At 38.5% G+C, this 288,358-nt stretch overlaps 1 protein-coding gene across 1 annotated transcript; it reads right to left on the bottom strand.

Moving 5' to 3' along the window:
• Positions 1-56,933: 56,933 nt before the first annotated feature.
• SRBD1 (S1 RNA binding domain 1) lies at positions 56,934-252,713 on the bottom strand. Its single transcript, XM_080813290.1, has 21 exons — positions 252,667-252,713; positions 247,724-247,803; positions 244,152-244,332; positions 237,134-237,499; positions 227,052-227,218; positions 223,516-223,633; positions 221,925-222,063; positions 217,824-217,920; positions 216,400-216,535; positions 209,211-209,314; positions 204,336-204,443; positions 199,998-200,155; positions 196,419-196,509; positions 195,561-195,668; positions 146,504-146,595; positions 137,162-137,244; positions 84,854-84,960; positions 83,176-83,352; positions 79,481-79,663; positions 61,295-61,479; positions 56,934-57,827 (listed from the first exon to the last, which is right to left on the bottom strand). Exons 2-21 carry the CDS (start codon positions 247,801-247,803, stop codon positions 57,538-57,540), a joined length of 2,970 nt encoding a protein of 989 aa, XP_080669416.1. The 5' UTR covers positions 252,667-252,713; the 3' UTR covers positions 56,934-57,537.
• Positions 252,714-288,358: the final 35,645 nt, after the last annotated feature.

Genomic DNA, 288,358 nt, shown 5'->3' with positions numbered 1-288,358 from the left:
GAGCTGAGACCAAGAGTCCGGCACTCAACCAACGGAGCCTCTGGGGCACCCAGGAAGCAGTTGTCTCTTTAATGATTCTGATCCCCCCTTCCAATGTGTTTCAGGGGTTTTCTTGTATCCAAGGAATTCTCTGACACCAACTTGGATGTCCTACAATTCCACTCAATTCTGACACTATCTACTGGGATAGCACCAGATTCCACAGGCTGAGGGCTCAGTCCCACAAGACTGCCTCCCGCCCCCAGATCTGATGCCAACTGCAAGCCCAGGTTGTCCCACATGTTTCTGCCCGAATGGCTGGAAATCAGAGGTTCTCATCATCCCTCCTCAGGTTCAATTAATTTGCTAGAGTGGCTTTCAGAACTTGGGAAGCCAGTTTACTCTCTAGATCACCAGTTCATTACAAAGGATGGCAAAAGATACGAATCAGTAGCTAGACAAAGAGACACATAGAGCAAGGTATGCGGAGAGGGCACGGAAGCTCCTCTAGGCACACCAGTCCTCCCTGAGTCTCCCTGTGTTCATTCACCAACGTGGAACCTATCCTGACCCTGTCCTTTCTGTGGTTGGATGAAAGCATCCTTACATAGGCAATGTAAGGACCTATTTTATATTTTTATTTTAGCCAGTGGTTTCCATTGAGGTTAAACAATAAAACAATAACTTTGTTGTTTAACCCTTAAACTGACCCTGCTCCCCTTTCCCCAGGGGACTTACTTAAAAACTAGTCCTGGAAACCAGCCTCAGGTAACAAAGCACAGATACAAAGATGGGTCTGGCCAGGTGGAGACATCCGATCAGTCGGGGGTTGCATACTGTCTCCCTCGCTACCAAGGAGTATGGGCTCCGCCCTTTGGGGGCCTTTTGGGCGCCAATCTTAACCAAGGTGAAATTGTAATTCAATTGGTCACCTAGCAACACTGCGCAGTTTTCTCTGTGTGTTACAATTTCATTGGCCACCTGTGCGTGGCCAGGCCCAACCGCATGGCCTTTGCCCTTAAAAGCCAGTCCGTAAAGGAGAGCGGGGTCGCCCTCTCTGTAAGAGGTGCGGCCCTGGCCGGCCAGTTTGATTCTTGAAGCTTGGCGTGAAATAAAGCTTTGCTTGACCTTCCCTTTGTATCAGTCTTGCTCCTTTTTTTTTTTTTAAAGATTTTATTTATTTATTTGACAGACAGAGATCACAAATAGGCAGAGCAGCAGGCAGAGAGAGAGGGGGAAGCAGGCCCCCTGCTGAGCAGAGAGCCAGATGTGGGGCTCGATCCCAGGACCCTGAGATCATGACCTGAGCTGAAGGCAGAGGCTTTAACCCACTGAGCCACCCAGGTGCCCCCAGTCTCACTCCTTTAATCACGGACCCATTATTGGGGCATAACAGGCATGACTGATTAAATCATCGGTCAGTGGCAATCAATTCACAGCCAGCCCCTCTCCCCTCCCCCGCGGGGAGACTGTAAATTCAACCCTCTAATCACTTTGGTGGTTCCTCTAGGGTAACCTATGGGGGCATTCCCAAAGCCACCTCATTAACATAACAAAAGACACGTTATCTTTTTCAGCACCTTGGAAATTCCCTGTGTTTCAGGAGCTCTGTGCCAGGAACTATGATTTCTTACCATGATTCACAATATCACACTTTTTCAGCCCAGCAAGCCTCCAAAATACTGAACTCCCGATCAATTCCAGGCTGCAGGCAGCAGAGAAGCACCTTAGAAAGCCACATTCCTTGCCTCTGCTCTCTGTTCTTGCAGACCACCCAATGCTAGCTAGCCTGATTTGCCTTCACTCTTTGGAGATTTAGTAAAAGCAACAAGACACAACCCAACATGCATGAACAATCTGACCCCTTCTCATCTTTCCTCCTACGGCTATAGCCTCAGGCAGGATGTATTCTCCCTTCTTATGTCAGACACAGTTTGAGCAAGGGTTTTGCCACATAAGACAAGGGTTGCTCAGCAATACCCGGGTGCTCACTGACCGACACCTCAACTTCTTTTTGTGACAAGGCAGGGTCTGAAGGAAAGCATGCACATCCCAATCAATGCTGGCCTGGCTAGGTGACTCCTTCGAAGGAAGCAAGCCTTACCTGCCTGTGTACATTCTATAGACTTTGTTTTTTTTAAAAATGCCAGCCTGTTCAATGTTCCTAGAGAGAGATTTTCCCCACATTTAAATGTCTTTGTCAACAGTCAGCCAGCCAAAAGTGAACGTGGGCTTAGCTGCATGAATTGTGTCACATATTAAGCTGTTTGTCTCCAGCAGGTAGGTCCCCCAATTCCTTGTTGGATTCCAGCGAAATGTCTGACACTGATTTGATGGTGGATACAGAAGCTCAACACTCAGGGTAAAGTAGAACAATGTCCCCAGCTCCCCATTTCCCCAGTGCCTGACCAGAATGATGTTTTCCCCCTATGGCTCCAAACAGGACATGGCAGTCAGGCTTGGTAACCTTGTTGGGTAACGCGCCAGCTGCGTGCGTGCGTCGTCGGATCTGGGCCCACTCGCCCTTCATCACGCCAGCCTCCCCTCACTGGTGCTGGCCCTTTCCCACTTAAGCCTCAGGTAAGAGTCGGCTTGTCCAAGACAAACAAGCTTTGTGAGGCGGCAGGAGCCAGTCCCCATGATTCTCTTAGCACTGTCGCCTCCCTGGTCCGAGCACATCCCTCCTAAAAGACCAAGCGGTGGGAAGGGGGAGGGGGAGGGACAGTGAGCAAGCCACCTGTGAGGTGTGATCTGAGCAAGGACACCAAAATGCTCCCTGCTCTTCAGGCCTCTCTCGCCCTTGCACACTCCGCAGTCTCCTGTTAACGTTTCTGGTCCTTTGGATGAATCCGTTACCTCCTTTAAGTACCTGCGCCCAAGCAGGAGAGCTGCTTGTGGTCTGGGCGCAGGCTGCAGCGAAGCCCCCCGCCCCCGACCCATCCTCCTCTCAACTCCAGCCCCCTTCCCTGCTCATCCCTTTGCCCAGTTCCTACGTGTGTGGTCTCCATTTCAGCTCCTCCTTCTGGCTACATCTTCCAGAGAATGGCCGTCCCTCCTCTGCCTGATCCCCACGACATCATCTGCTGACCACCCTCAAGGAGTTCACCCGTCCAACACCAAACACCTCCGAAGGGCTGAGTGAACAGCCGCTTCCCAAGAGGAAGGGAGCAGGGCACTAGAAAACTCTGGGTGTGGGTAAGGATGACACCAGAAGTGAACTCTGCCCCCCCACTGCGCTCTTAGCTCCAAGGGCCGCCATGATGCTCGACCAGCTTCCCTTGCTCTCTGCCTTCTTCCTCCAGGTCCTGATCCAAAGTTCATCCTCAAGCCTGTCCCAGATTATGAGCTCCTTAGGAAGGGAGATGGGGCCACTGCCAGCGCAGGGCCACATACAAATATCGGTTTAAAAGTAATCGAGGAAAGGAGAAGGAGGGCCAAGGAAGAGAAAGGACAAAGAGGCGAAGAGGAGGGTGAGGATTCCTTTACTCTAGCCTGGGTGCCTCCATCCGTGCTGAAACCTTGGGAGTTTGCTCTGGGACCACTCGGGCCCCAGTTGCTCTCTCCCTCCCCTGGCCTCGCCGTCGAGCCCCCACCACCTCAGCAGAGAATCGCCTGTGCCCCCACACTGGGGACTCGCAGCTTGCTGGCACTGTGGCTATTTACTGCCTGTGCGTCAGCTCTGGCCTGCTAGTTGCTTCTTCTCTCATCCCCCTGTGGTGATGGACCCTTGCTGCAGTTTTGATGGATTGGGTGACAGGATGGTGAGGGGCTGAGGCACGCTGGTGGCTCCTGCGGAGGAAGGAAAAGTCCAGGGCACATTCCAACCCCGTTGGTGCCGGCTCAGCCCCTTAGTGGTGTAAAATCTCACGCCTGGAGTCCTGTGGGCTCCTGGTGCCAGCTGCAATTTTATTGGTGGTCTGTGACTTCAAAGGCCTCTCCCCCTGCACTGCTGAGCCAGCGGGCTGCAGAGCAGAAGGCCTGTGCCCAGGGCACCAGGGAATTCCCCCGGACCTTGACCCAGACCCAGCTTCTCCCTAGCCTGCCCTGCCTCTTTCCTTTATAGTCACAAAAGTCACATTCCCAGTTTACTCCATGATCATGGCAGATGGAGAGGAACTGCTTGTAGAGGAGACTGCTTTCACGGACCTGTATGCCCCAGTCTGCAGGCAAGATACTTGTACCAAACATCTTTTGTTCAACGGCCCAACATTCCTTCCTGTAGCAAGTCCTTCAGCAGTGAGCTGGGAGGCAGGGCCCTGGTCTGGGTAACCCTGGGCACCCACCTGACTGTTCTGAGCCTCGTCTATCAAGGGGCAGGGCGGCGGCGGGGGTTGATACCATGGCCTGGCTGACTGCTTCCCCATTCTTTGGAGGCTTAGAAGAGGTCAAGTGTGGCAGAACAGGCAAAAAAGTCTCTCAGTGGCAGGGACTGCTTTGTCCACACCGCAGGCATCCCTCTCCAGCAATCCTGAAACTCAGTCAAGTGTTTAAGCCACATGCTAGATTTGGACCTCGACGATGATATGTCCTGACTGTGATACCTCAGGAGAGTTACACACCCCATCTGTGCCTCAGTTACCCCATAGGGATTAGTTAACCCTGGTGAAACACCAGACTGGTCACTGGCAGCCGGCGGGTGGTGCAACGTGCCTGCTATTCTTACTAGTGACACACAGAAGCTTCATTTGGCTTGTTTACGCCGTACCAACAGGTCTGTCTGTTGATGAGGTGGCAAGCTTCTGGTTTTCTTTCCTTCTTCTCCCCACAACACACAAGGACACACAGACACACGCCAGCCTGGTGCGGTAGCAAGAACAGCCCAGAGGCAACGTCCTGCTAAGTGAGGCCGGGTATAGTCATGAAGTCCCTGCAAAGCCAGCCCTACTCATTTATAAAGAGGGGCTAAGAAAAAAAAAAAAAAGAGGGGCTAAGAATAATCTGCTTCCCGGAGCGATAGAGAATTTACACGAAATTTAAGTAAAGCTCCTGGTCAGTGTCAGTGAAGCTCAGTGCTCGCTGCCTATGGTAGGCATGTAATGAATGTTCTAGTTCTCACAGCCGGGCTGGCGATAGCTCAAAAGACACTTGCTGGCTTGAGGCTAAAGAATCTGTGTTAGACTGGGAGGTCACGGGCCCCACCCTCCACCCCAGGCCACACCTTCCAGAGTGGCCTCACTTCCAAGGCACTTAGACCTTGACCGAGAGGGGTGAACCCCTTAAGGGCAAGGACTGCATCTTCTCCCTCACACTTGCCAGCAGCTGGTCCGGCTCGGTACAAACAACGCAAGATGTAAGCCCAGCAAAAGTGACCCTGGCTGTCTGAAATCCCGTCCAGGAGAAAATTATTGAGAGAAAGCTGAAGGAAGCAAAGCTGTTCTCCACCACAACCCGAATCTTGCAGGAGATGGAAACTAACAAGGATGGAGACCTGACAGCAGAAAAATACAGACCGTTTTGAAGTCTGCCCACCTGGGAATCAAGCCACATTGAAAATCAATAAGGCACCAAGGCCGGGAGCTCAGGAGCCGACTGGATACCTGCTTGGGCCTCCTTTAAAGCAGGGAAAGCTTTGAAGTTGCAGATGACCAATAAAAATACAACTGGTATTTACAGCTTCAACCCCTCCTGCCTTTGCTTTTCACCGAGTTGCTAAAGCTGCAGCCAGTCGCCCAGGCTGGAATGTTGGCTCAGGACCACAGGGCCCATGCTGCTGACAAGGACAGTGGTTCCTGGCATGCACTGGCCAGGGATGGGTGACTAACTACAGGCACGCTGGCACCTTCCCAGGACAAACCCTGTCTTGGGTTCCAGCCTTCGGAGGGAGTGGCTGAGGTCCCCGAAAACACTTTGGTAAGGTCAACTGTGTTAGAAGCTCAGTCCTGACCAAGACCAGCCACGGGGAAGCCTTTGTTCATATGGGCTATCAGCGTCCCGTCTCATCTCCTGCTTCACGGTGGCCCTCTTTGGAACGCTTGTGACACCAGGAGAAGGATCCGTCTGCAGAATGACTCCCTCCCTCAATGGTGGAGCAATCAAAGTAGAACAGGGTTAAGCGACTAGTTACAAAGGCAACAGAAGTCAGAGTGAAAGGGTGCTGGAGCCTTGGTCGCAGCCCAACATCAAGGCCTTCCGGGGCGGAGGCTGGAGGCTCTTCACGCTGCTCTCATTTTCTGCTTGCCGTCCCTCTGGAAGCTCTGCGGTCCTACTCTTCGCTCAGTACTCAGCTAGCAGGTTCTCCGGGTAGGGGCCCTCGGTCTGGTCAGGAAGACAGGACTCAGAGACATAAAACATCCAGGAAAAAAAGGCTACGAAGCAGTCTTTGAATGGAAGATATTATACATTACAACATGAACGGGCAGCGTCAGGCCTAATGACCAAGCTGAGCTAATGTCAATAAACAGAGCACTATTAGGAAATTCATTAATCAAAGTCTTGTTTATACTCCTATTTGTCAACCCAATTATTTGTTTGACTTGTGGCCTCCCAGGTTTATTACGGTCATTTCTGTCATCAGCAGAGCTGGGAGGCTGGAATTTCACACGTAGGTAGGGACTGCACTCCTCTTAGGTATGCTGTCTTGAAGAATCAGAGCTCTCATCGGGGGCCAAGGTCTGTCTTCAGTTAACAAATAACCGCTCTTTGTAATCCAGTGGCTCACTGGACCTTAAATTAATTGATTTGCTAATCACTGTTTCCTGTTTCCAGAAGTTGACCTCTGAAGCACTCTCCTGCTCTTGGGGGAAATGTCATCAGGAAGAGAATCCAGGTGGAAAACACAACAGCAGGGCAAACAGGAGGCAGGGTGGGGGCTAGCAGCTCTCTGAGGACACCCGGGGCCCTGCCCCACCTGGATTTGGTCTTTCCAGTGCCATCTCTCACAATCCCCCCACGCAAACCCCACCTCTGTGCCTCTTCTTCCTGCTCACCTAGGTCCTACTCACCCCTCCCGCTGCCTTTTCCTAGCCCTGGCCCAAAAGTTATGCTCCTCCGAAAACCTCCCCTGACCCTCAGTGAGCTGGAATGGTTATGCCCCACCTCTGGCTCTTGAATTCCTCAGTCCCAGAGATTGTCTCTGCTCTGTTCCCGCAGCACCTTCCACATACAGCTCTGTGAGTGGTGCATTTCAGCTGGTAACCAGTGCGCAAATTCTGTGAAGACAAGCCGGCCTGATGGGTCTCACAGCTCTGCCTCCCCTCCTTGGCCCCGCCCCTTCACTAACACATACACACACGCACGTGTACACTCGCACATGCACACGTGCAATGCTGGCCCAACAGGGGGTACTCTGCTGAGAGCAAAGGGAGCTGTTTCATTAGGGGTTTGCCTCCCCCCAGACCCTACGGTGTCACTGTGAAGGCCTTGCTCATGAGTGAACAGAGAAGGAATATCACTTTGGTAAGGAGCAACTGCCTCCCCTACTTTCATCTTCTAAGTTGAACTCATTTCTAGGGTTTCCACCTTCTCAGAGCCAGTGCTTCCTGTTTGGGAAATAAATGTCAAATGATTTCTCCATTCAAAGTGACGGATCACAGTGGGTTTCTGGGTAGCAGGCAGGGGAGCCCGCCTCATAAAAAGTAGACGTTCTTTATTACTTTGAAGGGAAAAGGGTGAAGGGGAGTGGGACTGGGAGGAAGGGTCAGGTTTCTCCAGAATTACTCAGAGTGATATCTGTCCTCAGCGGCCACCCTATGAATTCTGACACATCTCAAAAAGTGGGAGTCTGGAAAAAACAGTCAGAATCTCTTACCTCCACAAAAAGCTACTGTGCAGCATGTTCCTTTGTAGTTCAGGTTGTGTGTGTGTGTGTGTGTGTGTGTGTGTGTGTGTGTGTGTTTCAAAAAAAGAAAAATCGAACCATCTTGGAAAAATCAGAAAGCAGATGCACCCATAATTGAACTTGGCAAGGGCAACAGAAACCTCGTTATAGGTGTTACAGGCCCTCACATCCTAATTAATCTGGGGCGTGGAGGGGCTGTGGGTTTCTGTGCACAGATGTGGGGGGTCAGAAACCGTGAGGGAGGCAGGAGATTTAGGTGTCCTGAGACCCTTCTGGAAACGAAGGGCCCAGGACTCTCGCCCAGCCCTGTCATGGACTCCCTTTCCTGGCTTGGGAGGCTCCTGTCCAGGGAGCCCCCGAACTTGGCGTTTCTGGTGAGCGCTGGGCTGTGGGGGCCACTAGCCCACCAGAGAGGGGCCGCAGCGCTGCCTGGGCCAGCCCCGCGCCGACAGCCTCGACCCGGTGGCGACTTTTACTATCCGCCATTTACCATTCTGACGGGAAAACAAATTTAAAACACCTGGAAATTTATGTCTCTGATGGGTCGAGTTGCACTGTTCCATTATATTAAATAATCCCGGCTGGGCGCTTCAAAGGCTGCTGGCCTCCGGGAGGCGGCCCCAGCGCGGGGTCTTTATTAATAGAGCGGGCATCTTGAGAGCGCGTGCACAGGCACCCGCATGGGCACCCGCACCTGAGCCCACTCCCGCACCCGCACCCGCGCCCGCGCCCGCACCGGCTCCTGCACCTGCACCCGCAACCCTGGTGGCGCAGCACCTGCGCGGGTGCCCGCACCTGGGCGGCCTGGGCCCAGAGCCACCAGAGGGGCCTGTATTAGCTCGCGCTTCAGGGCACCTGCCTCCCTTTTCGTTCACTGTGACCGTGGCTTGGACTGCGCTCGCTATTCTTGCCATCTGCACCCAACCGGGCTCCTCAATTTGAGGATGCTTTTCTCACCCTGTGGCTCCCTAGCTCCGGGACTCTGACCCTGGTTTCGTCCTCTGTGTAACAAGAGTTGGTGGTGGGCAGCTGTGCGCGGCGACGCCCCTCCTGGCTGCTGCACCCTGCCCCCACGGTAGCCCTCTCCGACATTTAGCAGCAAAGAGGAATTTATTCCTGTAGGTCACAGAAGCTGTAAAGGTCAAGGTGGGCATGGTCCAGAGAGAAGACTGGGGGTGGGAGGAAGAACCAGAAGGCTGGCTGAGACTGGGTGGCTGGAGGGGGTCAGAAGAAGCTGTGGAAAAGGTTTAGGAGGCATTTGGGACCCAACAGAACTCTTCAAGGCTGGAACAGCCAAGAGCAGCACTGATATGGGGAGCTGAGGGTGCTTCAGCTCCAGAAAAACGCCTTCACCTCTGACACTGCCTGGGTGTGGGGCTCAGGGGTGAGCACTACTCGCCTAGAAGCTGGGCAGGAAGGACAGTGAGTTGTGCTCAGAGTCTGATACCAGCAGATTGGTTCACAGGCTTACACAAGGTCTTCCTTGGAAACTTCCAGAAAATACCAAAGAGGGGGGTGAAAGTGGGTTCTAAGATGTTCTTGCTTTGGGGTGAGGGCTGTAAAGTTTCTCATGGTCTCTTGCTCCTTCTCTGTAGCACTACTGAGAGGACCAGAAGGGAAATTTCCTGAAAACACAGTTGTAACCCTAAGAGTATACAAATGAGGTCGTATTATTGCAGTTGGGAACAGGGAGCTCCAGGAGGCTGGGAGCATCTTGCTGCCACAGCAGGAGAGGACCTGGGAGAAGGTGCTCCCACTCCCAGCTTCTTTGCTGTCCAGTCTCCCATCCTGCAATGAGGCAGGGCCCACTCCCTTCCTCCCTATAACCCTGTATCCCTCTAGGGGTCTCTGTCAGGGCATGACTCCTCCCTGGAGTCCCTAGTGCCACTCAGTTCGGCCATAACACCAGGGCTTAGAGAAAACTCCAAGACGGGCTCTTCTTAGGACAACCCAGCGGTTTACTAAAACAGGGTTGCTCACTGGTTTTCCAGCGGCTGCCACGTTGCTATAAGTCACTCATAAGCCCACATGTGCCAGAATGCTTCAAAGGTGTGAGTCCCAGACTTGGACCTGGCCTCGCGTAACTGTGGCCTCAAAGGAATATGTTCTGTCACTTCCTCAGTCTTGTCACTTTGGAAATGAGGGCCCTGGGCTGCATTCTTCACAGCTATCACATTCCCATCAGTGGTTCTGAACCTTGGCAGCACAGTGGAGGCATCTGAGGAACTCTGGGCTGCACCCTGAGAGAGGCTGATCTGACTGGGCTGGGCTGGAACCTGAGGCGAGTCTAATGTGCAGGCAAGGTTGTGAACCCCTGTGCTGGCTGCTGTGAGGGTTGTATTAGGCAAACAGCAAGTCTACATGGACTGGCCCAGGGACCAGAACTCAGCAGTTCAAGAGGGAGCTCCTAGGAGGTTCATTTCCTCTTCTAGAATAAAAAGCCCTAAAGGTGATATTTTGGTCTCTTTTCAAATTATGGCCAAAGTTTAGGCCACAGTTAGGCCAACCAGTAGTCCTCTATAAGTCGGCTAAGAAGAAGTGGGCCAAATCCCAGCCTGGGTGCTAGAAGAGGTCACTGGCCACAGAAATTGTCGACTACACTCTCCCCCATGTGTCTCCTGGGCACTAGAGGATGGTAGCCAGAGAGGCTCCTCCATTGCTTTACCCAGACCCCCCATTGGCGGGGCGTTCTGAACCCCCATGCCATTCAGGCAACATCCCTGATGAGAAGTGTCACTTGTATGTGTGGTCAGTCATCCCTCGAGGCCTCAAGGGAACCTGAGAGCTTTGAACTGGTTTGCTCCACCCACAGTGCTAAGTCAGTGTTCAGAATAGGCCTGTGAGAGATTGCTGCTAGAAAGTTCCTCCTCTGTGGACCAGGAGGGGAAGAACTTGGGGAGCAGTGAAAAGTTCTCCATCAGAGGCTTTCAAAGAAATGCTATATTAACCTTTTCAAGGATACCATATGGCAGGTGTCAGAGCTCAAAGAGGCCTCCAGGGAGCACCTGGTCCAACCCCTACCTACCTGCTGTTACGGCCATGTCACTTCTGCAAGAAAAACCCATAGGAAGAGGTGGTGTGGTGCGCCCATCAGTACGCTCTAATGAAATAGGGTCATTTCCAGTTATCCAGACTCTACAAATGGATACAACTGATATGCTTGGAAAATTTTGCTTTCTCAAGTAATAATGATAGCCTCTCCCCCTTATTGCTTGCCTTGATTCCAGTGTGGCACTGCATGGCCCCTTGAGAGAAGTAAGGCAGGTATTAATGTCCCTGTTTTCTAGGTTAGGCACCTTGCATAAGCAATGCCAGGGCAAAAAAATTCTGTAAACCAGATCTCCAGAGTATCTGCCATGATCTCATCCCCACCTCTAGCTATGATCCAGCTTACACCATTTGCTTCTTCAGAAATTTTGTTTGTAATTTAAAGGCATATGTTGTGTTTCTAATTGTAACAGAAAGATAAAAAGTATGATCTAGAATTCTGTTTAAAGTTATGTTCCCAACATAAAAAAAAAAAAAGAGTGTGTGCGTCACACTCAGAATAAAGTAAGCTGCATCAAGTACATCAAAATGTTAACTACAGTTATCTATGGACTGTGAGGATGTGGCTGACTTTCTTTATTTTACCTTTCTATATATTTTAAGACCTTTAAAAATAAGCATGTGTTAATTTTGAATTTTAAAGCCAGATCTTTTAAAAATTGAGTTTTGTTTCCACAAACTGTGCAAGAGTAAACTTCAACCCAGCCCCCTCACCCCCCACTACGTCATTGTGAGTTTCAAAATGGCACCTATCCAGCTGGGAATGGCAATTACCAAGGGAGAGCCTGTGGTTTAGCACCCCAAGCAAAGCTCCACATTAATGGCTGTTAGCCATTACAATGGCCGATTTCTCAGGGATCACTCTAATTAGGATCTTCTCTATGGCTTACAACACCAGCCCTCTGACTTCAGACAAGGAGCATCTGTGGCACAGCTGGAGCAGCTGGGTTGGAAAATCAATCACTGCCCAACAACTGTGCAACTGATGGCCCATCAATCAGAAACATAAGGCGTCCGCTCCATTTAGAAAACACATACATTCTCTCGCGAATCTGTAAATGTAATAAGCAGTCCCAGCACCATGGCCCTGGAAAAATGGCGGCATCCGTCCTTTCTGCCTGTGGAGAATCCCCGACGGGCACCACCAAATGAAGCACCACGACTGCAGTTGCTCCAGAAGACCCCTGTCCCAGGCCCGCTACCCTTAGAGGCCCTGAGTCCTCCGGACACCCATACTCAGGGCTGGCGCAGAGAGTTTTATGGGCCCTGACGGCCAGTCGTGCTAGAACTCTGCAAGAAGGCAGCATTACTTCAGGAATTTCTCGGAGGCTTTCTAAAATGGCCATTTCCTCCATCCTTTCTTTTCTGTTCTCTTTCCTCTCCTCCTTTTAACCTTCAGACGTTAAAGGAGAAATATCTTTTCCCTTGATCATGGTCAGGGGATGACCAGACCTATGGAAGTTCAACACTTAGCCACACATGAGCTGACTTCTGGGCAGAATTTACTTTCTCGGTATCCAAAAGACTTTGCCACGAGGCCCATGTGAGACACGCCTCCCACGGTATTTCAGATTTCAGTGCTGGACTAGGAACCCCCAGAATGGCTCAGCCAGAAGTCCAAAGTTACCCCCAAGAACAATTTTCCATTATTACGATTATTTGGAGAGGAACATATTAAATGATCCTGATAGGGATGAGAGATATTGGCTGTGCTATCTTCCTACCCCGTGACCCACCTCAGTGCCCCGATGTTGGAAAGCGGGGTTCTGGGGACCCTATTACTTGCATATGCAACATCAGGCCATTGCCTCTCAGTCCCTGGCTGGCCCTAGAACTTCCGGCTCTGACTGCTCCCAGGGAATGCTCCGTGAGTCAATCCCAGGATCCTCCACCTGCTTTGGTTTGAGGAAAGGAAGGTTGAGCTGCCCTGGCAGTGGCTTCAGAAGCCTTTATTACCCTCTTCGAGCAAGGGGCACACACTGGTACGTGGGCAGGAGGGAGTGCAGCCCGAGACCCTTTTCCCTGTTCTGAGAAACGTAATAGTGGTCTTACTACAGGGTCAGAAAACTCTGGGCAGCAGAACCAGACTGCCAAACCACATCACGCCTGGGGGTGAGCTGTGAAACGACGGGGCAAAAAGCATACGGGGAACTGGCTGGGTTAATGGTGTTCAGAAATAATAATTGTAGAGAGCGGTTATTGAACATTGACATGTGCCAGATGGAAGAGTGATGGAACTTTTCTGTATGGTTCCCCGGGGAGGGATGAACCTCATTGGGAAGAAGCTAAAGGGGGACGGATTTCAGGTTGGAAAATGGAAGAACATAGCTATGCAGAGATACAAAGGCTGCCTTGCTGGCCAGTGGCTTATCCTCTCTGGAGGTTCAAATGGGATATGGGTCTCCCTGACGTTAGAGCTAGAATCATGCAGCAGGGAAGCAGAGGTAAGATGTGAAGATTATTTTTTTAAAGATTTTATTTATTTATTTGGGGGGGGGGAGAGAGAGAGAGAATGAGCGCAAGCAGGGGGAGAGGCAGGCACAGAGGGAGAGGGAGAGGGAGAAGCAGACTTCCTGCTCAGCACAGAGCCCAACATGCGGCTCAATACCAGGACTCTGAGATCATGACCTAAGTCACCCAGGCTCCACAAGATTTTTTTTTTTTTTTTTTAAGATTCTATTTATTTATTTGACAGAGAGATTGAGTAAGTGGGGGAAGGGGCAGAGGGAGAGAGAGAGAATCTGGAGCAAGCTCCATGCTCAGCATGTAGGGCTCGATCCCATGTGGGAATCGATCCCCAGGACCCCGAGATCACGGCCTGAGCCAAAATCAAGAGTCAGATGCTTAACCGACTAAGCTACCCAAGCACCCCTAGATGTGAAGTATTTTAATGATGAGGTTTCTATAATTCTCCGTGTTTTAGCCATGTGTCTCTTCTCTTACATCCTTCAAGCACTTGCTGACATGTTCCAGATCTTCTTAGCAAATGCTGTGTCCCAGCAGCTTCTGGAGGGACAGGGACATAAGGCCTTCTTTCCTCTGTATCTCCTTGCAAAGGCTAAAGATCATGCCCCAAAACTTCTCATCGATGCAGGATTAATTAGTTCATGCTTGGAGGCCTTCCTGCACTCCAAATTCCAGTAGCGTTAGATAAAATATGAGATGAGAAAGTTACAAAGACATAGTTCTGATTGCTCAAAACCAGATAAGCCCCTCTGAGGGCCGGAACCCACATGGAAAGACAAGCTAGTAAATAGGCAGCTCCTCAACTCTTGCAGGAGGGAGGGGCCTAAAGGTGCCCCACGGAGGCAAAAGAGCTGGATCCAGAGTCATGGTCTGAAACCAGGGGTTGGGATGGGGCTTCCCTACCTATGGAATGAGGTGGGGAAATAATTCTCAGTTTTGCTCAAGGCCCTGGTTTATTGGAGAGGCAGGGGGACCCGAGCCTCAGGACAGAAGACCTGAGCCACAGGCAACAGGTCTGGGACTAGACAGGATTCCTGGGACCCTGCTGGGAAACAAACAAACAAACAAACCAAAAAACCCCAGCAAAAGAACCTGTTAAACAGACGGGCACGTGCAAAGAGAGAGAGACAAAAAACAAAACTCCATTCCAAAGGAGCTTGCAAGCAAAATTCTAAACGCTCAGGAAAATAGCCTAAATAATCAACAATCAGTAAATAAATTGACCCCAAATGTAATGAAAATAACAGAGGTCCGAAAACCAGCTTAGAATGTGCTCAGAGAATGGAGGTAAAAGGAGTAAAAGGAGAAAGAGCAATGAGATTTTTTAATCATAAAAAGGAAAAAACAAGTTAAGAGATATAAAATACAACTAAAATCTTGGGAATATCAGTGATGAAATAAAACATTTAATAGGAGAAATTCTACATGGGCTACAGTTCAAGAGAGAAGTGGTAAATTAGAAGATAGCACTAAGGTATTTGCTCAGAATTCAGCATAGACAGAAAAAAGAAAGTTTACTTCGATAAACAAAGTTTACGAGAACTTGAGGATATGCTAAGAGGCTCAAACTTGTATTTAGTAGAAGCTCCATAAAAATGGGGATCTTGGGGGCACCTGGGTGGCTCAGTGGGTTAAAGCCTCTGCCTTCGGCTCAGGTCATGATCCCAGGGTCCTGGGATCGAGCCCCACATCGGGCTCTCTGCTCAGCGGGGAGCCTGCTTCCCCCTCTCTCTGTCTCTGCCTGCCTCTCTGCCTACTGGTGATCTCTGTCTGTCAAATGAATAAATAAAAATCTTTTTTAAAAAATGGGGATTTTCCAAAATTCAAGAGCAATGGAACATCGTCACTGAGTACAGACCAGGATAAAGAAAAACACCATGACACGTCATGGTGAAACTGCAGACCATCAAGAGGAAAATCATGGAAAGCTCCTGGAACCTGCGCCAGTGGAGCTCAGAGAAGGAATCCTCAGGGAAGATCGTGACTAGGAGCTGTAACTTCTCTTTCACTCGTCTCTAGAACAAGGAGCAAGATTGGCTCCCAACATCAGTGGGGAGCTGCAGCCCTCATCTTCTGCCGTCCCACCTGCTGCACAGGGAAGCAATCACATCCTTGAAGCACTGGGGAAACTGAGTCTGTTTCCTCCTGCAGGTCCCAATTCAACAAGTGGTTTATAGAAGCTCTCAAAGAGCCATGGGAACTCTTTCTGGCATTTGCGATGACCACGGAATCCTGAACTTCTTTCTGTTACTGAAATCCCTGGTTCCCAGAGAAACGGGTCTTTGGGAGGGTACTGGGTCCCTTCTCTTGCTACTGCCAATTGTTGTTTTTCTCTACTCTGTAACCTTTGGTTGTTCCCACAGTATATCACTCTGGAAAAAATATGGAAATGGGGCTTTCACATGTTTGAGACAGAGAGCAAGCTCCTGTTGGAAAAAATGAAATGTCCGACCTGGAGCCCCAAGGCTGAGTCAAACTTTCCACTGAATCAAGATCTCTGCTTGCAACTTGAGAGGCAAAATTAAGTTGTAATATTCCAGCAAATAGCTATAGCCATTCAGAATGCTACTCCTGGCTCCTTGGCTGGATCGCAAACCAATGCAGAGGCAAATTTAATTACCTGTCAGGAACTAAATAAAAGGTTTGCTTCATCTGATACTCCCAGTGTGTAGGACCGCTATGAAAACAAGCCTGACGCTCAATCGATTTGCTGTTTACAGAGGCCCAAAGAGGCGCCCAGACATACCAGTGGGCTGCTTGAAGCTTTTGGAAGCTTAAACATTCTTTAATGCACTTGTCCACTGTTCCCTCTTCTTAAGCTTGGCTCAAAACCACTGACCACTCCCAAGAACTCTTGCATCTAATCTTTAAAAATATCCCATAATCTTTCCTTTCAAAATGGCCGGTAAGGCAAGACCCATCCCATTATCTCGTCTACACCAGAAGGCTCATCTCTCCCAGACAGGGGCTTGTTTTCTGCAGTCTGCCTCCTACCCATCAAGACCTCCAGGCTGCCTTTTCCTCCCAGCAGCATCATCCATCAGTGAGTCACGGGAGAAAGAATATTTTGGCACCAAGAGACTTCGGTGAGCTGAGCTAAGTTCACATTTGTTGCTATACACCTCAGTTTCTCCAACTGCAGCATGGGGAAACCTGCCCTACCATTCCAGGGTTGTAGCAAAGCTACATGTGAAGATGGGTATTAAAAACCTGGACCAGGGGCGCCTGGGTGGCTCAGTGGGTTAAAGTCTCTGGCTTCGGCTCAGGTCATGATCCCAGGGGTCTGGAATCGAGCCCTGCATCGGGCTCTCTGCTCAGCAGGGAGCCTGCTTCCTCCTCTCTCTCTGCCTGCTTCTCTGTCTACTTGTGATCTCCGTCTGTCAAATAAATAAATAAATAAAATCTTAAAAAAAACAAAAACAAAAAAACCTGGACCAATGTATGGAGGTGTCATTTCTGATTAATACATATTGTGTTATTTTATTGTCTGGTCTTGGAGGGCCAGAGGGCAGGGAAGGAGCAATTTCTCTCTTGGTGGAAGTTGGGAATGGAGGCTGTGAGCAGCGCTGAGAACAGAAAAGGGGTAGGGCCAGACAGAGCACAGAGCAGGGCCTGGGTGTGAGCTGGGCAGGAAAGGCCACAACTCCCCTCCAGGGCTTTGCTGAAAGACATCAACCCAAGGGCTAGTGTGACAGAGCCCACCCCATAGCTGTGCCATTATGGCTTCTGCTATTTCTCCCCCAGGAGCCTGGAGGACTTTAGGGAATGAAATGGGCTCAGTGTGGCTTCCAAGAGACGTGGAAGAGAGGGTAGCCTGGAGCCGCTCCAGAGACTACAAACCTGGGTCGGGCTCCTCCACCTTGGGTCACTGGGCCAGGTGGGCAGTTTTCAGTCTAAGGGCCCCAGATTGGGTGTGAAGGCCTAGACTTAATAAGAACTGGATTAAAGCAGAAACCCACCCTCTTCCCCCACCATCTATCCCTAAACCCTGACACCCAAGCACTTACCCCACGCCAGCCCAGCTCCCAGGATCAGAGGTGCTCATGCCTCTCTCCAGACTCCTCACCACCTCTTCTCTCTCAGTCCTGTGGAGTTCCTAGACAGACCCCGGCAAGGGCTTGACACATCATGGCTGGACCAAAGCCTACAACTCAGTCCTCTCTGCTGGACCATCTGCCACTAGAGGAGGACACATAGGGTTCCCATCTTCCTGCTTTTGCCCTTTGTCTTTCACAGATCAACTTAAAGGGCACCTCTTCTGGGAATAGCTCCTCAACCTCCCTGATCTCCAGAGAGCTCTCCCCCATCTGTGACCCTTCGAAGAGCAAACAGGCAGGCCTCCCGGGCTCTCTTCAGCTGTCACACTCTACTGAGAGTAACTCCAGAGACAAGGAGGCTCAGGCCAGCTCCAGAGGTCTGCAGCCGTGCCTCCCTGCCCGTTTCCACCTCCAGAGACTTACCAGCACCTGGCAGGGAATTGGGGTAGATAGATGGTGCTGGGGACCCCACTGGCCACCCAAGAAATGTCCTCCTCCCAGCGCCTCAGAAGGGGCTGAGAACAGCCTCACTCCTCACCTGGCCAGACTCGGGGAGGCCCGCTGCCCCAGCACAGCTGGCCTTTTAGCTGATGGTGGAAGAGCTAGCAGCTCTTACAGATCGTTTTACCAGGAACAGGAAAAGAAATATGCTCCCTGCCACATGTTTAATGATCTGATTATCAGGAAGGCACCACACTTTAAATTTCTCTCTGTGGTGTTTTTTTTTAATTTATTATTTTTTTCTAGGCAGTGCTAATAAAATCTCTAACCCACGTGGCAGCCCCACTGCTCATCAACTATTAGCTGCCCTCAGGCTGCACCAGTCTGTTTATATTATAAATAAAGTCTGAAATATGCTGCTTGCTCAATGCAGGCTCCTTGGGGGCCCGGCGGGGGTGGGGGGTAGGGAGCTGTGCCAGCCCCTCCCTGCTCCCTCCTACCCTTGTTGGAGGAAGGATGGCCCAACAGAGGCTTTGCCTGAGGCCAGCTCCTTTGGACGTTAACAAACCACTACAAGGATCTGCGATCCATCCCTGGAATCCCGGTTTAATTATTTAGGAAGAACGCTTTTGCTCCCCCTAAGCTCTGCAGCTCCCCAGAGCCAGCAGAATCATTGTTTAATGCTTATTACTGCCGCGGGCCCCCGGGTACGTTGTGGCAGAGACCTCATTTCAATATTTACCACTTAGATCACTTAAGGGCTGTCAGCTTTAATAACATTTTATCAATTGGATACTTATATTATTCACGGCTTCATAAAAATAACAAGACCTGCCTTGGCATTTCAATCATACCCAGGCTAATTTCAGTGACTGCTCAGGGATTTCGTTTTTATTAACACTTAGATCCAACGTGGCTGCTTCTCTTCCTGAATGCATAGTGCCTGAGGTGGCCACTGGGCAGGCTGTGGGGAGTGGGCCACACAGCTCTCTGCCCTGTCCTCCCCCGATAGACCTCCCAGCAACCTTCCGGGCTCACCTCCAAGGCCTCCTCTGCTTCCCAAGAGCTTGGGGTGCAGTTAGTGCTTGTGGTGTCTGTAAGTGACTGTGCTTCCTGGCCCTACTGGTCTCCCTGCTCTGATTCCCATGTCCTCTTCTCCCACAGGGGCCAGAGTCCTGCCTTTCCTGGAGCCACCACGCTTCACCCTTCTGGTACCTTGGAGGAGCGTAGCATAAGCCTCCAGACTTTTCCTGCATTTTGTTCTCTGAGAAAAAAGTTGGCAAACCCTCCTTGTCTCAAAGGTGCTTGCTATTGCCGGTAACTGCAGGGTAACTAACTTCAGGACTCGTGTTAATTGTTCACCTTGGCAACCACCCCAGAGATGTCACCCTCTGAGAGGAAATACCACTTGGGCAGTGGCTGCCCCATCTTCAGCGGCTCTTGGCTCCCACAGCTGCCCCTCCTTGCTGCTCCAGGGCCTTCTGTCCTTCTTCGGCCCCTGGTGCCCCTCAATTCTACTGCTGTGGCGGCCTCTGCCCCTTCCAGTCCACCCTCTCCACAGAGGCCACAGTCCTTCAGTGTCATTCTCCTGATTCAAGCTTGTCCGCAGAGTTTACTGCTCTCAGAACCCGATGCAGAGTGTTCCCCTTCACACGGGCCAGTCCCTGCCCTGGCTCTCTGGCCTCCCCAGGCAACCCTTACCTGGCTCACAGTCCTCTGGCCCCTCTGGAGATAAGAACCACCAAGGCTTTTCCCTCGCCCAGACCCTACAGTACACCATCAGCCCTGGAATGCCCTTCTCACTGCTCCTCACATGGCTAACACTAGTCTCTGCTTTGCTGTCACCAAGAGAGACTGTCCATGATGCTCCCTCCAGCATAGGTTTCTCCTTCCAGCCCGGTCTTCCTCTCTCATGGTCCCCGTTGCTACCTCCACGGAGTAACAGATCACAGCAAGCAATGTTTAATAAAACTTTTTTTTTTTAAACAAAGGTCGGCTTGATTTGCTCCATTAACTCAGAGGCTATAACTGACACATAGTAGTTGCTCAATAAAAATATGTTGAATGTATGGCCATTGGGGAGGGTACGTGCTACGGTGAGTGCTGTGAAATGTATAAGCCTGACGATGCACAGACCTGTACCCCTGGGGCAAATAATACATTATATGTTAATGAAAATAATTAATAAAAATATGTTGAAAGGATGGATAAATTTATCCATTCCCTTCTATCCATTCCTTTACAAGAAATTCGGCGTACTTCACAACCCTTCCTCTCACATCATCTCAAGTATACAGGTAGCTAGATAAAGGGACTCTGATTCATAGGAGCCACTCATGTTGCTGGAAAATGCCCAGACTAATGCTCACAAGTCACAGACAGCATAGGACAGTGGTTAGGGACACAGGCTCTGCTTCCCAAATCTTTCTGTACCTCAGTCTATTCATTTGTAACCTGAGGTTAGTAATATCTGCCTCATAGGGTCACTTTGGGGACTAAATGAATGAATATAAAGTGCTCAGAACAGTGCCTGGCACATAGTAAGGTGCCCCATAAATGTCAACTACTCTTACTGTGAGTTCAGGGTGACGTCTATTTGCCACAAAGAAAGCTGCCCCCTCTCTCCCTTACATGTCCACACTCCTTACTGCGGCTCTCTTGGGCGACTGACTGTCATTCACTGCTGAGCCCAGCGAAGCCCATTCAGTGAAGCTCTGACTCCCTTACTTTCATAAATCGCTGTGAATGGCCTTGGGATGGGGACAGGGTGGAGACTGGTGAATCCTTGCTGCTGGCTGACCAGGCCAATCACACTTGGGGGAACAGCCTTTCCTGCAAGAAGATGCTTTTCATTCTTGCCTACTACCTACAGGTAGACTCTCTGGGTCCCCAGAGAAAAAGCGTATTCTTTGTGGTACTCAGGGGAAGTCATTGTCTCCCTTGGAGATAAACGAGTCAACCAACAACTCTCCTCATAGAAGGGCTGCCACATCTGCATGTCCCGTGGAGTGGAGGCAACTGGTGCTCCTGGAGGGATGGGAAGGGACAGCCTGGGGCTGTTCTCTGGACATCCCATCAGGAAAATCCGAGCCTGGTCTGCCGCTCGTCTCCCACGCTGGCTGGAGTCCTCCAAATATATAGGCAGCTATTCCAGAACTGCCAGGCTCCATTTGAACCCCATAAAATGTACTTGATTCCATCAGTAAATGTGTCTATTGCTTGAAGCCTCTATTTCTTTTAGAGAGATGTTAAATGTCTCCCAGGTGGTGGAGCTGCAGGGTTCCTGTGTCTCTGTGTGTGCGTGTGTGTGTGTGTGTGTGTGTGTGATGTGAAGTAAGACCTGTCCGTTTTGACACGGTAGGCTGTCTGGGTTCTGTCCTCCCAAATGTTCTAAATTGCAGGCGAAATTGCCCTGACAGAACCTCCCACTGGCAGACAGTGTCTTTTGTTACAGACGGAGGTGTTGATCCTTCTCTAATCAACAGCTTAATTAGGTCTGCCGAGATGAAAGAGTCATTTTTACTTTGGGAGCTAATATTTATAGACAACCCTCTCCCCAGTCCCTGCATTGGAGGTGTTAACAACTTGAGGGCTAAATCAAATAAAAATTATAAAACTCATTTCTCCACTCTCCAGAAATCACTGGCAAACTCAGACAGAACTCTCCAGACTATGAGCTGTCCCACAGAGCAGTTTCACTCATGGCCACAGAGCCCAGCCCAGACTTTGGCACACAGAGGGCACTCAGGAAGCATCTGTTCAATTTTGAAATGTATGACGGTGTGTGATGGTTTTCTTCTCTAGCAGGAATCTCTACAGCTTGATGGTTAAGAGCTTGGCTTTGGAGTCTGACAGACCTGGAAATAAATATTAGCAGCCGTACCACTCAGCTCTATGACCTTGAGCAAGTTGTTCAACATCACTAAGCCTCAGTTTACATGGCTATAGAATGGGACAATAGGAATACCTGATTTATAGGGCTGTTACCCGTAAAGCCTAAGGCACAGTCTCGGGCACAGGGAAGCCCTTTAGCACTGGCTTCTAGGAACAGAGGTGGTGTCAGGAAAGGTAGAGGTGACAACTAGATCACAGAGCCCCTGCTTCTGCAGGAAGGTCTCCTGGTCAACTTTTAAGCTATCTTGTTTCATAGACTGTTCTATTCTGTTAAGAATGTATTAGGCTCCCTCAATAGGGAAATGAAAATCAAAACCTCAGCGAGATACCACTTCACACCCACTAGGATGGCTGTAATTTTTTTTTTTTAAAGGAAAATGTTTTGGCAAAGATGTAGAGAAACTGGAACTCTTGTACACCACTGGTGCGTATGTTCAATGGTACAGCCCCTGTGGAAAACAGTTTGGCAGTTCTTCAAAAAGTTAAACATAGAGTTACCATATGATCCAACAATTCTGTTCCTAGGTACGTGTGTGACTTGCACAGATTCTTGTCTATCAGTGTTCATAGCAGCCTTATTCATAATAGTCAAAAAGTAGAAACCAGCCAAATGTCTACCACCTAACGAATGGAAAAACAAAATGAGGTAAACCTATCGATGGAATATTATTCAGCCATAAAAAAGGAATGAGATTTAGTACATGCTACAACACAGAGGAGGCTTAAAAACATTATGCTAACAAGCCAAACACAAAAAGCCATATATTGTATGATTCCATTTATAGGAAATATCCAGAATAGGGAACTCCACAGAGATAGGACACAGATTAGTGTTGTTCTGGTTACTTACCTCCCCCCACATACCTATGAGGTACAGGGAGAGACTGCTAATAGGTGTGGGTTTCTTTTTGGGATGATGGATATGTTCCGGACTTAGTGGTGATGGTTGTATATCACAGTGAACATACAAAAGACCAGAGAACTGTACACTTTAAAATAGTGAATTTTATATTACATGAACTATATCTCAATAAACAAATAAAAAAATGAACAAAAAGACTGTATTAGCCACCCTGCCCCCCTCCCCCCGCCCATTGCCCACTCCCACTACACCATGTGCCAGGTGCACGTGCCCTGCAGGCAGTCACCTTCATCATCTTGTTTTCTGAGACCAGAACCAACCAACACTTTATAAGGTGAAGCCTCTACATTATAAATTTTTTTCTAACACTTTAAGAATTTGCAAATCACCTTCCAACTTGTTCCCTTACACCAGCCACGAAGACGGGTATTATCATCACTGTTACGCAGATGTAGAAACTGACATTCAGAAATATGAGACAACTTGGCAAAGATTGCCTAGTTAGTAAATGGAACATGAGCCTTCCAATTCCAACACCCTCTGTGTTCCCTACCCACAATCTACAATTTGACCAACAGTGCTTTCAAATCTTCCTAACAGTGAGCCACTTTCCAACAAGAATCCTGACTACCTATGACTTCAGCCCTCCACCTCATCTACATGGGTAGCATTCCTGACTCTGTCAGTTCCGGGCATCCATGGTGCAAATCCCACAGGTCAGAGACACAGCATCACCCGATTCCCATTCCACCCAGGGAAGGGTTTTGCCCAAAGCATGAGTCACTTATCCAGCTGCCAGGTGCTCACCCAAATATTTTTGACATTGACTAAGCACATCAAAGCAACAAGCATCAGTAAGGAAGTCCCTGTTTTCAGTTGCTTCTGTCTCCTTGCTGCCCTGTGTAATCCTACCCCTTTTGGAAGAAGGATTCTTGCATAATTCCAAGTACAGAGATGATTGGGGGTTGGGAGCATCCATGCAGTGGTTCAAGAAGAAAAGGACAGGTGTGAAGAAGTTGAGAAGAGTGAGGAAGGTTTTCTATTCCAGATTTCGGGATAGGGAGTGAGAGAAAAGGAGGGAAGAGAAACCAAGGGATAGAGTGGAGAATATACAGAGCATGTGGAGGGAATCCTGAAGAACCCAGGCTGCCTAGAGCAAAAAGGGCAGGGATAAGGCTGGGGGGAACAGAAGGGAGCCAGATTTAAAAGGCTATGGGCACCAGGGTAGGCAGGGAGGCCATTAGAGCAGGCAGCAGGAGCCACTGGAACTTCTTGAGTAGGGGCCTGATGAGACATCATATTAGTCTCCATGGTACACATTGTCCATATGGAAAAGCCATTAAAAGGAAAAGCACCTGCTCATGGGCCTCAGATGTAGTTTCTGTGGGTGGCCAAGAAAGTCTTTTTTAATAACCAAGTTAAAGAGTGTTTCATGAGGAATGGAGCTAAAGGAATCAAAAACTTTTCTACAAAAACCATGAGATGTTTGGGAAAGTTCATGAAATCCCAATGCTCTCTTTTTTATTTGACTCCCCTGGTATCTCACCAGAGTAGAAGCTGACCCAGTTCAGAACTGGTCAGATTCAATAGATACAAAGGTAATGGCCTTATCCCTCTTTGTGTAGCCACACCAAAGCATTGCTACTTAAGGCTGAATGTGACCCTGAAGTCAGTGACACTTATGTGTAAAGTTGAGGTTCTAAAATAGCGCCCTTGCTAAACTATTGTCCAGTCTCTACTTGAATAGCCAGAGTGACAGGGCTGTCACTGAAGATTGGGCAACACTCTCTGTCTTTAGAAATATCTGGCTTTTAGAAACTCTTCCCTTAGATAGAGTCAAAATCTGACTTCTTGTGAACCCCCACTCATGGAACCTATTCCACCTCTCCGGGCCACTCAGAAATACCTCATGACAGACCTTCAATATTTTCACGCACTCAATGAGTCTTCTCTTCTTTATAGTTCTTACATGACACCAATTTGAAATTTGAAACCAGCCTAGTCATTTTGCTCTTTTTTTCTTTCCTTTTCTTACAATTCATTTTTAGAGAAGGAAAAATTTGTTACATCCCATAGCATGGTCATGCATGGATGACAGCACCAATGGGGACCTGGGACTAGACCCCTCAAGTGGGCTCTAGCAGATTCTGGGAGGAAGTCAAGTATAACAGCAGAATGTGACATCAAATGGGGATGGAAACAGACCGCACCAGCCATCAAGGAGTCAGTTCAAGAGAGGGGCTGAAGGGAGATGTCCCCATAGGTCTAGAGATGGATATCCAGGAACAATGATACCCTAAAAGCCAGGTAGGGAGTCAGTACTCAGGAAGCAGTACAGTGAATGGCCAAGCTTCAGGCTCAGATCCCTAGTCTTAGGAAGACTGCCGTTCTGGGAAGGCCGTCAGTACAAGGACAAAGGCACAGGGAACTGAACCCCAGATCTGGGTCTGTGTGGGGGCTTGGTTTGGGCCAGGCTGCATGCCAGCTGTGACTGACTGGTGGAGAGCCCAAGGATGCTGCATTGAACAAGATTCTGGTTCATTTCTGCTTGTGCAGCCTCATCCCTGCCCTTTTTGCTCTAGGCAGGCTGGGCTTCTCTGGATTCCCTCCATACTCTCTGCACCTTTTCCACTCTTCTCCTTGCGTTTTTCTCTTCATTTTCTCTCACCCCCAATCCCAACCTTCTGGAATAGAAAGATCTTCTCCCACTTCTCAGCTTCACATTCAGCCTTTACTTCTTGACCTAGCTGACTGGTTGGCCCAATACCTGATTCATCCAGAGTCTAAGATTCTAAGACTGCTTCCCGAAGAGTTTCATGACTGATTACCAATGTCACTCCAGGCACAGGAAGGAAGATTAATGGCCTGAATGGCAAGGATTTCCAAACTAGCAACAAGGTCAGCTGCTAGACCTGGGGCCTGGATCAGAATGGTACGCGGGTTCTTGAGTCGAATGGTACCCAGGCTGTTGTAACAGAGCTCTTCAACTCCTCCTGCCAAAGGGCGGGATGGACAGAGCAGACTGCGACACAGCTGAACCTGTGTGGGTGTGGGAGAGAGAGAGTGGGACAGCAGGTGGGCCCGGTCAGTCACAGCCTTCGCCACCCCCGCCACCCCCGAATCAGGCCCCCTCCGAATTGTCCTGATATTCAACTTCTCAGTTTAGGTGATAAAGGTATGCAGTCAGGAAGCACTCAGCAGAAACAATTTTTATAGTGAACAGAAAGAGAATTCCATATGTTTCAGGTCAAAAAAAGGGGGGGGCGAAGTGGAGAAGGGAGATGAAATGAGGGTGAATAGTAACAGAGAGACTGACTTCTAGAAGAGTAACTGGCAAAATATTTCAGACTCCTTTATGTATATTTAAAAGTCTCATATCACTACTTGGAAGGTAACCCTGCATGAGAAGCCTGTAATAGAAACTGGTCGGGTTTTCTCTGAATGACTTAATTGTAAAAAACCCACATTCCTAATGAGGCACAGGAAAGTCAGAGGAGGCCACCAGGATGGACGATGGCAAAGGAGGGCCGGTGTATCCTGAGATGTTTGGAGCCTGTCAAGACATTTGAGTAGGATTTTATGCAAATCTAATCAGCTTCAAAATCAAATCACAATTATTTAACCCATTATCATTGGCCAGAGTAATGCTGGGCACATTATTCTTAACAGCCCTCACCTTGTCAAGACAAGGAAGAAAATGCGAGTGTTTACTTTTATTATAATACATCCTGTTATGAACCCCACTGTCGTTAAGTGCATGCAGCACCTTTAACTAAAGAAACTAATTGCAAGCCACTTTCAATATCTCTTGTTTTTTAATTTAATGCCCTCAGAGAGATATAATTGGGCTGGAGGGAAGAATTTTCACTGAAGTCATGAATTTGCTATATAAATACAAACAAGAAAGAAAGCTAATACAGTAAGGGAATATGGGATTAATTTTGAAATTGTCTGATTAGTGGATTGCTGCCCATCAATAATTGCCTTATATTTTCCCAAGGCCCTCTCTTTATTAGAGTCTGGCACTGCATCTGCCCACAGCCTGTCAATCAGCCCGTGCAGCTGGGAGGGTCTGCAGAGAGACCACAATTGGAAGCCTGCTGGGGCGCCTTGTTAGACAAAGCAATATATCCCAGACGTGAAAACGCTGCCATCTTAACTCGGCTGCTAACGTCTTTACACTCAATCCCCCTGTGTTGGGGTGGGACCTCACTGTGACTAGGTCTGATTTTTTAAAAGGGAAAAGAGAAAGACACAATCGCCTCTTTACACGTTTTTTACAGGTGGGGGCTCTGCTGGAGTTTGAGGTCAAACCTCTCCCCCCCCCCCCCCCCCGCTCCATCCCCCACCTCGCAGTGGCTGAGTTGCTCGGTAATGTCGTTAGGAAAAGCTATGCAACAGCTGGAATTTCTAAAGCAGCATCAGCGTCATGGGAGACAACTAAACACGCTTCATACACTGAAAAATTAAGAAAGATAATCAGAAGGGTTATGAGCGAGTGTGCAGATGGTAGGTTTCTAACTTAATTAATGCTTAAAATCTGGAATGTTCCTCAAGCTCCCAGAACTTTTCCTATCTATCCTCTCCAGGCCCGATGCTCTCAAGCCTTAAAGACTCTTGATCAGAGAGTTGACTGAACTCACCATAAACATCTTTTCAAACCACACACACACACAAAGTTGCAGCTCTGCTAATGATATGTTTACGCCATGTCCATTTCCAGAAATATTTATGTCTCTCTATCTTGCCAGCAATCAGTCAAAATATACAAAAATGGATTTGCCTGTAAAGATGCTTCATTTGGAAGACAAAATATGATGATAATAAAACAAAGATGGCTCAGAGCAGGCTCCTTTTTGTTTTATCATCTACTGTTTTCCTTTCCTGTTTGGTAAACTGAGCATTTGTTTTAAATTGGGATTTCGTTCTTGTGAGGTAGGAGATAAAATGATCTGAAGCCAAGCTCCTTGGAGCACCAGGATGGGTTTATTAGCTATTGAAGTGCAATCGCCTCTCAGTGTCCAGGTCCTGGCTCTGCCCCACACCCAAGACTAGCCTTGGCACTATCCTCTATTCGGCAGGGTGGACATGTGTCTGCCCCTTGGCAGGATCAGCAGCCCTCTAGACACAGGCGCTGAGGTCTAAGGACAGAGCTGGACTCCATGATGCCCTGTGCACCACGAATACCAGCCCTGGTCCACTGAGTGGCACAAGTCCATGCTGACCATGGGAACCTTACCAAACCATGGCAACCTTACCAAACCATGGCTTCCCCCTCCCTCTACTTTCCACAATGGGGCTTAGTCCCAGACTTTGTCACACCTCCCTCCCTTACTTGTGTCTTCCAACCTGGAAGACCAACAGGAGCAGGGAGAGCCTGATGTTGGTGCTTGGCCTGCCCAAATCACCTGGTGTGCATACCTTGGCACCCCGGGGCACACATTAGCAGGTGCAGAGGCCACTCCGAAAACGTATCTCTTCTTCTGTTAGGTGGGAATGCAGATACTTGCAGCAGCGTTGTGGAAATTAAGGGATAGAATGTGAGTAGAAGCACTTTTGAAGCTATAGTCCCAAGCATTTTGCCAAGTAAGGGGATATTTTGTTACTAGGAACATGGAACCTTTTAATGACTCTTCATAGTAGTGCTATGGAGGCAGCTGCCTTAGCCACTTGCTTTGCTTTAGAGGAGCCACCAGTTCAGGCCCCTGGAACATGATAAGTCCCAGTGGGTTTGTGCTCTGCACTGTGCCATAGCAGATCCACACAAGAATGTTATACCCTGATGCCCTCCCTCGTGATATGTTTGTGGGTTTCAATGGCCTGGCTTGAGTTTAATTTCCTGGAGGGCAAGAACCACATCTTATTCTGTATTTTGCAAATGTTCATAGTTACCTTCAGTAAAATTAAGTGAGTGAGTGACTCAGGGATAACCAGTGGTTGAAGAGATTGCAAAGGGTGAAGTTGAACTATACAGAAAACAAGCTCTTGAAAATCAACATGTGTGAGCCCCAGTGGGACTAGCAATGTCCCTTGCCCATATTCCCCAAAGACATAGATGACAGAGAAAACTAAGAAGTCACAACATATTCATACCCTCTTGCTAAAACAACCCAAGCAGCTCTGGGCCAGACACAAAATAGAAAGATGATATTATAAGTGGGACTGAAAACCTCAGTTTGCTGGTTCTAGGTCCAAACAGATGCTTCGGATCTAGAGCTCCTGCTGAAAGAAGGAGAAGGCCACCAGGGCCTGCACCAGGACTAGATTCATCCAGGGGATGGGAGCCTTAGCCACCAATATATATGACTGGTTCTGGTCTGGGAGCTTCAGGAAACCAGGTGGAGACGCTGCCCAAACTGCTTGACCAGGAAGGGTCTGCTCAGCAAAGCTCTTCTTCTGCTGCTAAGTTTATCAATGTTGGGAGTGCTCCATGGAGTGCTCCACGGTTCCCTCCTTGGACCTCTTCTTTTCTGCATCTACACTCATTCCCTGAGTAACTCCACCCAGTCCCTTGGCCCTAAATTATCAAAGTCCTAATGATACCACTGTTTACATCTCCGGACTCGACCTCTTCCTCAGCCAGATACTCACATGCTTCTAATAAGTATCCCGCAGTTCCCATGTCCAAACACACCTCTTGATTCCTGTCTGTATCAGCTCTACCCACACTTCTCCTCCTCTCAGTAAATAGCAAGATGGTTCACCCAACTGCTTAGGCCCCAAATCCAGGAGTCAGCTTTGAGTTCTCATTTTCCCTCACACCCTACATGCCGTCCTTCAGCAAGTTCTGTTGGCTCTGTCTTCAGAAGATATCCTGAGTTTGATGACTTCTTACTACCTCAATTAGAACAGTGTGCAAACCTGCCAACATTTGCCTGAGTTGCTACAGCCGTGTAGCTGGTCTTCTTGCTTCCATCTTGTACCCTCCACATAGCAGTCATACTGAGGTTTTAAAATCAAATCAAAACATGTCCTCCCACCACTCAAAACCCTCTCCTGGTTTTCCCTTGTGCCTGAAAGACCCCAAATCCCTACCACAGTTGCAACGTCCTACCTGATGCCTCATTTCCCACCAAGCCTTCTTTGAGCTCCAGCCACTTGGGACCTCTGGCTCTGCCTTGAACCCATCACCCTGTTTCCTGCCTCCCCATCTCCTTGGTGTTCTTCTCCTGAACTTCTGCATACTGCCCTGCCTCATGTCACTCTAGCTTCCACCCAAATGTCACCTTCCAATGAGCATCTATCCTATCAGGGATCACGCATCCTTGTCACTTTTTTCTTCCTTTTTGCTTCGTTGGTCTTCACATTAACCACCTGCGACTCTATGTGTATCTTGTTGTTTTGTTGTTGTTGATATCTCCCTAAGATCCATGAGGGCAGGAATTTTATCTCTCTTGTTTAATGTTCTCTCTCTAGTGCCTGAATTGTGCTTAGCACATTAAAGGTATTTAATAATATGTTGCATGAGTAAATCAGTGAATGGATAAATATATAAGCTACAAGCTAACGCAACGTTATTATCCTCATCATCATATGCACATTTAAATGACACTTCACCAAAGGTCCAAGGAAACTGAAGGAAAGGCTTGGTATATGATGAGGAACACCAGGAGTTGTGAGGGCCGCAGAAAAGAAGGAAGAACGATCGCCAGATAAACTCATCTCACGGAGGACCAGACTCATGCTGCAGGATGGGCCACTTTGGAAAAGGTTTGGGCGGGGGGAGGGGGTAGAAGGAGGACTTAGAAGCAGTGATGGGAATTCCCTCGTTCACTTCAGTCTTCTTCCCTGCTCATGCACGATGGAAAGTATAATCCCAATTTCTATAAGCAAACACTGCTTTGGAGGCAGGAGGTAAAACCAGGTCTGTACCACGGGAAGAGCTGGTACTTTTTGGAATACATTGGATCTCCATTCCACCCACCAACACCCATTGATCCAAGGTCCCCTTCTCCAGCTGGGGCCTAAAGAATATCGCGTGAGTCCACTTACATTCTAAGGTCTTTAAAAGTCTACAAACATGTGCACTAGCTTGTTTTAAAACAAATGGTATCACCCTGATTCCCCAGTGATTCTCACATCAAAATGCGGGTAGGGGCACACAGGGGAAGGAAAGCTCTGAAGAAAAGCCACTCTCTAACCATAAGGCCAAAGCCTTGCTAGAAACATGACTGATGATGTGATAAGGGGGTGCCCATACCAAACTGAATGCAAAACAGGAATTCCAAGGTAACTGATTGTATATAGAGGACTAGGTAACTGATTGCATATTAAGAACATAGTTTCCATTTACTCACTTGGAACAGAACAATCTGTAGCATAAAAGGAGAGTAAAATTTGGCAGGGCTCGCAGTGAGCCTGTGAGGAGGCATGAGTGGAGAGAATTCCTAAAAGAGATCCTAACTTAATCAATCACTTGAAGCAGGAGGCAAGAAGCTGCCTTCGGAAATAGATCAAAAGAGTTGTATTGGCCCTGGCGTGCACACACCATATCAATCTCTGGCCCCAGTGTGCGGGGCTCCAGGCGTCACCTCAGAAGCGTGCCCAGAGCAGCCTGGTTTTATTTGTAAATGCACAGGAATGGCCTGAAACAAAATCCCAGAGCAAAGCTGATGGGGCAGGGGCCATGTGGAGTAGAAGTCAGGCCCAAATGGAAACTCCCTCAGATTTCTTTTCCTCCTGATTTCATTCCTGTGGAACATACACTAAATCCATCTTCAAACTGACAAATTAGTGGGGCCCCATCAAGAGATGGAAAAGGGCCTGAGGAAGGGAAGAGAGGCCAGGGCTGGCTTGTGCCAAAGACAGAGGACCCACCTCTCTGGCCTGTATCTGCATGATCTGGGCTCCAGTAACCCAGGCCTGTCGCTTGGTCTCAGTGTTCACTGGGGCCACCAGCCAGCCTCTGTTCACCTAACTCTCTGCATTGAGAAGCAGATAGAGTGATCTTTTTTATTTACACAAAAGAGATACTTTGTTGTCCACCTTGCTTTTCTCACTTTATACTACATGTTGCAGATACTTCCATGTTAACTTTGGTCCCATTAAAGAATTAAGTCCTAATACTCTGAGGCCACAGTGTAGGTCATGAATTAACTTCTCTCCTTCACATCCAGAATGACAGTAGTCATGTATGATCCTTAGGAGAATGGAGAAAATAGAGTCACTAGAATCACTGCATGTTTTCTAGGGTATGGATGAGGACCCTGGCTAAGGGAAGCTAATAGAGTGTTACAACTGTATGGTAAACTGTAATTTTTTTTTTTTTTTGGCACCCAGTACAGCTTTTTTTTCTTTTTTTTAAAGATTTTATTTATTTACTTGACAGAGAGAGAGATCACAAGTAGGCAGAGACTCTGTCAGGCAGAGAGAGAGGGGGAAGCAGGCTCTCCGCTCAGCAGGCTGAGGCAGATGTGGGGCTTGATCCCAGGACCCTGAGATCATGACCTGAGCCGAAGGCAGCAGCTTAATCCACTGAGCCACCCAGGTGCCCCCGGTCAACTGTAATTTAACCAGTCCTGTACCGCGGGACATTTAGGTTGTCTCCCTCACTGCCCGTCCACCCCCCCCCCCCCCCGCTTTCTTCCTATTACAGGACCGCAGTGAGTATCCTTTTAATGTAATTTGAACTTTTTTTTTTTTTTTGAGAGAGCGAGAGAGTGTGTGTGTGTGCACACACATAAGCAGGGAAGGGAGGAGGGGTGGAGGGAGAGGGAGAATCTTAAGCAGACTCCATGCTCAGCACAGAGCCTGACGTGGGGCTCCATCTTATGACTCTGAGATCATGACCCAAGCTGAAATCAAGAGTCAGACTGAGCCACCCAGGTGCCCCAACTTAGTGAATTCTTGTGAGTGTCTCTGTAGGATAAACTCCCAGCACTTGAAATGCTCTGCAGCTAGATTTTAAGCTCCCTAGACCAGGAAAATGTATGAATTGTCTTTCTTGTTCCTTTACCTGGCATAGTCACAAAGTTGTGTGTCTAGTAAGGACTCAGCAAATATTCGTTGAAATGAATTAATGAAAAAGATATGATCCATACCATGAAATTATAGAGCCCTAAGCACGAAAGAGACAACAACAACAAAATAGTCTGCAATAAAGCAGTAAGTAAAATGGTACCGACCTGGTAGAACTGCTGCAGGAATTCCAAATGGAAGGTGTACAAACTTTGATTTTTACCCTTTCTCCTACATCTGAGTTTTATACAGCATTGCCAATTAATGTCTTGTTCTAAGGCCAGCTATGGATAAGTCAGCTTTGCCTTCTTACTCCTAGAGGTAATAAACAGGAGGAAGAGAAAGATCAAAAGGTCCTGGTCAGAACTCGCTCCCCTCACTGTGATTTTTGGGACACAGCTAGAACCTCATTTCCTAGATGGGCTTGATTTTGGAACACAATTTACTAGTAATCTGACTGGCTCAATGTGCTTTTGTCAAAGATGAAAGAAAATTGCTTTAATCTGGAATTTTTAGATTGTCCTCTCTAAGACAATTTGGATTGGAGCTACTTAAGGACGTACCCCACGATAAGAGGTTTCTAAATTCCTACTGCACCACAGATAGGAGAATCCCAGGCTTCTCTATGGGAAGTGGGTCAAATGTTCTTGACTTTGAAGCTAGCTGGTATTTCACTAACATGATACCATCATGATCTTATTAGCATCTCAGCACAATACATAAGGGTTTATTATTGCCACTTAACAGATTGGGAAACTGAGGCACAAAGAAGTTAAGTAGGTACTTGACATCCCGTAATTCCTAAAAGGCAGATCTGGGCTTGAGCCTGGGTCTTTTCATCTACCGTCTTCCCTTTGCTCTCAGGAGCAGATTTGTCAGGCCCACACTTGTACTTCTCCTTCCTGGACCTGGGAGGGGCCCTTACATTATGTTTACATGGTCATGTATTTGTGCAAAATTTGCAAAAGTAAGATACTGAACTGTAGTTAAAACCATTCTCTTCTCATTTGGACTTTCGTCTCTGACTCATTCATCTAGGTGTTGGGTGGTCTTCAAGTGGTGGGGGCCATTTTTAGGATCTGGCTAAAGGGAGTTGAATTGGGGGTATGCTTAGTTCAGTTTTGGTCAGATACATTTATATGATTCACAATCATTTTTATGTTAAGTTATTGCTGGCTGCCCTTATGCAAAATCAAACCAAACCAAACCAAATCAAATCAAAAGAACAAAAACCCTTAATTTTACTAAAATAATACATGCACATGGTAATAAATCAAATAATACAGGAGGCTTAGAGAAAAGTTAGGTATTACCAAAGAAGTCCTCCCCACCCATTTGAGATAACAAATTTCAATTATTTGGGGCAATCTCTTTTGACACTTATCTCCATATTTTTAAATGATATCCTAATATGCTGATTTTTTAAGTAAGAAAACTTGTGGACTTATAAACTTTCTTTATATATTTTAAAATAAATTCTTTTTGAATAGAAAAATTTGGTTTATATATTATAAATATTAAATATTCTATCAAAATATAATAAAATATTTTATAATACTCATCTATATCTATCAAACATTATCTATTGATTTTTTTATTTTTATATTATTCGATAAAGCCATAGCTCTCTAAAGCCTATCCACTTCCTCTCTCCCATTTTCTTTTCTTTTCTTTTTTTTTTTTTTTTAAGATTTTCTTCATTTATTTCAGAGAGAAAGAGAGAGCATGAGCAGGGAGAGGGGCAGTGGGAGACAGAAGCAGACTCCTCGCCGAGCAGGGAGTTTGACACCAGGCTTGATCCTGGGACCCTGGGATCATGATCTGAGCTGAAGGCAGCCGCTTAACCGACTGAGCCACCCATGTGTCCCTCCCATTTTCTTTTTATAGTTCTGTTTTAATTTTTGATGAAATCAACAGTCAAAGTTTATATGTTATATGACAGGGATAATATTTTTGCATATTTAAGTTAATACATTTTATTTTTCCCCTTAAATAATTATTCCCAACAGAAAAGCAGGTATATGTTCACCAAAAAGATAAGTACAAGAATATGCATAGCAAAATTATTTATAATAGCCTCCTTCTAAAGCCTATTGAAGTAAAGCCTCCTTGTAGTAAAGTGGATACATCGTGATATACTAATATAATTAAGCACTCTACGTGTATGATAATGAATGGGCTACTATTACATGCAACAACGTGACTGAATCTCAGAAACACAGTGCTGAGCAAAAGAAATAAGACACATTACAGTATATGAATCCAATTACATGACACACATGACACATGACAACAGACAAAACTAATATATTCAGTTAGAATTGAGTAGAATAGATGCCCTTGAGTGACTGTAAGAAGGTAAGAGGAGGTCTCTGAGTGCTGGTAATGTTCAATTTTTTTATTTGGGTCCTTTCAGTATATTTGTATGTTCATTTTGTGAAATTCAATAGTTGGCACACTTATAATTTTCTATACTTCTGTATTTTGTGTTCCATAAAAAATTATTCTAAAAATACCATTTAAAAAGGATATTTATACCTCTATTATTAAATGATATCTTGTGTCCTCCCAACTTTTAAGGGGTTTGTTACGCTTACACTAACAATTCATGTCTTTTTCCTTCTCCTTTCAACTTTGTTACTTCATTCCCTTTTCATAATATCTTGGTTTAGATATTTACATTCTCTCCTGTAATCAAAAAAACCACATTTGTTTTAATTTTAGTTCTATAGTTAAATAAATTCAATACTTACAACCAGATTATTTTACTGTAGTTTCCTAGTTTTCTCTTAGGTAACTAAAAAATATGCCCTTACTCACACACACAGACACACACAAAACAACCCTAATATTTGTTTTTATTTGGGCATGTGTCTCCTTACTTGCTGATCAATTATTCTTTTTACCTGTGTTACTAGACTTATATAATTACATATTTATTTATATATATTTGTATTCTTGTTATAACTGGGATATGTTACAGATTTTAATGTAAATAATATACATAGCAACAATTATTAATAAACATTTTGTAGGTCTCCCGCTTACTGATGGTCTAATACTTTCCTTTTGCTAAGACTTTCCACAGAGTAGTTTAAATTTCATTCCTAAAAACAGAACATTTATCAAGAGGAAGAAAAGACAAGTCACAGATGGAGAGAAAATATTTGCAAAAGATACATCTGATAAAGGACTATTATCCAAAACAAAGAGAACATTTAAAACTCAACAATAAGAAAACAAACCACCTGATTAAAAAACAGATCAAAGACCTTAGCAGACCTCACCAAAGAAGAAATACAGACAGCAAATAAGCACACGAAAAGATGCTCCATGTTATGTGCCATCAGGGGAATGCAGATTAGAACAATGAGATACCACTACAAAACAGAACACCAACAACACAAAATGCCTGTCAGGACGTGGGGCAACAGGAACTCTCATGTTGCTGGTGGAAATGTAAAATGGAATAGCACTTTGGAAGTCAGTTTGGCAGTTTCCTACCAAACTAAACATACTCTTACTATGCAATACAGAAATCCTGCTTAGTATTTACCTAAAGGTAAACATGTCCACACAAAAAACTGTACATACATGTTTACAGCAGATTTTTTTTTTTTTTGTAGTTGCCAAAACTTGGGAAGAAGCAAAATGTCTTTCAGTATGAATGGATAAACTGAAACATCCAGAATGGAGTATTATTCAGCACTTAAGTGCAATGAACCATCAAGCCATGAAAAGACATGGGGGAAACTTAAATGCAGGTTACTAAGTAAAAGAAGCCAATATGAAAAGATTGCATTCTATGATTTCAACTACGTCACACTCTGGAAAAGGCAAAACTATGGAGACAGTAAAAAGATCAGTGGTTTCCAGGGATTAGAGTAGAGCGAGAGATGAATTGGTACACATAGGACTTCTAGGACAGTGAAACTACTCTGTATACCATACCGGTGTAAGCATCATTACACATTTGTCCAAGCCCACAGCAGGTACAACAACATGAGTAGTAGCTACTGTAAACTACGGGCTTTGGGTGATAATAATGCGTCAGAGTAGGTTCATCAGTTGTAACAAATGCACCACTCTGGTGAGGAATGTTGATAGTGGGGGAGGCTGTGCATGAGTGATGGCAGGAAGTACATGGGAAATCTCTGTATCTTGTACTCAGTTGTGCTGTGACCTAAAACTGCTCTAAAAAAATAAAGTCTATTAAAAAAATAGAACATCTATCTCTGTACAGGTGTAGGCTAAAATGTTCCCAAAACATAAACTAGAAGATAATATCCTGAACTTTACAAAATCAACTTTATGTAATTAGGGATAATGCCTCCCTCTCGGGTTTGATGTGCTTTTCTAATAATATCAAACATGTAATTATAAACATGCTCCTTTTCAAGCACTAATAAATTACTAACTTATCTCTATACAACAACTGTTGAGTATCCAACTCTTTTCACCTGTCTCACTTTCTAAAGATATTTCAGGATGTCTACAAACAGAAATTCAGCATGATTATTCTTTGTTCCCAAAGAATGTACAAGTTTTATATTTGTGTTGTTGGTTTTTAAACCTCACTTTAACTGAATTAAGCTATAAAAATGAGATTTCTCTAAAAATAACAAGAATAAATCATAGTAATATGATGAGTCTTAGGCTCTTTTGTCAAAACTACCGAAAATTGAAAAATGACTTTAAAGACTAGAAACAGAACTTTTTACAAGTTGGGTGGTTTTTAATTCCTGGGTTTTGACAAAGTTAAGGGAGGATCAAATTACCAGTGATAGATCGCTAATAACAATTTTTGATGATTACTACACAATTTTGGCATATAACTTGAAAAGATTTCCAAGCCAGGAGTGATATTTTAGAAATAAAACTCCTTTTTCCTTATGTGAGTTACTTATGTGAGCAAGGATTCTCAGCTCTTTCAGGTATAAAATCTAAAAGGAAAAAAATAATTGCTGTTAGGCCTGTCTCTGAAAATAAGTCCTACTTAAATATTTACCTGTGATTACATGAACTAATTGAGAATCCAATTAGCATCATCCAATATCATTAAATGATAATGGGGAAGGGTCATGGTATACATCTCAGACTTCCAGTTAAGACTCTAGAAGAGAAACCCCATAGGTGTAAGGCTAAGATGGAAGAACAGTATGCTCAAAAGACTGAAGTCCAACTTCAAATCAGCTCATCCCAGACCAGTGTAAAGTCATCTGTTCCTACTCTAACTGCCTGCCAAATGGCAGGAGCCTCAAATTAAAGCTACTATTTCCATATATAAGATTTGGCATTCAATCAAAGGATTGCCAGACATGCAACTGATAGAACCAATGGACCAAAACCAAGGAGTATGACAGATTTCAGAACAGATTCATAGATGATACAGATATTAGAGTTACCAGGCATGACTTTAACTATGATTAATATGTTCTAGAAAATATAGGGCAGAATGGAGACTTTCACTAGAGAAGTAGAATCAATAATACTGAAAAGAGAGAGTCAAATATAAATTCTCAAATGGAAACACATAAATTGCTGAGATTAAAAGTTCAATAGAATTAAAAACTGAATAGACATAGAAGAAGATTAGTTAACTAAAAGATAGATCATTAGAACAGATCCAGAGTAGAGGAGAGGAGAAAAGGATGGTTTCATGCATATATACAAATGTTAAAACTTACCAAACTGCACATAAATAAGCAATTTATTGAATACCAACTATTCCTCAAGAAAGATGTATCACCTTTAATGGAGGAAAAATCAAAGTGGCATCAGATTTCTTTTCAGTAAAGTAATTTTCTAGAACAGAGCAATACTTTAAAAGTTCTCAGGGAAAAAAATTACCTTTGTTCTAGAAGTCTATGCTCAGCTAAGCTAGTAATCAGGTAAGCATATAGATTAATAGTTATTTTAAGACATGTAAGTCCCAAGGTAATTGTATCTTATGTACACTTTCTAAAGAAAAAATTAATAATGTGTTTTAGTTAAACAAAAAAAGAAGTATGAGGAAAGGTGAAGCTTCAAGAAAGTGACACCTACATAAGAGTGTGATTAAAAAAAAAAAAAATCCCAGGTGACAGATGAGCAGTTGATTTTGAAAACAACTACTCTCACTTGGATCCCAGCAAGGGACCATCAAAAAGAAAGCAAATTTTTACCAAAAAAGTTAATATAGTATACTATAGGAAAAAAGATGGACTTTTAAAAATTACAGTGAATATAATATTGCATATGTCAGAAATTATGTATATACTGAAAAGGAAAAAAAGGTAAGTAAAAAGCTGGAGGGGGCGTGTTACAGAAAATGTGAAGCAACTAAAATATAGTATATTTTTCTCACAGTATGAGAAAAATAATTCATTTCACATGATACTTGGAACATTCTCTTCCAAGAATTAGTGGCATAGAATTGTTTCCTTCTCTGAGGTCTCAAAGATACTATTTCGCTCCACAGCTCACAGTATTTAGAGTCCATAAAAATTTAACCAATCGTTATTTTTTTTTCTAGGTTTTAGAATTGGCTTACAAACCAACAAAGCCAAAACAAAAACAAAACACCCAGACACTTCATTGTAGTTACAAAGAATATAAATGCCTTAAATCTCAATGTTGTAAAAATACTGGAATGCTAACCCATGTCTGAGGGCAACAGAAAATAGAGAAAAGAAACAAAAAATAGAGAAAAAAGGGCGAGGGAATTGCAGATATCTTTATTTTCTTCCTTTATAAAGTAGCGGATCAAAATACATATAGTCTAAAGTTGGGCAAGAAATAGAGGGCTGGGCGCCTGGGTGGCTCAATGGGTTAAGCCTCTGCCTTCGGCTCAGGTCATGATCTCAGGGTCCTGGGATCAAGTCCCACATCGGGCTCTCTGCTTGGCAGGGAGCCTGCTTCCTCCTTTCTCTCTGCCTGCCTCTCTGCCTACTTGTGATCTCTCTCTGTCAAATAAATAAATAAATAAATCTTAAAAAAAAAGGAAAGAAAAGAAAAGAAATAGAGGGCTTACATATATTAAAGATTAAAAAATAATAGGAGAAGAACTAAATTAATAATAATACTATCAGCCTCACATTTAAAGATGGAAGAATAAAGAAATCTCTGACTCTGTTATGGACTGAATGTTTGTGTCCCCCACCATAATTCATATGTTGACACCCGTTCCTTCTGTGTGACGGAATTAGAAGGTGGGTTCTTTGGGAGGAAATAGGGTTAGTGGAGGCCCCATGAATGGAGTAAGTGCCCTTATAAGAGCTGGAGTCTGCTTCTTTTCTCTGCTCTCTCAGTGAGAAGTTGGCAGTCTGCAGCCTCAAAGAGGGCTCTCACCAGAACTCAATCATGATCTCAGACTTCCAGCCTCCAGAACTGTGAGAATAAACTTCTGATGTTTATAAGACACCTAGTTTATGGTATATTGTTATAGCAGCTGGGGCGAAGACAGACCCTGTCTGCTTTCTAAAGCCAATCAGAAACAACAAGGGTAAAAAAATGAAATAAAAACTCTTATCTATGAGGAATCAGGCAACACTTATGATCTGAACCTTATTATTTATAAGGAAGGGCTGCCAAGTACAGTGAAAATTAGGTCAGAGAAAGGGTGCCAAGAGACAATACCCATGGCTGCAGATCTCAAGCAGAGGCAGCCAGGCACAGTTTTCCAAGTTAGTTGTATACCCTGAGGAGCAAAAGCAATAGTTAACTTGTTTTAAAGAAGGCTGACGTTTGCAAACTGGTTCTAGAATTCTCCATGACTCCCTTTTGAAAGTACACAGACATGACTTTCTTGCAAGAAAAATTTCTGAATGTAGGAAAACTAGGTTAATGGATGGCACTGAAGCTACCAATTCTATTCAATTAATATTGTGTGAAGTCTGAATCCATACTCACAATACACTCCACTAGACTTTATTGTGAGTTAGGACTTGTTAGCCTAGAAGTTGTTCAAAGCCTCTGATGCCTCTCTTGCATTTATTTTCCCCATATATGTGGTTCAGAAAGGACTGTATTTGAAAATGAGAATAACAAAAAAGGAATCAGGAATAGTTTCACAACCTTATGACTATGCTAAAAAATATCAAGTTATCCACTCAGTGGGTAGATTATAAGTGAATTATATTTCAATAAAGCTTAAAAAAAAGGAGCTAGGAGACAAAACCATTGCAGGAAAAAAGACAAAAGAAGTAAGAAAACAAATTCAACATATTTCAGAAAATTGATTGTGGAATGGTTGAAAAATGTGACTAAATAACTTCTTATGGATTCAAAGAACTTAGTGAAAAAGTGGCCTCCATGAATTAAGAGTTCAAAGCACAGATACAAGGACTAAAGGAAGAAGAGATATGACAGCTTTGGATAAGATAAAATTGACCTGAATGAGCTCAAGGAAGATGTAGAAAAAAAATTTATATTCTTAAACTGTTACTCAATTTCCACAGAAATGGAAATTGCAGAAAGAAGAAGAGATATTATTGAAAACAAGCTAAAGAAATGGGATGACGGGCTTAAGAAAATTGAGTAACAGTTTAATACAGTTTAAGAATATAAATAATATTTGTAAAGAATCAAAAAGAAAAAAAAGAATTTTAAAGAATCATAGGAAAAAATCATTTATATGGAAGATGGATAAGAAAGGGTTAATGTTCAATATGCTTTCAGAAGACAACAGAACAATCAGCACACAAAAAACACTCACAGTATAATTCAAGAAAATTCTTCTGAAATAAAACAACTTGAATCTATATATTTGAATAGGCACACCATCTTCCAGGAAGAACCAACAAAGATTAATCAGCACTAGAATATGCCCTAATAAAGTTACTGGACTTCAAAGATACGATGTTACATACAGAAAATCAAATCACCTCAAGGGGAAGAGATAGAAATCAGGATGCTTCATACTTCTCTAAAGCAGTATTCAACATGAAGAAATTTACTGTATTCAAAATTGTAAGGGATACTATGATCCAAGAATTTTATTTCCAGCCAAAGTATAGTTCAAGGATAAAGGCAACATGGAGATGATTTAAAACATACAAATACCTATAGAACACAATTCCTAGGAATCTTTCTTGAAAAAACTACTAATAATAGCCTCAGTCAATTGAAAGACAAATGGAGAATGAAAATAATTGAGTGTCCAATTCAATAAGTTAGAAAAAGAACAACATAGCAATCTTAAGAACAAAGGCAATGAGATACTCATGAAGATAAAACAATAATTAATGAATTATAAAAGAGGAGAACTGTAGACCAAATAAACATATCCTAGAGAATATTCCTAAAGAAAAATAAAAAGGTCAAGATTTAGGAAAGCTAGTCAAGCAATATAAATAAAAAAGGAAGAAGCACATATATAAATGTGAAGAATGACTACGGAGAAATAAGCATAGATACTTAGGAAATTAAACCGTAAGAGAATATATTGTTCAGCTTTATGCAAATATATGTAAAACATAATTAAGGAAATATAAATGATTAAAACTGACTCCAGAAAAGGAAGGAAGTACAAATAGATTAATTTTCAGAAAATTTTATGAGTGAATTCTGTCAAATCTCAAAGAAACATGTAACTCTAATATTATTTAAATGGTTCTAGACAATTAAAATGAACATTTCCAAAATCTTTTTGTCAAGTCAATATAACACTGAGACAGTCCAATCCCTAAACATTGTAAATAAAACATCAGCCAACTGACTCTAGCACATTAATCAAATATATCATGATTAAGTAAAACTCACACCCCAAATGCAAAGATGGCTCAAAATTAAGATGACTACTGTAATACAACTTAAACATATATCGAAAAAGAAATACCATATGAACATTCCTATACATGCTGAAAAGGCATCTAAAAAAATCTATCCATCTAGGTAATAGATGAATAGTTTCTTAGCATGCAAAATATACATATATCATTTCAAAGGCTAGAAACCATATAGTGAAACACTGAGTCCCATTAAAATCAGAAACAAAACTAGAATGCACATTACCAGCATTATTTAACTTTGGCCAATACTAGCCAATGTTATTAGAGAAGAAAGGAAAAAATATATATATAAAATCATGAAGGAAAAGGAAGAAAACATGACTATTTGCAGATGTGATAATGCTACGGCAGAAAATCCAGGAAAATCAACTTAAAAAATTCACTGTTACCAAGAGTAAGATAATTTAGTAAGGTGGCTGAGAACTAAATTAAAACACAATTAATAGTTCTCCAATATATGAATTATTATCTAGAAAATATAACAAAAATATCCAATTTACAAAAATAAGAAACATAAAACACCTAGGAATAAATCTAAGAAATGTGTAAGATTCACATGATGAAAATGTAGAAACACTATGAAAAGTAATTTAAAAAGATTTTAATAAATAGACATATTTTTAGGTAAAAAGATGAAATATGATGGCAATCCTTTATAAATAAATAAGTAAATTGAACTTTCTCAAGAAAAATACCAACACCATTACTTTGGGAATAAAGCAAGGAAAGAGTAATGAAGGAGGACTAGCTCTACCCGATACTAAAAGGTATTATAAACATTATAGTAATTAAAACAGTTTGTATTTCCACCTTCAGCCTGGAATGTCTTTGTCCCTCTCCCTCTGCTCCTCCCTCAGCTCAGGTCTTTGCTCTCTCTCTCCAAAATAAATAAATAAAAATCTTAAAGAAAGAAAAGGGGTTGGGGAGCCTGGGTATCTCAGTCAGTTGAGCATCTGACTCTTGTTTTGGGCTTGGGTCGTGATCTTGGGGCCATAGAATTAAACCCAGAGTCGGCTCTGTGCTCAGTGCAGGGTCTGCCTGTCCCTCTCCCTCTGCTCCTCCCCCAGCCCATGTACTCTCTCTCTAAAAGAATTAAATGAAATCTTAAAAAAAAAGAAAAAAAGTTTGGTATCAGCACATGAACAAAAAGATCTATGGAAAAAAAAATACATATACCGGAAATAGATGCAAATAAATATTGGGATTAGTTCCTGATAAAAGTTGGCATTTCAAACTAGTGGATGAAAATGATATAGTTAATAAATAGGACAAGAGGGTAGCCATCTGGAAAATATGTAATTGGATTCTCTCTTTCACTTACAACAAATTAAGCTCGAGATAGATTAAATATTTAAAAGAGAAAAATAAACATAAAGGTAAAAGGAATGATACATTTGATTTTACAAAAATTTTGATTTTCTTTATGATAAAAATTTCCAATTAAATTTTTCATTTCCAAATACTCATTTAAGTTTCTTTTATCAGATCTTCTTGATCACTTAAAAAATATTTTCTCTCCTTCTTCAAATGAATTGTATTCAACCTCTTCTTTCAATACACTTATTTTGTAATCTGTGTCTAATTAATTCCAATGTGCAAAGGGTTTGAGTCATTCTGCTGTTTTTTTTCCTGCTGCTTCTTACAGTGGCTTGTTTCTTGTTTTATTTCCTTTTAAATTTTTGATTATGGTATCATATTCCTTGAACTTTCCTGAGAGAATTCTGCAGAGACTTGCATTTGCTTCTGCAGATGCCAAGGGGCACAGTAATTTTAAACGATAGTCTCAGCTTGAGGACTTTGAGTATCACTCCAGTAGTAGGAAGCAGCTTTATTATTTTTGATAGTTTGCATATTTCTTCTTTTTTTTTTTTTTAGTTCTAAGTGTTTTCTAATTTTAACTTTGATTTCTTCTTTGATTAGTGTACTATTTAAAAGTATTCTTAAACTTCCAAATATTTGTTAATTGTTTTTTGCTGCCTCAGCTACCCCTGCCAGCATGCTATAAATGAATCTTCAACACCACTACCTTATTCAGGCCTTGGTTACCTCTTTCTCATCCTAGAAAAACCACTACGCATGATCTATAGCATCAATACTGTCTCTAGACTTAGGGGAGAATGCTCTCTACTCTTTGCATATTTTTAAAAAAATTGTATGTAGAGTTGTGTCTAATCCTTAAAAAAAATTAAGAAATTATTCCAGAGGAAAATTCATGGACAGAACTTAGCAAGGGTATCAGGGATGAATTCAATCACCTGGCTTCACCTGAAACAATAGAGCCCATTGAATTAGGGCAGGCAAACATGCTTCCTCTGAGGACACATAATTGATTTGTTTAATTTCTGAAAGGTCATCTGCCCTGGGAACGGGAAGGGGGATTCTGCATTCCCTTCCACGGTTTGTAACCTCATCCCTGACAGCTGCAGGGACACGTGCATGGAGAAGAATCTCTCCTTCTCTTCCTTCCCCCCTCCTCCCTGGCATCCACACATAACTGTGTGGCAATTTACTTTTATCACCATGTCCTACAATGAGCTTTACTTGCTAGGCATCATGTTCTCCACAGAGGCTTGCCATGGGAAAAGTCTCTCCTCCTGAGCCCCCTCAAATCAGCAGACCAGGCATTCTTCCCATTTGGGGTTCATCCTTGGATTCACATCAGTTTATCAACAAGTCCTAATGAGTGTACTTATCCATGTGGACTGAGTCAGTGGCTAGTCACGCTGACTTAAGATATTCTCTGTTTCAGAAGGCAAAATACAAGACAACAGAGCCAAAATCAAGCCAAACCCAGGCTCCCAGGAACTTTACCTTAACTGCTGCAACTGCTTCCTAACTCACCTCCTGGATTTCTCTACCCCTTGCACCTCCCACAATACATATGTCTGCCAGAGTCACTGTCCTCAAATATTGTTGCATATGTTTAAATGTTCACCAGTCCCTTTCCCCACTCAAAATCTTCGATAGATCCTCTTTGCTTAGAAAATAAGGTACAAATGAAGAGAACCAGGAATGGTGGATAAAAAGGTTAATGTAAAGAACTCTATAAAATGACGTTTCTTGCTTTCCTCTCTTTTATCAGGTTCTTTAATAACATGAAATTATATAGTCATCACCATGCCAATGTATTATTGTTGGGTTTGTAACATACATAGATGTAACAATAATATAATAAGAAGAAGAACAAAAAAGGGGGGAGGGAATAAAGTTGTATAGGGCTAATGTCTGTATCTCACTGGGAATAAGGTACTGTGAATGTTAGGTACGTTGATACCTATAATCTTATCTGCTAAGCCTAGGGAAACACTAAGAAAATTCCAGAGATGTCACAAGTAAAGAAAACAGATCGACATCTGCAATGAATACAGATGCAAAAATCCTCAACAATAAACTAACAGACCAAATCCAGTAATATAAAAAAGGTTAATTCACTGTGCAAGTTTTCTAGAGTTTTCATGACAAAGTATCACAACATGGGTGGCTTAAACAACAAACATTTTATTATCTCACAGTTATGGAGGCTAGAAGTCCGAGATCAACGTATTGGCAGGGTTGGCTCCTTCTGAGGGTATCAAGGTGGTCTGTTCTAGGCCTCTCCTACCTTCTGGTAGTTCTTTGGTTTATGGTAGTGTAACTCCAATCTTCACATGACATTGTCCCTGTGTGCATGTCTGTGTCTAAATTTCTTCTTTTTATAAGGACATGAGTCAAATAGATTATGGGCCCATCTCAATTGAGAATGGCCTAATCTTAACTACTTACATCCTCAACAGCCCTATTTGCAAATGAGGTCACATTCTGAGGTACTGGGGGTTAGGACTTCAACATATGAATTTTGGGGGGACAAAACCAACCTATAACATAAAACCATGACCAAAAGGAATTTATCCGAAGAATGCAAGATTGGTTTAACATTTAAAAATTAACTAATGTAGTATACCACATTAATAGAATAAAGGACAAAACCCACACAATCATCTTAATAGATTCAGAGAAAGAATTTGAAAAAATTCAAGATCCCTACTTGACGAAAATAGCAAAAAGCTAGGAATAGAAGGGAATTTCCTTAATCTGATAAAGGTCATATACAGAAAATACAAAGTTCAATCATACTTAAAAAAAAAAAAAAAGATTTTATTCTTTGAGAGAGAGAGAGAGCAGGGGGAGGAGCAGAGGGAGAGGGACAAGCAGACCCTGCGCTGAGCACAGAGCCCGATGTGGGACTTGATCCCGCAGTCCTGAGATTATGGCCTGACCCAAAAATCAAGAGTTGGGACACTTAATTGACTGAGCTCAGGTACCTCCTAAATCATACTCAATAATGGAAGACTAAACACTTATTCCTTAAGAGCAGGAATAAGACAAAAATGTCTACTCTCACCACTTCCATTCAACAATGTACTGGAGGTTCTAGTCTGAAAAATTAGGCAAGAAAATTTGAGACAAGGAATTCAGAATGGAGAGAAAGTGAAACTATCCCCATTCACAGACGGCATGATCTTATATTTAGAAAATTCTAAGGAGTCCACTAAAAACCTATTAAAAGTAGTGAGTTCCATAAGTTCGCAGGATACAAATCAGTACAAAATAATCAATTGTATTTTTATACGTTGCAGCAAACATTAAAAAAATGGATATAAGAAAAACAATTCCAGGGCACCTGAGTGGCTCAGTTGGTTGAGCCTCTGCCTTCGGCTCAGGTCATGCTGTCAGGATTCTAGGATTGAGGCCCATGTTGGGCTCTCTGCTTGGTGGGGAGCCTGCTTTCCCCCCCGCCTCCCCCCCCTACCGTCTCTCTGCCTATTTGTGATCTCTCTTTCTCTGTCAAATAAATAAATAAAATCTTTAAAAAAAAAAAAAAGAAAAAAAAAGTAAAACAATTCCATTTACAACTGCATCAAAAAGAATAAATACTTAGGAATAAACTCAATAAAAGAAGTATAAAATTTACACTTTGAAAACAGCAAAACACTGTTCAAAGAAATTAAAGACCTAAATAAATGGAAAGCCATCCCATGTTCATGGATTGGAAGCCTAAATATTGTTAAGATGGCAGTACTCCCTCAAAATGATCTACAGATTCAAAGCAATCTCTATCAAAAGCTCAGCTGGCTTCTTTTCAGAAACTGGCAAGCTGATCCTAAAATCCATACATAAATGAAGAGATCCAGAATAGCCAGAACAATCTTGAAAAAGAATAGAGTTGGAAGACTCACATACCTAATTTCAAAATTATTACAAAACTATGGTATTCAAGACTGTATAGTACTGGCATAAGTACAGTTATAAAGACCAATGGAATAGAATTTACCTATATGTCTCTAGTATAGAACCCATATGTCTATGGTCAATTAATTACTGACAAAAGGAGTAAGATAATTAAATGAGGAAAGAATAGTCTTCAACAAATAAGGCTAGGATGAATGGATTAACTCTATTAAAGTAAAATCAAATGGATCTCTACCTCATTTTATATATACACCTACTCAAAATGGATCAAAGGTGTATATATAAGAGCTAAAATTATTAAACTCTTAGAAGAAAACATATGTATAAATCTTCATGACCTTGAATTAGGCAATTGTTTCTTAAATACGATACCAAAAGCACAAGAAATGAAAGACAAAAATGAATTTGACATATATCAAAAATTTTGTTTTTCAAAGGAACTATGAAAAATGTGAAAATAAAACCTTACAGAATGGAAGAAAGTTTTTATAAATCTTCTATCTGATAAAGGGCTTACATCAGGAATATATAAAGAACCCCTAAAACATAGAAAAATAATCTAATTAAAACGTGGTCAGAAAGCTTGAACAGACAATCTTCACAAAAGATATATAAATGCCAATACACACATGAAGATGCTCAATGTTATTATCCATGAAGGAAATGCAAACTAGAACTACACTGTGAAACCATTTCACACCCACTAAGATGCTATAATAAAAAATACTGATGAACAAGTGGTGATGAGGATGTAGAACTCTGTGAAAATCATTGACTTGTACCCTTTAAATGGTGCATAATATCTCAATAAAGCTGTTAGCAAAATCTAAACCCAAATAAGACCAAGGTAAAGTTTCTGAAGACAAATTTGTGATTGCAGACTATTTTCTTTGGTCTTGGCTCTATTCACTGGGGCCAACAGACTGGATTAGTGAAGAGTTGGCCAAAGCCCAAAGGAACTCTCTTCATCTGTGCTTTGCCTTGAGCAATTTATTTTTAAATAACCCTTTGTCAAATTAGACATACACAGTCTGGTTTGCATATCCTCTCCTAGGGTTTTTGATGTTTTTATCTTAGGGATGGGGTGGGACATGGAGGATATGTTTTCCTCTTTGAAAGATGTGATAGGTTAAGGGCCAATTAATTGTCAGTTTTAGTTTTCTTGGCCCCTGACTCATGTTCATTTTCAACTCCAACAGCTTCCAGTATCAATCATACAGGAGCCAAACTCTCCATGAGGCACAGATATTTCACTGCTCTGAATTTCTAATTTTCTTTCTTTAATGGTAGTGCATTCTCTGGTTAGTGTTCTTAGAAGTGTAGGTGGGAGGGAAGTAATCTAAGGGAACCTTGTAAATGATGAAGAAATAGGAATTTTTTTCAGTACCTGGGTTACCCAGTGCTGCTATAAATTATGAGGCCAGGGGTGGGTAGGTGCTGGGCTGGTTTGCTTCAAAGCTGGTTAGGGATAACGGAGGTTGGTGGAAGGGAGGGAATTGTCGGCATTCATGAGCTAGTGGATCATGTAAAGAAAGTTAGTCTGGAAGTACTTTGATTCTAATGCTCCAGAGGCTATACTTGTCTACGAGGCTCCCAGATTTACCCAGCCTCATTGGGTGATCTCTACCTACCCTCATCCTCAGCCATTAGCTCCATAGGAAGGCTGGCTGCTACTGTGGTTACTGCTGCTTGCTGGAGAAGTAGGGATAAGGACCAGAATTCAGTGTGGCCTCTATCATATCTGTTGCAGCGGGATCCAACACAAAGGTCTGACCCAACCGCATCTACTTCCTTAGTAACTCTCCACAGAAGGCAACCTGGAAGCACAGGGAATCAATACCTGGTAGAATGAACTGTGACCAGTGAGAAACAGGAGACAGGAACGAGTCGATGAACTTCTCCTCTTTCCTACCTTCCTTCTAGCCTTCCACCATCTAAGCCGCCATCATTCCATATAGCTTCTTCAAAGACAACCTGGTCACTGAGAAGCTGGCAGTGTTTTCTTATGAGACTATATACAACATCTTTTTTTGCTTTCGCCCTACCTGGACTCACTGCCCCCTTTCCCTTGTTCCTCCTAACCTGGGAGTGTAAACCCCAATAAAGCATGTGTACACAAGTTTTTTCTCATGCTGTTTTCTAGAGAATCTGAGCTAATAGAGAGACCAAGGCCAAACAGTGTACCTGGAAGAATCAAGGTAAATACTGGACAGCTCAAGTCTGGTGAGGATGGAGTCATAATAATATGAGGAGGTAAGGAATGAATGAAAGGGGTTGAAGTCCCAATATCCTGGAGAGTGGTGCAAATGTACGGTTGCTGTCTTTGTAGAGTTTCCAATCTGTCAAGGAAGATCTTAGTTACATGCTGTTATCACATTGGTAAGTGTACAGTCATAAACTGTGTGTAGGAAGTGAAGGAAAGTTACACAGTGCAAGGAGAGCCTACAAAAGAGAATGTGATTTAGTCTGGGAGTTCAGTAAGTCTTTTCTGAGAAAATACCACCTGGGGTGACATCCAAAGGGGTGGGATGAGAGAAAAGGGAGGCTGTTCTGAGCAAAATGAATGACACTGTGGTGAGAGGAAACGCTCAGGTGCTGGGGCAGGGCGGAAAGGACTTCTCTGTAAGGAAGGTGCCTCCCAGCCTCGGTTTTCGTGCTTTTAATTTTTTTTTTTTTTTAAGATTTTATTTATTTATTTGACAGACAGAGATCACAAGCAGGCCGAGAGGCAGGCAGAGGGAGGGAAGCAGGATCCCTGCTGAGCAGAGAACCCAATGTGGGGCTTGATCCCAGGACGCTGAGATCATGACCTAAGCCGAAGGCAGAGGCTTAAACCACTGAGCCACCCAGGCGACCCTCGGTTTTCGTGCTTTTAAAAAATATCTCAACCCACAATAAAGAACATATTTTACATCTTAACCTAGTACCAACACAAACAGACACACAGACCGATGTGTGTGGAATTGGAACAATGTGCTATGGTGTTCATCACAGAACTGTCTGCAATGATTTACATACATATGAAGAAACGTATCAAGGTAGATATGTATGTACTAATGTGGAAAGATGTACATGCTGCATTTTAAAGAGAATAGATACAATATATAAAATCTTATCTCGATTTGTTAAAAATATTTATACATGAAGAAGTGTATATGTAGAAAAAGGATTGAGGAAGAAGAGAAACTATAAAAGGTGGCTACCTCTCAAATTATAGGGGATTTTGTTTTCCAACTTCGATACTTCATTATGTGCACTTTTTACAATATTTGTATTAGTTTTTCAATTGGGAAAAATAATAAAAATAAAGCTAAAAGAAAACACCTTCAGATGTTCCTTGAGGATGCCACTACAGGCAAAAGTGAGGTTATTGGTTTACTAGAAATTCAGTTCTTTGGGTTACCCAAGCAGCAAATTATACCAAATCTGACTCAACTGGCACATTGAGTTTTAGCTTCATGGAATCATTTTAACCTTGTGAAAGAAGAACTTGAACAAACCTTAGGTTTGACTTTCATTGGTGCCACTTTCTTCTTCAATGCCAAGAGACTCAAACCTGGGAAACAGGTGGGCAAATGTTAAATGATCAAAGAACCACCACTGGGACTGGAGAAAGACATCCAAAGGAGAGTTGCTCCCTTGCAGAAAACCTCCCTAGTTACTGTGGGCCTGGCTAGAAGGAGGTGGAAAGTTCCTCAGAAGTGAGAAGCTTTTAGGTTTTGTAAGGCTTTTTTTGTAAGGCTTTCGTCCACCTGCTACTTGACTGCTTTTACAAAATTCTACAACAAATCTGGAGACTTACATTTGGCCTCATTACTTAGATAAAACAAGACTCTCAAAACTTGAGACAAAATAACACTGGGCTATTCCACTGCTTTCCCTCCGTCACCCCATTTCTCCCTTCAACACTGTATCTTTAACTTCAGATCTTTCTGCTAGGATTGACCTGTCATATGAGATGGGCTATACAGCTGTGACAAATTTTCTGGTATCCGAGAGGTTTCCCTGTAGCATTTAGATTATTAATTTATTTCCATTCTTCTTGGGCTAGACTTTTCTCCTTAAAAATACCGGGGTGGTAATCCTTACTGATTCTTGATATGAGCCAAGAGACTAGCGAATCTTTTCTGGGGGAAAGGTTTAATTACTAAAAAGATAATTTTTGGTGCTGGCAGGACCAGAGTCTGCTTATCCTACTCTCCCTCTAAATAATAAATGCAGCCTCCATGCACAGAATCATCTTCACCATATAAAATGAGTGAGTGGGAAGAATTCTATATCTTTCTTCCTGTGGAACAGACTGCTCTGGCAATGAGCCCAGTCATTCTGAAGTTCTCCATGATCTGTTATTTAAATCCAACTCATTATGACTGATTTCGGGCAGGAAGCCAAAATGAAAAGACTGACTAAATACGTATTTTTGTTTTTTCCGTTCTGTCTCTTCTTTCCGTCTCCAATTTTAGAACAAGCGCTAACTCCGAGGTCAGGGTCAGATGTATAGACACCTCAATATAAGCATTCCATTAATATAAAAGCAGGTATTCCAAAGGGTCCTATGGCTTCAAATGATTTGGGAAGATACCATATTCTGAAGTAGAGAGCAGCCGGGTTTAACTCCAAAATGCCCATGAGATTTAACATAAAATATGCTGTGCTACAGCTTAAATTCCACTCCCTGTGGCTGCAGACATCCTCAGAAGATATCATATTCATCTTTTGTCCCTAGCTCCTGGCACAGGGTCTCATGCTGGGCATCCAAAAAATGTCTTCTGAATGGAACTTTGAGGGCAACAGGCAGATTGTTCTATTTTTTCTTACATTCTGCAACCATGGCTGTTCAATCACTTTGTAAAGCTCTTCTATGTTTGCTTGCAGTTCTTTAAACATTTTAGTTATGTTTAAACGCATCTGGAATGTATTTTTGTGTGTAGCATGGTAATATGATTTTGCCCCACTATGAAATGCCATTTTAATGTACATTAAACCCCCACTGATTTTTGAATTCTGTTTATTCCTCCCTTCTGTTTGTCTCTTCCTGTATTAGTACCATACTGTTTAAATTACAGCAGCTCTTGACTATACTTTAATATCTGGAAGGACAAATTCCCTCCTATTTACTATTCCCTCATATTACTCTTTTAAGGTATGTTTTGGCTTTTTTCACATTATCCTTCCAAATAAGTTTAATTTTTAATTTGTGTAAATAAACATACAAATAAAAGCAAAGTTGATTAGAATGATTAGAATTATGTCCAAATTAGACATATAATAATTTTTGGAAGACTGATCTTTTTACAATACTGTGTCTTCCAATCCAGGAACATGGCATATCTTAATGTTTTCTGTTTTTATTTTATATTCAATAGTAGAGTTTTATAAATTTTCTTCATATTTATCCTATACATTGTTTGTTAGATTATTTCTAGATATTTTATCGTGTGTTGTTATAATAAATGGGAACCGTTCATCCCATCATACTAACACAGTTAAGGAAAACTGGATTTGGGGAACATTTTATATTGAACCATTTTTGTTGAACTCTTTAATATTTATTCATCCAATCAACATTTGTTGAGTACCCATCACAGGCTAGAAATTTTCCTATGTACAGGGGCTTTAGTAAGGCACCACACAAATGCATATTAGAGAATACACTTTACTGTAAACCTCCCTCTGCCCCCTCAACACCTTCAATGAGTAAAGCTTTTGTTTTTCTCACCTAATGTTAAGTCCAGAGTAGGCAATTCAGGGCTGCTGTGTGACTCTACAATGCCAAGACGGGTTCAGGAACTTTCTATCTTTCTGTCCAGCAGTCACTACTGAAAGTCTGTCACTGTCTGACCTCCAGCACCTCCAGCATTCTGTCCACATTCTGAGCAGGAAAGAGGGCAAGGGCAAAGGATAAAGAAAGTATGATATCTGGGCCTGATGTCCCCAGTGTTTCTAGTCTTTTTAGAAATGCGTCCCCTGATTTTTTACCTACACTCACTGGCCAAGACTACACCACACAGCCACAGCCATGTCCATTAGTCATATTATTCTCTCCTCAGATCAGAATTCTTTTAGTAAAAAAGGAGGGGAGGATTCTGAATAGGCACCTGGGTAGGCCCTGCCATAAGAGATTCCTGCTCTTCAGGAGATGTTCAAAGAATTTATACACCTTGGTAATCTTATTCAGCCTTGTGGCTGTGGGTACAGTTTTATGCTGCTGACTACTGACACTTCCAGCCCAGCCCTCTCTCCGGAACTTTAGGCTGAAAGAGACTATTTGGCATCTCCACTTAGATGTGTAATGAGGATCTCAAATTTAACCGGTCCTAAATCAAGTCCTTCACCAAAACCGTTCAAGACAGTCTTCTCCATCTCAGTAGATAACAATTTCATCCTTCTGTTTGCTTAGGCCCCAAACCATCCTAGACTCATGTCTATCTCAAATCTTCTATCCAATACACCAGGAAATCCCATTTGGCTCTGCCTTCATCTTCCAAATACATCCAGTATCCCACCCCATCTCATCCATTTCTACCAGTAATATTCTTGTCCTAGCCACCATTATTTTATGCCTGCATTACTGTGACAGCCTCCTAAAATCTTTACCCACATAATCATTTCAGAAGGTTCAGTTCCTTGTCTTCCTCTTTTCTAATGATCTTATCCTGGTCCCCCACCTCTGCTACTTATTCCCGAGATCATTTCCTACCCTTTATAATTCCCAAGCACTGCACCCCAAAACCTGTCCTTTCAGAGTTAAGCATCCCACTGCTGACGTCCACTTTCACCCATTGTGTCCTCTGTTATCCCCGCTCTAACATTCCTCCATCAGGACCTACGATCATTAATCCTGTACTTTTTCACTGCCTCTCATACTCCCCTTATACTCTTGCTTTTCTTCTTACGGAGTTTAAATTCCATGGTCAACAATTTCTTTGTCTACATGCCCTCAACTGCTTGCCTTTTTGTCCATTTTACTTGCTTGGCAAACTCCCAAACCTGATTAGACCCACCCTTCCACCTGTGCCCACTCAGCTGCCATGGTGGAAGAAAAAATATATAAGCAAGTGGACTGATACTCCACTTGACTGACCCTTACCCCTCAGTGGAACATTTAACATTGCCTGGAAGTCATATTCTCTTTCCCTAGGCTTTTCACTCTTTTATCCTTTCCTTTCTTTTTTCTTCTTCTCATACCTCCAACTTCCTTTACTCTAGATCTTCAGGCTCCTATGATGACCTTCCTTTTTATTTCAATGAGAAAAATAGAAGCGACCCCAGGAGACCCTCAATGAGCTCCCATCACATCCTCCTATCTACATCTGGGCCCATAACAATCTTCTCTTGTTGACACAGACAGACTGTTTGTATTTCTATCTCAGACCAGCCACTGTGCACCGGACTCTGCCCAAACTCATTCACTCAAGGATATCATTCCAGTGACTCTTCCCTGTCTCCTGTCTCAAATTTTCCAGTTTTTCTAGCTCATTTCCATTTGTATATATTATTATTTCTTCTTAAAAAATATAAGAACTCTCTCTAGACTTCATTCTCCCCTTCTAACCACTGTACTATTTCTCTTATTGCTTAACAGCCAAGCCTCCTGAACAAATTGTCTATATTCGCTATCCCCAATTTAACTCCTTCCATTTTCTTTTAAACCCACTCCAATCAGGTTCTCACCTCCGACCATTCATCAGAAACAACTCTTATAAGGTCAACAAGATATCTGTCCTAGTTAACTTCTGGTTATCTTTCACATTTCAGGCAAACCCCACTGAAACATTTTCTGACATTTCTGACTAGGTAAACCTATCTACTACATGCTGTCACCATTATATTGCTTATCCTGCTTGTAATTTTATATTTGTATGTGATTTCTTGGTTAATGATTCCTTTTTCCTCAGCAGACTCCAAGTTCCATAATGGTAGGGATGATGTCTATTTTTCCATCATAATTGTATGGTCAGTGTCCAGTACCATGCCTTGTACTCAGGAGGCCACCAATAAATTCTGGGAGAATAAATGCTTTATTACTGTCATCCCCATTTTAAACTTGGGAAAAGGAGGAGTAAAGACAATTAGATCAAAAGCACATTGTGAATTATCGGTAGGATAGGGACTGGGATTAATTGAACATACTAACCACCAAGCGCCATGCTAACATTCTAGGGGTACAAGACGAATGAGACATGCTCCACTTTGCCCAGGCTAGGCCTTATAGAGCTTCCACCATGTTTGGGCTAAACAGGACAAAGCATGCAACCTATTGCAGTATCACATTCTCCTTGAGTCTATAAGGGCTTACAACCAGGTCAACAGAACTGCTTCCACTGCTCTGGTTCTGGTGTTCAAAGCGGCCAAGGAGAAGGCCTCTTCCCAAAGAGCATTTGTTTGACTATATATGGTGATAGATGTTAACTAATTTATTATGGTAATTATTTTGAGATACATACAAATACTGAATCATATTGTATACCTGAAACTAATATAAAGTTACATGCCAATTATGCCTCAATTTAAAAAAAAGCATTTGTTTGAAATTACATTGCAAGATTCAGAATAAGACTCTCTGAGTGCACATTACTCATCACTGATCTACATATTACGAACCAGGAAGAACACTGGAAAGAGTAGGAAGGTCAACTCCATTGTCACTTGAAGACAAGAAAGAAAGGAAGGAAAAGCATTTCAGAAATGAAACTGTCAGGAAAACAAGCCTTGAGTTACACAACTTTTAAGGGAGCTACTGTATTAAAAACATCTATGTACAACCAGTTGGAAGACTCAATATTTTGAGATTAGCAAGCTACCAGGCAGAACTGCCAATAAACACAGTCCAATTTACTACTCTGCAAGGGACTATACTACTAAGATGATCATATGATTTATTATAAACAATGGGGCAGTTTGGGAATAAAAAGAAGTACAATACCAGGGCAGTGAGTGTTTACTAGGATTGTCCCAGGCTAAAAAGCAGGACCGAGCACCCTCTTTAGTAAGCATCCTCCACTCATTACACATGGAGAAAACCAGGTACTCATTTAGTCATGCAATTGATTCCATTAAGCCAATCAGCCAGAGCAGCCAGAATGGACAAGACCCCAGTCCAGTGTGGGCTCTATTTAAATAATTTTGACTCTGAATGGTCATGCTAATACTTACCATCTTCACTGAATAAAAATAGAGTTAAGAGTCACTTGCCCTATCTACTTGTTTTTCTTGCCCCTTCATACTGATCTACAGTCAATCTTTAGGAAGGCCATTTCTTTCTCCATTTGAGGTTTAGTCCTAACGCTTAAGAAAGAAAATACCTTCTGTGCTAAGTAAAGTCAAACTGAATGCCATTCTTCAAGTTTCCAGACGCTTCCCTCTTGCCCAAAGGCACAGTTGGCTTAGGTCAAATTTGCAGGAATATGTGCCACATCTTTAGTCAAGAAAGGACTCCTAGGTCATTCACTGAATCAACATAACAAAACAAGGTCACTATCCATAGAACTTTATTGTAGGGATCAACACATATATACGTCTTGGAAATGTTCTGTGCCATTTACTTGATGGTTACAAACACATCAGGACCTATCTAATTGGTATCTTTTTTATTTTCTTGGCAAGAGAAAATCATGAATCAAGTCCAAAAGTCCTGATTAAAAAAATCTGTAAAAAGGGAGGGCTAACCACTGCCTGCCCTACATCAAGAAACATTGTACAATTCAAATCAAGAAAACAATTCCATACAAGTCCAGCAAGGCAAGCTGGCAAGTAGAAATGAAATAACAATCTGTTATACAAAATGCAAAAGGAGTGAAAGATGAAGTACAAAAAATAAAATTTGGGTCAGAAAATCATTACTAAATAAAACCACATGAGGATGTCTATTAGTTATTTTCTTTAAGGGGAAAAGAAATTGAGCTGTTAGTTTCCTACTTGTTCAGAAGGAAAAGTAAGGAAAGTGTCTGAAATATACTTCTGATATTGAGTGAATTCATTCTCATCTGCTACCCAGAATTCACAAACACCTGACTTATTCTTGCCCATCTCTAGAAATGAGAAAATAAAATCAGTGTTTGAGCTTTAGTGTGACACTCACAACACCCGAATGAGGTCCAGAGTAATCCTCGATCGGGGGATGTCAATGTTGAGTACTTGGACTTCCACTCTTTCTCCAGGGCCCAGTCCAAGACTCCTTCTCTTCTTTGTTTTAGAAAGTTTTGCTTCTGTTACATTTCGTATGGGAATCAGCCCTGATCTCCCCACTCCTATATCTACAAAAATTCCAAACAGAGTAGCATTCTCGACTTTGCCTGTGAGAACTGTCCCAACCTGCAGGTCTTCCAAGCAGACTATGGTTCTCTTGAAATCAGGTTTATCAAAATCTGTAACAAAAGGGGGAAAAAAAGACAGTGTAAATAGTAGGTACTATACTTCCTGGACACAATATACTTTAGTAAATATGCCCAGACCACTAGTCAGCATTGAGAGGGGACACGAAAGGAGCTGAAATTCAGGCTTGCCTTCAGAGAAAATGCATCTAAATTGGAGAAGCAGCATTCACCTGGTAGGAACAATACAAGAAAATTTACTCAAACACTTTCTTCTCCTCAAACTCTATCTCATTAGCATGCAAACATTAGCACTATATATGAGGATTGAGAAGCCTAGAGTCTTATTTTCCTCTTTATGAGGAGGTGATGAGAAAATATCGTTGCTCAATGAATATATAAAGCCAAATCACAAACAATGAGAAAGTTAAGACCTTTAAAGACAGAAAATTGGTATTTTTTTTCTTCCAGTACCTGAATTCTCAAACTGTTTAAAGGTGGTAGAAAGTACATCAACATTTGGTCAAATGTAGATGAAATTAAAATGTTCTCTTTCATTTCCCCCACGAATTTGGAATTCAGGAATCAATTTCTATCCATTTTGAATATATGTGGCCAATCAAAACTTAATACATTCTTGATTATCTACGGCTCAGAAACCCAGATCAGCCAGTTCCTAATTTTCTTTCTCCTTTTTCAGTTTAATTCATTAAACATTTATTAGCTCCTGGTATGATCTCCTATGCGGGCACTCCGCTGGTGCTAGAGATACAAAGATGAAGACACCTGGATCCCTGCTCTCAAGTTCCTTACAGCCCTATTTTCTTATTGGCCACAGTGTACATTTCCCTGTTCATTAACACCAGCCCCCCCCAAAAGTGGGTATAAAGCATACCAAGGAATCATGGCTCTAGTAAAAACAAAACAAAAACAACAACAGAAGTTTTATGAGGGAGAAGGGTAGTACTAACAGTCTAAATGGGGCTTCTGGGTTATCTGTGGATTCCATTTTCCCATGCTCTTCTTGGCCCCCCTTCCTGGGATTACTGAATGTTGATTCTAATAACAAAGAACATTCTATGCGTGGATCTCCTTTTACTAAGGCCTCATTTTCCTTTCACCCATCCCACTTCCTTTTCCTCCACAGCTGTTGGCTTGATCCTGATTACTTGTTAAAGCTATCCTTTACAGTTGTACTAACAACTGGCCACCTCTTGGTTCCCCTCCCCCAGTCCACCTAACCTGAAATCAAGTTTTTTTTTCTTCCTAAATTCACCCTTTTCCCATAAAACAAACAAACAAACAAACAAAAAAAACCCCTTTTAAACCCCAAATCTCATTTTCCTCATAAAAAAAGGAATATGCAAAAACTGGAATTGATTCTGTACAATTTTCCCTGACACCAAAGTAGTGGATTCCAAAAGCAAAAAACCTGTTGTAATATTACACTAGGCAGACACTGTGTCAAAGCAAAGTGAAACTAAGTCATTGATCAGGGCAGAGGTAGATGGTCCCTGTGGTCTCATTGGCATTGTTTTTATGCTTGGAAATTCTTTTCTCTTATAGAGGTCCAGCTGCTACAGATTCCCCAAGGGTTCCTGATCAGCTGCTTAGTTTAATTTTGCATGGAAAATCAGAGTCAGGAACTACTTAACATGTTCCTGAAGACAGCCTGGCCACTGAGAAATCAGAAAATCCTCCATGTACCAGGCAAACTTTAACACTTTGATTGCCAAGGCTACGTAATCAGTCAGCTGTCACTAGGCTGTTTCTGATGAATTCAAATATAGAAACTAACAGGCAACCAGAGTGATAATAAAATAGAATCAATTTTGTCAGAAGACAGGATGAGTTCAGTGAAGGAAAGAGGCACCAAGGAAGGAAATACTTTTGAGAAAATGAAGAAAAGGAAAGATGTAACATTTATAAATACTGTAATGAGGAAACATCCAAAATACTATCTGCCTCTTCAAAAATATGACTGTTTGCCTTCCCCCTTAGGGATAGTTTTAGTATTAAAATAAAAGCTTTCAGACAGTCCAATTTTGAAAATTGTGACTTACACTAGGGCAAAGGTCAATTCCAAAGTGAGTTTAAAGAGACTTATTTGAAATTTCACTTGTCACAATGATAAACACCGCAGTAACTGGTAAGCTCAGTCCAGAGCCCAGGTGCATCTGTGTTTCTGCTCACTAAGGGCATGACAAGGTGAGGACCTCTACTTAGCAGTTGGTTGTTTAATTGAACCGTATAATCTGAATGTTGATTTTCGCTCTGAGTCTGCAGTGTAACTGGGATAACAGAGCAATCAACACCAAGACAGAAAAACGATCAAGAAAACCCAGTATAGGAGGCCTGCAGCTAGAGAGAGCATACTTACCCATCTTCTAATGGTGTCCTAGGCATACCAGCCTCATAGCCCACCCTGTTTGAGAACCACTGCTTTCCTTAGTATCCTGCTAAACAATACCCAGGGAATTCAGGGCATCAGGCCCCTAAAAAGAGATGGACTTGTCTACTGAAACATCCACTTTGGATGGACCACCCTGGAGGCTCCTGTTCCCACATTTCTGTCATAGATCTTATTACATATTTTTTTCCAACTTAAAAAAAAATAATTTCTGACTTACAGAAAAGTTGATGGAATAGTATAATGAACTTACTGGGTATTTGTTTTTTTTTAAGTTTATTTATTTTTTAGTAATCTCTAGCCCCACTGTGGGGCTCAAACTTACAACCCAGAGATCAAGAGTTGACTAAGCCAGCCAGGCGCCCCTTACTGGGTGTATTTTTAAACTCCTTTAAACCTTTTCACAAAGAAGCACTTCTAACCCACTCAACAGAGCCTAACTCAGCCTAAACATGGCATCCTAAAACTGACTGTGAGACTGAGACAAGTGCAGATTCATTTAAAACTCAGAGCTTCCTATTCAAATTTCCTTAGGAAGTGGGTCACTTAATACCTTAGTTCTTTTTTATTGGGCCATTGCTCTCAACAACTATGTCTGTTACACTTCCCTCATCATCTACCTATGCTGAAAGCTGAGAGCTCTTTTAATTAGAAGGAAAATCAACGGAGAGATAGTATCTTATTTGTTCAGTGTGTTCACTGACACAGAATCTAGGAACTTGGAAGTTTGCAATTTAGGAAGAAGATTCACTTTTTAGTTTATGAACTGCATACCTTACCTTGGACTTCTGGCTCCTACAAAATAAGAAGAGCTTACAAAAGGATTATGAAAAATGTGTGCCTCCGTGCACACAATAGCCAATGTGTGAGGCATTTCTAGTGTGATGGAAAATAAGCACGGGACAAAGAGTCGGGAAACCTGGCTTGTTTTGGCTCTGGATACTAACCAACTGCAATGACTTTGAAGACAGGGCACAATGCTTCAGTTTCTGCATGTACAGAATGGATAATAATTTCAGTTTTGCCTCGGCAGAGGTTTGTTGTGAGGGCCACAGAAGACAATGTAGCATATGTAAATGAAAGGTGCTATTATTCAAATTTAATTATTTACCTGTTCGAAAGTCAAAGCTTTCAGGCTGGCTGAGACCATCTATGATGACTTGTAAGGTGTGAACAGTTGTTTGTAAACTTTCTGCAATTTTCTCTATTCCTTCCTTTTCAAGGAATGAGTTTATTTTTTGTTCCATTTCAGGCTTTCCGATTTCATGCAGTGTCCCTCTGATGAATGACAAAAACCTGCAGGGACAAAAAAACCCCAGCACTTATTAATAATACTACTACTTATTTTCCAAACTCTTTATACAGGTCACCCTAAAATTCATTCATCGCAGATCCATATATCATCAATCAACTGATCAATCAGTCTTAATTAAAAATCTACTGTGTCTCATGGCATAATGAATGACCTGTCTTAGAAAAAAAAGGAGGGGACGGCCTTAGGTTCTTGGGCTCTTTTCCAAAGAAGCACCTTCTCAAAATCAACATCAGAAATACTTTACAGCATAATGTTCATTAGAGTTTAGCGTCAAACATATTTTCTAAATAAGGGTACCTATGTTTATCTCATGTTTCCTAAATTTGAGTTAGGAATACTCAAATACTTAAATTAGCTAAGAGGCAAACAGTGAACTGATGATTTCAAAGTCCAGAAAAATATCCAGTAAGCATTGCCAGCTTTTTGACAAATGAAAATTTGTTATTCATGTGCCATATCACTGCTTTTCATTTTTGAGTACCCATGATGACAGTTACCTGTGCAAGCATACTGTCAGCCTACTAATTCTCAAATTCCATTGACAGTCAAGCTTCACTGTGGATTAAACTGTATCAGGTATATTAAGTATTCAGAGTCCACAGGAAAAATATGGGAGGGGATATCAAAAAGAAAAAGTAACTTGCTTATAAAAATGGAAGGTGTGGAAGCAAGTAAGACCTTAATTACATAATCTTGAGATGAGTATTATTTTTATATACTATATAAATTATTGCTGCAATATTCACAAAATAAAAATTTTTGCCTTTCTCCATTTCCCTTTGCAATGTTTACCATTTCCCTTGCTTGCTGCCTCTGAATTACTTAGCTTTGGAATTCAGTAATAAGTTAATTGAGAAAAAAAGAAAGGGTTAAGCCATTTCCCCCTTCAATTTCATCTGAATATTGGGCTGTAGCTTACTTTCTTGATAGTTCTTGGCTGGGTATTTTTCAACATCATTAAGTTCCATTTCCTATGATTAATGGCACTTTAAACATGTCAACACAGTAATCAGACAGATAGTGATACTAATGCCCTCAAATCCTTTCCTCTAAGGATGTCTCTGGCATACAAGAAGGGAAAAAGAAAACTGTTGGAGGCTTGTCCGTCATCAGAACTGGGATGTATCCCATTTGGCAGGTTGCTACATTATGACAAAAGGAATGCTTTCATTTCCAGTCTTTAGGTTGTTGTGTTCAACCAGAAAAGCCTCTTCAGTGATCATGCAATCCTGGTCTGGCATCTGGTGGAGAACGCACTCTCATCTCTCATTCAGGGCATCCTTTTGGGTTCAATGGACAATCTTCCTACATTTCCAATCATATATTTAGTCAAAAACCTAGATTCTCCAAAATCCCAACTAACTCTCCTGAGAATATATTTTGGTTAGTAGTCTAACGGAAGACCAAAGAATTGGTGCTTGGTATCTCTTTTTGGAAATGAGCTTCCGTTCAAATTTGTGACCAGTGAGACATACAATATAAGTCTGCGTGTCCATGGCCCAACGGAGAGGCAGCCAGTGTCTGTTAGTGCTATTGGACAAGCAGTAGCACATAAGGGCCCTGGTGACAGGGAACAGCTGCTGAAGCTCTGATGGGACAGATGACACATGACAACTTCTGCCCACAGCCAACTTCTCTGCACAACTTTCTCAATAATGCATGCCCTGCTGAGCAGGCTTCCCTGGTATTTATCCTCTTGGCTTGATCGGTTTGCAACTAGCTATTCAGTAGAATGTCTTTCAAATCCTCAAGATTCTGGCTTACAATCAACTGTTAAAATGCCAAAGCATATTCATGGGCTGTAAATCTATAACCCTGAATGGCATTTCATAATTAATGAAAGTTAACTAAAAGGCAGAAAATTCCCAAATCACTGTATAAGTCTTGGCCTCAGTAACAAAAACACTGGCTCAAGGGACCATTTGGAGTCTTAAGTTTGTGTGTGTGTGTGTGTGTGTGTGTGTGTGTGTATGAGAGAGAGAGAGAGACAGACACATACACTAACTGCTACCAAAGTCACTTCCATATAAAGAATTCTGTTTATAGTGGTTGCAGATGTAAGAAGAAAATTGGTCTGTTTAACCTGGGTGCCTATTTCATATATCGTTTTCATTCTCACATACAGAAGCCCGAGGGCACTGGTAACTGAAATCGATAAAAAAGTACCAAATTGTGCTCCTAGCTAACGCTTCATATTGATCAACCCTATTTTTAAATGACTATGGAACAAAGTCAAATGCTACTTTATTTTGAAAACTTTCTTAAAGTTACAACGAGCTTACAGAAAAAGGAAAATAGCAAAACCAAAGCAGGGAGGGACTATAAAATGAACTGGGAACAGAATTCAGATCGACCTCTACCTTCCTGGATTTCAAATATATTCAACCGTAAATGACAGGAAACAATGCTTTACACCTGGTAATCACTCAAGAAACATGCATTCTTTAAAGAGTGTAAGAAAAATTTATTCTGCATTTTCTGAATTTTCGCCCTGGAATTGAGGGTGATAAGTAACATGCAATACAGAGTTTCATTTTAGAATTGGGTACGTTAAATCACACTCAATACAAAATGCTTTCCGCCTCGAAAATACCATATAAAAATAAACTGCATTTTATTAAGCTTGGAATCCAGTACCTACAAGTAAGCACTGGGCATTAGGCCGAGTGCTTGATAGAGGTGTTCATTCAATCCTAACAAGAATCCTAAAAGCTGGGTGCCCTATCATACAGAAAAGGAAAATTGAGGTTCAGGGAAGTTAAATAATTGGCCCAAGGCCGCACAGTTATTTTCACTGACTGGAGTTTCCTGCCATACACATCAGTGTGTGTCTGTTTATAACTGCAGTCACATCAAAATAAGTGATATGTTAGGTTAAGATATAAAACATAATACTTCTGGCAACATTTCACCAACACGATTTAGTAGCAGATTAGTTTTAAACAGGAGACAGCTAATACCAATAAATTCCACAAAGAAATGACTATATAAATGCGTTTATGTAGACAATTCTCTCAAAAGTTGATGAGTTGTTAAAGTCATAGCATCATTTTCTCCACTGTCTCTGCAGGACTTTTTCAGCTTGCTAAGGACTGTGGCCTGAGCTCCTGTTTTTATTTAATATGTAATTTCATCCATCTTACTTAAAGTAAGAAAGTAGCATAAATGCAACAAATAAGCACATCATGTCCTTTTAGCGCACATCTGCACAAAGTTAAAATACAGACCTTGCAGCAGAGATAATGCCTGTTTAAAAACTTCAAGCAGAATGCTTATATAACCTAAAATCTCTGATATTGTTACTTGTTACTAATGCAATGCTTTTCCCCTTCGGAGTAAGTCTGTGTAAGATCCTTCCCAAAGAATAAGAAATTCTCAAGCTTTGTAAGACTTCAGATATACCCATTCAGTATGGGAGCCCAGGACTGGGTTCTCTACATTAAAGTACTGTTGGACCCCACAGAGCACAGAAGAACCACAGTAATGCAAGCCCATCACTTTAAGAACAACTTACTATTAGCACGTGCTTGGGGCGGGGGGGTGGGGGGGTGGCGTGCGCCCAACACACAGCAGGAAGAACTGTGCTGTAAGGGCAAGGTGCCTATGGCTGGCTACCCATTCTCAACAGTTCCAAGACAGACTTTCGTACTGGCTTACTTTTATCCATTAGTTTTACTCAGTTGTAATTATATCGATAAACAAAACATTCAATGCAAGAGCAGAGTCATTTTATAAATAAGCAGGCACAGACAAAGCAGGTCATAATTTGTAATTCAGGGAGATGCTCAGTGATCTAAAAAGAGAGCTTGTACCCTAGCGAGGAAACCCGGCCCTCTTAACTGAGACTATAGGGTAAGTGGTGGGGCACAAATGAAAGTTCAGGAATAATCTGTAAACACCAAAACCACAGATTCAATATGTATTTTTAAATCTACTGGTCTTAATATTAAAGACTAAATATAAATTCCAATGTGGCAAAAAAAGAGAGACCCGTTGTTCCTTTCATACCACCTACAGGGAGCTGAATTTACACACAGGAACGCATAGCAGCGCACATTTAGTTTAGCTTAAAGAGAGAGTGCCGGTTTTACACATCTGCTGTATCAGCAGCCAAGTCAAAGGGGCAGCAACGTGAGTTGCACTTTAATCATCAAAGAATCTTTTCAAACTTTTAACCTCTTTGTGAAACCAAGACACTGAACTGGGCCAAAATCCTTAAAAAAAATCTTTGCTGGTGCAAAATCTACAAGTACTGGTAAATCCATGTAGAATGCAAGGACAGTGCTTTATGGAACAACATACCATATTGCAGAAGCTGGTAGGTCAGTGAAGGCAATGTTTAAATGGCTTTCCTGAGCATGTAATCTACCACAGAAACTGACAGCAAGCAATTTTTCACAAGAACTTACAGCTAACTGGCTTTTGAAAACTGCAGATAAACTTTTAAAAATGCAACACTTTCAGAAAGGATAAAGGAACTGTTCTGAAAGCCCTTACAGACTTTAATGTGAGAGTATAGTTTTAAATGGGGCGCAGCTATCCAGGCAGCAGCCGGGGACATCTTTACCCACATTGGCGTGGTATATCATGTGGAGGGTCTTTGGAGCCCTTCCTGCATCTGAGCAATTCCTGCATCTAAATACACCCCTGGCATCTAAACACACTCTTGCATTTATGAGTAGCAGGAAAACAAAACAAAACAAAAACAAAAACAAGAGGAATTGAAAAGAAGAAGCTGTCATAGATTAAGAAATGCAGTTTGTCTTCCAAAAGACTTGGTTTATAAGCATCAGACTGTTACCTGCTTCTAACTTCTGAAGAACTTACTAAATGTTTCCTTCTTTTTCAAAGATCTGGTGTACATGCATAGAAACTGGATACAGCATGCATGCTGTATTAATTGTACATAGGAGAACATATCCTTAGAGAGCTGTTTTATTTTAGCAATTTAGTATAGGGAATTGGCTTTATTTAAAAAAATGCCAGTTACAATGTGCTTATATACTTGCACCACACAAAACATCTAAGATCAGTGAAATAATAAGCAGTGCCACAAAGAGTAAGCAGTAGTGATTTAAAAAAGATTTATCCATTTATTTGGGGGAGAGAGAGAGAGCGAGAGAGCATGAGCAGGGTGAGGGGCAGAGTCAGAGAATCCTCAAACAGACCCACTGTGGAGGGTGGAGCCTGATGCAGGGCTGGATCCCAGGACCCTGAGATTATGACCTGATCCAAAATCAAGAGTCAGTTACCCCCCAGGCACCCTGTAGTATTGATTTTTATGTGGCTTTTCCTATTTCAGACCCACTTGCTAGGTTATGGTACACTGTGTGATGATAATTAAAACTATAATTAAAAAACCCAAATGTGTATACATATACCTCCAAATGAGTATGAGTACATAAAAATCAGAAAACATGTATTGAAATGATGTGATTACTACCCTAAAAATTTCTAAAATCCTGTTTTAGGAACAGCTTTAGAAATAAATTTATAAGCAACAAAGAAAAATTAATTTTCTTACATTTTTAAAACAACACCCCCCTCCAATAAAAAGAACCAGAGAAAACCCCAACAACCCTATATACTTGGCTTGATCACCCTCCTTCCATTGAGTCTGGTTGTTTTAAACACACACATACACATACCCCTACATGATAAAAATCTACTAAAATATCAAGGCTCTTCCAAGGAATGTGACAAAATTGAAGCTTTCTGAAGCATCTGAAAAAATAATTTAGAAAAGCATACTCAGCTTTCTTCATTAAGCATTCATTTACTGTGGAAGAAGACTATGGAAGATGGTAACAGAGCCTGTGCCTTGAATGAGCTTATGGAGTCTAATTTTAAGCAATGACAGTATGTCAGAATAAATATTCTTCAACTTACATCTGTTCTTTTAAGAGGCAGGATTTTTATATGCAGATAAGCATACTTTCAAAGTGCTCAATGAAGATGATTTCATTTAATTCTCTCAAAAATTTATTGTGGAGATAGATTTGCAGATAAAGGAATAAAAACTCTGATAGATTAAATGATCTGCCCACAGTCACACAGCTGAGACCACAAGGTTGTAGGTAAGGTAAAAGCTGTCATAGATCATCTCTTCATTAACACTCCTTAACCCTTTACTTCGGGGAATATTCAGTGCAGACAGAAGATTTCGATCCTAGATAAAATTTGGCACACAGGACTACTGCCTGGGAACAATTTACTATAATTTTTCAAACCAAATTCAAAAGGAAAAAGTTTGGCTCTTTTTGAGTTACTCAGTAAGAGTTGGACAAAATTAAGTTAGTGGTTTCAAAGGCTGTAGACTCTCTACAGCTCAAAAACACTGTGTTTAGAATTCATATAATTTAATTTACTGGCTGTAAAGCCATAACGTGGATTAGTGCTTGTGAGTATTTGAAAGAAGGGGCAAATAAAAAAGTGGTACTCAAAACCACTAGGCTAGATGGTGGAGCTGGAATTAAACAACTCTGGCGCTACTAGGGTATAAAGCCTAGGTATTAGAGTAAGGACTATTCTCCTTGGGAAAACAGCCTTTCTACAATGAGTTTGGTCCTGTCAAAGAATCCTCCTTTCAAGGAATTTGAAAATGTTTAACATCTGTCATTTCCATAAAACCCCTGGTTGCCTCTGAATGGGCAGAGACATTTTTATTCCATTTAAAGACTATGCAATTGAGGTCAAAGTAATTTGCTTATGGTCACATAGAAAGTTAGAAGACAGGCTAACGTTAAAATCCATAGTGAGACAGGACAGGAAAGGGAGGAGGGAGATAATGGGGCACTAGATCAATACCCTACTGAGTTTCAGGCTCCAGACTGAGTGATCTAAGCCTGAAGAAGAGGAGAGAAGGAGATGGCCAAAACTCTGGAGATGAGAGAGACTGAAGCAAGCACATCGCTGTGGCTGGCTGGCAACTCCTGGCCACTCCTCCTCCATTGGGTGCTAAGAGGCTGCTCCACATATGAAGTAGAGAAACCACAACATTTTCTCTAGTCCCAAGACTAGCTAACTCTCTAGTCCCAAGACTAGCTGATCACATGGTAAAACAATTTTTCCCTGGGAGACCAATAGTTGTAAACCACACCCCCCTTTTCTTTAATGGCTCAGCTTGACGGCTCCTCTGCAATCACAACAAAAACAACAGCAATAAGGGGGCATCTGGCTGGCTCAGCTGGAAGAGCATGTGACTCTTGATCTCAGGGTCATGGGTACGAGCCCCATGTTGGGCGTAGAGATTACCTAAATAAATAAATAAATGAATTTAACAACACGTCAGTAAGAATAATTACAGGAACAACAATAGTTTACTTTGTCCCAGGTGCTAAGAATTCTAGATATATTAATTCATGTCATCCCATGAGGTAGATACTATTATTATCCTCACTTAACAGACAAGGAAACTGTGGTACAGAGAGGTTAAATCACTTTCCCAGCTCAAACAGGCATGGTTTGAACCCAGGCAGTCTGGAATTATACTGTTTCCAGGATGAGCTGGGAAAAGTCAGGCAGTACCTAGAATTCTTCAACTTCCTAGGTTTCTCTACCAGCCTCACCTTGAACTTCATGGCGGGGGAGTGGGGGTTGGAACAGCATGTAAGACATGAGATATGACAGTCAGTTGCTAAGAACCCCACAGCTTAGTCAAGTGGTAGATTCTTTTTCATCATTTTTCTCTTTTGTGAAGGCACTTTTGAAAATATGATAAATGCTACTTCCTGGGAATTACAGTATGATGTTTTTGGGCTTTATGAACAAGAAGAAAAAAAATCACCTTTATAATCTGCCCATTTATCATCTTTATAGTTTAGGTTTGGCTTCCCTTTCATGATGCTGGGCCTCTTCCTGAAAAGGCTGTCTACGGCTGTCTAATCATAGCTCCATAGGAGCTATTGGTGGGGGGGGGGGTGTAACTGACTGATAAACATGCTAAGACATCACTTACCAAAAGTCAGCAATGATTCTGCCTTAATTTTCATGTCCAAATGCTGCCAACTCTTGTGGGCAAGTCCAGAAAAATGTAAGACCTTTCAAATTTGCAAATAATTTCTTACATCTGTTTACCTAATCTTCACTTATTATATAGAATTTGTAGTTGGGTTTCTTTTCAGGCAAGCTTCCCACAAAGAAACATGTTTTTATCATTGCAGTAGTTAGCTGGCATGCGAATGCAGAAGAAAACCGTGGTGAATTTTAGATGTGCAGAGGTGTGCTAGGTATATTCAGTAGGCTAAGTAACTTACTGCTCAGAAAAATTACAAATCACCTCGAGTCATGCGCCTTCTGGGTTGCTCCCGGTCAAAACTACAAATGTCAAATCTGTGAATGTCACTGCTGTACTGCTGCTGCTGTGTTTTTGTTTTTTTTTTTTAAAGAACGATCTAAACTCCCTGCGTTACAGCTGTTTATTAGCTGAAAGACCTCCTTCCTTGCTGGGCAGAAAGCTAAGTTTGGGAAGAGTATGACAAAACCCTGAGTGCAATTCTAAAAGAAGAGTTCTGAGATGCTAAATCCTTGAACAGGAATGGGAAAGAAACAGAGGTTAAGATGTGCTCACTCATTGAAGGTCTTCAGCACGGGGCACCTGTCACTCTCTGGCTTGACTTACTGTAGCTCTATGGCAGGGAGCAAGGCAGGACCTCTACAGGGCCTCCCCAAACCCTAGCCCCAACTACTTGTAGACTATGAGTACGCTGGGATCCATTTAACCATTTATCTCATCACAGAATTCTGTGTATCTATTGGATTAATTTTACTTTTGTTTGTTTCTCTTTTCTCCAGCTTTACTGAGACACAGTTGACATATAACATTGTATAAGTTTAAGGTATACAACCAGTTGATTTGATATACTTACATAACTGCAAAGTGATTACCACCATGGCAACTCATCCAACCTGTCACATAATTAGCATTTCTTTTATGTAGTGAGAACATCTAAGATCTACTCACCAACTGTCAAGTACATACCAAGTATGTATTATAACACAGCTATAATCATCATGCTGTACATGAGATCTCCAGAACTTAATGCGTAACTGAAAGTCTGTGCCCGCTGACCAACTTCTGTTCTTAAAAATCTGATACAAGTTTTTAGTAAATTAAGAATAAACACTACTGGGCCTTTGTATAGAAGACTCCCCCCTCCTCAAGTAAATATTTTGTCCAGTTGTATGATTATTCCTATCTTAGACCTGAATTTTAAATTCATGGCTGTTTCTGCTCTGAAAACATACTTTTCAGCATTGACTGTAAGGGTCGGAAATGGGTACATCCACAGTAATAAAGGAGATGAGCGTGCAGATACTGCCCAGTACAGCTCCTGATACAAAGCATTCTTGGAACACAATTGCCTAATCTGTCAGAATGGTGCTGCATGTCACAGTCCTGCTGTGCAGGCTACTAACCGCTTACAGAAACTAGTCTTTTCAGTACCTTCATAATGGCCAAAATGGAAATAACAATTAAATCCTAGTGAGTGCTTTATCAAAGCGAGTGCTGGCATTTTTCAAGTTAAATCAAGAATATAACAACCTTCAAGCTTAACTATCCGAAGTGAACCAAATTCTAAATGCAGGATATTCTTTGGGATAATGCCAGGTCTCACTGTGACATGTACAAACCTGCATTATCTGCAGCACAACACACTACCTCCTAGCACCATAGTCAAGAGAAAGGAAAAATCACATACTTGTCTTTGACTCTCTGGATCAACCAAAATGGAACGCATAGGCATGGGGGAGTAGCAACCCTTAAACTGGTTGTTCCTGGACTTTATTCTGCTGATAATATAGCAGCAATTTTCCTCATAGCCCATATCATCCCACATAATGAAATCACTTGCACATGAGGACATTGTGACAATTTCTAGATGATAACAGAAAATGTAAGTAATCCTCTTTCATGTTCTATATCTGTTTTCTAGTCTATAAAGTCCAGGAAGGCTCTGGGCACACATGTTCTGGGAAGGCATAGAATTCAGTTTGGGAGGTCTGAAAATGCCTTCAATCCACAAGGGATTCTGAAGTACTTATTCAACTTGTGGGATAGGAAATAGCAGAAAGGATGATCTAGATGTTCTACCAACAATTTTGCTTACGCAACTGCATTGACCTCAGCCTGTTTAGACTAAAGAAAAAAATACCTAGATTGAAATTAAGCTAGACATTTCATTTTTTGCCAAAATAGGATAAAACTTACAAATAACCATAACACAGGGCAATAATTAGTAAGTGGCCTTTGTGAAGCACATAAGTTGTATACAGAAGAACTCATTTCCAGATGGGGTATCGTTGTAAGATTTCATGCAGGAGGTGACATTTGGGCTAGGTCTTTGAGAAGATTTCAACCAGTAGAAAGAGGAAAAGACATGTTTAAAGGGTCAGAAACAGGAAAATATAGTTCAGGTCAGGTTTGGGGAATAGTCAATAGTCCAATAAAAACAACAAACATTCACTGAGTATCTCATCATTGCCAAGCATGTTAGAAACATCATCTACTTGACCTTACAGGTCAAGAAGTCTTGAGGCTGGTATATTACTATTCCCAATTTTTAAGGTAAACAGAGTCTCAGATGGGTAAAGTAAATTACCTAAAATAACTCAGTTGATAGAACCAATATATGAACCAGATCTATGGCACTCCAAATCTTGAGCTCTTAACTAGCTCCAAAGCCTGATCTTTCAACTAGTCACAATTTAAAAAACTAGTTTGGAGCCAGATTTAAATGTAATCATAATGATCTTTCAGATTAAGGATATCATACCTTTAAAGATGGTATGTTAGCACAGAAAAGTAACAAGTTATGTTATGTGTGCTTCCTAAGGGCAAAAAAAAAAAAAAAGTATCAGAATATGTTAGATTTGACTGTTACTCTCTATCATCACATGGCTGAAATCAGACTCTTCCTTTCCTCTGGAGAAAACATTACCTCCTCCATTAAAGGAAACTTTGCCTATTTATTTTATTAAGGGATCTGTAGGAAATGAATTCTTCACGTAGAGTGTGTAGAATTTTATACTGTTCTACTGCAGATGTATTTCCTGAATATTGCATTAAAAGAATTTCCTTCTGTTTTTCAGAATAAGGGCATGTGCATTTCAAATGAAGCAACTTGATAGTGACTACATTTGGTATCTTCTCATTTTAGGAGAGGAACTGGGTATAGGGCAGGAGTAGCATATTCATCCTAGAGATGTACCCACTGCTGCCAGCAGATATTTTTAAGTAAGAGAGAGGGTAAGGAATAATGCAAGACTTTTAGGAAATGTCAATGAAAAAAACATACAGAATCCACATTACAGGAGATTTGAGTGGAACATGGGATTAAGAAACCTACTATTGCTACAGATAGATTTTCCTTCAGTAATCCTTTGAAGCCATTCTGTTCCAAATCTTTTACTTGATTACTGCCTACGTCTCTGAAAAATTCAAAGCTACCCTAAAAGCCCCTTCTTTAGATGTCTTAATATCTTTACTCATCCTGCCCCAAACTTCCCCAAGCTATTCCTCCATCCCTTGATTCTGTTTCTCTCCCCACCCTTGCTCCTCACAGATTGCTATTAAGGACTCTTGACCTTGGCATTCTTTTGGTCTCTCTGCGTCCTACTTGCCTCACCTCTAAATGTGGCAGTGGAGAGTGAGGAGTGACAGCTAAATGAACAAGGTCTTTTAGCTTTACAAAATGTTATGAATGTCTCTAGTATCTTTCATGTCTCTACTACTTGCTCCTCTGATTTTGGCTACAGAGGTATTTATTATTGCTATGGTCTCCACACTCTCTGCTTCTTATAAGCTAAAAACAACAACCACCCTTTATTTCCTGGACTTCCATCACATGGCTCCATCTTTTCATTACCAAAGTTCTAAGGAGAATTATCAGCCTCTAATTATGACTGCTTGCTTTCCTTGTCTCTTACAGATTAGCTTCTATTTCTGCCACTGTTCTGAAATTACTCACAGTTAATGACCCCCTGAGTGTCAACGCATCTTTTAACCACTTACCCATTCTGCCATATTTGACACCATCAACTTACTGGCCTTCTTTCATGACTTTTGTTTTCATATTCTATCTTCTCTGACTTCTCTTCCTCCTCTGGCCCTCTAAATGTAGGTATCTTCAAGTTTTTGACCTTAGCCACCTTCTCCTCTTGTTCTACATGCTTCCTTGGATGAGTGCATCCACTCATATGACTCCTTACCTCTCACCTCCCACTGATAAGCCCAATCCTACATATCAACATGTTTAGACCAGGCCTCCCTTCTAAGCCCTAGGTCTGCCTTTCCATTTGCCTGCAAGAGATGTTCTCATGAACATTTTAGCAACTCAAACTTAATATATCTAAAACTGAAACTTGTATCCTCTTTTCTCCCTCCCTTCGTAACTCCCTCTTCTCCCATCATGCTCACCAGCCCTGCACAAAAACAACAAATAAACAGAAAGGCTTGGTCTTCCTCTCTTGTCCCATAATGAATGGTTAATGGCACTACTGTTTTTCACTAACTGAGGCTAGTATTGAAAGAAATATTCACTCATATGTTCACTAAACATATACCTTCTCAGTGCCTGCTGTATTCCAGGTACTCTTCCACAACCTTGCAATATATTCAAAGATCTGCTCTCAGGGAGAGTGGCAAGATACAACCAGCTTATTATAATAAATAGGTTGTAAAGTATGATAAAGATGGTAAGTGCTTAGGGAAAAAGAGAAAGAGCAGAGAGAGTAACGGGGATCAGAATTACCAGGCTTACTGGTAAAGGCGTGCAAATTTCAGTAGCGTAGGCAGTGTAGACCTTGCTGACAAGGTGACACCTGAGCAGTCTTGGTGAGGTAAAGGAGCTAGCTGGGCAGACATCTGTGGGGAAAGTGTTCCAGGAAGAGGGACCAGACACTAAAGACCCTAATATGGGAGCAGGCTTGGCATGTTCACAAGATGTTCAAGGAAGCCAGCATGGCTAGAGCAGAATGAGCAAGGGAGGGAAAAACAGGAGATCAGGTCAAAAGGGCATTGGGAGCTCTTATCAGGATTTGGCCTCAATTCTGAGTGAAACTGGAAGTGATGGCAGGGTTTTATGCTGAAGGAGGACAACACTCTGATTTATATGTTAAAAGGATCTAGTTGTCTGTTGTGCTAAGAACAGACTATCTGGCTGGGCAGTGGTAGGAGCAGGGAGACCTGTCAGACTAATCGTAGTAGTCATGACCCAGGCAGAGACAATGGTGACTGAGACTAAGAGGAATGCACAAGAGTTGAGAAGTGGGTATATTATCAAAGGGTATATTTTAAAATTCTCACCAGGGTATATTTTAAAAGGACATTCAATACAGTTTGCTAAAGACTGGATGAAGGGTGTAAAAGATACTAACTGGATCTGAATGGCAAAAATAACATGAATACTATAGACACTGGAGGATGAAGTAGAAACTCACTGTTAATGGAGGGAAGAGGGGAAAAGAAAAGTTGAAGAACTAAACTTTGGTTACTCCTATGGTGACTTCTTCCCATCTGCAGCTTTAAGGACCTGCATAAGCACAAGACTTTCCAATTTATATCCTTAGCCCAGTCACTCTTCCAAACTCCAGACTCACGTATCCAACTGCCTACTTGATGGCTCAAACCTGATAGGCCTTCAGCTCAATTCCAGGTCTCTCCCCCAAACGTTGCTTCAAGGATAGCCTTCCTCATCTCAGATGATGGCAGTTCATCCTCTCAGTTTCTCAGTCCAAACGCCTTAAGTCATTCTTGCCCTTTCTTGACAACCCCATTGGGAAATGATGTCTCTGTCATTTGTGTTTCATGAAGGGCACCGACTACTGATTTCTATTACAGTTTTTTGTAAGTAATAGTTTCAGTCTACTTTGGTAGATTCCTTGAGAGCATGAAGTGCCTCTATTCATTTTTATATTCTTTAGGCCCTACCACAGTGTTCTATACATTCTAAGTAATAAATAAAACCATCAACTATAAAATTCATAGAGTAAAAAACAAAACCATAAAGAATATGAAAGAAGTATGGGAAATACTGAATTGACCTCAGAGGTTAGTTATCATAACAGAAGACTAATTTGCATAAAAACAAAAATAGGTGTACTTCATAAAAACTAAACATTCATATTTCAAAAACAAAATAGCATTACAAGGAGATAAAAAAGGTAAACAAGTGAGAAAAAATTCCAGCTCACACAACAAAGCACTTTAATAGTTAACAGAGAATCCCTACATATAAATAAAACTGGTAAAATAAAACTTCAAAAAAGTAATAAAAATAGTTTAAAAAGGTAGACTTTTTAAAGAACACTAAATAACTAACTCAGGTTAAAAAATATGCCTTCAATTTTCTAAAATAGTATGTGAGGGAGAATACCATAAATACAAAAGTAAAAAGACTTAATGGCTTCACATCTTGGTGTATTTCTGGGAGTGACATTATGGTAGGGGAGCATGAAAACCATTACCTTCCTACTGGTTTTCTGATGTAATTAAAAGTGAACTTAACTGTAATTGGACTTCCTTTTACAGAACTGAGGTCAGACTAATGATGACCTAATCATAACCTTAATGAGCTTTACTTCCCCAGGAAGACACTTGTGTAACACTATATGAAAGTATGAACTACCTATCTTGAGGGACGTTGATGATGTCCATACTGAGTATGCTTAAAAGCCAGAAATGACTATCACAGCTCCAAGGTGGATAATGGGGATGGTAAGTTTAATTAGATAAACTACTAGTTCTGTTGCTAGATTAAAGGTTGGGAGTTGAACAAAATTTCCCATGAAATCGTCCATAAGCACCCTCCTTCTAAGAGACAAGGCTGCTCCAAAAGGAAAGTACAGAGAAGGGTGAAGTTATTGGTAGGGCTTTTATGTCCCAAACGCAGAAAGTGGCCTATGTAAAAATGGGCAGAAAAGTCCTGCTTAACAGGAGAAATTAAAGATCACTCAAGCTTCAACACAGCTGGTGGTAATTATAAATTAGTATGTTACTTCACAATGTATATCAAGAGCCACAAAAACTCTCAAACCCTTTGGTAGAGTAACTCCACTTCTAGGATCCACCATAAGGAACCACTATTAGTACTGCTTTTAACAAATTACAGTTCAATCATGTGATGGAGTATTACTTAGCTTTTTAAAAAGAGAAATATGCAGAAATAAAAAATGTGTGCCTACATTAGAGAGCAAGTTGAAAAATTTATGAACTATATTAGAATCAAATCATGAAAGCGAACAAAAATGTACACTAAAAAAGACATTGAAAAAAAAGACATTGATTTGCATGTAACAAAATGCTAATTTAGTACCCAAGGAGATGTCAGTTTTTTTAAGAAGTGTATAAAATCTCTTACATGCGCAGCACATATTCATCTTCTCGAGTAACAAACACTAAAAATATAATTACTATAACATGAGACCATAATTTTTTTATATTAAAAAAATGAGAACCATGTGCCAAGACTGAGAACAGGACAAGGATGGCCACTTTCACCACTCTTCAAAACAGTACTAGACATTGCAATGAGTGAGAAAAAGAAGTAAAGAGCATTAAGATTAAAAAAAGAAGTAAAGCTTTCATCTATTTGCTGATAACTTGTTTATACAGGAAGACTTAAAGAATCTACAAACACTTACTAGAACTAGTCAGTGAACTTAGCAAGGCTGCAAGATACAAGGTTACTATGCAAAATCAAGTGTACTTTTATATATTAGAAACAATTTTTTAAAAATTCCATTTATAATAGTGCTGAAAAATATAGAATACATTTAATAAGAGACACACAAGCCTGTACAGTGGAAATTCTGAAATACTTCTGAGAGAAATGAAGGACCAAAATAAGTGAAAAGATATTAGTTCATGGTCAAAAGACTCAATAGATATTACGAAGACATCTGCTGCTTCTACAATTACTTACAGAATCAATGAAATCCCAATCATAACCCCACCAGATTTTGTTTTTTAATGAAAATTGGTAAGTTCATTCTAAGACGCATAGGAAAATGCAAATCATCCAGAATAGAGCAATATTTTAAAAAAAAACAGAGTTGGAGGACTTACACTGTTTCAAAATTTAGTGTAAAGCTACAGTAATCAAGACAGTATGAAATTGATAAACAGATGAAACAGAGCCAGAGATGGACCTACACATAGTCCCTTGATTTTCAACAATCTCCAGAGCAATGGATGGAAAAAAAAAAAAAAAAGTTGTGTTGTTTTTTTAACATGGTGCCAAAATAAGTAAATGTTCAAAATGGAAAAAAGAAAATGAACTTTGACCCCTACTTCAAATCATACATGAAATGTAGCCTCACATGTAACACAGACCTAAATGTAAAAGCTGATAGCATCAAGCTTTTGGGAAAAAAACACTGAGAAATATATTCATGATTCGAGGTAGGCAAAAGTTTCTTAGGGCAGGGAAAATAATAACTATAAAAGGAAAATATTGATAAATTAGACACTGTCAAAATTCAAAACTTCTGCTCTTGAAAAGACACCAAATGAGAAAATAAAGAAGTAAAGAACAACTTGGGACAAAATATTTGTGAAACATATACTGACAAAAAACTAGTATCCAGAATACAAAAAAAAAAAATGCCCACAACCCAATAATAAAAAGGTAAACAACTCAATGGCTAAATGATATGAACAGAATTCATAAAAGAAGGTATATCAATGGCCAATAAGCCCATGAGAAAGTGCTCAGTGTCACCACAGAAATGCAAATTAAAGCCACAAAGAGATACTACCACATATACACAAGAATGGCTAAAGTTAAAAAGACTAACATCAAATAATGGTGAAGATGTGAAGTAACTAGAACTCTTATATTGTTGGTGAACATATTGTTCACCAACAATATATTGGAGTGAATATATGTATTGGAGTGAAGTCTAGAAGTTTTTAAGAAAACTAAAACATTCACCTACCTTATGACCCAGCAAATCCTCTCACAAGTATTTTTCCAAGAAAAATAAAAGCAAATGTCAACAACAACAAAAACTGTATAACAATGTTCATGGCAGCTTTACTCATAAAAGGCAAAAATTGGAAAGAGTATAACGGTAGTTCAATAAGGAGAATAAATTGTTGTATATTCATGCAATGAAATATTAGCCAATAAAAAGAAACAAGCTACTTATACTTACTACAATATGGATAAAAATCTCTACACTTTATGCTGAAAGAAGTCTTACACAAGAGTACAACTGTATGGTATCATTCATGTGAAGTCCTACAAGAGGCAAACTACTCTGTGGCAGAAAAAATTAGAACACACAGTTAGCTGTAGGAGGCTGGGGCAGGAATCGTCTAGGATAGGGTACAGGGGAAGTTAAAATATTCACTATTTTTAAACCCACTGTCATTTAATTCACTAAAAGTCTTAAAATATTTAGTGACGTAGCAAGACACTGTTTTTGAACTAATCAAAAAATTTTTAATTAAATGTGGTATTAAAATTTTTTCTTTTAATGCCTTATATTAAATGTTTCCTTGTACTCAAAAAACCTCCCCCATGTCATTCTGTGTAATGTATGCTCATTAAAAGTACATTATTTCTTAGACTCTAGTAACTGTGCAGAGCAATATTTCTTAAGAAATCTGAGAGTTGGCTGTTTACTTTCAAAAGGGCTTTATCTTTAGATAAGCACAAGCTTTAAGCCAGGTGCTAGTCATTTGTGTCTCGTTAATTTCCAAAACAAACAGAGGAGAGTGCCATGCAATTTCCATTACACACACTTCACCATTAATACCAGGGTTTATTAGCTTGACACTGCTCCAGGAATAATGGTTTCATTCCTCACTGAAATAAAATAATGTGCCACATAACTCAGCAATGCGGAACTTCTGAAAAATGTTGTCATGTTAAACATGGTCATATTTTTTAAGTCTCCATTGTGCCAAAACAAAGGCCATTTGCTGTAGGGAACTCACTCTGGGCATGGAGAATTCTCACGTGGCCTCAGACTTACCTCATCGCTATGTCATACGATTCCGGGTGAATACAAGTTTGGTCCAAAGGATTTGGCTTCAGCACAACATTTACTGCAGTTTTGCACTTCTTCTTGCCCTGTTTCTCATTTGTGACCTCAACACCTGCTGAAGATGTCACAGCAACTCCCTGAACTTGACCAGCAGATTCAGCTTGCTGACTACTGTAACCATGTAAAGAGGCAAGGAGTGGGAAGGGAGGGAAGGTTGGGAAGAAAAGAAGTCTTTAAAATGTGCTTATTTCTCTGCTGTACAAATATACACAAACAGCACCTACATTCTGACCATTCGCCCCATAGAAATTATCATGTATTTATTTAAACACTGTCAATAGAGTTTCTTGCTACTTAAAGCCAAAAACATTCCTAAATGATTCACCTGGTATAACTGGCATTCTAGGAGAGAAGAGAGAAAAATGAGGGGAAGTAAATTAAATAAAAAGAAAAAGGAGAAGAAGAGAAGACGATTTCCCAGAACTGAAGAGAATTACAAGTTCTTAAATTAAAAGAACCTACTGAGTACAAAATAGGATGAATGGAAAAAGACTAAGGTTAGACACACTGCGGGACAACATTAGAATATGATTTAAGAATTAAGAGAAAAACATAAAACAGATTACCTCAAAAAGAACTAGAATCAGACTGGCACAAGATTTCTCATTGTTAAACATAGATGCCAGAACACAGTGAACAAGTATCTTAAACATTCTGAGAGAAAATGATTTTGAATCTAGAATCATATACCTCACCAAACTAGCATTCAAATAGGAGGGGCAAATTAAAATCATTTTCAGACATGTAGGACTAAAGTATAACCCATATAATATACCCTCGCTGAAAAGAATTTCTTAAGGATATACTCCAGCAAAAACAACAAGTTCAAGAAAAGTGATAATGTGGGCTAAAAGAAACAGTGATGAGCCTGGAAATGATAAAAACTTATTAACTGCTCATGAATTATGGAAATATATATAAAGGTCAGTCTGAAACTAAAATTAAAATCCCAGGTCATCTCCTCATGGATAGAGTTGAAGGGCAGAAGGCTGGGACAAGGCCTACAGTGCTAATCTTCTCCAGGAGGACAGAGACACCTATTAACTACAGAGGCCACTCTAAATGACACTTAAGGATAATCATCAGAAAAAGACATACAACTTGAAATCACTAAGGGGAGATAAAAATGAGGTGGGAAAACTTGTTAGCTGAGAAATGTAACAAACAGCATAAAAGGAAATCAGAAAGCATGATGATGATAAAATACATAATAGATAAAAGATTAAGTCTAAAACCTATCAATAAATGTAATAAATGTGAAGGCACAAATAAAAAATTGAACAAAACCATGAAATCTACTTGTCTATAAGAGTCGTATAAAAAATTAAATGTCATAGAAAGTTTGAAAATTAAAAAAATACCAAACATACTGAAAAGGCAAATGTAGCAACACTGCTAAAAAACAAAATAGATTTCAAAGCAAAAAACACTCAATGAGATACCAGTAGTCCATTCTGAATAAAGATATGATCTATCAAGAAGATGTAACAGTCATGAATTTTTAAGTACTTCGTTATCAGTTAAAAAAACATAAGGCTTTTTTTTTTTTTTTAAAGATTTTATTTATTTATTTGTCAGAGAAAGAGAGGGAGAGAGAGCGAGCGAGCACAGGCAGAGACGGAGGGAGAAGCAGGCTCCCCGCCAAGCAAGGAGCCCGATGTGGGACTCGATCCCAGGATGCTGGGATCATGACCTGAGCCGAAGGCAGCTGCTTAACCAACTGAGCCACCCAGGTGTCCCAAACATAAGGCTTTAAAAGAACCCAAATGTTCATCAACAGGGCACTGATTACACTAGGTTAAGGTCCACCCATAAAATAATTATTATGCAAACATTATACATAATGACATATATCTATATGTAATATGTGGAAAGAAGTCCGAGATATATTACTGAAACAAATAAAGTAAGTTCCCAATAGTTAGACAGCACAATCCCTTCTGTATGCATTTTTAAATAATAAACATCCAAGTTGATCTAAGTATAAATTTACTTTCAGAAAGCAATATATAAGAAACTATTTTGGAGTGAGAGGTTGAGGTGCCCTTTACTTTTTATTTTATTCTTTTTCATACCATGTGAATTTTCTAATCAAGTATTCAAAAAACATAAACTAAGAAACATGGAACTATTTTATCCTCAATTGTTTTTCATTTCTGGCATCTGGGTTTTGTTGTCTACTTAGTAAAGGCCTTCTCCGCTCCAATGTTCTGCAAAATTTATCCATATTTTCTTCTGGTACTTTTATAGTTTCACTTCTTCTATTTAAGTCTATAATTCATCTGGGTTTTATTTAGGTATAAGATATGAAGTGGAAGTAGAGCTTCCCCTATGCATATCAAATTCCTGCCAGGTGTCATAATGTTACCTGTTGGATAGTTAATTTTCCTCACTGTTTGAAACTTTTCCATTATCATAAACTAAATTCTGCCTATGTTTTGGTGAATTTCAGACTCTATTCTCTTCCATTTCTACATCAAAACTAAATGGTAATTTTATATTATTATTATCATCCAGCAGGGCTGGTTTTCCCTTATTAGTCTTTTGCAGAATAAAGATTATTTTTTCTTATTACCTTTATTATAATTTTGTCAAAAGAAAAAAGTAATATGAATGAAACAGTCCCAAAGCAAATACAAAAAAACTATTCTTTCTGGATGCTTGAGTGGCTCAGTTGGTTAAGCAGCCAACTGCTGATTTTGGCTTAGATCATGATCTTGGGGTCCTGGGACTGAGCTCTGCATCAGGCTCTGCACTCAGAGGGGAGTCTGCTTGAGATTCTCTCTCTCTCTCCCATTCTCTCTCTCCCCCTCTGCCCTTCCTTCTTCTCTCTCTCTCTCTCTCACATAAGCAAATAAATCGTAACAAAACAAAACAAAACCAACACTACTTTTTCATGATGTTAAATGCTAAGAAGTTTACTCAAGTTCTTTGGTTTTGTGCTACCAGGATTAGAAATAAGAGCAAGAATTCAGTTCTTAAACTACACAAGTGATAATTATCCTTTGGTCAGTTTTCAGGGAGGAGGGACTGAGGAGGCCCAACTACACTTAGGGAAAGAGCTGTCAATACAAAGCAACCACTGCGAAGTCCTCTCATCTTGCACAAATCCTTCCCACTTGGGATGCTCCAGTCACACAGTTTCATTTCCTGAATACACCACATTTGGTCATGCTTGGGACCCTGCACTTATACTGTACACTCTGCCTATGATGCTTTCCTTCCAGCCCCTCTGTGCCTACCTCCTTCATGTCATTCAAAATTTGGCTCAAATAACTTTTCAGTGAATAACTCATGTAAAGCGTAATAAACTCATACTGTTCCCCAAGACAGTGTCACATCTCTCTGTTTTAATTTGTATAATTTACTACATCTGAAACTATTTATTTTATTAGTTTATTTATTGTTGGTCCCACATACTAAAATTTAACTTCATGAGAGCAGGGAATTTGTTGATTTGTTCACTGCTGGATTCCCAGTGCCTAACAAAGATCAGAGAGTCAACACATGTTGAAGGAAGGAATGAACAGGCGGACACCTAGGATTGAGGCCAGTGAGCGGGAGGGGCAACAGTAAGAGAGGAGGTTGATAACAGAACCCAGAGCGGACAGTTTACTAATCACCTGCAAAATGTTCGAATATAATCCTGGTTGATTCTGATGAAGCCAGCACACTGTTGGAAAGATTTTGGACCCAGACCTTTCACTTTCTTCAGCTGTTCTCGATTGACGAAGGGCCCATTTTTCTCTCGCCATTCAATAATATTTTTGGCTCGGTTGGCATTGAGTCCTGCAATGTGCCTAGAAAAAATAAACAAAACGAGTAATGTGGCAGACACAACAGTTCCAATAGTATTCAAAGAAAAGACCTCACCTGAAAAGCCAATGATATAAAACATCTGCATTACAAAAACAATTACAATTACATACTGTCATGTGGCTCTAAGTTGTTAACCAAAAGGGAGTTAAATAAAAGAGACAAAGGGGGACAGAGTTGTCCAAGGGAGACAAGGACAAGAGAGTTCAGAATAATGATAAAACAGTAGCTGTCATAAAGATGCTTGTAAACTAGTTAACACTGGTATAAGAAAAAGAACTGCTCCTGACAGTTCTATACTATTCACATTCCTTCTACTTCTGAATCAAGTAATAATTATGCCTATTCTTTCATTTACAAAGTGAGTTAGCAGCAAAAGTTACAATTGCTACAGTTGCATTTTACTACCCTTTTTTTTTTTTTAAATCAGCCTGTTCTCATTAACGTAAAGACATGAACTACAGAAAAGTACTTCTCCGTGAATGTCATGGTTAGAACAAAAATATAAAAACTGTATTATTAGGAAGTTTGCTTGGTGTCAATTAAAAAACTACAATTTAGGAGATTTTTAATTCTATTATTGAATTTCATACATGAAATTATGGAATGTTTGTAGCTGTGGTAGAAAAGCAACACCTTAAAATGTAAGGGGTAGGGGCGCCTGGGTGGCTCGGTGGGTTAAAGCCTCTGCTTTCGGCTCAGATCATGATCTCAGGGTCCTGGGATGGAGCCCCGCATCGGGCTCTCTGCTCAGCAGGGAGCCTGCTTCCTCCTCTCTCTCTGCCTGCCTCTCTGCCTACTTGTGATCTCTGTCTGTCAAATAAATAAATAAAATCTTAAAAAAAAATGTAAGGGGTATTTTCTGCTATACTAGTCTCAAAGCTGAGAGTCCAGATCTTTTACATAGTTCCAGAATTTCATGCTGCCTCAGCAGACTTGTGTAATAAGTGCAAACCTTATAAATGAAGACAGCAGCTCTTCTATAACCACAGTAAAACAGGACAGAGTATATAAGACGTGATGATAGTACGATAAGGATTATGATATATGACTTGCAGAATCAAGGTAAAAATATGGTAACTATACTTTGAACCCTCAGAATTTATCTTTTGGTTACTGCCAGCTTTGACAGAAGTGTGCACGAGACTGAACTAGTGAAAAAAACCTACTCTCATGTGGTAGGAAACAGCTCTTTTCCATGTTAACCTTATTTAAATTCTATTAGCAACACTAATGCACTCAATGGTTACCATATGTTCTTCACTTTAGATTTGTAGTATTAAAAATGATAATGTGAATTGTTATAATTCTTTTCTTAAATGATGTCTTCCCCTCAAACTGATTAGCTCAAGCAAAGTATGAACTCGAAGATTTTCTGTACTTGACAACTTTACACACGTGTCTTCTTATTTTAGCTAAATTTGAACTGAACAGTCAGTTAAACTTAAGGTTCTGTCATCTTCAGCCACAGAGCTCTTGTCTCACCTTAATAAAACTTCTGAACAGATGTTAATATCCACTCCCACAAAGCTGACACATTCTTCTACAACACTGTCCAGTGTTGCCTTGAGTAAAGTCTGAGATACATCGTGCTAAAAAGACAAAGAGCAAATGTCAACCCAGAGTGAAGGACATGCAGTTTTTGGACTATTTCATTACATACCTGTATTACTGGTACCTGGCTGAGACACAGCATGGTAAATTTTTTCATTTTTTCTTAAACGTATAGTTAGTATGTACTTGAGCTGAACTTAGGCAATCTGTTTTCTTACTATCTAAATCACTCACACACCTAACTTCAATACAACAGCACCAGTAATTTTTACTTTCCTAGAACTCTACCAGAGCAGTGATTCTCAAACCTTAGTTTGCCCTCAAAATCACCTGTAGGGTTTAAAACACAGGCTGGCAGGCCCCATATCCAGAATTCCAGACTCAGTAGGTCCAGTGTGTGTGGGCGTGGGCGGCGGAGTATGGGAAAGGCTGAGAATTTGTATTCTAATAACCTCTCAGGCGCTGCTGGTTCCAGGAGCACACTTTGAGACATACTGGTCTCCACGGTTCACACAGTGCCTGGCAGCGTTATCTTCACTTACATGTGTATATTATCCCTTAGTTCTTCTTAAGAGGAGATAGAGTAAATTATAGTAGGAAGCAATGCACCACTATACAATAAGTCTGACAGTAAACCAAAGTCTCATGTCTCATCACATTAAAGATAATATTACTTACAAGATGCACTGTTTTATGTACCACTGCCTATTAAATCATGACACAATACTTTATTACTTGAAATTTTAATTTTTTAAATATTGAAAGAATTCTTTTAGACTTACTTAGAAAGTTCTTAAATAATCTATCATGCAGAGATAAAAAGGAAAATATAAACAATCTAAACTGGTTAAGGTATTCCTAAAACTTCTTCAAATTCAGCATTCACTCTTCTGGTCTACTTTTTTTACTCAGAGTCTTCAATGTCCAAGTTTTTCCATTCAGTATTGTCCTTAATGCTCTTAAGGTCCTAGGCAACGTAGCACTTCCTGAAAGAGTAATATTCTATAGTCTCTGAGATTTTCTTTAAAGCTTCCGATGCTCGGGGCACCTGGGTGGCTCAGTGGGTTAAAGCCTCTGCCTTTGGCTCAGGTCATGATCCCAGGGTCCTGGGATCGAGCCCCACATCGGGCTCTCTGCTCCGCAGGGAGCCTGCTTCCTCCTCTCTCTCTGCCTGCCTCTCTGCCTACTTGTGATCTCTCTGTCAAATAAATAAATAAAATCTTAAAAAAAAAAAAAAGCTTCCGATGCTCATTCTGTAAACTTTGATAGTGGTTCTATCTTAATCTTAACAGAAAGTATGAACAGAAGAGATTTTGGACAACAACAAAACTATTCTCTCTTTAAAGGTCCTTAAATGTTTTATTGTTCAACAGTCTGTTGACTAAAACAGTGAAGGGTTTGCAGTTCAGTTGTGACTCCAAGATTAACAATCAAGTCCACACAGAAACTACACCATGATTTGCCATAGGGCCAACAGCAACTCTAAGATACCATTAATTGTTAAGAAGTATCCTGATTTCAGAGATGTTAAAAATGTAAGAAAATGTGCATCTTAGAATTTATAAAATACAGTATTTGAAAGTAAATATTTATTGGCTAACTGAGAAGTACCTCATAATATACTCGGTGTTATTCATAATTCTAAAATTAAAGGTTCTCTAGTTGTTGTGAAACTACAACTATCTAGTTGTTGTGACCCAGATGTGAAACCGTGGGTCAGCATCCTTCTCCATTTGTCTCAAGAAAACAAGGTTAAGTTTGATAACCTTAAACTCCCAGGAAGGCCATAAAGAAAATAGGGTCCCTAGGTGTTGTGATTATGTTATTATCTTTTAAAAAATTAATTATTTTTATTAACATATAATGAATTATTTGCCCCAGGGGTACAGGTCTGTGAATTGTTAGGCTTACACACTTCATAGCCCTCACCATATCACATACCCTCTCCAATGTCCATAACCCAACCACCCTCTTGTTATTTTCTTTTAATAAGAGTAGAAGTTTTGTTCCGAAAGACTAAAGGGTTCAGAAGTATTTTTATATTTCAGAGATAACCTGGTTGGTTATCTAGGCCACAGGTAAAAACCAAAGACATAATTTAAAAAATCCTAAAAAGCAAACATAATCATGAAAAGGATCATAAAGAAAAACCTAAGACCTTGCTGAGAATCTGATTACTTTCTCTTTTGTTTTTTTAACGATTTTTATTTATTTATTTGACAGAGATCACAAGTAGGCAGAGAGACAGGCATAGAGAGGAGGAAGCAGGCTCCCTGCTGAGCAGAGAGCCCGATGCAGGGCTCGATCCCAGGACCCTGGGATCATGACCCAAGCTGAAGGCAGAGGCTTTAACCCACTGAGTCACCCAGGCGCCCCAATGATTACTTTCTCTTAAAAAGATTTTATTATTGGCAGGGTCGGTGGGGTGGTGGTAGACAGAAACCCAAGCAGACCGCACTGAGCATGGAGCCTGACATGGGGTCTGATTTCACAACCCTGAGATGAGACTTGGGCTGAAACCAAAAGTTGGTACTCAACCACCTGTGTCATCCAGATGCTCCGAGAGCCTGATTTCTTTCCAGCCACAACATTTAAGAAGCTGGATAGTCTTTTTTTGGTGTAAGCAGATGAGAAGCAGCAAAATGAAAAGGGTGCTTTTAAAAAGGAGATGGTGGACAACGTAGTAGCAAGCACAATGAGAAAAACAAGAAAAATACCTGAGGAAAGAGACAGAACTATGAACAAATAGGAAAAACTAAAAGTAATAGTTGGGAGCCATTAGAATAAAGACAAACAACTCCACAAATGTCAAATCACACCAGATGCTTGGGACAGCTAAGTAAGTAGTAAGCAGTCCCTGTAGCTGGACAGTCTTGATTGCCTGTCCTACCTCTAGCCTCCATCCCTCTTTTCCACCTTCCAACAGAAACCTGACTGTGTTTCATGCATCTACCCCACCTCTGGAAGGCCACAGGATTTGAGGAGGCTGGCCCCACTCTAGCAGATAATAGTTAACAGTAAAATCAGTGGTTGTCAAACTGAGAGTTCTGACCAATTAGAGGGTCATAAAGTTAATATGGTGGCTTGCCACCAGCATAAAAAAGTCACAAAAAAAAACAGACCACATCAAGTATGTTGCACATATTCTCAACGTGGAATCAACAGTGCAATAAATAACACAGCCAACTGAGAATATCATGTGAGAGGAATACACAAATTGGCCAGGAACATGTGTTTTGTTCATGGAAATCTCATTGGATCTTCTGATAAATGATGGTCACTGACTGATGGAGAGGTTAAAGAGTAACTTTACAGATTTATGAAGCAAAGTATCAAAAAAAGTACGAGAAGTTTATCATCAATGGCAAAGCTCTCATTCTTACAACCAACTTTAGTTACAAACTTTGTGTCTTTTTCAGAAAGGATGTTATTGATTATAACATTAGCATAAGTTGACCTTAAGAATCATTATAAACTTCAGGGCACCCGAGTGGCTCACTTGGTTGAGTGTCTGACTCTTGATTTTGAGTCAGGTCATAATCTCAAGATCAAGAGATCAAACCTCGTATCGGGCTCTGCACTCAGGGAAGAGTCTGCTTTATAGTCTCTTTCTCCCTCTCCCTCTGTCCCTCCCATCCTGCTGTCTCTCTAATAAATAAATAAAACTTAAAAAAAAAATCATTGTAGACTTTGAAGAAAAAGAATAATGAAGCAAGCTCCTTACCAGATTTGGAAGTGTTAACAGTGACAAAAAGGAGAGAAAGTGCTAACTCTATTCAGTTTGACTTAAGGCACATTTTAAATAGAAAAAAATAACTGTAAGACTTTAAAATAAACTTAATTTAAAAATGATTTACAAATATAAAAAACAGTAAAAATGTTCAACCCCAGATGTACTGTTGATAGTAATGTTCTTGTAGAAGGCAGTATAAAACCTACAAAATTAAAAACCAAACAAAAACATTTGAAGCATCCCTACCAAAATGGCTAAAATGCAAAAGACAGAAAATACCAAGTATTGGTAAGGATGTGAAGCAACTAGAATGCTCAACATGTCAGCATGATAACTGTATTTTAGGTCAGATATTCAAAGCGAGAGAAGGCAGTTTTAGGACATTTATTTTGTATAGTTCAAATACAACTTCAATAAAACTGAATCATATGTATTTATACAATGTAAAAATGCATTCTTGTTCAATACAAACTGCAAAGGAATAAAAAATGGACAAATTCCTAGAAACAGAGTAACTGCCAAAAATGGGATCAAGAAGAGAGAAAATCTGAACAGACTTCTAACAAGAGATTCAACAGTAACCAAAAATCTCCCAACAAAGAGTCTAGGACCAGATAGCTTGATGAATTCTACCAAACATTTAAAAAGAACTAACACCAATCCTTCTCAAATTCTTCCAGAAAATAGAAGAGAAGGTGACCCTTCCTAACTCATTTATTGAGGCCAACATTACCCTGAGGTCAAAGCCAAACAAAGACAACATCAGGAAAGAAAACTATAGACAAATAAATATTCCTTGTGAAGATAGGTACAAATATCCTCAAAAAAATACTAGCAAACAAAAATCCTACACCATATTAGAAGAATTAAACACCATGATAACCATGATATACATGTGATACATTCAGTATAAGTGCACTCAAGAACCACGTACATTTTTTTTTTCCAGGTGAAAAACACTTTCTTTTGGCATTTTTAAACTTAAAATTTTGAAGTAATCTCAAATTCAAAAAAAAGTTTGCAGGGAATTTTCTTAGCTTTCTTTCAAATAAATACTTCAGTGTATGTTTCCAAATAACAAAGACATTGTCTTCCATACCACTGTAGAGTAATAAAAATTAATGCGGAAAAGTTATCATCGATGTAGTATTATGTAATATATAGCCCGTACTCAAATTTTACCAGTTGTCCCAATACTACTGTACAGCATTTTTTCCTCCCCATCCAAGATTCAACCCAAGATCACACACTGCATTAAGTTGTCTTATCTTTCTACATTCTGTGCTGGGAAGCTTCCAATATTTTTCTTAATGATCCCAAGCCCTGGTATGCTGGCACTGTATATCCTATCTCCTTGAATATAAAATTCACTCAAGAGTATTGTCTGTATGAGTTGTTACTAAAATTATTTTACCACTCACAGTGACCTACTAATGTGAAAAAGTATTTTCAATTTTGACTCAATCAAAATTTAAAAGAATAGGCTCAACAGTGTATCATAAAAGCTCATAGTCTTCATGTAGTCTAGACTGGAACAAATTCATGTAACCTGTACCTATACAGGTTAAATCTAATTTTTTAAATCTAATTAAATCTAATTTTTTTGTATTTGAGGGTTAAGAACACATTTAATTATAAATAAAATAGTATTTAACTTTGTCATGTATATGGGTATTATTTTGAGAAGTCTTTATTTTGAATTATGTTTAATTATGAAAGACATACACAAATACACAAATATATGGGTGATGGGTGTCTTAGTCAGTATAAAATGTATTTTCTACTGTGTATCACGATCAAAAGGTATGAAGAATAACGGTCTAAGCCAATCATGGTGGTCCCATTCCATGAATTCAATGATGGCAAATGAAATACAAGGGTAAATCTGCTAGGGACTTTAGAAAAAAGCCTTCCTTACCGAGTGGTTAAAAGAGTAACCTAAATATAGACCCTTGTGAAGAGCTGGATCTTTTCTTCTTTTCATTCAAATATGACTACTGGAGCCAGGGTAAGCACTGTATCAGTGACTGGGCCAGGCCTGAGGACAAAGTTGACTCACCAAAGATGGCAGGTGGCACACACGACCACAATTTATTTCTTCATGATACTCTTGTGATTTTGTATTAGCCAGTTCTGAACTCACCCCTCCTCTGACCTCCCTGTCATGAAATGTCCTTACTGTTCAATAAAGAATAATACATTTGCTTATTGTTCAAGCCACCTGAGTTGGGACCGCTGATATTTTTTCTAACTGCAGTTGTTATTTTATCAAGTGACTCAAGGTCTAGTGGGAAGAGCGAGACAATAAAAACAACCAACAATAACCTTACTACCAAAAACCCTTGAGATTTTACTGTCAGGCATTGTTATAAGGCTTTTCATATTATCTAATTTAATCCTTACAATAACTGTACAAGATGTATATATAATACAATGTCACATCTTCACATATAAAAATTTATTCTAAGGGAATGGAAAGATATGTGCAAAGGTATGATGTGTGTGTGTGTGTGTATGTGTGTACATGTGCAATCTAAAAATATACCGAGGGGACTGATACAAATAAATACGAAACAGTCACCATGTGAACTATTATTATGAGGTCATTAAAATGTATAAGCTAGGAGAGCTATTTTACCAAAATGCCCTGCAAGATAAAAGGTCCCAGATAACCTATGGAGTTCAAATATTTTTTAATTCTTCTAGCAGGCAGATTTATGTAAAAAAAAAAATTTTTTTAAAGAATTTATTTATTTAGTTGAGAGAGAGAGAGAGAGAGGGAGAGAGCATAAGCAGGTAGAGCAGCAGGCAGAGGGAGAGGGAGAAGCAGACTCCCCAGTGAGCAGGGAGCCCAACATTGGGCTTGATCTCTGGACGTGGAGATCATGACCTGAGCCAAAGGCAGACACTTAACTGACTGAGCCACTCAGACATCCCTGTAAAGAAAATTTCTGCAAGAACTGCTGTGATCTATAATTCTGAATTTTGCCTACATTCTTCCCCAACTTTTTGCTTAGGAAAGTACTAAAGAGTTAAACTCATTTTCTAAAAGTACAAATTTCCTCCCCTACCTTTAGGGGAGGAAATAATGAACAAATTTCCATGTTGTCCCCATTCTAATGTTTTTGGCATTCAAGTAGAGACACTGATTTTGTCACTCCGAAAACATTTTCTAAGCAACTATCACATACCAGCCAGGCACTGTGCTAGTTGTGTTGGGTGTTGAGAGAATGGGAAAAAGCATATGAAGTTCATGTCTTTAAGAAGCCCAGTTTACATCTGCTGAAAGCTGAGATGGCATGCACCACCCTCCTGGCAGTTGTGAGAAGAGGAGGCAAGAGGACCCCAGGACTGACTGTGCTAATTGTCAAGGACTTGATACCAGAAAAATGAATTGCTCCATTTTTAAAAAAGTTATCTAACTCTGAATTTTTGGACAAGTTATCTGAATTATATAAACAGTCTGTTTCAAATTCAAAGAAATATTGTTTGGACCATTACATTTTTACCTAAAATTTATGAGATTTTTAAAAAAGGAATATAAGCACTCATTCATGCTAGTCAGCTTTTTTGAGGTCAGAATCCACATTTTTATTATTACTCTACCACAAACTTCTGAAGAATTGCTGATTCAAACTGCTCTCCTTTCTTTTTTTTTGTCCCAAAGCACTAAAATTATCTCACAACTATTTTTAAAAAGTCCTTCCAGATGAAACCTTGCCTGTGGACTATAGCTTCTACAGCAATGAAACTGCACATTGCTTATTCCATATTAAATTTCAAATTTATTCCCAAGTAGTTTCTTCATGAAATAGTCTTGAATATTTTCTTTAGAAATTATCATTCACTCATGGCTCTTCCTGTCGTTTACTACTGTGAAAATACAAAATGCAGTTAGAATTAAAGACACAAAAAAGCTTTACAGGGAAAGTCTAGCCAACTTCAAATAATGCAAGTTGATTTCCCTATCTTGCATCTACTCTTCTTTGACATGTGACAGTTTAAGAGACATCTAGGGGAGTGTGTGTTAGATGACCCATGAAAGACAGAACTGATAGAAGAATGGAAACATTTCAGAAAACAGAAATAAAGTTTTTAAAAAGTTTAAAGTTTATTACAACCCCCCCCAAAACAACCACTCCTTACAAAATTCAAACTGATCTACAGAAAATTAACTGATTGCCAGAATAAAATTCAACACTAAAAGAACACAACAAAATTTGTAATCAACAACATCACAATGTCCATTATACATTAAAAAATAACTAGGCATACAAAAAAGCAGGCAAATATGTCCCATAACAGAATGGGGGTAGAAAATCATCAATAAATAGAAACCAACCTAGGATAAACCCAGATGTTGAAAAAGCAGACAAGAACTTTCATACAGCCCCAAGATGTAAAGGAAAGATGGTCATAAATGAAAAGATTGGAAACAGCAGAAGATAAATGGAAACCATAATAAATAACCAAATGGAAATTTCAGACCTGAGAACATAGTATCTGAAATGAAAAATTTACTCAACAGGTTTAACAGCAGACTGGAGATGAGCAGAAAAAAAGGGTCAGTGAACATGAAGAGAGATCAACAGAAATCATCCTATCTGAACAACAGAGATAAAACAGGAGCAAGGGGAAGCAAAGCCTTCATGACCTATGTGAAAATATCAAAACATCTCAATATGTGTAATTGGAGAAGAAGAGAGAATAGGTTATGTAAATATTTGAAAAAGTCATGATCGAAATTCCCCAAATATTTTATAAAACTAATGTATAGATCCAAGAAGCTCAGTGAAGAATCTCAAGAAGGATAAATATGAAGAAAACCACATCTTTGGATATCATAGTCAAACTTCTGGAAAGCAAAGATAAAGAGAAAATTGTAAAAGCAGTAAGAGAGATAGGGAGCATAGGGAGGAACAACAATAGGAGAAATGGCTAACTTTTTATCAGAAACAATGGAGGTCAAGAGACAAAGAAATGACATCTTTAAGGTACTGCATTAAAAAACAAAACTCTGGGGTGCCTGGGTGGCTCAGTGCATGATCTCAGGGTCCTGGGCTCCAGTGCCACATTGGGCTCCATGCTAACCAGGGAGTCTGGTTGTCCATCTCCTTCTCCCTCTGCTCCCCTCGCCCCTGCCCTGGCTCGTGCTGGCTCTCTCTCTCTCTCACTCTCTCTCTAATAAATAAATAAATAAATCTTAAGAAACAAAACTCAAAATTAAAAACACGAAATTCTGTATCTTCCAAAGAAGAAGGAAAGACAAAGGCATTTTGAGGTAAATGAGAACTCACTGCCAGCAGAGCAGCATTACAAAAAGATGTTAAAGGGAATTTTTTAGGCTAAGGAAAATTGATACTAGATGGTAAATATAAGTATATAATTGAGTATGTTCTAATTTAACATAAAAGACATATGACTATTTAAAGCAAAAATTATAGCATACTTTGGGATGTCTACATATGAAAACAATAACACAAAGAATGAAAGGTGGTGAGGTAGTATAATATTAACTCTAAGTAGGCTCTGAAAAGAATATAAATAATCATCACTGGAGTAACCACTAAAAACAAAAACGAAAACAAAAGAGAAACAAAAAAACCACAAAACAAAAAAACCCAAGAAGTACAGGTGAAAAGTCCGTAAAAGAATTAAAATAGAAAACTAAAAATTATTTGATTTTCTTTTAAAATGAGGCAGAAAAGGAAGAAGAGAGGCTAAAACACAGAGGAGACATATAAAATGCAAATAGCAAAATTATAAACTTTAATTCAACCATATGAGTACACTAAATGTTAATGAAGTAAATGCTCCTATTAAAAGGCAAAGATTGTCAATCAATATATAATTTATGTTGTCCACAAGAGACACATAGTAAATATAAAGAATCAAAAAGGCTGGAAGTAAAAGGATAGGAAAAAAAATTTAAAAATTAGGACTACAAAGATTAAAATGGTTATATTAATATTATACAAGAAAGACTTCAACACAAAATGCTTATTACCTAATTACAGAGCTTCAAAATACTTGGAGCAATTCAACTGTTAAGTGTTTACCTAAGGGAAAATTTTAAGTATGTTCTCCAAACCTTGTACAAGATGTTCATGGCAGTTTTATTCATTAACAGTACACAAAACAAAACAAAACCCAAAAAAACTAGGAAGAGCTCAGGTGTCCACTAATAAGAGAATGTATTAAAAATGTTGTAAGTTCACATTATGGAATACTATTCTGCAACAAAACAGACAAACTACCAATACAGGCGAAAACATGGTTGAATCTCACACATGTTACACCGACTGGAAGAACTGGTGCAACGGACTACACACTGTTATGATTCCACTTATGTTAAATTCTAGAACAGACAAAAGTAATGTATGGCAAAAACATCTGGGTGTGTGGGAAGGGACAGGAATAAATTTTCCAAGATGACTGAAATGTTCTACATCTTGATATATGTGGGGTGCACATATGTCAAAACTTATTGCACTGTATCACTTTGCCCTTTTCTATATATGGATTATATCTGAAAAGAAAAGAAAAGAGAACTGTAAATAAATAAAAATCCAACCTAATTTTTTGAATCATTAAGCTGGGAACAGTGATGCCCCTAACTACAGATCTGTCTCAGGAGTCACAGTCCTGGAGCAGGTGGCAGGGATACACAATATAGACCACTCCTGATTTTTGTTCCTTGGAATTTGATGGTAGATGTTCTCCCCAGATTTCTCACCTCCTGAACCTAAGAATTCTAAGGTGAGAACCTAACCTAAGAGAATTCTTTTTTTGTACAAAGTAGTTTGCAAATTCGGAATCATTGTCAGCACAGCCAGTAGACCACATTGGAACTTAATGACAAATGCATGTAGTTAGATGGCACAAACTTGCTAGTTAGCTGTGTGTTAGTTCTCATTCCATCATTATTAACATAAAATACTGATCCTGCCTTAAAGAGTTTCCATGATGATTAACATTTAAACATAATGCATAACATCTTTATGAATTATAAAGCTAAAAAATGAGTCTTTGTTATCATTCTAGTCCAGTGTTAAAATTTTAATCTAGTCCAGCTTTCATTTTGTCTTCTGGTAGGTGCTCTTATGTCCCCTAGTGGATACAGGTCGATATGGTAGAGGAAAGATAAGGGCAAACTGGCTAAGTAAAGGTCCATAAATCCTAAATGGCCTGCCTTACCCACATGCTTTTCCAAACCAATGCCTCATACTACCCAATTTACCATAAAAAAAGAAAAACATTAACACATCTGAACTGGACCACACCTATCTGCCCCACGTGTGGTCACATATAGGGTCTGAGCTAAAACATAATCCTGGTTTATGACATATGCACGAACAAATGCATACCAATTAGCTAGACGTTTTGACCTGACATAATACAAAGAAGTCGGCATTTCCACAGTAAATCTCTATTTTTAAAGATTTATAGTTTAGTCATAAAAGCAGACTTTAGAAAAATTTGGGGTGCAAAGATTTAGCCACAAGAGAGAAATTTCCCTTCTAATAAATTAAAACCGTACATAGAAAATCTGATCTGAAACTCGTGTGTGTGTGTGTGTGTGTGTGTGTATTAGAGAAAAAGAAAGATCTCTGCGCACAGAAATTTTGACCACCTACTGTTTAAATTTTTAAATTGTTAGGGGGAACAGGAGTTAGGGATAAAAGGGGGGCATAATGCAAAATAATAAAAAAGTTCTTTTTCTTCCCCAAATTGTAGAAACTAGGTTTCTTGTCAATATTTCCAGTAATAAGCTCTAAGATACATTTTATCTCCCAAGATTCACATACATACACTCATATGCAGCCAGACGTCTAGCCATATATGAATTGGCTTTCAGTCCCTTAATACTATGGACAGTAAAATTTTCCCAGCTAGACCTGAGGCTAACACCACCAGCACAGGATCCACATTCATGTATTTCCACAGGGGTGAAGCATTAATATGGTAAGGCAAGGCTCCCTTTTGTTTGCATGTCCCCTATCTCCGTGTGACTATGGTTAAGGAGCCCAGGAGTTCCAAATGATCTGAAACAACTGACCCAGCCTTCTGAAGTGGGAGTAAAGACAGGCCTCCCTAACTCCATCCTCCACACCACTTTTATCCCCATTTCCTATTTTATTTTTATCTAGAGTACTTCTTATCATCTACTGCACACAGGTTTGGGATATGTGTATGTGTATATGTGTGTAAAATTTATATATATATATATATAAATTTTATATATATATTTGTGTATATATTATATATATATATAATATATACACAAAAATAGACTCAAAATGGATGAAAGACCTCAGTGTGAGACAAAATCTGTTCTCCTCAAAATCCTTGAGGAGAACACAGGCAGCAACCTCTCTGACCTCAGCCATAGCAACTTCCTAAAAACATCGCCAAAGGCAAGGGCAGCAAGGGCAAAAATGAACTATTGAGACTTCATCAAGATAAAAAGCTTTAGCACAGCAAAGGAAACAGTCAACAAAACCAAAAGCCCACTGACAGAATGGGAGAAGATATTTGCAAATGACTTATCAGATAAAGGGCTAGTATCCAAAATCTATAAGAACTTATCAAACTCAATACCCAGTGAAAAATAATCCAGGGCGCCTGGGTGGCTCAGTGGGTTAAAGCCTCTGCTTTCGGCTCAGGTCGTGATCCCAGTGTCCTGGGATCGAGCCCCGCATCGGGCTCTCTGCTCTGCAGGGAGCCTGCTTCCTCCTCTCTCTCTGCCTGCCTCTCTGCCTAGTTGTGATTTCTGTCTGTCAAATAAATAAGATATTTAAAAAATAATAATAATAATCCAATCAAGAAATGGGCAGAAGATATGAAAGCCATTTCTGCAAAGAAGACATCCAAATGGCCAAGAGACACATGAAAAAGTGCTCCACATCACTGGGCATCAGGGAAATACAAATCAAAACCACAGTGAGACACCACCTCACACCAGTCAGAATGGCTAAAATTAACAAGTCAGGAAACAACAGATGCTGGTGAGGATGCAGAGAAAGGGGAACCCTCCTACACTATTGGTGGGAAAGCAAGATGGTATAGCCACTCTGGAAAACAGTACAGAGGTTCCTCAAAAAGTTGAAAATAGAACTACCCTATGACCCCGCAATTGCACTACTGGGTATTTACCCCAAAGATACAAATGTGGTGATCTGAAGGGACACCTGCACCCCAATGTTTATAGCAGCAATGTCCACAATAGCCAAACTATGGAAAGAGCCTAGATGTCCATCAACAGATGAATGGATAAAGAAGATGTGGTACATATATATAATGGAATACTGTGCAGCCATCAAACCCTCCTCCCCCTCCCTGAAATCTTGCCATTTGCAACGACGTGGATAGAATTAGAAGGTACTATCCTAAGCAAAATAAGTCAGTCAGAGAGGGACAACAATCATATGATTTCACTGAGTAGAGGGATTTGAGAAACAAGACAGAGGATCACAGGGGAAGGAAGGGAAAAATGAAACAAGATGAAACCAGAGAGGGAGACAAACCTTAAGAGACTCTTGGTCTCAGGGGAAAAACTGGGGGTTGCTGGAGTGGAGGCGGGTGGGAGAGATGGGATGGCGGGGTGGGTATGTGCTATGGTGAGTGCTGTGAATTGCGTAAGGCCGATGAATCACAGACCTGTACCCTGGAAACAAATAATACGTTATATTTTAATTAAAAAAAACAGAAAATATATATGTATTTCATTCACCGCTGTATCCTGGCACACAGTAGGTTTTCAATCCTACTACTGGTTCAGTTTGCATTTCCTTTAACATAAAGGAACAACCAAGAGCCAATTTCTGGCAGTTTTGCTTTTGGATTCTTCTTGCTGAAGCTGGGAATTTGGTTGAAGAAGAGTCACTTAAAATAAAAGGAGATACCAGCGACAAGGGATTGCTTCAGGGCATTACAGCAGGACAAATCCAAATCCAAATTCGTATTAACTGTTCTAGCAGGCACCAATCAATAGCACGATCAGAAGGTGAAATCTGAAAATGAAATCTGAGATGCCCTACCATTGACCTGTTAAGACTGACCATGACTCCAAGCCACCCAATCCTCTGGTGAACAGTTTCTGGTAGGTTTCTAGGTGGAAAAGAGTTCTTGTGAACTCAGACCCTAGTCATAGATGAATCCCTGAGGCTATTAATTAGAGAAGCTTAAGTCTTTCTTTTCCTGGGAACTGAATTAAACTTAAGCTTCTGTCATTTTGAACATAAGCTGAAGTACAGCATCCTGTCACACCATAAAAGGAGACCAAAGAAATGGAGATATTTAACCCAGAAAGCAAAGAAACCCTTAGAAAGAAAGTCCTGAGTTGCCAGCTTCCAGATCAAGGTCTGTGAAACTCAGTCATCTGACTCCATTTACCATGGTCAATCTCAAAACCAGCATGACTAAAACGTAGTTTAGGCACCTCTACAAGAAAGGTCCAGGAGCATACTTCCATATAGGTACATACATACCTTGATACAACTAATGGGTTTGGGGGAAGAAATACTTATGATATGAAAATGTTACATTTACACATAATCTTTTCCTTAAGGCTTAGTGCAGGATAATGACTCATTTTCCCCAAATATCTCTGTGGGTCAGGCAAAATCAAACCCATTTGACCTAAGAATAACTGGGCCATGGACAAGGGTCAGGTCACAGAGTTAAAGAAAATACAAACTGGAGAACTCTAGAATTTAGAAGAGGGATACAGATATTACCAAGGAAAGAATTCTAGGACCTAAGAACTAAACATTGGTCCTTATAGGATCAGCTATGCAAACAGGATCAGAGCACAACTCATAGTATTCGTTTCTCAAACCACCAAGGGGATTACTCAGGTGGAGTACATCCCAGTTTAGAACTGACAGTTTATTTTAAATAAATTTGAGTTTTAAAGTGAATTAGTAACTTACTTCCATTTAATTTAACTTTATTTATTTGAGAGAGAGAGCAAGAGAGCACAAGCGGGGGTAGGGGCAAAGGGAGAAGAGGAAGCAGGCTCCCCACTGGGGCTCAATGCCAGGACTTTGGGATCATTCCCTGAGCTGAAGACAGCTGCTTGACCGACTGAGCTGTCCAGGTGTCCTTTACTTCCATTTAATATGAAAGTTTTTCTGCCTTCTTTATGTCCCTCCACTTTCTTAATATTTTAACAAAACTTTCCTTCTCTTTGAGTCAGGAGTGTCTCCTGGTTCATAAGAGATGGTTTACAATTAACACATACTATTTTGAATGGAAAATTTCAAGAGGCAACCACAGTCCCTCATTCCGATGCTAAATAGTAGTAAGCTTCACTCTTTTTAAAAGTCGCATTGATCCAAGTCACACTTAGGGAAACTGACAGTTTCTCTTTAATTACTGTGGCAGACAGACCCTAAGGAGACTCCCAGTGAGATTCACCTCCGGTGTTCACTCCTTCACACCTTCCCTTGAGTGTAAGCAAGGCCTGTGACTTGCTTCCAAGTAGTGGAATATGATGGAGATGATAGGATGTCACTCTCATGATCAGTTAGATAACAGGGGAAAGCTGATTCCCCTAATTTCTTGATGAAGTAAGCAGTCATGTTGAAGAAGCCCATGTGGCAAGGAACTGTGGGTGGCCTCTAAAACTTGAAAGTGGTCTCCAGCCAGTAGCCAGCAAAAAGCTGGAACCCTCAGTCATACAGCCAGGAAATGAATTCTGCCAACAAACTGAATGAGCTTAAAAATGAAGCTTGGAAGTACCTTGAATAGAGTCAAAGCAAGAAAATAAAAAATGAACTTTCTAATGCTCATAAAAATTTATTCCTTTGTTCATTCAATGAATGTATGTTATAAATATGTACTGAGTGTCTGCTTTGTACCTGGCCTTGTTCTGGTTAATGGGATTATAGCAGCAAACAGACAGGACACACAATTAAATAAACAAATCAAAATTATAATGTGATAAATGCTATAAAGGAAATAAATAGAGTAACATGAGAGTCACAAGGAGTGGAGGTAGCTACTTGAGTGACTGGTAACTGATTCTTTGAAGAACTACATTAAAACTGACACTTTTAAGAATGAGAAGGAGCCAGCCATGCAAAGAGCCAGGGAAAGAACATTTCTAGGCCAAAAAACCAAATGCAAAAGTCCTAAGAGGGGAACACGCTACTATGTTCCCAAAAGTGAAAGGAGCCAAGGGTGGCCAGGACGTCATGGGGAAAAGGAAAAGCACTCAGAGATAAGGCAGACAAGGATCTGACAAGTCCTATGGTAAAGAGTCTGAATTTTATTCTTACCACAGTGCAGACAGAGACAGGATCTAATACATATTTTCAAAAAGCACGCTGTAGAAAACAGATTGAAAACAGACAGAAGTGGAAACAGGGAGTCCTGGTAAGAGATTTTTCAATATACCCTGAGAGAGATGACAGCTGTCTAGCTAGAGTCAGGTGGTTGGATGGGAAAAGAAGGATCAAGGATTTTAATAAAAGTAAGTTTTTAATGAGGATAGGTTTGTGACTCTACAAATTGGGTGGATGGTGATGCCATTAATCAAAATAGGAAGGATGGCAGAGAATCATTTAATGGTTTTCATTTTAAATCTGGGGGAGGCAGGGAGGGTTAGGAGACAGAGGTCAAGAGTTCTTTTCTAGACAAATCTATTAGACTTCCAAATGAAAGGTCAGGTTGGCAGATGGATATATGGAGTCTGGAGCTCAGAAAAGAGATGAATGGGGAAGCATTCTAGGAATGAACATAATGAACTTCTAAAACCTGAGGTGAGAGGCAGAGTGTACGAAGAGGATGCAGCAGCATCAAGGGACGGAAGCGGAAATGTGCCTACTGGAAGGAGCTACATAAATGAAAAACTCAACATAATTCTTTTGCAATAGCTATTTGCAAATAATTCTGAAACTCACCTAAAAAATGGGAGAAGGTGATAACTACTACTACCTAGCTTATACTGAGTGTTGCCTCTGGAATCCTTTTTAAGAACATCCAGTAATTTTCACTGGATGAGATGCTTAACCTATTTTTTTTTTAAAGATTTATTTGACACAGAGAGAGATCACAAGCAGGCAGAGAGGCAGGCAGAGGGGGGCGGGGGGAGAAGCAGGCTCCCTGCTGAGCACAGAGCCCGACATGGGGCTCAATCCCAGGACCCTGAGACCATGACCAGAGCCAAAGGCAGAAGCTTAACCCACTGAGCCACCAAGGTGCCCCAAGATGCTTAACCTTTAATGATAGATACTCCATAAGTAAATACTCCATAAGTAAATGTCTATGACAGGGCTAACTTTTCAAGTGACAGTTCATAATTTGGTGCAGTTGTTATTACCATGAAGGGGCAAAATATAAAGGGTTATGGAGAAGCTATACTAAGCTGCCAAAGTTCTTCAAGATCCCTGCACAAGAAAATCCATTTTACAGTAATAACACCAGAAAACATTTATATTGAGTGCTAATAAGTGTCTGGAATTTTATAACGCTAACTTGATTTATCTTCACAATGCTGCGCTTGTTATTACTGCTATATTATTACCTCCATTTTGTATAAGAGTAAACAGGCACAGAGTGGTTTAAGTAAGTTGCCCCAGGTCATACTGCCAGCATGGTCCTGAGTGCAAACGGTCTATCTCTGGAACCCAGGCTTTTAAACACGATAGATGCCCCTCTGTTTCTTTTAAGTAAAGTAGTACCGTTTGATCTAGCGATGCTAATTTTAGCTCTCTTGCTTGGGTTGCAAAGAAAATCCAATGACTTTACCCATTTTATTTTTTAAGGGAAAGTTTTGTAACAACCAGGAGGAACGTGTTTTTGTTTGTTTGTTTATTTTCTATTCATTCATAAGGCTTACCAGAACTAAACATGTTCTGACAAAATAGGTATGCTTTTAAAATTCTGTATCACCCTGCTCTTACTATAAATCTTAAGTAAATGGTAACAGTGTCTATGCAATGACCAAACAACACCAACAAAAAGATTTCTGAAGAAACTATCTGCTTTGACAGGGCACCAGTCTCTTCTCTTACTTGAAACTATAATTTACTTTCTCCTGTTCCCTTTCCCTCTAATTTTTCTATCCTTCTGTCAATAAGAAGGATCAATTACAGCATTTTATTTGACATGTCTAAAATAATTATGATTTTCCACCTAACCAGTTCATCTATGAATGACAGAATTTTTTCTTAAAGGCAACTCCGACTGCTTTGGGACATTTCCATTCCTGGTTGGTTCCTTTATAGCTACAGAACTATTAAGTATGGAGGTTAGGCCTTAAGTGTGTACATGCAGAGTCAGAGGAAAAGAATTATGTCCCTTCTAACTGGAGTTTTCCTTCTTCTCCTTTTGGGTAACTCTTAGTCCTAAAGAAGTTCTTTTCTTTTCTTTTTTTTTTTTTAAAGATTTTATTTACTTATTTATTTGACAGAGAGAGAGACTACAAGCAGAGGGTACAGCAGAGAGAGAGGGGAAAGGCTCCCCCACTGAGCAGGGAGCCCAACCTGGGGCTCAATCCCCTGACCCTGAGATCATGACCTGAGCCAAAGGCAGACACTTAACTGACTAAGCCACTCAGGAACTCCAGTCCTGATGAAGTTCTAATTTGGATTTTAAACAACTGCATTTTTTAAAATGGAAAATGCAAAGATTTTATGGTTACTTCCCTTTTTTGGACAAATAGTATGGGAAAGAAGAATGATGCCTAAAGATCTTCAGGACCTATGCCCCCATTTCTCCTCAGTAAACTGTACTCCATTATTAGACTACATTCCAAAATAGAAGACCTTCTATGCCAATAAATTCTCAACATTTTAGGGCTGGAAAGGCTTCCAGGACATCATATAATGTAACCTTTCAATTCACAGATGAGGAAATCTAAACATAGAGCAACTGGCTAGAGTGACTAACATTAACATAGTCTTCATGTGCTACTGTCTCTTCCACCATGAATAAGAAATACAACTTGAGTTTCCTCAATTTGGTCTTTCTACAGTCACATTTCAAAAGACAACAAACACATTTTCCTTTATACAGCAAACACCCGAGGGCACGAAAGAAGGCACACTTGAAAACTGCTAACTGAAATACAGAATGATGAAGGGCGCGGTTCCCAAATGTCAGTTCATGACAGACTTCAGTGGTCAGCAGCAAAATGAGGAAAAGAACAATGTCAAAGTTTTTCAACAAGATAAATTTATTCAATTTAAACAACTGCCCTTTACTATATAATTATGACACTCCTACTATTTTGGTGCTAAAATAGTCCTTTTACTTTCCCCTGTGACCAAAAAAATAAATAAATAAAAATCCTGGAAATAGATCGGTCTCCTTAATCCTACTGTATTAGTTAACTACTGCTGTGTAACAAATTACTCTAAAACCCAGCAGCTTAAAACAACAAACATTTATTATCTCACAGAGTTTCTAAAGGTCAGGAAACTGGAAGAAGCTTAGCTGGGTGGTTCTGGCTCTCATGAGGGTCTCTCATGAAGCTGCAGTCAAGATGTCAGCAGTAGGGCTGAAATCATCTGAAGACCTGAGTGGGTTGAAAGATGTTTTTCCAAGATGGCTTGTTCATATCACTATTGGCTGATGGCCTGAGTTCCTCAAATGTTGCTGGCCACAGGCCACAGTTTCTCTTCATATGGGTCTCTCCTAGGGCCGCTCATGACATAGAAGTCGGTTTCTTCCACAGTGAGTGATCCAAGAGATTGAAAGCATCCAAGACAGAACCACAATATCTTTTATAACTTAATCTCAGATGGGATATGCCATTACTTCTGCCATATTCTACTGGTCACCAAAACCAGCAGAATATAGAATTGAGGACCATCTTTGAGACAGGTTATCATGACCACAATTTAAAAAAAAAAATTATTTTACAAGTCCATGAAATCAAATCTGAAAACTGATGTAGTGGAAAGGATACAAAAGTTAAAAGATCACGTTCTAGTTAGTGGTAGATAAGCTATTGAATTTCCTTGCCTTCAGTTTCTTTAGAAAACGGGTATGGATTTGATAGTCTCTCAAATACCTTTCAGTGCTAACGTACTACAATTCTATACTAGGGATGATGATGATGATGACAACAATAAAGACGAATTTGATAATCTGCCCAAGGTCACTAGGCTAATAAATGGTAGAGCCAAAATTTGAACTCAGGCAACTTGACCATACAGCCTATACTGTATCTTACTTAACCTTTGGAAATAAATGAAAGGCAGTGAGAAAGACTAAGCAAATCAAGTAATATCTTGCTACCTTACTCTTATCCAATACAAAAGGGAGAACACAATCTCATTCCACCCCTAAGTACTTTAGAAATAGTAATTAGCTGTTTTATTATTATTGACTTAGGACAATGTAATATAATGGCCCACTTCAAGAAACCTATCTTCGTAACAACTTTTAATATAATAATGTTTGGCATAATGTGAAATTTCCAATGTAAAATCAACATGCTTACTATATAGTTAGGGTATCACTTCCAGATGACTTTGGTAAAGAATATGTACAGTCAGGGAAAGCTGTTCAGGCTTTGAATGGAGGGAGGGGTGGTGGTGATTTTTAATCTTGGTATTTTTCTCTCCTTTATTTTTCTTTCTTTTCCCTAAGAACTACTCTTAATTTCCCTGGGAAACGTAATAATAACTTAGTTTTTAATAAATCATTTTTTGTTAATGTTTTTCAAGAAAAAAATATCAGTTACTAGGCATATAAACAAAAGACCATACTACAAAGGCTTAATGTTTTTATCCTCCTCTTTTAGTTAAAACACACACACACACACACACACACACACACACACGTATGTATATACATACTCACTGGCATCATATTCATGGTAATATCAATTGTTTTTTCTAGATTTCTTCTGAATGTACTTTTCAGTCCCACAAATATTAAAACTCTTTTGCACCAGAACCAGAACCCACTGGGGAACTCCTTTGGTATCAATAAGAAACAAGGAAAATCCATTGTCCTGTGACTGCTCAGTGTGCAGTAAAGGCAATCTTCTGGCATGAAACAAGGGCAGAAGTCAGTCAGAAAGAATGATGCAAAATTTCTTAAAAACCTTGCCAGAGAATGAACATGAAAAATAAAGGGCAAAATAACATTGTCAAATTTGTTTTCCATTTTAGAACTCAAGGCAAGACAAAAGTCATCTTGGGAATAGTAGACAATGTTTCCATTGCTCTTAACTAACATGGTAGAAAAAACACTTAAGGTTCAGGCATTCAAGAGTGACAACTGTCTTTCAGACAGTTGGAAAGGACTTGAAAAAAAAATTTGTTGGAATAAATGGAATGTGCCTTGGCTTCTGTGGTCAAAATTTCTGAGACTCAACTGAAACAAGATTCTGGCTTAAGACTTATATGGTTTTCATCACCCTATAAACATTAACATTATTGATGCAGATCTGTCGCTTGAAATATTTTACCCATATCCTCCAGTGCAAGGAATTTTCTTTTTACCCATTTATCTCTAGTGACAAATTTGTGGCACTTACAAATTTAAAAGGCTGTCAAAATCTAATAATGAAACCTTGGGGGGAGTCATATGGGGGCACAGATTAAAAAGAACCAAAATTAATTTCAGAGGATTTACTACATAGGTTAGGGGTCACAATGAGGTGAGTTTCATTCTACAATGTGAAATCTACAGAAGCAAAACCTTCCCAAAAGTAAAGAAAAAGAAGAAAAGGAATTAGAGTTAGCTAGTGAAGCCAGAGGACAAAGTTAGAAACTCATTATAGAAATCAATGCATAGACAGCATAGAAAACCACATGTTGTCAGTGACTTGAATCTATGCCATACTTGTTTCACCAATGGCTACTCCTAAAAATCAGATATGCACTTTAACTACTGATAACTCACCTAGGAAACTATCCATCTTAAAAGAAACTGAATTTAAAGGCTTGAGTTCTACAACTTTTCCCTAGAAAGTGAAACGAAAATGGGAAGATAATTTAAAAGAAAAAAAGGCCTGAGTTTTCCCCCTTGCCTAAACCTCTATGATGTATCTACTATTAGAGACAGTTCAATGGCTAGGAACATGTTTTCCTTGAGGCCTTAGTATTGGGTGTCTTGAGGAATGAAAGTCAGAAGGAAGAAGTTGTAGGCTGGGGCATTCATGCAGCAGACACAGATGAGGAAGGAGCTCATGAATCAGGCAGAACCACTACAGAAGCTCTGGCCTGGGGCAGGGACCATACTGGAACAAGACCTGGGGCATGAATTCTAAGTCAGACTATACAACAGTTGCCTTCTATGAGAGGTAAAAATTAACACGCCAGGATTCCTGGTAGGCTGACTTCATGTAGAAAGGAGATGGTTTTCAGTACAGCATGCCATGGAAAAAGCAGCCCAGTGCTTACGACAATCAATCCTGATAGAAATCTGAGGTGGGGAATCACATCACTACTTCGTAAGGCCCCTAACATTGGAACTGCAAGTCCTGGGACCACAATCCCTTTTATCATGCCTGAGATGGGCCGGTGGTCCCCCAACCACAAATGCTGAGCGAGCAGAACCGGAGTGCAGATAAAAGGCTCTGCCACACCCTACCAGGACTGAATCTTTCCAACCCCTACTTACACCAGGGGAGAGGCTAATCCCTCCTTAATCTGTAAAGCTAAAATCTCATGGACTAAGAAGAAAAAATCCTTTACTCATGCCTGAGTTCTCCAGTCTGAGGTCTGGCCCTTTGAAATGCTTGTGTACAGTGCCCAAATGCAAAAGGCCAGGAGCCAAGAGATGCTATTCAAAAGGCCTGGTGAGTATGCTGGTCAGGTTGTTGATTTGGTTGCTGCAGACCCAGTTCAGTTTCCTAGGGCTGTTGTAACAAAATACCATAAACCAGGTAGCTTAAAACAACAGAAATTTATTCTCTCACACTTGTGGAGCCTAGAAGTCTGAAATCTCTGAGGAAGAATCTGTTTCATGTCACTCTCCTGGCTTCTGGTGTTGCCGGCAATCCTTGGTATTCCTTGGCTTCCAGCTATATTCACTCCAATCTCTGTCTCATCTTCACATAGCATTCTTTTTTCTCTATGTATCATTGGATGAGGGCCCACCCTAACCCAGTATGACCTCATTTTAATTAGATCTACAAAGACCCTATTTCCAAATAAGACCACATTCTAAGGATTTTGGGTAGATATGAATTTTGAGGGGACATTACTCAACCCAGTACCTCTCCAAACTCACCACAAGCAGCATCTAAATTATTTATTCCAACTATACAGCTCAATATTTATCCTACCTTCCTTCACCAAAGAGAAAAAAGAAATGTAAGATTCTTCACTAAGGAAACTGAAAAGACCCCAGGGAAAAAGTCTTCTGAAATGCAGCATATAGACATTCCCCAGTTTAAGAAAAGACACCTCATCTCAAGAGATCACAAGACAGCAAAGCCTGCTAATGAAATAAAGTCCGTGTGCATATATCAGAGCCCTATCCAGCCTCATATGGAGATATTCTTAAATAGGAAGAAATCACCAATGCTCTTTTAGAAACTGAAAAACTCTCCATTCTAAGAAATATCAAGATAACAGAAAACCAAAACACATAAACAAACAAACAAACTAAAGGCAGGAGAAACGGGGAAATCCCCCTGGTCTGCATTCTTAGGAAAATAAAAGAAAATGTTGTAGCTAAAAATATAAACAAAAAAACAAGAACATAATACCATAAGGAAGGAATTAAGAGATCAAGAGACCTTTTTTTTTTAAGAAATTAAAAATAAGATTACCAAAATGAAATATTCAAAATAAAATTAGAAGATAAAGTTGAGGGGTCCCCCAGAGCAACAACAATGACAAAAATCAGAGGCTGAAAATTTCAGGAGAAAAAGACAGATTCCACCTAAGATGTCCCTTATCTACCTTAGCAGAGTTAGAGAAAACACGGGACAAGAAATCAAATGCGAGGCACAAGATATTTTCCCAGAGCCAAAAGTCATCTTCAGATTATGGAGGTGTTCAGCCCAATGAATGAAAAAAGACAAGCATATAAAAAAGAGATTAAAAAAAAATTCCAGAGATATGAAAAACAGGTCACCCTCAAAGGAATGAGAATCAGATCATCAACAATTCTATTAGATGAAAGGAGGCAACAGAAAGGATGCAACAAAATCTTGGAGGAAAAATTATTTAAATTATTTTCAACCTAAAATTCTACACCCATGGAAACTATTATTCAAATGTGAAAGTCAAATACCTTTTTGACATGCACAAACTCAGAACATCTATTTCTTACACAGTTCCAAACAATTATCCATCAGTGGTAAGGTTCTACTTATTGCTTTTCCTCTTTTCGAATTTCCCATGTACTCCAGTGTAATAAATGCTTGTGTTTGCTGAATGAACACCTTTCCCTGAAGAGTTTAAAGCAGAGAACACTTCTGTGTTTTTCTCTTTTTCCCAACACTTGTAAATAATTTGAAAATGGCACGTCACAGTTTCTGAAAGGGATTCAGATACAAGAGTTAATGTGACTTAACCCTCATGCGATCATTAGAAACTTTGGAAAGCATATTTGTTCAATATAAACCAATTTTCTCCCTCTAATCAGAATCCCCCCCCTTTTTTTTTTGGCCAAAAGAAAAACAAAAGGTATAAACAAAAACAAAAAAACACATACTTGACATAATAAGCATTAGGTCTATAGAACTCTGAAAGTTGTATATCAAGGTATTTAGCAGAGAGCTTTGTTTTTAGATAGTTATGGCAGGGGTTATGCAATGTCCTGAATATGTTATGTAACAGGAACTGAACAGATCAAAATTACATATGTGAAGTCAACATAATTTTATGTTAACAAATAGGTATACTATTCTTTAATATAGAGAATAACATTTATACCAAGTTTCCACAGCAAACACCAGTGTTTCCTCTCTTTCTGATCTTAACACAATGTACAATTATAAACTAAAAATGAATAATATAGTTTATTGTTTAATAAAAGTAGAAAGAATACTACCAAAACCATTTTCTCCTTTTATTTGTGACATGCATAAACAAGAATGGCAATTGTTGCCAAATTCTCTCTTCAATAACATAAGCAGCATGGTTAGATTCCCAGAGATGCTCAAGTATATTAATTATGCATGCAACTTAACTACTAAGAGCACAGACTTTTAATCAAAAGTAGACTTAGCTTCAAATCTTGGCTCTACTATTAACAGATTTTTAACCTTGGTTAGCTTCAGCTATTTCCTCGATAAAATGGAGGAAACGATAGCACCTAGCCTTACAGAATGGTGAAAATTAGATTACCTGATCAATCTAAGTTTTATTATAAGCCTGGCACATAATAAGGGCTCAACAAATGCTAACAGCTATGATCACCATCGCTATTCTCATCTGCTGGGTGAGCAAAACAAAACCAAAAACTACAATGGACCCCATTCTACTACTGAGAGAGGTATTTGGCCTTAGGTACAGAGCTGTACAAACACAACATTTGCCTCTCAGAGGCCTGGGAAGGTCATACACAAAGGTATGAATCAGGCCAGGTATATGACAGAGATAGGTAGGGCTGATGGTATACTGGAGAGGGTGTGCCCTTTTCTAAGGGCATTCAAACTTAAAAATTATTTTAAAATTCCAGTGCTAGCCAAACAAAATCCTCTGCTGGTAGAAGATGGTCTATAGGTAACAGTCTTTCAATTCCTGAACTAGGACCATTATTCAAGCTCTTAAGCTAAGCCTTTGAAAGAAATCAGAAAACAGGATTCTAAGATTCTGATGTGTAACTACTAATTTTTTTTTTTTTGGTTTCTCATTTTAATAAATCTTTTTCTCCCACAGAATTAAAGTTACATGTTTTAATTATAACAAATTACAAAAGTGTACAGGAGCATAAAGGAGAAGAAAATAATATATACAGTCTTATCACTGAGGAGCAACTGATTTTAACTTTTAGGGATTTTTTTTTCCTTATAACTTTTCCAAGGCATATTTTTCCTCTTGTAATACAAATATAAATCTAACTTTCTGATGAATATTTGGACATTTTATTTAAGATTCTTTGGAAACAATATTAAATGACTGCAAATTATTCAATTATATGGACACACTTTAGTTAATTCAGTCTTTCTATTAATTGAACATTTTCTTTTGCTTTCTCAGGATTCAATTATAGGTATAAGTGTAAGAATATGTTTATGCATCAGATTTAAAAATGAACTTGCTTCCTTAGGACATAATCATCTCACCCCAAGAATTGGTTAAAACAAAAAGGGATATTTTAAGGTCCCTTGCTACATACCGTCAATCTGTACAATGAAATAGTTACATCAGTTGATATTCCCACAGAAGGACTGAGGAATGCCTTCTGGCTACCTGTTGGCCAACTATGAGTCTATGGGTATGTTTAACACATATGCAAACTAAGATTCTAAAACTACTTCCACATCATCAAAAGAAATTAAAATCCAGGGATAATATTAAAATTATCTTTCTAGCTTATATTTTCAACCAATATCAACCCTGACTTACTTTCTGCTTTAGAGCTATCAGAATGAAAATTAAAACATTGTGTCTTACATACAGGAACATTCTCAGAGGGCCTATAGTACAGCTCTAGCTCACATCAGGATGTGATCTGGAATGTAAAGACCATCTACCTAAGGGTAAAGCAGCAGCAATATGCCAGGAACAGTTAATATAAAACATATAATCATCCTGAGTCCCGTATTTCAATTAAACTTGCAGGAGTAGAGCTAAGAAGGGAAAGATCAGGGCTTGCGCAAAAGTGATCAGGGTCTTTAGTGATTAACTGTCTCAATTCTCTGTCTTAAGACAGGTGAAACCAGGTATCAAGTTCAGGTTTAAGAGTCCCACATAACACAACAAATATTGCCCTAAAATCTGGACGTGAAACCAGAGTTTTATATTTCCTGACAGATAGCATGGGACCATACACATACACACACACACACAAAACAACAACAACAAAACCCCACAAGGACTAGGATACTAAATTTTCCTACTTGCCGCATGAGACTGTTATATAGAAATCAAGTACAAGAACAGCTAGGCATTTGAAAAACTGAACATCATTATCACTAGATGTTATAAATTGGTGCATTTTGAAGCACTAATTTTTAGTTAGTTTAATAAGAAGATACTGAATTCCAAGTTCCTAAGGGCAGGGATCATGTTGAGATTCCTATGGCTTATAGCACATTTGCCTTGAAACTGAAGGTATAATTATTTGTTGGGTAAATGAATAAATAATATTAATAAACCATATTTGTATAGTATAATATGCAAAATGGTTTTCAAATATTTTCACAGAACAAATGAATCTGTAAGTCCTAGTAGCAACATGTTTCCAAACATTTTAGATCTGTTATAGTGGAAGAAAACAATTATTAATATTCCTAAATTTTTTGTGCTCTATAACATTAATTGTGAAATAAGTTCTTCTCAGCATATCTTAAAGCACTGTCCTAGTCTATTAGATGTTTAAGGGGGTAAATAAGAGAATGACTATATATGTCAATTAAAGTGGTTACAGAACAGGAAGATGTTGGGATGAATATCCATCAAGTTAGTTTTAGAACACATAAGAAGCATCAGAGTTTTGGAGAAAAAAAGGCAAAACTGCCCTATCTTGGCTGAGCAGCACTATTAAATTCAGATGCAGGGTTCTATTTAGTTTGGACAGGTCCCAGCCACAGAACAAAGTCAGTCTGTCTTAGTACCATAACTGAATTCTACAAGTTAACAGCTTTTCATGAAAAGCTGCCATTTCAAAATGTCAATCAAATCTGAGCATAAGTGGGAACTCCTGCAGAAATAACCAGCTGCAGGTTTGAAAAACATTTTTCACTGAAAGTGGAAACACAAAAGATGTTTGAACGGGATCTCTTTTCATTCCTGTAACAGTAGACGGCCATTTTCACAACATCAAGGACAGAAAACAGAAGACAAAATTGCAAATAATGTCTTGAAAGGGCTATTTGCAGGGGTGATGACTGATTCAAGTTACAAATGACAGAATTATTGGCAAATGGGAACTCATTAATATGAGATTGTTTGTTTCTCATTAACTGATCACAGTCTCAGACTATTCTTTTAATTGCACTTGAATGATTGTACAATACAGAATGAAATGTAGCCTCAAGTTTTGACATTTGTTTTCAACCTCTTTACAGAAATTGATGATGGTGTCACCTGTCTGTTCAGTGGATGAGGGGTATCCACCAATTACAGTTTATGATCAAATAAAAAAACACATTATTTCACTTTATGGAATGTCAATGCAATTTTGCACCTTTTTCCAAGAAAAAGTCTCCTGTAAGCAATGATATAAGGTGAAACTAAATAACAGAGCAGTAAATATGATATACTATAAGCATTTATGTGGAAAGGGAGATAACATCAGAAAATAACACTCTGCAGAAGATACGCCACCATGCTAGGTCTTCAGAGGCATAAAATAGCATAAAGATTAATGAGAAAATAGCTTTTAAAAGTTGTTCCACAACTTGAAAGTAATGCAATACAAATGCTCTGCATTTTCTTTTTATGTCACACACTTAGACAAATATTTTTTTCACTTGTTGCCAGCTAATAGAATTTAAATGTTCACAGAAATTATGACTCCTCTCCATACCAATGTAATTGTATCTGTGCAGTAGAGATGATACTAATGTTGATTTTCTTTTGTAGAAACGAAGGGCAAAATCAAAACTGTAGTTTAAAAGGTACTACCTATATCATAAGGTTCTATTAGAATTTTCTAGACTTCCATGGTTAACCAATTTTTACGTATTTGGAAGATTTAGAGAAACTGGGCATTGTTTATATATTTATTATGCCCAATATTGTTGACACTTAAAAATGAAAACAAACAGATGGTATTTAGAAGTTAGGCTCTAACTCCCAAAATAAATGCTACAAACCAAAAAACGTTTTCATATGGTTATGAGATAATTCAGGGATACTAGAATCTGCTGTCTTTTTTTTTTTTTTTAAGCTCAATTTCTCTGATTTTCAGAAATTAAGACTCTCTCTGTTTTGTTGACACAAAACTTAACACATATCTATCCCAAATGCAGATTTAGGTTTAGTAGGTATGGTCTAATTAACATAATTAGCTCTAGCCCACATTGTGATGCTCTGGTTTCACACACTTTTATCTACCTGTAAGTTTCTCTTCGGCTTATAATCAACAATAACAAAGTCTCAAAATAAGCAACTAATAACATCTGCATAAAAAATCGGTAAGCAGAGATAAAATAAATCTCACTAATCTCCCTTTATTTTTCAAAAGACGCACAATTGAAGTTCAGTTACATATACCAGTCATATTCTCCATTACAAAGAAATACTCTTCATCCTAATTTGAGTAAATGAATTCAGTTTTATCAAAAGTGTTTCCAAATATGGGATGGTTAAGTCTTGGCACAATGGCTTCTTTTGCTCTACTTTTAGAACTTTTTACTTAGTACTACAGCATTCATAGATCTTCCTAAGAGAATATCCAATATTTGGTCCCAAATGCTTTTAATTCTTGCATTTATACAGCTATATGAGGTTGTAGAGCTTGTTAAAAAAAAAACTGGGGGGGGGCATGAGTTGGTTACCAGTTGTCACCCAAAGATAACAGCTACTTTTATGGGGGAATTACAAATGCAAATGGTTAATGTGGTATAAATTGTATACTAGATTTTAGTGAGAATGTCTAAAGCTATCACACAAGGCATTCATCTGTGTTCCCTGTTTATGGGAATGAAATATGTAGTCATTTGAAGTCCACAATATGTATACTGTGTTTGTAATAACTGCAGATTTTACAAGCACATTATTCTTTCCATTAGGATTAAAACCTCACCGAATAGCAATTTGTGAAAGAATTCTAGCAGGGCCCGGAGCCCAGAACTCTGACCTCTGATGAGATGCTTGGCAGCAACAAACTCTGGGTCTAGGCAAAACATCTGGTTTGAGTTAGACTTCCTGAAAAAATAGCCCCTGTACTGGGGAAACTGGTATTCACTCAGCTTTGTATATATATACTTTGACTGACTTCAACACTGCTATAGGAAAAAAAAGAGAAAAAGAGAAGAAAGACTCCACTAGAATACTTGTCAATCATGACAGACTCTTTGGTGGCCCCTCTAGAATGAAACTCTCTTATTAGCTGGAATAGTCTTTCTTTCCATACTCCTTGAGAATTTATTTCCACATTATATCATGTAGAATGTACAATAACTTCAAAATAACTTCAAAATAAGTCCAAGTTTGTTATTAGCAAAATACAATACTTTTCTTTTAATCACTCCGGGGGGGAAATCACCAGTTAATTTTAATTTCATTCTGTTTACATATATGGAGGGGAAAAAAAAAACATTTTGAGCATTCCTATAAATTTGAGTAAATAGTAAAACTCAAAAAAATTAAATAGCTTCTAATTAGGGTTCCTTCTAAAATGATACGTGTAGTAGCAATGTTTATTGGTTAAAGAGGTTCTCTGAGTTTTTGCAAATTTAATAAAAATCAGAATCTAAAAATAGTTCCATATATATATATATATATATATATATATATATATATTACAGAAAAAATTTTCTGGGTTAATATGCAAACACGATATGACAGTTTGGAGACAGGACATTACTTAAAGGTTCTCCTGCCACTTTCTTCTCCTGATTAGCAGGTTTAGTAGGACAAATGAGGAAATCCATCCACTGCAATTAACAACTCTCTAGTTCATTTAAACCCATCAAAAGGGGACGATTAAATTATTCTGCATTCTTATATATACATGAAGTTTTCTTGAAGAAGCAGGGTTCTTATATATCAGACTGAAGACAACCCAAAACTATGAGTGGTACTTACAAAAGAAAAGGGTAGTATCTAGATAAGCTGATCTATAGCCAAAAGGACATAATATAATGCTGTATATGAAATTAAAAGAAGCATAAAAGAGGATATTCTAAGGTAGTACTACTCTCTACCTTGGCTACCATTTTATTTGAGTTTCTACTAAAAGCAAAAATGTAACCCAACCTATCCTACTGTCAATAACGTGGTATGAGATAATTATTGGGAGCATGATTCGCTTTAAAGGACTTGGGAAAGTTTTGTTAGTTTCAGGTGGAGGTAAATTACCATTTTACTTTCCTATGTATCCCTTTAATTTAATTATTACTACTGTGAAGTACAAACTCATTTAAATTTAGTCTTTTGAAAGAACTGTGGAACAGAATGCAAACTAATAGTCGTATATCTTGTAAAGTACAAATTTACTTTTCTACCTAGTGGTATTGCTAAGGACTCTATGGAATAGTAATATGTTACAAAACATCAATATCATTCTCCAACAGGTATCAGCAATCTGCAAACCACACTTGCACCATACTTTAGGAACTATTCAGGAATAAGAATGATTATTTATGCTCTGCTTACAGATTAAAAATAAAATCTTATTTGCCAAAATCAAGCATCTGCTCGAAGTTCCTCAGAATCTTCATCACACACACACACACACGTTTGTCTACTTGTCACAAATAGCACAAATAGTTTTTAATATCTGTCACAACTATTATTCAGCAAACTATAAACTTTATACCATATCCACATTATATAATTTTTAAGAAGAGCATTCATATTTCTATCACAAAGTCTTGTCATTTCTATTCTAACCGAATCAACAAAATGATCATGGAAAGTAAGATTTTGCTTCTCCTAACACTATTCCTTGAATCTATAATTCTTATATATTTTAACATACCATGCGCACTTGCTGGCTTTGAGTAAAGGACCACGTAGCTAAAATTCAGCACTTCTTTTCCCCACACGTTTGCAACCTATTTTCGTATACACACCACACATACAACCCTCTACACTTCTTAGTTTACTGCAACTTAAATGTTTCTCCAAAAGGTATTTATTTTGACACAAAATAAAAGTTAATAAAAGATGTGACAAACTCAGCCATTCAAATGTAACACTTTGAGAGAGTATATTGTGAAGTATAATGAAGATTTACACCAGTGAATTTCTCTGCAAGCACACATTTACTTTTCCACCTCAAAACAAGGATAAACTAATCCTGTTGTATTCATTTCTGAAAGAAGGCAGAGGCATTTTTTTAAAAACTGTAAGAATGCATGCAGAATTATTATATATATTTATACGTAATCATACTGTAGGTATATGGTGAGACTTAGAATAAAGTTTTTAGAATAATCATTGCCTAAACTGCCTACATAGCTTATTTTGGAAAGACTGATTTCCCTTAAATCAGACTAACAATCTGTATTCGAGTCAGAGCGTAAGCATAAACGTATGTGACTTGACACATACAATTTTTTCACTTTGTCTGATGATAAAAAAGAAAGTCATTATCATAATTCTGAAGGCCACTCAGACAAACTCTTTAAAGCATAGGGAAGGGGACACCTCTGTCATCCTCCTTATGAAAGAAGTAGCAAGTAAAACACTTTTTTTTTTTCCCTGATGCAACTTTGGAATGTACAGAGTTCACTCTTATGAGAACAGATTAAAAACAAAAACAAAACAAAAAACGAAAACTAACTATAACAATGAACAGTTATAAAAAATAACAAAGGTGATTTTGTATTATAGTAGTATTTTTACACTGGAATTAAACAGCAAATTTTCTTTCCAAAAGGTATAAAGAGCATTTCACTGCTAACCCCCTGCATTTTTGAAAGCTGTGGCCACAAAGGCACCTTTATAAAATAAGCCCCCACTTGTTAAAACTGTAACATTGCCACCATCACTAGAGTTTCACCTTAGTGACTTAAATAAATATAAATAAAGTAATAAACACTATATGTTTTATAGAGTTCTATGAACCAGAAAAAAAAATCACCTTACAAAATAACCTCCTGGCAAATGCAAAAGAAAAGCTAAATTTCGTTTGCTCATATTTTCTGAGTTCCCAGAATATAAGAAGGAGCTAGGGGAAACCTAACTTGTTTAACCGAAAGACTTTTGCTTATTTCATTTTCCACATTAGTCTCTACGGAAAGCAAAGGGGAAAAAAGTATAAAACAGGAAAGAACTAGAGAAAGGCAGTCATTATAATAAAAAATATTTAGGGGTTTAAAACAAGATACCTTTCATATTCTATGTTTTAAGAGGACCTTGATGGAAATCTTTCTACTGACTGATACTGAATACTGAAAATAAGCTCTATAAGAATCAGATATGACGGCTTCTATTCTAGGTGGTCAAAATGTCCAGCAAGTAAGTTACCTTGTTTCACTATCCTATCAACTGAGTGATGGTAAAACTGCTTAATACTGCTGTCGGATGGCTGTGGTGTAAACTGTTTTTATTCGGAATTGAGGAATAGAAAATATTAATGGCGACTATCGTATGAACAACTTCAAAAAAAATATTGTTTCAGACCTGTTAATACACTAATGGAGATTTTGTAAAATTTGAATATAATTCTCGAGTCATCACCTGGATGATAGCAATTAACAACAACACTTATTTTAAAGGACTCCAAATTATATACAGTTGAGTCAATTTTAATTTGTTTTCATTTAAGGTCTTCTAAAGTTGAGGCCAGCATGCTGAAGAAAAATATTAAACTATGTATAACCCTGTGTCAACATATGATGCTACTGGGAATGGTAAGTGAATTAATTTTCCTTGGAAAATTAATTACTTATGACTTACAGCTGTAAAAGCAAACAACGTAACTCTGGATTAGGGCACATTCAATTTCTGTTTGTAGTAGCGATTAAATTAATTTCATATAATTCATGGTATGTAATGGAAAGCAGAACAAAAATGAAATTCTAGACAATGACTGACATAGAAAAATGTATATATTTATGAACCTGATCCAAAAATAAAGGTCATGGATATTAATCACTGGATAATAAAACAGTATTTTTAATGGTTCTATAATAATGGATTTTTAGCACAGTTTTTTAAGAAAACTTGTCCAAATAGAAATGTTTGACACAGAGAAACAAAGTAGAAAACTGTAATTATATCCTGTAACATCTCTAAATCTCCCTCCTCCTCCTCCCAAAAAGGTAGTTGGAATAAAGGATTTGTACATCTTCTTTTTGTAACAATAATTTTTGTCCACATAATTCGGGGCAGCTAAAATTCGATATACCATTAAGTGATTTAGGAATGAAATTCTTAAAATTACAACTAAATTATCTTCCTAATACCCAAATAGTAAAGTGTTTCTTTACTGTGGATCATCTGTGATTCATTTGACTGAATTATCCACCTGAGTACTACTAAGACAACAGATTTTGGCTAACTAATGGAGCCCTAAGAATATACGCACAGTTGCACCTAGGAAAGTATTCACCTTTTTACTCCATCACTTCCTACCTGTTCCGATTAAGCCAGACATAATCTTTTAATTTCGGACTGCTACTTCATGGCACAGCCCATGTGTTAAAATCAAGAATTAAATCTTGCCGTGATAGCAACTGTAATTAGTTTCAAGTAGCTATATGAAATGTCATTCTCATGATATATTAAAAACACACACAAAATCAGAACATTTCATATTCTGGTAATAATCCTAAGTACCGACTGTCACTGGCCACCTAGTGAAATCATTGTCAGTCAAATTCCCACTGATATTTAGAATCATTGGCTATGAGAGAGCAAGCATTTTGAAGTAAAGTAAAATGTTTCTATGACTTATACTTCTAGAAAAGAGTAGATGCAGACTTCTGGTGAAAGATACAGTTAAGAACCCATGCAAAAAGTAGAAATAAAGACTTTCTGCACATAAAATATACATTTCTCTTCAAACTTTTACTTTTTATAAATTTTAAAGTATTCCTTTTTCCTAGTCATACCTTCTTTCAAAAAGAGGATTTACTATTCCCTTATTATTTTATCTTTCAAGAGAAGTATTTTTATAAAGTTAATTTATGTAATATCTTTGAGATCAAAGAGAGAAAATTACTAAAAATATTCTAAATTCCATTATAATTTCAAACCTATCAAAGGAAGAAGAAACTGTGACATTACTTTGGAGTCTACGAAAATAAAAAAATTATGACATTACATTGGAGTCTATGAAAATAAAAATTCGTGGTACTATAGTCTTCAAAAAAAATTTTTTTTAAGTAACTGCACTATGAAAAGATGAATTGAGGACAGATACTTTCATTCCAAGAGAAGCTGTGACTTAGACATGATTAGGAGATGTTTTTGCTCTATTTCGAAGAGTAAAACTAAATGGAGCAATCGAAACTTCACCTTTCTGGCTTGTTTTCCTAAAGTACAGGTTATGCTTATTTCAAAAAGGAACTCACTCAGCATAATCCAGATTGAAAAAGGGGTCTGTTTATAAAATGTCCTAGATAGGTTCTCTTTAGGATCGGAGGCACATTCAGCTTTGATTCAGCTAGTAAAGCGATCCAGGAGGCTGAAACATCACCTTGGACTCTCAGAGAACTTAAACTTGACTTTATTTCCTTTCATTCCTGGCTTTAACATCAGAACAGGATTTTGAGAAGACAGGAAAAAAAAAAAAGAAAGAACAAACGAACAGAAGAACGAAACCATGTCCTTCTGGATCAGAAGGAAATCGATCCTGCCACCCACATCCGCGCCGCTTAACTTCACTCGTGAAAAGAACACTGAATGCTTTTCCAATTGGCAACTAAGTCTACGAGATGGGCAGGAGCTACAGAGATACTCCCTCCTTAGAAAACACACACACAACACCCTCTACATTCCCTGAAGTTTGAAATGAATTTCAGAAGTCTCTTCAGGCATCTTTATTTTATTACAACCCACATTCATATTTCAGTAGAATGACTACAAGGGAATCACTAATTTTTTATCTAAACTATGACGTTTTGGCAAACGTTATATAACCAACTATAAATCCACAACAAGCCTCAAATACTAAAGAGTTGGTAATTACATGATGAGAAACAGCTTGATTATGGGAGCGGCAAGGCAGGCTGTCAACAAACAAACAGCTGTTTCTTATTGACAACCCATAACTAGATCGTGCATCCCAACAAACTAAGGAGTTTGTTTCTGTTGTTGCTGTTATGTTTGTTTTTGACTATTCCACCCTCTTCCCCTCCCACCTCCAAAATACTGAGTCAATTTAAACATTAGATGCAAACCACAACAGAAGAATCGGATACACAGGGATAACAAGTAAAGCACTATAGACTTACAAAAAAAATTCTGTAGGTAATAACTAACAGAGGTTTAAAGTGTACTTTTCAATTCAACTTCAAATGCCTATCTTTCCCTGTGCAACACGTCCTGTCATTACTATTTATAAGCAGCAGCTCAGGCAATGGGCCTGTTTCCTCATTCCTGGATTATGACCACAGCAATGCCGCCACTCTGATCCTTTGTTCTGGAATCTTTCCCTGCAGCTTCTTCCGGAATGAACATACTCCTATCTACTAGTGTGAACTCTAAGGTCTTTTGTAACTTAAAATTGAATGATTCTAGGAATACCTGATAAGTTTAGCATATGAATCAATAATAGGAATAAACAGAACGTTAACATCAAAGGCTACCCCCCAAAAAAACAAAACAAAAATCCACCAATGTAATTAGAATTTGTTTATTTGATGGTGCCATCATTTGAAATAAACTCACTTTCACATCTGCACCTTCAGACACCTGCACATCTTTTTCGTTTTCTTTCTTTTTTCCTTCCTTCCTTCCTTTCTTTTTTTATACACATGTGCTATTTCCTTTAACACTCTTTCAGAAAGTATATAGGTAACCTTACTTTATTTTCCAAAAAGGCAATAAGAAGTAAAATTACGTTCCCAAAGTCATAAGAAAATGTAGCTAAACCAAGGTAAGACCATAGCTCCCTTTGCTGCCCTGGGGCTCTGTGTTCTTTCCACCACAACATACTGAAATGAGGAGGGGGGCCAGTGAGAATGTTCATGCAATTTCTGTTTAAGGCAGGTTCCCTCTCTATAACTCTCGGGGAACTCTTGATTAAACACACCCTGAATTATAACTCCTCAAATACAAGGAGGAGTATTTGTTAATGAACATAGTTCTATGTCCCAGGTATGACTAACCAGGTATTTTTTTTTAAAGATTTTATTTATTTATTTGACAGAGAGAAAGGGAACACAAGCAGGGGGAGAGGGACAGGGAGAGACAGGCTTCCCGCCAAGCAGGGAGCCAGATACAGGGCTCAATCCCAGGACCCATGACCTGAGCAGAAGGCAGATGCGTAAAGACTGAGCCACCCAGGCGCCCCATAACTAAGTATTTCAATCTAGAATCCAAATTTCCTTTGCAAACTTAATGATAAACATGGGATTTCTCCACAAGAAGATGTCTGCTGTCTCACTCACAACCAGTGCTCCATTTTATTTAAAATCATGCTCTTACCGTCTAGCAGATTGGGCTGGCTATCTTCTGCATTCTGCTGCCATCAATGGGTCTGTGTTCAGTTAATGCTACTTGGGTAACATGCCCATAAATTTGTATTTTGAAAAACTCAAAGTTGTTTAAATTTGTCAACACATATCTGAGGAGGTTTCAAATCGTAAACGAGGGTGGAATCACTTTTTAAAAAGCCTGGTTGTATTTCACACACTAGCCCCGAGTAAGGGACTAGGGACTAGGGACTAGGGAACACTACCTCTTCAAAAAGCAGCTCACAGGAGGTTGGAAGGGAGATGAGGATAGAAGCAAAGAAGCAAAAGGACTCAGCAAGAGAAAATGCTGAGGAAGGCAGAGAAAATGGAGGGCGTGCTTGGGATGAAGTTTTCTGTTATCCATGCTTTTAAAATAACTGTTATGTTCTGCAAGCGTTTGTGAGGGACATTTGAGGAGGGGGGTTGGGTAACAGACTTTTTAAAGCTAATTCCCAAGAATAATTTTAAAATTTCCATCTTTCAAAAGGTAACTAAACCGTTATGAAGATAAATCCACTTTGAGCGAGTGAATGCTAGCTTAGGTGGTATCAGACCTAATGTCTCTTGGAATGTCCAAAACATAGTTTCATTCTCTTAGTGAGGAGATCTCAAATGTTTGAGAGCCCCAACCAATGTCACTAAAATGAAGTTTTGCCTATAATCCAATTGCTTTTAAAATTAAATTTCTCTCATAGTCTGGGCCTGTGGATGATCATTACTAATCACCGTGGCTGGAACAGTCTCCAAGTGGACACATTCTCGCCAGGCCTGACTGACTGCTCATGATGACTGAGTAATCGCCTAACAAGGGGGGCCAGTGCTCCCTCCCAGTCTCCCCTGTTTACATAAACCACAGGCCTGGACCTCCCTCCTCTATGCTCTGTCTTTAAACTACACAAATAATGTTTCTCCTGGTCTTTGCCAACTCTCTGGGGAAGTGCTATGAAGGAATGACATAATTTTTAGAGCAAACCGAGGACTCTGAAGAAATGTGGTATGCCACTCCAAAGGACCAGAGATAAAATAGAAAACCGATTGTCATCCTTTTCATGGATCCTTATAATGTCCCAAATATAAAATGCTCTAATGAACTCTTACCAATTAAATGCCTTACTGATTTCTAAGACTTTCTGTTTGTGAATGGTTGGTACACAGCACATCTGGAAAATGAAGGGGGTCTTTCAGAAATACTGCCAGGAAGATGACCTATTTTCCCCTCTCTCTAGGCAGGTTCACATCACCACATGATGCTGGCTGTGGCATAAATCCAAAGAAAACAAACTTTTCTTGGTCTTGCAAAGGCTGTTTATGAGTATACAGCAAGTGCTTTATATCCTCCTCATTAGATGTGCAGGTCTTCTTTTGATTCCATTCCATAGTGAGTGTACTTCTCTGAGGCATTACACACTCACCTCTTCCCATAGTCAACTCCCTCTTCGAAACAAACGTTTTTTCATGAGAATGACTTCCTTTTGCGCTATAGTATTCTAATATAGTATGTTGATAAATACATCCTACAAAGGGAGGAAAAATAGGGTTCCTCACTTTTCCTTAACTCATCTGATACCAGGTAGTCATCCTCATTGGTTGAAGGTCTGGAATACTGAATTATTTTTTGATGTCTCCTGTGAGGTTATGTGTGGGCTGCTTAGAAACCATAAAGATGCTACCAACTTCCCTAATGCCCTAACACATGGATCCCTTTTTTTTATTTTTTCCCCTTAACATGCTGGCAAGGACTGTTTGGATCATTCATATTCACTAAATGCCCAAAATAAAATAAATGAAAAAATTTCTAGTTTAAAGTCAGACAAAAACATTATAGGAAAAAAAGAGAAAGAGAGAGAGAGAGAGAACCATTCTGTAGATAAACTTTATGCTCTGGTGTTGAAAGTTATGGTCCACAAATCAAAAAACAGTCATTTCTACAGAGTGAGGCTTTTCCACCGTTCTCTCAGTGAATCACGCTGTGGTTAGCTGAAAGTGCTGTTCACATAATAAATTAACCACCTCATTTCCTTCATCACCAAAATATACACAGCACCCCCATACAGATTTGTTTTAATAAACGTAATAAAGCAAGCCCAGAGGTTATGGCTGTTATGACATAATCACACCTCTGAGATTTGAAAACACTCACTTGCACATCATGCCTCAAAAAGTCTTTGCAAGCTCCCCTCCAACAAAACCTAACTGCACTCATACCGTCTGGCCCCATTTATTCCAAATAAATAATGAAACAAAAGCCTTGTATATGGCAAGAGAAAATTCTCCCTTTCAATTATATATTTGAAAGGGAAATACATCTTTTTAATAATACTATACAGTAAACAGCTTGGGGGCCTGATGTGGATTATTAAAGAAACTATATCACCAGAGTTAACAGTGCACAAAGAAGGCAGACAACTAGCTTGCTATCTCACCCAAAACTGAAGATACTTTCTCAAGTTTGCTGTTCAACAAGACAAGCGACGCTGCATTTCCTTCTGTGGAACTAAGAAACAATCTCCATTCTACACAAATCGAGGCAAATTAACTTTTCTTACCTGTAATGATATTTAAAGTTATTGAGAGTAAACCCTCCCCCTAAAAGCCTCTCATCAATAGAATTCTTCCTCAATACAGACCTTTCCCCTTAGAATTCCTTTCCATGCTCACCAGAAAGAAAGATAGTGTGACACAACCATCCACAGCATAAGAGCAATCTGGGGGGCAGAAATGTGCCATCAGTGAACACACGCCATAATTTAATGAGGCCAACTTTCCTACCTCTGCATCACATCATAATCAGTTTGCAGGCAGGGTTCACTCCTATAAACCTCACAGTCCTTTCTACGGGATTATGAATTTAAGGCATCCTGTCACTGTGATAATGATGATGCCTTCCTCTTGAATGGAAAAGAGACTATAATCTTACAAGTAATTTACCTGTACTATTCTTAAAGACCACGATCAACACCTACCCCAACACACATATATGTAAAAATGAGTTCATCAATATTCCTTAGTAATATCAGATAACAGATATTCAGAATATAGTTTTTAAGTTATCAGAAGTGGTCCTCCTAATATTTACACATTTTATTTCTCTTCCTGATTGTGATAATTATCTAGCATTAATTAATTCATAATTAATCAATTTTAAATTTGGGTTTTCAAGAATTCTTTCCAATATGAACATTATTATATTATACAGTTTTTGCACTAAGAATTAGATTCTAGATTATCTTTTATCCACATTAATTACACATAAATACTCAGCAAAACAGAAAGTAATCTCTCTTTGAATGTCAGAATTGAACATTTTTAGAATAATCTTATTCTACTATTTTTAGCCTGTAGACTATCCAACTGCACAATCAATATGAGACCTAACCGGTATACCAAAAACTTCCTTAGGGCTTTGTGCCAACAAAAATAAAATTATTAAGAACTTTCATAAGTGTACATTTTAGTAGGTAATTTCACTTTAAAGATTCTACATCAATGAATCCCCCTGCAACAAAGGTTTTTCTTTGATACAGATTTCATGTTGTATTACTTAGAGGTCCTTAGAAAGACTAATTTTGCCACAAAGAACAGTTCCCTGTAAGTGCTCTCCTTGATCTGTCTCTGTGAGAATTATCTCCACCGTGAATAGAAAATGCATCGTGGAGCAAGAAAGGAATGGAGCAATAGGTGTTAAACTGAGGAACTCTGGTTCCTTTGGCCATAACAACCCTTCTTCACTTTGGAGTCATCTCACTGCAATCACTTGGCTATGCTAATGCTCTCTGCTCTGAAATTCACACTTTGCCTGAAAAGAGATTCATTAAAAAAAAAAAAATACTAGTAACTCACATTTCAAGTATACCCCACAAAAATTTTTAGTGAGAAGCTACAAAATTTTATGGTGTGTTCACAACAGAGTTAAAAAATACAGTAAAAGAGCAACTAAACCGACACTCTACCATTCATTCGCTCAGCAAATACTTATTGAGTATCTACCATGTGCCAGGTTGTGGGAGCTGTGGATACACTGGTAGAAACACCCTGTCCTCACAGAAGGGTTTACATTCCATTAGAAGAGACAGACACTAAACAAAATAATACAATGATTTCAGAAAATAAAAAATTCTCAGTTCTTCTGGGAGAAGGAGTATAGAACAGGAAGCTCCTAGTTCACAGAAAAAGAAAGCTATCCAGGTTAGGGGAAGCAACCCCTCCCAGTCCTGCTCTCTTCCATCACTTGCCAGCCATCCGCCACTCTGGGAGCTTCTTTTCGGAACTCTTGTCCATTTCCTTCCTTAGGCAAGCTCTAGGCATCATCTTGTCAGGCATCTAGCCTCTGCCTCTCCAGCATCTTCAACTTCTCCCTAACTACTTCTACCTCCTTCCTATCAACATTTAAGCATATTCAAATCCTGACCTCCTTAAAAACGTCTCTTCTTTAGGGATGTGTATACACTTGTTTCTGAGTGCTCATCTTTCATTCAGCCTTCAATATTGCTTTTATCTGACATCTGCCTTCACCACTCCAATGAAACTATTCTCATTATGGTCACCACCACCATTTTTTAAAAATTAAACATGAAAGCCCATTTTCAGTTTTTATCCTACCTTTATCTTTGGAGTGTTTTAGAATACTGATTTTTGCTTCTTCAAATTCTCATATCCTTTAGATATTGGTATATCCTAATTTTCCTCTTAACATTGCATATACGGTAATATGCATTCAAAATACCTGGAAATCTTGTTAAAATCGGAATCTGATTCAATAGGCCTCGGCTGGGGTCCAAGAGGCTTTCAATAGGGTCTCTTGCTGCTAATTAGGTGTAATCCTCAGACCAACAGCATTGGTATAACCTGGGAGTTTATAAGAAACACAGAATCTCATGCCCCACCCTAGACCAACAGAACCAGAATCTCCATTTTAACAAGACTCCAAAGGGTTTTATATGCCCATTCAAACTTGACAGCATCCCATCCCAGAATTTATGATTCTATAAGCCTGGGACGTGGGTGCAAGAATATGCATTTCTAACAAGTTAACAAGTAGGTGATATTGATGCTGCTGGTCCAGAAACCACACTTTAAGAACCAATAGTTCTCAACATGGCCTGTACATTAGAATCACCTGCAGAATTTTAACATGCTTGTTGATGTCTGGTCCACCCTCCAAATAATTAAACGAAAATCTCTAAGGATGTGGCCTAGGCTAGTTATTTTTAAAAGCTCCCCTGCTTGATCTTAAGGTTCCTAATTTAGATAATTTAGGAGTGTGTTGTGGGAGTAGTTAGTCTTGAAAAGAAAACAGTATAGGATGAATGCTAGTCATATTATGGTACCATTATTATAACATTCCTTAAACATCAATTCTACCTAACTCTGCTCGGTAAATAGTCACTAGAAAGATAATCACCCACAGTTTTGTCCTAGGCCATATCTCTGAAATGACCATTTCAAATAATAGGACCAAACAAATGATATTTCATTTTTAAAACTCACAGAAGAAAAATCCATATATGCCAAATGAAAAAGACAATTGAAAGATAGTGTTAGAATTTTGTGTTAAAAAGTATTTGAGGGGTACCTGGAGGGCACAGTCGATTAAGTGTCCGACTCTTGGTTTTGGCTCAGGTGGTGATCTCAGGGTCTTGAGACTGAACCCCAAGTTGGGCTCCATGCTCAAGGTGGAGTCTGCTAAAGCTTCTCTCTCCCTCGGCCCCTCCCCTCCCTTTCTCTCTAAAATAAATAAATAAATCTTTTTAAAAAAGTATTTAATTTGGTGCAAAATTAGGGTCTGAAAGATGAAAATTTCAAGGAATATCACAAAGAGAAATGTACTTAATATTAAATGTGGTTTTTTTCATTTTCGCTAAAAATTGAAAATATTTTTCTGACTGTATAAATCCTTATTGACACACACACGCATGCACACAAGTATAAGAAATTAAAACCAACTGAAAGCCAAAGTTCCTAAGATAAAACACCTTTAGCATTTGACTAAGGTTTCCTGCATCTTTTTATAAAACTATGATTTATTTAACAAAAGTTATAGTGTATAAGGAACACCATGTACCCACCAAACAACTTAAGAAATAAAATATCATACATATGGTTGAAACAAAATATTATAAATGTAGTTGAAACTCCTGGTATACCACTCCCAGTTCCTATTCTTCCATTCCATACCCCACCCAGGGTAACCACAATCATAAATTCCAGTGCTTACTTCTATATTCTTACTGTATATTATATACATATAATACATACACACATACATATGTATGCATGTATTTGTATGTTGGTATTTACAAATAGTATACATTATTTTTCATATTTTGAAATTTTATACCAATCATATAATACTGTACATATTTTGCAACTTGCTTTCTGTCTTAAAATATCTTGTAAAGTTTATCCATATTAACACAGATAACTCTAACTGGATCATCTTCACTCCCATATAATATTCCACTGAATATAATACAGTTTATTTTTCTATTTTCAGGATGATGAACACTCTTTCCAAATTTTCACTGCTATAAATAGTGCTTCAATGATTCTAATAAATACCTTCCTGTGCACATTTGAGGAAATTTTCAAGGATATATATATATATATATATATATATAGCAACAGAATTGTTGACTTGAAGAGAACCCCAATCTCCAACTCTGTTAATGTCCAATTGCTCTCCAAAGACTTTGTACCAGTTTATTCTCCTATAAGTTATGTACAAGATTCCCAATGTTCCACATGGTTGCTAACATCCAAATTTTCAGACTAAGTTTTGGCAACTTGAAAGGTTTCCTATACTGGCTTTAGTTTGCATTTCCCCAGTTACTAGTGAAAGTGATCATTTAAAAAATATTTTTGTCCTTTTTGACTCTGTTTCTGTCAATGGCCTGTTCATATCCCTTGTCTATTTTTCTTTTTTCCTCTTGATTTGTAGATCTTTATATATTCTGGGTCTTTTATAGGTTATATGTTTTGCAAATACCTTCTCCCAGTCTGTGGATTTTCTACATATTATTTTAAGATTCAGAGATGTTTTAGATTCTAATGTAGTTGATGTTTATTAATCTTTTCCTTTTATGGTAGTACTTTAAATGTCTTGTGTAATTTTTTTAATCATCCATGATAATTACTAGTTTTAAACACTGTGAAAATAGCTTAATGTTTTAGAAATCCTAGCACTTTGTGCTGCTGTATGAAAACTAAAAGATGAACTTGAGTAGAAACTGAAATTGATCTAGCTTCACTGTCCAAGGTCAATGACACACAAAAAGTAAGAAAAAAAAGATAAAGGAAATTAGATATTTCACCATTAATAATTTAAGGCACTACTGGTAAAAATTTCTTCAAATCATCCTCCCATTTCTTTTAAAGATAAATATGGTGTTATACTAAGGTGTGTGTATGTATACATGGCTTATTACACTGTTGGTGATTTCTAAGAACCTGAGAAAACTGAAGCCCATATGTCAACGAAGAGGCACAATTCATCCTGAAGTGAGGGAAAAAAAAACAGACACCCGGAATAGAGATTTTAAAACTAAGTTTAAGGAATAATTAATAAATTCTAATAGATGAGTTTATTCATACTCCCAGTCAAAGTCAATTACTTGTTCTTTTTCAGTTACAAAAATGGTTCAGTTACAGTATGAATTGCAAGGTTAAGTTTGATTTTCATTTATAATACTGGGTAAAGCACAGATTCAAATACAAGTCATATGCTAGGACTTCCAGTTAAGGGACAAAATTGTAAAAACACTTTGGCAAGGAACTCATCTATGTAAGTGATGCCTGATTTTTAGAACAAATTTCCTCTGTGTTTTATTTTTGTGTTTTATCTATTTAAAAATACTGCTTGGAAAAATCCAGGTCAAAGTCATCTAAGTGACTGTCCATGGGGAAGACTCTTTCCTATTATCCCATTCTACGATAACAAATAATTAAGGGATTAAAATGTCCAAAAGGATTTAGGCAAACAATATAAAACAGAGGATTCTTACTAACTTATTTTTACAAACACATTTCATAAATCCCTCCATGCTACCGATAAAATAGTTTTAAAAACTTTAATAATATCACCACTGAAGAATTGATTTTTTGTTTTTACTCATAACTGATCCCACAGAGCGGGTTGGGAAATAAGATACAAATTCCCACCTTTGAGGTTTTACCATGAAAAATTCAGCTGGGAAGATGATTTTCCTTTTGCAGTGACTTCTCCATTAACCATAATAATGAGGAATAAAGATGCCGGGATATAGAAAATACACTAAGGGTTCCAAAAGCTCATTTTGGAACACCATCTCATTCTCTAAAATCATCAAATGATCTAACAGGCAGGAAAGGAGGAAGAGGACTGTTTTGTCTTTCCCACTTTACTGTGCATGCTCATTAACAAATGGAGGTGTTAATGAGGACAAAAGTATCTCAAACATGGTGCAAAGAAGAAATAAATAGCAAGTAAATCCAACTTACTTAAATTCTGCTCTCAGGATATAACAAGGCCAAGCTAAACCACACTCCCCATGTCCCACAGAACTTGACAGAGCCAACCCTGCATCATCCTGCTCTCACCCTGGAGTGTTTTCGTGGGAGCAACACCAAGCCACTTTCCAGCAAAGTCTTTAGGGGTCAGTTAGGGATATGTTGTCATTCGACCACATTGGCTGCCTCTCTCTCCAGAAATTATGACAGGCATGTGTTTTTAAAATCAGGTCTCCCCATTTTCTAAGACAAGAACTGGAGTGCTGCCTTTAGCATTTTAGCTGTTATTAAGCCAAAAGTATTTTAGTTTCTATTGAAATAATAATATTATAGCTTCTATTATTTCATGTAAGTATTCAACATTCTTTCTTTGAATAGCTTTCATTTTTAAAATCAACAAATGTTTGTCCAGCTACTGGAAAAATCAGAATAAATAGAGTACTAAATCAGAATAAATATGAGTATTAAATTTATACCAAAAGCATTTAGAGGCCCCAACTAAAAAAGAAATTCAGTCCCACTCTGGTTATATTGAAGTCTATCGTATCAAGACTTAAAATTAAGTAGCACATTGATTGGGATATGGACATGGATATGTATTTTACAATTTCTTCCTAATACATATTTACTATAGAAAGTTTGAAAAAGGGCGCCTGGGTGGCTCAGTTGGTTGAGTGACTGCCTTCAGCTCAGGTCATGATCCCAGAGTCCTGGGATCGAGTCCCACATCAGGCTCCCAGCTCCATGGGGAGTCTGCTTCTCCCTCTGACTTCCCCTCTCATGCTCTCTCACTCTGTCTCTCTCTCACTCAAATGAATAAATAAAATCTTTAAAAAAAAATAAGTTTGAAAAAAAAAGTAAAAAAGGAAATAAAAAAACCCTAATCACACCAACAAAAATATAAGTATCAGTCACTAGCCATTTCTTCAGTGTAAATGTACATCTATATTTTTAAAACAGAAATTGGTTTTATTCTGTATCAATAACTTCACTGCAATTTAAAAATAAAGACATTGGGGGGGTATGTGCTATGGTGAGTGCTGTGAAGTGTATAAACCTGGCAATTCACAGACCTGTACCCCTGGGGCTAATAATACATTATATGTTTATTTAAAAATTAAAAAAAAATAAAATAAAAATAAAGAAATTTCTCATTAAATCCTCCCTGAAAGCCTTAATGGTTGTATAATATTTCAACTGATGGATATACCATTCTATTGTAGTTGCTTCCAATAATTTTGTTATAACTGCAAATGTGTATATAAATCTTATCAATGGTTCTTAATACTGCCTTAGAAGAGATGCTTAAAGGGAGAACTACCAGGTCAATGGCACACACTCTTTAAAAGTACATCTTGACAGGGATTGACTATTTGCTAGATATAATAATTTATACTTCCACCAGCTGTGTATGTGAATAATCACTTCACTGTATCCTCACTTGCATGGATGTTTATCATTTTATTATAACTTTACTCAATTGTTAGATTGAAATAATATCCCTTTGCTTAATTTGGGTTTCTTTGATAAAGAAAAATTTTTATTTCGTCTATGATAAATGGTGGCTAAATGCTCTTTATATATCTTTTGTAAATGTTTTATTTAAACCAACATATAATTGTATACAAATGAACAAAAAAAAACCAAAACCTTAATAATAAAATAGATAGTTGCATACATACAGATTTGTGGCAAATAATTTCCCTAGTTCATCATCTGGCTTTAAATTTGTATGTTAAATAACCTAGCAAACATACTCCCAGGTATATAGCCAAGAGAAATGAAAACATACATCATAAAAATTTGTATAGAATGTTCGTAATAGCATTATTCACAGTAGCCAAAAAGTGGAAATAACCCAAACTGATGAATGGATAGACAAAATGTTGTATTATACACATACAATGAAATATAATTTGCCCATAAAAAGGAATGAAGTAATGACTTGTAATGGATGAACCTTGAAAATATTATGCTAACGAAAGAAGCCAGTTACAAAAGACCACATATTGTGTGATTCTATTTATATGAAATACCCAGAACAGACATATCTATAGAAACAAAGTAGATGAGTAATTGCCTAGGGCTGGGAAGGAGGGGGTGGTAGAGAGTGACTGCTTATGGACTCTGCGTTTCATTTTGGGGTGATGAAAATGTTCAAATGTTCAAAATGTCAATATACTATAGTCTATTAAGATTTACAAAAAAGGTGAATTTGTCTCTTGCTCTAATTTTTTTTTAAAGATTTTATTTATTTATTTGACAGAGAAAGATCACAAGTAGGCAGAGGCAGGCAGAGAGAGAGAGAGAGAGAGAGAGAGAGAAGCAGGCTCCCCACTGAGCAAAGAGCCTGATGGGGGGCTCAATCCCAGGACCCTGAGATCATGACCCGAGCCAAAGGCAGCGGCTTAACCCACTGAGCCACCCAGGCACCCCTGTCTCTTGCTCTAATTTTAGAAGTTTTTAATACAGCATAATTTTTGAAGCTATGTTGTTAGATAACACAGAATGTTCAGGACAATTATATCTTCTTGGGAAACTGTCTGTTACTAATATAAAATATCCCCCCCTTGACCTGTTCAATGCATTTTGCCTTAAATTCTGTTTCGTCTGATATTAGCGGTACTATGACTTTCTTTTTCATTTGTGTGGAATATTTTTCTCCAAAATTCTAATTTCAAGGTTGCTTTTATCTTTAGAAATATCTTGCATACATATACAACTTAGAGCTGTATTTTATTTTTAAAAGTATGAGATTCTACTAACTGGGGAGTTTAACCCATTCACCATATATCTATCACCTATACTTATTCCTGTCATCATGTATTTTATTTATTTACTATGCTTCCTTGTTTTCTGTGCCTTTGGTTGGGATGATGAACTTTTAATTTTTTACTCTCATAATGTGCATTAAATATCCTATTTGTGATTATTCTTCATATATTTCAGATTATGTTTTTCTAACGAAGTATAAAGTTAATCTATATCTTAATTATTTTCCTGAAAAAGAATCTTGTATAACTTCATTTTCTTCTACTCTCCCATGTTAAGCTGATCTGGCCCAGACTGATATATTTAAAGATTAACATCATAGATAAAACACTCTGAGGCTCAACTAACATTTTACTGCACATGTGTGTATTGTAAAGCTCTCCACTGTTTCTTCACCTCAATACTGTGCCTTCATGACACTCCTTTCCTTTCTTTTGTCCCAACTCCTGCTTTTTTGGGGTCAGGAGTATTTTCATAAATAATTCTTTCAAAGAAGATTTATAACATTCCAAAAAGGTAGATCACTGCAGGTCCAAAAATGTTTTTATTTTCTTCTCACATCAAATTGCTGAGTTGTCCAAATATAGAATTATGGGTTCAAATAACATCTTTCTCACAATTCAAAACTACTGCATTCTATCTTCTATTACTTGTTTTTACCAATAATAGGACTGCTTCTTTCCTTTGTAGGTGAACTGTTTGCTCTCTAGAAGTTTTTAGTCAGTTCATTTTTTATCACTAGCATTCTGAAATTTCATATGAAGATGTCTGAGTGTAGATCTTTAGTTATCCTTTTACTCAATACTACTGGGCCTTTTCAAAACTTGTCTGTCTTTAGCACAAAGAAATTTCTTCCTATTATTTCTGTGATTGTAACCCTCCTCCATTCTCTTTATTTGAATTTGCTATGAGTTGAATGTTGAAGCTTTAAAATGGCCTCTGTATCATATGACATTTTATTCATACTGTCCAACTTTCTCAATTTAAGATTGTATTCTAAAGAATCTCCTAGCTCAATCATTCAATTCATTAATTTGTTTTTAAGCTGTGTCCACTCTATTTAGACCATTTGGTTTTTTCCATCTTGACAAGCAGATTTTTTAATTCTAAGACAGACTTAATTCATTTTATCCTAGATTTGTTTTACATATGCAATAACCTCTCTTTTCTCTCTGTGAATATTAATTTCACTTATTTCAAAGCCTGCTGCCTATTCATTGTTATTTTTTGCTCATTATATTTGGTGCCTCATTTTGCTAAGACAAGTTTTCCTCAAATGTTCTGTGATTCTTAGCAGAAGATCATTTCAGAGTCCCCAATTGTCTGTGTATGCTGTTTTTGTTTACCAGCATCAGAATCCATTGATGTGGGATATGATGCCAGGGGTCAGAGATGTGCCAAAAGTTTGTTTTCCCGGCATGAGACTCCTTGAACTTCCTAACAACCAAAGGCTACTTGAGGGATCTCCCAGCCTCCCTCTGGTCTCTGGGTTATACCTAGTGCTTGAGCTTGGATTCACAAGGTGTAGAGGGAAGGGGTCACAATGGGCCTAGTCGTTCCACACGCACCTCCTTCTCTAACACTACAGGTCCCCTCCCCACTACTTGAACGTGATTCTGGTTTGAGAATACTATTGATCTGTACATTTTTTAAAAAAGATTTTATTTATTTATTTGACAGAGAGAGAGAAGAGGAAGCAGAGATCCTGATGCAGGACTTGATCCCAGGACCCTGGGATCATGACCTGAGCCGAAGGCAGAGGCTTTAAACTACTGAGCCATCCAGGTGCCCCTGATCTGTGCATTTTAAGCTGCAGCTCCATCAGGTTTTATTTTTCCATGAATATGATTCTTTATTTTTACTATCTTTCAGGAATTCCTGAAATTTCCATCCACCAACCCTTTCTTGTTTTCCCAGGTTATCAACTTACTCATATATGTTTATATGGATACAAATATACATGTGCACCTTCTCTGTCATCTTAAAGAAGGTGGAATCATGGATATGCCAGTAATAGTGGTGGCAGAACTAAAGGGTATCATAAGCTCAGCTTACCATCTTGATCACTTTCTCAGTGTCATTATTTGCTGAAAAGTCTGTACCCCAATGTTAAGATGGTTATTCCTTTATATCTCAGACTTGCATATCCAACTTCTATTTGACGTCTTTTGGATTTCTTACAGGCATCTCAACTTAACATGTCCAAAACTGAATTACTGATCTTATCCCCACCAAATCTGTTCTGTCAGGCATCATCCACATACTAGGACTCCTGGAGCAAACTCCCTTTCCTCCACTTATTACCAAGTAGGCCTTACAAAATAGATTTAACTGCTTTCCATTTCTACCGCTATTAACTTTGTCCGAGCCACCACCATCTCTCACCTGAACTAGTAGAACAGCCTCTGAATTGGTCTTACTGCTTCTCTTCTTCCTTTCTACATCATTCTCCCCAGATTAGCCAGAGCCAATGTTTAAAAATACAAATCAGATCATAACATTCCCTTGCTTAAAGCTCTTCCATTTCTTCTTACTGCTGTTGGAACGATGAACTCTTTCATGTTAAATGCTGTATCTCCAAAGAATCTGGAGGCTAAGTCTCTGCTATTTACCAAAGACTTCTTTGATGCCAATAGCTTATTAGCCTGCCTTGGTTCTATGAGTTTGACTTCTCCTTTTCTTTTCTTTGTTCTACTACCTTGCTGAGGTATTCCATAACTTCGTCTTGAATTAATAGTTATAATTCTTCTTAACTAAAATACTTATATAATAAAACTGTTACAATTATACTCTTTAGATACTAGGCATTTCTATCTAGTTATCTAACTAGATCTACCCCTTCAGCAACTATCCTTCCCAAATGAACAAGTCAAGTCAAAGGTCTAGGTGCCTCTTAGTCTAACTTGCTATAAAATGGGAATACTCCCAGTTAAATTCAATATGTGACAAGTTAGTCTAGGCTTTGCCAATGTGTGAATCTGGGTAAAAATCCTAACTACTCTGGGACACAGCTTCCTTTTCTGTCAAATGAAGGGGTAGGGTTATATGATTTCTAAGATCTCTTCTATTTCTAGTGGTCACGGATTTCATGCCCTAACACATTTCTTAGAGAATAATACAGAACCTATCTTTCAAGTGCCATGAAAATTATACAGAAGATAATATTTTATTTCAGATTTTAAAAAGACTTTCATTAAAAAGAAAAATAATTCAACTTGAGGTTTCTGAAGACAAGATATCATGGATTCACTTTGCCAAGATTTAGTGTTGTCCTCAACTGCCCAATGAACACACACACAACCTCAAGAACTGAAAATACAGTAATAATAATAAGCGCCACTACTACTACTGCTACACAGTAACAACTGAAAGGCTCTAGATCATACTGGGTAGTGAGCAAAAACTCATTATAATAATCAAATAGAAATAGGAACCAGAAAAAAGAAATAAGGCACAGTAGGTACCAAAGGCTTCTTCCTGAAAGATCAATAAAGATCAATATTTCATACTGGCTTACACAAAGAGCCAACATACCCCCCTTGCTCCATTTCCTCTCTTTTTTTACAATAATGGTAAAGGGAGAGGCTCTCTGGATTAAGTTACTAGCCTGATCTAATGTTTTAATAGTCTTTAAATATGACTACAGTTAATTCTAAATCTTAATCCAAACCATAAACACCAAAAAAGGAAAAGAAAAAAAAGAAAAACTCCCCCCTTCTCTAATAACATAACTCCTAACTACCTTCCCATCAACTGTGTAACCTCTGAAAATGGGAAGGTATTCCCACTGACACTTAATTACTATGCCAAGTCTGCATACTATTGACGGGTTTCACAAAGTAAACGACCCACACTGCTTTACCTGGTACATTCCAACTCCAATGTGCTTCGGCTCAATTTTCACCAGCTCAGCTAATGGGTCTTGTACACGCCTTGCTATGGAAACTGAAAAAACAGAAAATAAGTATGGCTTAATGTGAAAAGCAGTATCCAAATAATAACTTGGTTAGGCCTTCATAATGCAAGTATTTAATTCCTTCCTTCTTCTCCCACACAAAGAAACCAACAATTTAACTAAATTTCAAAGTTTCCTTTTTTCACACAAAAGAAGTGAATGCAAAATTTCAGGATTACTTTTGTTACCAGAATCTGTAGGCATTCCAGAGCACAAATAGATTGAAAGGTTAATACATCTGGAAAAAGAGATATAATACTTACTTGCTATATTTAAATAATCACCTGTTCATTCTTCAAACAGAGCATATCAGCGCACCTCACACTTTAATGAACAAGTCGGTATTTGTTTCACTTTTAAATAATCCTGCATTATTATGACATATATTTGCAAATCAAATATGTTATTAGGACTAGGTCCTGATAGTGATGAGTAATGGATGGAATCATACCTTACTGCACCTGGAGACCAAGTCAGTTGGCTCATGAACACACTTGTATTGCCTTAGATGTGATTGCAAGAGTAACTGTGAAGTGATCTGAATCTCAGCTGCTTGTCTCTGAACACACTCACTCACAGTTCTAAATCACATCCCTTTCCTGACCATAACAATCCACGGTCAAGAGATCTGAGTTAGCTTCCAACATTCCTTTATCTGTTTTCATGTTTTTACTTGGTCATCATTTCTCAACTTTTTCTTACGAAATGGTAGCAAAATTTCATACCTAATTTAACTTATAAGATAGATTTAGCTGCAGAAAAGAAGTTTGGTATGAATATTAAGGATACTTCCAAGGGTAGCTCTTTTTTTTTTCTTTTCCCAAATGGTATAGTTACATTGGGTCCTTACATACAAACAGCTTTCATTTTCTAAATGTGAGAAAGCTAGTCAGTGTCATCTTCTCACACTGAATGTTGGATGAAATATAAACCCATTCATTGAAAACTTTAAGGCCATCAAAGGAGATCCCATGCCTGTTCTTATGTTATTAAACTATTCAAGGTCTGGCAACAGAAGCCACCACTTGCAAGTGACTATCGGATCCTCCTGTCACTGATTTGTACCACCTCTTCATCAGAGATAACTTCTACTCTGAGCATTCAGTTCACTGCATGAACATTCAAGTCTTTTTCATGTATTTTATTATTACTTCTCACACACAGTGACAATGGCAGCTTGCAAAGCCAGCTTAGAGAGCAATAAGCTGGTGTCATACAATCTGCCTATTTTCCCACTGAAGAAGATGCAGACTCCAGGCTCCAAGGCCTTCACATACATTTTCTTGTCAAACCTCACAAAAGGTTAATGAGTGCAAGTGCTGCAGGTTACAGGGGAGCTGCTTCCCCCAGTAATCACATGTATAATTACACAGTGAGAGTAGATGCCACCAGGGAAACATCTGATAGTCTCTGGAAGGAAAGATCATTTCTTTATTCTAATCTTCAAAAATATAATCCAATAAGACTGCTTTTCACATACATGCATTGCCAAAATACTTTTAGATTAAAAACAAAACAAAACAAACAAAACACAACAACCCACAACAGGAAACCAAGTGAAAGACATAGGCTCAGAACAATCACTGTAGGAAGGTACCAAAAATTCAAAAAACAGGTATTAATAATAGGTAAAACTCTCAAATCTACCCCTCCAGGAAAACCTACATTATGAAAATCTAAACTTCGAAACTGGTTAGAGCAGTTGCATAATTTGTTAAGTGTGAATAGGTTTCTCTGTTTAAAAATTTATTTTAAGTATAGAAAAGGACTTTAACCTATTTTCTACCTGGTTCCTCCTAACAGGTTCACTGCTAGCATCTCCTTTGTTCATACTGATTTGCTAAATGACAGTTTCTAAATGACGCATTAATTCTCCAATAAGTCCTAAGAGCCTCTGGAGTTACAACGTCCCCAGTAAACAACCTCTACATAGACCCTAATGTTTCTAGAAGTGGTATTTTGCTTTCAGATGCTACTCACTCTACAGAGCATAAAAACTCAAGCAGGCATAGAAGAGATGGGAGATAGAAGAAAGAGGAAAATGAACATTGTTCATCTGAAGGATGTTCGTTGTTCACGAAGGAGGAATCTAAACACAGTTTAAAGGAAAATTGGAAAGTTGTATGTCCAGGCTTTCAAGAGAAGATGGTGCTGGCAGGATAAACAAGAAAGGAGTTAATTAACAGTAGTAATGCACACCCGTAGGTTGAAAATGATCGGGCTGACAAAAGATTCCTGAAATTAGGATACAGATAGGTAGCTCAGGTAAAAGAAGTCTTACAGAGTGCTGATAAAGAGAACGAAGACAAAGGAAGAGTCAAAGCCCAAAAGCTGAGGGCATGTGCACATTGTGGGATAGAGAAGAAAAGATGGACACAGTGAAAGAGGGTGAAACTAAACAGTGAGGAAAGTAGCAACAGAAGTAAAAAAAAATTCTAGAAATGTTTAGCATCGTTACCATATGTCCGCAAATTTTTACTACTGTGTGGTATATATTCAAGAAAAATGAAAACATATGTCCACATAAAATTTTGTATATGAATGTTCATAGCAGCATTATTTATAACAGCCAAAAAAGTGAAAACAACCCAAATGCCCATCAGCAGATAAATGGATGAACAAAATATGGTATATCCAAATAATGGAAAATTATTTGGCAATGGGAAGGGATGAAGTGCTGATACATGCTACAGTGTGAATGAACTCCGAAAACATTATGATAGTGAAAGAAGCCAGTTACAAAAGACCACATGTTGTAATGATTCCATTTATATGAAATGTCTGCAGTAGGCAAATCCATAGAGACGGGAAGTAGATCAGTATTTATCAGGGGGTGGGGGAAGAGGGCAAGGGGGGACCGACTGCTAATGGGTGCTGGGTATCTATTTGGAGTGATGAAAATGTTCTAAAATTGGATAGTGGCGATGGCTGCACATTCTGACTGTACTAAAAAACACTGACTTACACACTTTAAAAGGGCAAATTTTATGCTATTAAATTATATCTCAATGAAGCTGTTATATATTTTTTCAGTGTAGTATATCCAAGCATATGCCAATACTATTTTGCCCACATGATGTCAATATATCTCTATGTCATGGTTATGATTCACCATTGTTCAGAAAATTCTAGTCAGTACAACTGGACAAGGAAAAAGAGATGGTATCATTACTGAAAAGATTTGATGGGTCCATAATCAAAGAAGCGAGACTGATACAAAGCGAAGGTCAAGCAAAGCTTTATTTTGCGCCAAGCATCAAGAATCAAACCGACCGGTCGGGGTCCCTCTTACAGAGAGGGCGACCCCTCCCTGCCTTGCCAACTAACTTTTAAAGGGCAAAGGCCATGTGGTTGAGCCCCGCCACACACAGGTGGCCATTGAGATTGCAACACACAGAGAAAGCTGCCCAGTTATGCTAGGTCACACACAAGTGACCAATTGAATTACAATTTACCCTATAGTAGATATTTGAACTAGCCTATCACTTTGGTCAAAATTGGCGCCCAAAAGGCGGGGCCCACACTCCTTGGTACCTAGGGAGACAGTATGCGCGCCCCACTGATTGGATGTCTCCACCTGGCCTGCCCCGCCCTTGTATTTGGGCTCTGTTACCTAGGACTGGTTTCCCGGACTTGCTTTTCAGTAAGTCCCCTGGTGGAAGGGGGGGGGGGGGGCGTGCCGGGTCAGTTTAAGTTTTACTGCATAAACAACAAAATCACTGTTTAACCAGATGGCATCGCTCTAGCTAAATAGGTCCTTACAAATTGAAACTAGATTACTATTTACTGATGATGTTTGGCTACTTTAGAAAACCCAAACAAGTCAACTGAAAAAATATCAGAACTCAGATTTCAATTGGCTGGTTTAAAAACACCCAGGCAGGGTGTCTGGGTGGCTCAGTGGGTTAAAGCCTCTGCCTTCGGCTCAGGTCATGATCTCAGGGTCCTGGGATTGAGCCCCGCATCGGGCTGTCTGCTCAGCAGGGAGCCTGCTTCCTCCCTCTCTCTCTCTCTCTACCTACTTGTGATCTGTCAAATAAATAAATAAAAATCTTTAATAAATAAATAAATAAAAACACCCAGGCAATAACTGATAGAGTACCATATGCCATCAACAACCAATAAGAAAATATTGTGAAGGGCAATCCATTTACTCTGTGTGTGTGTGTGTGTGTGTGTGTGTGTGCTGCCTGTGAGTAATAAAGTGTACAGAACTTGGATGAAGGTGCCAATTTAACAGAATTTCAATTAAATGGCTCTAAAGTGTATATGGAAAAATGGAAATGCATAAGAAAAGTATGATTAAAAAAAGATTAAAGCAAGTCACATCATAAGCCACCGTAACTGAGAGTCTTGCACTGTGGCAAAGGCAGACCAAGGAAAAGAGGACTAAAAATACACATAGGAATTTCATCTTTAATATACGGTAATCTGTTAAATGGTAATAATGTAACTCAGTGGGGAAAGGGAGACAACTAAACCGCTACTGAACAAAAAGTTAAGAATTAGAGGAAAAAAAAATAGGTTAGTTATACCCAAAGGAGGGGCGAAAGACTGAGTGCTCTCATAGGTCCACAAGCAGAGCTACCTCCTATGGTTAGGCAGGATGTCTGGTGCACAGACCTGCACAACCACATGAAGTGACCCTGAAAGCACCACCCCCTCATTCAAAATTTATCTTCTATCCAAAGGAGAAAAAGGGTTCTATGGGTTTTGGTCTTCAGTTCTCTGAAATATCTAGAATCTAAAAGTCATTCTAAAGCAAATAAACTTAATGCTTGAAAGACTGTACTAAACTGTGTTCTCCTAAAAATTTACCTTATTTTGTTATCTAGGAATATCAAAGTGAAAATTTTTATTTATAAAGTCCCATACTCCCCTCATTTTCCCCTTCCCCTTGCCATCAGACAGCAACAGAGGCAGATAAGACTTCCCATGCTGTTTTTTCATTCAGCAATTCCAAATAAGAATTTTTTCATTATAAAACTTATGAAAATGTTGTTTCGATAAATGATTTTGATCGCCTAATTAATAATTTCATTTTTGAACAAGAAGCAGACTAATCTGTTGGCCAGATAAAAATATTCTTTATCTTAATTGTAGTGTCAGTGGTTGTGGTAACCTGATTAGTTTAAGCTTTTCAAAATTCATAGATGAATTCAAGAATTCACCTAAAAAGGGTGAATATTACTTTATGTCAAATTCATTTAAGTGAATAAAATACCTTTCTTTTCTCTAAGGATGTAAAAATTTTTCTTCCTTCTATATAGTCTTTACTTCCTCTAAGTGGCTTTCGCATTACCCCCACATCTGTCTTCAACACTGTTAAGTCTCCTCACATGATAGGTGACCCTAGACTGTCCACCAGGGCCAGGGTACCAAAAAGCAGACTGTAAGTGCTTTGCCTTAATGTGAAGTTTATCAACTATGGGCTTCATTATATGGTGATATGGCTCATTTCTTGTGGACCTCTGATCTCAGTTTCATTAGGTATTTTCTCTTGTGCAGGTCAGTATTCCCCTATCTCCTGCATGGAAGATTTAGTCTTAAGATCTCTACATCAGCATGTAAATAATTATTTAATCTGTCTTTTTTCAGCAGCTATCCCCATTATTATGTATAACCTGTGTCCTCCAGCAGAGAGACTTTCTGTTTAACCCTCTCCAGAGGAAAAAATCTCCAGTCTTCTACAAAGATGAAAGAAGGAGAGTCACCCAACTGTGTGGGAACAGGAGATCTAACAATTTTGGTTTTTTTAATTGATGGGAAATTCACATAACATAAAATTAACTATTTCCAAGTGTACAATTCAGTGGCATTTATTATACTTACACTGTTGTACACACCACCACTTCTACCAAGTTCCAAAACAGTTTTAGTGCCCCAGAAGAAAACCCTGTACCCATTAAAGTAGTCCCTCTTCATTTTTCCCTCTTCCCAGTGCCTGCTTTCTGCATCTATAGGTTAGCCTTATTCTAGACATTTCATATAAATGTAACCATACAGTATGTGGCCTTTTGTGTTTGGCTTCTTTCACTTCGAATGTTTTCAAGGTTCACCCACATTATGGCACACGTCAGTACTCATTCTTTGTTATGACTAAAAATAATACCTTGTTGTATGGATATACCACCTTTTGTTTATCCATCCATCCAGTGATGGACATTTGGGTTGTTTCCAGCTTTTGGCTATGTGAATAGTGTTGCTATGAGCACTGCGTACACGTATACATTTGAGTCCTTGTTTTCAACTCTTTTGAGTATATACTGAGGGGTGGAATTGCTAGGTTAAATGGTATTCTGTGTTTAATTGCGTCTAACTGCTTTCTACACAGAACTTTCAATCAATCCTCTCACTTAGGCCTACCTGCAGCCCTCCCAAGATACTTCTAAAGGTAACTTGGTGCATGCATTTCCTGAACCTACAAGGGTTCCATGATCATTTCAGATTAGTTCTTGGTTTTCTACAATGCTGTCTTAGTATTCAACTTTCTCAAGTTGGCTAGATCACTTATTATTCAGCCATTTGCTTTCCCATTTCAAAACGATTATTGCTGTTCTTTCCTCTCCCTTCCTTGTCCTAGAAAGTTTGTGCCTTCTTTCCATCACGCTACTGTCACTTTTATGGGAGTTCAGAAGGGAGTAAAGGAATACTCAATCTTCTATTTTAAATCAGAAATCCATAATAAACATTTTAATACCACCTACCTACTATTCTATCCAATTTAAATGCCTCTCCAGTATAATGAACTTATTACGGGGGACTGTAAGAATATATAAGGATAACCTCTGCTCTCAGTAAGCTGACAAACTGGTCAAGAAGATACAGTAATATGAAGGTCATCTTCTTACATATGTTTAACACTGCATGAATGTTAAGGTTCTGTTATGTTCTGCTATAGTAAACTTATGGAGGGCTGAAAAGGAAAACCCACACCCATAGGTAGGACAGGTCTCAAATGAATTATAAAGTCATCCCTGCCATCAATCACTAGAAATGAAGAATTGAGGAAGAAGTGAACTCTAGAAAACCTAGAGTGGAAACTCTGAGCTTCTTTCAATAATTGCTTCCAGAATCAGTTCTTGAAGGCTCAAAATGTCTATGTGGATGTTTTGAGTTGACAGGGATCAACATAGTCATTGCCAGGTGAAAGCAAGCTGAGACATAGCAGGAAGGCATACCTGCAGTGAATCCCAAATTGAAGACACAACCAGACTTTGGAATCTGAGTAATTCGGGCCATATAATAATTCTTCTTTTTATTATTGCCTATTTTCAGACAGTCTTGTTGGAATGTTATAATCTTGTCTCACCTGTAACACTGTTGACAGTTACGCACCCACATAGGCCAGTGAAGAGGAAAGAGTAGCCCCCTTAGCAGTGGGAGATCTGAGAGACTGCCACTCCCTAGACAATATTTCTTTCAAATGTTCTTTTGGAAGATTCCCTTTCAGTGCCAACTTGAAAGGTTCTGAATTGAATTTTAATTTATTTTTTTGACAGAGAGAGAGTGGGGGAGGGGCAAAGGGAGAGCAAGAGAGAGAATCTTAAACAGGCTCCACACTCAGTGTGGATCAGACCCCAACGTGGGGCTCGATCTCGGAACCCTGAGATCATGACCTGAGCCAAAATCAAGAGTTGGACACAACTGACTGAGCCACCCAGGCGCCCCTGAATTTTATCTTGTAATTAAAAAACGTATCTTTTTATTATACAAGTACACAAGTATTATATATGCACTTATTGATTATGTGGACACTTTAAGCCTTGGTTTATAAGAATAAAACAAAATAATCCTGGTAATGCATTTAACACAATGTTTCACCTATATTAAGTGCTTTAAAAGATTAGTATTAGCAGCTCCCACTATGATTACTGTATCTCCTCCTACCACTATTATTGCTATTGTTATTACAAGGTCAGTACCAAAAGAGCACAGGCAAGGAGGCAGAGACCAACACTGAGCTGCTGTGATAGGAAAAAGCTTCACAGAAGGACCAAGATTTTGAGCTGGGATCTGAGTTTGAGAAGATGATCATTTTAGACAGAGGATATCATGGAACAAACAATTGAAGGGAAACCACAAGCTCTTCTGAATGTAAGAAATAGGTTTTTAGCCTCAGACTAATGCAAAAATTTTCAAATATGTATTTCCAAGTATAGATTTCAAGAACAGCCAATGAAACGTGATGAGAATATTTAAGGAAAATTTTACTTTTTTAAAGATTTTATTTATTTGAGAGAGAGAGAAAGTGCACAAGAACACAAGAGGGGGTAAGGGACAGAGGGAGAAGCAGACTTCCTGCTGAGCAGGGAGCCCAATGTGGGGCTCTATCTCCAGACTCCAGGATCATGACCAAAGCCAAAGGCAGACGCTTAATCAACTGAGCCACCCAGGCGCCCCTTAAGGAAAAATTTTAAATGAAAAAGTAGTCTAAATATCCCACTATCACACAGAGAGACACTCTGACCAGATTTAATAATTTGCTTATAATACAAATTACTTTCACTAGATGTATGAAAGTATCTCAATTTCTTCACACACAAGATTTTAACTATTTCACAAAACAGAAACCAAAGCAACTTAATAAAACTAAAATCAAAGCAGGCTGTTTTAAACATTAATGACTGCCCCTATTAGCAAGACAAGAGAAACTGATCATTCGACAAACAGCAAGAAACTGTGCGTGTTTATATATTTGTACTATATTTAGGTTAATATATTATTTTTTGTCAATAAAAAGCTGTAATAAATATTTTGTAGTAGTAATAAGAGATCTGGAGTATTTTATTAATTTTATTATTAACACTTAAGCACCTAATTTTACTAAAGATGTTTTGGACTAATTTTTTACTATACTTTTTTTTTTTTTTTAAAGATTTTATTTATTTGACAGAGAGAGAGACAGTGAGAGAGGGAACATAAGCAGGGGGAGTGGTAGAAGGAGAAGCAGGCTCTCCACTGAGCAGGGAGTCTAATTGAGGCTCCATCCCGGGACGCCGGGATCATGACCTAAGACAAAGGCAGATGCTTAACAACTGAGCCACCCAGGCGCCCCTTACTATACTCTTTAAAAACAGTATTCTTCCTCTTCTTTTCCATAATTTCAACTACTATTCTAATCAACCATTTTCTTTCTAACATGCTAATTTTTATGCATATATCTTCTAAATTTTCTTGCTTGCTAAAAATAAAAGTCCTTCAAAATATCAAAACCACACACCTTTGTGATGGCCCATAGTTTCTTACCTGCACTTCTCAAATTAGGGTCCAGCCCTGGCATCTCTTTGTTAGCTTCAGGGCTGACACTGTAGATTGATGCCCCTGCTTCACTGACGATACTGAGAAGAAAGAAAAGGGGAAATATGATTTTCCAAACTTTCTCCCTGGTCAAAGAAAATTAATGAATAAGACTGGGCATTATAAGAAAAAGAACTGCAGTGCAAAGTGCTTTCTTTATATTTCAGTGGTACCTGTAGCATATAATTTTTCATAAAGTGATCAAGTAAGGTTTGTGTTCTTCACAGAGGAAATACACAGGTTTAAATCCATAACAAATTCATTGAGTTGTTTCCTGTCAGTAGTAAGGACACAGTTTATAGATGAACACGATGGACCCTTTCCCCTAATGCAAACTTTGAATTTCCAGAATATACTGAGATTCTCTTCTGTTCATAATCTGTTATTAATACTTATGACTCCCAACTGAATTAATCATTCTAAAGTATCATGTAAAACACATACATGTGAGTGGATATGTGCACATGTGGATATATTAAAAATCACTGCCATAAACATTACTCAATTATAATGAACAACCACAAATGTGAATAGGAAAGGGATCAGACAGGATATTATCCCACTTCTTTTCAGGAAGGTCTGAAATCATCCTTTTAGAAAACTTGAAGCCTTTCACTTCAGGCAGGTATTAAACCATTATTTAGTCAAAACATAACACACATTATCCTCTTCTTCTTTGACTCCAAACACTTTTCAAACCCGGTGAGAACAGTCTTTTACAGTGGACAAGGATACAGTGGTTGACATTACTACTTTACTCCTTCAACATTTTTAAATTACAGGTATTCTTTTTTTCAGATTTTATTTATTTCTTAGAGAAAGAGAGCACACGTGTGAGCACATAAGTGGGGGGAGGGGCAGAGAGAGAGGGAGAAGCAGACTCCCCACTGAGCAGGGAGCCAGACACAGGGCTTGATCCCAGGACCCTGAGATCATGGCTTGAGCCGAAGTCAGACACTTAACCAACTAAGCCACCCAGGTGCCCCTAAGTTGGAGGTATTCTTTATGACATATATGCAAAGGAACATTATCTACCCGAAGTATTCATGATACCTGTGGCTTTACCATGAGACCAGCCAGGTGTCAAGACTCAAAAGCAGAAACATGTTTGTGCTTTTTAATCCACTCTTAGAAACGTCTTCCTTTCTCTGTTCCTCAATATTTACTTTGTGAGGCAAGTTTAGTGGGTAACTTTTAACATATTGCCTCACTATTACAGCTGAACACTGATAAGAAAAGTGTGAAAATAGTTAGTTTGCTACCCATCTTTGAAGAATTCTTGACTGAACTTTGACAACAATTATAAGTCATCAAGACTTGAGAAGATTATTTTGGGGAATATGAAGACTTATATATATTTTTGCAACCAAGTCTACTGTCCTAAATTTCCTAATAGGAAAAATGAACACTCTGTAATTGTTTACCATTGTACAGAGAGGTAACTGAGTGCATATTACACACACAGTACAAAACCAACCACTTTATAGACTTTATCTCATTTAATCCTTTTATGGTGATTTTTTTTTCAAGATTTTATTTATTTATTTGACAGAGAGAGAGATCACAAGTAGGCAGAGAGGCAGGCAGAGAAAGAGGGGGAAGCAGGCTCCCCGCTGAGCAGAGAGCCCGATGTGGGGCTCAATCCCAGGACCCTGAGATTATGACCTGAGCGGAAGGCAGAGGCTTTAACCCACTGAGCCACCCAGGTGCCCCTATGGTGATTTTTTTTAACAGGTAAGTAATATGCCCAAGGTCACTCGGCTGGTAAACTACTGAGTTGAATTTGAACCCTAATCTGTTTTAAACCTAAGTCACACTCTTAACCAGCACACACAAGCAACTTCTAAACAGCTTTAAACCTCTCATTAAAATGAAAACCCATATTGTTGTGCTAAACAATAAGTGTAATAACACCTTCTTACGGAAAGACCAACTTCTTCCTTTCTTATGTGTCTAAGGTAGAATCTAAAGCACCTAGAAGGCCAAATATATTCTACAATTTCAGATATGCACTTTAAAATTAAAAGGTAATTGTGCTTTTTCTCCAAAATAAGATTTAGATTCTGTTTAACTTCTACTATGTAATGATGAAGGAGAAAACGTAATGTCAAATAAAGCTTGAAGTGAAGAAAACTCTTAATGGGGCATAACAGGATGTTAAAACCAACACTCTAGAAGGGATTTTTCAGTTCCATTATAGTGGCAGTTTCTAACCAGAGGCCCATGATCTTCTGGGTGGGGAGAAACAGGATTAACTAAAACTACATACAAAATATGGTGTCTATGCATTTTTTTCTAGGAAACGGGATTATAGTTTTCAGTGATTACTTAAGAGCCATAACCCCTCAAAAAGTTAGGAAGCACCATTACAGGGTAAGAATATTCAGTCATTGGTCATGGAAAACTGGTTTCAAACACAAATCAACACTCAGTCTAACAAAGTTTTTTTCTTAAAAAAACCTAGAGTATCCATGAAGTACAGGCTGGACTGATTATTAAGGGAAAGAATATTTTTAAAAATTTCACCACAGATTTATTTTCTATCATTTCAAGAAGGCTCCAAAATTGCCACTGTTAAGTAAAGGGTAATGAAGTGGTAAATAAAAATTCCAGTTAACTGTGGCTTTTAGCAGTTTGGTACCTGAGAATTTGCTGGGTGATTCACTGTCTCTTGGAAGTTATAATTCTCAATAGACTGAGGGAAACTGTTGCAAAGAAAAACACTCAGATAATAAATATTCCTCCAAATACCACACTGCCACTTCTTTTAAACAGAGGAATACAAAACAGATGTGACACACTGCACTGAAATATTTTAGATTAACGTTAATATTAAATCAATGCAAAATGTAGTAAATTTCATATGCTTTAGTTATTAGATAGCATGGGTCCAATAAACAGGTCACTTCTAAGCATAGAACAGAATGCTCCAATAATCTAAATGAACAAAAAACCCTCAACACTGATTTCTTCAATATACAACATATAAGGACCTAAGAAGTTTATGTGGCAAGAACTAAATGAAACAAATCAAGCTGGGAGTGGTGATGATTTTTTCCAGGAGAAGTTGCAAAGGATAAAAGTGTTTATAATGCTCCCACCCCCATTTTGTTCATTCCCATTTGGATGTCAAAGATAGACACTCAAAAAGTATGCTAGATTTTCTAAGCCACTTTCTGTTTATTGCAAGTTTCCAAATAAGCTATGGAAAAGTATTCCAATTATCTCTAATATATTTTGAGAAAAGCAAAAATGAACTTTACATAAAATTCAGACAGCTCACGATTTAATAAGTATTACATTCCACAAAACGAATTTCTCTCTGGTGTAAAGAAACTGGGTGCATAATCTTAGCAATTTGATTACTTTATTTATTTTGCCATAAACCAGACAAGATTCTGAGCAGAATTTATTATTTGGGGGGAACTTAACTGACATAGTTGTAAATGAACTGAAGGTTCAATATTATTACAGTGCTCTGAAGCCCCTTCAAATTGCTAGTGCATACAAATACTTAAATATATACATACAGTATCTCAAGTGTTAAAAATATGTAAGTACATTTCAGAAGCTACCACCAGACTTACATTTTACTTAACATATATGTTAATGTGCTAATACTCTATAATTGAATATGTATTTCTAAAAACACCTAATCAAATTCAGCACAATTTTAGGGTCTTTTTTTAATTAAAAAAAAAAAAAATACAAACCACACAGCCAAAACTAAAAAGTAAGTGAAATGCCCACTATATGGATGGATATACTTTTAAATTCATTTTTTAAAATTTTAATAAAAACCCTTTAATAAAAACTACGTTAAAAATGATAAATTGTTATATCTTAAGTTAAATTCAATGACATTACATAAACTGACCATTTATCAATATAATTTTATTTTTTGAAAAGATATGTTTAGGGGCGCCTGGGTGGCTCAGTGGGTTAAAGCCTCTGCCTTCCGCTCAGGTCATGATCCCAGGGTCCTGGGATTGAGCCCCATATTGGGCTCTCTGCTCAGCGGGGGGCCTGCTTCCTTCTCTCTCTCCCTCTGCCTGCCTCTGCCTACTTGTGATCTCTGTCTGTCAAATAAATAAATAAAATTAAAAAAAAAAAAAAAGAAAAGATATGTTTAAATTACAGAATTTGTAGTGTCTTCTGCCAAAACAGATTGTATGCTGATGAATCTTTTAAAACCCAATTTGTCGGGGTACCTGGGTGGCTCAGTGGGTTAAGCCTCTGCCTTTGGCTCAGGTCATGATCTCAGGGTCCTGGGATCAAGCCCACATCAGGCTCTCTGCTCAGCAGGGAGCCTGCTTTCCCCTCTCTCTCTGCCTACCTCTCTGCCTACTTGTGACCTCTCTCTCTGTCAAATAAATAAATAAAATCTTTAAAAAAAAAATTAAAAAAAATAAAGCCCAGTTTGCAAGTAGTTTTCTTATAGTGACTATTTGACAATAAAGAGAATGGCAATTTTTTTTTTTTTTTTGAGAATGGCAATTTCTTTTACCAAATTGAGATGGGGTGGGGTGGGGATTCTTTTCATGAGACAGGAAAACCAGCAGTTTGTTTTTTTAAGTTATTAGGCTAATAGTTTTTCACATTCATTTACAAAGTTCCATGATGTCTCCTCTCTTCTCCCCATTTCCCAAATACAAAAATAGCTTTGGTGTTTTCTCTTATTTTAAAATAAATCACATGCTTCCTTATGTTAACAGGAGAAATTCAATTCAAAGGTAATCTATTTAAATGAAAATGCAGTTTTTTATTAAGATATCAAAATCAGCCAAGATATAGTGCTTAAATCAATAAAAACTGATGTGTTCTTGTGGTGCCTGGGTGGCTCAGTGGGTTAAGCCTCTGCCTTCAGCTCAGGTCATGATCTCAGGGTCCTGGGATCAAGCCCCACATTGGGCTCTCTGCTCAGTGGGCAGTCTGCTTCTCCCCCATCTGCCTACTTGTGATCTCTGTCAAATAAATAAAATCTTAAAAAAAAAAAAAAACACAAAAACTGATGTGTTCTTCTTTTCAAAAGTACATTAGAATTCTTCAAAATTTACTGTTATGTAACAAGCTTTCTTTTCTTCCTTCTGCCCACCAAAAAACATGCACTAAATAGCTACTTTAAATGCACAATTAATTTCACTAAAGTTTTTAAAAACAATTTATCTAAAAACCATTCTTCCAAATTTTCAGACTGAGAAACATTCATACGGAGAGAGTAATGGCTTGAGCTAAGATTCCCAACAAGTAAAAGAAAGTGCTAAAACAGCCAACAGAGACCTTGATTCTGTGCTTTGCACAAGAGATAACCCATTCTGAAGTATGAAAGGATGGCTGTTGTACTTTTAGGGGGTAGGAGACAAAGCCAAAACCAAACCACCATGAACAAAAAGGGGGTCTAGGATTTAATGTTTAAAGGATAAAGCTTATTTCTAAGAAAATATCAAAACAATTTTAGGTTCTAGAATTTAGTGATGAATTGCCATTTTAGGGAGTCTCAAATGAACAGTAACTACTTGCTTTAAAAACCAGGGTAACCTGGTGATAAGGAAGCAAAGAAACAAGCAAAATCATTTGCTGTTAAAGATGTTTAAACTGTAGAATTCTTTCAGATGGTACCTTGAAAATATAGATCAAGTTACAAAAACATGCATTCTTTCTGAACAGCTATTACGTTTTTAGGAATTCATACAAAAGAGATCTTAAAATACACAAAAAATGAAAAAGTGCTAGTCAAGCTTTTACTGAAAGAAACTGAAAATCAAAACACCTATCATTAGAGGGTTCATTAAATGAAAACCTATACTGTCGCTAAAAATTGGTTACAAAATAATAGGTGAAAAAAACTGGTTATATGACTATGATATGAAAACAACTCTGGTATTTTAAAATATAGATCTATATAAAAAGAAGAAAAAAGAAGGTTTATGTATATAATGTTAATAATATTTAAATATGACTTATTCCTTTAACTCTAGATTTTTTGGCAATAGCCATGTAATATTTGTAAACAGAAAAAGTTTAGAAATTAAGTTTAAAATAACAATTGTTAATTGCCCAGGAAATCTGATATCACATAATGCCCAACATTTTCTTTTATTCTACCAAACTGTCTTGTATAGTAATTAAAGTTATTTTGAACTTAATCTGGGTAAACATGTCACTTGTTAGTAATAACTTCTGAACATGGCTTCTAGATCTCAAACGATAACATTTTAGGATATTGCTATAACATAAAAGGTGGCCAAGCAGAAAAGTCAAGAGTAAGGTCTCAATTTGTACATACAGACCAGATAAGAAACAAATGTATGATAAAAAAATTTTACAAGAAATTACATATTATATATCCTTAAGTTTTACTCAGTCCCTGGCCTCTGAACCCACCACCTAAGTTATCCTTCATGATTGCCAAGAAAAAATCAATTCACTACCTGCAACATAAAAGATGTGAGGTGACACAGCAGTGTGCTAGGAAAGTGGTGTGTGTGGATAAAACACTAAAAACGAAGTATGGTGAAGGAGAAAGAGAGAAGGCATAAAAGCTCAAAATTTCAAAGCCGGCAAGTTTACCTTTAGCTATGTAACACTAGCACCATCTGGTGGAAGACCAGTTAGAAAGAATTCAATTACCAGTTTTTAAAAAAAGAAAGAAAACAAGAATTCTAAACCTTCTTTCAAAAGATGAGCATTTTTCAAAGAGAATAAGCCTAGCAATAGTACAGTAATCACACGGAGGACCATAATAAGCCTAGGAGAACTTAAAATGTCTCCCAAAGGTGTATGTACTTCCAGATGCATATCTTACCATATCTTAGCCATAGAGCAAGATTGCAACAGTACAGAATTCCCTTGGCTACCTTTCCTTCAGTGCCCCATAACACATCAGATGAAAAGAATACTTTCTGGCCACAAAGGAAACCCAAAAAAGGAAGACCCAAATTAGTGACTATGCAGTAGAACTTTAATTTGGAGTTTAAGGTTCCACAGAGCACCAGCTACCTATCTGTCCATGCTAGAAATACACCAAGAGTATTCACGAGAGACTCTGATTCTGCTCTTCAGCATCAGCCGTTTATGTGCACAGTGACGCCAACCCTCTACAGTGAATCACGGTGTGGCAAAACAGTACACTGAAATCACTGTTACTGCTGGCCCTGGGCCATCCAATGACAGAGAAGACAAAAACCACTGGTATCCTCAAACGCTGTTATGGGGAAAGCAAATCAACAAATTGAGAGACAAAGAGGATAGAGAACTTGCCTCCCATTTGGAGGCTGGGTCCCTCCACTGAGGTAGAAGCTATTTCTAACCAAGAATGGCACCAGAAGAAATAACCACTACTCTACACAGTAAGCATCCCTTTTAGTCTCTCTTTCCCTTCCCTTCACCTGCTTTCCTTTTAAAAAATCCCTTCTTTATTTCTCACCACCCCCCCAACCCCTCTACATTTGAGACCAATAAGAAGTTGTTGCAAGTACTGCATGATACCACTAAGGGAGCTCAAGAAAAAGCTGCCACAGGAGCAACCAATCACAAGGCTGGGAGCCCGCGTGGTGTCAGACTATAAGCATAAGGACAGGGTCCCCTACCTCCAAGACAAGAAAATCAGGCAAAGAGAGGAACAGCAACTACAGAAGAAAGTGCTGTCTGCAGAAGTACTATAGACATTCCATGTTCATGACTGAAAAGACACAAAAACTAAGAGGGCAGGGAATAAAAGACTGACCTGATTTTACAGTGTAAATGTCCTCTGATCAACATTTTGAAATGTATTGATCTAAAGAACATGATATCAACCTACCAGCAAACACCCCACCACACACCAAAAAGTATGCTTCTCCTGATTCTTACGTTTAACTCCAAAATTGTCCATTTTTTACTGCCCAATTTTTACTTATTCATATAATAACCAGTTATCTGTATTTGTTTATTCTTTTTCAAGTGCAGCTCTATTCAGATATAAATTTGAGAGTTGCATAGAGAATTGTGTTGAATTTTCTTACAAAGGGAAAAATCTGCCTCATTAACTCATCTTTTCACCTTTTCTAGCTTATATACGTCTCTGCAAGTTTATCCACTAGTAAGTATGAAGAGTGCAGATTGTTAAGCATAGACTTTATTCTTTTATTATCCATCCAATAACAGAAGTCAGAATCAGAATTACCAATTTAGAGGATTTAATATTCTCATATTTTGCTAATAATAAGTATTCAATAATGTCATACTAATTATTAAGTTTTTTTTTAAAAAGGAGAGAAGCCAAGGAAACAAGACAATTAAAAGTAAAATAATAGGGACCTCTGGGTGGCTCAGTTGGTTAAGCCGCTGCCTTCGGCTCAGGTCGTGATCCCAGCATCCTGGGATCGAGTCCCGCATTGGGCTCCTTGCCCTGCAGGGAGCCTGCTTCTCTCACCACCTCTGCCTGCCTCTCTGCCTGCTTGTGTGTTCTCTCTCTCTCTCTGGCAAATAAATAAAATCTTAAAAAAAAAAATTTACAAAAAAAAAAGTAAAATAATAACAATAACAATAATTAAAAAGACAGAGGGTGAGACTTACTTTGTCAGTGAGTAGTAGCTCAGTTCTTTTTAGCCACACTAGAATAAAGTTTGGGAAATAGCAATGGTTTTTTCTGTGTGTGTGTGTGTGTGTGTGTGTGTGTGTGTGTGTGGCTTTTTTTGTTTGTTTTTGGTTTTTTTTAAATTTTATTTATTTGACAGACAGAGATCTCAAGTAGGCGGAGAGACAGGCAGAGAGAGAGAGAGAGGAGGAAGCGGGCTTCCCGCCGAGCAGAGAGCCCGATGCGAGGCTCGATCCCAGAACCCTGGGATCATGACCTCAGCCAAAGGCAGAGGCTTTAACCCACTGAACCACCCAGGTGCCCCTGTGTGTGTGTTTTTAAAGATTTTATTTATTTACTTATTCGTCAGAGAGAGAGAGAGAGAGAGCACAAGCAGGCAGAGTGGCAGGCAGAGGCAGAGAGAGAAGCAGGCTCCCCGCTCAGCAAGTATCTCCATGCAGGACTCGTCCTAAGACCCCGGGATCATGACCTGAGCCTAAGGCAGCAGCTTAACTGACTGAGCCACCGAGACATCCCAAGGAAACAGCAATGGTTTATGCTACACTCCCTAATACTCTTCTAAATATTACCACTGATTACCTCAGCGAACTCCGCTAATAAATGACGCACATTGATCGGCTTGATCGGCTTTCATACCTTGTCACCCATTCCTACTTTTCTCCCTTCTCATATTTGTTTTATTCCTAACCCTCCACACCCCTACTTTCCTCTGAAGTGAATTTACACCTTGGCAGAAGTCATCACCGGTCCCGGCTCCCTTGCCCCTGTTAAGGGAGACCCTATCTACGAACTTCATCTTACACATGCACCAGCTAGCAGCGTGGAGTAGCCACAACCTTCAAAATTTCCTTTGGCCACACAGATAATGCTTGGATGGGTGGAGGGACAAACCAATGGAGGGGTGGAGGGACAAATCAAACATACATGCCAGGCATAAGACTACTACTCTAGATCAACAAATTTTCTAATGGTGGTTTTTAAAGGTTTTTTTTTTTTTTTTAAGATTTTATTTATAATATTTGACAGACAGAGATCACAAGTAGGCAGACAGGCAGGCAGAGAGAGAGAAGAGGAAGCAGGCTCCCTGCCAAGCAAAGAGCCTGATGCAGGCCTCGATCCCAGGACTCTGGGATCATGACCTGAGCCAAAGGCAGAGGCTTTAACCCACTGAGCCACCCAGGCGCCCCCTAATCGTGGTTTTTAAATGTACACTGAACAGATGGAGGGAGAGAACAAATTTCAGTTTAGCTGACTACTCTGTTTACTTCTTTATCTATAGTCAGATCTTTACTTTTTTGGGATCACTGCACATTTCTGGCTCTGCTATATTACACTGTGTAAATATTTAGGAGAAATAATTCCTTTCAAGGATCTAAACTTCCACTGTCGTTATGGCAAATGAACCTGTTTATGCTGTTTGTTAAATAACAGCAAGCCTAAAAGAACACAGGAATTTACTAACATATGTGGTACACAAACATCACAATCATAAAGCTTCTTGTGGGGACATAGCAAGAACATGAAAGGCCAGTTTATTTTTATTACCATTACCCTGTAATTTTCTTTAGCTCTACTACAACATTCCTTAATTCAAACCTTTCCTGAAGCTACAGGAACAGAGTAGACCGAATGTACACAAACTATACCTCAAACTACCCCCATCTCCATGTGACCTTCCCTGTTTCTAGAACAATGGTTCTCCAACTTGATCCTGCATCACAATCTGTTGCAGGCTGTTAAACCGCAGCAAGCTGGGCCCCACCCCCAGAGTTTCTGCTTCACTGGGGCCAAGAATTTGCATTACTAACAAATTCTCTGGTTGTGCTGATGCTGCTAGTCCTGGGACCACACTTTTTGTTTTACGGTTTTATTGAGGTATAATTTATATTTCATAAAATTCACCCAATTTAAGTATATAATTCAATGACTTTTAGTAAATGTTATATAACCATCACCAAAATCCAATCTCAGAACATCTCCATCCCCGAGATAGTGTGTGCCCATTTACAGTTGCTCATTCCTACCTCCAGCCCAGGTATCCACTTTCTATTATTCTGTCTCTATATATTCACCTCATCTGGACATTTTGCATAAATGTAATAATAAAATCAGTGGTTTTCTATGTCTGGCTTCTTCACTTGTGATGTTTTTGAGATTCTTCCATGTTGAGCATCACTGTTTCCTTTTTATTGCTGAAAAGTATTCCACTGTTTCTAGATATAGCACATTTTACTTATCTGTTCATCAGTCGACGGACTCTGGGGTTCATTAGAGTTTTCTGTTATTAGGAACAATGCTGCTATAAATATCCATGTACAAATCTTTGTGTTGGACACACATTTCATTTCTCTTAGGTTCCCAGGAGTAGAAATGCTAAAGTATAAATTTATGCTTAATTTCAAAAGAAACTGCCTCACTGCAGTTTATTCATTTCCATGATGATACTTGTTAGTGTCTTTTTGAATAGCTATTCTAGTAGTTACTAAATGGTATCTTTTTACTTATAGTTTAATTTACATTTCTTTAATTAATGATACTGAGCATTTATTCAATGTATATGGTAGCCTTTCCTAATCTTCTTTAGTGAAAAACCTATCTAAATCTGTTGCCGATTTTTAATTGGCTCATTTGCTTGTTACCAAGTCATAAGTGTTCTTTATGTATTATAAATATATATTTATAAGCATATAAATATATATAAATATAAGTCTTTATCAGGCACGTGATTTGCATACATCTTCTCCCAAATTTTGGCTTGCCCTGTCATTTTCTTAATGGTCTTTGGTAACAAAACAGTTTTTAATTTTGATGAAGACTGGAACTATACTTTGAGAACCACTGTTCTAAAGCTTCACAAATTCAAAAGAAATACCAAACCCTTGAAAAATGTGAAAGCTTAGTGGTTTCCCATCTGCATAAGCAAATATAAATGTCACTCATATCCACTTTCCTGTTTTGTTTCCTTTTAGCAAAGCCTATTACAACTATCATCCCAAATATGCTCACCATTTTCAGGAGGAAAAGAAAATTTGCAACTAACTGGCTTCAATATTATTATGGAATGGATAAATTCAGCTGCAAATAGGCCTGAGGTATCAACTGAGAAAAGTGGAGAGAATGCTAGCACGAAAGAATATGAACTTCTGAGCCAGTGTTTTCAGAATCACTGATCAGGCCTATGGCTTTTAATGCCATATTTAAAGCTGTAAGAAATATGTCTACTCTACAAAATAATGGAAACAAAGATAAATGGTGCACCACAGTAGAGGATATAGAGAAAAGAGAATTCCCTGAGATACATATGATTTATTTTGATATTTTTTATCCTGTTAAAGGGCTAGCATTTATTTTTTTTATTTTATTATGTTAGTCACCATACAGTAGTACATCACTAGTTTTTGATGTAGTGTTCCATGATTCATTATTTGCATATAACACACAATGCTCCATGCAATACATGCCCTTCTTAATACCCTTCACTGGCCTAACCCATCTTCCCAGCCCCCCTCTTCTCTGAAACCCTCAGTTTGTTTCTCATAGTCTGCAGTCTCTCATGGTTCGTCTCCCCACTGATATTTCTGTCTAATTTTATAGCCTTCTTCACTAAAGATTTAAAAATAATTCACATATCATTACGGCCCTTTCTTTGTTGAAAAGTTATTGAACTTTAAATTAAAAGAAGCCAAAGGTGGCAACCGAAGTTCTAATCTTGTCTAGGACCATAACTTGCAATATATGAAACATACTTCAAAAAAAAATATCAGAAAGGTTTAATTCAGGTAGAAGCAACAGTAAGATTAGTAGTTTCTAAGGTGAAACCCAAAATCCTCCATGTTTATTCCTTGATAATTATCCACATCCCCAAATGAAATCTAAGGTTAAGAAGCTTACTGAACATTATTTCTACAACCATGACCTGAGCCACATACTCTGTGATTTTATGGAGAAACCTTAACAATAGGAAGGATTTAAGTTAAAAGTTAAGTTAAAAGATGAAGAAAATCCATTTAAGTTTGCAAAAAGAGTCCTTCTTTATACAATTCAAGTTAATATAGGATGTGAAGCAAGAAGCTTTGTTCACTGTAGAACTACCAGGCTTCCAGTAAAATGCTTTCAAATATTTATGTTCCAATTCATGGATATTGTTGATAACATAAAAGTCATTAGTCCTTACTGCCTTCTAATTGCTGGGGATGGATTTTTTATTTCTATTAACTTTCATATATTATACTACAAAGAATAAGCCCATTAGCCAATATTCATCCTCCCTTTTCCACTGAGCCACTTCAAGCCACTTCAAAGAAAGCTGTCCAAAGAGAGACCAGAAGATAGAGTTTCACGGGTGATCCACAGTCTCTGAACATGGTCTGGCTCCCCATAATTTTTTCTTTTAGGCATCTTCTCACCCAGCTCTTTTATATTTTTTTGCAGTTCAAAATACCTAGAGGCAGGAGAACTTCTCTCTCAAACTCTTTCGATTTAGGGCATCACCATCTCTGTGATGTTATGGACTTGAGATCCAACATGAAGATCAAGATAAGAGAAACAGAAGAAAAAGTCTACTCAGTAGCACACAGCCAATTATGACTCATCCATACAACTGAAAGGTAAGTATAAGCAAAATAGCGTTTTAAGTCTTCATTTTTTCCCGGAGTTCAGTTTCTTTCCTCAGTCATTTAGATACCAATCCCTACATGGAACAGACTAATCAGGTTAGCTCTTCCTTTATTCACCCATCTTTTCTCTGGGTGGCTCAAGATAGGAAAAAAAAAAAAAAAAAAAGGAACAACCAGGGACCTCAAACAGGATGTCTTACTCCCGGCCATTTAAGATTTGACAATCACTAGTGTGTGCATATATATACAGCAATATGATCATCACAGAAGCTCATCCTTGAAGATCTGCAATTTCCTAGTGAGATTCCTAATAAAAATGAGGAATGTGGAGGAGTTCTCTGGCTGACCCTCACCATTTACCCAGTGAAATCCATAAAATAATCACTAAAACCTTTGCTTACACAAATAGCAAATCAGTAACACACCAAATAAGTATAAAGGAGAGTAAGAACATGCCAAGACATACAAACTTCTACACAAACCCCGTGTGCTCTCCAAAGCTAAGAGAACTGTACCATTTCAGCAATTTATCCATGGATGAATAAATGTGCTCAGTCGATTCCTGAGAAAGGGAAGAACGATCAGTTATATATGTCCTCATCTTATCTGCTAATCTTGACATTTTTCAGCAAGTAAAAGTTCCAAATGGCAGGTGTCAGGAGGCCTTAGCCTCACATGTGGTGCTAGAAGGCAGGAAAAGCAGCAGCAGCATGTGGTCATGTCAGAGGTGCACAGAAGCTGCCTAGAGAGCACATTCTGAAAAGAGCAAACCTCAGACGTGGTTAAATCAATCTAGTGCCAGATGCCGCTACTAGAACAAAGCCTCGCTGCCAAAGATTAGCTGCCCAGAGAAACATTCAACTCAAGAGTCTCACAAAAGAGAAAATAGCTGAGTGCAATGGCACCTGTCCATATCCTGTCCGTCTGATAATTTGGTCAAACTAGGTCTTCCATGCAGAGAAGAAAATGGCCACAGAATGCTTTGCTTACTCTACAGATGGGTATTATTTTAGCAAGGCCCTTTTCAATTATTCTAAAGTAATAATACAAATCTCCTGCATTTGCATAATTATAGCTTTTTGAAAGTGCTTTAAGACCTACTAACTCCAACTTCCTATAAGGGAGTCAGGATCACAAGTACCTCTTCATTTTACCTATGGAGTAAGAGAGAATCGAAGAACTCAAATTAGGCCAAGGTCATCTGAAACCAAGACTTAAAAAGAAAAAGTGAGCTCCAGAACTGTTTGGCCAGACTTCTTTCTGTTTAGATATCTACTCTCTGTCTGTTCCTCCCTCCCAGTCGTCTTTTCACAGGTTTTCCCAATAATAAGAAAGTTTTGGAACCTTTTCAAAGTTGTTTGTGAAGGTCAATCAATAAGCATTTCGTTCCCAGAGGTTAATGTAATTTGCATGATGGTCTCCGTTTCTTTTCAGATCTGACTCTTAAGAAACAGTAATGATTTCTGAGGAATATTCAAAGCAGGAGATGCTGGAGAAGCACACAAATATATAAATTCTTTAGGGTGGAACATTCACGATCAGGTCATCTGGTTAGATACATCAGAAACTAAACAAACTAGGATTTTCAGAGAGCAGTACACAATATAATGATATAATCCCTAAAAAAGAAAATCCATTATCATTAGAATTTTATGCTCTATTTGAACATACAAAGGGATCACTGTGCCAAAGATTGATATGTCAAAACACTTATTTGCTCCCATACCTCAAAGGACAAAGCATATACATGAATCAGGACTTCACTTGGATTCAAGTTAGAATTTTTTTTTTCTATAACATTTTTACTTACTATGGCTACACCACTGAAAATCATTTATTTGCCATATACTTGTGGCTGTTTCCACACTAAAACAATTCACTGGAATCTTCACTATCTCATCTTGCCTCCTAAGCAACCAGCAAGTAGTATTCTTCAACTGTGGGCAGTTGCTCACATAATTTCTCAATTTCATATTTTTAGATCTTATTCTGATCTATATTCAGATCTTATTCTTATGTAAAGGATAAAAGTAAATATCAACACACATCCACATTCACATAAGGACTAAGAGTACTCTCACATATATATTTACTATTTGAAATCAAGTATATTAAATACAATTTAAAAATAAATTAAATAAAAGTAAAATTTTCTAAATTAACTTCTTGCTCATCATTTAATCTGAAGGTTTTCATTTTTGTAAAACAAGTTATTTTGATATGATTATTTTCCATGTCTGCTATCTTTCTTCCTATACACTCTGCTAATTTAATTGATTCTTAAACTTCCCAGCAACTTATATTTTTCTGCTTTCCTCACTGAAATACAGGGATTTGTTTTTTTCATTTACATAAATAACAACCAGTCCGTGTTCACGTTTGAGGTACAGCAAAGATGAGGATTGGTAAAAACAAAGTTCCTTGTCAAGGAATGATTGCTCAAAAATCATGCAAATGGTAAACAGAAACATGAAATGGACACACTGCACTAGAATCAGATCTGGCACAATTTCAACTGAAATAAAAGCAGAACTAGGACAAGCCATATACAGGTATCTCATAATTTTCAGTGTCATGAAAACAGTCATCAGTTTCACTCCCCAAAAAAGAGTGAGCACAAATTCAGGCATTTCAATGTTAGTTGGCTAATGATGCAATCTCTTCAATTAAGCAGAAAAAAAGAAAAGGCTTATGAAAATCATTGACTGTTCTCTGAAACTTAAAAATAAATCCATATGCAGCCAATTATCCCTTTGGATCTCTAAAATTTTCTAATACCTCTGATGGTCTCCCTGGCCAGTTTAAATACTGGGCCTTATTTTTGGCAAATATTTTTTATCTCAACAATCCTCAATGTTAAGAAAATCATAAGCAGAGGGTGCCTGGGTGGCTCAGTTGGTTGAGTAACTGCCTTTGGCTTGGGCCATGATCCTGGAGTCCAAGGATTGGACTGGAGTCCCACATTGGCCTCCCTGCTCAGCAGGGAGTCTGCTTCTCCAGCTGACCTCTCTCCTCTCATACTCTCTCTCTCTCAAATAAATAAATAAAATCTTAAAAAAAAGAAAATCATAAGCAGGAAGAAAAGGACACTAAAACTAATAAATGAATAAACACAACCTCCTGGTCTCATCTTATCTAAAAATAATGGTATCTCCCCGATACCATAAAATTTCCTGCCCCCAATTTTTAAAACCTGGCCACTATATATTTACATAATTTAAAAAAACACAATATACTAAAGTTGGGTTGTTCAGATGTTTAGTCATATTGTAACCTACAGGTATATAATATATACTCTTTAAAATTAAAACAATCTAAAAATAACACAAAAGAGAAGAAAGCTAAAGCTGTGTTCTTGAGATTCCCAAAGGTAAGAAAGGAAAAGAAAGTTACAGCTGTCACTTAATATGTACTTAACACCATGTGTAAAGAAAATCTGAGATATAATCTGATCCTGAAGAATTTAAACTACAGACTTCCTGATTCTCCAGTGCTGGCAATCACTTCCAACAGTAACTGCACAATGGCTGAAAGAGCTTTTAAAATTATTTTATTTTCCCTAAGTTTAAGTATGAAGTCTCTATTCCAAAGTAAATTTTAAATGACTGGATGTTGTTCTAAAAATATATTTTATATCAAAGGGCTCAAATGAATTTTTCTGTTAATTTCAAGTTTTCTAACTCAAACTTAGGATGACTGTTAGTTAAATTACAATCACTAAAGTAATGTTAATGTAGCACACCACATACTTGGAGTCATATTCCAACATCATTTTCATTTTAAAGTTATAAAAACAAAAACAAAAATGTTAGAATAGAAACAAACCCAAGTGTATGTATGTGAATGTAACTATGACTTTTTAATTCTTAGAGGAAAATTGGATAGTACTGTTTCTTTTTTATAATTATTTTATAATTATAAATTATATATATTTTATAATTTATATTTATATTATAATTATTTTATATTATATATTATTTTATATTTTATATAATTTATATTTTATAATTATTTTATAATTTATAAAATATAATTATTTTATAATTATAAACACTGGATTGCTACATATAATAAATGACTTTACTAAAAAATAGATACAAAAACGATGTAAATCCTAAGTCTTTAGGAAACAAATTATAGACAGAGGCATTCCTATACAGTGATATGGAAGATGTTAACTTTTTCCCCATATTTAAATGGGAGGGAAAAGAAAAAAAAAAAAAAAGAAAGGAGAGAAATGGAGGGAGGGAAGGCAAGAGAATTAGATAGATAAACGATTTCAGGAGAGAGAGAGACCAAGAGAGCGAGTACACACATACACGTACATGACTGGCAAATTCATTTAAAAAGGGCTTTTTTCCCCCACTAAAATATGTAGGATACAAACTAATAATGGCCTGTAAAGAAGTAACAGAATGTAACCAATTGACCTGAAGCAGTCTACTTTGCCAAAGCATCAACCCACTCCACTCTCAGGGGGATATACTGGTAGTAAAATGAATGCATTTCCTCACCTGGAATAAATCACTATCCTCATGAGCAAGTTTGAGAGTATCCATTTCTAACCTTATCTGGTGGTTAAAAAACAAAACCTCACATATTAGAAACACACACACACACAAAGAAGAAACTAAAAATCACCTTTTCCTTTTCTTTCAACCTATGGTTCCCAGGCTTAGAAACCAGGCTTCTGTCAACAGATATTTTTCAAACACCCACTTCAGTTCCAATTTGGCCCTTTAAATATTCCCCAATATACTTGGAGAAATGCAGGCTTCTCAGATAATTTTTAAGAAATAATGAGCATGCATGCTTGTGTGTGTGTGTTGTGTGTGTGCATTTTATATCTGCTTCAAGCTTGAACTTCACCATTTAAAAATGTAAATCTGCCATTACACAGAGAGACATAGCAGATCACTTGTATCTGCAATCACCACTTTCAAATGCCAGGAGCAAAATTTTATTGTATTTTATTTTATTTATTTTTTTCAGAGCAAAATTTTAAAGCAAATAATACTTCCGAGTTGGAAAGAGGTAGACTATAATACAATTAATGAATAAAGAGGCATAAAATTTACACATTTTATACCTAAATTTATTGTTCTTATGGAAAGCTGTGTTTTCATCACAAAGGTTAAGAATTTATGGCATCAGTCCCCACATCTTAATATCTGTTGGGGGCGGGGAGTCTTTCAATTGTGTAAGAATAATTTAGGTGAGCTCCTACGAAAACACCTGCCAAGAATCTTGAGCTATCATATTAAATGGATCACAGGGCTTACAAAGTGCTACAGATGTTCAAAGGCATGCCCGGCACCGAGTATCACAACCCTAGCAAGAGAAGACTTCAATTCAGGCACATGTCTAAGTCATTTTTCTGAATTGTTTCTTGTCAAATTAAAATGTCAAAAATTATTCTATCAAATACTGTCCCTAAGGAATGTAGGCTCAACCCAAAGAGCAGCTACCAATTAGTATAGCCTGGCCTTTTAATAGGGAAAAAATGTCTTTTTCTACAGATAACTGAAATTAGCAGGGTCCAAAAAGAAAAGTTTCATCTCAGCAGTTAGTTTAAGTGCTACTGATAGCTATAATCACATGCAGGCTGCAATTCCTTTTGAAAGGCTTTTCAAATGAACAAATACAAAGGAAAAAGAGAAACACAAGTGTTTTCATAGTGAATGACTGCCTAGGATTACTGAGTTATAAAAAGCCAAGGTTAGAGACCCAGATATACATGAGTATTGTGAACTAACAAACCAAAGTCAAATGAAATCCTTGCTCACTCTTTTGACAAGGTCAGTGCACCCATCCCTTAGCACAATAACTGATTGAATTTCAAGCTAAAGAAGGTGCTTCAGGAACATAAAATCCACCACAAATCATTTAATGTTTCTCTATTGCCTTGGATGAGCAAGTAAAATCCTCTAAGGAAAATATTTCCTGTTCACTCTGTTGTTTTTCGAAAGCTGCATGTCACTCAGACTGCCTTGTGGAAGTGTTCAATCATTAGGAGTGTAAGTGTGCAGATGTAATTGATGTTCTCTGGCAGCCAATCATATTGTATCTTTTTTTACCTGGAAGTCCAAATGAATTTATATAGTACAATTATCTGTAATTAACTCACAGAAGTAGAAGTCATGTTTGTCCATTAGAAAGAGCTACTGCCCGTTCATGAACTTCCCCCCAAAAGTTCTAAAACTTGATTTCAAAGGACAGAAATAAAAGCAACAGGACAAACAAGCTCACAGAATGGAACTGCTTACATGAGGCACACACTTCAGTTATCTAGGCTTACAATTTCGCAATGATCATTGTATGACCGGTGGCTACTAAAGTAATCAAAAGGTTTGATTTTAACTGTGGCAAGAGACAATGTTAGAAGCAAAAAGTCAATGGTATATATTTCTATGTATATATATGCCTTCTGCACTTTTCACCGAAAGCTTCTTTGATTTGAAATATCAAACATTTCCCAATGTTGTTGCTTTCTAAAGTCTCCATTCCCAGAGAGTAAATTTCTTGGCTTTGTGGCTCAAGTGATGACAAACAGATCATTTCCTATTCACTCCACTTACCTCATCATCAACAAGACTGCTAGAATCCAGTTATGTTAAGAATTATTTTCAACAGCCACCTTCAATTACAAATGTTTGACATGATCACAGACTTCCAATGCTAATCCCCTTTCAAGTTGAAATACCCACACAAGGGCCCTTTGAGACACACAGCATGGCTATTTTCTCCGCTTTGCCTTATCCTGCAAAGCAGCTGAAATACACTTGAATCTTTTCTCTTCACCCCCATCACTACCATCCATCTCTTATGCAAAGTAGCATGCAGACCCACATGCTTTTGTCAAGACCTGAGTCTTGACAAAAGGGTTTTCATGGTTAAAACACTTTTTCTAAGTATGCTTCTAAACCTGAAGGCCGTTTAAAGAAAGGGGAAAAAAAAAAATCTTCATGTTATTGACTCTTATCTCCCCAAGTTTTCTACCTATCTTCCTTAGTTTACATATATATGCATGATCTGAGTATACTTAATTTCCAGAGCCCTATTGCTAACCACAATTCTGGAATTAGAAACTCTTAGTCTGGTTTATTCAAGGAGAATACCCATCACTTAACCCAGATGGAAAGAAAACCTGAATCCATAAAAAATAATCCTATCAACATACTAAACTACACTTATCTGCTGAAGAGATCTTTTTAAATTTCAAAGAATAACACAATACTCTGGCACATCAAATTCAGGCATTTATGCCAAGAGCATATATTGAAGTCTCTACTATTTCCAAGTGACAATCAACCTGGGCTTTGAACAAAAAGAGGATGATTTTGCTTTATGTGTAGGTGGATTCATGAAAATCTGCTTTTAACCTGTATTTTCCTAAGTCAATATCCATTTTAAATGTAACAAGAAAGCTCACTAGATAAAGGAACAAAAAGTGAAATTTTAATAGTGCAAAAAATTAATTGGTAAAACAACTGATCATCCCCTCCATTATGAGGTTTTAACTTGTGATTTTCTGTTTAGAATTTGCATAATTGAATTATACTTTTCTTTAAGCCTGTACCATACCTATATGAATTATGGAAACATGAACCTCTGTGCTTTACTGTTAGAAGACACAAAGGTCTGTCCCCCTTAACCTACAGCTAGTTTAGATTCCCAAGGGAAATGGGAAGAGGTTAAAAACCTCCTGTTGAGCATGACCAAGCAAGAATACAATAATCACTCACAAAATACCCTTGGAGCACACCCCCTCAGCTAAGAGGAAGTGAAATCTGAAAGTGAAGGGAATCAAGGTATGTCACCCCCAAATTTGCCACTTTGACAGAATAATTATTTTAAGCTGAAGGAATCTGAGGAACAGCAGGTACAGGAAGGACCCTCTAACCTCCCCCACCATGAATGAAGCAGGCCATAAGACTCACATCAGAGCTGTCTTCCCTGTATCTGAGGAAAGAAACCTGCTTATCTCTGAAGATGGAGGGATGCCTGGAAACCCAACACACAGGTCTTGCTAAGGTTTCATGAGTTTACTACCCTAAGCCCATACCCTTGTTGTCCTATTTCCATTTTCATCAAACCTAGTATAAAAACACTCAGTCTTAACCAATTCTTTGGGTCTTCATTCCCTTATGAGAGCTCATGTGTCACATAAAACTTATAGGAAATAAACATGCATGCTTTTCTCTGTTAATCTGTCTTTGTCAGTTTAATTTTCAGACCCAGCCAGGGACTTTAAGAGAGTCAAGGAAAACTTTTCTCTCCTCAACAAAGCCAAGAAATCAACTCTACCTTCCTGGTCATGCCACTATTCTTACATAATACTTAACCCATAGCTCCAGCAAGGTCATATCCACAGGACACCACACCAAAAGTGGTGGAGAGATCTTATTCTTCCCTCCCTATTCTTCATCATATAAAACTATGTGAAACCAAAGGTGATCCCTCAGTGATTACTTCCTATCAGCTGCTGAGATTTCTGGACCCAAAACTGCCAAGTTATATAACATGGGCTAGTTTATCCCTAAAAGTCCAATCCTCCTGAATGCTTTCTTTAAAAAATGACCAGTTGAAATAGTTGCAACTTAGCATTGCGACCACGTTAGTTCATGCTGAATTCTAAAACATTTAAAAGTGGAAGAGGATGGGAAACTCAAGAGGTTCTATTCCACTATTGTAATAAAATACTATTCAAGGGTCCACAAAGAACAAAATCTAGCTGGCTTGTTCAGGGAGTCTCATGTCCCTTCTGGAACATGAGGACTTGGATGAGGTCTTTGAGGGTATTCTGACTCTAATACTGTACGATGCATGATTTGGGGAAATTAATGCTAAAAAACAGATGAAAACGGATTAATTTGAATATAAACTCAGCCATGTTCAGAAGTTTTTTGTGATTGTTTCCATCTTTTCCAAATGAATAATCAAAGATAAAAGATTAAATTAAGAGTGTTAAAAATCGGTTAAGTTTATTCCCTTAAGACAAACTTAAGAGAGAGAGAGAGAGAGAGCACGAGTGAAGTGAGGGGCAGAGGGAGAAGCAGACTCCCCATGGAGTGGGACTCGATCCCAGGACTCCAGGATCGTGACCTGAGCTGAAGGCTGCCACTTAACCGACTGAGCCACCCAAGCGCTTCAACACCTACTATATTTAAACGATAAAGAGATAAGAAACACGAGTCTGGGAAATAGCACGAGATTTAAGATCAGATAACATGGTTCTAAGTCTCCATTCCACTAAGTCTTTGATCCATACTGGCTTGTAGTCCAGTTTCCTCACTGGTAAAATGCACGTAATACTTAACAACCAGGGGCTTCCTGTTAGAAATAAGTAACAGTCGGTGTAAAGGTACATGAAAGTAGTACACAGTAGTAAACCCATGGGATGGTATTACAAAAAAGTCTGAATTAAAGAATTTACTAAAATCTACTTTTTTTTTTTTCACCTGTAAGAAAAGGACATCATGGGGGCGCGTGGGTGGCTCACTGGGTTAAAGCCGCTGCCTTCCGCTGGGGTCATGATCCCAGCGTCCTGGGATCGAGCCCCGCATTGGGCTCTCTGCTCAGCAGGGAGCCTGCTTCCTCCCTTCTCTCTCTGCCTGCCTCTCTGCCTACTTGTGATCTGTCTGTCAAACAAATAAATGAAATCTTAAAAAAAAAAAAAAAGAAAAGAAAAGGACATCATGACTTAAGTTAGAAATACACATTATAATATAAAATTATTTACTACAAAGTAAAAATATTTTTCAAATAAAACTCCTGAAGTCAGTGTTTGAAGGCAAGTTTCCTGATTTTTGACTGAAGTAACCCTTCTTCTACGACCAATTTGAAATTCTTATTGAGAGTAATTCCCAGTTCATGAAATCACATTCCACAAAGCAATGACCTACTGACAAAGCAAATAAGCAGGAATACTTTGTTGTGGTGAGGTAGCATCTTGGCTAATCAGCAATACTAAATAATACAAGTATAACTTCTTAAGTAAATATGTATGAATCTCAAAAAACATGTAAGAAGTAAAATTTATATAGCAACTCACTTATGAAAGAAAAGGAAAAAGAAAAGGTTATTTTACTGCCATACATTATTTCCTAAAATGCAAAAACACCACTCAGAAACACATCCCAACACAAATAAGTAAACTATGACTTAGTTTAGCTAGCTTCTAGGCTAAAATTAGGCAGAAAAGCAATTTTCTTACATGCCTACATAATCCATGACTGGAATGAAAACAAATGCACGTCATACTTCTGGACCCTCTACAGCAAGAATAAAATGGAATACGGGATATTTGAACTGTCTGAGACCTTCTGGCTCCATCATTATGGAAATCAATGAATAATAGTCTGACTCAGGGTTTCCAGAGGAAATATCTATTTTCATCACAATCTCTCAAAGTGTTCCAATTTTTAAAATCACTAACAACTTCCTTATACCTTCAAATGTTATAGCACTAACAATTTTCAAAGCATTTTCAACCCAAAACTCCATGTCTGTCTTAGATTATGAATAGCTATGACAGACCATATTCTTTACCAAGTTATCTTTATTTGGTCCTTCTATCACTGGATGTCACTTTTTCATCTTAAAAGGAATTTCCGTATCTCACAAGAAAACATACTACTGAGCAAGATGACTGAGACATTTAGAAACTAACAGTGCTTTAAACTCAAGAATAGCAAATTTGGTGAGAATCTGGGAATAAGAGTAGATGAGATGATATCCTATGGACATGAAGTGTGGAGGCACTTCAGAATGAAATGGGACTTCTTATGAGTTACTGAGTAGTAGCACTTACAGTGCCCAAACCTGTTGTGCTATAATATATATTAGTTTCCTTTGTCATAACAACCCTAGTGTTATCCCATACTAACAGCTGAGGAAACGGAGGTACAGAGAGGTTGGGCAATTTGCTGATGTTCATACAACTAGTCAGTGGCAAAGTTACAATAAAAACACATAGTGTAACCTAAGGGTCCATATTCTTATTTTTTTTTTAAGATTTTATTTATTTATTTGACAGACAGAGATCACAAGTAGGCAGAGAGGCAGACAGAGAGTGGGGGGAGGGGAAGCAGGCTCCCTGATGAGCAGAGAGCCCAATGTGGGGCTCGATCCCAGGACCCTGGGATCATGACCTGAGCCGAAGGCAGAGGCTTTAACCCACTGAGCCACCCAGGTGCCCCAAGAGCCCATATTCTTTTTTTTTTTTTAATTAAATTTTTTATTTATTTTCAGCATAACAGTATCCATTGTTTTTGCACCACACCCAGTGAAGAGCCCATATTCTTAACCATTGTTTTGAGCTATGTCTTATATTCAGCACAATGCAGATATCATTAATCTTCATATTCCTGAGAGGCAGATATTATTCTCATTTTTCTAATTAGAAAACTGTAGCTCAGAATAAAGAAACTTTCCCAAAGTCAGACAGCTAGCAAGGAGCAGAGCTGAGGTTCAAACCTGAGACTGTAGGAATCTGAAGTCTACACCCCCAGACTTAGCACTAGAGGTCTCACGCTACTAAAGAGGCAGATACTCCTCCACCACCACAACCTCTCACCAATCATTGTGATACTTATTTCTCTGCCTCTGGCTCTTCTATGCAATACAGACTCTTCAAGGAATCTACTGAATATTTAACTAATTATCCACACTATTTCCCGACTTCATTGAGCACTTGCTAGGAGACTTATTTTGATGAAGTCCAATTTATGTAATTTTTTCTTGTGTTGCTCATGCTTTTGGGGGTCATATGTAAGAGTTCTCTGCCAGGGGCGCCTGGTTGGTTCAGTGGGTTAAGCCTCTGCCTTCGGCTCAGGTCATGATCCCAGGGTCCTGGGATCGAGCCCCGCATCGGGCTCTCTGCTCAGCAGGGAGCCTGCTTCCCCCTCTCTCTCTGCCTGCCTTTCTGCCTGCTTGTGATCTCTCTCTCTGTCAAATAAATTAATAAAATATTTAAAAAAAAAAAAAAAAAAAAAAAAAAAAGAGTTCTCTGCCAAATTCAAAGTCAAGAAGATCTACTCCTATGTTTTTGTCGTTGCTATGTTTTCGTCTAAGAGTTTCATAGTTCTAGCTTTTATATTCAGGTCTTTGATCCATTTTAAGTTAATATGGGTATATGCCATAAGTTAAGAGTTTAAGTTCATTCTTCTGCACATAGCTATCCAGTTGTGCCACTGCCATTTGTTGAAAAGACTATTTTCCCCCATTGAATGATCTTGGCACTCTTGCTGACATCAGTTGGTCAGAGAAATGAAGATTTATCTATGGACTCTCGGCTCTACTCCATTGATTTATAGGTCTCTCCTTGTGCCACTTAGCACATTGTCTTGATGATCATTCTTTTATACCAAGTTCTGAAATCAGAAAATATGAGTCTTTCTTCCACTTTGTTCTTTTTCAAGTTGTTTTGGCTATTCAGGATCCTTTGCAATTCCATATGAATTTTAGAATTGCTGTCAATTTCCACAAAGAAGACAGCTGAGATTCTGATAGGGATTGCACTGAATAAGTCCATCAGTCTGAGGAATACTGCCGTTTTAACAGTATGTCTTCCAATCCATGAACTTGTGAGGTCTTTCCATTAATTTAGATCTTCTGAAATATCTTTCAATGTTTTGTAGTTTCCAGAGTGAGTTTTATACTTCTTTTGTTAAATTCATTGCTAGGTATTTTATTCTTCTGGATGCTATTGTAAATGGAATTTTCTTACTTCATTTTTGGATTGTTCAAGTGTAGAGAAATATAATTGCCAAGTGGCATTTGGTCTTGTATCTTGCAACCCTGCTGAACATTTTCAATGTTCAACATTTAGTTGAACATTTTTTTTTTAGTATATTCTTTAGTATTTTCTACAAATAAGATCATGTCATCTCTGAACAGAGATAGTTTTAGTTCTTCTTTTCCCATCTGGATATTGTTTATTTTATTTATATTTTGCCTAACTGCCCTTGCTAGCACCCAATACAATGCTGAAAAGAAGCGGTCAGAATAGAATCCTCATCTTGTCCTGGTTTTAGGGAAAAGTATCTAGCCTTTCATCATTAACTGTGATGTTAGCTATGAATTTTTTCACATGCCATTCATCTGGTTGAGGAAGTTCTCCTAATCTTTGTTTTCTTGGTATTATTATCACAAGAAGATGTTAGATTTTGTCAAATGCTTTTTCTGTGTCTACTGAGGTAGTCATATGAATTTTGTTTTTTATTCTGTTGATATTATTTATTACATTAACTGATTTTTGATGTTTCTAACCAACCTTACATTCTTGGGATAAGTCTCTCTTGGTCGTGGTGTATTGCTTTTTAGGTTGCTAGATTTGGTTTGCCAATACATTGTTCAGAATTTTTACACTCATATTCATAACTGGTACCGGTCTGTAGTTTTCTTGGTCTGGTTTTGGTATCGGGGTAATAACTGGCCTCAGAGAATAAGGCCTCAGAAGTGTTCCTCCTGCATTTTAAAGGAGTGTGTGAGGATTCAATATGGTTGTCTGTTCATTTTAATATGTGGTAGAATTCAGTGGTAAAGCCATCTGGACCTGGACCTGGTTTTCTTTGTGGTTAGTTTTTTGTTTTGTTTTTTTTCACTAATTCACCATCTTTATTTGTTACAGGTCTATTCAGATAATCTCTTTTTCCTTGAGTCATTTTTAGTAGTTTGTGTCTTTTCAGGATTTGCCCATTTCATCTAAGTTATCTAATTTATAGGTATACAATTTTTCTTATTATCCCTTTAAAATAATTTTTTCATAAAATTAGTACTAATGTCCTCTTTTCTATTTCTGATTTTAGTCTTTTTTTCTGAGTCTAGTTAATGACTTGTCCATGCTGTCGATACTTTCTAAGAACCAACTTTTGATTTCATTGTATTTCTGTTTTTCTTTTCTATATTTCATCAATTTATGTTCTGTTCTTTATTATTTCCTTTCTTCTTCTTTCTTATCACTTTCTATCCCCTGTTTTTAGTTTGTTTTTCTTTATTCAGTGTCATGTGGAAGGCTTAGTTTTTTTATTTGAGACTTCTTTTTCAACACAGACATTTACAGTTAGTTATAAGCTTTCCTCCCAACACTGCTTTAGCTGTATCCCATAAAGATTGGTATGTTATGTTTTCATTTTCATTCAATGTGTCTTCTAATTTTTTTATTTCTTCATAATTAATTATTTAGGATTAATAAGTTAGTATTGTTCAATTTCCATATATTTGTGAATTACCCAAATTTCTTCCTATTTTCATTCCATTGTGTTTATAGAACATACTTTGTACTGTTTGTATCCTCTTATATTTTATTTGTTTATCAGCATCACTGCTTTGAATTTTGTCTTTATTGTGGTAAAGTATCCATAACATATTTTAAATTACTTTAACCATTTATAAGTGTACAATTCAGTGGCACTAAGTACATTGTTAAATGTTTAATAATCACCAGTGCCTACATCCAGAACTTCATCATATTCAACCAAAACTTTATTTTTTTTTAATTTTTAATTTTTTTATTTTAATAAACATATAATGTATTTTTATCCCCAGGGGTACAGGTCTGTGAATCGCCAGGTTTACACATTTCACAGCACTCATCATAGCACATACCCTCCCCAATGTCCATTTCCCCACCACCCTCTCCCGTCCCCCCTCCTCCCAAAACTTTATGCCCATTAAATAATAATATGCCCTACCACCTTTCCTCCCACCCCTCCTCCTGTTAGCCTTTATTCCCTTTTCATCTTTATAAAGATTGCCTATTCTGAGTACCTTATGTAAGTGGAATCATGCAATATTTGTCTTGTGTCTGGCTTCTTCATGTACTTACCGGTTATTTGTATCTCTTCTTTGGAGAAATGTCTATTCAAGTTGTTTATTCATTTTTAACTAGGATGTCTGGCTTTCTGGTACAAGTTGTAGGAGTTCTTTACATAAAATTCTTTAAGCGGCACTGTCTTCTGCTGCTTTTCTAGATCTCTGTAGGTTTTTGGCTGCATCCTAGTGGTAAATGTGGAGATCTTCTAGCTGTCATCAAAGATGCCAAAAAACAAAGTGCTCTTTGGCAGTCTGTGTGAACAGGTGTGAATCCACTTTCTCACAAGGCATCCTAGGCTGAAGGAATATCTCTTCCAGATGCTGTTCAGTGAAACCAGATTCAGAGCTTGAGCAGATAGACTCCTGCAGGCATATGCCTCATTCGAACAAGCAACAGCACGTAAGTACCACTGAGGCCATAGGGTCTGCTGCTGCTTCTGCATTGCTCACTGCTGACTGCTTGATGGGCCCCCTTTGACATCTGGAAATGCTTTCTTTTGACTAGTAATTGCCTGGGTTATAATTTTCCATTCTTTTACTTTAGTCATTCCTGTGTCTCGTGTTTAGATATATTTTTTTAAACATGAAGAGCAACTTTACAAGGTTGCTGCAAGGATTAAATGAGTTAATGTATCAAAGTATTTAAAAGATTGCACCACTGCTATATGAGAGGCAAATTCCATCCTTCCTGAAGAAAAACACATTAAATCCAGGCATCAAAGATTCTAGAGTTAAAATTCCAGGGAAATGAATACACAATTTTTAAAAAATCACATAATGCATGTGCCTAAGTCAGCGGAAGTGACAAAACTTGCTTTTGAACCAACAAACACACAGCTGTTGGAATTATCACATGAAGAATATAGTGTATGTATGCTGAATATATTTAAGGAAATAAAAGAGTAAACAATGGAGGAGATGGAGTACAAAGAAAATGTGCTTAACCAAAGATAACCTTATAAACTCCTTAAACGGTCACTTGGAAGCACAACAGGCCAGATGAAGGTTTGGTTCCTCTTTTCCTTTGGTAAATAAAGGCCTTCTCTTCCCTGAGCTAACGAGACCAAAGTTTAGTTTGTAAGGGGTGGGGTGTGAGGTAAGGTGGTGGTATGAGCAAAGAGGTAGCCACACTGTACAGCCAAGGGACCCTTATACCAACGTTCACTGATTACATATTATGGGCCAACCCCCATTCTAAGGATGTTTAAGTGTATCCCTCCACTTCACCTTCACCAAATCTTCTGGTAGATAATATTATCATTCCCACTTTTAGAGACAAAGAGACCAAAAGATTAAGTGATTTGACTATACTCACTGTAGCAGTAAGAGATGGAACTATAATTTGAACCTGGCTCCACAGACTGTTTTCTTAACTACAGAAGTATAAAAAGAAACCCACACAAGTTCAAAGAACAAATATTCCAATTTACCTGGCATATAAGAATTTCTGATATCTGAGAATACCTGTTCTGAGAGGAAAGGGCATATAAGTAGAATCCATTGAAAACAGGAACCACAATCTCACTACAAATATTAGAAGCAGATCAGAGGAAGATTTAAATGAGATTACTTTGAAAAATAAAACAAAATATTGGAAATGGACTTATTTTAGCTATTATTTAATAAAATATAAGTTTATAAATTACAACTTGGTGTTAATTCCTATAAGGAACATTAACTTACATGATTCCTTAATGAATGGCATCCGTGGCATAACATAAAGAGCTATGCAGACTCAGATTACAAGTGCTTGAATGATGAACACCATGACTTGGGTTGAGAGGGGAATATTAAGAGATTATCTTGGAAATGTAGATTGAGGCCAGCTCACGAAAAGCTCACACTCTCAAAGGAAGAAGAATGGCAACAGGAGACATTGAAGGAAAGAAATAGTAGAAACATTCAGAGGGAGAATCAACAGGATTTGATAGCAATTTGAATGGAGTATATAGCCAAATAAGAAATCAAAGATTATCAATACTGTGCCCAATAGAATTGCTAGCAAAGTAGAGGCTTATAAAAGAAGAGAAACACATGAAGAAAAAGAGTTTTAGGAGCCAAAGCACGGAGTTCAATTTGGCTGAATGTGAGGCACCAGAGGGATATTCAAATGACTGGCAGCAAGCCCTTAAACTTGAGTCCAGATCTCTGGAGAGAACTTCAAACTAAGGATGTACATTTAGAACCCACAGATGCAAAAGATGAAGCCCCACAAGCGGATGGAGAAATTATCAAGGAAAGAATATCTACAGAGAAGACAAAGGGAACGAAGAAATTATTTGGAGCACTAAGTTGAAGAGCAAAGAAGAGGTGTAAGGGTGCATAGAAAAAAAGAGTTATGAGAAGTAGAAAGTAGATTATTCAAAAGAGGTGAGAGAAAGAGCAACATATGAAACGTAAAAAGAGTCCAGATGAGCTGGACCAAATAGTAAATGAAAACAATCACTTCGGGACGCCTGGGTGGCTCAGTTGGTTAAGCGGCTGCCTTCGGCTCAGGTCATGATCCCAGCGTCCTGGGATCGAGTCCCGCATCGGGCTCCTTGCTCAGCAGGGAGCCTGCTTCTCCCTCTGCCTCTGCCTGCCTCTCTGTCTGCCTGTGCTCACTCTCTCTGACAAATAAATAAATAAAGTCTTTAAAAAAAAAAAAAAAGAAAAGAAAACAATCACTTCTATATAAACACAAAATAAAGGATACTGTGCTTACACTGGATTTGGGGGACAAACTTTCCTCCAAGTTATTAAATTCAACAAGACAGATATATTTTACATTTTCCCACTTAACACAAACCTGCCACTTCTCACTAAGGAAAGGTAGCCAGAAGGACAAGATGACCCCCCCACCCCCCCAAAAAAAGCCAATAAGAAAAATGAAGAGTGAAAGGAAATCAAACCTGAACGGTCTAAGATACTTCAAAAGTTCAACAGTTACCAGATTTCCCAGTCAGCTTTTTTTATCCACTTCTCATACTCCCCTGCCAAAAACCATGAATGAGAAAAATATCAAGTCTCAAATCTGAAAATTTAAGCAGGGGTCTCTAACAGCCTTTCAGTATCTCTACACCCAACAAAATTTATTGAAACATAAAAAAGACTGATCTCTTGGTAAAAATTTTACTTATTGGGGCACCTGGGTGGCTCAGTGGGTTAAGCCTCTGCCTTGGCTTGCATCATGATCCCAGGGTCCTGGGATTGAGCCCCACATCGGGCCCTCTGCTCGGTGGGGAGCCTGCTTCCTCCTCTCTCTCTGCCTGCCTCTCTGCCTACTTGTGATCTCTGTCAAATAAATTAAAAAAAAAAATCTTAAAAAAAATTTTTTTACTTATTATTTTTCCCACCAAAGTCAAAACCACCTAAAAGTAGCATTTCATATTTAGAATGAGATACAGAATCACCTAAAGAGCCTGACAGGGAAAGCCGCAGCCCAGCCCACCCGATAAAAAAGAGAAGGTAAGAAAGTAAAAAGATATCTGGGTTCCTCTTACATAACCAGTGAATTTAAAAAAAAAATTTTTTTTAAAGATTTTATTTATTTATTTGAGAGAGAGAATGAGTGTGAGAGAGAGAGAGAGTGCACAAGTTGGGGGAGGAGCAGAGGGAGAGGGAGAAGAAGACTCCCTGCTGAGCAGGGAGCCCCACTCACAGGGCTTAATCCCAGGACCCCAAGATCACAACCTGAGCCAAAGGCAGACACTTAACCTTATGAGCCACCCTGGCGTCCCAACCAGTGAATTTTAATTCAAAATAAGCCTAGGGCCTGGAAGAGAAGGAAATCACTGATCCTTAGAAATCAGCGCATATGATCTGAAATAGAAATGCACATGTTCAAAGTATTTCTTATACAGTGAAGACACTACAGAAGCTTCTTCACGCCTGTATCCCACTTCAAAGTTTTAGCATTTTGGCCACACCAACATCTGAATTCAGAGCCAAGAGACATCCGCAATATATTACTTAAAATATATTAAGTGGAACTTAAAATAGCAAGTAGAACATGAGTGGAATTTAAAATAGCAAGTAGAACATTACAACGGCAACGGTTCCAAGATGGAACCGTGGAACTGCCTGAATCCAAACCTGTTGGGAGTTGGGAGGGTAGTCTATCACACGTCTTGTGGTCCCTTATATTCCTAGATTCACAAAAATCATTCTGTTGAGAGGAAAAATAAAATGCTTTGAAGAATAAGAGGAATTTTAGATAAATAGTAACTAAGGAAACAAAAAAGTCAGTGGAAAACATATGAATCAACCGTAAACTGGTGACTCATTTGCAAGCTCAACTTGCTTATCACTAATTGATAAATTTATAATCCTTGACTCTGTTGATCCTTTCAATCAAGCCTAAGACTAATTTATAGTTAATGTTTGAATGATTAAATATACAATATTAGAGCTAATTCATGTGCTTTAACTACACTGACCCCAAATTAGATAGGATACACAAAACCTCAGAATTAAGGGAAAAAACCCAAAAGGGCATGCATCACTATGCCAAACAAAGGACTCCACACTACTCTGCCTCACAAAAGTTAAAATGCTTGCAAGATAAGACTGTGATGACCTTTTAGGCAGTATAACATTTCTTTGTTTCCCAATTCCCTAGCACTATGATGAGTCATAGCAAATTCTTAAAGGAACATATCTTCTATACAAAAAAAGATGCTGTTAACTGTGAAGGGGGATAGGAAAACGTGGCATGAATGGAAAGATACACATCTTCCAGCCTTCATTCTACTACCGATTTCCTAATAACCACCCTTCTCAACCCTCAGTCACCCTTCCTAATGCCAGGGGTTAGCCATATAACGGTGCACAGCAGTGGCAGCAAGAAGTTCTGCATCTCCTATATCAGAAAATGGGCAAGATGTACCTCTTCTACTACCTTCCTAATCATAGACTCAAATGCCAAGTAAACTGCATACACTGCTCACTACCCACAAGCTATCTAGGAGACCTCTGTAGCACTACGTTGACAGTGAGAAAGGTTGTTACCAAACTCCTCTGTGTTAGTTATACTACTGGTTTCTACACTTTACAGGTCAAAGAGTTTAGTTCAATAAATTGCAAGATAAATTGCTAGGTTGAAATTTATTTTCCTGCCATATATCAATAAAATGTTAAGCAGGTAAGTGCAAGCAAAATTGCTAGATATTAAGAGAATATGCTATTTTTAAAGCATTTTAATACTACACCAATACATTTTAACGAAAACCAATTACGAAAAGTTTTTATTACAATAGATTTTAAAAGACTTCTATAAGTCAAGATTAAGTAATTGGAAAAAAGTATAAATTTGAAAGCAGATTTCATTTTCTAAAACATTCTGTGATTTCTCTTTTTCACTATTTAGATTAAGATAGTTCTGTGGTAAAGATGTTAGAAATAGATCTATGGATAATCCATATCTGAAAAGGAAAATGCTTTTAAACATTTTTTCTTAAGCAGAGAGAAACATCCAACACATGCTTGGGAAACAAAGAAGGAATCAGTTTCAAAAATGAGCTACAAGAATTCTACCCCCATATATTTAGCCTAGAACTGAGACAACAGCCTCTAAAATACGCATTTACAGGAAAATAAATATTCCACAATACATATGGCAAACCTTGTCTGAGTCCTGTTTCTTTTGTTCTTAAGACTCAGTTTCCCGCATTATTATGTTTAAAAGCTTTTTCTCAGATGGGTCAGTAAAGAGTGAACAGGCTGTGAAGTTAAACAGGTAAAACAAGCTGAGTAAGACCTTGACTTTGCCATTTATTCTGTCTTTCATGGAGGTTTGATGAATTTTCTCTGGCCACCCTCTTCAATCTCCTTATAACCAAGAGGAGTGTCTCCTCAACTCTAATCATAAGCGCCACTTTGGACTAAAGATTCCCCAACCCAAAGAAAAACACAAAACCAAACCATCTTGGGAGGAGGACAGCTGAAAAAGAATATGTCCGTAACTTCTCGTTTACTCCCTTCTGTAGCTAACTATTGCCACCCAACCACCACCACGCCAGCCACCACCATAACCAGTCCCCCCACAAAAGACTTGAAACAACTGCTTTAAATCTCTTTGAGTGCAGCAAGCAATAGCTTGTAAAAGGATGCAAACCAGCTGAAACATTTGACAGACAGTGTTAAATACCAGGGAATTCCTACCAACCATTTTACTTTAAAAGGTACTTTGATGTTGGCTATCTTTCATGTACCTCTTTCATGGCACATTAATAAAGAAAACGGAGCTGAAGTAAATCAAGTCCCAAGGTCACATCTAGAATTACAGCACTGTAGGTACCTGATGAAATACGGATTAATGCTGCATGAGTAGTGAATAAATAAAAGCACCTCTACCCACCAATCAGGCAAGTTTTACAAGTGCTTCTGAACTTTATTCTGCAACTAGACCTGAGACATCTTTAATCCCCTATGCCCCTGAAACCTAATTATCATAATGTGAACCCAAATGTTAGGGTCCCTTCAAAATGCAAGTGCTGTGAAGCAGAAAAGTAATGGGAATTAAGCTGGGTGTAACCTTAGAAATGTACGGATGTGGGGGAACTTGAAAGTGGTATTTCAATAAGTTAGAAGAGCATAATACAAAGATTTAGCCACATAAAATACATTAGACTCAAAAGGTTCCTCCATCAAAAACAAAAACAACGACAACGACAACAACAACAAAAACCATATAAAAGACAAACAAGTTGGATTCAAAAACTATTTGCAAGTAAAAGTTTCTGGTCCCAGAATCTTCAAGTCCCATGCAATCAAATGAAAAGGATCTCAAAACCAAAGAATTCTAGCAATTTTGCACTCTTCTAGTGCAAATGAAATGAGAGACAGAATCACAGTGATTCTGTACTACCCAAACTTCTCTAATTAAAAACAAAACAAAACAAAAAACCCTTAAATGCTCCCCAAAAATCAACTGAACATGTTTTTTTAAAATTCCGACCAAGGGCCCTTTAATGCCAAAGAAAAGAGGAAAATACGATTCAGAATGGGCCAAGGAGTTAACAATCTCAAGGTAAAACTCATCCATTAGTAATTTGTTGATAATGTAGTCTTATTCTTTACATATCTAATTTATTGAGGGACTACAACTTTAAAAATAGTTAAAATACATAATATAAATACATTTATCTTGTACTCACTACATGTCTGTGTTCACTACAACAGAGAATTCAGCATGAATCCAGACTGCTCTGGGCCCTAATCACAGAGACAGTTACTTAATGTACCAAAAGATCTACAATACAACTTTATAACATAATTCCTATCTTTACCAAGTAAAGCATTTATGAAAGGTCTGTAAAAATTTATTTCATCTACTTATTTATAAACATTAGAATATATTTTATAAAGATTTTATTTATTTGAGGGAGGGAGCACAAGCAGGGACAAGGACAGAGGCACAGGGAGAAGCAGACTCCCCACTGAGCACAAAGCCCAACACAGGGCTCATCCTAGGTTCCCAAGATGATGAACCAAGCTGAAGTCAGATGCTTAACCAACTCAGGCACCCCTATAAACATTAGAACCTTAAAAATTGTTCAATGTGGGCGCCTGGGTGGCTCAGTGGGTTAAAGCCTCTGCCTTCAGCTCAGGTCATGATCCCAGGGTCCCAGGATCAAGCCCCACATCGGACTCTGCTCAGCGGCAAGTCTGCTTCCCTCGTCTCTCTCTGCCTGCCTCTCTGCCTACTTGTGATCTCTCTGTCAAATAAATAAATAAAATCTTAAAAAAAAAAAAATTGTTCAATGCAACTGATGTCTCTATGACAGAAAACAGTATTTACCTGGCATATGTATTTTAATAACAGAACTATGAACAGATGAAAATGGCAAATTCACAGTAAAATGTTAGCTTGGAGGAGGATCTTGGAGTGAAGACTGTACATACATAAACTGGGATAGAGAAAAAATGTAAAACAATAGCTTAAAATAAGGCGTTGTTCCTTCCATTTCTAAAGGTTATCAGAAGTACTCGTAAAATCCCAGAGTTCATCACTTGTTACATTAATGCAGAACATACTATTGTTTTTAATTTACATTTTAGGTTCTGTTATAGCAAATACACTTGTCTAAATAGAACATCTGTTTTGGTTATAATATATTGTATCTTTGGCAAGAACTTGTAATAAAACTAACAAAAACAATCACGAATCTTTATTGGATCTGGCAACAAAAACAGATTTGTAATCAAAAACCTTAAAACTAGAAATGACCATCACTGGGCTCTAGGCCAGTTCTAATCTAAGTCAATAAACAAAGATCTGCAAGAAGGGCTACAGTAAAGGGGGGTTGGGGTAACTCCTGCAGATATTTAAATTAGACTTAGAGATACAGAAACACATGGGTTACAAAACTGGTAAAAAAATATTTTATTTTGATTGAAAACTGTCAAACTGAATCTGAATCCAAATAGTATTTTAAAACCACACAGACACAGACACGCACACATACACACACACATATCCATAATTATTCATTCCTTGTGCCTCCTTTCCTATCTCATTGAAATGGTCTATTTAAATATATATTTTATAAAAGCATTCTGGCCATTTCCACAAAATGAACATAAATTATATGGGCTGTAAAATAATTTTACTTTAAAATGTATTTAATGTCACAAATATCCCAGAAAGGAAGCCTTATAAATAAGTCTAGTGTTTATGATAGTCAAAGAAATGGAAAGAGGATTACCAGCCAATAGGTGAAGGACACCAAAATCCTGGAATTTTCCAGTACATTTTCTCAAGCCATCAGTGTAGAAAGAAATGAGACGAATATTCTACCACCTTAACTTGTCATTAAGCATAGTATTCAAACTAATATCCAAAAAATCACTCTTAGGCTGTCCCATGTTTCAAGGTCAATTCATGGCCTTCATCACTTCTATAAAATGGAGATGGAGGAAACAGTCTTTTGAAATATAAAGAAACTGATCTTACATGAAAAGCAGAAATTATTGCACTAGTCAAAAATAAATAGTGGGGGCCACCTGGGTGGCTCAATCAGTTGGGTGGCCAACTCTTGATTTTGGTTCAGGTCATGATGTTGGGGTTCTGGGACTGAGCCCTGTGTTGGGTTCCACACTCAGCCTGAAGTCTGCTTGGGATTCTCTCTTTCTCTCTCTGCCCCTCCCCCTGCTCGCATGAGCATGTGTGCTCTCTAAAATAAATAAATCTTTAAAATAACTAATTAAATAAATAAATAAATAACAGCAACCACAACTTTTCCTCCACATAAAATAATTTTAACTTCACAACATAATGAGCTTTACATAGCTAGATATATCTTAAATCACACAGCTAAGCATATTTATTAGATGGGAAGTAAATTTCTTTAAAACAAAACCAAAATATTAAGTCCAGGTGGTTCAGGAGATCTGCTACATGTTACTGTGATAGAATCCTCAATGGTCCGATTTCAAGGAAACCTTAGAAATCACCCTAACAAAATCTCTACTGAAAATTCCTTTAGCATCACAGAAGTCATTTACCCCTGTGCCAGTTCATTTTGTTAAACTGGGTTCAACAACTCAGAGTTTCAAAAACTTTCCTGATCCTGATTCTAATACATATCACCGTCCACAAACTTGAAGATCTTGACTAAATCACAGAGTAGAATGTTAACTAATTACAGCATCTGTGGCAAGCCCCTAGAGACCTCACACCAGACCATCAACCCAGTAGCTAATCGACATCCTTTTGGGGGCCACATAACCAAATCTGTATTTCTCTAGTTTCTGCATTCAAGTATCAAGAGACTTCAAAGTTGTACTGAGATCTAGATGTGCCTACCAGTTCTCACTTTTCTAAACAGAAAATGAAATGGAATAAAGCCAAAAATGTTTTATTTATAGGAAGTGTGTGCTGATTTCCAGTGGTTATGTTCTATTGTCCCTTCCTAGGTGCTCATTAACCATCCTTTTCTGATTTCATAATAACCTTGCCTGATCAAGATCACACTCAACAGTCATTTGCATCTGAATTCCCTTTTGGAACATTAAATACCATCCGCCCCTCTCCAAGCTTCCATAATTTCTTAATAATTAACCAATAGTGGCACCAAAATTTTATTCCCAAGTCCACCCAGAACTCCAGAAAATATTTTATCTGTGCCAGAAGATGAAATGAGAAATGTAAACTCTCCTACTAATGCCCTATTTTAGTTACATTCTGGTTTTCTTTGGTGATTTTTATTCTATCTTCTTAGCCCCAAATCATTCTATCTCACCAATCGAAAGAAGAGTTGAGCACTTCCACTTTCTGACAGTCCCTGGTAAGGAGGATGACATTATGTACAAGCAGTGGGATCTCTTCCCTCACTCACTCCTTCCTAAGATAATCATTATAAATCTTTTATGCTACACTTAACATTTGTGGGGAGGCAACAGAGGGATTCAGGCCTGATGCCTTGGTCTTCCTGTACTATTTTTGGCAGACCAGTGACTCTTCTTTCACACACTCTTGGTTACTTCCCTTTTTTTTTTAAAGCTTTATTTATTTTATTTTATTTATTTTTATTTTATTAACATATAATGAATTATTTGTTTCAGGGGTACTTTCTATCAGCTTTGTATTTGACCTTGTAAAATATACAACTAATTGAAAGTTTGCAGCCAACACACACAAACTGATTTACTTCCCAATCTTTTTCTGATGGTAGAGCCCCTGGAAGTCAAAGTGCTCCATTTAGAACATGATGGAATATGTGAATTTTGAACCATATGATTGAATATACAGGCCTAAATCAAATACTAGATACTAGCAGACATCAAAAAATTAAGAAAAATGTATCAGTGTAAAATAAAAATTGTTCCAAACTTGGTTTGGCAAAGAACCATTCTTGTATAATGTAATTTACAGCCTCCTTCTGGGGGTGGTGGGGGGGAGCATTCTTCATAGAATGTGCCAGCTATTTTCATATACTTTAATGGGTATAAGACTTAGCAAACCAGACACCCAAATGATCTTCTTTTCTAGAGTAATTATCCTACATTCTCATTTTCCTACAGAATTTTGTAACCAAGAGTGAATCTCTCAATTGGCCTACTATAAGATTTTTCCTTTGCAAGAAGATTACCAAAAAAACTGACATATGTAAATGAGGTGTTCAGAAAGTTTTCTTTGACGTGAGGAATTTTAACTGAGAAAATTCTATCCATTAACTTTTTCCAGAGAATTTGGAAAGAATCGTAGTTCAGAATTTTAGTGGTGAAGCACATTAGTCCAGCTTACATTTTCTAATGTGCTGAGGACTGCTGCCTTATTTTCTTTCCTTAAGAGGATCCTTTGCAATTTTATAGGGTAATCCGAATTACATTTCTAAGAGTATCCCAACAGTATCATTAGGGACTCCTATAATCTTACCTCTTAACTTTGTCTTTTTATTTTTAAAGTACGCTGTGGAGCCGAACACAGGGCTTGAACTCATGACTCTGAGATCAAGTCCTGGGCTGAGATACAGAGTCTGACATTTAACTGACTGAGCCACCCAGGTGCAGTGAGCCTCTCAACTTTGCATTTTTAAAGATTCAAATATGGGATTTCATATAGCAATATTTTTCAAACTTTTCTATTATTGACAATAAGAAATATACTTTACATCACAATCCAGGGTACAATACATGTATATACCCAAAACCTATATTCATGGAACAATACCTAGATTTAATAACATGAGATACACTCTAGTTTTTATCCTTCTTTAATTTTTTTATTTTTATTTATTTTATTTATTTATTTTTTTAAAGATTTTATTTATTTATTTGACAGAGAGAGAGATCACAAGTAGGCAGAGAGGCAGGCAGAGAGAAACAGGGGAAGCAGACTCGCTGCTGAGCACAGTCTGATGTGGGGCTCAATCCCGGGACCCTGGGATCATGACCTGAGCCGAAGGCAGAGGCTTTAACCCATTGAGCCACCCAGGTGCCCCTAATTTTTTTTTTAAGTGCTGATTGGGACCCACTACATGGATGTCACCTTCCTCCAATGGATTGCAACCCACAATGTGAAACTATGGCTCTAGAGAGCTCATATGACATGGAAACATAAGGGTAATGAGGACATGAATGTGGATGCGAATAAATGAGGGGCATAAACTCATCATGCTTTTCTTCAGCCTTTATACCATAACACATGGAAAGAATTCCTATCACTAAGAGATAAGAATATGTGTTATATCTAGATCTACCTACAACTGTACTTGTTACTTTATCTTCTTACTTTGCTTTTAATTCTCCATACAGAATTCATCACTAATTAGTATAATATATATAAACAAACACATACACTTATCTTTTCATCTATTTTCCCTACTAGGTAAAAGTTTCAAGAAGTCAAGTCAAGGGGTGCCTGGGTGGCTCAGTTGTTAAGTGTCTGCCTTCGACTCAGGTCATGAGCCCAAGGTCCTGGGATTGAGCCCTGCCTCGGGCTCCCTGCTCAGTGGGAAGCCTGCATCTCCCTCTCCTATTCCCCCTGCTTGTGGTCCCTCTCTTGCTGTTTCTCTCTCTGACAAATAAATAAATAAAATCTTTTAAAAAAAAGAGAGAGAGAGAGAGTAGAAGTCAAGTCAAGTATCTCCCAGAATGGTACTTCGCCTGCCACACAGTCTGAGCACTAACAGTACTTTGCTGACCATATGAGAGAACGTGTAATGGGATGTTTTTGTTCTGGCTTAAGTCCTAAAAGTTTATTGTGCCACCAGGAGCAATCACCCAACTTCACCCTATAAAATGGGGTGTGGGTTTGAGAAGGACAGGAGGGCCTTGGGGCTGAAAGAGAACATTTTTTCAAGAAGACTGTTGGAATGCTGTGGCATTTTTCCTGCTGCCTGAACATCTCATGTGGAGGAATGTCCCACTTACCCCATGCCAGGTAAGAGGGGCTTCCCTGGGACCAATATGTGAGTGTGACATAAGAAAGAACACAGATGTAAACACAAGTATAAAGGGAGGAGGGAGAAAAATGGGGGGGAGGGTGGAGAGATAGAGAGAGAGAATAACAAAGGGAGAGAGCCACACTAGGGATAAGTTCCTGATCCCCCTTTGAGAGAAGACAAGGATGTATGAACCAAACAGGCCTGCAGGAGGCAGTGTGAGGGAGCTCTAAAGAGATTCTGTCCAAGATGAATGTGTAGCAAAGTGATTCAGATAAGAGTGGTCTGCCTGGGGGCACCTGGGTGGCTCAGTGGGCTGGGGCCTCTGCCTTCCGCTTGGGTCATGGTCCCAGGATCCTGGGATTGGGCCCGGCGTCGGGCTCTCTGCTCGGCGGGGAGCCTGCTTCCCTTACTCTCTCTGCCCACTTGTGATCTCTGTCCAAAAAAAAAAAAAAAAAAAAAAAAAATTTAAATAAAGAGTAGTCTGCCTGAAACCCAGGACTGAAGGAGGGTCATAGTTAGCCTGAGAACTTATCTGCCAAGTCACAGAAACAATTCAAGGATCCTGTTGGGGAAGATCTCAGGAAACAAAAATAAAAACCAAGTTCTTCAAAATTTCTCCATGGAAGAATGAATCTACAATTGCATGTAGGCCACCCAAAGGGCCTTATCCTCAGACTGCAACTGTCCCCAGTGTATAATAATACTATGGCTCCTTTTCCCACTTCTCAACTCTGAAGACTATACTTAAAGTAATCTGGAAATTCAGCTGGTGAGTTGGGCAGAAAGAGAAGAATAACAAGGAGGGAAAAGCGAGGAGGCTAACCATGGCCCTGCAAACCCCTAGAATGAAGAAGTGGACTTTCCCCGGAATGAAACAGAACTGACACGGAAGTTAATGCACATCAAGTTTGGAGCCTTGATTATTAAAGAAGGTATTTCCATTGTTGAAATGAGACTGTTCTCCAGACTAAAAGGGACTGAAAGAGCAGAGACCCTTATCACAGCCAGGGACGGAAGAACTACTCCAAGCATGAGGTGAATAGGAGTGGGATAGTAAAATAAGCAGTTGTCTTCTTGCACCTTACTGAGTGAGTCTATCTCATTCAATGAAACATTTATACATGATAAATAATGTGGAATGAATGAACACACAAATAAAATATGTAAACATGTTGAGACCATTCTCTAGTGAGATTACAAATTATTTTTATTTTCCTCTTCATATTTTCCCAGATTTTTCAAGACCTCTTTTAAGCTTAAAAACAAAACAAAACAAAACAAAAAACACCTAAATTGCCAGAAAACAATGTTTCACATGTTTTAGTGCACATTCATAAAGTAAATAAAAAAGTAATTCTTAATTCAAAAGTATAAATGTAGATGATTAAAAATGAGCATCTAATTTTACCTTATGTTTTGTCTTCAATATCTGAAAACACCAAATTTTAAATTTAAAGTAGTAGGTAAAAAATTAAAAATCAAGTGGAGGGAGGGAAAGGAAAATAGAAGATAAAGTTATGACACTATTTGCCAGTAATATGGAAGATCAGTTACCTGGACCTAAAATGTCGATTTTATTGAAAACAACGAAAAGTCCTAGATGTAATACATCTTATTTAAGAAGTGAGTTGGCAAGAAAGAAATACTCAACCTAAAAAAAGTGAAGTGAATGTGGGAACCTTGATTTCTGAAGCTGACTTTCATTTGAGGACATCTGTTGAACCAGGTGAATTTTATTTTCCATCTCACAAAGCTTCACACAAATGGAAGACTAGAAGACAAAACCCAGGGTCCACCTACAATATGGGTTAATAAAAGATTCCCCCAACTACTCTTACACATATAAAACCCTCAAGGTAGGGCTCCTGCGTGGCTTAGTCGGTTAAGCACCTGCCTTCAGCTCAGGTCATGATCTGAGGGTCCTGGGATCGAGCCCTGCATCAGACTACCTGTTCATCAGGAACCTGCTTCTCTCTCTCCCACTCCCCCTGCTTGTGTTCTCCGTCTCCCTATCAAATAAATGAAATCTTAAACAAACAAAAAAAATATGGGGTTAAACCCCTGGTTTAATATCCCAAAGTATATATATCCCAAGGAGTTAAACCCCCACACATACATACCCCAAAGGGTTAAACCCCCAGTTTAAGGGTCAAAGAGAAATAAGCTCACTGCACCCTATCCCAAGGATATTGTGTTGAAAATGGACTATCTCAAACCTTGTCACAGGGGGAATCTCTGATGAGAACACGGAACCATAAGCCATCTCTCTAGTGTGCAGCCTAAATTCACACTACCTGGGTGGCCAGAAAAAAACTCAAACTGAGAATTTAATTTAAGTGATTCCAAACTCAGAGTGTCTACAGGAGCCTGAGAGAAGCAAATGCAAACCCTTTTTGGAGTGTCTCACAATCAACGCAGGCCTCAATGAATTCCCACAGATAAAGTTCCATGAAAATAAGGAGTTTTCAATAAAAATTAAGTAACAGAAAAGGAAATAAAGCAGCAGAACCAGCAGTAACAACAGATAGCAGAAACAGACTTCCAAGGATTTTCAATACTAGAATTATCACACAAACTATAAAACAGCAACGGTTGGTATGGTTAAGGAAATAAAAAATAGGTGTGAAAATTTATTCAGGAAAAGTAAAAGACCATAAGAATGAACAAGTGGATATGAAAAAACACAGAGCTTCTAGAAATGAAAAATATAACTGAAGTTAAAAATTGAAACAGATGGCAGCTACACTCATGATGAGCATAGCATAACGTACAGTTGTTGGATCACTATACTGTATGCCTGAAACTAATGTAACATCATGTGTCAACAACACTAAAAAAAAAAAAAATTACACGGATGGATATCAATTCTCCACAAATTAAATTGTAGAGCCAATTTAATCCCAATCAAAATCCCAGCAGGACCATTTGTAGAAATTGAAAGGCTGATTCTACAGTTTATGTAGAAGCATAAAAATTCTATAATAGCCAAAACAATTTTGAAAAAGAAGAATGAAATTGAAGGACTTAGACTATCTAATTTAATAACTTATTAGTGTTAAGACATACAAGATCAATTAAACAGAATAGACTCCAGAAATAAATTCACATGTATACTGCCAGTTGATTTTCAATGAACATACCAAAGCAGCCCAATGGGGAAAGGAAAATCTTTCACAAATGGTACTAGAATAATCCAGTCATAAGCAAAAAAAGAACTTCATACCATATATAAAAGTTAACTTTAAGTGGGTTATAGACAAATCCCATACTAAATGTGCCTGCAAATAAATACTGAAACTACAGCTGATTAGTCTGTACCCATAGGTTTAAAACTAGTATCACAGATCGAAAATAACCAGTTGTCAAACAATAGATAACTAAAATATGGTGCAACCAAACAAGAAAATTAAAGAAGAAAAAGGAGGGAGGAAAGGAGAAGAAAGATGAGGAAGGAGAAAGAGAAGAGGAGAGGAAGGGTGGAAAGGGAAGAAATTAGGTGGCTCTGCTGTTTACAAAACGCTACAGCTGGCAATAAAGACCTTCAGAAAGAAAGGGAAAAATCAGCATCCATTCTTTTTTCAAAACTACTCTCAAAACTAATTAACAGCTTTCTATTCTGTTTCTGTTACCTAAGCTGATTAAGGTTCTCTGGTTAACTTTTGGTTTCTTGGAGAATAAAAAAGCTTCAAAGCAATCATAACCGTAACTGAGATGATAATGAGGTTTTATGGTTTTACAAAGAAAAGTGAGAAGACTTAAAGAAAAGTTAGAGAAATAAAAACTTAAGGGAAGCCTACATTTAAAAAAAAAAAAACTTGATATTCTTGGACATATAAGAGATTCGTATTTTCTACAAAAACTAATATACTTTCTAATATTCTAGACTCAAGAATAATAAGAAACTCAAAAGCCATAAAGAAAAAGACAGATAAACCTTAAAAAAATAAAATTTAGGATTCTATACAAAATAAAGCTGAATTTAAACACAAAATGGAGAGAATTTCTTGCATAATCTGCAAAAATTTGTTGTAACAAATGGATCAATAATTAATGTAAAAAACATTTACAAAACATTATGAACCAGACAAAAACCTCCAACAGAAAAAAAATGAGCAAAAGATACAAGCCAACCACAGATACACAAAGAAGTCCAGAAATGGCCAGTGAGCATACAAAAATATATTTGACTTCATTAATAGTAACAGCAAGTATATGCTAAGTGCTATTCTAAGCAATTTATAGATATTAACTCATTTAACCTCCACAATAATTCTCTACAATAGATACTATTATCATCCCCTTTTACAGATGATGAACCTGAAATACAGAGAGGTTAGGTAATTTGTCCAAGGTCACACAATTAGTTAAGAAGCAGTGCTGTTGGGATATCAATATGCAATTAAAACAAAAATGATAGAACAAACATGCATTGTAATAATACTCAAAGTCCCAGAAAAAAGGGAGTAGAGACACTGTAGATAAGAGTATTAATTGGCATAGTCATTCTGGAAGACAGCACAGCAATGTACTTCAAAAGCCCTACAAATACGCAGTTTGAAAATTAATTTTCTCAAACAAGCAGTAATTCATACAACCCAGAACAATGATTACATGGGGTGGAGGCACTCCAAGGAAAAAACACACAAGCAACCTAAAAGCTGGGAACAAGGACATTCATTTTATTCTTCTTCAAACTGTATATAGAGGTTCTATACTCTTTAGATCTATTTCACACTAAAAAGTGTTTTATTTTCTTCCCTTTTTATCGGGACTTTTATACACACTTGTAATATAAATATTTTTAAGTAAAGACATCCCAAATTAGCCAACATGCTGAGAAGAGGGAGAAATAGCATGGAAATAATCTCAGTAATAGATTGGGTTTGGTAATTAAGCGCTTTGCAGTTCAGGAGCAGTGGTAAGTTACCTCTTAAACCTACAGCCCACTTCTTGGAATGGATTCAAAGGCAATAAAGGTATGTGCAAAGATTTAAGCACAAAAACATTCATTACAGTTTTGTGGGTAAAAAAGCCAGCTATCACACAATGAGGACTGACTAAAATACAAGATCATAGAGGAGTTTATCCGTAGTAATTTTAAACGACTTTGTGAAGTCCATCTATTGGCATGGGAATATGGTAAGTAGGGGAAATGCTGTAAAACATGTACAGTTTGAGTTTCTTTTTTTATAACACACATAATCTAGAAATATGCTCCCAAATATAACTAACAATCGAGCTAACAGAAAAGCCTATCACTTGTCTGTGTTTTCCAATCTGCAATAATAATAAGTATTATTAACACCTTTAAAGAAATAATGTTTGTCTTTTAATTTTAAAGCAAAAGATTTTCATTACCTTCATTCTTAGGCATTTTTCACAAAGAAATTAACCCTTTGAGGCTCAAACAATTCAATTAAGTTAGACTCTGGAAGAGACAACTAATCTCAAGCAACAAAATTATGATTCCTTAAATTATATTTTCTATTAAATGATTGGGACCCTTCTGGAATAAAAGAAGAGAGAGGTCTAGTGTGTACTTTACAGACATCCAGCGCCATCTCCCTTTTCCTAATACAATCTAGCCGTCCGCTTGTGCTTCAATGGCAAAGCCTGCTGGTCTACATCTAACCTCAAACCCACAACCCCATACCTCTCTCACAGCACCCTTTTCTCATTCTCTCATCACACATCACACCTCCTCAGGTCACTCTGTTACCTGATTCATTATCCTAATGAACTAGGGCATTGGGAAGCAAAATTAATTTCTTTTCTCCTGTTTTCTATATTTGCCTGCTCAAACTCACCGGTATACTGCAGTTTTCAGGGCAGAAACATGAAGTGCTGGGTCTGAATTAACAGCACAAAATTTTCCTTTACATTTGCTGCTCCCAGGTTTTTATGTGGTCTCATGTAATTCTACAGAATGCCCACAATGCTATGATTTCTAGCAATGTTTCCACTATCAGTATAAAGTTTGAAATACAAGATGGCAAATATTAAAGAGTTCTTTTAATTCTTTCACAGTTCATTAAATAAATATGTAACTCTAACCATATAATATTTTTATTTCAGAAATTATCATTTATCTTGGGTAAAATATAGCCTCTAATATACCAAATGCAAATTTCTCTATCAATGCAAAGAGAGAGAAAACAGTAAGTCATAGATTTACCAGAGCATTAAGCGGAGGGGAAATTTTCTACAGTTGTTCCATATTGTAATTCTGGTCAATAGCTTGAAAAGATTTATCTGGTTAAAAATAGTTTAAAGCTTAATGTTTAAGAATCTAAATTACTAAGTATTTGTTGAGACGGACCTATAAGTACAGATGTTATGTTTAATGGGAAGGAGGTAGAGATAAATAAAACATGATCCCTGATTTAAGAAGGTTTCAATTTGGGAAAAACTAGATACACCGCTCATAAGCATGTCTCAAAGGAGTTAGCCATTTCTACATTTTAATAAATTTTACCACTTCTACAAAACAAAACAAAAACACTATTTTTTTACAAAAGGAAAAACCAAGACAAAAGCAGAAAAAAAAATCAAGTATAATAACTTAACATGAATGGAAACAAATATTTAGATATTCAAAAAATAAATGAGTGCCTACTATGTGCCAGAGGATTGAAAATAGCGAATCATACTAGCACACTAGCACATTTAATAATTTAATGATCTGAAAGTTCTATTTATAAGCACTATAAATTTATATTAGATAAATATTTGTAGATATTTATATTAAATTAACATGAACAAGTTAAAAAAAAATCAGACAAGTTGCCTGAAATAAACTCAATCAGCTATATCGGGTCCTTGTACCACGTTCTCAAAAGGACTGGATGCATGTGCACAGTTTCCAGAATAGGGAAGATCCACAGTACTCCCCAGACCAACCTGAACAAGAAGAGGAAGAGCGGGGGAAGAAAGCTGAGGTGGATTTTTCAATCTGGTCCTTTCCTGAACCACAGCCCTGTGGTACCTACGGCTTGTCCCTGACCTCCTAAACACCTTTGGTTACCCTGCCTTTGTTTTACTGATATCTTGATTATACTCTTGGCATACGGAACACTACACTAAATACAAGGCCCTCCTCCTTCGGCCTATAAAGAATCTTAGGATTCTTCTTCCTGTGTTGGGTTTTGTTTTGTTGATCCTGTTAGTCACATACTCATCAGCTGACTTCCAGCAGTGGAAGATGGTGCTTGGGCACTCTTCCCAAGATATCAGCTATCGTAATTGTCTTCTGTCGTAGAATTAAACCCTTAAGAACTTAATATTCTACTGTAGCTTGAAAAAGGTAAGTGTGGGGGCACCTGGGTGGCTCAGTGGGTTAAGCATCTGCCTTTGCCTGGGGTCATGATCCCAAGGTTCTGGGATCAAGTCCCGTGTCGGGCTCCCTGCTCAATGGGGAGCCAGCTTCTCCCTCTCCTGCTCCCCTGCTTGTGCTCTCTCTCTCTCTCTCTCTGTGTGTCAAACAAAAAAAATAAAATCTAAAAAAAAAAAAAAGGAAAAGAAAGAAAAGAAAAAGATAACCCTGGCTACCTGAGGTCCAAAGAGAAAGTAAGGAAACAATGGTGAACAAAAGCAGAACTACTACAGATCTAGGGGTAGGACTACAGAAATGGGTCATACTAATCCAAAGCTATTCAGAAGTTAACTGGATGTCTATATAAAATGAAAGCTTGTGATGAAGACATGAACAAGAAAGGAATATCAGAAGTGCTTTTAACTGGTAATACTTACCCTTGGCTGTCAGTTCTGAAAACCAACAATTTATAGGCCTCAGAACTTTGGAAGAAAAAAAAGCTAAGTTATCCACTGTTCTATGTACTAGTTAATAATTAATTAGAGCTCTCACACAAGGTACAGCCTAGAAAACCCCATGAAACCAAGTAAGCCCTAGCTTGCTATTTCTGTGAGAGTTTTCAGGATACTGAAACTCAAATTTCTCTAGGAGACAGACACTTTATGTCGTCCTACAAAGTACTTGGGAACAGCAAGAGGTGGTCTGCGGGCAAAGAAGATGCATATCATAAAAAGAGAAGAGAGAATTCATCACAGAAGGAAGTGGAGAAGTTCCTTTGCCTCTCAAAGAAAACAAACATTCCTAACATCCTTACCAGTAAACAACATCCAGTGGCGCAAAGTAATTTTTCATTATCAGGTCAGCAAAGTAAGCTTCTGTTTCCCGGCAGGCAGTTCCATTTCCAATCACCACTGTGCTGCAGCTTCAAGGGATAAACAAGATGAGAAATGGAATGAGCTCAAGGCATGCTTCTAAGTCAATCAGGAGAAAATGCACAAAATGCACAAATACTATCACAGGATGATCTTATTCTCTCATATAGCCAAGCAACATCTCCACGATCTCACAATGGAGGGACAGACTTTTGTAGAATAAAGGACAATGCCCCTACATTTGGTATGGGAGGCAACGGAGAAGTATTTTACTGTCATACCATCAAGAACAGTCAGCTTTCTTCCCATCTAGAAGGAACCAAATTTACAAATAGATAAGAAACTCTGAAGCATTCTATGCCATAATAAAGACATCATGACTGAATTACGTGATACAGTGCCAAATAATCCCTGAAGCTTCAAACTACTATCACATCCACTCCTCAGATCCAACAAAAAGGAAGGAAAAAAGGGAGGGAGGAAAAGAGGGAAGAGAGGAAGAACGGGTGTGAGAGAGAGAGAGAAAGAGAGAGAGAGAAAGCCCAAATAAAAGAATTTAATGCTCACTTTTGCTCATATTACCACCTTTTGTTTAGCGAAGGTGGCACAGGAAGGGAGAAGCATCCCTCCAGAGTCTCCAAATGTAGAGCTCTCCAGCAATTTGCCCCAGCATTGTTTTACATGATTCCTTCTCTCTCACCAAGGCACTTCCCTTAATCCCTCCCTCCAAATTAGGAGCTTCAAAGGTATCTCTGATTGGCTGAGCCAGTGAAGTACTCAAAGGTTACTTATTTTCATACTTGAAATTCAGCAAAAGCCTCTTTATTTTCTCTGCCTCTCGGAAGCCTTGTCCACAATGCAAGTAAACCACATCGGTATGAAGTATCTGACCTTAGAGAAAATGAAAAGAATAAGCCATTTTGTAAGAAATCACAAAACACAACACAAAGATGATTTGACTAAATAATTTATACTAGAAAAGGGAACTCCTTTGTCTTAAAAATGCAGGATGAATCATTCATATTCACTAAATCAGATTCTTCCAAAGCACTCTGAAATTTTGTTACTTCCAAAGTTATAAGGACACTACTTTGCTACTTATCATTATTAACTAGATTATATGCCATGATACCTAAAAGAGAAATGGTTTTTAATAACACAGAACATTGAGCTAACATTTACTGAATATGTACCAAATGCCAGACAATGTTGTAATACTATTCTATTTCTTCTTTGGGTTGTAGATACATGCATTTCTTTCCCTGCATAATTCTTAAGCTGCATATTTATGACTTGGGTGTTTCTCTATATTATATTACATTTCAGTGAAAAATAAATTCAACATTTGAGGGTAACAACCTCAAGAACAGAAATAATGAGCTAAGTGACCAACTTAGGAAGCTATGAAAAGAACAAGAGAACAATCTCAAAGAAAGCAGAAGGAAGGAATTAATGAAGTTAAAAGCAGAAATTAACAAAATAGAAAAATATATATGTAATGAAGAGGATTTGTAAAGTTTAAAGTTAAAAATCACTTAAGAAAAACATATACTTTTAACAATACCAATCAAGAAAAAGAATGAAGATATAGATAAATAAAAAAAGATAGAAATAAATCATATTAGAAATGAAAAGAGGATACAACTAGAGCTTCAGCACAGATTAAAAAGATATAAAGACAAAAAAAATAAAATTTAAAAAAGATAGAAAGACTATTATGAACAATTTCATGTTAGTTTAAATGTTGGAATGGATAAATTCTTGGAAATGTCTTACCAAACAGACTGAAGATACATACATATATATGTGGGAGTGCATACAGTATTTTTAAAAAGTCATCCTGTAAGTAATACAAATAATATCAGATCCAAATACGAATACGTATGGTATCTCAACAGATGCAGGAAAAGACATTGGTAAAATATGCTTCCCACTTACTGTAAAAATGTATAGCATAATAAAAAAAGAGCAACTAGGACAGCAAAACCAAAAACCCAAGGCTATCTGTAGCAAAGTATTCCACAAAACTCAAAAGATGATCAAGAGGGAACAACGCAACTACCAAGACCTACATGCACTGGCACTTTTGTGGGAGCAAGAAGAGACAAGCAATGAAGTATCTCATAGACCAGAAACTATCAAAAGGTATTTCCCTGTAGTGTGGGAAAGACCTCTGCATACTACAATTTATAAGTCAGCAGAAAGTCTGTCCATAGAGTTTTGGAAGGATTGGAAAACTTTGGTCTCTATGAATTCATGAAACCCAGGCAGAACAGCCTTTTCAAGACAAAAACCCCAACTGAGAAATTGTTGGGAATCATATCCCCTCTGAGTAAGATAAGGATAAAATGGTCAAAGGAGAAAGAAGTCCAGGTAAAATGGAGAAAGCATCAGGAAAACAGATTCAAGAAAGTAGAAGGCTACCTCTTTATTCATAGAGATACTACAGTGCTTTCCCCCCAACACCAGTAATTTGGGGAAAAAAGAAGGGACAATTCTAGAAATATACAGCTAGAAAATCTTTCCTGACCTGGTCTTCTACCCTAAAAGCTGGGGAAAATGAATTTTACATAAACCTAAGCAACAGAAAAGGATGACGGTCAAATTCCATATAGAATGAATATTTTTTAAAACAGTAAATTAAAAAAAAAAAGACTAGTATGTCCTTACAGAAAGATGTGTTCACAAAACGCAGAGAAAAATTGTAACTTAAAGAATGAGCTACCAAAAAAAAAAAAAGAAAGAAAGAAAGAAAGAAAGAAAATGAGAATAACATAAATCAGAATTAGAAAACCGCAAAAATAACATGCGAGAACTCAAAACTGAATTAGACATGAAAGTTATTTCAGGAGCACCTAGGTGGCTCAGTCAGTTAAACATCTGCCTTCAGCCCAGGTCATGATCCCAGGGTCCTGGGATCGAGTCCCCTATCAGCCTCCATGCTCTGTGGGAAGCCTGCTTCTCTCTCTCCCTCTGCCCCTACTCCAAGCTTGTGCTCTTTCTCATGCTCTCTCTCTCTTTCAAATAAATAAAATTGTTTAAAAAAAAACAAAGTTATTTCAGAAAGAAAAATCTAAACCAAAAGAAACAATGAACAAATAAATGTAATAGTATATATTATTGTATATAATACATATGTAATACATAATAACATACAGTAATAGTCCATAATATAATAATATAAAAATAATAAATAAGAGAACTTTAAGGTAAAAATAAGGAAAATATAAAAGCTCAAAAAATTGAAAGTGATAAAGTTCATCAGAGAACTGAAATCTATTTTTTGTAGGTACCAAATGGAAATTCGAAAACTTGAAAACACCGTAATTTAAATAAGGAACTCAATGGATAGCTTTAATTGCAGATCAGACATAGCAAAATAGAGGCTTAATTAGTATAAAGACAAACAATATAAAATAGAACAAAAGAATGAAAAACAGAAAAAGAGGAAACTGAAAGGTCTAATATATATGTAATTGGAATTCCAGAAAGAAATACCAAGAAGCTCTACAAATCCCAAGCAGAATTCATATAAAAAAACCTCAGAAAACCAAACACACAACACACACACACAAAACACACAACCACACACAGAGCTAAGCACATCATAAGAAAACCTCTGAAAACCAAAATAGAAAATCTTAGCAGCCTTAGGAAAAAAGAAATCATTACCTTCAAAAGAGCAATAATAAGGTTTTGTTTAAGTTCTCATTCTCAACAAAAAGTGTAGTAGCCAGAGGGGGAAAGAACACAAACAAAAAATGAAATGACACCTATAAAGTACTGAAAATAACTGCCAGTCATGAATTCTATACCCAGCAAAAATATCCTTCATAAATGAGGGCAAATCAAAAACATTTTAGGCAAAAACTAACACAATTTCTCACCAGCTGACCCCATATTAAATGTAACAGGTTAGAGGGTCAAGCAGAGAAAATAATCTCAAATGTAGACACAGAAATGCAGCAAGAAATGAAGGGCAATAGAAAGGGTAGATAGTAAATAAAGGGGAAAATGCTGGGCAAAACAAAAATGTCTGGTAGTTAAAATACACAGAGTTAAAATGCATCATATATAATACACTATAATAAATAGAAGTTGATGGGGAACAGTTTTTCAAGCTTGAGCCTAGTTAATCTTCATCTCCATTGTGACACAGGGAAAGGCACGGTATAAATGACAGTAACATGTTGAGATTTTTGATCAACAAATAAGACAAATATGAAATTTGATTTTCTAGTTCCCACACTACCGTGTGTGAGAAAACCATTTTCTGAGCCTCAAAAATTAACATTATTTCAAATCCTCAAAATATGTATGATGTGAAACTTAGGACCAACCAAACAACTTTTCATTGAAGAGCTGAAAGATGTACTTACTGGTAGGAGAAATTATAGCCAATTTGCAACCATGTTTGTAACCAGGATCCACTCCCATCAAGGTGCGCCCTGGAACAGGGCTTGTTAAAAGCAGCTGACGAAGGTTCCGTCCAAACATCATTACTGATTCTTTCTCTGCATCTGATGTTAGTTTGGCTCTTTAGAAACCAAAAAATAAAAGGAAAAAGAGAAAGTATTCAGTTTTTTCATTCACCTCAAGTTTCTTCCTGCAAAGAACAGAATTCTTTCCGTGCACTTATTCCTCACAGGAGTAACTTTAATAACAAAATAAAGGAGAAAAGATCATATATAAAATGATACTGAGTCTATTTTTGCTAACTGCAATAATACATGAAACCACAAACAATTCTGAAGCAAATCCCAGTGTGTCATACCTATATTCCTTTTCTATCTGCCCTTTATATACGAAATCTATATGTATAAATATCTGTGTATGTGAGAGAAACAGAGTATATAAAGACCTGGACATCATATAACAAGTCAAGTTAAAGTTTATTAGCTGATTAAAAATATAAACACAAAATTAGTGATAAAGTATTGAATCCTAAGTAGTCTCTTCCAAGTACTTAGCTTTACACTTTTACCTATACAAATCAGAATGTCATCTTCTTACTCTGTTCAGTTCTCCACATTGAGCCCCCACCTTGTCATTGTCACAGAGATGTGACATGACCAAGGATATTAGTAATCAGTCCAGAACCATGCCACATGCATACAATTTCCCAGGTTTTCTCCAGAGAAGTTATTAGAATTCTAATTTTAAAACTTTTTTTAGGATAAAAATATATGTCTATAAAGGAATTAAAGGCATTTAAAAACTAAATTGTAGCACCATCCAGTTTTTTTTTTAAGTATTTATTTATTTAAATAATCACTACACACAATGTGGTGCTCGAACTCAAGACCCAGAGATTAAGAGTCACACACTTTTCTGACTGAGCCAGTCAGGTGCCCCTTAACACCATTCATCTTCTTAATAAAAGCTCTTAACATATTATCTCCTGAAATTCTTATGAATTTTACAAGAAGACATAAAAAGTATGTCTTCTCCCTTAGAACAGGTAAAGACATTTACGCCATGGTCACAAGAAAACTGACAATACAAAAACCATTCAAAGTACATTTCATATCAGTGCTAGGGTAGAATTATCTATATATCTGAAGGCACACACAGCTAACTAAAGTCTGCTCTTTTTGTCTGAGTCAGTTTCTTAAGGCTTCCTCTCATCTTTTCACTTCATTCTCCCACATTCAGCCACGCAACATGAAAAGTATCATAATAGGTATTTCTGAATCTTCACTTTTAACTTTATTTATAAAGCGAATGTTTGCTGTCAGTCTTATATAAAGTACCCTGATCAGTGTGAGATACAAAGCTGAAAGACAAGATCCCTGCTCTGAACATGATTGCAGAGTGGAAGAAACAGCAAAATAATCAGATAAGTATAAACAATGGTTAAGTGCGATGCTAATGAGAACATATGGGAAGGACATTAAACCGCAAAACTCTCTAAAAGAGACGGCTACTCAGGTGAATCAAGAAGAGTAAGTAAGAGTTAAGCCAACAAAGCAGGGAGAATAGAATGAAGGCATAGAGAAAATGTTGCAGGCAATGGAAGTACCATACATTAACGACTCATGACGCATTATAGAAAAAGCAAGTAATTTCATATGCTAAAGTAAAAAGAAATACCAAGACATAAGGCTGTAGAGCCAAAATGAAATCAGACCACAAAAGGCTATGCATGGTCTTCTAAAGAGCTTGGATTTAATCCTAAAGTCAAAGAAGAGCCACTGGAGAATTTTAAGTAGAAGAGTAAGAAATAATCAGACAGGAGTTTAAGGATGGCGATGTGAAAGGTGTAGTATGGCAAAACAAGACAGAGATCATCTGTGACGCTAGAACAGTAATCCAGAAAAGAAATTATCATACCCTGAACTAAAACAGTAACCACAGACATCAAGAAGCGGCAAAATTCAAGGTATAATAAAGGATGAGAAAATAGGCAACACTTGGTAACTGACAACATAGAATTGATGAAAGAGGCAGGTGTGAAAAACAACACAAGGATGAATCATCTTGTTACAGAAATAAGAAATCGAAAGTAGACTGCATAGTATATAGTCAATTGAATCAAATGTCTGCAAAATAATAGAGTCTGTATGGTTGTTTTAAGTACTCACACATGAATGGAGAAAAGTCTGGTTAACAGTGATTATCTTTAGGAAGTGAAATTTTGTGGGTTTTTTTCCTTAGTGTTTTACTGATTCTTTCAATTTTTCTACATTAGAACAAATTTTTTTTTAATTAGAGAATCGAAGTAATTTTCTTTAAAGAAAAATCAATTGGGAGTTTTCCCCTGAATTGCTGTTTAGGTAATTATAAGTATTTCTATCAAGAGACACATCTGGGGAACCTGGGTAGCTCAGTGGGTTAAAGCCTCTGCTTTCGGCTCAGGTCACGATCCCAGGGTCCTGGGATCGAGTCCTGCATAGGGCTCTCTGCTCAGCAGGGAGCCTGCTTCCTCCTCCCTCTTTGCCTACCTGCCTACTTGTGATCTCTGTCTGTCAAATAAATAAATAAAATCTTAAAAAAAAAAAAGAGACACATCTGAAGATAGTACCTGCAAACTGACTTACAGACTAAAATAAGATATATTTTTTTAATTAAAGGCATTTTAGAAAAAGAGAAGAAAAGTGCTCTTGTTTGCTCACTGCTAAAAGAAGTCAAAGAAGGATTAAACATTAAACAATCCCACACCAAATCGCTTACATCAAAGCACAATGAAGTCATTCCAGAGGCAGTGAAGCTCCTCAAGTCAAATGTATGCAAAACTGTCAAAAGCACCACTGGGGGAGGGTGGTGGGGGGGGGGAGCTCCACTGGACATTACATGCTCCATGAAAAACCAAGATAAAGAAAAACAAGAGGAAACAAAATTTTGAATAAGGTAACCTCTTTTTCCTTATGAACAAAACCCCTAATTTTTAAATTTTATGCCCCAGCACTCAAAAGCAAGAGATGTTACCTCGCGCAGACTTGAAATGAAATAGGATTTGAATAGAAACAATATTGTTAAGGGACAACTGAGCTATGAAGGATGAATCAAGAGAATGAATGACTTTGATAAAAAGAAGCCTGTCAAAGAAGCTTTGTGTTTTTTTTATAGTACCTCCTCAGTCCCTGTTGTCAACACCTCCAAAGTCAATGGCCAAGTCCAGTAAAAGAAAAATAGGCAAACATTCTAAAAGCTGCTATCAATTCTCATAGGCTTGAAGAGATGGCTAGAAATCTAGAGTTTTCAAGTAACCCTTGTTAAAATCTGTGTAAGAGAAAATGAAGAAAGTCTGGAACACATAGGAAGAAATATATCAGGGAATGGCTAGTTTGAAGATTGACTACAAAGATAAAGGCTAGAGATAAGCAGGAAAGAGGGTTTTTGCCTCCTCAAACTTCTTTCCATCTCTTACCCTACAAAAACCCACAATCTGCACCTCAGCTCTTTTGCAGCTCTTTGTAACTCTTAGTCCTTCCAACAGTCCATTTAGATGGTCACTTTTTTTAAAAAAATATTTTATTTATTTATTTGACAGAGATCACAAGTAGGCAGAGAGGCAGGCAGAGAGAGAGGAGGAAGCAGGCTCCCTGCGGAGCAGAGAGCCTGATGCAGGGTTCGATCCCAGGACCCTGGGATCATGACCTGAGTAGAAGGCAGAGGCTTTAACCCACTGAGCCACCCAGACGCCCTGAGATAGTCACTTTAATCATCTCCTCTAATATGTGCTCATCACTGCTGATAGTTATTCACCTACATAACTCTCACTTAGAATTAGAAACATGTATTTGCTTTCTCTCTTCCTAGGAATAAATTCATAGTAATAAATTTATCATGTGACCCACTGAGCACATGATGAATTTCTCATGCTGTTTTGGTTCTCTTACCTCCAAAAACTGCTTCCAACTAAATTTTCCATTAACTTCTTAGTTTATTACCCCAAGCTAAACCTCTCATCAATAAAATCATTCGTTTGTCCTGGCTGTCAACTGCAAAACTGGTACTATAGACTAGAAGGGGTACACATTAACTGGTAAAGATTTGAAAAGTACACTGTAATTAAGACCTCTGTTTTGTGGTTTACGCATGTGAATGCCTCTACAGACTGAAATCTAGGCTTAACTACATAATTGCTTTGTGATCCTGACTCAGTTCTTTGGATGGGTTAGTGGGTCAACAAATATTTACATCAGGCTTTAATGGGTCTATTACCATAAATAATAATAAATAGTGCATAAAATTAACTACAACAAGATACGTACCTGAACTCTCTACAGAGGAGAGGATAAATAAGGCGTTTGAAAGAATCATCGAGTGAATTGTGTAAGATCTTCATTAACTCTGGTCTTGCAAAGCCACGTGGTCTCCACCTGCAAAAAAGAAAAGCCTACACTAAAACCCATGTAGTAATAATAAGAGCATGAAAGGACTCCTGGAAGAGGGGAGAGGAAGTGGAACAGAAAAGGGGGAAAAACCTTATTGAAGCCAAAGTAACATAATCTGTGAGGAAAGACTGTAATGTCTGGAAATTATTACTATGACATCTGGAGTTCTTGTTTTTAAAAACCTGGTAACCACAGTCACATAGAAAACTTAAGGGACAAAAAACCTTTCTTCTTCTGGAAAAAGTCTCCAGACCGTTATTATTAATGGTGAAAATCTTAAGACATAAGAAAGTCACCAGAAAACAACAAACGCACTGCTATTAACTAAATTATATCCCCTAAAATTAGTATGTTGAAGCCCCAACCCCCAATGACATTATATTTGGAGATGGGGCCTTTGGGAGATAATTAGGATTAGAAGTATCCTGACACGGCCATCATGATGGGATTAGTGCCCTTAGAAGAAAGGATCAGAAGAAAGGACCCTCTCTCTATCCCCCTCTCTGCCAGCCCAGTGAGGACACAGTGAGAAGGCAGCAGTCCACACACCAAGAAAAGGGTTCTCACCAGGAACCGAATCAGCATGTACCTTGACCTTGGACTTTATGACCTCCAGAACTAGGAGTTAATAAATTTCTGTTGTTTAAGCTGCTCAGTCTATGGTATTTTGTTATGGCAGCAAAGCTAAGACAACATGTAACCTTCTTTGCCTATTCCTTGATCTCTTCCTGAATTAAAGCAAACTGAGCAAAGGAGGAACTCTATTTTAACCCTTGCCTCTTGCCATTCTTTAGCAGAACTCATTCTACTCCTCAGGCTGCAGTGCTCTATAACGCAGTGTATCTGAATGCATGCCGATGGATATAAATGTCGGAGAACTGAATGGTAGTGGGCACTGGATAAACAACAGTAAGAAAAACACAAGCTAAACAGACAAATTTAGCCCAAGCCCTTCCATGTTCCAATCCATCTATAGTATCTCTGCCCTTGCCCTTCAACGACCCTTGAGAAACCATTAATAAAACATCTATTTTATAAATCACAATAAAATAAACCATTAATATACCCTGGGGACACAGTCATCTCTCTTACTTATTTTGGGTAGGAAATAAACTAAGTTTCAGTGGACAAACATTTAAGCAACGTTTCATAATAAAAACTAATTGAATCCTTGCCACAGAAGGTTATTATCTGAGTAGAACAGTTTTTTAAATTTGAATCAAAGTGCTTTCAGGACATACATCCTTCCACTCAAATCCCCGTTACTCCCTACTGTCACCTTCTCCCGAAAGCATGATGGTTAAGAAGGAGTAGGAGATGATTCAGACATCCATTATTAACATTACAATTAATACTACTATTGTTACTGTTATTGCTGTTATTATTATTAATTTGGAGAGCCCAGTGTCACGAAAGACGTCCCAGAAGAAACATGTGAGATGGGTTTTAAAAAATGAATTGTGCTTTACCAAACAAGACCCAGAAAAAAAAAGCATACTGGTAAGAAACCACAGCACATGGAAAAGCATACAGGCATGAAAGAACATAATGAATCCTTTCAAGCAGATTAGTACTGCTAGAGTATAACTGTCAGGATCAGGTGGGAGGAAGATGGGGCTAGAAAATATGGCAGTGGCCAGATCATTAAAGGTCTTATACAGCATGCTATGGAGCTTGGCAAGTTAGGAGAGAACACAGTCCTGGGTCATGGGACAATATGCCTGGAAGATAATCCTTAGAGGCCAGAAGACCCTAATGGAGTGATTTTTTTTTTTTTAAGATTTTATTTATTTATTTGACAGAGGTCACAAGTAGGCAGAGAGGCAGGCAGAAAGAGAGAGGGGGAAGCAGGCTCTCTGCTGAATAAAGAGCCTGATGTAGAGTTCGATCCCAGGACCTGAGCCAAAGGCAGAGGCTTAACCCACTGAGCCACCCAGGTACCCCTGGAGTGATTTTTTAAATGTATGTATTGGATATCTGCTGGGGGTCATGCCCTTGAAGACCAAACTTAGGTTCCCCCATTGCTAGTAGGAGAAACAAAGAAATCCTTAATATCGTTTGCCCAATCCCTCTGGAAGCTTCAATAGTTTTTCACAAACCTAGCTCCTGCCCCCACATCTACTCTGGGTTCCTTCCAAATAATTCCCTATAATGCAGCCAGAGTGATCTTAAAATATAAACTGATCATGACAATTCTGTTTAAACCCTTTAATGGCTTTTCATTACTCTTAAGAATAAAATCCTTACCCTGTCTAGAAAATTAGGTATGATCTGATCCATGCCTACAAGTCAATCCTCATTTCTCGCTGCTTCCTGTTCATCTCCTTCTGTCTCTGACCTACCCATGCACAAAACCCAGACTACATTAGGGCTCTCTGTTACAAACTCATGAAACACTGCACTTGCCCTTTATAATACCCTTTAACTATTTGCTCAGGGTCTTCTCCATTAAACTACATTGTCACCAAGGACAAGCAACATATTTGTCTGGTTTATAGGTGAATCTCCAGCATCTAGCATAAACCTGAATAAATGAATACATGAGAAAGGTGGAAGGTGGAAGTAGGGACAAAGAGAGTAAAACAGAAAAGAAGAGGAGGAAGAAGAAAAGATTTGAGTGAGTATCTCCAGTCATTCAAATGTGTTTAAAAAATGAAAACAATTCCTTGAGAATGGTTCTTTGGTTCCCAGAAGTATTTTAGCTGGCTCTTGTTGTAGTTCTTTAGTTCCCATAGAAGAGTTTCTTCAATTATCTATATGAAGAGAAACTTCTAGAATGTAACTGAAACTTGTATCACTATACCATAGTAATGTATAGTATTATAGCATAAGTCACAAAATATCAACAATTCAATTGGAGGAGAACTGAATAAAAATAGATGAGCCAAGAAAAACCATTTAAATCTCTGCAAGGAAATCATTCCTTAACATTTACTTAGTGTGAAGGTAACAGTTTAAAGCCTAACTAATAAGTGCCTTAACTACAGACTCTGGTACTGTGTATTATGAACATTCATAGGAAAATAAGATAGACATTGTCTCCAAATTACTGTGATCTATTTACAAAAGCCATTTCTAAAAAGGAGTTTTATACAGCAATCCCACTACTTTGTAGTAACAAGATACCACTGAAGGCTACACAATTACATGGAGTATCATTTAATTCTCTTAAATCTATGAAAAGGTATTACTCATCACTTTGACAATAAGGAAACTGAAAGAAATTAAGTAATGTGCTCATAGTCACAAGAATAAGAAGTCATATAACTGGAATTCAAACTTAGATATATCCGTTTCTAGGATTTTGTTCTTTTTATGAAACTCTCTTGGAACTTCATCATATTTTAAATTAAAATTATCTAATTTCTTTATACAATTGTTTAAATCTATGATTTCTTTTAGGTATTTATTTCCTTTTTTATTTTTAATGAAATTTATTTGTTTACACAAGAAATAAGCATTCATTTAAAGAAAACTCTACAGGGCACTGTACAACAGAAAATTAAAATCTCACACAAGAGCTATGAAATAGATCATCTGTATTTTTTCAAAAAATTTCTTACACATACATAGACCTATTTTTTGCCATTAACGAGACCATTCTATAAATACGAATTATAAACTGTCTTTTAACTTAACAAGACATATTTTATCTCAATTTTAGCTCTATCTCAACTTTCTTAAGATGGCTGCATAGAATTCCACTGAATGGATACAACATAATTGGTTTATATGGCTTATACAATTTATGTACTGACTAATATTAACATAGTTGCTTCACTTGATGAGTCTTTGGTTAGCATTATTTGGTCATTAAACAAGCTAATCCTTCATGGAATTGGGTTTTGGCAAACTGGTTTCCAATCAACTGATAAAAGAACAATATTGGACAAGAGAGCTAACTTCCAAAAAATATAGCACTTGTTCCTCCCAAAGAAAAATTCATCTACCTCTTCAGAGAGCTTTCCTAGCAATCTCCCTAAATTAAGGTTACACAGAACTAGCTTGTGAGGGGCATACCCCAAATCTACATGTCCTAACTTCTAGGCAAGCTTTTTTACCTTTGCATCAATTTTCTCATTGGTCAAATGGCAGCTACAAATCTGCTCTACCCACTGAACAGATTGTTGTAAGGATCAAATACACTCTGAAAAGTTAAAAGTAAAAGTTAGGAGTTCTATACAAATTTGTAGTGCTATTTTAAAATGTTCCCTTAGCAAATGAAAAAGGATAATAAAAAGTTATATGTTTGGACAATTCTCTGAAATATCCAATAAACTTAATGTTTGTTTCAATCATCCTTAATGTGCAAAACTTTTTAAGTAAATTGCATATAGTATGTTTAGAGACTTATATTGTCATATCTAATAAATTATATTCTTGTTTCAATTATCCTTAATGATCAAAAGATTACAGATATGCCATATGCACTATGTTTTTGTTAATTTAGCTTTTCATAAGAGAAAACACTCCGTATAAGGTTCGAATGGTACAAAAAAGTATTAACGTAAAATTCCCTTTCCCGAGAGATAACCACTATTAATAATTTATTTTAATATTTAATATATCCTGTTTCCTATTTAAACATACACACATTTCTACTTTTTTAATGTAAAAAGGACACATATCCATTGTCTGTCAGTATCTGTTTGTTTAACAGAATGGACAATTTTCCATATCAGTACATATAGGTCTCAGTATGGTATGTTAGAAATGGAAGACAGAAAATTCTGTAAACATCTATAAACAGACCTGTTTTGGATGCACCACCTGCAGAATTCATTCTTTATTCCATCAGAAATGTTGACTTTGACAGTCAGTATCTTCAAATTTTCTCCACGGTTAATTGCCAGAATCTGAATGCACACATATACAGCAAAGACTGATGATCCACTAAATAGGTAAATGGTCAATTTAACCAGTCAACATTGGTGAAATAAACAGAGCGGTTATCCAGCCTACAGCTGTATCAATTTTTTATTAATTTATTTACCAAACATGTATTTAAAAATAATCATTTCTTTAAACTTTTTTCAAAAAGTCTTTTTTTAAATAAAATACAGGTACAAAGCCTATGACATTCACAGGAAGAGACTTTGGTGATCTAAAAATCTTTTCAGATTTGATTAATCAAAAATTTTTGATCACCTGGAGTTACAAAATTTTCTTTCTATATTTGTGAGAATATATTGCTAAGATAAGGATGCATGCAAATTCCCAAGTGGAATAATAACTACTAACTGTTGTCATTTATTAAGCATTTACTAATTGTGAGGTCTATCTCAGCCCTTTAAATACTTATCTCATTTAACTTTCAAAGCTAACAGGGGGATATATATTATCTTCACTTTACATATTAATTTTTTAAAACTAATTTATCCCAAATAACAAAGATAACAAGTGAAATAAAAACTTAAAATTAGATCAGGTTGTCTGTCTCTTAAGCAAATGTCTTAAGATACATTAAAAACATTCCTTTAAAGAAGTGTACACAAACCCAAAGCAAGTAGAATAAAGGAAATAATAAAGAACACAGGAAAAATTAAGAATAGAAAAACAACAGAATAATGCTGGCAAAACCAAAAATTTTCTTTGAAAATATCACAAAATTGAAAAGCCTTTCACTAAACCAAGAAAAAAGGGGGGAGCTTTCCAATTACCAAAATCAAAAATACAAGGGGCCATTACTATGGAAGTTATAGAAATAAAAAGGATCATAAGAATACTATGACCAACATATGCAAATTGTATCACTTAAATAAAATGGAAAAATTCTTAAAAAGACAGTCTGCCAAAACAGAATAAAACAGAAAATCTGAAAAGATCTACAATAAGTAAAGAAGACTAAATTAGTAATTTAAAATTTTCCCACAAGAAAATGTCCAAGCCCAGATGGCTTCACCACAGAATTCTAGCAACCATTTAAAAAATTAACATAAATTATTCCAAAATATACCAACTCTTCCAAACTCTTCCAAAATATACCATAGAAGAAAAAGGTTCTCAACTCCATTTACCCTATACCCAAACCAGACAAGAACATTGCAAAAATGAAAATGATTCTCTCTCATGAATAAAATATAAAAATCCTCAATAAAAAAAGTAAACCAAATCCATAAATATATAAAAGGGATTACACACTAGGACTAAGAGGGACTTATTCCAGGAATAAAAGGTTGGTTTAGCACCCAAAAATCAATTAACATGATATATCATACCAATAAAATAAAAAAGAAAAATCATATAATCTTCTTACACAATAGATGCAAAAAGAATATTTGACAAAATTCCAGGTTTGTTCACAACAAAAACACTCAACAAACTAGAAATAGAAAACAACTTCTTCAATGTGATAAAGATCACATATAAAAAACCCCACAGATAGTATCATATTTAATGGTGAAAGACTGGAAAGACTCCTCTTGCCACTTCTATTCAACATTGTACTGGAGATTATAGCCAGGGCAATTAGACAAGAAAAAGAAATAGAAGACATCTAGATTGAAAAGAAAGAAAACTATCCCAATTTGCATATAATATGACCTTACATATGAAGAACCCTAAGGAATTCACAATAGAACTATTAGAACTAATAAAGAATTTGGCAGGATTGCAGGATAATCAATTTCTATACACTAGCAATAAGCATTCTAAAAAAAACAAAAAAACAAAACTCATTTACCATAGCACCAAAAGGAGTAACATACTCAGGAATAAATGTAACAAGGGAAGTGGAAAACACACACTCTGAAAACTACAAAACATCGCTAAAAGAAATTGAAAGAATGGAAAAATATCCCATGTTTAGCAATATCTTAAATATTGCTAAAACAGAAATACTACCCCAAATGATTTACAGATTCAAGGCACTTCTACCAAATCTCAGCTAGTTTCTTTGCAGAAATCGACAAATCCTAAGAGTCATATAGAAATTCAAGGGACCCAGATTCAATCTTGAAAAAGAAGAAAAAAGTTGAAAGACTCCTGCCTTCTGATTTCAAAACTTATTACAAAGCTATAGTAATCACAACTGTGTGCCACTAGCATAAGGACAGCCACACAGATCAGCAGAATAAAATTAAGAGTTCAGAAGTAAATCCATAAACCTACAATCAATCGATTTTCAACAAGGATGCCAAGACAGTTCATTGGGAAAAACAGTCTTTTCAATAAGCGATGCTGGGATAACTGGATAGCTATGTTCAAAAGAATGAAGCTGGACTCCTTTACATCCTCATACACAAAAATTATTCAAAACTGGTACCTTAACATAAGACATAAAGCTATTAACTCTTAGGAAAAAATATAAGAGAAATTCTTCATGACTATGAGTTAGGTAAGACCTTACATTTAACACTACATGCACAATCAACAAAAGAAAAAATAAATAGATTAGACTTCGATAAAATTACATATCAAAGGACACCATTAAGAAAGTAAAAAAAGAATACATAGCATGGCAGAAAAGTTTTGCAAATCATTTATCACATAAAAGAATTAGATCTAAAACAGATAAGTAACTCTTACAACTAACAAGAGCAAAGGCCATGTCACCTCCACACCCCAAGTAGGAACCAATATATAGTAAGTGTCCAAGAAAAATTTGGGGGTAATTGATGACTCTTAATGTTACCTTAAACCAAACAAACAAATACCTTTTTACGTCTGTATATCACTGTTTAAGTTAAAAAAATTAATAGTTGTAATGATGGAAAATATCACATGAAAGGTAATGCACTCTAATTTTTTTCATTATCTTTTCTTTAAACAGTAAAATGCAAATGGAAGGAAAAATTCATTTTAAAAATGTCATACTGAGGACTTCCAGGATTGGAGAACACTGGCAATCTCTTGATTCCAAATCTCCCCCTCATCTTCCTATGAAACCTTAATAAATAAAATAAAACAACATGGACCCACATCTTTGGCATTTCTAGAGAAAAGAACTAGATTGTCATCTGATTTCTCTTAAGCAGCAAATAAAGCAAGGCAACAACAGACCAACATATTTAAGAAAGTTAAGGAAAGAAAGTAAAAACAAAAAATATTATACTGATCTAAGGGGTCCATGTATCGAACCCACTGGAAACAACTGTGAATGTGTTAAAACTCAGAGAATACTGTACACATACATCCTCCTTGAGAAATACAGAAGAGCAGGGGTCAGTAAACTATGGTCCACGGGCCAAATCCAGTCAAACCTCTGCTTGCATAAATAGAATTTAATTAAAATCTATGCGCCCTTGTTTCTGTATTATCTATGACTACTGTCAGCTGTAATGGCAGTTGTGTAACAAAAGCTAGCTGGCTCAGAAAATTTAGAATTTATTCTCTGGTCCTCTACAGCAAAACCTGACCAACTCCCTACTGGACTAGAGAATAAGCATCATCACAACAAAAGACTGGAAAGTTCTGGCTAAAGGACTAAAGGCAAGCAATTCATGTAACTGTAGGGCTAAGATTAAAACAAGCGAGGAATCGATTTCCATTAAGAAAATACAGGTTGCAATCCTGATACCAAAGTAAACTTTAACCTAAAAACCATTAAACAAGGTACAGAAAGACAGTTTATGCTAAAGCCACATTCTGGTCTTGGAATAGAGCAAGGACTGTTAGCACACTTAAAAGATGCTGTTAGGTGTGACATCACCAACAGGATAAAGAAGGGAACTCCAAAAGTCTATCCCTCTCCAACAGTAACAAACTGACCAAAACTGTCAAAATCAACCTTTTCAGAACTCTAGGACCTAATAAAAAGCTTACAACAACCAGAGGAACTTTTAAAGAAAATTAATTTACCCATTTGCCATCTTCTAATCTGCAGATGAGCAGTGGCCATGAAGATAACAGCATACATTCCTAGCACAGGTTGCTAGTGCCAAAGGGAGCAACATGGACTTTATTCTCAAAAATTTGTGATTGTGTGTTCTGATCTGTCTCATGGTTCCCTGAAGAATGGACTCAAGGGCTTGCCTTTGTTTTGCCTGTCTCAGAGTTTTTCCAGGACAGAAGCCATTCCCTTCAGTGGCATTTGTCAAAAGTATTTAAAGGCAAATAAATTGGTCACAGTGTTGAGGGGTAAGGGACAACAGCAGGTTGTTACAGGGATTACAGTCAAACAGACCAAAAAATCTGGATGAAAAAGAAGCTTAAATATTAGATACTTGAGGGGAAAAGGGCTTCTTAAAGTTCCTCCACAAATCAGACAATCTCGGGAGTCTGTATGCATGCTTGGGTCTAGACACATGTTCTGAAAAGATCTTAAGCTTTCACCTTTGACTAACCTTTGGGCACCATGCAAACAGGAAGTGAAGGTTAAGGGCAAAGCTGTAAACAGCCTTGCTATACTAATGTTGAAGGATAACCCCCAACAGTCAATCCGCAAGAACTAGGAAAATGTGTTTTTTGTTTTGTCTATCTAGGCATTATGAATATCTCTGTCAAATAACTAGTGGTCCACTGAGCTAATGGAAAAGATTTCAGTGATCACACAACAAAGAATAAAGACATTTCAAAAATAGTTTACAAGGCACTAAACAAACAACAAAATCCCCAACACCAGCAACAACAAATACTGAGGGGGAGGTTCTGATTTCAGTGTTGCCAACTTATAATATTCAAAATGTCAAGTTTTTAATATAAAATTACAAGACATGCAAAGAAACAAGAAAGTATGACGCATTTACAGGAAAAAAGACACTAACAGAAACTATCCCTGAAGAAACTCGGACATTGGCCTTACCAGACCACTTTATTTTATTTTATTTTTATTTTTTTATTTTATTTTTTTATTAAAGATTTTATTTATTTATTTGATGGAGATCACAAACAGGCAGAGAGGCAGGCAGAGAGAGAGAGGAGGAAGCAGGCTCCCTGCTGAGCAGAGAGCCTGATGTGGGGCTTGATCCCAGGACCCTGAGACCATGACCTGAGCTGAAGGCAGAGGCTTAACCCACTGAGCCACCCAGGCGCCCCTATTTTATTTTATTTTTAAAGATTTTATTTATTTGACACAGAGAGAGAGATCACAAGTAGGCAGAGTGGCAGGCAGAGAGAGAGGGGGAAGCAGGCTCGCGGCTGAGCAGACAGCCTGATGTGGGGCTCAATCCCAGGACCTTGAGATCATGATCTGAGCTGAAGGCAGAGGATTAACCCACTGAGTCATCCAGGCACCCCTACCAGACCACTTTAAATCAACTATCTTATATATGCTCAGAGTTAAAGGAAATCACAGAGAGACTTAAAAATCAGGAGACTGTAGTCTCAACAAACATAGAATATCAATACAGAGTTGAGAATTACCAAAAGAAACCAAATAGAAATTCTGAGCTGAGAACTACAATGACTAAAATGTAAAATTTACTGAAAGGGTTCAATAGTTCATTTGAGCAAGGAGAAGAAAGAATCAGCAAACTTGAAGATAGGTCAATTGAGATTATACAGTCTGAGAAGAAAAAGAAAAAGAGAAAGAAAGAAAGAACGAACAAACGAGCGAGCCCAAGAAACCTGTGGGACATTATCAAGTATACCAACATATGTATAACAGGAGACCCAGGACAGAAGAAAGAGGCAGAAGGAATATTTGAAGAAATAATGACCCAAATTTCTCAGTTTTGATAAAAAACAACCAACACATCCAAGAATCAGAATGAACCCCAAGAAGGATTAAATTCAAAGAGATCTACAGTGAGACACATTATAATCAAACTGTCAAAACCTAAAGCCAGAGAATCCTGAAAGAAGTAAGAGAAGTAATTTATCATGTGTTAGGGACTTGGTAAGTTTAATAGCTGATACTTCATAAAAACCATGGAGGCCAGAAGACAGTGGGATGATAAAATCAAAGAGCTGAAAGAAAAAACTGTCAACCTAGAATTCTATACCCAGAAAAAGTTCTGGAGATTGGTTGCACAACAACATAAATATACTTAACATTACTGAACTATGTACTTAAAAATGGTTAGGATGGTAAAGTTATAAGTTAAATACATTAGCATTTTACCACAATTAAAAATAAATTCAAAAAACAAAGTTTAAGACCTTACAGATAAACACTGAGGGAGCTTGTCACTAGTAGACCAGCCCTACATGAAATGTTACAGGAAGTCCTTCAGGTAGAAATGAAAGGACAGTAGACAATAACTCAAAAGCATACAAAGAAATAAAGAACACTGGTAAAATAAGTAAATGGGGGCGCCTGGGTGGCTCAGTGGGTTAAACCTCTGCCTTCGGCTCGGGTCATGATCTCGGGGTCCTGGGATCGAGCCCCGCATCGGGCTCTCTGCTCAGCGGGGAGCCTGCCTCCCCTTCTCTCTGCCTGCCTCTCTGCCTACTTGTGATCTCTCTCGCTCTGTCAAATAAATAAACAAATCTTTAAAAAAAAAAAAAGTAAATGTAAAGCCAGTATTATTTTATTTTCCGTTTGTAAATCATCTTTTTCCCCCTATATGACGTAAAAGCCACTTTCCACATTGTAGATATAACAATTAGGAAAAAAATTAGTAAACTGAAAAATGATATTAAGAGACAGAAATATAATAACTATAATTTACACAACTAAGTGAGATCTCACACTTTATTCTAAACCAGATTATCTCTAATTTGTATGTCATACGGAAAAGATCCAGTATTGAGCTCAAAGCCAAGCACAGTGAGAAGCAAAGTCTACTACAAAAGGTCACCAGCCAAAATGTCAAGATATCTGAAGTGGTATATTGTCAACTCTGCTAATAATGCTCAGTTTTACTAACTTTTCTGGATCTTGAGTTCCGCAATTGTGAAATGGGAAAGATGGGACATTATAAGAACTTATATGAAAAAAAAAAAAAAGAAAATAGTTGCCTTAAAATTCTTCAATTCCTTAATAAGTAAAGTAATAGGGAAATCCAAAGTATCATCATTATTATTACTATCAGCATGGATAAGCAGTTTCTTTATTTACCTGATGATGCTGGATGTTTCTTATGTTGCATGAAAAATTCTGGTACAGCAGAAACTTATCAACATCCTTCTCATTTACTTTTTTTGAGGACACCTTTGCCAGAGATGATTGGATACAAATATACCTATTTTGGCACCTGTCCAGATAAACAAATATTCAAAAAGCAAGCAGTTATTAATATGTGCGTTAGTAAAGAAACACATTATATGGAAATAATGTTAGCAAAAAATTTCTGCTATTACCAAATGAGATTTTTTTTTTAATGATGCCCAAATATAAAAACGTATTGACCCATGAAAAGAGGACTCTGCTAGCACAGGTCCTCCAGATCTATATATATATATATATCAACCCAATCCTCCTATACAAGGCCTAAATCAGTTCATCTGCAGTCATGTAAGAGACCAAAACTACAAATACCAGATCAATAATTCTGTTCTAGAGATCATCCTTTTCTAACCACTGAGTTAGGCAGTCAGAGCCAAGTAAAAGCTAAAAAGAAGGGAAACGAGGAAATGGCAGGACAGCTTACAGTGATGGTGTATAAAACTGAAACAAATTTTGGTAGGATAATTACTTATAAACACATTTAAATCTTGGCAATTTTCTTCCTTTGACTCATTCCTACTAGGAATTACTATTACTGAGGAAATAGGAAACTTCTCTCCCTGTATTAACAAAAACCCTGAAAAGCCACTGCAGTCAACTGATTCATCTCTACCTTTCCTCTCTGCACACCTCAGAGATGTGGAGAAATAAGAGCAAACTGCTGGCAAAACCCTGTCTTCTCTGCTGATACACAGCCGAAAAACATATTAAAATAGGGTTTTAAGATAATATATTTTTTTAATGAGGCATAAGATCCAAAAGCCCAAGTAGGGCCTAGGTCATGAGGTTTTAATCTCTTATAAATGGACCATGATACCATGGATAAGCAGCTCTCTCCATCAACTGAAATTCATTTTGAGGTCAGCACTTGGATCTATACCTGAATTTAAACATTCTCAAGTTAACTCAATCACTTATAAATACCAGAAATTAGATATTATAATACATGTAAAGTACATACATCACAGTATGTCTAAGAAGCATGCCACCCAGTCTAAATGGATATGACTCTCTCTTTAGCATACATCATATAATGCAATGGGTTTTCAACTGTTCCTCAGAGCCCTCCACTGAGGTGTGTCAGCATAAGGAGGATGAGCAGGCAGAGTTCCAGGCTCCCTGCCTAGAATTCAATTAAAGCAACTTTACTTTTATCTGTTTTACATATTGGGTTCTGTTGCTTGAACAAAGAGTTCTGCTACCAAAAAAGGAGTCTAAAAATAAAGATTTTAATGAACACTAGTGTTAGCACTAACCACATGACCCTTAACAGCATGAGTCCACAAAGCAGAAAACTCTATAAAAGAGTTACTCACAATTTCCGAATGAAGTCAAGCGTGTCTTTGTCTTTAGCAATCATGTCTGCTAAAATATGCTGCACTCCTGTTTCAATATCCTGGAGTACTGAAAGTCCTTTAGGAGAAGGGTAAGGAGGAAAACAAAGAAAGAACTACAGATTGGTTTTTTAAGTCGATAATTAAATCACAATAAATTTATTTCAGTGGAAATAAACCCTTAAATTGAAAACCTTAAGACAGAGAAGTATCATAGCAGTGACTAGCTTACCTCTACAAAAACATAACAAGTCTCCAAAGCAATAACACAGGACCTTTACATACCATATAACCTAGTGGCAAAAAAATGCAGCTCTGGAGCCAGCCACCTGGTCAAATCCTAGTTTCATCAGTTACCGAATGTGTAACTTTGGACAAATCACTTGACCTCTCTGTGCCTCAGTTTCCTATAAAAATGGAATAACAGCACCTGCTTCATGAAGTATTTATGAAGAATAAATGTGCTATGGGAAATATGTATTAACAGAGTTATAACCTAAGGTATACTATTTCATACCAGTTACAAAAACTACTCTTTACAAGTAATTTTGTTGATATTCTTATTTTGACTTATGAGGCATTTATTCACATTTTTAATGACCCATTTGAATTTCTCAAATCTCATGAGCACCAAACAAGAGCCATTATGTCATTCATCTTCATAGTTGAATTGTCTACCAATGGTGCATTACGTTCTTTCCAAGTGCTTCTGGTTTGCTAATTTATAGCAGCAACTCTTGAACCTTATGGCCCCTGTGACATCAACTTATATATACACTGAGAAAGATCATTTGCATTGCTTTTTTTCCATTTCTTCTTAGTTGTTCTATATCCATTAAAGCTTTTCTTCTCGTATTAAAGTTTGAAATACACAAGCACTAACTATCACAATATGTTTTTCTGAGAGCATAGTTTTAATGAGTAATAGGTACAAAAGACAAAGGGAGTAAGAAGACAGACTTATGGAGTCATTAATAAAGAGATATGCCTTGTTGGATTTTGTTATAACTAATCCTAACTATTAAAATAACTATAATTATTTTAAATAAATTTAACCACTAAAATTACTACAAATTCTGTTTACATTTTAAGAGAGTTTCCCTATAGGGGGATTTTCAGGAGTGAATTACCTTTGAGAGATAGAAGGTTGTATATGTAAAGGACCTAGAACAGCTGTGACATATAGTAAGCAGTCAATAAATGTCTATTCTTGGGTGAGCTTCTCCCTATATCAGGCTTCATCTCAGAAAACCAGTCACTATGCACTAATTCCTGGAGTTCCAAAGCACCTTACAGCATCATTACACAAAATTTAATAAAAACACCAAGAAATAAGTCAGAAGTAAAGATGGAATGTATCTCCAATGAGAATCATCAATGAGAGAGAACAGAAAAAAGAAGTTATATATTCTATTATTATAATAAGAGACCTTTAAAAAGCCCCCATCATTTTTGGCAAATACAATTTGAAAATATTTTATAATTAATAAACCTTATATAATTAAAATTACACTAGAGCTCTAGAGCAACATTTTGTATAGTTTGGGGATTTTTGTTTTGCAGAGCATTCCAGATCATTCTGATACCCATTAAAGTTCAAAACAAAACAAAAAAACACTTCTGGGGAGGTACCTTGAGCTACCTCTAGAGCAGACGTTCCTAATGGGAGGTAGAAATGATCAGAGTCACTTGGGTAGCTCATCCAAATTATATTACCTCCCTCTCAGTCCCAACTAGGAAGAGAAAGGACTGGGAAGAGTCTTGTATGTTTGAATAAGCATCTTTTTCCATCACACAGAATTGATCATTGGGGCTTAAGACAGCCAAAAATAATATGAGTTCAAAAAGTTTAGAGCTTCAATGAAATCAGAAGAAAATAAGGATCAGAGAAGCAGAAAATCATATCTCCTTTGTTGTAGTAAAAACTTCCCAGCCAGTTTCTTCAAAGCTCCACAATTGTAATAAAAATTGAAGGGCAAACACTTCTTTTCACTTTATCTGCAATAAGGATACCTCTTATTCCACACAACAAAGCAATTGGCTACTCCTCCTTCTAAACAACATGGAGATATTCTGAAAATTCTAGGATATAGTCCATTTGTGGCACATGTATCTTTTTGTTTCAGACCAAGTTCTTATTGGTCTGTGGCAACTAAGAAGTGTCCTCCATTTCACAGTGAAATAGCTGGTTTCTTAAACATTTCTTTGAGACATGACAGGAATGACAAAAAATATTTCTTTAGAAAACCAAGAGAATTGAGGATGATCATGAGTATGTGTACAGCCCAAGCAATGAGGGGGCAGAGAAAAGAAAAAACAATCCAAACAAACTTAAAAACCAGTATCTAACTTGTTTGGAATTAATTGTAATTCTTCGACATTTATGATCAGAGTAAAAGGAGGAGGGAATAAAGTAAACAGAAAGTTCAATATATGTGCTAGTACTTCCATAACTGCACTGAGCCCTGACGGAGCCCCATTATCAGAAGTATCACCAAGTGTCCATTACCATGTAGTTCATGAGCATCACCGTATATAGCCACGCCTTAAAGAAGCAGAGTTATCAAACCTACCCAGTAGGAACTCAGTATGTATGCAAACTAAGGAAAACTTTGTACCAAAGGAGGTGGAAAGGAAAGGAAATCAATCATAAGAGTAAAAACAGACAATAAACCTTTGTGTATCTGATATTCTGAAAACTCCGATATTTGATTCTAAGAAAACATACTATCACTGGGCAAGAAAGTCCCCGCTGTGGCTGACCTTAATGCTTGGCTTTACAGTCTCAGCCACTAGTAAAACATTAAAATTGCATCATTTGAAAATCCAATTAAAAACAGACATTAAAAAATTAAACAAACTTGAGTTTTACTCATTTCAATCCATCTCTAAATTCAATGCTTATGTGCTTTTTCTTTTAATTAATGCCGTTTTCAAAATAAATATTAAGATGTGTGTATTTGTATGTGAACAGATATTTGTATTTTTAGACACTCATCCTTAATCTTTTCATCGCAAACTCACATTGCTGAATAGTTTAAAATGAAAGCAGGTTATAATACACTAGCATTCTCTATAGTGTAGTACAGAATGTGGATATTCTTATCAGAGACTGCCCCCTATAGACACTTAGGTCTCCTAGCCAAAAGAATAAACGGAAGGCTAAAGAAACTAGAATGAGCATAGAGTACTTAGGAGAGCACCAATCTCCCCCTCCATCCTATCCTGTCAGAGCACTCCCATAAAAAGCCACTCTTCCTCAAAGAGCACTCGCTCTAGGGCTTATTTTGTCAATAAAACCAATGTATTTTGACATGTATCAGTAGTCACTTTCCATGGGTTTCTCTTAGAAATTCTCTCTCCCCTACTCTCATTCCATCTCACTTTTAGTCTTGTGCATACAAATACAAAAGGTTAGGAAGATACATTTCAGAAAAAGGACCCTTTACTCCTGGAGAGTAGAAGTGTGGAAATAGAACTTCACCTTATAACTAATTATGTCAGAACCGTTGAAATTCTTTTTAAAAAGTAGATGACTTTTATAATTAAATAAATTTTTAGAAAGAGTCAAAGTTTTAAAAGACAATATAGGACATTCTTTAAAACCTTGGGAAATGAAGAAATTTCTCTAAAAAGGAAAAAAAAAGCAAGTATCTTAGAGAAAAGATTAGCAAAATTGAAAAGATTAATAAACTAACTAGTAAAATTAAGATCTTCTATTTTCTGTTTATTTATTAGGCAGCACAAAGAAAGTGAAAAAAAGTTACATACTGAGAGAAAAGATCTATAATACACATAACAGAAAGACTATCTTAAAAAGTACTTATAAATTAATAAAAAAAAGAGAAACAACACAATAAAAATGGGCAAAAGACTAGAACAGGCACTTCATCAAAAGAGGAAGCTGAATGGTAGCAGGAGGTACATAGGGGTTTATTTTATTAGAGCTATTTATTCGTTATGTGCTATAATACTCTTTTGTATAGTCATTACGTAATGAAACAATTTTTTGGACATACTTTTCAAATTAAAAAAGGAAAAAGAAAAAGAAACAAGGATAATCTCTTGAAGTAAAGCTGGTACCTTTCACATTGGGTCTAATGTAAGATAGCAGATTGAGCTCCCCTGGATTCTCAAGCAGTGTCTTGGCTGCTCCTTCTAATCCCAACTGCTTAGCTCTTTGGGCTTTTGTGCCTTTGCTCCCAGTTTTATATGGCGCTGACTAGAAGGGAAAAAAAAAGTCAGAAAACATACCATATCATTCAGTTTTAAAAAGCAAGTCAAAATTAAAACACAAAATTAGAAGACATGATGGGTATGCTAAAGACATCCTTTTCTCACTCTTTCCTCTCCCTTCAGAGATGAATTAATACTAACCAGAGACTACCAGCTATACAAAGATGGTCATTCCTTATCTGATTCTTTACACTTTTCTATTCACTTCACATTAGTCATTTGTTTGTGTTCACTCACCTTAAAAATTCTGCCTGGATTATAAGGACTAGAAGGTCCTCTCCTCAACCCAAGGGAGCTCCTCTAATAGCTAATAGTCACCGACACACAATGTTTCTACTTCTTAACACACATTCACTCCTCAACTTGAGCCATTGGGCTTCTCACACCTTGCTGAAAGCTGTATCCCAAAGCGGCACAATGATCCCCTACTTACCAAATATACATTTTTCGGTCCTTATCTTGCCAAATCTCCCGCTACATTTATTTACTTAACAAATGATGATTACCTTCTTCTCAGACTCTCTTCCCTATAGTCTTCCATGGTGTCATTACTCCTGATTCTCCTCCTAATTCCCTAACTTTTCTTTCCATGTCTCCTTCAGTTCTCCCTTCCTCCATCCATGCTTCAAAAGTTAGTGTTCCTCAATGGTCTACCCTGACTTGCTTATCCACAAACTCTCCCTGAGTGAAATCTTCCATTCTCATGGTTCTAAAGACCAACTACATGCTGAAGACCCTCACAGCTAGGCCTCCAGCTGAGCACTCTCCTTTGGGATTCTCAATTCCATAACCTACACTCCTTTCTTTGTCTCCCCACTCAACTGGGAATGCCCTGGAGACATATCTTAGCAAACCATACAAAAAAAAAAAAATTGATAGATATTTATTGAATAAGCACTTTATTGAATTAAATAATGATGGCTGATGACTTTAGCTTTCTATTTCCAGATCTTATTTAACTATAAAAAGATAGAAATCATAATATAATTAGGTAGGTATTATATTAAAAGATTAAAAGAGGAGCACCTGGGTGGCTCAGTGGGTTAAGCCTCTGCCTTTGGCTCAGGTCATGATCTCAGGGTCCTGGGATCGAGCCCTGCCTTGGGCTCTCTGTTCAGCAGCAAGCCTGCTTCCCCCCTCTCTCTCTGCCTGCCTCTCTGCCTACTTTGTGATCTCTGTCTCTCAAATAAATAAATAAATAAATATTTAAAAAAAAAAAAAAAAGATTAAAAGGGTTCCCGGGACCCTGGGTGGCTCAGTCATTAAGCACCTGCCTTCAGCTCGGATCATGATCCCAGGGTCCTGGGATTTAGCTGCTTAGCAGGAAGCCTGCTTCTCCCTCTCCTACTCCTCCTGCTTGTGTTCCCTCTTTTGCTTCTTTCTGTCAAATAAATAAATAAAATCTTAAAAAAAAAAAAAGATTAAAAGAGTTCCTTACCACATGTTCTAGTTCTTCAAAAGTTTTACAGTTCAGCAAGGCTTTTAACAAGCACTCAGACATCTTCCCCTCCTTCTTAATTTTTTGGATTGTACTATGAACCTTCTTTGCAACAGCCCTGGAAATAAAAACTTTTGTAATATACAAGACTTATGTGTCAAAACTTCCTTTTTGAGCTATCTCAAACTTACAGGAATGTTGTAGGTGAGATAAGAATATTTTTTCTCCTCCTAGCCATTTAAGAATAAGTTACCATTACCCAAATATTTTAGTGTATATTTTCTATAAACAAAAATCTCCTACATAATATAGCCATCAAAATGAGGTAATGAATACAGATGTATTATTATATTCTAATCCGCAGATCTCACCCAAGTTTCACCAACTGTTTCATTAATGTCCTTGACAGCAAATTCTGTTAAGAGTGGGTCGTATGTAATTGCCATGTGTCTATGGTCTCCTTCAAACTGAAACAGTACCTCAGTGTCCCTTTGATTTTCAAAGCTTTGATACTTCAGATGTTACAGGCCAGTTATTTTGTAGAATGTCCTAGTTTGAGTTTCTCTGATGTTATAGAAGTAATGCCGTGTTCTTATCACTGCATCCTTTAGGGGGCAAACGGTTTTCACTTGTACATTACTAATCCCCTTAGATCATCTGATAGTATCTGTGGGTTTCTCCATCATGCAGCTACTTTATTTCTTTATAATTAAGTATTTTTTGGAAAGGTACTCTAAAACTATTTAATTATCCCACTCCTTATTAAACTTTCAAATTATTTGCTGATTTATTTATATCACCACAGACTCAGGGTTTTTAATTTCATGGTTATAATCCATTATGAACACTTATTTTGATGCTCAATTATTCTGAATTTGACCAGAAGTAACCCCTCCAAGGCTAGTTTCTGTGTTCTTTTGACATACCCCCATCATTCTTTGAACACTTCCTTATTCTCTGGTACCCAATATTCCAGGCTTTTACTTTCCTTGCCCCAGCCCTAGAATCAGGTGAATAGTACATAGAAACCAAGTTATGGGTGCTAGATGTGCTCATTGCTACTGGGTATCACCACTCAGGACCAGCAAACCTAGCACCCATACCTGGTTTCAAAATACCATTATCCAATGGAGAGAGCCAGGATTTCACAGAGAAAAGCTGATTCCAGGAATCGATGCATAGGCAGGGGCAAGGGCACAGTCATACCACCACTTTATGATGATTTTGTACTATGAATACAAATCCTATCGTTATATCTAATGCCTCTCATCTTATTTTGATACCTGTTACCACTTACAGCATCTGCCTAATTGGAACTGCTAAAATGATGGGAAAAAGTTAGATGAAAATATAGATTATTAGAAATGTTTGATAGGAAAAAAATTAGATCTACTTACAAAAAAGAAAAAAAAAAGACTGTAAATTAAATAGGAAGCATATGCAGTACTTAGATTACAACCTGTGTATCTTTTACATTCCTGGTAGCCCAAGACTGTTTTCAGAGGCTGAAGCCCACCAGGGTTATTTTGACAAAAGGCCAGTGTCCTACTGGCTTGCATATATGGAAGAGGAAAGGCATCTTTAGAGAAAATAGGAACTTTTCCTACTATATATAATCAACCTTTGTTTTCACATTTTTAACAATGACCCTCAGTAAAAAATTTTTCACCTTGCAACCTACTACACATATACATGTAAATAATTTTAGATAAAGTTATAGAAACATAATATAAATATATATAATAGTTACATAAACATACAGTAAATATTTTCATGAAACAATATTTACTTTTACTACATAAATCACACTCTTACATTTTCTATTCTCTATTTAATTTTTGTTAAAGTGGTAACGACCCACTACATTAGTTTCACTGCTCCTTTACAGATAACAATTAACAGATTGAAAATCAATGCTCTAGTTATAGAAAATGTTGAGCTTAAGAAAAAAACAGAGACCATATCCCATTTCCAAATCTCTGCATGGTATACAAACATCTTCCAAGACCCAGTCAATGCCCCCACTTACTCAGAGAAATATCCTCCACTAATATTTGAAGTATTTCACTACTAACAGATACCCAGGGAATGAACTCTTCTGCTGAAGTGTTTTTTTTAATAGAAAAAGAAATAATAGTAATCTTGACATAAAGCTTCTATTTGTCCCCCATACAACCAAAAATTATTAGAATACCTTTAATTTTTAAAGTAAATTATCCTTGCTTGTTTGTGATACTTTCCTCAATTTCAGATCCCCAAATACTCAGATTTTCTTCACTATCTTGCCTTCAACCAAACAGAAAGCTTACTTCACAATTTGTAAACTACTGGCCTTCTACATGTGGCCTCTAGATGGTTTCACCTGGCCCTGAAAATTTTTATATAAAAACTCAGATTACCAGGTTCTTTGGGGGGAAAAAAAAATAGGACAAGCTGGCAAACTGAGTGGAGAAGCCCACATGTCAGTCATTGGCTGGAGTAGATGCTTCCCCTCTTAGGAGTTAGGATCTCTAGTTTGTATCCCTTGATGCTTGATTATACTAACTTGGGCCTGGAAGACTTAAATCTGAAACCACTTGATTAGCTAGTCATTTACTTCTGGGCTGGCTAATTGATTTTGCCTCTCAAGGAAATATAACTCTCCACCTATTAGCATTTTAATCCTCCTGGCACTAAAAGAACTTCAACAAAAGGTGTAGAAATGCTAGTGACATGCAGGTTCCTCCCACCCAGGAAGAGTATTAGGCTGCTTGTAAAAAATAACTTTTAGCACTTTTAGAATGGCTTGAAGGTAAGATTCTATCCAATTTTTATCGGATCCTTGTACAGTTGAAGAACACACACATTAACAACACAGTGCTTGGCATGTAGGAGACAAGCTATAAATGCATGAATGGTGAAGAATGTTTAAATAAACTCTACTGAAAAATAGAGTTAATCTTATAGTCTTTGCATGCTTATTTCTGAGTCATTACAGTAAGTCCAGAGATATAATTTTTTTAAAGGATGCTTTTCATTCTATAGCTATACAAAACTTAAAACCCACTAATATCAAATTACCATGCTCTTTAAAAGATCAGAAAAAGGAAATAAACATATTTGCCACCAAACTCTATACTGCCAAAAAAAACTCGCCATTTAGGGACTTCATAGTATTAAGAGGACAGTTTTACATAAGCTATTGAAGATTCTGTTTCTCAGTTTCCTTCCTTTGCCATTATGCACAACTATTTCTATCAGACAATATGAAGGTCAAACTCTTAAGCACACACTTTTAAGGCAAACCTCCTTCCTGCTCATGTGCGCCCAAGCTATTCATAAATGCTCCAGCAGAGGGACTCTGTACACACCTAAAAAAGTAAAATGAACCTGACTTTCTCTGTCAGAAGGCGACTATATTCAATTACAATAATTCAAGACGACAAAGCAATGGGACTGTTGAAATATGCTGTCATTCACTTCCTCCTGTTTCTCCTCACTGGCTCACAAGGCCTCTTTCCACTCATAGTAGGCTCCTCCCTTCCCAGGTTTCTTACCGGAGCTCCTCCAAGGTTTGTCGAACTTCTCTCAAAGAATCAGCATCGAGGTTATTAATAAGCTCTTTTCGATACCGTATAATGAAGGGAATTGTGTTATCATCATTAAAGAGACGAATAATGTTGGCACAAACCCAAAGTTCAATATTAGTTCTCTCAGATAAAACCTGCAAATTAAGGATACTTAGTGATTTAAACATTTATATGATAATGTATGGTTCAAATATAATCAAATAATGTTCTTCAGTCACTTAGGAACACTTGTGGTGGTCTGAAAAAATACATACATGTACTAACAATCATAAAATCATCATTTCATTAATTCAGTAAAATCCAATCAAAGCCACTCTGTAATCATTCAAATTCTACAGGACTCAATAAGACTCATTTTTCACCTCTCAAGATTAGCAGCAAAGATCAAGGAGTTGGTAACTCATTGTGTTGACATGTGTCAACATATGACACTGTGTTGTCTCATTGCTAGTGAGAAAGTACAATGGTATAACCTCTGGAGGAAGAACAAGTTGGCAGTATCTATCAAAATTTATAATGCATAAACTCTTTGACCCAGCAATTCCACTCTGGAATTTATCCTGGTATATTCATACTCCGAGAAAATGATACTATTTATAGCGGTATCTTTTGAAGAACCTTTTCCAGTATAATAAAAGTCAGCAAAAACCTAAGTCTATACTAGGAAACTGGTAAATAAATCATGATATGATAAGAGTAGAATGAATACCATGCAACTAATCTTATGTGAAGTGATACGGAATGACTCACGAGACCTAGGAACATGGCTTACTTTCAGAAAAGGTAATGGATGAGTAAGGGCAGGAGAACTTTTCTGTATCTTTCGATTTTCATGTCATACACATATACTGCATATTTAAAATAATTAATTTTTAAAAAAGCAAATCTATAGGTTTCAGAAGAAAGTACACATAAGCAGAAAAGTTTATAGAGAGGTCAGCCTGAAGAAGAGAAAGAAGGAAAGGCAATTTCAGTAACTGATCTCAAAGCCTAAGCAGATTTTTCAAGTACAGCACAAAAGACATAAATTTTATTATTATTTCAATCCTGATACCCATGATCAGCCAAAATTGGAAGCGGGAAAAAAACCCAGAAAAGTTACTGAAGAATTATCAGAATCAATTAATTAACAAAATCAAGTCAATATATAAAACAGGATGAATTTCAAAACTACAAATGAAATAAGAAGCTGAAATCCAGAGATTATCAAGGGAGGGTACTCATTCTCCTGGCCATCTCAAATCCTGAGACCCACATTTTCCCACATTTTGATGCATTAATACCATCTCTCTGATGAGTGAGAACGCCAACTTGACATCTCCAGCCCTGGCTCTCTTTCACATGAGCTCCAGACTCATTTAGACAACTACCTGAGATATTCTCTTGAAAACATAATGGGCATCTCAAATTTGGCTTTGCAAAGTGATCTCCCTCTCAGACTTATCCCTTCTCCAGTTTTCCCCCTTATTATGTCCAAACAGCAGTTCAAGCCACAAAACTAAGAGTCTAATCCTTTTGTTTCCTTCAACTCTTAATCCACTCTATCATAAGAACTAATTAACTCTAACTACAAAATATTTCTGTAGTCTATTACTGTTCTTCATTTCTTCCTCCCCACACCTGTCTAATTCAAGCCAGGATTACTCAACAGCCTGTAACTATTCTTGCACCCATTCCAATCCCATCTATTCCAGTCTCCATGAACCAACAAGAATTATCTTTTTAAAATGTATATTGGGGGGTGCTTATGTGGCTCAGTGGGTTACAACTCTTGATTTCAGCTCAGATGTCATGATCTTAGGATTTTGCGATTGAGCTCGGGCCCCATGCTCCATGCCCATCGGGCTCCACACTCAGCGGTGAGTCTGCCTGAGGTTCTGTCTTTGTCCCCCTCCCTTGCTGCCCCTCCCCCCATCCCGCCTGCATGCACACGTGTGTGCACTCTCTCAAATAAATAAATAAATCTTAAAAAAAAAAAAGATAAAATGTATACTGAATCATGTCACTTAAGTAGTTAAAACCTTTCAATGATTTCCCATTGCATTTAGAATCTAAACTCCTTACCATGACCCAAAAGACATCAGCCTACTGCCAACCTCATCTTATCTAATCCTCCCTTCATTAGAAGCCTGACCCAGTGGGGGTGGCCTGGGTGGCTCAGTTGGTTAAGCATCTGCCTTCAGCTCAGGTCATGATCCCGCGGTCCTGGGATTGAGCCCCACACTGAACTCTCTGCTCAGTGGGGAGCCTGATTCTCCCTCTCTCACTGCTGCTCCCCCTGCTTGTGCTGTCAGTTAAATAAATAAAATTTAAAAGAAGAAGAAGAAGAAGCCATTCCCAATGACTTTCTCTTAGTTCCTAGAACAAGCCCAGTTGTTTCCCTTTTTAGAGACCTTCTGAGGTCACGCTCTCATCCAGAAATGCTGCTCTTGCTTGTTATTTTCCCTGACCCCTACAAAATCAGACTCATTAGTGTTTTCTCAAACCTGTACCTCTTTCTATTTCTTATTCCAACTAACATCGTCTTCTACAACAGAAATTCTCAGGAATATTATGGCTATCTCCTCCAACACCACCTTCCCACTATGTATTAGCTATGTACCTTGAGAGAACTTGACCTGAACTCTACCTCCCCAGCATTTTTTTCAGTATCCAACTGTTTTATATATAACAGCCAGAGTGTGGCCAGAAAGATTGGTCCAATCAGTATGAAGCTCAAGATTTGGGTTCAAACTCTGGACCCAGGTACAGTTTCTTCTAGAGAAACATGGTTTGTACACATAGACTCTTAAAGCTGAGAATGGCAGTACTAAGAGAATCGTGGAAAGACTGTTTCAGTGCACTGATCAAACTATTCCTATTACAGAGGTGAAGAAATCACCTTCACTGTCTAAGCTAGTTTGAGACAGGTTTTCTCTTACTGCAACCACAAAGCATTCTAGTCGATGTCCTCAGTATCACTGTGAGTTCCCTATCACGACCATATAAACTATCATTAAGGAAGCAAACTGCATTTCTAAAATGTCTGTTCTTTCCCTTCAAGTTCTCTTTCTGCTAATATCATTTTTTATCTGAACCACAGAGCAGTTCTGTTTTCTATGCTTTCCACCCAGCCTCTCCGCATTACTGTCGATTATATTTCTAAAACACAGATATAATAAATCAGGTATTTTTTTCTCTTTTTCTTCTTCTGAACAGAAGCTCCAATAACTTTTACCTATATACTGGTAAAAGTTCAACCACCGTGGCATAGTTTTAAAATATCTTCCTAAGTGTGATTCCAAATTGCAGTGTCTTACAGGTGTAAACAATCTAGAAGGGAAGGTAAATGTTAATGCAAATAAATACAAATAAACAGGATGTGCCAGTGATACACTGTTTTTAGGGAAGAGAAAGGTCCCCCAGGGGTAATCAAGGAAGGCTTCTTACAGGGGTAGCATTTCAACTGGCCCTTGAAAGATAGGCCAGATTCTAAAAGACAGATATGAAAAATGAAAATGATCAAAATGCTCATCATTTTGGAACTGTGTGATTGTTAGAGAAACCCATTGGCTCCCACTATCCTAAACTACCTCAGCTATTGTTAACTGAAAGGGGCTCAAACACAGCCCAAGGTCCACATCTGGGTCATACATGGTCCTAACAAATCCAGAAGCATCATATATGTTAAGGGAGTGTACACCGCTGCTTATGTAGATTTGCTCCTTGAAACTGAAGACAACAAAACCCCATATAAGCAGTCTATACTTTTGGGTCTCCAGATCATCCAATTCCCTGTCTTAATTTAGTCAAATGTTTATTTGACACATTATATGCCAATATAGCTCATATTATATGCCAATAACCATACCAAGCCAGTGAAAACAAAATGTAAAATGCCAAGTCCCTCTTTCCAAGGAGCTTACAAGCTAGAAAGAAGACAAACAAGTAGTTAAAAATATATTGTGATCTGTACTCTTGTAGAAGTACATAGATTGTTTCAAGAGCACATGGGAGGTAGAAACATCTAATTCTGCAGCGATGGAAAAGCAACGAAGACAATGAAGGTATTTCTAGGCAGCCAAATAGGGTCAGGAATTCCATGAAGAAAGAACAGCATATCAAAAAACACTGATGAGTTATTTCGTTCAGTATAATACCCTCTAGTTCCATCCACATCGTCGCAAATGGCAAGATTGCATTTCTTTTGATGGCTGCATAGTATTCCATTGTGTGTGTGTGTGTGTGTGTGTGTGTGTGTGCGCGCGTGCGTGTATGCGCTGAGCGAAATAAGTCAATCAGAGAAAGACAACTATCATATGATCTCCCTGATATGAGGAAGTGGAGATGCAATGTAGGGGGTTTGGGGGGTAGGAAAAGAATAAATGAAACAAGATGGGATTGGGAGGGAGACAAACCGTAAGAGACTCTTAATCTCACAAAACAAACTAAGGGTTGCCGGGGGGAGGGGGGAAGGGAGAGGGTGGTGGGGTTATGGACACTGGGGAAGGTATGTGCTATGGTGAGTGCTGTGAAGTATGTAAACCTGGCAATTCACAGACCTGTACCCCTGGGGCTAATAATACATTATATGTTAATAAAAATTTTAAATAAATAAGTTAATTAATTAAAAAAAACACTGATGAGAAACCACGGCACACTTTTTAAGTTGCTGTAAGTTCAGCAATGCTAAAATGTACAAGGGGTACTGAGATGAGGTGAGAAATGGAAAGGTGGATAGAGCTAGACGGTGAATTCCATGTAGAGTTTGAGCTTTATTCTATACTCAGTATTAAGCCACTCAGTTATGATTTGCTCATTACTTTATTTTAGCTATTGAGTCAACCTCCCAGTTCAAATCCCTGTGACATTTTACAAGTCAATGAGCTCTGTGGACTAGAGAAAGTGGCTCACAAGTGTGGTCCCCAAACCAGTAACATAAGCATCACCTGGGAACTTGTCAGAAATGCAAATTCTTGAGCCCCACCCAGATCCACTGAAGAAGAACCTCTGTGTAGGGCCCAGAAATCTGTGTTATAGAAAAACGAGGCAAACAACAAAGACATAACTAAAAGAGTTAAAAGCAGAGATCAAACTTAAGGGATGTGTAAGAGTAAGGCAGAGAACTACTACAGTTTTTACTTTTAAATGATTTTCATTTATTACTTTAATGATATTTGCAGTTAACTGGTTATGAATGAGAGTAAAGTAAAAAGGAAGGCAGTCTTAAGACTTTTTTCAACCCTAACACTTAAATAAGAGAGGCACTTGTTGTGACTGTTTGAAGCTAACACTTGTATAGAGCTTACTGTGTTCCATACTTTCACATATTCAGTATTAACTCAAATTATATGAGCTAGGTTATTATTACTCCCATTTTATAGATAGAAAAACTGAGGCCCCCAGAAGTTAAGTAAATGGCCCAAAGGCCCACAGGCTACATTACCTTTTCAAAAATTTGATTTGTGTGCAAAGCAAGATGATTTTTTTTCAGGCAAAAATACAAGTTAGACAATAACCTCACTTCTCTTCCTGAATCCCACTGCAGATGAAACATAATGCCTTCATACTGCCCTCTGGTGTCTAAAACTTGCAACAAAATGGACTTCTCCCAAAGTGTCCTGAGATTTACTCCTCTAATCTATATTCCCGTTCCCTCAGTTAAAAAAAGAAAGTATCTGAGTATCAACAAACTATAGCCTTAATCATCCTGGTGGCATCTATATTTTAATAGAACTAAAATTAAATTAAATTCTACTCTAATGAGTAGAACTGAGAGATAGAATTCTCTACTCAAAATCATTCCCCAATCAGCAGTTCGACACCTCCTTTCTCAAAAGTTTTTGATTCCTGCTGTTCTCTTTAGCCCTGCCTATTTATTTTATTATATTACTTATCTTTTCACACACAGAAGCTTCCTTAAAGACTGCAAAAGGAAAAACTATGCTGTTAGAAGTTAAACGAGTGGTTAAAGGAAAGGGGATAGGAGACTGGAAAACCATATAAAGGGGATTATAGGGTGCTGATCAGGTTCTGTTTTTTCATCTGGAAGCTTGTTACTTTTGAACATTAATAAGCTATATATACTCCAAAATAGTATATATACTCCAAAATAGTATATATACTTCAAAGTAGAAGTATATATACTTCAAAAATAGATTTTTGAGGCACCTGGGTGGCTCAGTGGGTTAAGCCACTGCTTTCAGCTCAGGTCGGGATCTCAGGGTCCTGGGATCGAGCCCCGCATCAGGCTCTCTGCTTGGCGGGGAGCCTGCTTCCCCCTCTCTCTCTGCCTGCTGCTCTGCCTACCTGGGATCTCTCTCTCTCCGTCAAATAAATAAATAAAAATCTTTTAAAAAAATAGATTTTTGGGGGGACACCTGGGTGGCTCAGTTGGTTAACTGTCTGCCTTAGGCTCACGTCATGATCCCAGAGCCTTGGATTGAGTCCCACATCATGAGGCTTCCTGCTCAGTGGGGAGCCCGCTTCTCTCTCTGCCTGCCTCTCCTCCTGCTTGTGCTCTCTCTCTCTCTCTCTCTCTCTCTGACAAATAAATAAAATCATAAAAAAAAAACAAAAACAGATGTGTTTTAAAGCCCATAACAAATACCGGCTAAATCATAAAAACAAAAAGAGCTAATGCAATTGTTTCACTTAATCCCTCCTGGAACAAACAGGTAACCTAATGGATGGTGTGTGCTTACATGCAGAAGTGCAGTGAGAAAGCCAACTCAGACACACTTACCTCCTTGCAGTCCCACTTCTTTCCCTAATTTTGTCATCCCCTGGTTTCTTCACCCACACCATTTCCCATCATCTCTTGCAAGAAATATGGCTAATAAAGACAGTCTGGCTTGCTCTTCCTCTCTAATCTGGCAAACCTTACTAACATATGCGGCTACTCCACTCCTTACTCCCAGCCCCCTCAAAATAAAAGACACTCTAATAGCAATCACCATTTTGAAGCATTTAATTTTCTCAAAAACTGGTTGTGGCTAGTCACCTCTTCAAATTCTAAAAAAGGTCACGGTATGTATATCATACTTGCATAATTATATAATGTTCCTTAACGAAAACTAGTTTCTGATTGCGACCACACATTTGCAGTTTGGGGAAAAGGGCTGAAGAATAGGTTGCCTCTGCTCAAAGGGATCTGGAAATCCCCGCTTCTGAGTAAGAAATGGACACAAAGTATGTTTACACATAAAGTCTATAAGTAACTTAAGTACTTAAGTATTGGCAATGCAGTTTTCTCTCCCCAAATAAGATGGTGATGTTCCTGAAAAAGCAGCTGAATTTTCAGAGTTGAGAAACACACCGTGAAGGGAAAAAACAAAGGATCATGATGACATGGTGGACAGGGGATATGGGGAACTGCACACAAAATGAAGGAAATAGAAATGACATCTCCCACATGATCAATTAGTAATGATTAATAATCTCTATACAATTAATTTCCATTGACAATACCTTATTAACTAGGTATCTTTCAGTATTTTCCCAAAGAACTTGGCCACATATCTTGTTTTGTGGCAGATAATACACATATCACAGGCATTTCAATGAGTCTAATCCTCATCCAAAGGGTCAAGGCCTTCCTGACTGTTGGACTCAGCACTGGTGACTCTCACTCTACTCAGTCTCCTCTCCCCTACCACCTGCCACTGCTGTCAACCATGTTTGGAAGCAGGAATGCAGTGCCAAGATAAAATTATTCTCTGCTGTTTATGGAAGAATGAGAAAGGAAAGAAAAAGAAATCCACATATACCACAAGAATTATCTGAAAAAGTAACTGTATATTGGACAAGGAAGACTGCAGCTGGTTAAACAAAAAAACCCAAATGCAAATCACACCTAAAGTTTCCCAGGCAACCCCTAAAGCCATCTAGAAAATGCTGAGCTTACTAGTTGTCAGGGTGCCTGGGGAAGGTGGCAGCTGTAGCAGCCATTTCTCCCAACTCACAAGCAAGGAGTGCCAGATCCCAAGAGCAGTCCTGTTTGAACTGTCAAAAAATCACTTCCAATAAGGAGGAGGAAGAGAAAACAATGCTTGGAACTGAAAAGAAAGAGAAAACTGAGAAATAGCCTTCCTCGAGTCCTCACAGTTTTTCAATTTCTGGTTCAAGGCCTTTGGGAGACTTTGACCCTTCCATTCTTTGAAAGACCCCATGTCCTTGGTAATAAACTCTTTCCTGCTTCAGATCATTAGAAGTAAGTTTCTATCACTTATAATTAAGAGATAATGGCTAAGGCAGGACCATTTTCATCTCTTTCTCTGTTACACAGCTTAGGGGATGGGTGTGAAGCAAAGTGTCATAGGGTAAGCAGCCCTTAACCTTGAAGAACTTATCTCTGTATTTCAAGACATTTCATGGTCTCTGAAACCTTCTTCCCTCCTTCCTGCTGCCTGTCCAAGATTAGAAGCAGATTTATGTCAATAGTAGAGACATCAGCTTCTAAGTCTTAGTGAAAAGAAAAGGAAATGGGAAACATCCACCTGCCCCTGTGAGTGTGGACTGAAACTAAGCAAGGGGTCTGCCTTTCAAGAAAGCCTTCAGGTGAATCTGATGCAGATGGTCCATGACCATTCTTTTAAAACATGTCCTTGTATGGGGTGGGGACAGGGAGAAAACACAAAAAAAGTTAAAGTAGGCCTAAGTGAATAAAGAAAACAATGGTACAGAAAGGAGCCCAGTGACATACTGTTTCTCCAAGAAACTTTGGACTGTTTAGTTCAGGAACAAGGATGAGAAGAAAGCTCTGAGGCAACATTCTACTCCTTAGTCGGCCAGAGAAGAGAAAAATCAAAATTAAGAGTTATCGGTGATGTTCTACTAGTAGGTAACAGAAGAGACAACATGGGGGGAAAAAATTCCTCTGAAGAAAAAGGTTAACACACAGCTAAACACAGACTGAGAAGTAGCAGCTGGAGCAAGCAGAGGCCCTGGGCTCTAGAGCAGTAATTCACAGAAGGGGAAGGAGTACCTATCAGAATCACCATGATACAGACAAGAGGGAAGGAGGTCATACACATTTGCCCTGAGGGGCACTACCATAATTAAGTGTGAAATGTCCCCAGAGTGTGTTGGCACAGACAGAAGGTTGAGAATCACCATTTAAAAGTCACTCTTCAGCGGCGCCTGGGTGGCTCAGTGGTTTAAGCCTCTGCCTTCGGCTCAGGTCATGATCTCAGGGTCCTGGGACCCAGCCCCGCATCGGGCTCTCTGCTCAGCAGGAGCCTGCTTCCCCCTCTCTCTGTCTGCCTCTCTGCCTAGCTCTGATTTCTCTCTGTCAAATAAATAAAATTAAAAAAAAAAAAAAAAAAGTCACTCTTCAGGTCTTTTCTGCCATCCCTAAAACCAAACAAGAAACTGGGAGAAATCCAAGGCAGCTCAAGTTGGAATTCAGCTAGATTTTTCCTAAGAAATTTCTAAACCCTGTTTACAGTATATTACAATATTACATTAAGAATAAGAGCTGTAGGGGCACCTGGGTGGCTCAGTGGGTTAAAGCCTCTGCCTTTGGCTCAGGTCATGATCTCAGGGTCCTGGGATCGAGCCTCGCATCAGGCTCTCTGCTCAGCAGGGAGCCTGCTTCCTCCTATCTCTCTGCCTGCCTCTCTGCCTACTTGTGATCTCTGTCTGTCAAAGAAATAAATAAAATCTTTAAAAAAAAAAAAAGAAGAAGAAGAGCTGTATTAATGGTCAATGTCCTAATCACTCACACTACTTTGATCGGGAAATACAGTCTAAGTTCAAAACAAAATCTTCACAATGAACTTATGAGGGCCTGGTCTGTTGGTGCAGTATCTCTATACAGTGCATGTTCACCAAAACACCATGGCAGAAACCCACCTTGCCTGAGGTCACAGCTCTTAGCTCAAGAGCTGATGATGATGAGCTATAAAACGAAACAGCATACCTAGGATAAGAACCAGTGGCCAAAGCCTCCAGAAATCACTAGAAAAACTGAAAAGAGACCTGAAAATTCCCAACCCTTTCCTTAGCCAGTGCCATTCCTATCCTAGTCAAAAAGAAAGGAACCCCACAAACTAAATGACTGCACATACCTGTACTATGTCCCAGTTCATTTCCACCTCCTCTTTAATGTTGTTGGTATTTGTTGGAAACCTCACGGGCTGCCCCTGAGGACATGCTTCGGTCTTCACTTTCTTTAAAGGGGACTGACCAAATGTAAAGTCATCTTCATTCTCTTCCTTCTTGCACACACTTTCCCACACGGTGCTCGTGGATGGCATCTCTGTACTGTTGGCCATGTCGGTTTCTTCATCAACTTTCAGCTTTTTGGTCCTCTGACCCAAAGATGACTGAGCTGAATTCTTCCGTTTTGTCTTTGCTGTTTTCAGAGTCTTCGTGCTATCCAATTTATTTTTTCTGTCTTCCAAATCAACATCAGCAATAGCCACAGAGTTATTCTATCAAACCACAAACAGAACACATGAAAATTAAAAGATAAAAACTAAATATCCTGGAATATTATTCAGGAATAAAAAAATTACTGATACACACAATTACTTCGAAGAATCTCAAGGAAATTATGTTGAATGAGGGAAAACGCAACTGCAAAAAGTTACATACTTTAAAATTGACATAACATTAATGATTTATGCTTTATTTAGCATTCCCGAAAAAATTAGTGGTTACAGGAGGGTCAGATATGGGGGTAAGGGTCCAAAAGGAGGTAGGTGTGGCTACAAAAAGGCAAATACTAGGCAGTACTAGGGATGCTTGTGGTGATGGAACCATTCTGGATGGTGGATACACATATGCATACAGGTGACAAAATTATACAGAACTAAACATACAGAAATACACAAATAAATGAATACAAAAAAACTGGAGAAATCTCATAAGGTCCCTGGATTTTGTCAATGTAAATATCCTGGTTATGATAGTTTACTATAGTTTTGTAAAATGTTACGGTTGGAAGAAATTAAAGGGTACACAATCTCTGTATTATATTTTACAACTGCATGTGAATCTGTAATTATCTAGAAATAAAATGTTTCATTTTTTAAAAACTAGTAAAGGATAAGTTTATGGAAGCTGGAAAAAAAACCAAGATTTAAAACTTGCAATCAGGGGCACCTGGGTGGCTCTGTCATTAAGTATCTGCCTTCAGCTCAAGTCATGATCCCAGGGTCCTGGGATCAAGCCCTGCATCAGGTTCCCCGCTGGGTAGGAAGCCTGCTTCTCCCTCTTCCACTTCCCCTGCTTGCGTTCCCTCTTTCGCTGTCTCTCTCTCTGTCAAATAAATAAATAAATAAAATCTTTTAAAAATAAAAAATAAAACTTGCAACCAAAAGTCAAACCTTTGGGGGGAAAAAAGTAACACTCACATACTCAGAAAACACAGCAGGCTAAACCTGCCATCAATTCATGAAGAACACCAGGAAAAGAAAACACAGCATGACAACAGAGTGGTGTCAGGCATTTTTTTTTAGGAGGAATCTACACAGTAGTCCACACTAGTGTCCAGGAGCCACTCTCTCCACCACCCCCAGCCTTCGCAACAGCGAAGGTGTGAAGGAATGACAGTTGGCATTCATTTGGCACTGGAGTGATAAATAACATACAGTCCCTACCTGCATGGAGTTTACAGTTTCACAGGCTAGCCTGTTTCCGGTTACCTAAATAGATGCTGATGGTGCCAACTCAACTAAAAGAAGAACTCCCAAACTATTTTTTAGTCAAAATTCAATTTTCTCTCCTATCAAGTATTTTTCCAGAATTACTGACTACTGAAAATACTGTGAACTACAACATCCCCATCCTTAAACTCACCCACCACCACCTAACCTGGAGATGATGTACATTAGAAACCCTCTGAGTATTACATTTTTAGCTGAAACATAATGGATAAGAACAGAGATATAAAAATAGAATGACGCATAGGTTTGTAAGAGTTGATATAACTTGATCAAATGACTTGATATAGTAAAAGAAAGGTGTCAGCCATACAGAGGGCTGCAACCATAGAGGGGCAGAACAAGAGGAATTGTAAAAAAGCAAATATGATCAGCATTCTTCTAAGCAATGTAAAAGGAAGAGGATAGCTTAGCAAACAGACTCTGAGTATTTTGGTCGCAATGGTTAAGACAGCCCTCCTGAGATGAATCCATCACACTACCTTAGATTCATGCATTTAAAACATCAGATGTCCTTGTGACAAACATAAGGCCTAGACCACAGGAGGCATTCAATAAATCCGAAAGAATGGATTTATCTAATTCTCCCAATCTGGATCCATGCTCATTGAGTAAATCTCTGATTCTTATTTAAGTGCCTACTTACTTCAGCCTCTGAGGAGAGATAATACCAGTCAGAAAAATTTCATGTCCTTGTGATTATTATATCAAATCGTTAATTATTAAATCAATACTCTGGTTTTACACACCCCTCTTATGAGCACAGCTGAGGTAAAACCACTCACGAGAGATGTTTCGGTTTCTGAAATGCTGACAAAATCATGTCGCTAACTTAGAAACCCAGTTCCATCTCATACTATCTATTACCCATGAGCAAATCACTTCACATTTCTTGCTGTGGCTTTCTCATCTATAAAATCAGGATGGTAATAGCACACGCCTTGAGGGGTGGTGGTGAGGATTGAGTAAGTTCACACAGCCGTAGTGTGAAGCATGTTGCCTGGCTGCTGGGAAGCACGAAAACATCTGCAGATCCCACCATCAGTACCACTGCTACTGTATCTAGACTACCTCCTAGGAGAGGGAGAAGGAAGTAGACAAAGAAATGAAGAAAAAGTACAACAACCGAGAGGAAAATAAGAAAAGTCAACAATCATAAAGACACTTGAAAGGTATCCTCTCTGGAGTCTTCAGGCAAGATTTACCTAGTGTTTCTCAGTGTTGTCCGCAGAGCCTTTCAGGGGCTCTGCAAAGCCGCACTCTATTCATAAGGCCAAGACATGATCTGCCTTCTTTTGTTGACATTTCTCTGAAAGTACAAGAGCAATGGCACCAAGCAGTACTAGCAGTCACTGTTCCCTTCACTGCCACACTCTTACAGTAAAACGATGTGAGTTTCACTTAACAATGCAGTTAAAAATTACTCATTTTTAGGGGCGCCTGGCTTGCTCAGTTAGTAGAGAATGTGCCTCTTGACCTCAGAGTGCTGTGTTCAAGCCCTACACTGAGTGTGGAGCCTACATTAAAATAAAATAAATAAGTAAATAAATAAATAAAAAGTATTGATTTTTATAGTTTCAGTCCTTGAAAACACACCACTCCATGCTGAAATGGTGAGTACACAAAGAACACTTCAGCTGCATGCCAAGGCATACAGATGTGCAGTGGTCATCTCGAACAAAAGCTTGCATGCACCCATTTCAGTTGTGAACTGAACCAGCTTCTTTTTCCAGAAAGTGGCATTTTTACTTGAAATAATGACTGACAAACTATGGTTATTCAGACTTGGGACACTTTTCCAGAAATGACCTGTGACTGTCACCTGAAGGAAACACCTGACATTTGCAACCAACAGTAAATTTCAGGCTTTAAAGTGAAAATTAGAATTTTGGAAATTGTATCCACTCTGAACTTGACAGCTTCCCAACAGTGTGATGAGACTGGAGGTTATACTAACAAATGTGGTTTTTTGACACCAGGTAATGAAAGATGATAAAAATCCGCAGGATCTCCATAAATCAGTGAACCGATATTTTCCAAATGATCAATTTATGTCACAAAATCATGCATGGGTAAAAGACCCATTCAAATAACACGAACCAGTAGATTTTAATGTAGTAGAGTATAAGAAGTTCATTAACATGGTTTCAGATTTCACAATGAAACAAACTTTTAAGAAACTACCACTCACTGAGTTTTGGTACCGCATCAAATAAGCTTTTAAAATGCATCTCCCTTTTGCAAAGACATATCTGTGTGGAAGCAGGTTTTGTTTATACATTTCAGTTATATTCTAGTAAGTGAAATAAGACATTAAAGACATCTGCAAAAATGTAAACAATGTCATTCTTCTCACTAATTTTTTGTTGTTGATTAGGAAAATATATACTTATTTTTCATTAAAATAAAATTTAGCTACATTAACATGTAATAGGTTTTTAAAAAAATTAATCAATATTTTAAATTTCTCATTTTCAATTTTTATATGGTAAATATTAATATCAATAACCCACATAACCAAAAGTTCCTTGGGGTCCTCAGCAAATTTTAAGAGTGTAAAGGGGTTCAAAGACCAAAAGTTTGAAAAAGGTAGATCTAAACTATTGAAAACATAGGGAAATATCTATTTTATGAAGCTTCTAAGATTCTATAGCCTGTCTCAGTGATTCTAAGCTTCTAAGATTCTATAGCCTGTTTCAAGTTTAGTAAGCCTCCATGAGAACATTTTTCTTCCTTATGTTCAACCTGATTCTTTGGCAGTCTGAATAATCAAAGTTCATTTTCTTCTGCCCTCACCTTTTTTTTTTTAATCAGCCTTAACACTCCACACGGTTATTATGTAGCCTATGACTAAACCCAAAACTCCAAGAAGAATTTGACTATTCTTTTTGCCATCTCTCAAAGCAGTCAACTGTCCAAAGCAAAAAAGTGGCTCACTGTGTCTTTTCCAGGCAGATCAGTCAGCAGGCCTTGGCCCCGGCTTGTGTTGTACTATGTGAGCTCAACAGATAACTGGAGAGGGAAAAGGAGTTGAAGGGAGGCTTCTTAAAAATTAGATTTAAAAGAGCATTTTTATACTCTGTAGCAATTGAGTCACTGGAAGAAAAGTTGAAGAGAGAAAAGAAAGGGGATGACTAAAGACACACAGACCTTGAGGAAGAGGGGACGGCAATGACAGACCCAGTGGTGGGACTAATCCTGGACAGGGGGATGACATGTACTCCACCGTAACAGGATAGAAAAGGAACACAAATATAGCTAGCCTGGTTGTGAGATAATGAGGAGCTTCATGAATTTTTAAATATGTAAAAGGCAATGTCATCAGCTGAGAGGGAGAGAAAGGAATTTAGGAAGTTTAAGAAACAAGAAAAAACTGGAAAAACAAATCCGCCGGAGGAAAAAAATGGGTCTACCAGGTATTTTTAGTGTAATTTTGAGGTCTGAGATTATGAATCTAAAGGAAAACAAATTAGGTCAAGGTTGTTTCAGCAACAGTCAGCTGCTCTGTGCTGGCAGAGCAGAGGCAATGGCTCACCCAGTGTCAGGTCTGATCAGCCATGTGCGACTGAAGGAAAGAAGGGCAAAACTGGTGAGACTAATAAAAAGTGGTTTAAACGAGAGGTTATGTGGTCAAGACTAGGTAAGGTAGGAAAAGAAAAGGGCTGACTGATGGTGATCCATGAAGCAGATCTGGGGAAATGCTACAGTCCAAGGACTGGGTCGTAGCCCTCAGCCCTGGCTGTCCACAGAAATCACCTGAGGAGCTTCAGGCAAACAATACCGCTGAGGCCTGGGCCCATCCCCACCCTCAGAATTCTTTCCAGATTTAAATGGTCTAGGACAGGGGCATTTTTTTCAAGCTCCCTGGGTTGAGAGCTACCAAGGAGAAGATGTGATAAGGCTATAAAAGTGTGGCCATGATGGCACCTGAACAGTGAACTAGGAGAACAGAAAATGGTAAGATGGTGCTCCAAACACAGGATGCTTGGAAAGGAATGTCAATAGCACAGTTTCTGATGATGGCAAGATTCAGGCTGAGCTCACAAGAGGGGTGGTAAAGGCAGAGAAGAAGACACAGTCCCTGGAGATGAGGAGGTCAAAGAACCAAGGCATCAGGGATTGCATCCCAGTGGAGGAGAAATCACCAAGAACAACAGCAGAAGGTGGCAGAGAGGAGACATGAAATGGAGCTGAGCAAAAGTCTTCAGTGACTAGAGTGGCGAGTAGGTTGGTAAATGCCAGCAACATAGAGAGGAAGAGACTAACAATTAATTTTGTCTGTGATGTTTGCTAAAAATAAAATTATAAGGAGGCTACTGATTCTCATTCTACCCAAAATAAGGTTTTCAATTATTTTGTTCGGTGGTGGCTACGGCAGAGCAGAGCGCCAAACCTAATGGAATAGTCTTCTAACATGCTCAATGTGCTTTTGCTAAGGTATAAAATGTGTGAATTTTGGCAATTCTGAAAGAAATTCTAAAAACCCCCCAGAATGTTTCTTAAGTGAAAGAGTTTCTATTCTAATTCTTTTTTATACACATATAACTAAGCATCACTGGAAGGATCAAGAAATCACCATGACAAGGGTTCTTAAGCTATACCTTCTTGAGCTATATTTTAATATTTAGAAGCTAGGCATGTGCACATTCTGCTGAAGAGAGGGTTCATAACTTTTATCAGATTCTCCAAGGTTTTATGGTACTAATGCCAAAAGCCACGGAACTAATAGATATTTCGTAGGTTAGGCAATCAAGCTACTTTTAGGTGCAACCATACCACGCTTAATGAAAAACCTCCAAATTTTGCCAATAAGATGATAGATGTTAATACTTTCTCAGCTCTAGGTAAAGCCTGTTCACCAATTCAAGTGTGTTCAGTGAAAAGCTTGTATATAAAGATGAAGAAACAGAAGTACTGGATAACGGGAGAAAGACTGATTTAAATAAAAGCCCTATCTAAGAGCAGAGCAAGGTACAATATAATGTCCTCTACTATACACAATAAATGTGTCCCTGAAAAGTCAGGCTTCTACAGCATATTAAAAGAGTATTATTTCAAATGTACCATGGAAGCAGTTTCTTAAAGGAATACCACAGAGAATGATTTTGGAAATGCACAACTCTTTTTGTAATGCAACAAAGCCTATAATTGATTGTTGTTGTTGTTGTGTTCTAATCCAGATTTGTATAGATACAGCATTTGCTTATAGCAAAATACATCAATATGTCAGTTGACAAATATTCTTTCCCTTCGAACACAGTGAGTCTAACGATAAATACTACTAAAGCTCATGGTAGAGAATGCCACTGCCCTATACTTTTGTCAACTACCTACTCTGTCCCGCTCTCTGTAAGGAGAAAGTAGCATCACCAATCAGGAAGGCACTACAGTGTTCCCTTCACCCAATTAAAGCACCTACCAGCTCCTCCTTAACAGCCACGCCTTCTGAGCCATCACTGATCTGTAGAGTGGTCTTCTTTAATCGTGGAACCCTCTTTGGTTTGGATTCTTTGGGAACAGGCTGCTTACGACTTCTGACGACTTTCTTTTGGGGCTCCCACGCACTATCTTCCTTGTCATCTTCTTCAGAAGCAGACGATCTAGAAGTAAATTGACAGAAAAATCTCTAGGAAAAATGAAGCCAAATATCAAAGGCAAAAGAGACATGCTTCTTGAAAGAAAAAAAAAGGTAGGAGGTAGGAGGTGTTTAATACAAAATGCAGTGATGTGAGCACAGGCTATGAACAGATACAGCTAAGTACTAAAACAAGAGTTGATCAAGGACCAAAGTAAAAATAGCCCCTGATATGCTATGAATCACAGGTCTCTCTATTCCCCTCTCACTCTGCGTGCGCGGGCGGCACACGCACACACGCACACACACACACACACATTCAAAACAGAGGAAACCATTTATTACCTTAAGCAATTTACTGGGTGGTGTCCCACCATAGTCATTGTAATGTTTGCCATTATAACAGTGAAAAGTGCTTAAACAATTTCCTAAGTGGTAATCAAATTTACTTAAAGTTACTCAAACCAATGTGAGAAATGGGAAATGGTGCTAGGAAACACCCTAAATTACATAAAAAGCCAGCACTAAGACCCTTCCAAATGCTTCAATTTTTCGTTTTTCCCTTTCACAGAATGGATTTGTTTGCTGATTGGATGGGATCAGGTGCAACTGCAGTACTTTCTAACAACCCATGAATCGAACTCACAGCAACAGCAGAGGAAGAATAGTCACGTGCACTCTGGTGAAAGAACGTTATGCTCCTGCCAACCCACTTAAATCTATGTCTACCCCAATGTAAAAGGTCAGTGTTGGTGGGAAGGACAACCACTTCCTTCACCAAGGCTGGTAAATAGGAATATCTGGCTTTCTGAAGGGTTCAAGTTCTGCCTGGAGGCAAAAACCTGATTAAATGACTTCTTATATTATGCTCTCCTAGGTCAGGCCACTGATAGTTCTCCCCCACCCCCCCAGGGAGTTCTCTTCAGAGGCGGATGCAAACTAAAGCCTAAGAGTAGGCAAAAACAAACGAAATCATTTAAACTCCCATAACAGATAGCAGTGGCATTGAAAGGAAGGAGAATTAGAAAACTAAGGAAACAGAAAATCAGGATTCTGCTCATACTATCTCCAAACTAAGACTTTATTCCACCCCAGTTCCATCCAACATGAGCATGGACCCCAGTTTCTGATACCTGAAAGCCCTTTTGTGTCTGTCATGTGACTTTCACAATGTAGGGGACCACTGTGAAAGTCACATGACAGACACAAAAGGGCTTTCAGGTATCAGAAAGAAAAACGTAAGAATAGGTATTATTTTATTATATGTGAGGCAGTTTTAAGACAGCTAGTCATCTCCCACTAATCATATCTGACCTATTACTGGCATCTGGCCCTCACTTATGACACATCCTTCACACCTTCCAGGTCTTTCCAGGGTCTTCACTCCCCTGGTTTTCCTCCTACTTCCCTGGCAGCTTCTCTAGTTTCTCCTTGTCCCTTTGCTTACTGCTCTTCCTCTCCCCAACTTTTCAATGATGGGATCCTCTAAGACTCATTCCTCAGCACTCTTCTAAGCTCTCCTACTAGATGACTTTGTCGTATTTGACAGTGGAATAGAGAGGAATCTCAATTTTCTATTTCCTACTTGACCTGAGCTCAAGACTTGTGTATCTACCTTCATTGGGTGCCTCACAATCATCTCAAACTTACCAAGTCCAAAACAGAACCCCTGATTTTACTACCGTCATACCTGATCCTCTTCCAGTCTTCCCCAAATTCCTGTCTTTCCTTCACACCCCAAATCTAATCCCAGCATATCTTGTCTTCTTTATCTTTAATATATATCCCAAATTAGACTACTTTCCCCCACTTTCACTTCTAGGATCCTAGGCTTCTACAGCAATCTCTTTAACTGACCCCCTGCTTCCATTCTTGCTCCCCTATGGTCTGTTTTCCATCAAGAAACCAGAATGATCTTTTACAAATGTAAACCAGAGCATGACACATCCCTGCCCCAAGCCTTCCGATTGCTTTCCAACCTATTGTCACCAGCTAGATCCCAACACCTGATCCTTATTGACCACATGCTTTGTTCACATTTTTCCTTAAGCTCTTCTTTCCAGCTTACCTCTTAATTCAGGCAAATGAAACCCAAAACTACTCTTCAGGTGATGGCAACTGCCCTGACCAGACCTCTCACTGGCCCAGACCACTCAGACCCTTTGAGCTAAACCTCTGACTCGCACCTGCACAGATGAAGGTTGGAGAAACCCCTGGAATGACTGGCAATTACCTTTACCTCATCATAATACTAAAATCTCTGCCCAAAGAGGAGGCTCAGCCTTATTTACATGACATATGATGTACATACAGGCATGATTCCTTAAGGTACACACGTGACTTGGTGCCTGCCTCTACACAGATGACAAGGCTTCCCTATTAACCCTTAACAAAAGGTACCCATTCACTCTCTTTGAAAGCTTTGAAAGCTATTCCCTGTGATCTCTTTATTTGCTGCAAATAAAGTTTACTTTATGTGACAACTTCACCTGGTGCACCTGTGACTCCCCAAGGAGCAAACTCATGTTGGTTCAGTTACAGCACTTCAAATAAGACCATAACACTCTGTCATGGCCTATTAGGTCCTGCCCATTCCAATCTCATTTCCAATCACTCTCTGCCTTGGAGACTCTTGTCTGGCCATTGGTCTTACTGTTCCCTGAACACACCAAGCTTGTTCCTGCCATAGGGGCTTTGCACTTGCTGCTCCCTCTGCTTGGAACCCCATCCCCAGATCTTTACAAGTTGTACTTCCAAATTTCATTTAGATCTCTTGCCACATCCTCCAAAAGAACTTTCCTGAATACTATATCCAAGATGTCCCCTGCCCAGAACCACTGACCATGCTTTCTCTTGCCCCGTTTTATGTTCCTTTAGAGTCACTTATTTAACAAATATCTTCAGGGCACAAACACTACAGTGCTCTAAGGCAGAGGTTCTCAACTGTCGATAATTCTGCCCCCATGAGGACTATCTGGCCATGTCTAGAAACATTTTTGGTTATCATAACTAGGGAGATGTGACTGGCATCTAGTTGGTGGAGACCAGGGATGCTGCTAAATATCCTGCAATGCAAAGGACAGTCTCCACAGCAAAGAATTATCTGATCAGTAGCACTGAGTTTGGGAAACCCTTCTCTGAAGCAATAGAAAACTTCCTGCTTTCATGGACCTTACATGCTATGTATATATCATGTTACATATTTAGTTGGTTACTTTCCCTCTCCTAGTTAATACTTTAACACCAACACTGAAACAGAGCCTGACACGCAACAAGAATTCAATAAACATTTGTCTCATGAATGAATGAAACAGATACAGCTTTCTTCAACCCAAATAACTTACAGTAGTGACAAAACACATTCCTCCTTAAAATATACATCATTCTCCTAACCCCATTTGAAACCAAATGCTTACAATTCAGACAAGGAAGAGAATTCATCTTTGGATACCGCAGTCTGGACCTTTACTTTTGCTCTTCTTGGCAACGATGACATCTGGAAGACACAGAACATAAAATCAGAATGATGTGAATCACTTGAATGACTGATCACTTATGTTGTCTACCAAGTGATGTGCCATTCAAAACTAATGCTTCAATAGCTCTGCTGTTAAGAAATGTCACGGGGAAAAAGAAATGAGCAGCATTCAAAACTCTGAACACTGGCTTCCCCTCCCACACACTGCCAACTATAAGAGCAGCTAACAGCCTTCGAATAGTTTAAGAGCCTGATGAGTATGTACCATCTTCAGAAAAATATAAGCTCCAACAGGGTGACAATTTTTAGTTTCTTTAGAGTTATATGCTTGCATATACCACCAGTGCTATTAAATGGCTCATCAGTCAGCAAATTATAAGATCCTTTAGTAAACTGTAAGAAGTATTTCCCCACTTCTCTATCTTCTCACAATATAAAAGAAAGGCCTTTCTTCAAAGTTGACAGTCAAATAAACAATGTTAACAGACTGCATAAGCAGCCAGATTATTCCTGAAACAAGATAATCCATTCCCTTATAATAAAATATACAGTACTTAAGTAAGACATTTGAAAATAAATTAATCACAAATGTCACTAGAAAATATTTACCAAATTCAAAGGCCTAGCTCTTTAAGAAATTGAGACAAATAACCAGAGACATCCTGTAATACAGGAAGTAAGCAAATTCACTTTAGCTAATAAATTTTATCACCTAAGAGTGTATGTCAAACCACAAAACTACATGAGACTCTGGCATGCTTGGAACCCTTTTAAAAAGTTTCTAAACCAGTCATATGTTATAATGCCTCTGGTTCTAACTTCCACTCAGAGGAGAAAGGAATTTCTCACAGAAATACCAGAGTTCTCAAAAAAATAGAACATGTGCCCTCGGTTCTATAACTTAACTCCAAGAAGTGTAGAACTATTAGCCAAGAGAGCACACAGAGTAAAGCAGGAGAACAAAAGGAAAAGTGTTTCCAGGAAGCAGACAGGATAATTTTCCATCTTTTCCTTCACCCCCCTTTGCGGCATTTTATGTTTATGTAGGTTATCCTTCCTCAAACAAGTGCTTCTAGATATTGATCATAAAGGAATGGGTAATTTTTGATTTCTGTATCACATGTACCTTACCACAATAAAACAAAAATGCAAACAGAGAAAGTTAGTGTATGATAGGGTAGCATTTCAAATCAGGGCAGAAATAAATTATTCAACAACTGGCATTAACAACAAGTTATCCCTTTGGAGGAAAACGAGTATTTAAGTCCTACAGCTACACCTTGAACAAAAATATATTCCACACCAACTAATGACTTAAAATGTACAAAATAAAACTATAAAAGTACTACCAAAAATAAAGATGATCATTTTCATAATTTGGAGTAGAGGTGGGGGAATAAGTTTTCCTAGGCATAACTCAAAATTTCAGAAGCCAAAAAGACAGATTTCACTACATGAAAATTAAAATTCCAAGTCAGCAGTGGGAGCTTTTCAGAAGCAAACGGATTTCCTCAAAAAAATCACAAAAAGCAGTACCTAATACCTTGGAACTATGGATGAAGGGATTAAGGGCTGATGTAAGCTACCTGAGGCAAAGAAATATCTTTGACAGGCCCTACTCTACTTCATGCTATTAAGCAACTGCCCCAGGAAAACATCTGGAGGTTTATTCACTGGAGAGGATAAAACAGAGGTTCTAGACTAGAGGACAGCAAGTACAGTTGTGGGCATGGGAACCATACAGACTGAATGCTAAAAATAGAGGACCCTTCCCCGCCCCCCACCCCCCAGTCCTCTTCTCCCACTAAGCTCCTAGTCAAATCCTTACCCTCCAGGGAGAATGCAAAGGCTCTTCTCTGGACAATCTGACCAGCCCCAAAATAAAAACCTGAACATACTGTTTCCTAACAAACAACCCAACCAAATCTTCTACTCTATCACGCATTCTACAATATACCTGAATTCAAAACACTCCCTTACAGACCACCATGTACCAATTCTCACTCCATACTTCATCCTTAATAGAAATGGGTTTAAAATAGGAGTAGACAAACCCTTGGCAGTCTCAAAAATCTTTGATTAACCACTAAAGACTTTCCTGAAACAAACACTTCCAAATGCCCCTTAATTAGGCACCCTGGAAGCAATGCTACCATTGAAAGATGAGTAAGATGTAAACTTGCCTTTTGACAAGTAGATAAATATGAGTTTGAAAAGGGAGGTGGTGGGGGGAGTGCCTGGATGGCCCAGTCAATTCAGCTTCAGACCCTGTTTTTGGCTCAGATCATGACCTCAGGGTTGTGAGATCCAGTCTTGTAGTGGGTTCTCAGCTTAAGATTCTCTCTTCCTCTCCCGGCTACTCTACCCTCCCCTCATACACGTGCATGTGTGTATTTTTGCAAAAAAAAAAGGGGGGGGGGGTGGGAGAAGAGAATGTGCATGAGCACATAAGTCAATTTCAGACAAATCAGTTTTAGAAAGAGTATATACAGAAACTAAGGACTAGAAATTATTTATTAAAAACTGCCTATACCAGGTATATTCCAGTTTAAAAAGCAATGTTCTTGGGAGCAGTTTCTTCATCTCTACTCCTCCTCTGTTCCCTTTCTTTATATCACAGGATTTGTTAGATTGACAAAATTCCATCCATTTCCATGGTTTTAAACATCTGTTATCACCTACTTAATAACAATCCTAATACTTCCACCCCAAATCTTTCCTAAGATACAGATTTACATATAAACTGTCCATACTGCCTATGAAACTATGCAGATGCCTCAAAATTACCTAAAATTTAACATATCCACAATGAAATCTTGATAACCATTTCTTGTTTTAAAACCCATTCCTATTCATCTTTCCCATCTCTGTAAATGGCACCATCATCCACCTAAATGGATGGCTAAGCCAGAACCTTGGAAAATTTTTAACAACTTCATTGAACTATAACTGATATACAATAAATTGTACATGCTTAAAATGTACAAACTTGGTAAGTTCTGGCATATGTATACACATCTCCATAACCGAGATACCGAATACATCTATCACCCTCTAAAGTTTCATTTGCAAGCCAAAGCCTTGAAATCTTTTTCTCTTTCACCTCCCACAACTAGTCTACTAGTAAATAACATAAATTCTTCCACCAAAATACAGGTTCAATTTCTATGATCTCCAGTGTGTCTTTAGTTCCCAATATCTAATAGCCTCACTACCCATTCTCCACATATCAACCAAAAGATCATTTAGAAAATGCTTAAAAAACATTCAATGACTTCACACTCCATTCTTCACTTAGAATCAAATCATATTTTTTACCATGGCCTTTAAAATACCCTACAGGACTAACCCCTGCCTACCTTTCTAACCACATTTACCATGTGCTGCAGCTTTTCACCCACAGTCACGACTTTGTTTCAGTCACTGTAATAAGCATGATTCTTTGCCATCTCAGGTTCACTCTGCAACACTATTAGCCCTGCTCATCAATAGGCTGGCTCTTTCTCATCTCTTAGAGCTCAGTATTTCAGACCTAAAATGGGTCTCCCAGATATAATATTATTATAGGACCCTATTTACTTCCTTCATACAGTACTATATAAAGCACAATCTATAATTATCCTTGTTTATTGTCTGCATCCCCCATGTTTACTTCATGGCAGTAAATACCATGAAGAAAGAAAACACATTTGCCTTAATCACTTCTGCATAACACAGAGCTTAGCACTTAACAGCTGCTCTATAACTATTTACTAAATGACCGTAAGAATATATACAACATGGAGTATACATTTTCCCCAAAAAACTATTATACTGCCTAAGAGTTTAGGCAATAGCACACAGGCACTCTTTTTTTCTTCTGAAAGGGTGATGGTACAGAACATTCCTACTCTTAGTGACTTGATATTTTTCATTTTCAAACTTGTCTTTTCTCTGCGGACACATGAGTATATTCAAAATCAGTTGCTGTGATATTACTAAGGGCAGAGGCACTAAACTAGGGCAAGTAAAAATCAAGCGAAGGGGGGTTGAAGAAACCTGCAGACACATAAATATTACATTAAAATTGGGAAACCCACAATTAGAAATCTTAAGAGCAGAGGGAACAACTTTTTAAGAGGCACCTAACTAAATAAGCTTCGCTGGGTACGAAAAGGAGCGGTGGAATGTCAGCAAACATCCATCCATAATAAAAATAAATACACCTGGAAAGAGCCTCAGAAATCAGATAGTCCTTTCTTTCTTTTTTTTTTTTTTTTAATTAGAAGCCTGAGATTCAGTGAGGTGCAATGGTTTACTCAAAGGGAAAACCTATGTTCTAGTTCTGTATCTAGAACCCAAAGCCCCAAACAGCAAGACTAGGCTTGCTTCCCGTTCCACAAACATTATATTAACAACATTCTGGTGCGTGGGAGGCTCCAGGAAAGTTGCCTAGAGATTTCCCATTCATTCATTCCTTTCCTCAAGTTATTCAGCGCCTCCTATATGCCAGACACACTGCTGAGGATGCCGCTGATGCGGACAAGGCCATGATGTGCTAGTGAAAAGGGTGCTTCCTCCCCCATCTCTGATGACTTGAGATACAGCAACAATCTAAGTTTGCCTGGGTTTTCCCATGTCTGCCCCTACGCGCTAAGAGCTGAAATTTGACTGAGAAGATGCGCCAGGTGACACGAGGCAGCTAGGAGGGGTTTTCCGGGTGTAGGTTGGAAGATAGAGACCGCAGACCGTTAAATGTAATGAAACTTCTCACTTTAAAAAGGGATGTTATTTCCCAAATGAGCGCTCCGAACTTTTTAAATGGCCCCAGAAAGACCGGAGCCCGATCTCCGGGCTCACGCGAGCCCTCAGGAACTCCGCCAAGGCGGACGCTCAGCTCACCTTCCCGCCCGGCGAGTCAGAAGGCCCGGGATTCTGTGTGTGTGACCGCATCTTCCGGTTCCCGCCGGAAGTTTTTCAAATGCCGGAAGTCCCGCCTCGCTTTTTCCCTCACTCGCCGCAGAGGCGCTGGGCTACCGGAGCGTGATGGAGCAGAGCCGGACGGAGGCGGGGCTAGAGCGGGGATCCCGTGGGAGCGCTGAGGTGGGGCCTGGCTCCCGGGGCCGGGGGCGAACTCTCCCTGGATCTGGGTGGAAGTGGGGCCGGCGGTGTTACGAACTCGGACCCGCCTCCTTGTTCTTTCTCTAAACCCACTTTACTCTCTTCGCGTCCTGCGTCTTTTTTAAATTCAGTCACTAATGTTTCTTCTCATTACATTATTTGTAATTTGCAGTAGGAAAATGAGAAAAAATCAAATTTTATTCTTTCTAAAGTCAATTTTGGTTATCGTTAATGAACTTACCTCGGGATGTTTTAAGCGTATTTTTAGAGTGTTTCATGATTTCCTAAGCCACGAGGTAAGGGTTTTTGCTCCAGTCTATGAAAATACCCGAATCTTGCGTCTTCTGAGAAGCCCTCATATAGTCTCTGAAGCATATGCTTCCTAAATGGAAGAGTTTAACCCTAGAGTCTTCGTTGTCTTACTACGGCCGCTCAGACAGCATGTACTGCCAAGTACATTGATTTGGAAACCTGGTTCTCTTCGAAACTTACTATTACACTTGGGCAAATCCCTTTTGTCTTTGAACTTGTTTTCACCCCCTCCCTTCTATCTTACCTCATACCTGATAAGGTACCCCCTTACATATTAGCAGTAAATACTCACAGAATTAATTTATTCAAGGTAAACGCAGGTCCCACATACCTCACCTTGGGCAAGAATGAGAAAACCCTACTCCATTTCATTTTCAGATTTTTGGAAAGTGCTGTGATTTGAGTCCTGATAACCCAGCTCCTGCTTTTTATTTTGAGGACTCCCCACTTGCACTCCCTAAGCTCCACTTTTTTTTTCACTAACTCAAGTTAAAAGCTATAAAGGCCTCCCTAGCAATTCTTCTTTCCCTTTTCCTTGAATGTATTTTCTCAAAAATCAGTATTCAGTAGAAATGAAAAATGACTTGTTTTTTGGTGATGTGTTTTTTGCCAAACCCTAAACCCTAAACTCGGAGTTAGGGTTTTTGCCAAACCCTAAAGTCACAAAAACAGACAAAAAAATTAGACTGAAAAATTAGGGAAATAAATCTGTTGGTAGTCTAGATTCAAATTTAGTAGATGAAAATCCTGTGGATTTGGGAAGCCTGGTTGGCTTAGTCAGTAGAGCATGTGACTCTTAATGTTGGGGTTGTGACTCTGAGCCCCATATTAGACGTAAAGTTTACTTAAAATTTTTTTTTAATGTTTAAAGAAAAAGCAAACTGATTTTTTTTTTTTTTTAAGATTTGTATTTATTTAGCTGACTGAGACAGCAAGAGAGGGGACACAAGCAGGGGGAGTGGGAGAGGGAAAAGCAGGCTTCCTGCTGAGTGGTAAACCTGATCCCAGGACCCTGGGATCTTGACCCAAGCTGAAGGCAGACACTTAGCAACTGAGCCTCCCAGGCGCCCCAACAAACTGATTGTTTTAGAGTATTCTGTAGAGCAGCTTTCCATGCTAATGACTCATTTCCATGTGTTTTTGAGTACTGAAAGACCAAGCAAGATATTGAAATGTCTTATGAGTGGGCTTTGCTACAGATTCACCCAAAATGAGACTAAATTTTACTGAATGTTTGAAACAGGAAGAGAACAAGACTTTTTGAACAAGTCTGTTCAGCTTTATCTAAGCTTCTTGGTGAGTAAGGATCAGTTTCTGAGATTGTTCAGAGATTCTGGGTTTTTTTTTTTTTCTTTCCCTTCCTAATTTGTAGTCTTATGTTGCCTTTTGAAATGGTTCCAGAAGATTTAGAACTGTCTGCTGTAATCACAGTCTGCTCCATAATTTCTAGTTATGAAAATACTAGAGAACACATTACAGTTCAGGATTACGGAAAGGGAAACCAAGTCATAATAATCAATAATAAGAATTTACTCTATACCATTCACCTACTTTTGATGTTGAATTGTGCTATACAGGTTTAAGGTAGGGGATGATAAAGTTAAGGTAAATCAGTATATTACAAAATCTTTTGACATAATTTCTGCTCTGGAATTTACAAACAAGATTGGAGACTACATATAATCACAAGAGGCGGAGAGCCATACAAAACAGTCTAGAATCAGGGTTAGGTTGTATATCAAAGTAGCCACAGTATAAAGTGAGGGCAGGCATAGGAGTTAAGCACTATAGTGTTGGCTCTTGACTCTTCCACCAGGGATATTTGCCTTTCAACTGGGGAAGAAAAAAGATTACTAAGCAAAAGTAAATAACCTATAAGGTTTTAGACATCAGACATCTGGGAAAAATAAAAGCTAGGGCTGAGTCCTCTAAAATTAATGCAAGTGGTGACCTACTCCAAAGACAAATAAGACTGTCCAGAAAACATTTCTTTGTTGGAATTTTGCAAGACAGTCACTCCCACTAAAAGCTGTCAAAGGAAATTTATAATCGCTAAGTATAAACCAGGCCCCACCACAAAAACTGCCTTTTCTCTCTAGGGCCGTGCCCAATCTTTTGTTTACTTTTGGATCTTAAGTGCTGAATTTCAAAAAATTCATGGCTTTAGTCTGGAATAATCTGGACTCTCACCTGAGACTTGTGCAATAGGGTTTGGGAGTAACGAAACATGTTTTGGATTTGCTTGCAGGTTATTTTATTGCTGCAAAACATACAGCTGTTCATCTGGTATTCATTGGTATGTTATCACTTGCATGTTATTATCTGTGTTTTCAAGTCCTTTCCGTATGGGTTCTATCTCTCCAGGGACACTGTAATAATAATAGTGATAATGACTTCTATTCATGGATCATCTAATTTGTGTCAATGTTAATGTTTTTACATGTATGTGTATTTAACTCACATATTAGCTCAATGAGATGTTGCTGTTATCCTCTTTTTATAAATAAGAGGACCATCCAAAGTCGCATCAGGTATTAAACTGCAGATCTGGATTTAAACCTAGTACTCTTTTTTTTTTTTTTTTAAGATTGATTTATTTATTTGAGAGGGAGAAAGAAGACCGGGTGGGGGGCAGAGGGAAAGGGGAAGAAAGAATTCTCAAGCTGACTCCCTGCTGAACTCGGAACCCGATGTGGGGCTCAATCCCAGGACCACATGATCATGACCTGAGCCAAAACCAAGAGTCCGTCATTCTTTTTTTTTTCATTAAGATTTTATTTCTTTGACACAGAGAGACAGGGAGAGAGAGAACACAACTAGGGGGAGTGGGAGAGGGAGAAGCAGGCTCCCTGCTGAGCAGGGAGCCCGATGCTTGGCTCCATCCGAGGACTTTGGGATCATAACATGAGCCAAAGGAAGATGCTTAACCAACTGAGCCACCCAGGTGCCCCTACACCCAGTGCTCTTAAAGACATCCATATACCACCAACTCAAAGCAAAGATCTTTACTTCCCACTGTGTTGGCTGGTGCAAGACTGAATCTATGAGATTCTCAGGAACTGTTAAATCTCTAAATAGACATAATAAGGCCCTTCACCCCCCTTGACTTCAAACTAATCAAAGTTCCATGGGAACAAAAATTCTAAATATAGACGCACTATATTTTGCACCCACTAAATTGTAAGGTATTTGGATCTGAGTCTTAGGACTAAGTCTTAGTCATTTTAGTCTCCCCTTCTCCAACTTCTCCTTCCACCCACACAGTGTCTAATAATCTTGATAAATAATAGGTACTTAATAAAACTGTAGACTAACTTGTGGCCCAAAGAATGTGCCTGGAGTAGGGAAAAAAATCCTTCCTCATACTATGAAGGCAATCTAAAGCTCCTGCCGTAGTGGATTACCATTTAAAAACTCAAGTGTACTTTTGGAAGCTCCAACTTTTTGTTCCTGAGAGTCGATCACCTAGCAAATGTAGAGGAGTCTATTTCAGATTAGGGAATGTGCAGACTGAAACTAAGGCCTATTTCGTGAATTTCCATATTAGCCTTGCCCATCCACTTTCTCACTCTTAGAGGCTCTCATTCCTAACACTGAAACTCATTGGCTTCAAAGAACTTCTCTCAATAATTCAGCCAGGAACTTAGAGATTTCCTGCAAAAGATAAGAGATTGGTTGAGTTCCCAAACTTGGCCTTTCCTATTACTTTTTCAGCCTGACTGGGCGCAGCAACGTAATTCCAAAGTGCTAGACTAGTGGACATTGTTCTAGCCCAGAGTAAGTATGTCAGTCCTTTGTGTAAAAGAAAAAAGATTCAAGGAATTAAAATCCTGAGTTTTGATAAAAAATTGAATGGATCTTGAGGAGCCATCAGTTAAGCCTGAGAAAATTAATCATAGATTTTCCTAGGAAATAGATATTCAGGCATCATTCAAAGGGATTAGATACATTTAACTTATCTTACATGAAGTATAACTGTGGGACCAACATGTTGAATTATTCTGCTTTAGCTGAAAACGGAAATTTCCAGTGTTTTATCCCACTTACTTTTTTTTTTTTAAACAAATCCTCAAGATATTTTGTAATGAATACAATTAAAAGCAAGGTTAGGGGCGTCTGGATGGCTCAGTTGGGTAAGCAACTGCCTTTGGCTCAGGTCATGGTCCCAGAGCCCAGGGATTGAGTCCCACATCAGGCTCCCTACTCAGCAGGGAGTCTGCTTCTCCCTCCAACCTTCCCCCTCGCATGCTCTCTCTCGTTCTCTCTCATCCTCTCTCTCTCAAATAAACAAAGAAAATCTTCAAACAAACAAACAAACAAGGTTAAGGGACACCTGGGTGGCTCAGTTGGTTAAGCATCTGCCTTCAGTTCAGGTCATGATCCTGCGATCCTGGAATTGAGTCCTGACTCAGCCTCCATGCTCAACAGGGAGCCTCCTCCTCTCTGTGCTGTTTCCCCTGCTTGTGCATGTATTGCTCTCTTTCTCACACAAATAAGTAAATGAAATATTTATTTAAAAACAGGCAAGTTTAAGACAAAAAATACCTGAATAATAGATGAAATACTTTATTGCATGGTCCACTGTTCCATTCATCACCTGCCTGGCAAATTCACTGGCTAAAAGGCTGAATCAGTTGATTCATGAGCAAATATATTGTACAATATTCTCATGATGAGTTTCTCATTCTCAAGTAGTATCCAGGGACCCCCTTAAAGGCCCAAAATATCCATTAAACAACCTGAGATCTAAGCGTAGAAGCCGCACAGGGTTCATTGGGATCCTAATGATGGCATGGCTGGTTGGGTTGCAAGAAAGGGATGAAAGGCAGTATAGTGGGTCCAAATTTATTTTGTTCCTCACATAGCGAGCCATGTCTGGAGATTAAACATCAGAACTAGGTTTTGTTTCTAACACCTTTGGTCTATCTTACAGCTTAATAAGCTGGAACTATCCTGCAAAGTACTTGCTAGAAACACTCATCCAGAACGCCTACAGAGTTCTAATACTGGAAGCTTCACACACTAACTAGAATTCAAATTCAGAAAAGCATTATGTGTCAGATCAGTTTATGTCCAAGTTTGCCTTTTTTTAATACTGTTTTTTGAATGTAATTTACATAGAGTAAAACTCAGCTATTATATTCTGACAAACACAGTCATGTAACCACCACCTCAGTCAAGGTATAAAACATTTCCATCACCTAAAGAAAAAAAAAATGCCCTTTTGTAGTTAGTCTCCTCCCTGATGCAATCACTCATCTGTTTTCTGTCTCAATAATTTTCCCTTTCCCAGATTGTCATATAAATGGAATCATACAATAAGTAGCCATTTGAGTCTGGTTTCTTTCACTTAAGATAATGTATTTGAGATTAGTCCATGTAATTGCATGCATCAGTAGATGTTTTTTTCTTTTTATTGCCAGTTAGCAGTCCATTGTGAATATACTGCAGTTTGTTTATCCATTCAATAGTTGATGGAACTACAGTTTTTTCCACTTCTTGGCTATCATTAATAATGCTGCTGTGAACATTCATGTACAGATTTTTTGTATAAGCATATATTTTCATTTGTCTTAAGTAGATAAATAACCTAGGAACGGGATTGTTGGGTCATACACTAAGTGAGTGTTTAGTTTTATGAGACTAATAAATTGTCTTCCAAAGTAGCTGTAACATTTTGCATTCCCACCAGTAATACATGAGAGTTACAGTTGCTCCACATCCTTGCTGGAACTTGATATTGTCAAGTTTGTTTCTTTCCGTCTACCCTTTAATAGGTATGTAGGAGTATCTCATTAGAGTTTTAATTTGCATTTTCTTAATGACTAATGATGTTTATTACTAATGTGTGTATTTGCCACCCATATATCTTTTTTGAAGTCTCTGTTAAAATATTTTGACAATTTTTAATTGGATTTTTTGATTTGTGTATCATAAGAGTTCTTTATATACTGTGCATACTAGTCCTTTATCAAGTATGACACTTGGTTTTAAGAGTTGTAAGTTATCACAGGCAGTTGCCAGCATAATAGCACACAGAAAAATGATTTCTTCTCTGACCACAAAGAAAACTCTGCCATAGCCAAGTGTTTTTCAAGAAGCTACCTAACAGATGATATCAAAACCATCAACATTTTTACATACATGCATTTTTATGAAACCAACATCACTGCAGACAGAAAACATTCTTTGTAGAAAAATGACCTAATTTCACAGTGAAATATGATCACCCTAAAAGAATGCTTTAAAATTGAAAAGGTGGTACCCACAGGCTTTTGCAAACAATGTGGAAGTTAGCTAAGCCACAGTGTTCATACAGCATAACTGGGTATTTTGTTTAGACTGGACCATGTTCTGAATATAAAAAAATCTAAATAGCTTACCAAGAAACTTCTTAGTGGAAGTAGGTGTTGAATATATGTGGGCCTTTGATAACTTTCTGCCATGAGTTTTTGTCAGGAGAACCAGGTCTATAATTCCTGTAACTTTCAGGGCTGTTTCTAGGAATTATTAGCTAGGGTGTCCCAAATTTCAATGCACATAAGAATCAGCAGCAGAGCTCCTTTTAAAGGCTGATTTCTGGTCCCTAGCCTCCAAGATCCCAATTTAATTAGTTTAAGGTGGTATCTACATGTGTATGACAACACCAGGTGATTTCTGATGGGTTGTTCAGTGCAATACAGAAAGATTGGCCTGATTCTTATTGGGCACTTGATTTAAGAAATTTAGAGGATTGAGCTGTAGCAGTACGGTTTCTAAATGTAGTGTTTTATGATGCTTAACCTTAAACGTGCCCTTCGAAAAGGTAAACTAGGTATTCACTATTCTTACTAGCCACACTATACCACTACTGTGGTATAGATTATTAATTGAAAATAGCTTTCACTTACAGATTGCTTGATATTTCTAAGATACTCTGCTAAATACTTCATATAATTTTTTGTTTTAAAAGTGACCCTTTGAGGCAAACAGGTGATCTATTTATCCCCATTTTAAGATGAAACTGAAGCTTAGAAAGTTTAATTAATCCAAAATTACAGAACACAATTAAGTATATGTATTATAAATCTCAAAAGCTAAAAAATACAGTTATATAAATTAGTTATCTATCCACTTCAGCTAAACCCGTATGTTTTAGTTACCCACTGATGCATAACAAATTACCCCCAAGATATTATTTTAGTCCTGTAAATATTTTAAATAATCTGGTAAGCATACCGGATGAACTGGAGTCCAGAGAGATAGAGTCTGGATAAGTAAGAGTACATGTTCAAAGATATACTGAAAATAATGTCTGGGAAAAAAAAAATGTCTGCATACTATTTCATAATATAGTAAAACTTCCAATTACAAGATAAGTAAGTTCTAGGGATGTAATGCACAGCATAATGAGCTTAGGTAACAATACTATATCATGTATTTGGAAGTTACTAAGTAAGATCTTAAAAGTTTTCATCACGTGGAAATGTTTTATGTTGGTTGAACAGTAAATAATCTCATTAAAAATAATTATATAAAATTATATAAAAAGGTCTGTCCTAATTCTAGGAAGTGTTATATCTGTACCCTAAAACACAAACCACTGAAAATTGTTCATTTCACTACTGGACCTTTAAGCTTGCTTCACCGTGCACTAGCCTCCCTATAACAAGAAACCACAAATACCAATAGGAATTGATAGTAGTCACCCTGGATCCTGCTCGTATCCACATCCAACCAGCACTGGCTTTGATCCCATCTCCGTCAAGCTTGAAAGCTCTGACCCTGAAAACTGTGCTTGTATGTTAAACTTCTTGAGTTCTTTTCAAAATAGGCTTGATATCTCACTGCTGCTCTGATTATCTGTTATTCTTTGCCACCCAGGATTGCCAGGATTGAGTTTGCCTACTTGAGATTTAATACTATGTTTTGTGTGTATAAAACATTCACAGTGGTCTGAGAAGTGGATCTTTGCATTTCTAAATATCATCAACAACAGGAATGAATCAGCAGTGTTGTTTTAATAACATGCATAACTGCCAACATTTTAGAGTCATTCATTGCAGTTGCTTCCTGGTTTATTTAGCAAACACCGCATATGAGCTATCATGGTAACCCAGTTGTTGCCAAATGCACTGGTGCCAATTAAACTGTTTTCTTCTCTTTCTCAAGATATTTCTCTCCTCATTCATCTAGATGCTGCTAGATGGTTCTGCTGGAGGTCAAAGTCTAACAAAAACAGAGCATCTGATATATTTACATCTTGCTTCATGGGATAGATTTATCAGGAGAAATATCAAGGAAACGATGAGGGGAACAGCTATATTGAACTTAATTTTAACCAACAAATACCTGGTTGATGATTTACAGGTGACAAAAATCCTGGGAGAAAGGGATGATGTTAGCTGGAGTTAATGGCTGGCCAGGCACGATGCTGGACTCAGGGTGAAGAGTGGCGTGTGCAGTGGCATAGCCCTTTCTTCACAGTGTTCATTGGCCATTACTAGGAACAAACACAAAGCCATGTACAAATCTGAACAAAGTAGTGTCAAAAGGACTCGTGTCCAGTTGCATTTTTAAAATCTGAATTTATTTGAGCATTTTATTTGTTAGCATAGTTATATGATTCAAAATCCAAAATATACAAAAAAGAATATGATAGAAATTATCACCTCTGTTCCACAGCCACTTAGGACCCATCCCGATGAGCAACCTATGTTGCCACTTTCTTGCACATCCTCCCAGAGGAAATTCTTTATATATGCAATCTAATGAAATGATATATTTTATCAAATCTAGGATGCCATCAATTGCATACAGGATGCAATTATTCTGTTTATATGTACTATATATGCTTTTTATTATATATACTATTAATATAGTATTCTATTATAATATTACAAAAGAATTTTTTTAAAGCCCTGCCAATTAAACCATGTCTTGTTGGATTCTAATTTCAGAGACATCAAAAATGTGAAAATCTGTGCATTTTATAAACAAAATATATGGTTTGTTTGTTTTTTTAATTTAACACAAAAGATAGTAGCCTGTGTTTTTGATTCTGTACCATGCTTGCTTCACTTAACAATACCTCTTGGAGTTTATTTTGTATCTAAGGCATTTCTTTCTCCTCTTTTATGTAGGAACACTATAGAAAGTGGTGTTTAACCAGTATGTCCTAAGTCAGAAAGTAAAAAAGGAAGGAATAAGACACTCTAGAAAAGATCATGAATAAGCAGCAGAGGACTGGAAACAAACAAACAAACACTAATAACCCTAATTTTGTTCCTTTCATCCCCAAGGATAAAGATCTTCAAATTGGAAAGTGTAGAACAGATATCATGAAGAAAGACTCAAGTTTGCAGTAAAAGAAGAAAATACTAAGATGATATCTAGTCAGTTTATAGGAGTTCAAGTCTCTGAGTGTGCACAAATGCAAACTACAACACTAAAACACACAGATGTGACAAAATCATTCTTGGGAATCACTATGAAATACGATGGAAAGAAGAGGTGACTAAAGGTTTTTACACAAGTGGAAAATGTAGATTATAGGAAATACAGACTGGTAGAGTTTTTCATTCATTGAAAGTTCTAAAATACATTATTAAAAAGATGGTTTATTAGCATTTAAAAATAAAAATGTCATACTATTTTTAAAATTAAAAAAAAAAAAGAGGTAATTAAAAAGCCCCAGGATAGGTTCACTGAAAAATCTTATGCCACAGCCAGGTTGTGGCTATGGTGTGGGGGAAAGAACTAAAGAGACGCTTGCTTTGCCAGCAAATTAAATGACTGCATTTTGTCAACAATCACGTGACTGTTCCTTTCACCTCTGCTCCAAGTGACCTATAAAGAGCACCAAGTATGCATTTTGTGTAAACTACACTTAAAAAAGATTCTCTTCTTTAAAAAAAAAAAGAAAGAAAGAAAGAAAAAGGAATAACAATCATAATTGGGTGAAAATTGGAATTGAAATTGAATTCGAATCCTGTCTCTGACACTACCTAGTGACCTTGGGCATGTCATTTCATCTTATTTTTCTTTCTCTAAAATAAGGAGATTACATTTATTAACTGCTAAGTTTCTTCCAGTGAATTATATTTTAACTATAACCTGGTTGTAACTATATTACGTATAACTGTATATATTTTAACTATAATGTGGAGAATTTGAAAGATCTAGAGTTTGTTGATGTAAGCAAAATGTCTGATGTCTGTCATGAAATCTGTGGAAGTGATGAAGAAACGTGGATTATATTTCTACCTGGTTCCAATCAGATTGGCATTTCTATACCATGTGTTGATTAATAAATCAAGTAAAATCATAAAATTAGGAGAAAAGCTACAAAATCATCTCATACTACTTGGAAAAAAAAAACCAATCCCTGAAATCAGTAAAAGGAAACTTTAATTAAAGTTGTCCTTGAACTCCTCTAACAGTTGGAGGTTCTTCAAAAATTAAATACAGAGTTGTCGTAGGACCTAGCAGTTCCACCCTAGATATATACCCATGAGAAATGAAAGATGTGTTCATATAAAAACTTAACACATGAATGTTCATAGCACTGTTTTGTAATCGCCAGGAAGTGAAAATGACCCAACTGACCATCAGCTGATGAAAGGATAAGATGTAGTGTATTCAAACGATGGAATATTATTCAGCTTTTAAAAGGAATGAAGTACTGATATATACTACAATATGGCTGAACCTTGAAAACATAATCCTAGATGAAAGAAGACAGATACACAGACCACATATTGTATGGTTCCACTTACATGAAATGTCCACTATAGGCAAATTAATACAGAGAGAAAGTAGGTTGTTGGTTGGCAGGGTATTGGAATGGGGGCAAGGGGGAATGACTGCTAATGGGTATAGAATTTCTTTTGGCAGTGATGAAAAAGTTCTGAAATGAGGTAGTGGTGACAGTTACACAGTCTTGTGAATAAACTAAATATTACTGGATTGCACACTTTAAAATGATGAATCTTACATCATGTGAATTGTATCTTATTTTTAAAAATTAATTTAAGGGGCACCTGGATGACTCAGTTGGTTAAGGTCTGACTTAGGATTGGGTCCTGATCTCAGGGTCCTGGAATCAAGCCCTGCATTGGGCTTTTCGTTCAACAGGGAATCTGCTTCTCCCTCTCCCCCTGCCCCCCTCTCCTACACGTTCTATCTATCTATCTATCTATCTATCTCTCAAATAAATTCTTTTAAAAAATTAATTTGAAAGGCACTTATAGAAATTCAGTGTCAGAGACCAGACTTCACAGTTTTATATGGTAAGAAGAAAACAGATTTTGAATTGGCTCTGGTATTAATTCTGATATTAGGACATAAGACATATTATAGCTTCCCTCTTGTGCTCTTTCTTGGATCACTATATCTGAGTGAAGCAAGCTGCTATGTTTTGACAATACCCAAGCAGCCCTATGGAGAGGTCCACATGGTGAGGAGCTCTAGACTTTAAGAACTGAGTCCTCCTGCCAGAAAACAGAAAGAACTTGTAAGTTATGTGAATGAGCCTTCTTAGGAGTAGATTCTCCTGGTCCAGTCAAGCCTTGAAATGATTGATTCATTTGGGGACTTAATGGGAGACCCAGAGCCAGAACCACCCACCTAAGCCATTCCTGGATTTCTGCCTCTTTCTTTTTGGAATGATGAAAATATTCTAGGATTACATAATAATGGCAGTAGTGATAGTTGCACAATTTTGTGAATGTGTGAAAAATCACTGAATTGTACACTCAGAAATGGTGTAAAATTGTAGCTTTAAGCAACTGAGTTTTAGGATACTTTGCTTCATGGCAGTAGATGACTAAGACACATACTTTAAAGGACACTGAACAAACCTAAATGTGACCCAAGAAGGACAATCGGGAAGTCACTGGGGTGTGATGCCCTGTCACATGTAGATTGTACTTGTGCTTTGCTTTTGTCTGGAGTGGGAAAGTCTGATGAGGACATGGCTTCTGAGTGCAAATATCTTCCAGTTGGATGACATCAGCATTATGGCTAAATAAAACATCCCTCAACAACAACAATTCGGCATCCATCCTTGGACAAAAGTGGCTTTTTGGGAACTGTGCAATCTAACACCAAACACTAAGGAGTCTGGGAGGAATATTGCCCCCATGTGTGTCAGGTAATGGACATACAAACTTCAGTCCCAGCTGTGGACTGTGAACCAACTCCAACCCTTCTTGACCATAGTCTGGGAGCCCTGGAAAACATGTCTCAGAAAATCACTCATGAATGAGATAGCCTTGTGGAAGTACAGCTTTCCAGCAGAGAGGTTCCAGGGTACCTTTGAAGCAAAATTAAAAATGAGTTTGGATGCCTTGGTTAGTAAAGACTGGAGGAGGTGATTGCTACTTCAAATACAAAGACAGCAATGGAAAACTTCAAGAAAAATGAAAAATCAAGGAAACATGATACCACCAGAGGGTCATAGTAATCTAGTAACTGACCTTGACAACATGAAGATCTGTAATTTATCAGATAAATGAATTCAAAATAGCTGTTTTAAGGAAATCAACAAAACTAAGAGCTGGGTTTTTTAAAATGATAAGCAACATTGACAAACCTTTAGCTAAATTAAAAGAGAAGTTTCAAATAAAATTAGAAATGAAAGAAAAGACATAACTGATACCATAGAAATAGGATCAGAGAGACTACTCTAAATAATTGTAAGTTAACAAATTGGACAACCTAGAGAAAAGAATAAATTTGTGGAAACAACCTACCAAGACTGAATCACAAAGAAATAGAAAATCAGATTAGACCAATAATGAGTAAGGAAACTGAATGAGTAGTCAAAAAACCTCTCAACAAAGAAAAGCCCAGAACCAGATGGTTTCCCTAGTGAATTCTACCAAACATTTAAAGAATTAATACCAATCCTTTGCAAAGTCCTCCAAACAACAGAAGAGGAGAGAATGTTTCCAAACTCATTTTACATGGCCAGAATTACCCTGATACCAAAGCCAGCTAAGAACACTACAGGAAAAGAAAACTACAGGCCAATATCCCTGATGAATATAACTGCAAGAATTCACAACAAAGTATTAGCAAACCAGGTTCAGTAGGTAATTAAAAGGATCATAAATGATCAAATGGGATTTATCCCTGGGATGCAAGCATGGTTCAAAATATGCAAATCAATACATGTGATACACCACAGTGATAGAATGAAAGATAAAAATCACATGATCATCTCAATAGATGCAGAATAAACATTTGACGAAGTTTGGCCTCCTTTTTTGATAAAAAAAAAACAAAACTCTAAATAGGGTATAAAAGCAATGTGCCCCAATATAATAAAGGCCATATATGACAACCACACAGCTAACATTATACTCAATGGTAAAAGTTTGAAAGCCTTTCTTCTAAGGTGAGGAACAAGACAGGGGTGTCTGCTACCATCACTCCATTTTAACATAGTACCGGAAATTCTAGCCAGAACATCTAGGCAAGAAAAAGAAATAAAAGAGCGAAATTGGAAAGGAAGAAGTAAAACTCTCTGTTTTCAGATATTGTGATTTTATATGTAGAAACTCCTAAGCTTTACCAAAAAACTGTTAGACCTAATCAACAAATTCAGTAAGGTTGCAGTATATAAAACCAACATACAGAAATCAGTTGCATTTCTACATGCTAACCACAAAATATCTGAAAAAGATTTAAAGCAATCAAGTATTTTCCAGCCTGTGTAGGCAGACCTTCTCTATGTAAGTCCAACAGGGGGAAAAAAAAAAAAAGGAAAAGGAGAAGAAAGAAAAAAGAAAAGTTTGGATTCTTATTAAACATTTGGTAAAAACCATAACTGACCCACATGAGAAGGGGGCCCTTTAAAGGAAGTTACCAGAAGGGTCCCAGCTGAGGCCCTGATGGCACTGTTAGAAATGTGTATGTTCCTACGTGGGAAGAAAGGATATCCTCTTGGGGACATCCAAAGTTACTTCTCTCCTACCGACCACCCTCATGATACAGTATCCTGTTTTAGGATACTCATTTGCAACTTAGAGCAGACCACAGCTGAACTGTTCTTGTCAACGGATATAAACATTTGTTCTCTCTATATCAAACTACAAGCTGTGGAGTTCAGGATCTCTGACTGGTGCTGAATGCTGAGCAGTGGTAACAGCTAACATCCTGGTGGGGCAAAGATTTTCACAATGGTATTATGTACATCTGCACTATCAACTTCTAGTGTTTTCATTGTGGTTTCACATAACTTCTCTCTCTTGTTTGATATCAATACTGTGAGTAGGTGGCAGCGATGACTCTCCTCTTTTATGTGGGTGAGGACCCTGAGGTTCAGAGTCATTTAGTGATTCACTCCAAATCACACAGCTGATTAGCTGGTCAGGCAGGGACTTAGAACCTGGATCCAGTCCATATTCTAAGAGAAATGTCACAAGCAAAGCTGAACTACAGGTAAATAGATCCTGCTGGGTGGTGACCAGAGGTGTTTTTGGTAAACTTCAAAGCAAATTAAAGCAAACAAGCCAGTGAAAGAAAGGCTTGTCTTAATGCATACACCCCAAACCATTTTCCAGAGATAGTCTTCCACCTGCCTCTTTTGAATTAAACTTATTCATGGAAGGAACAAGTGTGGGGTTGCTTGATTTGAAAATAGGACAGTTGGACAGTTTCCTTTCTTGGAAAAGGACAACTATCTTCTAAGGATGATAGGAAGTAATGAAAAGGAAGCATGGTTTTCCCCAACTGTGGGATGCAAGAGAGAAATCAGTGATAATAACCAGGAGTTTAAATTGGTTTCAAAACTGTATTCCCATGGTAAGCTTAGCCTTTTTCTCCTAAAAGCTTAGCTGGTGCTCCCTGGGAAATTCATAAGGATTGGAGGGCAAAGGGTCTCTGGCTCTGTTCCTGGTTGCACCACCCTGAGCTAATGGCACAGTTCAAACAGTGAGTATACCTCTTCTAGGAGACTGTGTTCTGCAGACCAAGGGAGGGTGGATTGGAAGCACTGGGGAAGTAGAATAGGAAAAATCAACAGCACTGCCTCCTTTTTCAAACAGACTTTTGGCTCACACCAGTACTAGTCACCAGACCTGGACTGAAACAAGCCCCAAAGGCTGAGGAGGTAGGCGACCACTCTTATCTTTTCATCTCCAAATGATCCATGGTTCCAGGGAAACTGAGAAGCTCAGGTCTCCAGTGAACCACATAAAAGCTCTGTGTCATTTCATATGCAGAGTGGCATTTTCCCCTTAATTAGCCTAGACACATTACATCAAAGAGTTGATTGCTCCTTTCCAGAGACACTGAAGATATTCTGCTGCCTGTGGTGATAGAGGGATGGAGAAGCATGAATCCAATGCTTCTCTTATTCATCGTTTGTCTCAATCTTGAGCATTTTCTCACTTCCACAGGAAGACAGCAGTTTCTCGTGTAGAAAACATGAGTTTGGGAGCCAAATAGACTACAGTGAGTCTTGTTTCTATCACTCACAAGCTCTGTGGTCATGGGCACAGTATGTCCCCTCTAAGACTCAGTTTACCCATATATGAAACATGAATACTGCTAGTACTTACCACATATAGTTTGTGTGAAAATTGAATAAGATCATGTATGTAAATACCTAACACAGGACCAGGCTCACAGTACTTGCACAACAAACATTGGTTCCTTTTCCCCAAACTTTTATTCCTAGCTCTTTGCCAGAATCTTCAACTATGTCAGTTACTTGGTCAGAGTCACCTGGGGGAGTGAATCTACCAAAAGTGTCCTTTTTACAGAAACTTGAAGGCTCTTGGGGAGACCAGGCCCTCCGAGTTGTACCCCAGGAATGAGAAAAATTTGTATTGAACAGTCTACCATACTGTTTCATCTGGTTTCCTGGGTTGAAGGCATGCATCTGAAAGACATGGTCAAAGTGAGGAGTCAGGGTTGGGATAAAATGTGTGACTAGAGGTTATGAGTGTATCTTTGAGTATGGAGCAAGGCACAGGGTAACTGGCCTACTCAGAGTTAAAGCTGGGACTCTGAAGAAAAGCTGACCTTTGTAGAGTCAATGAACTCTTCCTTATGACTTGAAGACTTCCTTTTCTTGGTCTTTATTTCATTTAATCATTCAGCAAGCCCATACCACTTATCTTAGTTTCCAGTGGCTGTACCATAAATTAGGAGGTTTAAAGCACCAGAAATTTTCTTCTTTCACAGTTCTGGAGGCCAGAAGTCTGAAATCAAGACGTCAGTAAGGCTTTACTACCTCTAGAAACTAGGGGATTATCCTTCCTTTCCTCTTCCAGCTTTTGGTGGATGTCCTCATTCTTGGCTTCCTTGGTTTATGGCCTCATCATTCCAATATCTGCCTCTGTCTTCACATCACCTTCTTCTCCATGTCAGTCTCCCTCTGCTTTACTTTTAAAGGATATTTGTCATTGAATTTAGAGCCCACCTAGATAATCCAGGATGATCTCCTCATCTCAAGATCTTTAACTTAATTATATTGGCAATGACCCTTTTTCTAGGTAACAGTCACAGCTCCAAGGATTAGATTCCAGAAATTAGGAGGTTAGTAATCCTATCTTTTGGGGGTCTACCATGAAGCCTCCTTAAACCACCCAAATCCTTATAGACCAACTGATTCATGACAACATGAGCCCAAGTATAACTCCTTTCAGGCATATTTGTATTATAAATATTTTAACCTAAAAGAAAAGAGCAATTCTTAATTTAGAAGGAAAAATAATCACTAATAGTGGTATTTGAGGTACTATCAAGGAACCGTTTCTTTCTTTTCATCATTTTCTTCCCAGAAAGCTCCCCTACTTCTAATTCTCACTTTATAGCTTTGTATTATGTGTTCAGCCCTAAACTAATCACAGGTAAGGGATGCTTTATATTTCCACGGTTGGCTTAGCGCCTTAGACTGATCAGGAAGTCACTACTAGGGCTGGGGAAGTCGGGGAGGACCCAGCCTCTGAGAAACACATAACCTTCCATCAAAAGCAAAACAAAACAGTCTCAACAAGGAAGTAGGAGTTGGTGGAAGGTTGGTGGAAGGCAGCCACCATTCCCCATGCGCCACCCCCTTTCCCACCAGCTATAGTGCTGACTCCTACCATATACAGTGTTCACCACATGGATCATACCTAGTTGGGGGCACTTGGCTGGAAGGAAGATGCAAAAAAGCATTTGGCATTTCTGCTTGTGCTATCCTGATATCTCTGAAATGCCAGAGGCTATGGAAGTAAGTCTTTTAGTGAATATCAGCTGGATCTTTTAAAAAATGTTCTTTCAAAAGACAGCTACCTTGTCATAAGGCAAACAGCCAAACATGTCCACTCAGTATTTTTAAATCACCAAGTTTTCAAAGCACCAGGAAAAAAGCTCTTTTCAGAGCCAACAGGTTGGCAAGAAGTTACAGGAAGAAAGACCAAGATATTTGCCTTTAAATCAGCTTAGAAAAAAGTAATAATAAATAAGCCCGTAGACTATAGGAAGATTAGCTGTATCTTACTTAGCCTGATTTGAACCTGTGACCTGCAGGTAAAGGGTAAAACTTTTCCTTCCAGAGGAAATGTCAAAATGGCAATTTTCACAGAGCAACCCCTGCCCTTGAGTTAGCCAGGAACCTCCCATTCTCTAGCTCTGTACTCAGGGAGCTTATATTTGCTTTTGATACAAGTTACACCTTGTGAAGGTACTGTCTCGATTGTTCCTGTCTTGTTATTACTCTTACCTTTCAAATCTACCTCAAGTAGCCTCTGGGCATCTTACCCACTGAGCAACACTGATAAGAGTTTAAGTTCAGGCAGTGGAGCACTGGAGAAAAACTATTGCCTCATTATGCAATTGTACTACCATGGGATGTATTTTATCTTACTCATGCTATTATGCCAAAGACCTCCAACTGGCAGCCTACTAGAAATGTCTGCCTTGCAGATTTTTTACTTTTTAAATGAACTGCCTACATTTAAAATTATAAAAATGAAGGAGTTGGATTCAAATATTTATTCTGTCTCTCCCACTCACACTCTTTCCTCTTCTAGGACTGCAGTTACATTATATATATATTAGGCTGTTTAAAGTTGTTCCACAGCTCAGTGATGACCTTTTCATTAAAAAGATTTTTTTCCACTCTGTTTTATTTGGATAATTTTTATTGCTGTTCTTCAAATTCACTCAGTTTTTTTCTTCTGTGATGTTTAATTTGCCATTAATTTAAATGCAGTTTTTCTTCTCAGATATTGCAGTTTATATCACTAGATCTTTGATTTGGGTCTTTTTAATACTATCTATTCCTACTTGGACATAGGGAATTCTGTTATACTTACTTTTAATATTTTTGTCTGTTAATTCCAACATCTGTGCCAGTTTTTCATCATTTCAATTGTGTCAATTTATTTTTCTCCTCATTATGGGACACATTTTTTTTTTAGCTTCTTTGCATATTTGGTAGTTTTTCTTAAGTAGGCTCCATACCCAATGTGAACCCATGACCCCAAGATCAATTGCACTCTCAACCAAGGAAGCCAGCCAAGCATCCTGTATACCTGGTGATTTTTGATTGGATGCTAGACATTGTGAATTTTAACTCATTGCACAATGGATATTTTTATTTACCCTTAAATATTCTTAAGTCTTATTCTGGGATACAGTTAGTTGTAAATAGTTTGATCCCATTGAGTATCCTTTTAAAATTATTAGGCAGAACTGGAGTAGTGCTCAGTCTAGGACTAGTTTTCCCTACTAATAAGACAAGATCTTTTTAGTATTCAATGTCCTGTCAATAATGAGGTTTCCCATTCTGGCTGTGGGAAGAGGCACTATTTCAAGCACTGGGTAGGTGCTAGATCCTCTCAGGTGGTTCTTTCCCAGGCAGGGAGTTTACCCACATATATATACTAATTGGTACATGGGTAAAAACTTGAGGAAACCCTTTCTATATATCTTCTCTCTAGTACATCTCACCTCTCCAATACAACGTCATACAATTTTTAGCCACTGTGGTCTCCTAGACTGTTAGCTGTATCTCCCCAGCTCAGCAGTCCACCAGGCTGTATCTGGATTTTTCCTCACTGAACTATGTCCTGGAAACTCTCTCACTGCATTAAGCTGACTCAATCATAGGACTTGCTTTGTTTATTTCCCATCTCAAGGGGATCATTCTTCATTACTGCCTGACATCAAGCATCTTAAAAAAAAAATCATTGCTTCATATATTTTATACTTTTTATTATTGTTTTGATGGATAGATAAATCCTGGCTTGTTATTCTTAGTTGGAAGTGAAAGTTTTTCTCTTCTTAAATTTCATTGTTTATTTGTATTTCACATAATGAAATAATACATGTTTAAAATTCATTAAAAAGTAAATCTACAGGGGCATTTGGGTGGCTCAGTTGGTTAAACAACTGACTCTTGATTTTGGCTCAGGTCATGATCTTGGGGTCATGGGATTGAGCCCTGCATCAGGCTTCTCCCCAGGCTTGAGCTTGGGATTCTCTCTCCCTCTCCTTCTGCTCCTGACCCCACTGCCTACTTGCACCATCTCTCTCTCTCTCTCTCTCTCTCTCTCTCAAAAGAAAAGAAAAGAAAAGTATCTATAAAAGTCAGTACTTCCAGTTCAGGAAAGTGGAGCAAGTAATTTAAAAACTAGACGGAAGCGTCTGAAAAGTAAATGATAGCAGACATATGTAGGAAGGAAACCAGAACTAAATGTACTAACGACCTGACCTGGTGATGAGTTCTCTTTTTTCTTTTCTGTATCTCCTAGTCTGGATTCAAAGACCAAATCCCCAAACTATACCAACTATGTCCCAAAGAAAACCTCTTTCTGGCTTGAGGAGCACAAAAGGGGACAGTTCTGAATAGCACAGCAAAGTCTTTGAGAGCTGAACAAGACTTTGAAACATAGTCCATAGAAGACAAATTGGAATTGTACCCTGAACTTAACAGGCTTATTGCCTATAAAATAGGGAAGTAAACTTATTCCAGTAAATAAGTATGAATATCCTTGAAACAAATGGAAAGACCATTAAAAAAAAAAATCTCAGCAAAGAAAAAGAAGTATTGAAATCAAGAACCAAATGGAGTTTTTAGAACTGAAAAACACAATAAACAAATTTTTAATAAACAAAATTTAAAAATCACTTGAGAGGACCAGTAGCAGAATGGGAAGGACAGAAGAGAGAATCAGTCTTGAAAACAGATTAATAGAAATTATCGGATCTTGAAAATACTCAAAGGCAATTTCAAGGGAAATTGGAAAATATTTTGAAACATTAGAAGACATTAGAAGATATTTTGAACTAAATTAAAATTTAAATACTCCATGTTAAAGTTTATGAGCTACATTTAAAGCAATGCTGAGAGAAATCTTTAGTACTAAATGCTTAAATTAGGTGATAAGAGAAAGAAAACTACACAAGGGTATCCCTCATGATTGCAGATGTAAGAATCCTCAATAAAATATTAACAAATGAAATACAGCAATATGTAATAATCATAATACATCACGAATCTATTCCAGGAAGATAAGGCTAGTTCATCATTAAAAATCAAATCAGTGTGGCTCACCATATTAACAGACTAAAGAAAAAGAAGTGATCGTATTAATTGATGCAGAAAAAAGCATTTGACAAATTCTAACATTCATTTATGACAAAAAAAAAATCTCAGCAACCTGGGAATAGGCACATCCTTAATAAAGTGTATCTATAAAAACCCACCTCTTCCTTAAGAACAAGAAAAAGACAAGTACATCCACTTTCATGATCCCTCTTCAATATTCTACTCTAAGTCTCAGTACAATTAAGGCTGGACAAAATAAAGGGTATATATGTATGTATTGCAAAGGAAAAAATAAAAATATCCTTATTTGCAAATGATATGATTGCTTACATAAGAAGGCCCGAAGGATTTGTAAAAGAGCTTCTAAAACTGATAATAGAGTTTAGCAAGGTTGTAGAATACAAGACCAGCATACAAAAATCAATAGCATTTCTGTATACCAGCAATGAATAAGAGAAAACTGAATTTTTAAAAAATATCACCTATAATAGCTCCAAAATAAGTGATACTTAGGTAGAAATCTAAGAAAACATGTGCAAGATTGATATGCTAAAAACTAAAAAACACTGATGAAAGAAATCAAAGTAGCCCTAATAAATAAAGAGAAATATTGTGTTCATAAATCAGAACACTCATGTAGTTGTATTAATTCTCCCCAAAGAGTTGCCAGATTTAGGGGAAAAAAAAAAACATTTCAGGATGCCAAATTAAATTTGAATTTTAGATAAACAAGGAATATTTTTTAGTATAATTAAGTTCCATGCAATATCTGGGAAGTTATAATGCTAAATATTCATTTTTTTTAATCTTAAATTTAAACTTAACTGGATGTCCTGTCTATTATCTGGCAACCCTGCAGGGCCCACCTGATTTTAGAGACTTAATGCAATAATAGGACTTTTTGTAGATGTAGGGAGGCTGATTCTAAAATGTGAAAAGGCAAAAGACCTAGAATAACCAAAATAATTTTGGAAAAGAAAATTTGAGAACTCACACTATTCAATTTTAAAACTTAATCTATTTTTTTTTTAAAGATTTTATTTATTTATTTGGCAGACAGAGATCACAAGTAGGCAGAGAGGAGGCTGGGAGAGAGAGAGGAGGAAGCAGGCTTCCTACTGAGCAGAGAGCCCGATGAGGGACTCGATCCCAGGACCCTGAGATCATGACCTGAGCCGAAGGCAGAGGCTTAACCCACTGAGCCACTCAGGTGCCCCTAAAACTTAATCTAAAAATAAGTAATCAAGATAATGCAGTATTGATGAATGTTTAGACCTAAATAAAATAGACCTGTGGAGTAAAATAAGAGAGTCCAGAAACAGATAATCACAAGTATGATCAGCTGACTTTTTAAGATAGTTTGTTTTATTAAGATAAAATTCACATCTATAAAATTTACTGTTTTAATAATTTAAAGTGTACAGTCCATGATCAATTGATTTTTGACAAAGGCAGGAAGACAATTCAGTGGATAAAGGATAGTCTTTGAACAAATGAAACAACTAGACATTTGTATGCAAAAAAAAAAATAACTTCAGCCTATGCATCGGAGTATTTTATAGAAAAATTAACCTCAAATGGGTCATAGATCTACATGTAAAACCAGAAGTGTAAATTTTACATCTAAAAATCATAGGAGAAAAAGATTGTGACCTTGAGTTTGGCAAAGAGTTCTTAGAAATAAAAAACTGACCCATAAAAGAAAAAAAGTGATGAATTGGACTTCATCAAAATTGAAACTTTTTTTTTCAAAATACGTCGTTAAAAGAATTATAAACTACTAGCAAATATTAACAAATCACATATCCAACATAGGACTTGTATCCAGAATACATCAATAAACTTCAAAACTCAACAGTAAGAAACAACCCAGTTTAAAAAATAGGCAAAAGGTCTGAACACAATTCACCGAGGAAGAAGACATAGCATGGCCGATAAGCACTTGAAAGATGCACTTGAAAGATGTTCATTACTCATTATGAAAATGCAAATTAAAACCACAGTGAAATACCTCTATACACCTATTAGAATGACAGAATGAGAGAGGAGTGAAACAGCAGCCGAAATGCTAGTGGGAATGCAGAACAGCTGGAACCCTCATACACTGCCCGTGGGAATGCATAATGATACAGACACTCTGAAAACAATTTAGCAGTGCTTTAAAAAAAATTTTTTTTTATTTTTACATTGGTGGTGGTGGTGGTGGTGACAGGTGGTAGCTATGGTAGTTCTTATAAAGTTAAGTATATATTTATAATATAATCCATCAATCCCACTCCTAGATAATTATTCTTAAGAACTGAAAACTAGGGGTGCCTGGGTGGCTCAGTGGGTTAAAGCCTCTGCCTTCAGCTCAGGTCATGATCCCAGGGTCCTGGGATCGAGCCCCGCATCGGGCTCTCTGCTCAGCGGTGAGCCTGCTTCCCTTCCTCTCTCTCTGCCTGCCTCTCTGTCTACTTGTGATCTCTGTCAAATGAATGAATAAAATTAAAAAAAAAAAAAAAAGAACTGAAAACTATACAGGAATGTTTATAGCAGCTTTATTTGGATTCACCAAAAAACTGGGAACACCCTAAATGCCCTTCAGTGAGTGAATGGCTAAGCAAAACATAGTATACCTTTTCAATGGGTCACTAAGTGATAAAAAGGAGCAAATTGCAGCACCTGGGTGGCTTAGTCCTTAAGCCTTTGCCTTCGGCTCAGGTCATGATCCCAGGGTCCTCGGATGGAGGCCCCAGTCAGGCTCCTTGCTCAGCGGGGAGCCTGCTTCTCCCTCACCCTCTGCCCTCCCCCTGCTTGTGTCCCTCTCTCGCTGTCTCTCTGTCAAATAAATAAAATCTTCGGAAAAAAAATCTGTAAATATTTAAGAAGGAGGAAATTACTGATACACTCAACAACATGAGTGAAGCTTAAAGACATTCTGCTAAGTGTAAGCAACCAGTGTCAGAAGGTTACATATTGTATGGTTCCATTTACATGATATTCTGGAAAGGGCAACACTATAGAGATGAAGACCTGATCAGTAGTTGGCAGAGCTTAGGCACCGGAGGCAATTTCACCACCAGAGGTAAAGCGAGGGAGTTCAGAGCAGCTAATGGAACTGTTCTGTGTTCTTATTGGGGTGATGGTTATACAAATCTATATGTGTGTTAAAACTCATAGAAGTGTACATGCACACACATGTATTTCATTCTTTGTAAATAAAAAGGATACATATATTGCAGATGTGTGCTCAAATGTTTAAAATGTTGAAGATGCAACATCAAAAAGTTTGAAAGTAGTTTGGAGTGGAAGTATGCCCCTCACTTTACAGTTGGAGAAACTGAGGCCAGAAAGTGAAAGTAAGTTACTTTCAAAAATGTATGAAGCAACCATAAGAGTATATTTTTTCTTGGGAACTCTCCCTACTGCCTGACTTTCATCCCAAGCATATCCAGGCGGTTTAATTTGTCTTCTTTAATTAAGGCAGTTTCTAAATTCAGAGTTTTCTGTTACAGAATGGAATCATGGTTATATGTGCAAGTTAAAATTGGTATGAATGAAAAACATATATATCCTATTTTGTAGAGTGTGCTGTCAGCATGATCCCAGCTCCTGATGGACAGACCTATGGCTGTTAGGGAAGATGTCTGTAGGATGGCAGAGACTGCAAAACAAACAAACAGATAAATTGGTGGGCGCTATATCTAGACCACTTGTGTCTGAAGCCAGGCCATGCTACCTACTGGCGGTGGGGCCCTAGGTATGTTGCTTGGTTCTTCTCTATCTCCATTGCCTTATCTGTAAATTGCACCCCAATTTTATGTACTGGTAAGAGATTTAAAACATCTCACCAGCAATTATAGTGTAACACAGTATTTATACTTAACATTATAAGATGTTAAAATGTGATTAAAAAAAAACAGCATGTCTTAGAATTGAAGATAGTAATGCTTATCCCACTGGATTGTTTGGGTGATTTAAAAAAAAAGTTGTTAAAATTAATGCCTGACACATAGTTCTCAATGAATAGCTGTTAGCTATCTTTATGATTATATTGTTATTATTACCATTACTACTGTTATTATTGTAAGAAACAAATAATGGAACTTGCATTGTAATAAATTGTAAAATGCCCCTCCCACTCCATTCTGCCTTCTGCAGAATTTTCAAGCTTTGGCACATGCAAACACAGAATGTGTGGACATTACCAGAGGAAAAAACGCGAGAAACATTTACCACTTCTCAATTCTTGTGAGAGAAAAACCACAATGACACTCTACATGTTGTGTTGGCAAGGTCATTTCTTGCATTGGCACATACACTGGTTCCCACGAGTTGAGGGAATCAGAGAAGGAACTGGAACTAACAGAGCAGTGTGAGTGTCAATCTGGCACTGAAGGACAGGGGACAGGAAGCTGTGTGTAAAGTGGCCGAGCCTGCATTTCTAGGTTTACCGTTTGCCAGCCGTGGCATGGGGCTCAGTGCCATCTCAGTTTCACTTTCTTCTCTGTGAGACAGAGAGAAATAATGACCACTTTACAGCCACTGAGGGGTATACATAAATTAGAGCTCCAGTTGGGTTAATGGGCTGGAAAACTCAACCATGGCTACAAAAGGAAGCTGGTTAGCCACATGATTTCTTATGATTTGTATTTTAATGCAGGTTCTTTGAATTTGTTCTGCAGTCCTCTATCTTATTGTAGGAACAAGCAGTGTATAGGGGGACACCCCAGACCTGATCCCAGGCCATTCTTTTTTTCTTTTCTTTTCCTCTTTCTTTCTTTCCTTCTTCTTCTTTCTTCTTTCTTCTTCTTCTTCTTCTTCTTCTTCTTCTTCTTCTTCTTCTTCTTCTTCTTCTTCTCCTTCTTCTCCTCCTTCTCCTTCTACTCCTCCTCCTCCTCCTCCTCCTTCTTCTCCTTCTCCTTCTTCTCCTTCTCCTTCTTCTCCTTCTTCTTTCTTCTTTCTTCTTTCTTCTTTCTTCTTTCTTCTTCTTCTTCTTCTTCCTTTCTTTTCCAGAGAGGGAGAGAAAGGGGGAATGGGGGGCAGAGGGAGAGAGAGGCTCTTCAGCAGGCTTCATGCCCAGGGAGGAGCCCAATGTGGGGCTCGATTTCACAACCCTAAGATCATGACTTGAGCCAAAGTCAAGTCGGGTCCTTAACTGACTGAACCACCCAGGTACCCCTCAGAGTCATTCTTACTGGGGTGCTGGACCCAGTGCAAATTCCTTTGTGTGCTTGGACCCTTCACCCAAACCTTGTTGTTCAGGAGCTACCTGGTTCAGAGGCTCGAAGTAGCCTTCGGGGAACTGTCAGTGCTAGAGATAGAAAGGATTAAAAATGAAATGTTCCTTAAGGAGTGAGCATGTAAAGAAACTTCCTGAGAAGTGCTCAGTGTCAGGTACTGATACGATATCCATTGTTATTGTAGAAATTAGTTGTTACAAACTCCTTGTTGCATTTGAATAAACCAGGTTCCATTGAGAGGCACGCGATATGCCCAGGATCTTATAAATGAAGCCCCTGAGCTTCCAGGCTGGATTCTGCCTCACGTTGGTGCTGCGCTGAAGTGACAGGCGTTTGAATACCTCATTCAGATTGCCCAGGTGACAGTGCTGAAGGTTCCTAATGAGAACCGCCAGTCTGCTGAGTGCTAGCTGAGTGCTTCTTCCTTTCATTCTTTCATTTCACACCTGTCTTTTGAGAGTGTTGCCTGTGCTCTAGATCTAGAAATACCCCCAGGGAATCCAACACACAATCCTGAATCCGGAAGTTCACAGAATAATGGGAAAGACCACAAGTAGACCCAGGTTTCATGTGGCCCCAAACTTAAACAATTTGAAAAGCCCTCTTTAGGAAAAGGGAAATAAAATTAGCAAAAGGGTCTTGGAAGGAGCAAGGGAGGGTCCTGAAGTTTGACCTGTATTAGCTTCCCTGCAATTCTGCCTTTGGGGGAAACCAACAAGCAGACCTGCACTGACAATTATATGTATTCAGGACTGATGGGGAGGCAGAAGAGTCTCTTAGAAGAAATGCCGTCTAAACTAAGACTCCCTTCCCCGGATGGGGCAGGGAGACCTGGCAGTGGGAATAATGGGGTACAGGATCCAGGTAAGGGAAAGAAGCTGCCATAGTTTTCAGGGAGTGAGGAGAAAAAGCATCTTTCCTCCTTCCTTCACTGCACTCCAAGGCACCGAGGTCCCTCCCAAAGCACAGGGCCCTGAGTTGCCACATTCTAGAGGTTAACAGGACTTGCTCCAGGCAGGGTTTCTGCCTTTCCTCCCAGCTGCTTGGGAGACCTCAGGTCCCAGGAGAAGGCGTCCAGGCTTGTTGTCTGCACTCCAAGAACACAAGCTTGCATTGGGCATTTGTTGAATCAAACAATCCAGAAAAGCTTCCTTTGTCAGAAGTTAACTTGAGGTGCAACAGGTTCCAAGCAAGAAAAGATAGGGGAAGGGAGGAAGGAGAAATGGAGAGAGACTGACTTCTAAAATAAAATCTTTCATTGAGATTAAGAACTCGAGAGACATCTATCCTAACCCAGAGGTGGTGAAGTTAGTATCCCCTCCAAAAGCAATCAGCAGGGTGTGCTAGTAACTCTAAGTTTCAAAGGTGATGTTCTAATACCCTTATTTCCTCTCCGTGCAGCCAGTACCCTGCCTGCTCCACCACCATGTGAATGTACCCCCACTGGGACTCCTTCAACCCTCACAAGCCCGGAAGGAGAGTGGATGGAATGACTTGCACGTTGGAGCCCATGTCTCCAAGCAGTGCACAGCTGGAGCAGCAGCCTGTGTCCTGCAGGGCAATGAGGACTTGGAGGTTCACTTTCCCTGGGAAGCTCCAGAACAGCTCCTGGCTATGCCTTGACCACCACACAGAAAAGGTTGGTAATGTTGGTCATCCTAGGGAAGCCCCTTCTAGGCAACCAACTCTGGGCTCTGCTCCTGTGTGCACTTCACCTTCTCTGATTTACTTTTTCTTCTCAGTTACCCCATTTGTAAAATGGGAATAACGATACTTGTGGTTGAGAAGGGAGCAATAAGGGGGGGAGGGTTAGATCTAAAAGTTCCCTAGGTTCAGAGTACTGAATGTTAGTACATTTGAGGCCTCTGCCTGGTGGCTCCCTCGCCACCCCCACACTTTCACCACACACTGTGCTGCAGCATCTCCAAGATCACCTGAAGGGAGGACCCTGACCAAGTTCAGTTATGGGTTGAGAATGGACCTTTCTCCCAGGAAACGATAGGGGATGTCTCCGGCCATGTCACACCTGCACCAAAGATGCGAGCAACCTGGCATTGTAATGGGTGGGGGTGTGTGTGGGGGGGGGGGTGTGCGACTGAAGAGCGAGTCCTCTCCAGACACCTGTAGCTCAGTGCACTGCTGTCTTTCTCCTGCTTCATCACCCTTCTCGTGGCCCACACCTGCACGTGCGTCTTTTTTCACAGCTACAGGGTCCTTGTAGTTCTTTTTCACACATCAAATGGGAAAAGAATGAGGAAAATGGAGAGGGAATCTAATTTGCACTGCTACTTAACCCAAATGGGGCATCCTAATCTCCGGCAAAGGGAGAAAGGACCAAGTGGGAGCTGCTGTTCTCTGCTCACCAAAAAGCCACGCTCTCCTCTTCTTCCTGGCTCTCGAGCCATCTCTGTTTCCCAGCCTTTCTTGCGGTTATATGTGGCCATGTGACTAAGTCATAGCCAATGGGATGTAGGTGACCTCACCCATAAAACCTTCCAGACTCCATGCTCCTCCATGATTTTTTCTCTTTCTGGATGGTTCCACTGGCTCCAACCTCCAAAGTGACTGTGGAAGCCTGAAGAGACAGGGCCACCTTTTTGACCTGTTAACTCACTCAATACTGTTAGGTGAATAAGAAATAACCATCCATTGTGTTTGAGCTTTTATACATTGGGTTATACCTGTTGGAACTGTTAGCCTACCCTAATTCATACAGAACAGAACAGCTCACAAATCTTGCCACCTCCAGGAAGCCCATGTCAATCTCTTCCTTCTTTCACCCCCACTCCTTTATCAGCTGCTACCTTATATTGCTATTTAATGGAAAGTTAACTAAAATTCAGACTAGGGACTCATGTCTTCTCTATTTTGTGTCATGTCTAGCAAAGAGATGCTTATAGTCATTAGATAAATCTTCCCTCTGTGCATTTAGTGGGCAGTCCTTCTCCCAGGAATGCCCTTTCAAAGTCTTTTTCTCTGCCTCTGATAATCTACCGCCATCCCATTTGAAATTTCCATCTCTCTCCCTTCTTGGGGTCTTCTCTTTCCACTCCACGCCACCGTGATCTTTCCCCCCTTCAATATATTTACTGCACCTCAGGTCACAGTTTCATTGAGACAACTTTTGCATTAAATGTCTTAGCATTCTGCAGTGTAAACCATAAGATATTGGTGCATTTAAGAGATGGGCCAGGACCAAGGAAAGGAGAGAAACTGGAAAGGAGAAGTTAAGGAACAGGAAGAAAATTTTGGAGAGCTTGGATGTCATGGAAACCAAGGGGAGAGAGCATTTCAAGGAGGGAGAGGAAACAGCATCAGCTGGTGTGGTTAAGTACACGGGGGACTCCACACACAGGCTTAGCAAGGTGGAAATGATGGGTCCCCTCAATGAGCGGTGAGCCCCAGCACCTGGCTTAAATGGGATGGAGTGTAAGAAAAGGAGATAGGGAGCATACGTAACTTTTAAGGAATTTAGGGAGGAGAAGAGGTTTGAGAGGTGGCCAGAGAGAAATCCGAGGTGAGGCAGGGTGTGAGATGTTTTTTAGGATGGGTGAGTCTGACTGATGGGAAAGAATGGCAGACAGGGGGAGGTTGAGGAAGAGGATGAGAGGTGACCAGCACCAGAGTTCCTGAAAAGTAGGGCTGGGTAATGGGTCCAGGACACAGGTGGGGGCCTGGGCTGAGGGCACCCACTTCCATGACAACTAGTGGGATGGAGGAAGGACACTCATCCTTTCTTCTTTCCTAAGTGGTTGTGGGGTTAGGTGGTAGAAAGTCAAGTGAGCCCTGGGCTGATGGCTTTGGCGTCTTGTCAGAAAAGGAAACCGAGTGATCTCCTGGAAAGAGGAGCAGCCTCTGGGTGGCCCCAATTCCCTTCCATTCCCAATACTGTCCATTCTAGGGGTGACAGCAGGGTTCCTCAGCCATCTCTCACAGCTCTCACCTGAGCTTCAGGGGCTGACCTGCAGTCTAACACCAAAAAAAAAAGCTGGGGTGGGTCCCTGGGGCCTGTCTGGAAATAACATTCCTTCAAGTTCTAGTCCTCTAAATTCTGGACTGCTTCTCCTTCGTTGTTCTTCCTGGACCCAGCATGGATTTAACTGGAAAATAGAGGGCCTATTGTTCTGATGCAGTGATAGGAATAGAATTCTTCATTTTGAGAAACTTAGTTGTTAGAATTTTTTTTTTTTTTTAAAGATTCAGCATCGTTTTCTCATAAGGCAGGTGCTCGCTGACTGCGTTTGTCCCCTGTTCATGATGGGCATGTGGATAAAGCCAGTAGTCCCATGCCACGTGGTCTGCGCCTGGACCTATCTCCATAGCTCTCTAAGTAATCCCAGTACTCCCAGCTTTTGGAGGCCGGCTGGGCGCCCTCGCGTCCGCCAGAGGGCGCCGTTGGCTCACAGAGCCGGCCGTGGTGGCCTCAGGCCTGGAGGTGCGGCGCTGACCACCGCGCTGTCCATTAGCCCAGTGACTAAATCACTTTATTACTTCATCCCCCGTTGCAGCGGAGTGGAGCGAGCCAGCCACCGCCAGGGCGCTCATCTGTGCAAGCAAGAGAGGAGCTAACAAGATTTGTGACACTCTTCTTATTTCGAAGTGTCATCCTTGTGACAAGTATTTATAGAGCACAGGGTTGTACCTACTGTGTCCAGGATCCTGGAGAGTAAGTACGGAGATGAGTCATACTGTCTCTCCAAACTTAAAGACCTTTCAGGGAAGTGGCAGAATTAAGAGAAGTCCCAAATTAAAAAAACTAGTTGGGCAGAGGTTAGGGCTATGAGAAGTGAGGGGAAGTGGTGGGAGAGTTCAGGGAGGGGGATCCCTAGCTTCAGCCAGGGACATAAGGACTGGGACAGGGAGGGGTTGGGCCTTAAAGGAGAGAAGGATTTGCTACCCTGAATTACATCTTGATTGCAAGAGAACCTGTGAATTAACTAGTTCTGGTTGTACATCTGTTATACTGAAATGATTGTTATCGGTGATGAAAAGGCAATATTCTCTGCCCTGGGGATCTAGCTCCTTAATCTTGAAAGGTAAATTAGAAATAGAAATGGATTTGCCAAATATCCAGAATGGGTTAGAGATATATAATGTAATCCGAACAGTCAGATTAAAAAAAAAAAAACCCAAAACAAAACAAAACCAAAAAACCATGTGTATATTTTGAGGGGGGCCATATCTGGCTGGTTCAGTTGGTCGAGCCTGTGACTCTTGATCTCAGAGTCATGAGTTTGAGCCCCACGTTAGACATGGAGGCTATTTAAAATTAAAAATGAAAAAAAAAAAAAAGGTTTCACTGAACAGTAAGATCAGTCCTTCTGCTAATTCATAAATTAGCCACAGGAGCCCACAGAAACAGCTGTTATATTTGGTACAGTTATAAAACCATACGCCAAAGATACATCTAATTGGTGTTACCAGACAAGACGCAGAAATAGAGAAGTTAAGGAACAATAAAGTTTTTTTTGTTTGTTTTAAGGACCTTGTTTACACATATCCCCAAAACCTAAGGAAGAACTCTGTGACTATCATAGTCCCCCCAAAATTATTACAAGTCTGTAATATCCAATTGCACTGAGGCCAGTTAAGTTTGGAACCAATACATTAAAATAAACCTGATTTGATTTACAGAAATTTTGTTTCCAACGTATAAAGGGTAATTGGAGTTCTTATCATTAAATGGCGTTGCACTGGTTCTGGTTTAATAATGCAGGAAAATCAGTAAACTGCAACTAGGAAGCATTAAGAGTTGATTGTAGACCTCTAGCTAGTGCTTTCTTTGGTTATTGTTAAAAATTCTCTTGTGGGGACGCCTGGGTGGCTCGGTTGGTTGGGCCGCTGCCTTCGGCTCGGGTCATGATCCCAGGGTCCTGGGATCGAGTCCCACATCGGGCTCCTTGCTCAGCAGGGAGCCTGCTTCTCTCGCTGCCTCTGCCTGCCTCTCTGCCTGCTTGTGTGTACTCTCTCTCTCTGACAAATAAATAAATAAAATCTTAAAAAAAAAAATTCTCTTGTGTGGCAAGTCAGTGAACTTCTTTAGCTCTGTTTCTTCATTTAATAGAGGAATTTAATAATAAGAAAGAATATAGGCCAGTTCATCTCCCAAATTTTGCAGCGTGTAACAAACAAGTCTTAGTTCTGCAGTGTCCAAATGCCCCCTTAGTGCTAACTTGGTTCTGAAGTCTCTTGAAGGATCTGCAAGTTCTGTGACATTAAACATAACTGAGGGAAGGGGAGAGGGGCTTAGGTGGCTGCTAGTTCTGAAACAGGCTGGATTCTCAGTGTCATCTGAAGTCTTCTGCATGCAGTGGCCCAGGGCCATGGGGGATCAAACAGTTTCCCTCTGACTGTGATTGTCCTTACCTCTACATTTCTATTACCCTTTCCAACTGTGCCATTTATCTGTCATTTACTGTGTGCTGCCTTGAGTCATCCTTCTACACCTGATACTTGAGGACAGGGTCTATGGCATTCTTCATTGCTCTTCACCAAACAGTCCATACTCCTCACCTCTGCACATGGGGGAACTTCCCAGCCCCTGGTGGTTGGGGGAGAGCAGCCATGTGACTGGTTCTAGCTAACAGGTAGTGAGCAGAAGTGAATGTCATTTAGCACATCCAGTGGACTATTAGTTGCCTGACCCTCTAGAGGTTCTTTTGCTTGTTGCCCGTGACCAGCTAAGATCCAGATAGTGACTTTTCTGTTGGCCTGGATGCAGGAACAAGAATGATACTGAGCTGGGGCAGAGCTCTAAGCCAACCTGCCACAGATTTAGAGCAGCGTGAGGAGAAACCTGTTATTTTAAGACCATAGGATTTGGAGACTGTTTATTACAGCAGCATGACCTGGCCCAGTCCGACTAACAAAGGGTCAATGTGTGTCATCATCTTTGCTTCCCCAGTGCTCCCAATGACGTGGCACTTAATACCAACTGCTAAATAAATGACTTCCTGTCTCCCCCACTGGAGTAGGAAACATCCATACATCTATTTGTCCTCCCTAGAGCACCTGCCCCAGGATTGTGAACATAGCAGGTGCTTAGCAAGACTCGTGGATTCATTTGTATATTTAAAAGTCCCAAGATGCAGGGCACCTGGGTGGTTCAATCAGTTAAGTGTCTGACTTTTGCTCAGGTCATGATCTCAGGGTCCTTGGACTGAGCCCTGCACCAGGCTCCCCGCTTAGCAGGGAGTCTGCTTGTCCCTCTCTCTCTCTCTGCCCTTCTCCCTGCTTGTGCTCATGCTTGTGTGCACGCGTGCTCTTTCTCTCTCTCAAATAAATAAATAAATAAATAAAATATTTAAGAAAAAAAAAAAAGAAGTCCCAAGATGCAGCTCAATGTAACAGCCAAAGATGTGGTATGTGATGTTCCTTACCATACGGTGCTTGAGTGAGTGGGATGCAGGGTCAAAGGAACTGAGGAAAGATGGGCAGCAGGCCATCTCCTGCCTGCATCTGCCTTTAAGCTCCATGGGGTTACCTCTGATTCTTATATCTCTTTGTAGGGTGCAAGTGAAGCTTGGTCTCTGGGTCATAGCAAAAGAGTTCAGAGCAGAGTCAAGGCCAACATAAGACAGGGCAGGCCAGACATAGGCCAGCAACCAGAGGGAGGAACTAGGGTGGGGTTAGGAGTGGGGCTGGGACACAGGTCGGGGGTAGGCCAGGCAGGGCCAACAGAACTCTGGAAGGTTTTCAGTGTCATTTTGTTGCTGCGTATTCCATCACATAGCCCAGGTGGTTGAATTCTGTTCCATGGGCATGTGTGGAATGGATGACAGTCCCTGACCAGGCCGACCTTTGCAGAAGCCATTAACATTCTATAAATGGCATCCACTAGCACAGCAACAAGGACATGAATATTGATATGCTAGTCTAAGGTTCTGGCACCCCATCTCTGCTTCCTTTAATCCATCACAACAATATCCACAGGCTGTTTCTTTTTGATTAGAGGAAATCATCTTCAGGCGTGGATCTTCTATTGCTCCAACATCCTGTTTTGGGGTGAGTTTTCTGGGGGGGAAACTGCAGAAGAGAAACCTATCCATCCCTGCAAACTTGCCTTTCTAAGGTATTAACTCTGGGTATGCTGTTCCTGACCTTAGAATGATCAGTGTCTCATGAGGAAAAAATTCAAACTCATTTACAGGCTCCCCAGAGTCTTAATGATCCCATTCAACCTACCTAACCTCACCTCACCTCCTCTTCCTGCCTGCCAACATGCCAGGTCCATCTGATGGCTGACTCATCCCACACAGCTGTGCTCTTACCTACTTGTGCTCTGCATACCCTGTACCCATTGCCTCCAGTGTCCTTCCCTCTCCTCTTTGCCTACTGGAAAGTCTAGACCCAATGGGTGATGCCTTCCCAGGCAAACCCAGGCAGGGAGTGAGGCTGCCCTTGTGCTGTCACTCTGAGAGAGGCTGGAGCACCCCTACATCTACTGTAGTACTTAATCATGTGGCCTTGGGAGCTCTTGCTCAATCAGTCCTTTTCCCCAAGAGCTTAATTTTTAAAGTACCCTCCTGGTCATCTTTGTTCAATTTTGAACAATTCATTCTTCCTTTCTCTCACTCGAAGCTCACAAAATAACTAGGCAGTAGTTGGAATCCAAGGGACATTTTACTCAATGTCAATACCAGTCTCTGCTGTCTTTCAGAACTGCATACAGAGGCCGAGAGGAGGATCTAGTAGGCAAAGATTATTGATTGGAATTTTACTTTTTAAACTTTCCCACCTGTAAGGGCTTGTTTTTCTTTTCATGTGAATCTGGAAACAAGCTCACATCTGGCATCTCCGTGGTGATCCTGGAGAATACAGATTTTTGTTCAGCCAAGCCGAGAGTAAGAAGGTGAGAGATTTATTCAGAAATAAGGATGTAATAGGAGCAGGAAATTAGGAATGCTTGCAATGTAAAGTACTAGCATTCTCCCTTTTTATTTAAATATTCATTCAGTACAACACAGGCAGTTTGGCGAGATCTTTTCACCACTCCACCACCCCCCCCACCCCTTTTTAGACTTGGAATTAAAAGGCAGGCACTTGTTGTGATGAGCACGGGGTGTTGAATGGAAGTGTTGAATCGCTATATTGTACACCTGAAACTAAGATTACACTGTACGCTAACTGGAATTTAAATAAAACTTACAAAATGGTTAAGACCCACAAAAAAAGAAGGTGAGGTTACACTGGTGTTGGTCACATCTGAGAATTGCAGCCTGATTGTTCACATGGTGTAACAGACAGCCTGCTAAGAGGCAGAGGCTGTTCTCCTGTAACCATACCTGGGTCACAAGGAAGTGGTATTGGAAGTTTGTAGGTTATTGGTTTTAAGAATACCTAACCGCTGAGATGGCAGTAGGCCCTATTTATTTATATATATCTGGGAAGTCTTGTCTGGGGA

The sequence above is a fragment of the Martes martes genome (genome assembly GCF_963455335.1).
Source record: "Martes martes genome assembly, chromosome: 9".
NCBI classification, from domain to species: Eukaryota; Metazoa; Chordata; class Mammalia; order Carnivora; family Mustelidae; genus Martes; species Martes martes.
This window is presented reverse-complemented; position numbering and strand designations above follow the sequence as displayed.

Coding starts and splice junctions, on each gene's coding strand:
- SRBD1 (XM_080813290.1), bottom strand. CDS start 247,803: ATGTCATCGTTGCCAAGAAGAGCAAAAGTAAAGGTCCAGACTGCGGTA. Junction 209,315..216,399: donor GAAACATCCAGCATCATCAG/GTAAATAAAGAA, acceptor GTGTGCATTCAG/ATTCTGGCAATTAACCGTGG. Junction 146,596..195,560: donor CCACTGGATGTTGTTTACTG/GTAAGGATGTTA, acceptor CTTTCTTCTCAG/TATCGTCAGTGAAGCAGGGG.